Raw genomic sequence first — 288,358 nt, forward strand, 5'->3', positions numbered from 1 at the left:
ATATAAATGAGATATCATTTACCTCAAACTTCAGTCACTCAGATGGAGGTGTTCAATCCTTGCTTTCCTACTCATTAGCAGTGTCACTCTGTGCAGATAACATACTCTTGAGTCTTGGTTTACTCATTAGGGAAAGATAATGGGAATGATAAGATCTCCTTCTCCGGATGATTGGAATAGCTAAAGAAGACATGTACAAAATGGGAACACACATAACACCTAAGGCATGGCAAGTGTTCAGCCCATACTAATTTCTCTATTCTTTAATCTATTCTCTCATTTCTCCTTCCAAAGGTTAAAATGGATTTCCACAAAGTTGAGAAAGCTCACAAAATGGAGATTATATGTAAAGGATAAGGCTGTGAAACTGAAGAGTTGGTATCTCTGACAACTTAGCATGCCAACCTCGGGATGACAGATACTTTCACCAAAATAAAACGCAAGAGTAACTTGTCTCAGATCTCTCGAGATCCTCACACCCAAGAAGGAGATAAAAGAGACAGAGTTTGGTCAAGTGAAGAACTTATGGAAGGGTCTTTAAATATATATATATATATATATATATACACACATATATAAAAAATATAATATCAATTATAATAGTATATTATATAATATTTTTATTAATCTAATGCATTAATATATCAATTAATATATTATTTATCATTTATTATTTATTATATAATATAAATATATTATATTTATATATCATATATAATTATATTTATATATATTTATATTTATATAAATATTTATAATATAATATTATTTATATTATTATTTATATATAAATATATATATCATATATATTATATATAATATATAATATATTTAAAAATAAAATTAAATATTTACATATATTTATATTATAAATATATATTTATAAAATGACATATATTTAAAAATAAAATTAAATATTTATATATTTATATTATAAATATATATTTATAACATGATATATTTAAAAATAAAATTATTTTTATATATGAAATATATTCATATTTATATATATTTATATATCAAATATATTTATATAAATATATATTTAATTTTATTTTTCAAAGGAAGAGAGATGCTGCTTTATTGAAAGTGTACTTGTCTCCCTGGAGGGATCCTTCCTTCTTCTGCTCATCCTAGGAAGAGGGGAGTCTGACACACCTCTCAGATAGCTGCAGATCTCTTAGAATGGGAGATCCAGTGGACTATGGTCTGGCCCTCATTCCTGGAAGTCAAGCGGACAAGGGAGGCAGGCAAAAGAGAAGTGGCTGCAGGAAGCCGAGATGAACCTATACTCCAAGAGTTTGTCAAAATAATGGATGTGTGAGTATTGCCCTTGAACCAGATGTGGGAGAGAGAGCTTCATAGATCTGTTTTTATTTCTGCCCTAGAAGAATCTGTAGAGATTTATGAATCTCCAACAGGGAGAGGTCTATATGGAATGGAGCTCTGGGAAACCAGTGGCTACGATGAGAAATCACAAATATCCATGAAATGAGTGTTGAAAGAACTTCACAAAGGACAAACAAGTGTGAATTTTCATATATCTCATAAGGCAGAGCACAGAAAAGTCATAATAAGATCTCTTATGAAAGCAAGACATTCTTTTTTTCCCCTTACTACTCTCCTCTCCCCTTCCTCTGAGCCTGAGAGTGGGGGAGAAAGTAACAGAAAAGCAAAAGCATTGGCAACTGGTTGAAGGAGGGAAGATGAATTCCTTTAATATGAAAATTAAAGAAATTATTCATTCTAGGACTAGACGCATTAAAATACAGTTTGGGGGTTTTGTTTTTTGTCTTTATGTTAAAGTAACCATAGAGCTATTTATTTCCAAGAGTGAATATTGGAAGACTAACCTCATCTCCTAATTTTGGTTCTATGGATATCAATAAGTAAATTGTATTGAAATATATTTTTTAAGGATTTATTTATTTACTTGAGAGGAAGAGAGGGGAGGAAAGCATAGAGGGAGAGGGAAAGAATCTTCAAGCTGATGCTCTGCTGACTTCTGAGACAGATATCGGAGTTTGGTGTCACAACTCATGAGATCATGACCTGAATCAAAACCAAGAGTTGGATGCTTCACCAACTGAGTCACCCAGATGCCCCAATGTTGAAGTATTTTTCAAAACCTTGTAAATATTTTCAATATATTTGAGACAAAGTGAAACAAATATAGAAGTGCATTTTTTAAGTTTTTATTTATTTATTTGAGTGAGACAGTGAGCGAGAGAGGGAGAGAGAGAGAGAGCGAGAGAAAGAAGGAGTAGGGGGAGGGGTAGAAGTAGACTCCTCATTGAGCTGGAATCCCTGACCTGGGGCTTGATGCTAGGACTCCAGGATCATGACTTAAACAGAAAGCAGACACTTCATAGCCTGAACCACTAGGCGCCCCTACAGTTGCATTTTGATCAAACCTCAAAAATCATGCTAATTCAATTTATCAGGTTATATAACATATTTGTATATGAATATGCATGTTCTATTCCTTATAATTAATAACTTCGATAAAAGAAATAACAGAATTATTCAGTAATAAAAGATCACTTTTCTTCCCTTTTCTTTTTCTACCCAATATAAGCTTTTATATTAGCATGTAGAGTTTACATTAATTTTCTGAGAGCTTTCTTTTATTTGTCTTAATACCTGCAATGCAAATACATCATTACAAATGTGTTGTAATTCACAAAGTAGTAGGTTATATTAGTTTCAGATTCATCCCACCATGCCTGATTATTTAGTGCTTAATATGTGGGAGAACTATCTTAAGCCTATGCATAGCTTATATTGTAATAATTATTATCATACAGAAAGTATAAACATGATCTAACAAATGAAAACCATGGTATGTTGGTAAGAGAACAGACTACAAGTAATAAGATTTAATTTCTCATTTCTGGCTAATCAGTAGCTACTGATCAATATTAAACATTTCTGTGTCTCAGTTTTCCATATATAAATTAGAATTGATAATAATCTAGCTTCCTCAAAGTATTTTTTTTTGTTTTAAATAAAATTAGCTTTATTTGTGACCAAGAGATATATGCTGGGAAAACCACAAAAAATGTGTTGAAAGGAAAATGAAGTTAATCTTCTCTATATGCTTTTCAGTTGGGCTATAATGAAGGACAGCTCAGGTTTTGCTGGAAACGTGGATCAAGATTCCATCTAAATATAATGGTCAATTAGGAAAATTGTTTTCTATTTATATAATAGTATTCAGAGGTACCAGTTAAAAGACTCAATAACAGCAAAAATGCAGATGACCTCTTTCACATCTTGATGGTAAAATACACAGAGTAATCACAAAGTGAATTTTCTCAGTTATAAGGCTTTTGTAGATAATGATCCTCTTGGAAATATTATGTTGCATAAGTAATATAATATAAATATTATATATCATATATAATACAAATATTTATGTCATATATATAATATAAATATTTTATAATATAAACTAGATTGTCTTAGGAAGCCTATCGTGTCCTGGCATCCTAGATCTGGTTAAAATATAGATCAGTAGATCTGGGATGGAACTTACATTTATACAAGTACGCAGGTGATAAGCATAGTGTTGATCTGTGGATCGTTCTCTGACTAACCTTAAGTTACCCATTTGTGAACTAACCTCCGAGTAATCTTAAGATTCAGCATTTCCATGGGTAAGAACATACCTGAGTAAAACTCTTGCACATGAATACCAGGAAACTGGTATGCAAATATTCCTGGCAATATTATACAAATAAAATGTGGAAATAAAATAAACATCAATCACCGAAAAAATAGACTAATAAAGGTTTTGGTATATGTATACAGTGGAATAATATTCAGAAGTGAAAACCAATGTTACGGTGATAACATCAACATACTTAGAAATCTAGCATAGGACAAAATAAACAATACAGAAATCTGCATAAAGAATAAAACTTTTATGAAGCATAAATAGTAATAAAATGACAGTTTATTGTGTTTGAGACATAAATAGATAATAAAACTGGAAGTAAGCAATACAAAATTCAGTACGTGGTAAGAGAAGTGCTACTTTTCACTTCATGTATTTTTGAAAAATTTGATTACTTTCCTCAAACATATTTGTGATATAATAAAAAGGGGGAGAAGCATATGAGCACACAGAAGCATGCTTTAAGTTGAGTGGTCAGACAGCCGTGACCCAGAGAAGCACATCCTTTTGCACGAGAAGCTTCCAATTAGAATCCTATGGATCACATCATGCATGCAGATATATCTTTGATCTGCTCGCATCATGGATTTTTTTCTGTTTGTTTGTTTTCATTTTCAAAGAGAAGCAACTCTTCAAATGGGAAAAGTGACACACAAAATATTTGGATTTCTAGCTATCTTCACAAAACAGAAATTCTGGCAAATACGAAGCCTCTCTCCATAAGCACCCAGCTGCTCTCAGCTGGACCAGGAGGGCGGCAGCACTGTTTTGATGAGTGTGTTTTCCCTGCAGCCTCATTGTCTCCCTACCTCTATCACATTCCCTGAACATCTCTGCCAGCCTTTCATGTCTTGCCCCACATAGTGGGGCTGCTTAACAAAGCTAATACTTGGGGGAAGGGTCACTCTTGGGGGGCTTTCAAAGGTCAGACTGGCTAGTTGGAATCCTAGGTCATCCTCTTGCTCGCTGAGTGACCTTAGGGAATCTAAACCCTAAATTGCACAATTACATTTGCAGAACTCACTTTTCTCATCGGTAAGATGAAGGGCTAATAGTCTGTGCCTGAGAATTTTTCCAGGTAAAATGGTTTGCAGAGGGATGGGCCTATAGTAAGCTTTCCATAAATATTGGCAAGCCCTCAATAAATATGAGCTGTTGCTGTTATTGTGCCTTTTATAATCTTTGTGGTGAGAAGTGACATGTCTATGCAAATTCCTGAAGGCGCATCACAATAAGAGGGAGGTGCACACAACTAATTCTAAGTCCCAGAATGTATTGGATATGGGAAATGATTCAGGGGCAATTTGAGAGACAAGGAAGTCAAAACAAAACAAAACAAAACAAAACAAACAAAACAAAACTACCTTCAGCAAGATGAAGAGAATATTAAAAGAGACTAATTTCAAGTCGTGGTGGTGAAAGAAGAAAGAAAAAGGGAATCCGATGAAATATCTAGCGATGATGAAGAGATATGGGAAGAAAAAAAAGTGATTCCGTGGAGGGAAGGAGAATGCACATGTTAGAGATTTAAATGTGCGGAAGTTTACAGAGAAAGGAAAGAAAAGCAATAAGAGAGAGAACAAATTTATTTATTTTTTTTAAACAAGATTTATTGATTTATTCATGAGAGACACAGAGAGAGAGGCAGACACATAGGCAGAGGGAGAAGCAGGCTCCCTATGGGGAGCCTGATGTGGAACTCAATCCCAGGACCTCGGGATCACGACCTGAGCCAAAGGCAGACGTTGAACCGCTGAGCCACCCAGGCATCCCAGAGAACAAATCTATGGCTAAATAAATAAAAGGAAGGATGACTAAAGACAACAAAAAGTCCATAATAAATGGAATTCAAATCTGAAAAAAAAAAGAGGAAATTAGGAAGAAACATTATACTTCATGAATGTGAAGAATCTGTTGTTTCTGAGGATTCAGGAAAGGGGAGAAGAGGTTTGGCACTAAATCCTGAAGAACAAGTAGGACACATGAGCTTATCAGCTAAAGTGAAGACCACGTAAGCAGATGTTTGAAACAGAAGCCTGAGTTAGAGCTTTGGAGCCCAAGATAAATAAACTTGTTTTACTGTTAGTCTAAGAATTGGGAAATAGATGTAACAGTAAAACAAAAGAATAACAATAGTTGAAGTCATCACATTAGCTGGATAGGGCATGGAGACCTGTGAGAGGTGCATGAACCCTGAGGCACGTGATTATGAGTATAAATTGTGGGAAAAGAGATTCAACTTTATAGCATATACAGCAGCCACCTGCTGGCCCCAAGAAATACAAACTGATAGATTACTTAAAGATATGTCTTCTTTTCTTAAAGAAGAAAAAGGTTTTTATATGGAGGCAGTATAACATTCATTTAATAAAAAAAAAAAGATAGTTCTAGAAATAACTAAAGCTCAACAAAAGATGCAAATATATTATATTAGTCTGCAATGGATACAGAATTTAAAATGCTCATATGTACACACGTGTATAAAGACTGGAAAAATACTCATAAAGCGTGAGTCAATGAGGTTTAGGGTTTATGTATAAGAGAAAATAGAAAAGCTTGCCTTTTCAAATCACTACTCCAATAGCTCCCCTGAAAGCTGGATAAACTGGAAAAGGCACTTGAAAGATGAAGGCATTCCTGCGGAACAGGAAGATGGTTCAAATACCGGAGGAAATATCACGTTGAGAAAAAATTCTGTCCTTTGTCAGGACACAGAGTCTAACAGTGTGTTAAAGAAGGTTCTGGAGGAAGTGCCTGAGAAGGGGCAAAGCTAAAAGAATTCATAGCAGCTAAGACACTTTCAGTTTCAAATCACTTCATGAGAGCAGCAGGGAGAAAACAAAGATGAGATTAGAGCACAAATCCGAGAGCAAAATAAAGGACATTTGTATATGATAAGTTCAAAGAGGAAGGAAGGAAGGAAAGATGGAAGGAAGGAAGGGAGAAAGGAAGGAAAGAAGGAAGGAAGAAGGAAGGAAGGAAGGAAGGAAGGAAGGAAGGAAGGAAGGCAGGCAGGCAGTCAAATAAAAAATACAGATAGGGGCACCTGGATGACTCAGGGGTTGAGTGTATATGCTCAGGGCGTGATCCCGGGTTCTTGGGATTGAGTCCCATATCAGGCTCCCTACATGGAGCCTGCTTCTCCCTCTGCCTATGTCTCTGCCTCTCTCTCTCTGTGTCTCTCATGGAGAAATAAATAAAATCTTTAAAAAAATACGGATAGACTCCACAGACATCTTACTGTGTTCATAAAGAGAGTATGTTGGGTTCAGAGACTGAAATGGATAGCAAAAAGATGTAGAAAGAGAAATTGGATAATTAAGGTGCTTCCAATTTAAAAGAAAGCTGTTTATAGAAAGAAATGTGTGCAGATTCCTACCAGCAAAGTCAAACAGGGAGAACTCCTTGATGCAACGTGAGACCTCACAACCTGGAGAGTAGAAACTCGGTGAGCTGAAAAAGAGAGATATCCCCAGGCTCAGTGGTCTGACCTTACACTAGACCCCTTAACTCAGTTTAAAAAAAATGCTTTGAGTAAAAATGAAACAGCTAACACTCCAAGAGGAGTCTTCTGATGATATTTTTAAAGGATGCTTGAGAAGACATCAGAAACTAGAATTGGCAAGTATCACTGTGCTGATTACAATGGTTTGGCTGGAAAAGATACTAGTGTAACAAGAGGTGTCAAGAAGCCCACATGGTCCTGGGTCAAAGGTATCTGGTGGATTATATTCTGGTATCATGACAAAGGGGAGCATTGCTAGTGTGATTTTACACCACGTAGGCAAGGTAAGTTTGCAGGAAGGTGATGTGTCAGTTAAGTTGAGAATGCAGAGGAATATTATATATCCGTTCTCTATCACCATGGAAAGGCAGAAGAGAAATAAAATCCATGAAGGACTGAAGTGAAACTATCTTTATACACTTCGACGTGAAATCTTCAGAATTTTTCCAAAGAGGGAACATGTCAGATTTGAGAGAAAATAAATGTAAAGATGGAGAAAACGCAATGTTAAGCTGGGTGGGCCTACTTCATATCTTATGCAGCTGAGAACATTCTGAAAATAATGAAAGCCAAAGAGATAAGAAAATGTAAAATATGTGACAAGTTTACAACAAATTTGGAGAAAGTACAGCACGATAAAAGGAGAGGAAAGTTTTATCGAGGCTGCAGAGGGTGACAGATGATCTCTGTGCCTTCCATTATTCAAATTTCACAGCTAAATTATAAAAAGTATCATCATCATCTCCATAGTACACTTTAGAAACTCGAGAATTAGGTGGGTTAAATAACTCGTCCAAGGTCACACAGCAAGCAAATGTAGAGCTGAAATTCAATTCACTGCCTTTACTCCTCAGCTTTTATCTACACACCATTGCCTTTCAAAACAAAGACATAAAAGTGAGAAATAAAGGGAAATACAATTACACTGAAGCTGTATAGTTGAAGGATGGGTGTATTGTCTGTAAAGCAGGAGGCTGCAACAAATAAAAAAATAGGAGAAGGAAAAAAAATGTTGGCATGATTTCCACCCATCACGTAAAAGAGAATCCTGTACCGTATGACGCAAAGGTGTGTGTGAGTATCTGAATAGTTGGGGGCCGAGCTGGGTGTCAGACACCCATGCTGACAGTGCAGGGCTGCAATTTAGAACCTGAATGCTTGTTACAGAAAGAATGATCTCTGAACAATACATAATTAAAATAGAGAAAATGTCACCTGACTTCTCTTTTGCTGCTATTCTAATATATCATCGCCATTCTGTGTAACTAAAGAAGCAGTTGTCCTTAAGCTATGACATTGGGCAGCGCAAAGACCTAGTCACTGTCCTGATGCAGTCACTCTGGGAAGGCAAGGTATACCTGCAATGCTGTCATTCCTTGAGGGTTCCTGGAAGGTCACATTCGAGGATCTACATTCTGGTGCCATCCTTTCCTTTGCCCCCTGATAGTATTGTGCCTATACTTTGACTCTAAGGGCCTATTCACCTTTTAACTTCCGGGGATGACATACTTGAAAGGTAATGGTGACAAAATGAAGCGAACATGAAAAGACAATTTTAAATTCTATTTTGGGAGAAAGAAATTAACAAATAATATAGGCATGACACTACTTTTGTGCAGTTCCACTTTTGTAGAATTTTTATGCATACAATAAAATGAAATGTTGCATAGAACATATTAATGATGATATTATAGGCAATATTATTTCTTTTTGTGTTTTTTTTTCCTTTGGTAAAAAATGCATGAAATATGTAAATATACATAAATATATAAATATGCATCAATATATTTAAATTCATTTAACAGCTTGGATTCAAAAGTAATTATTAATTTCAAGTCACTCTTACTGGACTAATTGAAGTTGACTTAAGTTGATTTTTATAATATAGAAAGCTTTTGTATGTAATCAATCCAGAATTTAAGGAAATTTAGACAACAGTTAATACCTCAAGTAAAGACTATCGTAAATGAATTAAGAACGTAAATAGTTACATGAACAAAACTTTAAAAGTTATATAAAGTATTAATCCTATTAATATTACATGAAGTATGATTGTATTGATAGTTATAATTATGTTAATGTATTAATGATAATAATCATTAATTTTTACTGGGTTTATTATATAGCAGATAGTTTTCTAAAGTGTATTATATCCACTTAACTTTTTGAGTTTTACGTGACGTACATGCTGTAATTGTCCAATTGTCTTCAACTGAGAGGCTTAGGCAATGCTAAGTGTTTTGACAACATCCATGACAATTAACAGTAAGTACATAAAAGCAATGCCTTGTGAGCACGTTGAATAAATTGAGCAAGACTGATGTTTCCTAAACCTTATTGTTCTTTAATCACTAATCCTGATGATGCTGAAAATAATTTTTCTGTTGTGCCTCTAAAAATATGAATATTTATCTTCTCTCCATTGAAATAAAATAGAGAGTGCATGCCTCCCTGTCACCATACTACAAAATGTGTTCACCTAATCAGAGTCTTGTGGAGTTAAAGAACCAAAGTTTCAGAGGTGTGAAGAGCACGTGTCATTAAAATGTTTCTCAGGGACAACTACGAACACATGGCTGTTGTCTTAGTTCAGGCTGCTGTGACTACATACCATAAATGAGTGGCTCATCAACAATCCAACATTTACTCTCACCGTTCTGGAGGCTAGAAGTCTGAGATCAAGGCACCAGCTTGGTAGAGATCTGGTGAGGATCCCCTTTTAGGTTGTAGGCAGCTAACTTCCGGATGGATGCACATGTGGTGGTGAAGAAAAGCTAGCTACCTCTCTGACTTCTTAGAAGGGCGCTAATCTCCTCATGAGGACTCCCCCCACATGACCTAATTAGCCCTGAAAGCCTCCACTTTCTAATACAAATCACATTGTGGGTTAGGATTTCAACATAGGAATGTCAGGGAGACACAAACATTTAGTCCATTGTAACTCCTTGGTTTGTATGGCAAATTACAAATAAAAAGAAAGTGGATTCCAGATCTTCAGTTTCTGATTTAATCCAATTGCCTTCTATGTGTCACTGGAAGGGCAATGTTCACTGTCTGATTTTTGTTTTTGATTCCACTTATCCTCAGTATCTGACACCTCCCTGAGAAACCCAATGCATTAACATTTTCTTTCCTACTTTTTCTGCCTAGTCTCCTCTTCTTCATCCTTGCAGTTCCTGAGGGGATTATGACCAAGGCAGGCAGGAAGGAGATAAGCAACAGGAAAGAGCCAACGATTTGCTTTCCTGTGGGCCTTGATAGCACACAGTGCTTAAGTTTCATTTTGAGTGTGATGGAGACCATGGGCAACTTTTTGAGTAAGAGAGTGAAATTACCTAATTTATATTAACAAATGCCACTCTAACTGGTATCTGGAGAACTAACTGTAGGTAGAGAAATCCATCAGCTGCATATTTCAACCCAGGTGACAGACATCTGTGGCTGAGTCTAGGTGTCAGCAGAGTGGATGGTCAGATTCTGTGGGTACACGCTTGTCCCGAGAAGATGGTGTCCAGTGGAGTCATTACAAGATGAAATGAGAAATAAGGGGGAGATATAAAAAAGTCAAAGATCCCTTCAAGGTTTGGGGACTGAGTATTAAATGCTGTGTCTGTGGACCGAGATGAAGAAGACAGGATGCCAGTGCTCAGGAGTTCCACTTTGGACGTGCTGGGATGGACGTGACAGTTAGACATTCCAGGAGGAGAGGCAGGGGGCTCTACGTGCCAGAGGCAGATTGGGGTGGAGATCCAAATGCAGGATTCACGTCCACATGACTCTGGATGAGATCATCTGGGGAGGAGTACACACAGAAACATGAGTAGAAAACTCACTCAAGACTCTGTTCTACAACAAAAGGTATGATTCTTCACCTAAAAGGTGGTGATCTGGGACAATGGGGCCATGACTTGAAGAATGTAATGTCTTGTTACTATCAAGAAATTAGAATATATTAATGATACCTGTGGTTAACATGCAACCTCCCTGAAAAGATGGTTATTTTATTTTATTTTTCCAATACAAATTTAAGGATGGCTCTCTTCATGCCCTACAGTACATGAGTCACTTTCAGCAGTGAACTTCAGTTAATCCTGAGAGGCTGGCAGATTCACTTCTAAAAACTGGTGGCACAATTGGGAAGAAAAATTGCCCTTTTGAGTAAATGCTTTATAAAGGCAATTAAAGTAGAAAGATGTGTTTATGGGCTTTCACCCTTCAAAATGGCTATAGATCAAATTTATTAAAAATGTAATTTGGAAGAGAAACTGGCAATACAGCAATAAAAATAAAAATGAAACTAATTTATCTTAGAAGTCTGTGCTGCTTTTAGCCCTAACCATCCCAAAGATTTTGTTAGTCAAACACAAGTTGGAATTGAAAACTGCCTTGCAATCCCGAAGCATTTTGAACAAGCATGTAGCCATGGTGTATGTGGTCACATGACTGATGAATTCTCATAGTTTAAGACAGAAAATGTAGATATAATTTATTTATATCTAAAACTTAATAAAGATACTGTTTAGGAGCTATATATATTTTTTAATCAACACAAGAGGATTTGGGAAGAACAAATGTACCATTCACACTTACATCCATCTAGGTAGTTAAAAGAGGCAATCTTTTCTCCATATGTTTAAATCAGCATTTCTACCTGTTTTGCACTTGCTCTTTCTTTTTTTTTTTTTTTTAATTAATTGGTTTTGGAAGAAAATAAGGGAATACCTTCAAGGCTTAAGAGGCCATTTTAGATATCAAATACTGTAAAGAAACCAAATAATATTCTTTCTCTTAAAAACATACTTTTTGTAAAATTAATCCTATTTTTTTAAATGTATGACCTGCTTTCCGTTCAAGAATAGTGTACAAATGGGTTGTTTCATATAACAAAAAGTATCTTTTCTGACTGCCTTCCAGATTTCTTTTTTTAAGATTTTTAAAATCTATTTATTCATGAGAGTCACACACAGAGAGAAAGAGGCAGAAACATAGGCAGAGAGAGAAGCAGGCTCCCTCTGAGGAGCCTGGTCTAGGACTCGATCCCAGGACCCTGGGATCATGCCCGGATCCAAAGGCAGACACTCAACCATTTATCCACCCAGACATCCCTCTAGTTATTTCAATATCCTATGATAACATTGAATTCAGTGAACCTGTCCAGCTTTGGACAGAGTCCTTCACCAGTAAGGAACTAACAACTTACAGACGAGCCTCGGGTTCACCGTATTCAAATATACATTGTTCTTGAAGTGTTTGTGGGCACAGAGAGGAAAGAGTTGGCCCCCAGATGAGGTTAGCTGAACAGACTATCTGGGGACGTGGTGGGTGGGGAAAGGATGGTTCTAACCTAGGATGGCAGCCCAGTGTGTAGTGCCTTCCCTGTCTTTGCTTTGGCTTCTTTCTCCCTGGGATTGAGCAATGTTCTGAAATGTAAATCCCCCTATTTCCTTTAATGCCTCTCAACATTCCTGAAAGATTACACTTAACTTTCAGACCTAAAGAGTTGATCTTTATCTTCAATTCATTCAACACAGAAAAAAATGATTATTAATAGCACACAGAGCAAATAGTGATTTCAGAAGCCTTATTATCATATAAGCCTACCTGCAAGGCGAGCTCAGAACTGAAAGGTATTTATTTTAGCAGAATTTTAATGAGTGCTTGCCTTTTAAAGTCTGTAACACCGTTGTATTTAAAACCATTAAACAATAGTTGATGTCTTTACCAACCAGATCGTCTCGATATTAGCCTGAATTATCTAGTAAGACAGTCGTTTTTGAGAACTAAGTCAGTTTGCTTATTAATTGTAGTTGCAAAGTACCATCCACTTACATCAAGTACAAGTCTTGAGAGACATTAATTTAGAAAAAATAGCAACCAAAATTTTTGTCCCTTTACAATATATTTATTTATTTGTAGTCCACATAACAAATAAATTAAATGATGAAACATGTGTCTAATAGATTTTCCCCAAATCGCACTTACTAGGCATGTAGAGCAAGAACCCAAGACATCCATTCAGTGTGATTTTCCCAGTTCAGAAAGTGGTTATGACCATGACACAAACAGGAGTGGTCCTCTCTGCATAAATATCACTGCTTTGCTATTAGAATTAGTGGAAGGACATTTTAAAAGAAACAAATACCCAGGTCTCCAGGCCACTTTATATTTTCAGCTATAAAAATATAAAATAAAATCAGGTTTTTATGCGATCGAATGATTTTCCATCTCTGGGCAAAGGAAAGAAATAACTGATTTGCTTTGTGAATATATTTCACCAATGTCTATATAGAATGTGACAGTTACCTACTGCACAAACTGTATCCTTTTAGAAATGTAGTAAATTTAAAGCTTTTTATGAGCCTGTGTGAGCCTGTGTGATAGCTAGAAAAAATGGCACGTTGAAAAGGAGTTTATTTAAACTTCAGAACCTGGCTAACGGTGCAAACCACATCTTTGCCTGGAAGCAGTATATCTACCTGAGCGAAGATGGGCTAGTAATGTGTTCATGAGGCAACACAATGGAGGCTCCTGTGTGCTGATACATATGCTGTTTTTACACCAAGTATAAATTAGGACTGGAATAGTAATTGCTGTACGTTTCGTTCTCCATACTAATATAAATATGTCCAAACGCATTTGAGAGAAAAATGGCAGTTTCGAATTTTTTTATTAAATTGTCAATCTTTTTCTCTCTCTCTTCTCTTTTTCTCCTGTAGATATAGAGACACAGATATAAATAGATACATCATAGAGATATAAATGAATCATAGAGGGATCCTTGGGTGGCGCAGCGGTTTGGCGCCTGCCTTTGGCCCAGGGCGCGATCCTGGAGATCCGGGATCAAATCCCACGTCAGGCTCCCGGTGCATGGAGCCTGCTTCTCCCTCTGCCTGTGTCTCTGCCTCTCTCTCTCTCACTCTGTGCCTATCATGAATGGATAAAAATTTAAGAAAAAAAAAATAAATGAATCATAGATAGATTATAGATGTATAGGTGTACATAGCTAGATTTGTGATGGTTAGAACATAGATACACAGGTCACAGTTGTTAGGACAGATTATTAACAAGATCATAGATTTAGAAAATCTAGGATAGTTCATAGATCTATGGCAGATCAAGGATAAGTATAGATAAATCTATAATAGATCTGCATGTATATGATCAATTTATACCTATGTATACATAGGAGAAGGAGAGACATCAGGATTGACCAACTTTTTCTGTGAAGGGCCAGATAGTTCTTCTTTAAGGTTTTACTGGGCATATGGCCTCTGTTATAATTGTTCAACTGTTTTGTGTTGTAGCACCAAAGTTGTAAGCAATATGTACATAAACAAGTACAACTGTGTTCCAATAAAATGTTATTTACGGACACTGAAAATTGAACTTCACAGAATTTTTATGTGTCACGAAATATTATTCGTTTTTTGTCAATCATCTAAAAATGAAGAAACTATTCTTAGCTTGAGGTCTCTAAGAGAGTGTCTTCAGGGCATATTTGCCCATGGGGCTGTAGTTTATAACTTTTAAAATATATATATAATAACCATTGTGGGTTTTTTTAATTTCAAAGAATTTCACAGCCCATTGTGGCCCATATCATCTTATTATGACCTGCAACCATCTCTGCAGTAAATATGAACTCTAGATAAGAAAATGAAAGTAGTTTCAAAGCAGAAGACTTTTAAAAATAAAATGTAATTTTATTGCACAAATTGGACTGCAGCCAAGATAGAAAAACTCACACCTCTACTTTAAAAGAAAGTGCACAAGAATATGTCTCAACTAAATGTTTCATTATATGTAAGTTAAGATGTATAATTAGTCAAAATAAAATCCCAGTATTTTCACAGTGTTGCAAACACAGTACAATATTAATTTTCACAATATATTTTATATGCAAACAAATTTGGTTTGTCTAAAAAAAAACTGTTGCTTTCCTCAGAAAAGCTGTCTTTGATAATAAATAAGAATTCCACTGAAAAATGAAACTTTCCATATGTGAGAAATTTTGGAAATATGAATCGAAGGAAAAGGAAGCCTTCTCTCTGAAATATGTGATTTTACAGATGTAACTTCTTAACACTCAAAAGTCTGAATGCCCCAATCTATCAGTTTATACAAAGAATGAATGGATAAATAAACAAGTGTTTTTTGTTTATTTGTTTTTAAATTCATTTGGCATCCAGGTCATTCGTCCAGTAGACAATGGAAGCATTTCTTTCTTTGATTCAATTAAAATTCCTAATCAGAAAGCTAGATGTGTCAAGTGACTTTTTCTTTTTTTTTAAGATTGTATTTATTTATTCATGACACACACAGAGAAAAAGGCAGAGACACAGGCAGAAGGAGAAGCAGTCTCCCTGTGGGGAGCCTGATACGGGACTCGATCCCAGGACCCCGGGAACACACCCTGAGTTGATGGCAGACACTTAACCACTGAGCCACCCAGACATCCCATGTCAAATGATTATTTCATGAAAGTACTATCCATTTGGTTTCTAACCAATCTTGACATTCAAAATATTACCAATATTTGTTTGTTTGCTCACTTGCTTGTTTGTTTTTGGTGGAGGCTTGGAAGAGCTGAGAACTAGGATTGGCCTTCATTCTAAGTCATCTCTCACATTTTTCTTTGCCTATAGGAAATAGAAACAGGTTAAGTAAAGATACGATCCCCTTTGAGAACCTAGTTGCCCTGCTATGATCATAGACACACACATTAAACATTTCTGTTTCTTTCATGACCAGGGACCAGAGGAGTTTCAGAACAACAACAACAAAACAAAACAGAAATTGGAGGTGGCCACACTTCCATCCTTTCCTTTACTCTCCTGCTACAAACACCATCAAGCAAAAAATGACAATTTCTCATAGAATGATGAAGCTACTATCATTTTGTGACAAATATATAAAAGGATAGAAGGTGAAATCCTGCTTAAAAACTAGTGTGAAACCATATGTACAGCCTTTGTTTTAAAAATAAATGGGCCACATGGTTAGACAACTCCTTTTGTTCATGCTAAAAAGTATAATCTGTTTTATGAGTTTATTGGCTGGGTATTTGTCTTTAAAAGGTAAAAAAGTATAGTTCACAGAAGATGAGCTCTGCTTTCTCATGAGCATCTCTGAAAACCTAAGTTCGACCTAATGAGCTCCTGGATCAATGATTTCTTTCTAAACAATGACCTGGTATGGCCCATGAAAATGCATATTTAACAATATAAATATGAAAGAAACGAAAAACAAGACCAAGGGAAATTGAAGTTGTGGAACGTAGGGTAAGAGTCTAATACCAATTATGTCTGTTAGTGGTTACATTAAAATTTTCCAGTAAAATCAGCAACTTCATGAGGAAGGTCCTGCTCATCTTGGTGCTCCAGGGCCATTCTCTTCATTGGCAAATGCATTGTCTTGTTTGCTCTGTGACATTGCTTACATCTTTATATATATATATTATTGGAGTTTGATTTGCCAACATATAGCATAACACCCAGTGCTCATCCCATCAAGTGTCCCCCTCAGTGCCCGTCATTGCTTACAGTCTTAAATACCATCTCTGACTGACTACAATTTGATGTAGAAAATGACCTTAGAAAAAGGCTCAGGCCAGGAAACTTCATCACAGCATCACAGAAATTTTAAGAGCCTGTTGTGACATAAGTGCTGCTTATAACACACCTATAAATATCCTTACCAGTATCACAGAGTCCAAATATATACCTCCTGGTAAATTTCCAGGTAAATTAAGATAAAGCAATCCCAACTCGGCCTAGGAAGCCTATGCAGGCTCTCTAGAATAAAAGTGGTATAGTGTGATTCCACAAGAAAGGTCCTAATAATGGTAAACAATAATAATAATAATTCACTCTATAGATATGTATTGTTCTATAGCTATTATATTTTCATACACATGAATCATACGACTTGCAGTAATTGCAAGTAATCGCATAATCGATGAATTCTGAAGAGTGCTATGTGAATGCTACTTCTGCTTGCTGGGTGTTGGCCATGATTAAATGCCTTCCACAGTATTTCACTGAAGAATTGTTATTATAACTCTTGAACCACCCCGGAATTGTTGAAGAGGTGATGGTGATGATATTACTATTGATGTTGCTCAAAGCCCTGTTGGGAACATGCAGTGTGCCTTCTTTACAGGGGATTTTCACTCATTACTACAGTAGAAATGAGTGTTTATGGACCCATTTCTGATCCAACGAATGTTGTCAGCAGATGGGACCAAGGCTGTCAAAGCCAGACCCACATACCTTTAGGCTTTACCGGGTCAGCATTGCAGAGCCAATTTCCAACTTCTAGCATCTTGTTGCTTGTGTGGCTCACTCTGCCTGTGGCAGCACCAGGAGAGGAAAGTCCCCAGAACAGCTCTCATCCAGCGACTGACAGAAGTTGGTATAAAATGCTCTGGCTGTCTCACTCTTCAATTGGCATGACTCAGAGCCTCACATGATATACTGGCTCCCCATGAATCCTGTCAGGACAAAATTGCAATCCATCTCATTGGGAATTTGCTTTGCAACACATGTTTTCTTGGCTTTCCCTGACCTTTTTTTGCCTGTTCTACTTCCTCACTTCAGTATTCAGTATTTCCAGGACCACATCCCAAATAAACAGCTTGCACTTGAAATTTTGTTTTCTGGATCTGTTTTGCAACTTGGTGAAACCAGATAGCAGACTTCCCAAAGTATTTTCGGAGGGCTATGAGAACATGGTGTTCCTCTTTTATCTACCAATAATACCTGTTTGTCTGTTTTAAAAAAAAACTCTTGAAATGTAGTTTTTTGTTTCTCTGACATAATGAATTGGAAGAGGTGCTTGAGTATCTAACCAGTTTCTTTAAATCAAACATGCACATCTCTGCAATAACAATGAGAGATGAGAAACTGGGGAGACTGGAATGAGTTTTCCCAAGGCATTTATAAGGAATCCAAATCCAGTCAACCATCTTCCTGTTAGCTAATGCTTTGCTATTCTTGATAATCTTAGAAAGGTCTTTGCCAATATTAATCTTGATTAAATTTTCTGACAGCCATTGATTAAAGGTTGTTTGATGAAATGGAGTAAAATGGAACTAGGATCATTGTTTAAATTAGAGTCAGTACTCTCCAGCCCTAAATATTTTTCCACCTTACTTCTATACTTGGAAACCATTTCATAGGTCTCAAATGAGATTTCTGATATCTTCCAGCACTCAGAAGGGATGGTGTTAAAGGACATATTATCTATTAAAATATATGGCCTGTGTTAAATCCTTAAGTTATTCTGGCACTGGGATCACCAAATAATGTTCATTGCTCCAGCAATGTTATTACAGCAACATTCTGAGGATTTCCATTATTTCTTTAATTTTCCAAGACTTTAGAGAGCACTTGATTTCTGGAATTCCACACGTGACACTAGTCATTGACATGCTGATTCTGGCACTAACACAAGATGAGCTCAGAGAGTCAGAAAATCCTAAAACATGTGGATAGGCAGAGTGTTTGAGTGAATGAGAAAAATGCGAAATATAAAAATATCTGTATGCTAACTTATTCTACAGCATGCACCCTCCTGGCATTCATCTTATCCTAGAAAAGATAAGAATGTACCTGCCATGTACAAGACATCAGCTTCATGGAGGCACTCAATTTCAACTATAATCAACCTGAGGCTCAAACCTGACACAGCGGTTCTGTCAACTACTGAAAACAAACAAACAAACAAACAAACAAACAAAAAACAAAAACAAACCAACAATAAGAAAAACAAGAGACTTCAAAGTTGGAAGGCATTTTAAAAAATATCAAGCAGGTAGTCATTTCCAAATCTGTAGTGATATGTGTGTTCGGTTACACTGAAGACTTTTCATTTACCACTTTTACTTTTCTTTAATATATTTTATTTATGCTTATAAACAGAATCAGAAAACAAGGTAAAATGTTCTGAAGGACGCTTTCCTCACACATCATGAATAGAACAGTGAACAAAAAGAAATTATTGACATAGAAAATTATTGATGTTTTCATAAGTCATGGTATTTCCACAATGCCTTCCTATCTGGGCCCTTTTAAAACAGTTTTTGAAAATAAATAAATAAATAAATAAATAAATAAATAAATAAATAAATAATAAATAAACAAACAAACAAACAGTTTTTGTTTATCTTGTATTAATATTTGTTAATTACAAGCCTCATCAGGTTTTTATTTTCTAATGAAAAGAATGCATCCTTAACTAAGAAAGCAGATATATAGCCCTGAAGTCTTTTTGCCTGCATTCAAACACATCCATTTGCATACATCCATTTGTCCACCAAATATTCATAAAGTGAGCACTAACTTTTGATTCATCATGTTTATATTTTCTGGCTATACCCTACAACCTGGATTAAGACATGTAAAATGTTTTAAATGAGTAATGATGCTAAGTTCAAAGTATAAGGAGGTGAAGTTTGGCCAGAAGGAAAGTGATCAATTCTTGCTGAATAATAGTACACTTCACAGAAGAGGTCACACTTGTGCTCATGCTGGAGGCAAATGGAGATATTCATTAGATGTGGAAGAGCCAAGAGAGCATCCCAGTCGGAGGAAAAAGTAAGAGCAAATGGATGAGACAACCAAGTGCATTCAGGATCCAGATATTCATTAGGAATCAGTTGAACATGGAATGGAAATGCTTGAATTAGAAAAAAAAAAAAAAACAGGAAATAGAAGCATAAGTATCTAGGATTTTATCTTTTTTTATTTTAAAGATTTTGTTTATTTGAGACGGAGAACACAAGTGGGGTGAGGGGCAGAGGGAGAAACAGACTCCCTACTGAGCAGGGAGTCAGATGTGAGGCTTGATTCCAGGACTCTGAGATCACGACCTGAACTGAAGGCAGACACTTAACCGACTGAGCCACCCAGGTGCCCCTGGGATTTTATCTTATAGTCGATGGAGAGCCAGGGAAGATATTGGGGAGGGTGTAGGAAGAGTGAAATAACAAAATAGCATCTACTTTTTTAAAGTTTTATTTATTTATTTTAGAAAGAAAGAGAAGGAGAGAGAGAGAGCAGGGAGAGGGGTGGACAGAGAGAAAGAATCCCAAGCAGACTTCCAACAGAGCACAAGGCCCAACGAGGGGCTCCATCTCACAATCCTGAGATCATAACCTGAGCTGAAATCAAGAATTGGATGCTTAACCAAATGAGTCACCTACTTTTGCAGAGAGTTTCTTCAAGACCAAGGGGAAGCTTAATATACATATACATATATATATGTATATATATATTTTAAATATGTGATTGATATGTAATGTGTTGTAGTCACGAGCAGTGGTGAATGGAGAGTGTATCTGCCACATACATTCCAGCCTCCATAAGTATTCAAAGTCCAATCATATATATTTCTATTATTTCTCAGAAGCGAAGGCTAGGGGTGAGTGATGATGATAGCAGGGTACAGAAGCTCCACAGAGGAAGAGAAAGAATGGATCCTATTCTCATCATATGTGCCCTGGTCCAGCCAACATTTTTCTCACTGGTCCTTTCTCCAGCTCATTAGCCACTACTACCTTCTCTTACTTCCCACCTCTATGCCTAACCCAGAAATACATTTAAATTAAATACATCTTTTTGATGTATATGGGAATATCCATCCAGAGGAAAGATGAAGACATTTTTAAAGCTGAAATACAATTAGAGACATAAAAATGATAGTGTTTTTTTCAGATGTTATAGAGTTAGGGGTGTTGTGCAGTGTGTGTGTGTGTGTGTGTGTGTGTGTGTGTGTGTGTATTTAATTACTAGATGTCAAGCAGTTCAATAATTTGGCCTTTGCAACCACTTGTAAGCCCATTGCTTCCACTATGATTGGACCAGGGAGATGAAAGAAAATCTTTACATTCCCAAGCTCCGCATCTGTCACTAATAATTTTAAGCAACGCAAATGGCATTAGAATGTGTATTTTGCTTTCAACCTAGTTTTACATCTGAAATGGTTCTTATATAAACTCCCACATAGCCCAATGATCAGCAATTATAGCCAATCAGATTCAATACCAAATACTTTCCCTTTTTTGACGGCAGAAGGAAATGTCTTCACCCTGAGCATCAGATACTTCCGTGAGGGACTGCCTGAAATAATGTTATTAAAAATGTATGCATCTCATCAGGAAAATAACAAAATGAATTTGAGTCCATGGCATTGCTTAGGGATAAACCTGTGAAGGAAATAAAAACTGTATTTCAGGGGCTGTAAATGAGACTATGGAAGAGATATTTACACCCAGCCTCTGTTTCTCCTTATCCTCCGTCATCTCTCTTACTGCCAGCTTAATTGTCAACCTGTCTCTTGAGTTTCATACCTTTCCCAAATGTGTTTCCCCCCTCTGCCTTATCTCTTCAAAGCCATCAGTCACACAGCAGATTTGTAATGAACTTGCTCTCTGCCAAGGCAAGAAAAAAAAAAAAAAGTGACATCATTTTCAAAAAAGAGAGATCAGCACTTTAATCTCAGTGAGATAGAAAAGAGAACAAAGGGAATGTCTGGCAGGGCTAAAAGGAGGAAAGGATGGGATGGAGTACACGCTTTCTTTCCCTCTCTCTGCTTTGTACACTATGCTTTAGAAATTTGGAATCCATTTGTTTTCCATTCTCATCGTATCCTGGTTGGCCATGCGAGGTCTCGTCTGGACATAATTACTGAGAAAAGGGTGCTGCATTCTCTCTCCTCGCTTTTGTGAGTTTGGTGGGATGAGGTGAGAGGGAAATGTTTACAGGCTTATAATAGAGTCTCAACATTGAGGCAGCATTTTACAATTTTGATGTGAAGTAGCCAGTTCATGAATCTGAGTGGGCAGGTGTATTCTAGTTGTAGCCAAGACTAAATCAGAAGGAGAAGAGATGGCCATAGAAGGAAGAAAGGCAAAGTATTTTTTTTTTATCACTGAAGATCCCCTCAGACTAAATTGTAGACATGTGGATCAAAGGTAATGTGGAAATCTGCACTGAAGTCCCACAGGCTGAGATATTAAAACAGCTGTTTACAATAACTTGTGATGTGTAATCAGAATTAGTTTATAAAAAGTATAATCCTCTGAAAATAATCAGGCTGAAAAGAAATGTTGGTTCTCTCCGGTTACCATTATTTCAGTTATAGTGGGGCCATGTGCAGGAGATTACCAAACATGTACTATTTGTCAGAGAAATGTGATGAATCACCCTTGATAAAAGATAACAAACGCTTTCTTTTCAAAGTGAAGCTGGTTTAGAATTAGACATGTGTGTTGGGCATGAACCTCCCAAGCTATAAGCTCAGGTGCTCCAAGAACCCAACTGTTTAAAATGTTTACTATTATTTTTTAAGACTCTTTATTTATTTATTTATTAGAGATACACAGAGAGAGAGACAGAGACAGAGACAGAGAGAGAAGCAGGCTCCATGCTGGGAGCCTGAGGTGGGACTCGATCCCGGGTCTCCAGGGTCACGCCCTGGGCTGAAGGCGGCACTAAACTGCTAAGCCACCGGGGCTGCCCATGTTTAGTATTAATTTCTGTCTTCAGTCTTCACTTCTCCTGTTATCAAAAATCCCAAGCTTACTTCAGTTCAGACTTTGCCCTTGCTCCTACTTCTCCATGCTGATCCAAATTTCATGGATTTTACTCAGTGTGTGGGTCCTCTCCCCCGTCCCACCTGCAAAAACCAGTATCTATTAAGGTGCACATCACTCCATCCTGTTTCCTATCTGAGTTCCTCTCATCTGTCCCCAGCAAGGCATCCAATTTCCCATGGTATCACTGGTTGTCCTTTCAGACACTATTTTGTGTCACTGTCATCACTACCATGAAGGATCTTCAGCACCTTTGGCCATTCTCCACATAGTGGGAAACCCTAAGAAACCTCTAGATGCTCTCCTGCTCCATCTTGTGGCAAATGGCAACTTGGAGGCCATTACAGAGCTCTGCCTAGATTGGGCAGGCTGCATTTTCTACTCTAGCAGTGCCTCATCACTCTGGCATAGCAGGAGTTAGGGCTAGTGATGTCTAACAGGCTCTTGCTTCCCTCATTCCATCCAGGAGAGGAAGGCACTGATCTCTAGATGATCTTTTGGCACTAGGTCCTCACCAGCGACCTGGAATGTGGTCCAGACACACGGAGGATGCAGCCAGATTCAGAGCCCTTCCTCAGATACCAACAAACGAGATACCCCTCATTTTACTGCTTTCCTCACTGACTCTCATTTTCTTTCCCAACTTATACAGATTTTGTCTCCTCTGTGATCACAAAAAAAAAAAAAAAAAAAAAAAAAAAAAAAAAAAAACAGAGAGAATACATTTGCCTCCAATCTGTTTAAGACAAATGACAAATACCCACCATTGCTTCAACGTGGATGGAACTGGAGGGTATTATGCTGAGTGAAGTAAGTCAGTCGGAGAAGGACAAACATTATATGTTCTCATTCATTTGGGGAATATAAATAATAGTGAAAGGGAATATAAGGGAAGGGAGAAGAAATGTGTGGGAAATATCAGAAAGGGAGACAGAACGTAAAGACTGCTAACTCTGGGAAACGAACTAGGGGTGGTAGAAGGGGAGGAGGGCGGGGGGTGGGAGTGAATGGGTGACGGGCACTGGGGGTTATTCTGTATGTTAGTAAATTGAACACCAATAAAAAATTAAAAAAATAAATTAAAAAAAAAAAGACCCGAGTCAATTGTGCTCATGGTTCTTCATATTAAAAAAACTTGTAACTTGCAAACAAAAACAAAAATTGTCTTCCCTAACTATTATCTCTATGATAAGTCTTAAAAGTCTATTTTGACAATAAAAAATGAGTCTTTATCTTCTTTGTTCTTTTGGTTTTTCTGCTAAACATATATCCCCAGAATGAAAGTGTGTCAGGAAATTTCAAGGAAATATCATATGCTAATATTTCAAAATACAATCAATCCTATGTTTCTTTCCCCCTATAAATCTTTGCCTAGCAAAAAGAATATGTGATTCCTAATTACTTGTCCTGCTCTCCTCTAAGACGGAGAGAGCTTGGTCTTTACATTTAATCCATTTCTCCCAAAACAATAAATTCCACACATAGCAAGAGAGAATATATATCCAAAGTACTGTACTCTATACTGAGGTCCTTCAAGACTCAGTAAATAAATTTGCATAATGAAGTAAAAATGTGTAGCCTAGAGAATCCATCCATTGGCTGAACAGCCTCCTATGGACTGGTACAAATGTAAAAAGGTCTTTGTCCAGAGTCCAAGTGAAGCTGTCTGAGCTTCTCAGGGATGTGTATTGAGAGACACAAATCTGTAGGTACTTGAGTTAAAAGGTCATATGGACCAAATGGACTCAAGGTTTGCGTATAGAAGGACACATGGACATAGCTGGAGTTAAGAGGAGGAGACAGGGAAAGAGAGAGCCACAGAGTAAGGGAAAACAAATGCTAAGAGCAAAAAATTTATGACACAGAAGTAGAGGTGACAGACTGTAGTTGATATCTATGTACAAGTGCATCTCCTAGCCCTCTAGCTTTCCTGGTCTCATTTTTCTCCATCGAATCTATCAGTAATCACCATATTTATATTAGACATATTTATTTACTTTCTATTTACGTACACACACAGACACACATACAAAATTATCGATTCCATAAGAAGAATGAATTTTGTGTTTTGTTTACTGGTGGATCCCCAGTTCCTAGGGCAGTGGTGGAGATTTCAACAATTATTTGTTGCCAGGAAGAAGGAAAGAAGGGAAGAAGAGAGGAGGCAAGGGGTGTAAAAGGAAGGGAAGGAGAGAATAGATGGAGGAAAACAAGAGAATCATGCAGATTTCTTGCTTGGTCACTCTCAGGACTAGACACCTGGCAGCACTTCCATAATTCTTTCACTTTCTACAAGCTCTATTTTCTGGACTTTAGCTCATTTGAATGTGTTTCTTTTCCCTGTAACCAAATGAACCCTGACAACTGCAGGTGTGAGGAGGGATCCTAGTCAGTTTACAGACCCCTTTTCTTTATTTCAGGTGAGTAGCTAACTTTTTCATCTCCAAATTATCTGTATGACTCATATAAAGACTGGCCACATGATACCATGAGCTTGTTGGAAGAGCATGACTAAGGGTGCTGATTCAAATCACAAGGGGAGATAGTACAAAGGTAAAAGGGGAGAGATAACATACAGTTGTCCTATCCACAGCGGCAGAAGACCTAGCAGCTGAGGAAGCAAGTGATCTTTCCTCATTTACTATCATGGCTTCAAAGGCAGTAAATAGGGGCACTTGGGTGGCTCAGCAGTTGAGCATCTGCCTTCAGCTCAGGTCATGATCCCGGGTCCTGGGATTGAGTCCCACGTCGGGCTCCCTGCAGGGAGTCTGCTTCTCCCTCTGCCTGTGTCTCTGCCTCTCTCTCTGTGTCTCTCATGAATAAATAAATAAAATCTTTAAAATAAATAAATCAACAAACAAACAAATGCAGTAAATAGTTCAGTAGTGGTTCCTGAATATTAACGAACATATTACCAAGAGTGCTTGCTAAAAATGGAGGTTACAAAAATCAGACTCCCCAAAATTCAGATTCTATCAATATATGTTGTGAGTCAAGCATCTGAATTATTAACCAAAACAGCAGATGATACCTACCACCGGATGATCTGAATGTTTACGTCCCTCCAAAATACCCACGTTGAAATCCTACCCCCCCAAAGATGGTGGTATTAGGAGATGGGGCATTTGGGAAGTGCTTCAGATGCATAAAACGTGACCATGCTGACAACTTGATGTTGGACTTCCTAACCTCCAGAAATATGAGAAAGAAATTTCTGTTGTTTATAAGCTACCCAGTCTTTGGTATTTTGTTATAGCGGCCAAAACAGACTAAGACAATATCAAAGCAAGTGTTTCTTTAAATACATATTGAGGATAAAAAAGCTCTAATTTGATCTATAACACTTAGAGTGCCACGTTCCCAAAATGTTAGCAATGGTCTTTGTTAACACTTTGCTAACACTTCCTAGTCCCATCTGCCTCTGAATTCTGTGTTCCCTTAGACATCCAGAAATTAAAAGACAGAGTACAAGAGTGGATGGGATGGAAAAGGTGAGGGTTCGTGGTGGTGATGGTGGTGATTTTTTAGTTAGCTGGGCTTTGTGTTGAATTTCTTGTATAGAATGGTCTACCTTTAGAGCTGCATGGTAAGAACACAATCAATTGATTAACAAGTTATCAACACCTGGGATATCACACTAGCAATGTCCTGAGCCATACTCCTTCCTATCAGGTTCTCCACAGGTTGTATTATTTCACTGCCTTCCCCTCTGCCATCAATTAGATCTTTGATACATTTTCTGGCAACTAATTAGCCTCATGTTCTTCAGAAATGGAACACCTTTCATGAAGTATGTTAGACTCTTTCAGAGGCTGCTGGGCACTCTTGAGAACAGAACAATGCAGTAATGATTTTTTTTTTTTTGCAGTAATGAATTTAATGTAAACATTGGATCTCCATGATTATTTTGCTTCAGGGTAGCAGAGCAGGTCATAATATGAAAGCCGGAAATGAATTAAGACTAAGATAAACCTTTATAACCCCATCCAGTAAGCTCCACTGAATTCAGTGGCTAGATCTAAAACTAATGTGTGAGGTTATATAGGTTGCTGGTTGGGTCACATCTTAGATCCCTAGCCTTGGACACGCTCAAATCTCATGTCTTTGCAGCTGATTGCTGATTCATTCCCCAAAAGTAAGACCTACTAAGAGGAAAGAGTTAAATCTGTCTTCAAAAGGTTCTGCGTGACTCTGAAGAGGTCATCCTTCATAGCAGCCTGCCTCCTTGATGAAAAGAAGCATATTAAGCTTCTAGACAGAGTTATGAGAGAGAGATCAAATAAAGAAAGAAGTACCTCCCACTCATAGACTTACAAAATATATAGCCTTTTGCAGAATGTACAAAGGAGGATTCATAGACTGAGGAGCTGTTTGGTGTTCCCAAAATACAGTGTCTCATGTAAGAACTTGAGAAGATAGAGGACCCCGTTAAGGCAAAGCCATAAAAACAGAAGGCAAAGTGAATTCATTTTGTAATTTGTTTTATTATCTCAGGATTTATAGAAAGCAGCTCTACCTATTGCACAAATCTTTTTTTTAGTTTTGTTCCCTTCCTTTTTTCCCCCTTCGGTTTTAAACTTTCCATGATAGGTGGTCTTGGAAAGTGCTGAATTAAGACCTAGCAAAGTCAAATCCTATATATCTGGCTGGTCCTAAGGGTCTAACAGTCTCACAAGTCAGTGCCTCACGTTTGTCTGAGAGACTTAAACCAAAAGAGTAAGCAACATAAACTTAGCAAACACTCACAAGCCCACGTGCCCACACGCAGAGACAGACAAACACACACATGGTTATCCTTTTGTACTTTACTGTAATTCAGTTTGGGAAAGCACTGCTTGCACCTCAACACATTCTTCCTTGTTTTGCAATGTTCATATACCCCAGCAGATTGCAGAACCAAGGTAAAATTTACTTTATAAGATACGTCAGTAATTATTTATCTTGTTTCAGTAGCACTCAATAGCAGATTCTCAATATCATGCTATATTAGGGGACAATAATATTTTCATAGATTTTTAGCATTTACAATGTAGTTTTATGATCATTATTTATTCAGTTGGTAACTATTTGCCAAGTACCTGCTATGTGTCAGGTATTGTTCTAGGCTCTTGTGATAGGGTGTGGTCAGAAATCTCTGTGCTCATGGAGATTACATTCTAAAGAATCAGCTCGAAGGAAACATGACTTGAACCCAAACTGTAACCCAAAAACTCTGTACTTTTATTAAACTATGCTATTGCTCTTACAAAAGCTAATCAATAAAAATAGGGTAATTATGAGAACCATGGTACATGTCTTAATCTATACTAGAAAACATACAAGTATACTCCTCAGTTTAGTAAATGGGTAAATCATTGTGAAGGCCAAATCATTAATCTAACTAGCAAATTCAAGCACTCCATGAAGGTCCTCAGAAAGGACCCAAAGAACAGTAATTCTTTATAGTACCTATAGAAAGTACAGAATGTGACTTTGCATACTCTGCCTAGTAGTTGTAATTAATTTTGTTTGACTCTAAATTAAAACTAGGATATCACATGAGAAAGAATTTCTGTTTCCCATTACAAGTGTACTTTAGTTGGTTCCCACTTTAGTCAGATATGTTTCTTTTAACCAAAGTAATTGATATTATAGCTCTCATTTCCCTTAAAAAATCAGCATTTTCCACTAGATTTAGTTTTAAATGTTCTTCAAATATTTATCACATTAGATTCACATCTCAAACTGATGAAGTTAAGTGGAAATCTCTAGCCTATCCCTAATTTATTTTTATTCATGACACATGTAGAATCCATTTCCATCTTATTGTTGGCTCAGCTTATGAGATTTACTTGGTTTTTTTCTGACTAATTCTGTACATCAGGTATTCAGATATGAACTAACTAGTACACTGCATAGAGTAAATCTTAAACCCTTATGTTTTAAGATTTTATTTGAATTTTATGAGAAGAGAAGCCTATTGGATTGTGTTGAGAACAGCCATTCTCAACATGGTAGATTTTGGCTCATTTTCCCCTCCCAATGTTTTCCATCATTTGCTATGCTTTTATTGTAATGCTGAATTCATTATTTTTATCATAGTCGCCTAGTTAGCATTAAGTTTTTAGTCTCTAACAACACAAGGACCCATTAGCAAGTATGATACAGAAGAAGAAAAAATTGTGATTGCAGATTAAATGGGGGAGAGAGGTGGTAGAGTGGGAAAGAGAAGTTCCAAAAATAAGCAAATATAACAGAAATGACCTTAAGTCACTAACAGTTCACAAATTCATTTAGAAATTACATATTAAACTTTACGTGAAACTTTTCCCAGAAAAAAATCCCATCACTTTTAGTTTCTTGACAAATTTTAAGTTAGCATAGCTTTCCTCTACTCAGAGAGTATTCTTGGGTAATATAAACCCAAGAGAACTTTCCTTTATATTGCAAGGTTCTAGGTGGTAGAGAATTTATCAGGTCTTAAGATGAGAACTTCACCATTATGAGATAAACAGGTCTAATTTTAAAATATTCTGACATTCTGCAACCTTATAAAGCGCCATTTCAAATTGGCTTGCACATAGTAAAAGACTTTATCAGCCTACACAATGTTTCTGTGAGGGCAGGATGCCCTGGGCAGAATATGGGACAGTTTATCAGTCAGGGACCTGTCGAGAGGGGGGAAAAAAGGCAATCACTAGTTATTTTAACACAAAGATTTGATGTAAATAATCGCCAACCAGGTATTACAGCAACGAGAGACAAAAGGAAGACACTGTGGATTTATAGAAGCAATTACTGGGGGGTTCACATCTTGGGTTCAGGGAACAAATGGAGGAGGGTGGTATTACTGAAATCTAGAAGCTTAGAGAAGGATCCTGTGGAATTTGAACCCAGAGCTCTGCAGAGCCACCCTGGTTGACTGGTACTGGTACATCAGAAGTTAGGAGGAGGAACCACCTGAAGTCAGGACCTAGATTAGCTAGCTTTGATACAGCTGAAAAGGCACTAAGAAATTGTTTCCAGGATGTGAAAAAACTATAAAGTAGGAACAATTGCAGTTATTGGAACCTACTGTCAATTCCAATGGAGAGAGGAATTTCAAGGGTGACCCGCATAAGAACAACAGATTATAAGCATGTCTTTTTTTCCTCCTCCTGCTTTCCAGTCTCCCTCTTGGGCTCCCTATTGGCAAAGCCTAACAGAAGCCAGCTGGCAAGGAAGTCTCCCAAGGATCACAAAGCAAAATATAGAGGGCTAGATCTGAAACTGAGAAAGACAGTAGCTTCTTAACTAGCTGCATAAGGAAAAGAACTTGTATTAAGGTGTCCATCACATATCATTTGAGTTTACAAAGCTATATTCATGATTCTATACCAGAGAGAACAATATTAGTAATTGCTAGCATAGAATAGCATCTACTGGATACTGGGTTCTATGCTAATGCTACACATGTATCATCTTATTTAATTGTCCAGACATTTAATGGAAGAGTGATCATCATGAACCATGAACAGTTTTCTAAACTGATTAAAATTGTGGATTTCAAGATAGAAGTCCCCTTAGCCATCATTTGGTCCAGCTCTTTCTCTATATGCATATCATCATTTTTTTTCCTGTAAAAGAAAGAATCGAATTTATTTGTTACTGTAATCAGGGATTTGCATTTTTTTTCAATGATTTATTTCAGAGAAAGAGAGTACAGGAGCAGGGGGAGGGGCAGAAGGAGAGGGAGAGAGAGAATCTCAAGCCGACTCTGGTGAGCATAGAGCCCAATGTGGGGCTCCATCTCACAACATGGGGATCATGACCTGAGTCAAAACCAAGAGTCAAACGCTCAACTGATTGGCACCACTGCATACTTCAAAAACAAAATTCATTTTGTAAAAAAAGTATTTTGAATCCAGCATAGTTAACATATAGTGTTATAGTAGTTTCAGGTGTATAGTGTCATGATTCAACAATTCCATATATTACTCAGTGCTCAACAGGATAAGTGTACTCTTCATCCCCTTTACCTACATCATTTATCCCTTACCCAATCTCCCTCTGGTTACCATCAGCTTGGTCTCTGTAGTTAGAGTCTGTTTCTTGACATGTCTCTCTCTCTTTTTTCTCTTGTTTCTTAAATTCTATATATGATTGAAATCATATGGTATTTGTCTTTCTTTGACTGTCCTTCTTCTCTTAGCATTATACTCTCTAGTTCCATCCATGTGGAATTCTTTCATTCTTTTCTATAGCTGAATAATATTCCATTATATACATAGCATATATATATATATATATATATAGTATATATACTACATAAATAGTAGGCACTATATATATATATATATATATATATATATATATATATATATATCTTGCATCATCCTTATCCATTCATCTTTCGATGGACACAGGCTGTTTCTATTTTTTTGGCTATCGTAAATAATGCCGCAATAAACATAATGGTGCCTGTATCTCTTTGAATTAGTGTTTTCTGGGTAAATACCCAGTAGTATAAGCACATTATCTTAGAACCAAACATAGCTAACCAGTGTTTCTCTAAGTCACCTGTAACAACTAGGGAAATTAGAAGGCTCTAAAGAATTCCTTTACTGGAACTATAAAACCACAGTTTTATATAAACATCAGAGCCTTTTCTCTTAGTCATAATTTGAGGGAAAAAAATACTAATGTTTAAGGGGAACTGGTAGCATGCTAGAGACATGAATTGGTTAATCTTAGAAGCACCTTCATTAAAATGTATTTATTTTTCAATTCAAACAATGACAATACAGTTGATAAATTCTCTTACCTGAAAATGAACTCAGAAAAACCATTTAACTCCAAGAGGGGTCATTAAGAGACAGAGCATACAGGTCTGAGATTGAAAAGTCTAAGTGAGGCAATAAACTAATAGTTAACAAGGTAATAATAACTACTAATATCTAATGGAAAACCATTGTATTATTATAACATATGTGTTATTTAGATTTAATGGCATCTTATATAATATATATTATATAGTTAATACAATAATATATAAATATATATTATATTAATTATATATATATATATATATATATATATATATATATAAAACAGCTTAACTAGTGTTCATTTCATCTCTGTGCCAAGCAATTGGCTTCATAAATGCACAGGCAAACAAAAACATATATATCTCCCCTTGATGACACTATGAAATAGGCATTATTATCATAGTTTTGTAAATAAAGAAGCAGCAGCCACAAGATGGTAGAAAGTAATTTAAACACACACACTCATACATACATTGCATAGAGTCCTGTCTCACCAGGGTATAAGGCTCTAATAGCAAATACATGAAAAGCACTTAGCACAGTGCTTGGCAAATAATAAGTGCTTAATGAATTTTACCTTTTGTTAGTGGCAATATATGGGTTTACATACAGTGTCACATCTCATTCTGCATTCTATGGAAAATCCTTATGGGGCAAATCTACTATTTATTAATTGATGCCGGTATCCTTGGAAACAGATGTCTACAAACTATTCCTGATATAGAAAATGCAATGGAATGTTGTCTTGCACCACTTCTTTCTGAGTGGGAAATTAGAAACTCAAGATAGTCATATCATATGATGCCCTCCCAGGTACAACTGGAGTTACATATTCTCATTGACAGAATCCGCAGTCTGTAACACTCCCACCACGGAGCCTCTACCACACTGTTTTACAACGGCCATACTTGACATCATGTTATAAAGTAAATAATTTTATAATGAGTCCCATAGCATTTCTGGTATAAATTGTGTACATTTATTGTATAAATCCAAAACAGAGCCTCCTCACCCCTGGGTCCTACTAACTGGAGTCTATTTGGAATACATGAGTTTATTTTTGGAAGGCTTTCTTAAACTTATATTTTGGTTCCTCTTATCATTATGCTATCTTTACTATTTTCGTTTAGCACTTAGGAACTTTTGCTGCAAATCAGAGAATGCCATACTATTGGTTTCAGTAAGCAATAAGGACATGTATACATCATGCATGTCAGAAGACCAGAGGTCAGTTTTGCCAGGAGTGGCTCAAGGCTCAGTGTTATTCTCAAAGACCCCATCAGCTTCTGTTCCTCTTCCCTGTTATTCGCAGCCTGTGTTAACCTCAAACTCAGACCCCAGAAGTGTGGGAATGGTTCCTAAGACATGCATGGTAGCCGATGTTTTTGAATATTACTCAATAATCTGTAGTCAAAATGAAGAAACAAGGGCTAAGTAACTAAGATTAGTATCACCTGTCACATAAAATAGTGGTATGACCTGGAGAAAGCCATTTAACCTTCCAGGAAGGTTGCTCATCTCCAAAATGAGGATAAATGTTCTTAAATCGTCATTAAGTGGCTCACAACACACCTGTCACGTTTCAGACATTCAATAAATAAATAAACAAATAAACACATAATGAATGTGTAAAGAAATACATAAAGAAATGTATTTTAGTTATTTAGTCTTATATACTTGAATACAATTAGACACTCTTTGGTTTCCATGGGAAGTTTAAATTCATGGCATTTCAAAGGGGGAAAGGGGGATTTGCCTGACACAATCATAGATACTTGCCCTTCCTGTACTGATGTTACTTGGCTTATCCAGGCATGTCTCTATGTGAATAAGCCTTAGTGTTGATCTGTCTCCAGTTTACCTAAACCTGTCTGAAAGGTAGAGCCAGACAGCTGAGTCAGTCTATAACAATTGCCAACTGGTGATGACTTCCCCAAAGCCAGACAATCCCCCTCTGTGGACACTCCTCTTTTTATTTTTTTTTTCTTCTCAAGGATCATAAAGCATGTGCATTATTTTCTATCCATTGTGTCATAAAACAGTGATTCCAAAAGCTGGGAAGGTGAGTGATTTCTTGGAAGAAGAGACTATAAGGCAAAGGCTGGAACAAAGACCTAATTATGGGTAGAGGTGCTGAAAGGCACAGTAGACCAGGAAGCACACTACCAAAAATCAAAGAAGTTCCCTGAGACTGCTGGGTTTGTTGTCATTTACATATGAGTGAAAGAGAACAACAAAAGGGCTACACAATCAGACACCAAACTACACTTGTTCAGATTCATGCTACCACTTGCTTGAGTTTTCTCACACACAATTCCTTCCCCCATGGCCCTACTCATCTTTTCTTGGAGACAAATATAGGTTCAATTTCCCCAGGCTTCAGCCAGACAATCCAGCTGCCAGAAATGTGCTGGCTGATCATCTTCCTGGAGCTACTTCTCGGCTACTTACTTGGGTCTGTCAAATGTGGAAAAGGAAGGAAAAACAGAGGACCCATGTTGTGAAAAGCCAGGTATACATTCTGTTAAAAACCAGCAACTAATAATAATGCTCAAACACCATCTTAGCATGAATTAGATTTCTATGCTGTAACATTTATTTATTATTAACTTTAGTTTCACTTTATCTTTACTTTGTTTTTATAATATTGACCAAAAAGTATTTTTTCAATTAAGTTTTTTTTCCAGTGTTTATGAAAATGTGGTCCATCAGGGTCTTTCTATAAATAACAAATAATTAATGTTTTGTTTAATTTACCTACATAAATAGTAGTAAGATACTATGTAAGCCAATAAATTACTTAGTTTATCTAGACCATAACAGTAGTTTTTAAAAAAATAGAATCTCTAGTCATTTTAAAGACGATAAAATGATAGTTTCATGTGAAATTTACACAAACATGTGGACATAATGGAAGAAGTTATTTTGAATATTGACAGACTTGAGAAGAGAAATGGAAATTTTTAAAGTGAATTAGTATAAATTGTTAACCATAATTCAATATTTACTTGCAGACTTTCAGAAAAGTAATACACTGTTCATTTTATGCGATGAGTTGTTAATATTACATGAAATAACAAATTGGCATCATAACTAAACAGAGTGTCTGGGCAGTTATCAAAAAAAAAAAAGAACGATGGGAATCTAAGCACGGGAGTCAGGTTTTTACTGACAAATGGATTATTCTGCACAATGTGAAATTTGTTATTGCTTTCTGATCAGATACTCTTCAGTTTCAGTTTTAAATGTCTTCATTACACAAATCTTATTATAATTATGTGTGAGATTAAGTGTGCTAGAATGAAAGACTCTTATATCATTGTGTTATTTTTAAAACCTTAGGAATTTCACACTTACCCATATGAAGGACTGATATGCGGCCCTACAACCATTCCAGTTATGGCAAAGCCATGCCAACAACATTCTTGACATGCTTGAAGCTGATGGCGTGCCCGGACAAATGTTCCCTTGTTCCCTATTCCCCTCAGTTTCTGGTGTTAAGTATTAGTTGAGCCCCCTATCACCCTGCAGAAAATAAAATAAAATAAGATAAAATAAAGTAAAATGCACAGATGATACCATGGAAGTTTCTGCTGATGCAGTGCTGGAAGCAGGAAGGCGTATTAATGAGTAGTACTCTGGACTAGAGCTGAAGTCGTTTATTTAAAATGGCAATGAGATGATGATCTGTTAAAAACTCCAGTGGGATGAGCAGAGGGTAATTTGACCAAGGCCTCAGAGGTAAGGGCTTCAATCTTGGACTTTTATTATTATTTTCCAAGTGCTGGTCTATCTTGTTATGAATTGAATTATATCTCCCAAAAATTTCATATGTTGAAGTTCTAACCCTGTAATGTGATTGTATTTAGAGATAGGACCTCTAGGGAAGTAATTGAAGTTAAGTTAGGTTATAAGGATGGGATCCTAATCCCATGGATCTGATGTCCTTAGAAGAAAAGGGACACCGGGAGTATGCTCACACAGGAAAGACCATGTGAGGACACAGCAAAAAGGTGGCCATCTGCAAACCAGGAAGAGAGGTCACACCAGACACCAACCCTGATGACATCTTGGTCTTGGACTTCCAGCCTCCAGAACTTTCTGTTGTTTAAGTCCCCTTGTGGGATTCTGTTATGGCAGTCCAGACATACTAATACACACTCATAATCACAAAGGTTAATCTGACATATTAAAAGAACATATTTGTCATTCTTCCAATACTTACTCATTTATAAACCTACCTTGCCTGAAGCCAATAATAACAACAGCAGAATCTATTGAACTTTTTTCTTGATAGGCACTGTTCCACACATTTTCACTTCATAAAGTAATTCATATTATTACCTGTTTTACAGATAAGAAATCGAGTTAAAGATAGTATAAGTAACTGATCCAAAGTCAAACAGCATACTAGAATGTTGTAACTAGTAATGTGAGCTAAGGAATAACATGTTTATAAATCCTGTCGTTATCTGGGGGAAAAGCATAGGTGCGTCACTGTGCATCTGTGTGTTTAAAGGTATTTCTTTAACAAATGGAAAAATTTAAACTTTCCACTGTTAAATGAAGTTTTGTCATCATAAGTTTTATCGCATATTGAGAGCCTCAAAAAAAAGAAGATAAAAGGACATTTCTAGGAAAATCACATAGAGGGATACTGAATTGTCTCCATAAGTACACTTATCTAAACATGGAGGAAATTGCTTGTATTTGAAAACAATTTTGATTTTTATATACCTGCTTTAAAGTTGAATGCCAAAATTTCCTTTTGGATCCCACAACGGGCTTAGAAGCCAACATATCTCCAGGAGGTAGGAAAGCTACTATAAGCTTATTTTTAACTTGTCAGCAAGTAAAAATCTAACTAATGTTGATCTTTCTCTGACAGCACTTGCTTGGAAGGTTCCATAGCTTTGATTAATATTTAAACACTTGGGCTTTCAAAGCAAATTTACAAGCTGAAATTACTAAAGCTACAATAAATAGAGAAACATGTTACTGCTTTATTTTCTGCTTGAGCTAAAAAGAGCAGCCATTAGGAATAAGCAAGTACAGGAAGGAGGAACTTTGTTTTCAGTTTGTTTTCTCGTTGACCACTTGAAATGCACCCTATGAGGAGTAACCATGAAGTGGTTTTGTTTAGTAGCTCTGGAACTAGACTGAACGTGAGTGCTGGCTCTACCACTTCCTGGCTGTGTGACGTTGGGCAAGTTATTTCTTCTACCTGTCCCTTAGTTTTCTCATCTGTGAAATAGGGTGGTAACAATATCTATTTCATAGGATTTGTACACACTTCAATGAATTACAACAGGTATACTGCAAAGAACAGTGTCTAGCATATAGCAAATATTTGCTATGTGCTGGTGATTAGTATTTCCTATAAATATAGTATTGAAATAGTCAGGATTATATTAAATATCCAGCTATTAATTCAACAAATATTCATTCATTCAATAAATATTTATTAAGTCCATATCATGGCCAGGAACTGGCTATAAAAAGTTAAAAAATTCAAGCAATCTGTTGCCTAAGGTCTAGCATTATAGTGGGAAGAACAGACACATGCATTGCTGGTAGGTACTGTCTACTGAGCTATCTATTAGAGCATGGACCTGGGAACTCATAAGGAGTTCTGGGAAGGGTTTTCTAAAAGGAGTATTGCTGGAACTGAGCTGCACAACTTTATGACTCAGAAGAGATATAGAGATAGCCATTCTTAACATAGGAAACAGAATGGCAAAGGCATAATGACCTGAGAAGTTTGGGAAACTAAAGAGAAGTGTGAATAGCTTATCAAGCATACATAAAGGGGCCATGAGGAAATCAACCTGAGAATTAAAGACTTATCCCATAACTTCTCCCAGTATCTAATTTTCTACAGCACAATGATGGTCCCCTTCAGGGAGGACCAATAACTCAGTTCTGACTACATGTGGGAAAGAAAAAAATGCATGATAATATTATTGCCTCATTGTCCATATTGGTTCAACATTCCAATAAATAACCAGACCAAAATCATCTTTGTCAAAGGGGTATGGTTAATTGGACATGTTCCAAGGTACACTAATATTGGAGTGCACTGATCTCACCTGCAGTTGAAAATATTTTAATAGGCAGCTCAAAGATGGCTAGACAAGTGTTAGTCCAGAGAGCACTATAATATATTTAAAACTAAAGCTCAATATTAAGCGGACCCATGAAGTATAATAAAATTTCACATCTGGTTACAGAGTACACATTGTCTAAATTATAGAGATGAGAAATTGCAAACTAAGTGTGAAAGCAGCTTCAATTAATGATGGCTATTTATGACCCAGCCTGTTCTTTTGATGCATACAAAATTATTGAGCTTGTAGCCCACAAAAGCCTGAATAACTGCAGAAAGATTTGGGATGGGAGAAATATTTAATCTTGCCAGTTTTATCGTAGGTCAGCAAGGCCATATCTTTAGGTGGGCCTATATCAACAATACTAAAATGAATAATTTACCCCGTTCTGACTTGAAGCTGAATGACTGTTTTATGCCTAAGGAAGAAAAACACTGCGCTTTTTAACTCTTCACCCTGATTGCTTATAATGCTCATCGATCTGAAACAAACAGTGCATAAATCTGTTCTTTAGCAATAGACGCAACTAAGGTGTCCATTAAAAATGACCCAGCAGAAACTAAAACATGATTCCCAAACCCATAGTATCCAACACCATTCACTGATTCATACCCAGCTACTTCATTGAGAAGAATGAACTAAATAAAATACTCTTTAAAAAAATTGAATTGTAAGGGACATTTTATGAGATATTTAAGGCAACTGTTTTTTTTTTTTTTCTGAGATGAAAAGATGAGTTTCTGATAGCCCTGAGAATTCAACCCATGTCCCTTCTATTTTTGTTTCTTCCCTTAATGAACAAAGATCATAGAGTCAAATTTCATTTATCAGTTCTGTTGACAATTTGGACGATAAACTATTTTCACCTAATGTTCCTTTAACATTACAGGAGCTCAATTCAAGAAAGTAAGCTTATGTTCTTAAAGGGTAAATAAGTCACTCTCAAGTTACTCTTTAGGATCAAAGAGTAACAGCAAATGAAATGAGTTCTGTAGTCAATGACTGCTTATCTGGAGTCATTGAAGAAAATGATTTCTTCTCTTCTGCAGGAAAGGAAGCTGAGACATGGAGCAGCTTAGTAGCTAAGCCACCTGTCAGACTAAGGTATATCATTAGTAACTGCCAAAGACCCCAGTCAAATCTCAGTCCGAAGGGCTCTGTGGTTGTCACTAGAACAGTTTGCCAAATATTTATTGCTCTCCACCTCCTGGCACAGGGCGGGGTTGTACTTCATAGTTCCATTGTGGTTGGATGGGATCATGGGTCTAGGAGTAGCCAATCAATTGCAAGCCCAGAGACACATGTCCATTCCTGAATAAAGTATACAAGTGCTGGTGCAAGACCCTGCAGAATTCTCTTTCCTTCGGCCCATGTAACTGGTAAGATTCCAGCTAGTGGCTTCCCTGTCAACCAGAGTCCCAGAGAGTTCCCAGCCAATCTACAGAGCGTCACTGGAACAAAACACACTTTTCTTGTATATAGCTTCTGGGATTTGAGGTCTCTTGGTTTCCATGACCTAACTTACCTATCCTGATGGATGGAGACTGCAAAGCCTATTCTCCATAAAGAAATCCATAAACTGGGGATATTGCAATAATTCCAAGTCACAAGGAACAGAGATAAAGTTTCACGATGAGACAAGGATGAGATTGGGGCTTTAGAGGAGGAGAAAATCAACATGGGACGAGCACTTTGTAATCCCAAGTATAAATCAAGTGGAGATTAAATTCACTTGGCAGTTTTGAGAGACCACAAAGAAACTTCTCAAAGAATTCAAGGTGAGTATCTGCAGGCAGTTGGAACTCAGGAAATAGTGAGCTACAGAGTGGCAGTAGTGAAATGAGAACTTACTCAAAATACATTTTCTCAATATAAAAGGGTCCATTAATAGATAACTATACACTTTTATGACCATAGCATCATTATTGGAAATACTATACAATGCCAGTACTTCCACAATTCTTGTGATATTATTACAATCTCTTTTATAATTCTTTGCACATGTTTCTTAAACAGTATTTTTTATAATAAACCAAACACACGTGCTGCCTTAGGAGCCCTCACTGGGCTATAAACCCTCTGGAGGAACATTTCGATGGGAAAATGCTAGCTTAAAAAAAAATCGTCTCATTCCAACAAGTATCTAACAATGGCTTTCAAAGGATGATTTGGGGAAACTCTGACAGCATTTGTGTTGGACTTTGCTTATCCATTCAGGGGCCTGGGTCTCTTTGCATTACTATTGGGAAATGATGATGAGGAATATACCTGGGATAATGATCAGTGAAAAGGCAGCTTTGTGTAAAGTATACAGGGCCTTCTGTAATGCCAGAGTGAATGTGATCAACTTTTAGATGTTATGCAAATGAGTCTGAAGGATATGACTAGAGGGAGAAAAAAAATAAGAAAGAGAGTTGGCTCCCCCAACTTGCCTTATCAATGGTGTGTATTAGCAGAGGGAAAGATTACATCTTGCTCTTCCATAATCAATTCTGTCTTGTTTTCACTACCATTTTCTTGATAATTATTCTGGCAATATCTGGAGACTTGCCCTTTACTGTGATTTCTTCCCTCAAAATTCTAGGTTGGGCTAGGTTCCCTTACCTGGAGTTCCCATTAACTCTGTACACCATACTGTCAGTATCTATGGCATATTGCATTGTAATTCCTAAGTGCATCTGTAGCTGACTCTTCCACAAGACTGAAAGATATCTGAGAAGAAGGACCTTTTAATATTCACCATGGTGTCCCTAATACTAAGAACAGAGGCAGACACAAAGTAGCTCAAAGCAAGTTTATTAAATAAAAAAATTAAACTGAATAAATAAACTTGAAACTAAATGATGATTATTGAGAAGGTAACATATTGGGCAGCCCCGGTGGCGCAGCGGTTTAGAGCCGCCTGCAGCCCAGGGCATGATCCTGGAGGCCTGGGATTGAGTCCCACGTCAGGCTCCCTGCATGGAGCCTGCTTCTCCCTCTGCCTGTGTCTCTGCCTCTCTCTCTCTCTCTCTCTCTCTCTCTCTCTCTCTGTATCTCTATGAATAAATAAATAAAATCTTTAAAAAATTTCTAAAAAAGAGAAGGTAGCATATTTATTCCATTGTTTCACAGATAACCCTCGGTAAAAGTCCCATCTTCTTACATCATCATATTGTTGCAAATGCCTAAGTATGTAGTGTCACATTCTAATCTTTGTACCTGTCACTTATTCCCAGATCATCTCATTTAACCACAATATATTATTGTTTTTGTTTTTTAGATGAAAAGCTAAAGCTCAGAGAGGGTAGTTACTATAAGAGAAATAATCCCTTTAGGAGACAAGGGGATGCTTTCTAATCAGATGACTTTATTATAATAATAGTAAAGCTGATGACTCTGAAGTGTATTATTTCTCTACTGCTTGCATTTCTAAATAATTCAAAATAGGATTCATATGAACTCACAGAGTTAAAAATATTCTCATGACAGAGATGTCTTAAATGGAATTTTGCATTAAAGTGTAGTATTATCTCTAAGAGCAGATTTGGAAAGTAGACTACAAAACCCAGCTCTGCATAACCTATGGGAAGATACCTATGTTTCCATTTTCTCATTTGTAATATGGTTGCACATGGTTGTTGGACGCTTAAGTTATTGAATAGCTATAAAGTACTTAGGGCATGGGTTACCACAGAGCAAAAACTTCATAAGTATTATTTGTACCCTCATCAGAACCACTTGAGTCAACTGTTAGACCATTTCCAGCAATGTTACTAAAAACAGAAAAAAAATTCTATTTTTCTACATATAACTATAAGATTAGAGACTATGGCTTTATCATGGATGACCCCTCATGGTCTAGAAGGCCATGCATGACTTGGCACTTGATTGCCTGGTCTCTGAACTCTACCCACCTTGAACCCACTCTTCAGCTAAGTTGAAGTGTCTTCCTGTCCTACAAAGAGGAATGCCTCCAGGCGTGCCCAGCTTTTGTACAGCTGTTCGCTCTGAATGGAACACAGTCTCCTCTTCATTTGTTGTCTTTTTGCCAGGATTAAAACTCATCTACTCTGAAGAGACTCCCATGCACTCTTTGCAGCCAAACTAAGAGGCCCTTCTAAGTACTCCTACAGACCCTACATTTATCTACCCCTGTGATCATGCTCATTGATCTGAGCTTGCCCTGTGTTTGTCTGATTTTGCCCAGGGCACAGACAACAACCTATCCAGGGACAAGAGCTGAGTCTTTTCACCTTTGTATTTGTCATATCTGGCATCACATTGGGAACATGAGAACCCTTAATAAGTAGGTGTTAAATGAATAAACAGGTGAGAAATATCTTTCAAGCAGAGAAGAATATTTCTGCTCGGTTGCTTAAAACAGTACTTCCCCAGCATTTGCAAATAAGGACGTGCAACTTTTTAAAAAGAATAAGAAGAATTCTTATTTAAATTAAATAAGATTATTAAAGCAGTTTGTCCACTTGAACCCAATAGCACAGGTCCAAACCAGCCTGGAAAATGGAAGGGGCACCCATTCACCACACTCAAGCATTGAGGGGCATCCCCCTCCTCCCCAAAATAAGAAGTTCTGGCTCAGTACAGAATTAACAGCTACTCTTTCCACTTTTTCAGCCATCTTCACTCTGTCTTCTGCAGGCAACTCTCATGAATTAAATGTGATATTCTGCTTTAATAACTGTGAAGGTGGCATGTTTGGTATCATTGGTTGGAGCAATCAGAAATACAGGGTCTAGTGCCCTCTCTGCTGTGCAGAGATGAGCACTGACATTCACTTGTCAGGTAACAGGGTTTTGTTTTTTTTCCTTATAAAAATGATCTGTTAAGACCTGCCCTAGCTACACTGTGGGATATTGCCAGGATAATATAATATGCTATAGAAAACTCAATATGAGCTAAACAAAATTCTATATGAATATAGTAATGAATTACAAATATGTATTCCTTGTATGTGAAATAGTGTCACCCATTATAAGTAGGTTGACTTTACAATTTATTTTATAAACCAGGACATAAATGAGAGTGAAACAAGATATTATTAATAAATACAACAAGATGACAGGCAATCATCAATAGGCAACCATCAGGACTTTTTCAGGAACACTATCGCTCAAATTCTAATGAGTATTCTAGAAAGTGCTAGAATTTGAAATGTTTCTTTTAGTGGCATCGATATTTTTGTTTGTGCACTGACTGCAGCCTTCTATTTATATTTGGGGCATTTATCACCTTTTGAAGGGAACAGAGCAGAGCTCTGTGCTGACCTATTCTTCCCCCCACCCCACTGCAATTTAGAAATGGGCATGGCAACCCGACCCTGTCAGTCAGACATTTTCAACCCAGACCAGGAGCATAGGAAGAAGAGCCTCCTCCTCCTCCTTGTAGATAGATATGGTGGCAGCTGTAATAGCTACACTCCTTCTAGAGGAGCAATGATAGTGGTTTTAACAGTGAACTCTGATTGATTCAGTGGCTCAAGGTGGGGAAGTCCATGCCCAAAGAAGGTAGGATGCTGTCTTCCAGTGGCCAGCTCCCTAGCCTGTCCTCCTCAGCACTATCAATGTTGTTTTTCTTCCTAAGCTTCCAAGACCAGGTCTGTGGCCATCCCCAAGGATCTGAGAACCACCTCTAATCTGCATCCTTCAGTGTATTTCTTTTCTACTGATATTAGCCAGCGACAGTTTTTGGTCAAGTCTAGATACACCCTAACAAACTAAGATTCACCACACAGATGAAGCAACCAAGGAACTGAAAGTCATATAACTTGCTTACAACCACATCATTAGAAAGAGAATTAGAACTAGAGGCTGGATCTACTGCTCCCTAACTAGAGAGCTTTGTAACTCCACACAGTGAAGATGCCCAATAAATGTTAGTTTAATTTAATATTTTGTGTGTTCTGTTATATATTTTTAAAGCATGTTTTCTACGGGGCCACAGTTTTAAATTGTCGACTGATGCAAGTGCTCTTGCATGGATGGTGCAATTATTCAATAACAATTAGGGAAACTTTGTAACTGTGGTTAGAAAGCAGAGAAAAACAAAAACCTGGGAAACTCCTTATATAACCTTTGTTTTTCAGAAATGACTAAATATATTTCATCTTAGAAAATAACAGCTAAAATGAAGCAGTGTGCTGAAAAGAGAATTGTATGGATATTAAATGGGCAAACATCCAGTTATTTTATATACGGGGTCTCAGAAACACATTTTATGGTGATGTGGTTTGACTAATGAAAGTTAACAAGAGATGGCTACTTACTTCTTTGGAAAGAAACACCATTGGGATGGATATTCTTTCCTGTCTGTTCTTGAAAAATGTGCCTTTGCTGTGAAGTTTTTAGACAATTTATTATGGGGGGATCTGTCTCTTAACTCAATCTGCCAAGCTTGCATGTCATTCCAATGGGATAATTTTAATGTCCATTTGTTGTTGTCTATAACATTACATCTTCATTTTTTTTTCTCTTTTCCTTTCTAGGTATCAAATAGGCTGGTCATTTTCACAAACTGTTGCCAAAATAATCCTAAAAGCCCAGAGCAGTGAGTATATGGAAATGCATTTATTGGTGCGGCTCCCATCGCTTCACCTGGCTTAGCTTCGCAGAGACCCTTAAACAATCTGAATCTCTCAGCTTTTAAAACCAAGAAGGCAACTCTAGGTCCAGAACATCTGCCCCAGCTGTGTTTCCCATTTTGGCCCTAGACTCCAGGAAGTACTTGAGTCCACAAAGCTGCCAGAACATATATTCACAGACTTAGAACTTGAATTACCATGGAACAGCTTCCATAGAAGTCTCCTTAGGCTTCTAAAATCCTCCAGTATCAGCAAAATGGAGAACAGACAGCCATTAAACAAATTAGTCTGAAATCTGTTTAGAGACCAAAAGTGGTTGTCACACATCTGGAAAAAGAGTGCAGGGTGGGCTGGGTAGGGAGGGGGAGCCTAAGAAAAGGAAAATATTAATTGAGCAGATCAAGAAAAAAGGAGAATAGAAAAATATCAAGCTAAACACGGACACACAGTCTTTAGCGGATATCGCTTTGTTTGCAGAAATGAAGAGCGTAGGCTTGTGCCAGAGAAGACTCATTCCAAGACACAGCTGTTGCAAGTGTGCTTGCCTAGTTCCTACCCATTTCCTGCTTCCCTCTCACTCCCACCAAAACATTGAACTTGACACCAACATGTCTGCTTGTGTTACCGGTAGGGCAGCCAGGTTGAAATAGCCTTAGCTCTGGGCAAAGACATCTCTTCCTGGTCTATTTTATTCTGGGTCCTGGAACCTCAACTTCCGCTCATCAGTTGGCTCCAACTTAGACAATGTTTTCCTTTTGCTTAGCCAGACTTTAAAACTTGGGTTACACTGATGAGTAGAGTAGAGCGGTCAGCAACCATGTGGATTTTAGAGTGAGACTTAACTATGTTTGAATCCAAGTTCCATCCCTTATGTATTTATTTAATTTATCTATCTGGGCCTCTCTTTCCTTACCTGAGAAAAGGGAATGGTAGTGGTAAAGTGGTACATTCTCATAGGGTTATTGTGTAGATTACAAAAGGAAACCTACATTAGAGTGGTTAGAAGGGTACCCGGTACGATATTAGCACCATATAAGTATTTGCTCTCATTATCTTCTGTGTGTCCCACAAAGTTTTAGTCTGCATGATTACTTATTATGAATTCAAAATAACTCCATCAAAATACCTTCAATTGTTCCAAGTTCATTGTCAACTCACTATCCAAGCATTCAAGCTGCTGTCATACAGTCCTCAAAATGACACTTCCTGACTTAACCAAGAACACCTCCTTTTTTCTTTTAGCTTCCTGTTATGTTAAGGGTTAATTGATGACAAATAAGCTGTAGAGAATTTTGGAAGATGATGCAAATGTTTTAAAGGTGGATTGGGGTGATAGTTTTACACTCCTTAAATTTATTAAAATTAAATGTATTCTCTTATAATGTGTGAGTTTTGTGGTATGTAAATTATACTTCAAGAAAAAATGCAAAAAGAAAAGATAAACAATGATTATTTAAAAATTTTCTCATTTGTGGGACCCCTGGGTGGCTCAACATTTGAGCATCTGCCTTCGGCTCAAGGCAGAAGGGGTCCGGGATCGAGTCCCACATCAGGCTCCTTGAAGGAGAACCTGCTTCCCCCTCTGCCTATGTCTCTGTGTCTCTCATGTATAAATAAATAAAATCTTTAAAAATTTTTTCTCATTTTATCCTTTAGGCAAAAAGAAGCATGAAACTATAAAGATCCAGCACAGAAATGGAATGGAAGCAAGTACTACATCGCTCTAATTCTTTCAGTGTTTTGTTCTCCCCCCCCCCCTCCTTTGGATGGCTTAATTATTTACTTTAGAAATAGTAACACATTCCTTGGCTACCAAACATCTAGGGCTTAAGAAATCAGGCAGTACTTCTGAAATCCATACCAGGATATTTTCCAGATTGAAGAACAGGGTGAGTAGGAAGGGAACTTGGGGGTTGTTTTGAGAAATCTGGAACTTGCCACCATTTAGCTGAGTGGAAGTAGAAGTGCCAAGAAAAAGCTGTAGGTGTGTCAAAAGTATTGAAGGTCTTTTGCGTTTTAATGACGAGATAGACTTGGATCTTATATAATCTTCGAACTGTTCTGCATTTCATTCAATGAAAAGAGCTTTAATAAAGGAAATTGTTATTACCAGAAGCAAAGTTGATTTTAGCAAAACCTTAACCTCTTTGAATAGCAGTTTACTGTAATCCAAATAGAGATGATCCACACACACACACACAAATAGAAAAATAAAAAGAGGATGAGGAGGAAATACAAATTGCATCACTTAGCAAATGACTAATCAGAGTAATAACAAGCTTCCAGCTTTAATTGTGTGCCAAGAGTTTTTCTTCAAACACCAATCTCAAGGAAATATTTCAGCAAATCTTTGTATTTGATATTTCTATTGGCATTTTGGCAAATTCTTGATTCATTCAAAAGATGGCTCAGTCTCTCTGCTGAAACTTGCATAGCAGGGTGGGTAACTGCTTGTTGCCATGGATGATAGGTATTGGCAGAAGTCTTAGGTTTGAATTATGACAATAACCGCAATGTACCCGACTCTGCTTAGGCGGTAACTACAGACAACTTTTGTAGTTGTCATTTTGTTTTTAAAAATATCAAAAGAAAGAGGTTTAGGGTGTGTTTTCCGAAACCAATGATTTCATTCGTGTTTTTACACTCATCGTTGAGACTTTGTTTTATTGAATAATAAAACATTGCTCCATGTCTCCCCCTGTAAAGTGCCATGCTAGTGGCATCTAATCAAGAAATATACTACGTGACATTCTCCAGGGTTGGAAATTTGTATTTCAAAAGAATTGAAAGTTTATCCTAAGTACCTGGGGTCCCAGAGGTCTCAAGAGGAGGACAGGGTCAACCCAGTGGTCTAGTCACGACAGGAGGGAGCACAGATAACTTTCCACTGAGTGTGCCAGGCTGTTCAGGTGGCTGCTTTCACTTTATTAAGAGCACTGATAAAAACAGATCTTGTCTTCTCTCGAAGCAGATTGGCCTCTACAGACCTGCAGACATGAAGGTACCAAGATACTGGATTTACTCTGAGTTAATGTTTACCTGAATTATTGATTGCCAAGTGAGTTACAAAACAGCTGGCAACTCAGTTTGTGATGCTTTCTCTTTGAATTACAAAAGCTGAGCTATAAATCCAAACCTGAGAGGATTTCTTTCATCTTTTCTACTTGTGAAATGTACCTCTTCGACAGAACCGACCCTGGGTCATTTTGAATCAATTACTAATAAATCAGTGGCACTTTCTCTTTCTCTCATTGCAAGTGGAAGTCCCATCTTAGGAATTAATTTTGTCTCCGGTTTACCTTTGTCTAAGCTGTTTATCTGTGACTTTCCTTATTTATTTCACAAAATGGTAGGGTATTAATTGGATTTTAAAATGCCTTGAGGTATTTGATGTTAAACCACACAGTGGGCTAAAATATGTCAAAAGCCCGGACAGATGTTAACAACCAAACTGAACACCGTGGCAAAATGAAGTGTGTGGGACGTTGCAACTTTATTTCTTTGATTGCCTTATAGCTTCTCTCAGTATAAAATAGTTTAGAGATGATGTGTAGCAAACGGGACATTCACTAAGACAATTCTCATTAGAACAAGACAGGAGATTAAAACCATAAATTAAAAAGTGATGCAAGTAGTTCAACCACTAGGGAAGATGGAAGAAATATTATCATCCACTTGACTTTTAAATTGGAGCCTCGTGGCAGCTGGGGAAACAAAGGTAATACAATAAATTATATACGTTTTTATCTTATAGAAGTTAATATAGCACTCATTTAAAAGAAATATTTTCTATTGTCATATTCTGAAACAGAAGCTCAGCTTGAGTGTGCATCTTAAGCACAATGTATAAAAAAATGTACTGTACAGTCAAGTGATACATGTGTATTGATAATGCAACACCATTACATTGAAGCACAAATAAGTGAATTGGAGCCTATGTTAATAAAGTCTGTGTGTATAATTTTCTATGTATTTAATTTTATGAAAGGATATTAGTAGAATACTTACAAGGCTAAGTAAATAAGATTATCTATAATAGATTTAATTTCTAATGTCAGAATGTTTTATAACATATAGTGCAAGGATATCTGATTTCAATTGCTACTTAAGAAAGTATCCATAAATCTTAAGCACCAGGTGAGCAGAGAGAGCTAAACATTTGTTTTGAAATTTGAGAAGCAAGACCAATATTCTCTGTAGATTGGTACATCCACAATGGAAAACAATATGAAGTTTCCACAAAAGAGTAAAACTAGAACTACCCTACGGTCCAGCATTTCTTTTTTTTTTTTTTTTAAGATTTTATTTATTTATTCATGAGAGACAGAGAGAGAGAGAGAGAGGCAGAGACACAGGCAGAGGGAGAAGCAGGCTCCATGCAGGGAGCCCAATGTGAAACTCATCCCAGGTCTCCAGGATCACACCCTGGGCCGAAGGTGGCGCTAAACTGCTGGGCCACTGGGGCTGCCCTGATCCAGCATTCTTACCTCTGGATGTATGTCTGAAGGAAATGAAATCACCATCTTGAAGAGGTATTTGCACGTCTGTGTTCACTGCAGCATTCATTATTCACAATGGTCTAGACATAGAAACAACCTATATCCATTAACAGATGAATGGATAAAAAAATGTGGTATACGTATACACAATGGAATATTATTTGGCAGTAAAAAGAAGGGAATCCTGCCATTTGCAACGATATGAATAAACCTTGAGGATATTATACCAAGTGAAATAAATTCAACAAAGACAGATATATTATCTTGCTAAATAATATGTGGAATCTAAAAACATCAGGCTCATAGAAATGGAGAGCAGATCGGTTGCTGCCAGGATCAGGCATTAGAGATGGAGGAAATAGATAAAGGTGGTCAAAGGGTAAAAACTTCTAGTTTTAAGATGAATAAATTCTGGGGATGTAATGTACAATATAGTGACTATAGTTAACACTATATTTTATACTTGAAAGTTGCTAAAAGAGTAAAAAGCTCTCACCACACACACAAAAATTTTAACTATGAAGTGACGGATGTGCTAACTCACCTTATTGTGGTAATCATTTTGCAATATATAAATATACTTTGCGTTTATAAATTTGTCATGTTATACACTTTAAACTTACGCAATGTTAATGTCAATTATATCTCAATAAAGGACCAATATTCTCATCTGCATAAAGACTTCCCTATAGGTACTTGGAAGGGAAACCTCAAAAGATTATAACAGGCAAAATATAGCCCTTTCTACTTTTGCATCACTTCTAATAAAATGTTTAATGTCCATTTTGTCTTATACTATAATATCCCTGAGGGCAGAGAGCTTGTTTTTTTTTTTGTTTTTTTTTTTTGTTTTTTTTTTTCTATTTTGAACTTCTGGTACCTAACAAAGGATATGGCCCATGCTAGACATCAAACAGGCATTTGTTGAATTGAGTTGAAGCAATTTTTAATTTTTTTAACCATCTGCAATATCATAGAATGGAAAAAACATCTTGGACAGACTTTTTAAAAGAAAAGCTCAATTGGTTCATAGTTCTAAGTGAGATAATTTCCTGATATGCTCACTAATGCAACTAAAATACAAAATCTACCCTCAAATAACTGATTAAGTTCATCTTCTGAATAGAATTCTAAAATATTTTATCTTTTTAAAAAGCACTATCTCCAGATCATAATCATTTTAACTACAATTTAATTGGTATTGAACTGTTATCTCAAACAATAGCCAAATGTTCATGAAGCCATCGATGGTCCATAATAGCCCACCACCTTTTGAGCTTTGACTCTAAATAATCTCCTCTTCCTACTTACTACACCTCAGGAAAATATCATTTATGAAAGCAAAGTATCATGTTACTGTGTCCAATGTTAAAAAGCATAAAAAGCATTTGTAGGCCCTAAACATATCTACAATCATAAATATAACTTCAAAACTACCCTGGATTATCATGAGCTTTTATTAATGGGTAATGTAATTCCAGAAATTGCAAAGGAACGAAGCATCTCATATAACAGTATCTTCAGTATAGTACTTCATCTCATTTTATCAGAGCAACAAACTTATGATAAGCTCTCAGTAGCTACATTGTGCAGACAAGAAATCAGAGGTTCCACGTTCAAGAGTTTGACCAACCACAGAAGACCAAGAAATCTTTTAGTACCATCCATGTGTCTGAGAGATAACACATTGCAGTCCCATTTCCTAGTCCTCTGCTTCTCCTAGGACCTCCTGTCATCCAGACCTTTATTATTTCTAAGAAACTTAAAGCAGTATCTAACCAGGGCAATGCAGGGGAGCTCTTGGATAAATGTGGCTGTGAGGTGTTTTGTTTTGTTTTGTTTTGTTTTGTTTTGTTTGTTTGTTTTGGACCTTCTTATGGTTCTGCAAAGATGTTTACTGGACAGTTCTTTCCAGGACAGAAGACACACACACCCCACAGGCAGTGGATGGGCATACTCCATGCTATCTACACCTTACTGGAATGAACTGTGGGCAAGACACTGTTTCTGGTGAGCTCAGCAGAAGCTGAGAAGTGACAAGATGATCACTTCTCCAGAGGTGCCTAGTTGAGATGCTCCTCGATGAGGTCCACGTACTTCAGCAGCATGTGGCAGCAACAGTAATGCTTTAGGCCAATCTCATCTAGTCACTATATTTCTTGAAACAGAACAGTAGTTTGATTACAGCAGTTAAGGAGGTGACCACTAGAGTCAGACCATGGCTTCCATGTACAAGTGTGTAGTTTGTGCACTGCAAAAGAGCTCCAAACCCAGGTCAGGTTACCTACCTCCTTAACTTCCCAGCTATGTCCATTTAACCTTCTGATATTTTAACCTTCCTAAATCTCGTTTTCCCCACTGTTAATGTTAGTATAGAAATAATACTTCATTCCGAGTCTTGCTGGGTCAAGACTAGATTAGATAAGGCACGTCAATGACATTTCACAGTACAGTCCACAGTAAGCACTCAATAAAATTAGTTCTTAGCATTATTAAAAATATTATTATTCTTTCTTCATCATTAACAAATGAATAATTATGTGAACTTTTGGTCATTTACTGAGGACAAGATGTCGGGAATGGAATAATTGGACCAAAGTTAATGAACTTTTGAAGGCTCTTGACTTGCATTTGCCTTTGGGGAGAGGTCACACAATGTATCCTCTTACTGACAATGAATGAGGCAGCCTACCTCCATGGATCTCAACCATCATTGTGATCTCAAGCAACTGCCCTAAATTTCCTCTCTGCCAGCCTCCCCCTATATGCCAAATTCTACCTTAGAGTTACTAAATCTTCTATTTTCTGAAGACAAATATTTCATTTGAAGGAATACGTTGATGGCCTTCAAGCACGCCCAGCACATGAGATTAACAAGAGTAGTTATTAAATCAGTAACACACAGCTATATGTGTGTGTGAATAAAATATAGCCCCATTCTTTTGTGATGGTACAGAGAACTATAGAAATTTCCAGACAGAAAAAAGGGCATAGATAGGAAAGGATTAATTAAAGACTTTGGCAGGTAGGAAAAGCCTGGTGATTTAGGCCCATCATAGTAAGGGGCACAGCAGGGGGTCTACCTCCTTCAGGTGTCATCAGAAGGTCTATTGGGCCCTTAAAACTGGAAAAGAATAAGCTTGCAAATCTATAGAGAATCTTTGCAGTCTATGGACACTGAGGCCCACAAAAGAAGAAGACCATCTGCACTGTGCTGCCTCCTTCTATTTATTTTTTTTCTCCTTCTATTTATATTTAACTATTTGTTGGTTATCTATTCTGAAAGTTTTGACCCAAGCAACTCTGTAGTTGAAGCAAATTATCTGTACAAATGCACACAATGAAACTAACTCCAGGGATCCAGAGTAACGTGCTGATCTTTTTCTTGGAGAAAAAAAAAAAAAAAAACTAAGGGACCAGTGGTAGTATGATAGAGAGAGGTTATTTCATGGGGATTTGATGAAATATTTTCTACCTTTGCAATCAGAGCACCTGCTGGATCAGGTGGGCGTATGAAAGGATAGTGGCACAGGAGAAAGGCACTCACGTATTTTGGAAGTCTGTGTTTGAGTCTGTTCAACATTATTATCTTCTTTCCTCCATTCCTTATGTTGAAGAAATACTCCCAATGCCCTTTTCTCCTACTGTAAAAGTAAAACTTTTATTTTAACCTTTGAGGAAGCAAGCTCAAGTGCAAATGTTTTTAGGTCATTTGTCTAAGCCTACTGTATTTAAACAGCTGTGTATCAAATGATAGAAGAATCAAACCTCTTGCCTTGTGAGCAACTGAGCCTTCTTAAGAGCAAGCCCCAAATGTCATAACATTTCATATTTCATCTATACACCAGTTAAAAAAAAAACATTTGGGAAGTTATCTGTCTTCTGTTTTTTTTTTTTTTAATGTTTCTCTGTTGTTCTGTGTTGTGTTAAACAACCATAATCCCAGATAAGAACTATCTGAGATCCTCACACTCTTCCTACTATGAACATTTTATTCTGGAATATTCTATTACTAGTAATACCTTCTTCCAACACACACATACATGGAAGTATTTCAAGGATTAAAGTTCTAAAGAACCTTTCATTGAGTCATGCTTTAGAATTTTATACTTTCATGGGGAGTGGGTTCTAAACCTAAACCACTTCTCTGTTTGGATTCTGAGACATTGAGCATATTTATTAGTCATTCTGCTCCTGAGTATGGTATCCCAGGAGCCCCAAAACATTAAGTCTATGCCTGGAGTCATGAATATAAAGGGAGTGAAGACATCAGACCCACAGAAACTATAGGTCATATAATTGAGTGTGTTAATAGTCCATGAAAATTAGTTTATGTTGGCCAAGCACTGCTGAATTTTTAAAATCTTCTCTGGCTACTCACAAATCTGAAAAGCCAAGAGCTAGTGGGCTAAGAACATGGGTGGCAAAAGAGTCAGACTTCCAAAGGCTTTGCAAATCCAACCACAAAGGGCTCCATAGTTGTAGAGGAGAGCAAATCCAGAGAGGTAGAGGAATTGGAGATGTTCAGTAAGCTTTTAATACTTTTCTACATCAAAAAGCTGATTAAATATGAAATCATTCTGGCTGAGATCTGCCTAGAATGGCAAAATTGCAAGTTCTCAACAGGGAGATTGAGATCAATAGTTAGAAGTTCTACACTGAGGATCAATATTTAGAAGTTTTGATTTCTCCTTGTGGATATTTCTATGAAGCCCAAAACCTCAAACGTCCTTTTTTATTTTCTTCTTCTCTTCTCCCTCTCCATTCCTCTTCCTCCTTCTTTGTCCTCCTCCTCCTCCTCCCCCTCCTCCTCCTCCTCCTCCTCCTCCTCCTCCTCCTCCTCCTTCTTCTTCTTCTTCTTCTTCTTCTTCTTCTTCTTCTTCTTCTTCTTCTTCTTCTTCTTCTTCTTCAAAATGTAATGTGCTATTGAAAACAAAACTTTACAGCTTGGAAACCCCCATTTGAGCTTCCAGTAAAGTAAGCAACAGGAAACAAATAATGGGGAACTTGTTCATGACTCTTCTCACCACATGTCACCTATGGAAATTTGCCAAACACTAAACATGTGGCTACTGAATACAGAGTGAAAAATACACTAAAATGTATTTGGAAGAGTCAATGCCCATGGAAAAGTAAACATTTCATAAGAAAAGACATTAGAGTTTTATATGAAATATGGACACCCTCATGCACCCACATAATTCCTGACTGTCCTATGGAACAAAACTTTTTTTTTTCTTTATCTTTTAAATAGACTTAGCTACTTCGTTGAAATAATATAGCTTTAAAACATTTCTTGCTGACTTGTTTTCTGGTCACCATGACCATAAGCCTATCTGAGTCTATTGAAGTATATAGAAGGTTTTCTTTTCTTTTACTTTTTTCTTCTCCCCACCCCACCTCTTAGCAATAAGTCTATCTTAAGGTCCAAGGATGGAATACTGTGATTTTTAAAGAGGTAACTTGTCAGTGCTATTTAGAAATCATGGTTTACTCATTAACTTTCCCAATGTGAAATGACCACATCAAGTCCTTCCCCCGATTTCCAGGTAATAAATGATGATATTTGCCTTTAAAACCTTTGGGCTTCACTATCTCCTCTATGCGAACCCTTTACATACTAAACCAGCTGGCAGCGTTCTTGTATTTCTAAGACCTAAAAGTCTCTCTTGACACGTTTCATGTTCTAATTGTACAATTTATATTCACATTTTATTTTCCTAAACATATTGTTATTTTTCAAAGCCAATGGGCATTTATCTTTTTAAAAATTTATTCATTTATATGAGAGAGAGAGAGAGAGAGAGAGAGCAAACGAAATGGGGAGGGGTAGAGGGGGAGGGAGAGAATGAATCTTAAGCTGGGGCTCAATCCCAGGATCCTGAGATCATGACCTGAGCCAAAACAAAAAACTGACTGCTTCATGGATTGGGCCACCCAGGTGCCCCAGTGGTATTTATATTTGTATTTATATTTATATTTATATTCATATTCATATTCATATTTATTTATATTATTTGTATATACTTTTATACATTTTTATCCAGCACCCAGTAGAGTTGTCATTTTAAAGAACATAGAATCACAAATAAATAGACCAAGGCATTAAATTCTCAAGAAGCATTTCCTCAGCATCCATTAACTTTCACTTTAGCATTAGTATACTTTTTATTACTTGACTCAGTAAATATTTTAAAATTGGTTCAAAATGTAGTACTAAACATTATTTAAAGTACTCTAGTATAATAACAAAATATTCTAAGGTGATTATAAGTGATTGTATAGTTCTCCAAAAAATATGTTGGAGAAGAAAAAGAAGCCTTACTTGCCTATAGGAACAAAGTCAGAATTTACAGGACACTGGTATGTTTCCCTTGTCTAAAAACTACACTAGGGAAAAAATTGGATTTTCTTGCATGAGGCAGAAAAAGATACTATACTTTTTGCATATGGATAGTGTCTTTTTTGTCAGGATATTCTCATGACATGTTACTTAAATCAGGAACAACAGCAAAAATCCAAGGAGATGAGAAAGCTTTATCTAAGTAGGCTTGATTAAATGAATTGCCATTGCTTTTTGGTAAAACTATTTTAAAAATGATGACTGTAGCCTTGTGTTTGTCTAAAGCCAGAAAGTCATGGCTATACTCATCTTGATAATAGAGGGTCAGGACTCAAAAGGGGTGGCTGGGGCCTAAACTAAGGATCTAAATATGAGCCTAGAGTCAGCAGCAAATTGGAAATACCAATCCTAGAAAGAGTAGGGATCAAGGTAAGGTTGGGGGGAACTCTGAGACCACCCATGCTCAGATAATACCTAAAGACTCCCTCTATTTGTAGCATCTGACTCATGACCATCAGGTCCAAGGCCTGTCTGCTTGCCTTTCTTCCTTCCTCCCTTCTTAGTTTCCTTCCAGACATATTATCATGTGTGCTGGCACTACCAGGACTATAAAGACAATCAACCCATGGCCCCTATCATAAAGGATTTCTTACTCTAGCTAGACTACATTTTTCAAACTTTTATGGGCATAGATAAGCATTATTTGGGGATCTTCTTAAAGTGCAGACGTAGTAGGCCTGGGGCAGAGTCCCAAGATCTGCATTTCTAGTGAGCTTTCAGTCTCCATGTCCACAGACCACACTATTCTACATGAACTTCTAGTATGGATCCTTTGAATCTGTGGTTGATGGCATCTGAAAATTCCAGAATATGGGTTATACCCCCAACTCCAGGAAATCCAAGGAAAAATATGTTAACAGATTATCCCCTTACCAAGAAAATATTGCAAAACATCAATCAAGAAGGAAAGCAAATGGATATTATCAACCTGATAATCAACGGATAAATCATTAGTAAAAGGAACACTAGCATTATGAAGTCATAGGAAAAATGTAGAGGTCTTTTTTTTTTAATTTTTTATTTATTCATGATAGAGAGAGAGAGAGAGAGGCAGAGACACAGGCAGAAGGTGAAGCAGGCTCCATGCAGGGAGCCTGATGTGGGACTCGATCCCGGGACTCCAGGATCGCGCCCTGGGCCAAAGGCAAGCGCTAAACCGCTGAGCCACCCAGGGATCCCCTAGAAGTCTTTAGATAAACAGTAATACCTTGCACTGGAGTTGGGTCTTGGTAAAGCCTCAATAATGAGCAACATTTTCCCAGATGTCTTGACCATTCTCTTTATGCAAACCATAAAGTGCAGAGGATCATAAGACAATAATATGTGGTGATAAACTTGTTTGATTATACTTCCCAGGTGCTGCTGGGTCCAATTATCTTGGTGCTAAAATATCTTCTAATTGGGTGTGAAACACACATCAGAGTTAATTACACTGTACACTACTATACAGGCTTGAAATAATTAAGACTGTTTTTATTTCTCAACTGGCCTAGAAAAAAAAGTGCATTCATTTTAAGTTTCAATCCTTGGAGATTTCACTGAAACTCATGAGATCAGCTAGATATGAATTTATGCAAATTTCTAACCCCAGAATCTTATTGAGACCATAAGCCTCTTATCATAGCCTAGATACTTTGATCTACAAAGGTATAACTGTATGTTATGAGTAGCATGTGCCCTTGAAACCTGAGAAATCAAAACATTATGGGAATGTCTGTTATATTCAAAAATTATATTATACTATATTTATCACTTAAAAGAACTATTTTGGGGAGTTCATCTTCACAACAAATATTGGATTACCAAGGCAAATTCAACTGTTTGTGAATATTGGTTACTAAATACATGAATGGTATTGAGAGAATTGGAAGATTAAAACTAAAATGATCCCCATATCTACAAATCATGTAAATATATTAGGGTTGGAATTCTCTATCACAAAAAGATTTAGCATTGTATCTTTAAAGCAAAAATTAAAGACATGCTCTTAATTAAACTCTTCTGTGTCATTTAACCTAAAATACTATTTCTATATCATCTACCTACCTATTTCTCTCTTCCTCTCTCTCTTTTGAATAGCAAGTTTGATACGGATGCCAAAAGATGATAATGAGCTAGAGTGTCAGCAGCTTGTTTCCCAAAGCCTCTGTGGTCACCTTGACCCTTCCCCTTTTGGATCATCTCCTGGTCTTGGTGGACTGACTCATGATATCTGCTAGGTTTTTCCTGACCTATCTTTCTGGTAACTAGCTGACTCATCCATGCTGTCATTGGTTTCTTCCATTATACTTTACTTCCCCAGGCATCATCCATCACCTGCTGCTCTCCTCCTATCATCTTGTACCAATAGTTCATGCTCCTTTGGGCCAATACTTTCTGCCATTACTCATCTCATGCATGGCAATGCTTCGCAATTAAATGTTAAATCACGATAACTCATCTCAAAATATGATACACTCTACAGCTGCTATAAAATAATGATCACAAAGTGTCTTTGATTCTTCTGCCTGTTAAATCATTTCAGAGTCAAGATTTTTGGATGAGGATTTCTTTAACTTATCTTCTCTCTCCTGAATAATTTGATTGATTCTAAATCTTTAGTGACACACTTTTCACTCAACAGCATGGAATCTGATTTTCTTCACTTTTTTCATATCATTTCAATGAATCAGTTCACTAACCTGAGGGGGGAAAAAACTGAAAGTAACCAATGGTTAAAGTTTTCAGACTTTTATTTGACTTTTGCTCCATTGTCACTTTGGAACATAGAGTACTTATAGAAAGCATGTCATGTTTGATAAATAGATTATTGATTCAATAGCTATACAACATAAACCATCAGCAAGAATTAATGTACCTGTACTTTGCCCAGTTTGTAGGTAAAGATTAAAGTATTTAGAACACTTGCTGACTTTTCATTTGTTATTCTTGAAAATCCAGTCCAAATTCAAATTTGCATTTCACTTGGGTCCCTTAAAAATATAAACAGAGGGCAAAAAAGGAAGGTGCTTATTAATCTTAAAAGCCAGATAATTAATTTTTATGGTGAAAAGAATAAATACCACTGCTTAAATTGACTTTAACCTTGTTAATTTATCTAAAGTAGAATATAGTTTTGTCATCACAAATAAAGCCACTTTTCCATTTTTTATTTCATTTTCTATTGTATTCAAAACTCTTGAAATTTCTAAGTTCTGGTTAATTCACATCAAACTTTATAAACTAAGAAAAGTCAGAAGTATTGAATGGCTTGTAATACTTTTTTTTTTTCTATTAATGCCACTGGAACATATATATCCTTTCATAAATTCCACAAGCTCGTATTGAACATCTCCAACACACTAGGTATTAGGGATAGAACATCTTGGAGATTCAAGACCTGAGCCATGAGAACTCTATTCTACTGGATGAAACACAAATGTATTGAATAATCACATGAATACAATATTACAAACTATGAAACAAGAGAAAAATATCAGCTTTCATCTGAAGATCAGGAGCACCTTCCTGGTGTTTGAAAACTGGAAACTGGAAACTGGAAACTCTTTAACCAGGTTACAGGGAAGATTTGCTTTGAGGACAAAATGGAACATGTCTAAGGTTCCAGAGTAGAAAGAAGCCCATCACACTGAGGAACACCGAGAAAGCTGGAGTGGCTGGAGCCAAAAGGTACAGGAGGCAGTGGTGTCATTGCATTCACTCTGGTAATGTTCAAGTCTCTCTTCCATCTTCCTGACTCCTCCCCAACTCCATTAAAGAGGCAGTTGATTCTGAAAAGACAGGGAGCAGATATCTCATGTAGATATAAGGCTTGCACTGGACTTCTGGAAGTTTGGCCTTCTTCAGATTCAGATTCAGGCACGAAAACTGCTGTCCATCCAAGTTAGTGCCCTGTCCTCACCCAAACTCACTTCCTCAATATCTTTGGGTCTTTATTACACACAGAGTAGAGCTGACAACACAGGATTTCATATTGGGGCCTGTTCTGGAAAGATAACTCTGAATGGAAATCCAAGGGCCAGAACAGGGCTGATTATTCCAAATTCTGTGTTAAGCGGATTGTATTGTAACTGGCCTTTGATGTGTTCTTAGAATCTAATAACTAAATGAAGACAAGCATCCATCTAGAAGAACATGTAGAGGGTCTTATTTAAAATGCTTTGTCATGGCCAACTACCAGAGTTGTGATTTAAATTGTCCTTTTTTCATTTTTACTGTGGGGATGAATAGTAAGGTTCAGAAAACACATTCATTGATATTTTGACAGAAACTTTCATGTTACAATCCTTGAAAGTGTGCAAGCAGAGGACTTGCGGCATGTAAGAACCTGTTCCACATTGGTGGTAAGATAAGGTGCCCTTTATAAAAATAAATTAAACATAATAGATTTTAGATAGAAGTGATAAACACTAGATTATAAGCCCTTCACAGCCTAGAACATATCTTATTAGCACAATAAATGTCACAGCATGGGGAAAAGTAAATTTGCTAAGTAGAAACAATAATGAATAATTGAAGGAATGACTGGATACCACTGAGCATAGACTCAACACCCTAGATATGCAAATCTGGAGTAAACTACAGTGTAAACTATGAGCTTTGGGTGATAATGATGTGTCAATGCAGGTTCATCAATTGTAACAAAGGTACCACCCTGGTGGGGAGGTTGATCATAGGGAAGATTGTGCTTGTTGAGGGGGCAGGAGGTACATGGGATCCCTCTGTACTTTCTACTCAATTTTGCTGTGATCTAAGACTGCTCCGGGCCACCTGGGTTCCTCAGCCAGTTAACCATCTGTCTTCAGCTCAGGTCCTGATCCCGGGGTCCTGGGGTCAGCCCCCAGTTGGGCTCCCTGCCCAGTGGGGAGTCTGCTTCTCCAGCTCCCTTCACCCCTTCCGCTATTTGTGCCATCTTGCTTTCTCTCTCTCAATAAATAAATAAATAAATAAATAAATAAATCTTTTAAAAATAATTTTAAAAATTAAACTACTCTAAAAATAAATATTTTTTCATTAAAAATTTTAAGCTGGTGAATTATCTTAATTGTTATGATCTTTTTGGTCACAGTGTAAATATGGATTTACAATATCCACAGCATAAGGCATTTTATCTACCTGTAGCTTAACATATCTGCTAAACAGAATCTGTGTGATGGTCATAGCTGGGCCATGTATATGGTGTTTCTTGTAGTCTAAGCTCCATATAAGGCACCTCCGTGTGCATTTTCACTGACTCCACACAAGAAAAAAATCTACTTTTATTCCCAACTTGTAGATGGAAAAAAAAAAGTGAGGCTCAGAGAGGTTAATTAAGTTCCCCAAGAACACACAGATAGCTTCTTTTAGGGGGCTAAAAATGATCTTTACACACATCTGGGTGGCTCACTATTAAGCCTGATTATTGGTTAGGCATGGATATGAGAGGGTGGGAAGAGGGAATCTCTTCCTTACTCAAATATGTTTTGCTCTCCTGGAAAAAAAATAGAAGACAGGTACAGTTTATAAAACTAGATTTAAAAATAACCATTAAAATAAAATAAAGTTAACCAGAAATGCTAATGCCAGATGGGACCATTAGATCACGAAGGAAGCTCAAATTAGATCGGGAAAGAGGAACAGAAAAGTGTGCATCAGTGTTCCTGCTGCCATTGAAGGCCTAGGTAGATTCTTTTCTTGGATACGCTTTAGGGCAAATATGGTTTTATGTCAGTGTGGGTGGAAGCTAGGCACAGGGAAACACGAACACAGGTGTGACTGTGCATATTCAGGGCTCAGCAAACTGTTGTTCAAAATAAATCTTTAACTATCATCTTGAAAACTTCCGAGTTTCAACTATGATTAAAATTAGTCATAGGTAGTTTTAAGGAAAATCCCTTTCATGAGTTTCTGACTCTGTGACCCAGTCTGATGGCATCAAGACCAAAGAAAGGTCAGATCAGTATCCTCTAGGAGTTTGCAATCGGAAGGGAAGAAAGAAATATTAAATCAGGCTCATGCGAACCAAGAAAAACAACTCTTTTGAACATCTAGGTCAGTGTGTGGGCCATGGCAAAATGTGGCATTTATAGGAAAATCTCAGGGAAAAAAAGCAACCCACAATCTTTCCCACTTCCTAGGGCATCCAGGCCAAGTTTCCTATTTGATCAAAAGAAGCCCAATTCTATAATTTCTGCTCATGGGTGAATAAACTAAGAAGTATGTGAAAAAAAAAAATAAGCCAAGCAATTCTTCTTCATCATCTTTTTGCGAGTAGCCAGAAATAAAGAGGATATAATCCCATCTGGGGGCTGTAATCATTTTTCAAAATCATTTTTCAGAGACACCGTTGTCTTATGTTTACCTTCCAGGTGTCTACTTTCTCAAGGTAACAGAAAGGTTCACAAGGATTCTTATCTCCGAGTGATAAACAGATGCAAACAGAGTCAGGCCTATCTGGGCTACCACAAGGCCTGTTTGACTAATTGCCCTGATAGATCATTCTCCTGATGCCTGATGTTGTTATTGTACCCAGCATAGCTGAGATAGCACATGTTTAACCCCTGACCTTCCAGCTGCCCAGACCACATTGCTTCGGAATGAACCATTCTCCATCATCACTTCCTCCTCATGGCAGCCAGGGAAAGAGATCTGTTTCTAAGCAAATAGCAAAGGCTCTGACCCCATCATGAGTCACCAGTCTGTCTACCCACTACCAAGATTCCCCCTTTATATATTTATTCAGCTTGTCAGAGTTCCTGGCAAAGAGGATAATGATATTTGAGGTAAATAGGATTCATGCTAACTCTGAGGACAGTAATTCCATAAATCCAAGATACCTTAAATGACATCTATGGGCGTCCTATGAACTAATCCATTCCATTCCACCCCTTTTTAAGATATCTTTTTTTTTTTCTTTAACAAAAATTATAAAATAGCAAAAGCCACAGAATGAACACCAATAGATATTCCAGGGCCATTTGTTATAGCATAGGGAAATACCTGATTATTCTGTGCCTTGGGGCACTGATTGAAATCACTGTAAGACAGACTAAATACTATGACTTGCAGCAGAAGTGAAAAGCAAATGTATTTTATCTCAGATAGGTCAGCTTTCTTTTATTGCATGCTTCACACATCTTATTCACAGAACTTACACTCATCAAGTTTTAACGGATACTGCCAACACTCAGTGATTCAGCTGCTGACAGTCCTGGCCGAGTAGTGCTGTGCAAAAATTTCACATTATGCAACATTATAGAAACATTAAATGGGAATAACACAATGACAAGTGGTGGTTTTTATGACCATTTGTGTTAATTAATGAAATTATGTTGTCTTTACGGAAAGGCGGAAAATATACAGAGAAAAAGAAAAACAGAAGTGTTATGTAGTATATTTGCATTTCTGTTCATTTTCTTTAAATATCTCAAGCTTAAATAGACATGAAATATTAAAGGCTATTGAATTAGGGGGGAAAATCCATTTTGGTACATATTGTATTTCAGCTTCCACTAAACCATTTAACATAGACTCAAAGCATTACGGCATAATTATAAAATAGCTCTATCTTTCCAACACTTTGTTCAGCCATGTCTTTAAACCTCTAATAACATTTCAACCAAAAAAAAAAAAAAAAAAAAAAGAAAAGAAAAAGCATATTTGTTTTGCGCAACTAATTACTGCATACTAATGTTATCCATCATTATTATCCTTCCCACATAGCAAATCTGATCTTTTCCTCTGCCCGCTAGAAAGCAAGATTGCAATGCTTAAAATATTGAGCATATTTAATTTATTTATTTAATCTGAACACAGAAAAGTAGAGAGAAATAGTAATTTATAAGTCACAATGGAGTGTTTCACAACTTTTGTTTAACAAAAAACATTTTACCCTGCTTACACCTTGATCTTTAGGACCCCACTGATTACAAGACTGTAAATTGTGTGAAGATTGACAAGATCTTGAAAATGCCTGAGGGAAAAACAGGCAAATAATCAAAGCCATACATGTCTATGGATTTGCACTGAAGGAGAGCATGACACAGAAGAAGGTGCCCTCATTGCAGATGATCTAGGTTTAGCATCATCTAGGGAATTTCAAGTTCATTTTTCTGAATCTCAGTTTTCTTTTAAATGGTACTAATAAGCTTTTCTTACCAACTTCTCCTGAAGTTTAAGTGAAATATGGTGCCCAGTACAGTGGCTGGCATTAAAGAAGAAGCAGATACTTGATTCATCCAAAGTTCCGTCCTGCCCTTTCTTGTGATACTGCTGAAGATTCTACTTTACTCATATTTACCTTCAAGCTACTGAGAGAATAATTTCACTGAGCTCACACAAGTTTTGAAAATCTTGACCCATAGTGAGATAGTTTGTCTTCTGAAAAGGAAGAAATTAATGTTAAACATGAACAAGTCTTGTCCCATTGAAAGAGAGAAAGGAACTAAGGTGAATTTCTACAAGCAACAACAAAAGATCTCTTTTGTTTATTAGAAAATTGAGGGGAAATGCGAAAAAACAAGATCATATGAAGATGAAGCTCAGAGGTCAAGGATGTTACAGGACAAAAATTAACTGAGGCTCTGATGAGAAGCAATTCTGATTTTTATAGAAACTTAAGAACAATTTATAGAAACTTATGACCTGGTTCCTTCATCTCAAAAAATGCAATAATAATCTTTATTTCACTGATTTGCTAAGTTTATATCAAGATTAAATGATATAATGTGAATAAAGTACTTAGTTTAGCCAAGAAGATAAACTTAGCAAATGCTACTTTAATGTATGTAATATTAATATTAGTTAATAATGTGAAATGATTGGAAAGCAATTGAGAATACCTTAAAAAAAAAAAGAGAGAATACCTTTTTTTTAAAGTGTTAGGGTTCACATTCCCTCACAGATTTGTCTCTTCATAATCATCTCTTAAATATCAATTCATGTTGAAAGTCTTTGCCAATTTCCCCTTTGTTGTGTCTTATCTAAATCTCCAACTAGTGGCACCCATTCAAGTTAATGTCAATATAGTATCCCACATTAGGATGAGATCCAAAATACTGGATTAACAAGAAAATATTCCTTTTGTATGTTTTAATAATTTATACATGCAAAGTCTAAAATTAATCACATCTCCAAACATTTGGATCCAATAATGCCAAGCATTGGGCAAATAATTTACCAGATTTTCAGTGATTCCAAATAAAGTTTGATAAGTATGGGAAGATCTAGACTAGGAATTTTTATATACCAGGTGTCAGTCTGTCCATCTTTCTGTGTATTTCTCTATTTATCTATCTATTATCTATCTATCTATCTATCTATCTATCTATCTATCATCTATCTATCTATCTATCATCTATCTACCTAATCTGGTGTAGCATTTTAAAATGATAGGATCACAAGTGAACAGATTGTTGCATGTAGTGTCCAGTTTTCTTTGCAATAAAAAGAAACTAACTTGTTCTATAGTGCATTTAACTAATTGGTACCCACTACCTTGCCAATTTCTATACAAGTACATTGTGGGAAAACTGCTTTTTAATGTACTAACAACCAATAGACACCACATTGCTCAAGGATAACTGTAGTGTTGGGTTTACGGATTTAACATCTCAGTCATGATATTTTTAAACCACAGCTCTCTTTTAAATAAATGTAAGTAATTGGATTTTCTTCTTTATAAAAAAAACTGTGTCAGATAAATGCTATAAATCTGAACACAGAAAAGTAGAGAGAAATAGTAATTTATAAGTCACAATGGAGTGTTTCACAATTTTTGTTTAACAAAACATATTTTACCCTGCTTACACCTTGATCTATAGGACCCCACTGATTACAAGGCTGTAAATTGTGTGAAGAGCTCTGCAGAAAATCATAAAAGATCAGCAAGGGAGCCTTATATCATGGAGTCACTTGGTCCCTAAGACTCAACCTAAGACTTTGATATTTAGCTTAAACACAACTGTATGTATTTATTAATAATGAATAGAACCACTTGTTTCAATTTCATAAGCCCAATGCACCAAAGCTGGTGAGATTTCTATTACCCATGACCTGGATATTAATCCTTTGATTAAAAAAAAGTCTCGATTTTTCAAATGTTGACTTAATGCTGAAACAATGAGAAACAACTTTCCCAGCAATTTTGACACATTGAACTGGGAAATAAGAGTAGCCATTCTTTGTTCACTGGGAGAGCTATTAAAAATGCTCTGGGTACAGGAAATATTTTTTTTCTCCCCAGATATTAGAGGATATCTTCAGGAAACTCAGCAGATTAATCACATGAGCCCTGGCTCAATTTTATTTAGAAGTAAAGCATAAGATTTAACACTCATCCTAAAATGCAAAATCCCTCTTTCAGTATTTCATGAAGCTGATACTCCTTGTGTGAGTGTTTTTCTGTTGGCTCGGAAATTGATAGCAAAGTTCTTTCTTCTTTGTTTTTAATTTTAATTTTTTTTTTTTTTAGTTGTGGCCAAGGGAAAGATAAAAAGGAGAACGCTGATTAAATTTGCCTGGATTTTTAACATGAAACCACAAGATTAAAAACAGTAATGTATTTTTTTTAATTCACAAAGTAATAGGTAGGCCTAAGCATAGACATTTCTGAAACTTTCAATTTGTGTTGACATAATGACTATGTGCAAGTTGTTTTTCAAAAGGTTTCTGAATAAGAAAATTTTATGGAAAAAAGTGCTCCTTCATTCTTTGTTGGGTACAGACTATTCTGCTTTTTGGTAGAATTTCCCAAAACAGCCCAGAACTACCTTTTCTAAAAGATATTCTAAGACATGTGTTTCCTTACACTACCACAGGAGAAAATATAACATATTCGTTTTGCTAAAACTCAAGGCCATTCCCTTTGGCTGAGACTTAGAATAATCACAGGGACAAAAGTACATATTTCATACTCACTACTCTAAGCACAAGACCAAACCCTGGAGAGAATGGTTGGAGAAGACGAGAAGGCCTGGAACATTTCTTAACTCCACTTTTACATTGCATTATTTGCTGACTGGAAAACTGGAAATGGCATGAACTAAATTAAAAACCCACTTCTGAAGCCGTATTTCAAGTGCAGCTTGAGGGTATGCTACAAACAAGGAGGGTGCAAAGTAGAGAGAGGGTTGAGTTTGTGAGACAGAGATATCTCCTGGAGGATGCTAAGTTAGGAAAAGTCTAGAGGATGCTGTGGGAATTTTATTTTAAATTTGCCTCTTGTCTATCTCCTAGATGGAGAATTTCCAATGATAGCCACTTCTCTGAACTTCAGTTTCTTTATCTGTGAAATGGAGACATTCATAATGGAATTGTGAGAACTGACTTATTTAATGTGTACACAAAATTGAGTCAAGTGCCTGGTACCAAAAAGGCAGTCAATACATGCCTGTTGTCTGTATTACAATTATGGAGTTTATTCCCAAGAATAAAGATGCCTTGAGCAGCCTACATGATGGCTTGCAGGATTTCACCTTCAACTATCTGCGGCATACGTGGAGTGAATGAAAATGATGGGTGAAGTTTTTATGGCAAAAAGAAGCTATTAACTTGGAGATGTTCGCATAACTTGGGGTGTGATATCTGGGGACTGAAACTCCATTATTTTACCCACCATCCACCTTCTCCTTGGGTTGCAATTACAATGCCAAGTTACAATGAGGGTGCAAGGTCCTATTTAAGTACTTGATAGATGACTATTTTCTGACTGAGAACCTGCGAGAGGATGTAAGAGTGTGAACTCAAGATCCTCAAAGATCACTTTTAAAAATCGCTCAAAGAACGAACAAATACAAGGGATGACCATGAAATATTTCACCAGCTAAGGCAGTTTGCTTTGTAATGAAGAGTAAACGTGATACAAAACTGTTAATGCTAATACATAAGAATGTACCTTATCACTTCTTATTTTAGCCTTTGTCTGATTTTAGATGAAAAACTTGAAATTCTACATGGGCTGATGCATTTTTAATAGAATGCACCCCAAACTCTGAGATCCCATAGTAGTGTTTTAAATCAACTGAGTATGAGAGTAATAAAAACTTTTTTTTAATGTTCAAACATCCTAGGGTGTTGGCCTGTATATCCATGTCTCAAACATTGTCTCCCACAAGCACCAGCTTAAGTAGAGAAACTTGAAAGGCAGCATTTCAAATTAAATGCCCTCAATATGTTTATCTCCATGGGTAATTTGTAACAAATCTGGAATAGCAATTTTCTGCCAAATGAAATACTGCAAAAGATGACTTTTTTTTTTTTCCTTTTTAAAGAACAGGTCCCGATCAAGAGACTGTAAAGAGGTCCTACTAGTCAAAAGAAATTACCTGAAGTCCTTTGGGCCCTATAATTCCTAAAAGATCAGGTGCTGCATCCCTAAGAAAGTTGGCTAGTACATGGGAAGTGGCAACCCACTGAGAAAACCAAGGAGAAAGGAACTTTCAAAGCACTCAGCTAAGTTTTCGAGGCAAGATTTCCCATTAGCCTGGCCAGATTGTTTAGACACCAAATTTACATTCCTCTAGAGGAAAGAAAAACAAAATTTGGAACATGAGGGTCCCTGGTCACCAGAAAATAAACCAGCTTTTAAATTAAAAGAATAAGAAGTGACTAGGTGGTTCTCTTATTTTTCTGAGCCAGGCAAATCCTTTTTCAAAAAACCTTATTTATGAGGGGAGAGATAACCCAGAAAAGCAAGTGTAGGCTCTGTAAAAGATTAGACTGCAGAGGGGAATTCTTAATGACACCTTTAGTGTCAGATATGTTTTTTATTAGTTAATTAAAGTAATCACAAATGCAATTGCATTTTTTTTTTCACTTGGATCGGCAGAGAAGAAAATGACCACTCTCTAAATGCTGTTTTGGTTTCAATATAGAGGGCTGGAATTAGTTATGTTGTGAATGGAGAGAATATACAGTGTCTCCTATGCATAGGTTGACAGTTTACTTATGCTCCATGGCTGAATTTTAAGCTATCCCTAGTAAAAATGAGACAAATAAAAATGTTCAGAAAGCCAAGTGTATTCAATTTAAAGAATTATTATTATGTATTTCCTGCCTTTTTTGGTAAAGAAATGTCCCATGTTTAAAGAAACGTTGGTGATGGTAAACATTCCTCGTGTTCTCTTCTAGTGTCTGTAATGCATACAATATGAAGTTTTGGTTATATGTTAACATTTAATCTCCTTTATTTATTTATGAAATTAAACTATCAAGAACCCTCCAATGCATACTGGAGGCATTTAGTATCATTTAGCATGCCTACTTCGTGAGGAAATGTGTTTTATTTCACCTGCATTTGAGATGAAAATATCGCAAGCACATTTAGATAATATTATCCATCACATGTTTTGGGAGGCAGAAATCATTATCTGTGTATGTCCAAGCATGGAGTCATGCTGTGACATTCTGACCTTCTGAAGCTTTGAAAATCTGAGACGCCCCCAATGACCACTGAATCCAAGGATAATTTTCTCCTGAGATCTTCTTTTCTCCCAAGATGATTTGGCAGATACTCTTTCTTGAAGAGGCTCTCCTTAAAGCTGTTAGCTTTCCAGCTTCACAAAAACAAACAAACTAGCATAGTCAGACAGTGGTTCACAAACCCAAAAGAGAAAAGAGCCATGTTTTCACAAAGAACTAAAAAGTGCTTCCAGGAAACTCATGCTCAGTCAATAGATAAGTCAATAGCATCGCCAGCCTGGCACCCAGAAGGAGGGGAAGAGCTGGTAAAAGGGTGGTAGATTGGAAATAAATGTTGTGGGCTGACAGGTTTAAAATGTGATTGCCTGGTATTCCTGTTACAGTGCATAATAATGTGAAAAGGAACAAAGCCTGGGAAAAACGTAAGTCTAGTTATTGCAAATATAAGCAAATGCAGGGAGTGAATGATAGAAGCTGACAGATCCAAAGGCATCTTATTCCTTTGCTGTCAGCCAAATAGTTTGATGAGGAAACATTCGTAGTACTTAGCCTGGGTATGTGGCTTCTTGCACCTTCCTGCTAGCTTGTGGACTTTTCTATCAGGATTGTGGATAAGACAAAAGAAAACTGTGTAGATGAAATTTAGAACGTGATGACTTCAAGTCCCAAGAGGTGCCAAGAGAAGAGTCTGACAATTAGGTTAGCACCATGCAGCATCTGGTAGGAGTTAGGGTACTGTCACTCATTTATCATTACTTCCATCTCCAATGATGGAGAACACCCTGGATTCCGTGTTTCAAGTTCTTGGAACTGCATAAATCTTTTGGCACCCATAGATAAGTGAGGATGTTTCCCCTGACTGTCTTACAGTTATAGGCAGTTCCAGAGACATAAAGGTAATATAAATAATGTGCCTTATGGCCAGCATAGTAGGAATTTTGCGTCAAAGGTCATATGCAAGTCTCTCTGCTACTCATCTAAAACATTATATTGAAAATATATAAGCTCCTGTGGTCTGAGAAACGTCAAGACCTCCCATGATTAATTTATATCCCATGAAGTAGTGATAAAGTGGAGGCTAATGGTTTTAGGCTATTGTACAATTGTCCCTAGTATAGTCCTATGAATTAAAACAATCCACATTCTAGGAATAACCTGTTTGGATATTCAATAATTTCTCTGATTTCTAATGCTGTTCATTTGCGTGCTTGACCTAGAAATCATAGTGTGCTAAGGAGGGGGATTTCTCATCTGTCCAACACAAGAAGTTTCTATAATGTGTTTACTTTGGCTTTGGCAGTAGTGAAATTTTGCAAGAGAATTCTGGGATCCTTCCTCACTCATCAGGATGTCACATCTCTGTGCCTTTGTTGCTGTTTTAACTACAGAATAAAGATTTAAGCATGAAATCCTGGGAAGGCATTAAACTAGGGTAGATATTCTGGCTTCTTGGCCCAGTTCCACTCTTTCTGATTTGTGCAACTACCGGAAATTGCTCAATATCTATAGACCTAAGATTCTCAAAATAGAGCATTGCAGTAAATATTCTCAAGCACCTTTCAGCACTGAGTCTCTATAATGCTATAAAACCTCAGACCCCTTCACTATTATCATTCCTTTCTCCCTTGAAATGAGGGACTGGATCATCATTAAAGACTCTTCTGGGTCTGAGGTTCTGTCCTTTCTGACATCTAATTTAACTAAGGTACATTGAGCATTTATACACACAGCTCACTTTCAGACGGATTATCTCCCTATAAGAGATACTATTATTCTATTTTTATAAATTAAAAAAGTACCAAAGCTGAGGTTAGATAAAGGAGCTGCTTGAGGTCATGTACTCACTGAGTAGCTGAGCTGGGATCTCACCTGATCAGGGGATATTTCCAAACCCATGTCTCAGTTTATCATGGTGAAGCTACCTTAAGCCTCTTAGAAATTGTCAGAATTTGATCTTCAGGCCTTTTTCTTAAAAACTTCTGGAGATGCCTGTAGCTGCATTACTCAAAAGATTAGTAGACCTGGCCCACTCAGCCTTCAAAGCTCAGCAGCCACACCAAATCTCTATCACAATCCTCTTAGAAGTAGGATTGCGGGTCAAAATTGTCTTGGGAGCTGGGAAACCAGACAAGCAAAGCTGGCAATGAAATGGTTTTCATTCCTGAAAACCCAGAACTAAGTTTATTCCTAAATTTTTGGAGATGTCAGTATAAATAAACCTACACAATGTTGATGTTTTCTCAAAACTTACTCAAAACCTCCCAAGGTATAGACAATACTGAAATATAAATGCCTACAGTTTCCTTCCCTTAAGTTTACCTTCTTCTGGCACACATGGAGAAAGAGGGGTATTATCTTACAAACCTCCTGAAATATCAGTCATGAAATATTGTTTCTTTATTTGCCTCTCTCAGCTCTGCCCAAGATTACCACTAGCTTCTGTAGGAAGATGCTCTTTGTATAGGTTCCAGGGGACAGGTAAATGTGAGGCCACACCCAAAACACCTTGACATATTTATTGCCTGTGTATCTCTGACTTCAGTGAATTACAAAAAAGAAATGCATAAAATCATATAAAACTATATGTGAACATATTTTTCCTACTACCTAAGTTAGCTGTGGGTCAGGAAATAATCTTTTTCCTGCCCGGTTTTGAAACATTTGAAAGAGAAACAATGAAGTCAATCAAGTAGAGACAAAAAAGAGCTACTGTATACTGCTAAAAATTGAACTATATATTTGGGGCTCATTTAAGTTATCACAATGGGTTTTCTACCAGTGAATCCCAGAAGAGCCTACTGCCCACAAGCCTGGACAGCACTGAACAACCCAGGCTTCCCCGCACCAGTATCTGGCCCTGTCAAATGTGGAGTGTGAGGACCAGACTGGAATGTACCATCTGAGTGATTGGGGTAGTTCTCAAGCAGAACAGAGGGAGAGGGGTTACCTGGGTTTATGGGTTTCCTTACTCAAACTCAGCATTCTGATACTCCTTCCCTTCTTTGGGGGAAGAGTGCATGGGCAAGTTGCCAGGAATGTTTAGGGAAAAGCTTTCTTCATTAGATGTCAAAGAGAGGAAGAAGTGAATCTGCAAGAACAGATGATAGGAATCCTAGGAATTAATCATCTCACAGGAGGCTCTCAAATAGATGTTCCCAATTTCTTTTTTGTTTTCATTTAAATTTTTATTTATTTATTTGAGAGAAAGAGTACAAGCAGAGGGAAGGGCAATGAGAGAAGGAAAGGGAGAAGCAGACTCCTGGCTGAGCCTAGAGCCTGACACTGATGCAGGCTCCACCCCAGGACCCTGAGATCATGACCTGAGCCAAACTCAGATGCTTAATCGACCTGAGCCACCCAACTATCCTTAGATGTCCCCAATTTCTAACTTTGCTTAGGAGTTCATAGTTTTCATATTAATCTCTGAAAATGCTACCTTCTTCTAGCCTTCTATAAATGTGGTTGGCCAGTGTTTGAAAAACCCAACCTCTCTAGAAAATGGATGGCTTAAATCATGATCTATCCCTCTTATGTTGGAGTGTGTGTTCCCATGTGGGCTTCTCAAACTATAATAATATCCTCAAAAGGACTCATTCCAAGTGGTCATTTGGCACTCTAAGTTTCACAGCATAATCCAGAGGAAGGAATGAGTGCTTTGGGGTGAAATGTTGGCACTTCTAGCCCTTCCAAGTAGGCCAAAGTGGATACTCTCCTCTCTACCCTCCATCTGTGCCCTTAGAGGTCCATAGATACACCTTTCTATTCTCTTTTGCTGCTAGTTGCCTACCAATAAATATTGACTCTCTCACAACCGGTATCCAAGGACAGATTCTTCCAGTTAAAATGTCATAGGTATAGTTTACCATTAACAGGCATAATGACCAGGCAAGTTAGAGTAATAGTCTTTCAAAGTTTCTATAGCTGGCATGTAGTCAACACTGTGGTCTGCTGACTTAAGGGTGTTCTTTCTATGCTACGTTTTTTTTTTTTTTTTTTTTTTTTTTTTCTGTTTTAAGAGATGAATGACAGCTTTCTGGACTTTCATATGGAATATCAAATTAGTACTCCCCAACAATTTAAATTCAGTTGCCCTAAAGCATCATTTGAAATCTGCTTTGATTATATCTTATCTGACAATCTTAGCTCAGGACTAACTCTACTCTCATATAGTGCTTGTGTGTATTAACCATTTCAGCCTTACATTATTTGTATTGGCTTAAATGAATTTTATTTTCAAAAAGCAGATGGTAAGCTCTTGAGAACACTGACCTTGTCTTATAAATCTCTCAAATCTCCCACATTATGTGTTTGCTGGATGTTAATTGATTGGCTGAAGGATCTGTCCTCATTGACCCTGTGTTTGTGAATAATGCTGCCTAATTACTCATACATCTTTATCAGAGTATCACGCGTTGATATAACTTAATGGGAATATTTGGAGGAGATGGAGGGAGGGTACTAAGAAATTGATGCCAAATAATCAAAATGATTTCGCCCAAAGACATCCTGGTAGTTAGCCACCTGTGTGGGGTCAAAAATTTAGTTCTGTCAACACTTATTACAATGAGATTTCCATGTCACCATGCTAAGTCTTTTTTTTAAGAGACTTTATTTATTTATGAGAGACAGAGAGAGAGAGAGAGAGAGAGAGAGAGAGGCAGAGGGAGAAGCAGGCTCCATGCAGGAAACCTGATGTGGGACTCGATCCTGGGACTCCAGGATCACACCCTGGGCTGAAGGCAGTGCTAAACAGCTGAGCCACCCGGGCTGCCCACTATGCTAATTCTTTGACATTTTCCCTAGTCTAGGAAGCCACTGATATCATTAAATGCATATTTTGGATTTGTGAAACCCAGTGATTTTATTGAGTAGATTTTAGGTAGGGCATAAATATCTACATTTTTAACAAGGATCCAGGATAGTTTTGGTATTTTATTTAAAGATTTATTTATTTATTTTAGAGAAAGAAGGAGTGCACATGATCGGTGCGGGGGGGGGGGTGCAGAGAAAGAGAGAAAGAGAGAATCCCAGGCCGACTCCCTGCTAAACCCAACACAGGACTTGATCTCAAGACCCAAGATCATGATCCAAGCCTGAGCCAAAATCAAGAGTCCAATGCTCAACTTACTGAGCCACCCAGGTGCTAAAATCCAGGGTAGTTTTAAGGAGGCATTTTCAGAAGCCAAACTCTTTTACTATCTCCTACTTACCATGTTGACTTTTTTCTCTCGGTCTAACTCCTACACGTGTGTTTTGTGTTGAGTGAGAACATCTACAAAGGGCCAAGGAACAGTATGTCTTCAAAACTTTATTGCAACCAAAGTGACTCTAGTCCACCATTACTGCAGTTATAACCACACCTGCGTGAATTTAAATGTGTTTCTGACATACTAATGAAAGAAATGACAATAGCCTACCTCCCAAAACTCTTGGCGTTCAAATAAAAAATTATTCCATTTTTTATTGTCCATTGAAGAGCTGGATGCAAATAAATTTGACCTAGCCTCACATAAATTCATGCTCACATTTCATGCTGTATTCTACCTGGGTTAGATATAAGCTATTTGAGGGCAGGGACAATGCCTATCTTGCTCACTTTTAGAATCTGGAGCACAACACAGTGTCTAGAAGATAGTAGATATTCAACAAAAGTTGAGGAAATAAGGTCCCTGGAGGAAACCACAAGGGTTTTCAACTACTCAGGAAACATGACCATGTAAGTGTGTGTTTTTGTTATACTAGCAATCAACTTCTGTTAAAAAGCAGATGATGAAGTGGCATTCTTGCCTAAATCTGGGGAAGCAATTTCTGAACTCTATTATGGCATATATAAAGGGCTACATGTTATACATGTGAAGTGCTTAGTATTGAACCTGGTACATAATAGATGCTCAATAAAAAGCTACTAGTATAATTATGAATGTTATTGTTATAAATAGTAGGTCTTAATTAAAAGGAAACTTTCAGGAACTAACTTCCAATTATATAAAGTTCCTGAGTAAGAGAAGCTAACTAGAGATTAAAATCCCTAGGAATTATACCTCTGAAGACAAATAGATAGGATTTTCTGGTATATAGTTATAAGCTTTTCAATGAGTTAGCAGAACCTAAGGGCCTCTGATCATTTTTAAATAAATCTTTCTTCCTATAAATCACACACCCTGAGAACACTTTAAAAACATAACGAATAATTCTGTGGCATTTTATGAGCGAAAATATATTTTAGGAACAAGGGAGTATATGTGTGTATTTGTGCTTGTACTAGAAAAGGGGTGAGATTTTTTAAAAAATTAATATGGTCTGGAATTGTCTCTCTTGATGTTTTTTATATCCTCAAATTCTCTTAAAGAGAAGTGTGTGATCAGAGACATACACTTCACCCATAAATTCTCATAGTCCAAATTTTAAACCAACATTACGTTGCAATAAATTACTGTTTACCACAACCCAGACCACTAAGATGGGGAAATACCACTAATGGACTTTATGGGATTTTGGTAAATGTTACCCTCCAGTTTTATGCTAACGTGAGGGAAGTATTAAGTAAATACACCATTAAAGTTTGGGTCAGATGTAAACAGCTTCCAGGATGTGTCAAGGATCAGTGAATTCTGCCCAAGTTTTCATAACTGTTTTTTTTTTTTCTTTCTTTCTTAGGGATCATTCAGAGAACCTCATGAAAAACATAGGTTTTCTCTGAAAAAAAATATGTTTTTACACATGCACATAAAATCCAGCATATAATTTCAGGGTGTTCAGAACTCCTAAAGAAACTAAGTTTAAGAAAAGGCTCACACACTAATTACCTAAAAGATTTCCAGCTAAGGTTGAGTGCCATTCCAGGAGGTAACCCTTCTTACCAAATGCCACATGTTTCTACTCAGTGACTTTCTTGGTAAAGAGCCAGCACAAGAGCTCAGATGTGAGCAGGTGTGCTAGCAATAAGACAGTACTCACTTGAAAATCATGGAAATAGAGCTGAATGCATGATTCTGGGGTGATATCCCATAGCCTCTCTTTCTCTTTGAAAATCCCAGAAACTATCACTTTATTAAATTTTCTTTCCAATGCTTTTTAACTATCAGCATGTCAATAACATGATTTATTAATGACAGGCATTTACCCCATGCCTGTGGTAGCTCTGGCACTGGATTGGACTCTAAAGCAGTCATACACAGGCTCTACGAGGTACAATCTTAGTCCTTGAAGAAGGTCAAAGTTGTTTGAGAGCACCAGATAAACTTTGAAACAAGAACATAACTCCTGAGAATATAGTACACACCAAACAAATGTCGAGATATTTGGCACTAATATGTATGTCAGTGGAGGAATATTCAGTATGCTTTAGATTGCCAAGATGGAATGTCACACGTGGGGACTTAATTACCATGGAAACTTGGAAACTCAAACAAGTATTGCCCAGTGGCCTACAACAGGGTGGAATAGATGCAAAAGGTATGGAATAAGGATTGAGGAAGGGGAAACAACTGCTCTTCATTCTTTCCCTCCTCCATGTCTTAGTAGCTAATTTTGGAGTGTATGTGCCATGCACTGTCTTAAGGCCTTTAAAAGTGTTAATCTGATCATACCTCATCACTAATGAGCTAGAACCTACCTGCATTTTACCAGTGTGATCACTGAGGCACACCTCATCAAAGATCTCAGGGCTAGGAAAGCAGAACAACCAGGATACCAACCCAGGCATTCCTGGCTCCAGAGGCCACGCTTGCCTTTAACCAGTATGTTACTCTGTCTAGGGGACAGCTAGCACTAACTTTGTACCAGGCACAATGCTTGACTCTGAAAGGACAGAGCTCAAAGTTAATATCCCACCCCACTGTGGTATATGGCATTTCCAAACATGATCACACCACCACCTTCCATTCAAGTATTCAGTAGCAATGTGATCTTGGCACACCATAAACATTTAGAGTGCCCCCCAACCCCCACGGGACTCGAGTGGTCTCTACGACTACCTTGACCAATAGAATATAGCAGAAGGAAAAAAAAAAAGAATATAGCAGAAGGTCTGGAGCTTTGAACTTCTTAATCCAGATCCTGGGAGGACCAGAAGCTCTTGCCTGGGCCTCTTGGAATGCTCACTCTTGGGGCCTTCTAAGAACCTGCTGCCATACTGAGAAAAGTCCAGGCCACATGGGCAGAATAATGGTAGGTTCTGTGGTAGACAAACTCAACTGGGCTCACAGCCATATAGCCAGCATCAACTACCAGAGATGGGAATGAGCCCAATAGAAGCTTCAGATGATTCCAGCCCCAACTGTCATCTGACTCATACAAATGAGATGCCAAATGAGAATGTTCCAGCTGAGCCCAGTCAGCCCTCAGAATCATGATAAATAATAATAAATGCTTGGTTGGTTTTAACCATTAAATTTGGAGTGATTTGTTATATAACCATATAAAACTAAACTATCCACCTGCAAGCAGTTCTACTGGGATGACCTAGAAATAAGTATATGGTATAATCATAATAAACACAAGAGATTCTGGAAGCATAAAGAAACAGCTACTACCTCAGACTTGGAGGAGGCAAAGGCTTCTTAGGAGTGGCAACAGCTCAGAAAGAAAAAGGGGAAGAAGAAAGAAGTGGGAAAAAATGAAGAGAGGAGCAGGTGAGAGGGAGAGGGATGGGAGAGAAAGGAAGGAGAGAGAAGAAGCTAATGCAAAGGAGTGCAAGAGGGGCCTTGGCTCATTCTGGAACAGGTGGGGGAGAAGAGGAGAAGGAGTTCAGCTTGGCTAAGAGAAGAGTGCGGTGGGTGTGCTTGGGGGTGCAGGGGGAGGCAGAGGGTTAATCATTTAGAGGGCGACTGGGTTACAGGAGGCCTAGGTAAGATCATAACAGCTCTTGGGTGGCAGGTGAAGGGTGGCAGGCTTTATAACTGAGGGTAATGGGGTGCCAGTGAACCTCTCTAAAAAGACCTAATGGAGCACCTTTGGGACTGGGGTAGGGAAGTCTGGCTGGAGCAGTGTGGAAGGGATGATAGGAGAGAGCAGTTATATTGAAGGTAGGTGTTCTGGTAGGAGGTGGACCCAGATATACCATAAAGGGAAGAGGGGCAGTGAAACCCAAGTTGCCATCGTGAGAACATAGAGGGAGTGATATAGAAACAAGCAGAGGAGATGAAATCACAGTACTGCAGATCAGTGAGATAGAGCCAGAGATGAGCCCCAGCTTTGGGGTTTGAGCAGTTATTCCCTGGTGCCGCTGTTCATCAAGAGGAGTAGAGACCGAGAAGCAGATGAGGGAAAAGAGAAGGAATTGATTTTACACACACTGAGTCTGGTGTGTCTTTGTGGTGTCTACACAGAGATGTCAAGCAGATTGATAAACACGGCTCTTTGGAAGATCAAGACAGAGGTCATCCCTGGAGCTAGGAGGACATGCGGAGCTAGGGGTGGACAGTGTGTAAGTGGTTATTACATTGCAGGAGTTATCAAGAACTCCTAGAGACAGTATGTATAGCGCTTAAAAAAAATGCTAGGGTGTGATTCTACGGGAAATCTGATAACAATTCCAAAGATAGATATTGGCATTTTAACATCTCTGATATCAGGATACCTCTTAAAATTAATGGAAGATCCTAGATTAATTGACAGTGCTTTTTCTTCATGTTACAAAAAAGAATGATGTTTTATAATCACCAGTATATCAAAGCAACCTGAATCTAATAACTGCTTAGGAGAAGACTATTTTTATTTAGTTTTTTATAAGTCTATGAAATATATATTAAGAAATAGTCATGTGGGTAGTATGCCAATGAGGCAAAATGATCACATGACTCAAATGACAAGTTTGGAAACACTGATCTGAGTTTTAACAAGCATGGCTATTATTTATCGAACACAACTAACCACTGGTTGTGCAGGTGTTTCACTAAGTACTTATGCGCTTTAATTTTTTTTCAACCTCACATCAGTCCCATAAGGGAAGTACTATTATTGGTTACATTTTGCAGATGAGCAAACTTAGCAGGACATAACATCAGATATCAGTCTTGGCAAAAATGTCCACAACAAATACCCAGAGCAATGTCACAGCACACACACCCAAAGCACAGCCAAAGAAAAATTTGGGGAAGTCAATATTTCCCAGAAGGGGAGGCTTAATAGCCTGTAGGAAGAGATAGGACTTCTGTTAGCAACTGGCAGGATTTTAGCCAACATCACCAGAATTCATGAGCAAGATGCAAATACTCCGGAAAGACATCTTCCAAGCATCAAAACCTCAGTTCTGAAGGAAATGGGGCACCTAGAGAAATTCCTAGAACGAGAAATTAAGGAAGATGACCACAGTGGGAATGCAGTGTAAATATGAAGGAAGTGAATAGGGTCTTCTGGGGAAAGGCTTTGGGTATATCAAAAAATAATTGGGATACTCCAGGCCAGAAAACCAGGAAATACCTTGGAATTGCATCAGATTTAGTCAACTTCAGTTTCCGATTGACCCTGGAAGTGGGGAAAGAACTAATTTATAAGACTGCGATGAAGAAGCTGCAATTGTAAGGAATGAGAGGCTGCCGAGGCTAGAGAATCAGATATACTTGAAATTAGCTAGAAATGTGTTCAGAAATTCCTTGGCCATTTGATTCAATCCAGTAAGAGGAGAAGACTCACTACCTAAGAGAATAATTTTCCTCTTAACAGACAATAGTGATCAAGATGGAGGTCATCAGTAAGTTTCAAATAACTAGATTATTTGGCCTTCTAGAATTTATTTATTAGAATAGATTTATATGTTATTACTTAGAGCTCTCTGTTGATTAAAAGTAAAAATATTCATAAAATGCTGTTGATATTAATAATTGAAACATAATGTGTTACTATGTGGCATATACTGTACATTTTACAGTCATTGTCTCCACTCTCACAACAACCCAACAATAGTAACAAAAGCCTATTATAATCACATCTATTATTACAGACAAGGAAACTGAGGCCCAGGGATGTGATGTAATTTGTCCAAGTACCAGGCAGTATGAATAAGAATCAAACTTAGATCATCAGTTTTGAAGTTGGTGGTCTCTCCACGATATAATATTGCTTAAATGCATTGTTCAAGCCTCAGATAAAATGTTAGATGCTGACCAATGGGGCGACTAAAAGCCATTCAATTCAAAATGCAAGTGGTTAAGGAGAATAAGCTCTTTCAGCAGATTTTTGCCAGAATAAAGAGGGAGTAGGACTTCAGTATTGCTAAGATTTTCCTATACAGACATAGGAATAAAGAAATAGATCAAACTTTTAAAATGCAAAACAAACGTATGTGTCCAGGAATCCTGGTTTTTATGCAATTCTGGTGTCAGGAGGGAAGAAAAAAGCTGGATTCATGGTGTTCTGATTTCAAGAGCAGAGTTAGAGGATGACAAAAATCCTTGAAATACTCTGAATCAGTGGCGGGCAAGCAAAGCCCATAAACTGAATACTCTCCAGTGCCTTTCTTTCTTTCTTCTTCTTCTTCTTCTTTTTTTCTTTTTTTTTTTTTTTGTATAATCTATGAACTAAGAATGATTACATTTTTAAATGGTTGGGTTAAAAAAAGCACACACAAAGATAATATCTTTTTCCATGAGAATATTATATGAAATTGAAAACCCAGTGTCTTTGAATAAAGTTTCATTGGAACCATGCCATGTTCATTCATTCATATATTGCCTATGGCTGCCTTTATGCTACAACAATAGAGTTAAATAGTTGTGGCAGAGACTTCAATGTCTAAACTATGTACTATCCTGCCCTTTACAGAAACTTTTGGTAACCCTTGCTTTTAATGAAAGATAGAAAACCATAATTCAAGACAATCGTTCATAATTCCTGAAAGGTAGGCCCTAATGGTAAATGACTAAACTTCAGCTTCTAAACTGTTGGAGAAAATCGTCCCCTTTCCACCCCTTTATCCCTTTTTCTTCTTTTTTTTTTTAATTTTGTTATCCCTTTTTCTTCTTCAGCGTAATAACATTTTCAATCTTGGTTATGCTCAGTTATTTTTTCAACCTAGAACATAACGTCCCTTTACTTTGAGTTTCTAATCATGCTGTTGCCTCCCGGGAACACTTTCCCCTCCTGTCCTTACTCACCCTCTTATCAGCTAAATCCTGCTCACCACTCCTTCTAGGAGAGTATCTCTTACCCTAAAAACTGGACTTCATGTCGACACACCCTCATCTTCACTCTGCCTAACTCCTTACCCTTAAATCCCACTGCACACATGGAAATTAACCATTCATTGGTCTGTGTTCTCTGTCTTGTGGTGGTCTTCTAAGCTTTCGCTCATGAACCCCATCAAATAATTTGTAAAGCCGTGTAAACCTCGCACAATTTTTAATGGCATCTAAAATTGCTAACCGTTTAAGTTTAAATAGTTGCAGAGTGTGTCATGTGTGTATTATAATGTCTATTTTAAGTGTATCCATTGGAACTAAATAACAGCAATCGGAAAGCCCCATCATTCATTTTAAATCATTTAATCATTCAGCCTTAACCTTATAGTTCCATTCCTTTTCTCTTGCAGAATTTGATCCTAATGTAATATGTTTTATGAATGAAAGTCTTTTATTCATTGCCCAGTAACACTAACCTACAACATAAATACATAGATAAATTAAAATTTATTTTTAAAATGTCCAAAAACTGTACATTTACAAATATTATGTATTTTCCTTCTGGAATGGGATATTAGCACAATTATCATTAATGTTCAATTGACCACAAGAGTAGACTAATTTATAATTTTTAAACTAATTTTTTTATTCCCTTTTCCTTTCTCTGCCTATTCCTTGAATAGTTGCCTTTTAGTGCTGAAACAGTTAAATCCTACAACATAAGCAATAACCCACATACAAAGTAAAAAGAAATACTATGAAAGGAAGTACTTTCGTACAGTCAGTTCCCTGATTAAAGACCTATGCATTTTTACCACTTACTTAAACTGGAATTTTCAAACCATAGGAGGGGTGTTTGTTTGCTTGTTTGTTTGTTTGTTTGTTTTACAGTTTAGTGTCTGGCTTCTACCAGGAAGACTAAGCTCATGTTTATAGCTAAATGTGGTCCTTGCCAACTAAATTTAAGATGCAGCATTTTAGAAATCTACATATCAATGTCTCTATGGTATTGTTTGCTAAATTTTAAATAGTCATGATCAGCATGCATTTGTGATTACATGTGTAATCTCATTCTCTTAACTAAACTGACAAGATATTTTCCTCAAGGTGTTTCTAAAGGAGCATGTACAAAATCAGCCTGCAGATGTTTTGGTCTGGGTGATGCATTCGCTCTTCCTGTTTGTGACAATATATCAGTGCAGAGCTGCTCTGTTTTCTTCAACTATTTATTTCTACATTTCTCAGCATAAACTTAGCCCATTGCATTTTTAATAAATAAGTATTTTTTGAATATTAATTTTTTTAAAGGAAAACTTAGGGGCCTGGATGGCGAATCAGTTAAGCACCTGCTTTCGGCTCAGGCCATGATCCCAGGGGTCCTGATGTGAGCCCCACATCAGACTCCCTGTTCAGCGGGGAGCTTGCTTCTCCCTCTACCTCTGCCGCTCTCCCGGCAGAGGAGAGCTTGTGCTCTCTCTCTCTTTGTCTGCCAAATAAATTAAATCTAAAAAAAAAAAAAAAAAATTAAAGGAAAAGCTTTATTGTAAAAAAGATCCACAATGAGGCAGACTGTGATATTTTCATCTATTATTTCCCTGGGTTCATGTGTCATGAATGCATAGAAAACCTCAGGGCTCAGCATTGAGCTTTCTCCCTTATTTTTCATTATTACCTTTGATTTTAGATGTGGCACTGAGAAACCTTATTATCATAAATAAGTAGTTGGAAATGAGAGAGATTTGGGAGACTCAACTTATAAACCTATCTTTTGAGTTTTACACAAAAATTACGTAGTGATCTACCATCTAAAAACATTTACAATCCATCCGCCTGCAACTCCATCAGATTCCCATTTGTTTTCAAGCAAATAATTGAAAACCACCAGACTTGCAAAGAAATGTGTTATATAATCCTTAGATTCATTTTTTATTATCACTGTTTGATAAGGGAAGTCTTAACCTTCCAAGCAGGACTTATGAGGCAGTTTTGTAAGAAGAAGGACCTCAGGGAAGGGGTGGGTGGGAAAGTTCTATCTCAGGCAGATTAATTTTAGGAATGTGTGCAGATTAAGTAGACTGTCTAGACAGGAATATCTGTAGAACCTTCCAGTCTGTCTTATCCAAGCTCAAAGTCTGCACGACTCCAAGGTACATGGAAACTGTTTTGAAGACCATTGCTCTAATGGATGCCACTATATTAATTGTATTCACTATATTCACTGTATCCCCAAGTGGCTGGCACAAAATGTGTTCCATTGTGTTCCATAAATAGAATATAAATGAATTACTTATCTAGTTATGTCATAAGATTCTAACTTTCATCAACATTTGGCATTTTCTTTCCTTGTCATTCACATATAAGCCAGAAACCTCCAGATTTCTCAGTTGTTCAAAACATTCCAAATTTCTCAGCTTTCAAAGTCACAGTTGTTCTTTAACAAAAACCTATAAAGAAATACAATACAATGCTTCCAATTCTTTTGAGAAAGAGGAACAAGAAGCCTTAGGCTCTGTGACAATACACTAACCTTACCTTTTAAAAGTGTATGGCTATTGAAAGAACAGATTAATTAACACTCCTAGAGCTAGGTTATATTCCCAAGGTAGAGAGTTCAATAGAAGTGGCTTCTGGCCTAAATAAGAGTGATAAGTTGCTAATTAGCTTTGCCTATTATTTGCAGAATGAAGTTTATTCTGTATATGAGAATAAAGCGTATATTTGCCCTACCTGAATAATTAAGAAACTTGATACATTGCAAGTAGCTAAAAATAATAAAAGAATAATAGAAAACCTAAATAATGTCATTCTCTAAAAGAACTTTAATTTACATTCTGCTTTTTTCTCTATAGTGACCTTTTACTATATCCAAAAACTAAAGGAGGAATAAATCACAATGCAGGAGTTTTCTTTGTTATTTCTTCGTTAGATATGTATTTTCCCAGGAGTTTTTTTTTTCTTTTTTCACTGCCTACCATCCCTTTGTCAATAAAAGCAAAGAATAAAATTGATTTCATTCAATTTCTTCTAGATCTGCTACTGTAGTTTTATAAGACAGAAAAACCAAGGCAAAATCATCCAGATTTGCTGCCCTACAGTGGTAGAATTAGCAGAGTTCTCTAGTTCATTTTGTCTTTGTAGCTCTACTGTAAAGTTCAGGACCAGCCTTTCCATATTTCGTTATTAGCCCTCCCCAGCTAAAATCTCTGATCCCTATTAGAGCCCCATTCCTTAAGTGATCACTGAAATTCTGCTTTCCCTTTTTCTTTTCAATAACAACTTCTATCTTGAGGACCCTGGTTTACATTCTGAGATGAGCAGTAATTCACAGGAAATCTCAGTCCATACTATTGACAAATGGATTGAAAATACTAAGGCCCATCATATATGTTAAGCTTGCCTTCATTTCAGGACCATGTTGGTGTAAGTGTGGGCCAGACAAGAGTAGTTTTGAACCATATATATAGTACTGTGTATTGTAATCTCCTCTGTGCACATGACTAATCTGAAGAGAAGAAATAAAATAAGATAGGCTAGCTTGTAAGGCTAGTAAAAGGCAAATCTGGGTTTGCTGACTCCAAATTCCATGGCCTTTTTAATAAATCATTTTACCTCTAGAGAGAAACACTCATGGAGAACAGTCAGTATCCAACACCAGATAAGCCGACACTTCCCTTCTCCTCTGAGTATAAAAAGGAACAAAGAGTATTAATACTTTGGAATTCCCTGAGGATATACAGTTAATCAAGTATTGATGTACTCACTACCAATCATAAGCAAATGCAATTTAAGCACCTAAACATATGGCAATTATGTACATTTGAGTTGACTAGGGAACAAAATGTACAAGTGTTTCAAAAATAGTCATCCTTTGAGATTTTCTATAAGACAACAACAAGACCATGTTTATATCAATACATGCTACATTTATAGAAACCAACTAATAGAAGATATATTACAATAATATCTTAAAATGTCCTATAAATAACTAACATTTGAAATACTCAAAAGTATTATGAAATCCATCAATTATCCTTCACTCATCTCCCAAGCCCCATCTCTGCCCTGTAGCCTCCAGCAGCTCTGCTGGTCACTCCAATGTCTATACAATGTAAATGCAGAAAATTCTCCAATGTAAGAGGCAGCTCACTCTTGAGATAATCAAGCATCAAACTGCGTCTTTTCTGTCTAGGAAAGAAAGAAAGAAAGAAAGAAAGAAAGAAAGAAAGAAAGAAAGAAAGAAAGAAAGAAAGAAGAAAGAAAGAAAGAAAGAAAGAAAGAAAGAAAGAAAGAAAGAAAGAAAGAAAGAAAGGAAAACATAAATATAGGAAATATAATTTAATTAATATATCCCTTACTATTTTTTCTCAGGTCTACCACCATTTTTTGCCCTCTCTTAATAAGAAAATTCCTTATAGTTGTTGTCTGTATCCACTGCCTCTAATTTTCACCTTTCATTCTTTTTTGAAGCCACTCACATCAGGTTCTAACACAATCCCTAACACCAAAACTGTAGTTCTCAATTCATCAATGACCTCTCTTATGTACTGAGTAGTGACCCCTCCCTCCCAAAAAAAAAAAAAAATCATTTTCTGAAGCCCTACTCCTCAGTGTATTTGTATTTGGTGATCAAACTTGAAGCAGGCAATGAGGTTAAACGAGGCCACGAGGGTGGGGTTGCAGTCCAACATGACTGGTGTCTTTATGAGAAAGGGAAGGACCCCCAAGAGTATGTGAGCACAGAGGAAAGTTTATATAAGGACAAGTAAGAAGGCACCATCTCCAAGCCAAGCCAAGAGGACTCATGAGAAATCAAAGCAGCTAGCAGCTTGATTGAGGACTTCCAGCTTCCAGAACTGTGAGAAAAAAAGAAGAAAAATCCTGTTGTTTAATCTACCTCATCTGTAGAATTTTGTTATGGCAGCCTGAGCTGGCTAATATAACCTCCATGTTACTAAATACAATCATCATTTTTTGTTGTTGTTGTCGGGCATCTTACTTTACTGATCAGGAGCATTTCATACAGTTGAATCTTCTTTTAAATTGTGTCTCTTAGGACACCACAATTAACAAGCTTTTATCTTTTTCTTTTTCCTTTTTTTTTTTAAAGCATTTATCTTTCTATTAACTCTTTGTTGGTGCTTATTTCTCAGTCATGTCTCTACTTCTAAATGTTGGTGTCATCCACATCAATTAACCCATTGTCTTTACTAAGTAACTCAGTCCCTAGGGAATCTCCTCTGGTCTCTTGGATTTAGTTACCACCTGTAGGCTGACTACCAAATTTATATCACCAACCTGTAACTCCCTCCTGAGCTCCAGACCTAAAATAGATACCCAAATTCTGGCAAGATGTTTGCACCTGAATGTTTAACAGACAACTCAAATTTAACATATTCCAAACCAACCTTCTAATAAACCACCACTCCTCAACTAACCTAGGCCTCCTGCAGTTTTCCTATCTCAATTAATAAAAACTCAATTCTGCTGAAGCCAAAATAATTGTATTTTACTTACATCCCAGATCCTGTCTATCAGCAAAGCTGTGGTTCTCTGAGTTCTTGGTGAGGCCTCCTTCTAGGTTTACAGATGGCCATTTTCTCTTTGTACCTTCACATGACAGAAAGCAGAGAGAGAGGTAAGAAGCAAGTGCTTTGCCATCCCTTCCTATCACACACTAATCCCATTCATGATGAAGCCTCCACCCTTTTGGTCTAATGGCATCTCAAGGGCTCTACCTCCAAATATCATCACACTGGGAATTAGATTCCAATATATAAATTTGCAGGGGCCGGAGGAACACAAACATTTAGCAGGTAGCATCATTCATATAAGACTCCTCTCCTAAGGGAATATATCTTACCCACACAACTTTAAAGAGTTGGCTGCAAAAGCAATATTGTATTCCACATGATAAAGCTCTTAATGGGCCTCATTAGACCAGGAATGAACCACAACTCCAGGACAGAGAAATCCACAATCATGTTAACTGACCTCTTGTCATTGAAGCCTCACCTAAGAGGTGAGATGAGTCAGGAAGAGTGCCCTCTTGAGCATTTGGCTTGGAGAAGCTGAGAGTTTGAGCCACCTCATAGAGTTTAAGACAGAGAATGACTTAGAGATGACAACGGAGGTTCATGGGGACCATGAAGATGGAGGGGCAGAGAGCTGAGCACAATGTGCACAGGAAATTATTTTACAGGGAAATGAAACTGAAGCAAGAGAAGAACACAAAAACTGTGATAATAAAATAAGATCCCCAGAGAAGTCTTGCTTCCAAAACATACCAATCTGTCTATAAATCACTGTTTTTAAGGTGACTTGAATAGATCTCTTTTCCTTGCAAACAAGCTAGTATAACCAACTCATCAATTAAGTGCACAATGAGGCTATATTTATATTAACTATGTAAAAAAAAAAAGATCTTACTCATGCATTTGTGCACATGATTGTGAAATCAGGTGTATCTGCCTGCAAGTGTCAACAAACAACAATGTACATACAGAACCGTGGTTAAATGACTAAATGTTCATGTCTATTGCAGAAAACAATGTTTTGTTGACTGGCATTTTGTTAAAACAAGTGCTTTTAATGAACCACTCTTTATAAATCATCTCATCTGCGTAAAAACGTCTAGTGAAGCTCAGAACTATGCATCATAATTTACATTGAACCACCAGTAATAGGGATAGCAACTTTGTGGTCTTTCATTTTGCTTTTCACTTTCAAATACACTAAGTTGAAGATCAACCATAACAAGAGAAGGTGGAAGGTGATTTTTTTTTTAAGGGGATAGAGGCTACATTTTCTTTGGTGATGCTGATTTTTCTGGCATCTTTTGTGCGAAAGGAACAAAGAAAAATAGACACTCAAGACATTAATCACACAAAATCTGTCACTAAAGAGGGACACAACCAACAATTTTATCATCAAAATGCAATCCATAATCAGAGAAAAGGGGATTGCTCCACTGTGTGATTCCACCCTTGATAACTCATTAATTAGATGCCAACTGTTAAAAACTGGAGCCAAGGCAGATTAAAGATCTATTTTCTCCATTTGCAACAAAGGCATTTATCAATGGACTACACTCATTTCTTCAAAATTGCTTTTCGTGTTTTTTTGTCAGTTTGTATTTTGACATGAATCATTTTTAAAACTCTGGTTAAAACTCTTGAAGCTTGAGGTATAAATTTGCTAGTTGAAAAATTTTTAAATGTGATCAGTAGTATTTATTCTGTGTATCTTCAAAAGAGTATTGTGTGCTATTTGGAAAGTTGGACGCATTTGTTGCTATCTTGAGTTAAAAATTTAAATGAGTATTAGACCCCAAGAGAAACCAATTTTCTGTAAATTGATTCATATTTTTGTGTACACGTGGTTTACATTTCCTGTCGAGAGTAACAAAAGTAAAATGTAAAAAAGAATGGAATTTTAAAAAAAATTGTTTTTAGACTTCAAATTTCATATCCATTAAAAGATAGATTGTAAGGAGGTAGTTGCTTTATCTGAATTGTTTTTTCCTTTCTTTCTATTCCCATCCTAGTTATTAACCAAATTAGAGTTATTACCCAAAGAATAGAGGTCCTAGAATCAGGCCCAGAGGGAATTCAGGGGAAACAGCTTTGTGTATGAATTTCTGCTGTTCTGTTCAAAGCAAGCCATTCAGGCTTTCAACACTTTATTTTGTCAATGTTTGAGAGAGAACAACCAAAAAAAGGAAGGAGAAAAAAAAGGATTAAGATTGTGTATGCATGACAGAGAGTGGGGGTACAGTAGCTGGGATTTTAGTGGTCTGAAGAAAAAACAGAAAGACATGTTGGTGGAATTCATCTTCAGTGCTTCCTTGGCAAATGCTATACGCACAGAGATGTTATAACATCTAGTTTATACAACTCCAAACCTTATCTGGTAGATCTGCAAATGAACTGCCACTAACCACCCTCTATACTGAGCCCCACCCTCTGTACCAACCCACACAATTTCTGTGACCTTCTACTTCTGTGGAAATACTCCACAGGTCCCCAAGCTCTCTGGATCTTGAACTAAATTAAAGCCTCTTCAACCAAACTTTAGTCATTTCTCACTGAGCATAAATCATCTGGGTCTTCTCTGGCTCCAGTTGCTACTTTTTTATTGAGGGTTCATCATGTAACTATCTTATGCAGTACTTTCTGGAAGACCCAAGGTCTGTAAGGCATGTTTCCCGTCCTCAAAGAAGCCTGTCATCTACAGGCTACAGGGGATGCTGATGTAACACACAAGAAATAACAAAGTGTGGGACACCTGAGTGCCTCAGAGATTGAGCATCTGCCTTTGCCTCAGATCATGATCCCAGGATCCTGGGATTGAGTCCCACATCGGGCTCCCCGCAGGGGGCCTGCTTCTCCCTCTGCCTATGTCCCTGCATCTCTCTGTGTCTCTCATGAAGAAATAAATAAAATCTTTTTAAAAAATAAAAGAAAGGAATAACAAAGTGTGTGTGTGTGTGTGTGTGTGTGTGTGAGAGAGAGAGAGAGAGAGAGAGGAGCAAATTGTAATGGTGACTTAAAAAAAAAAAGCAAAGGAAATTTCCTTACTATTAATTCCTCAATTCTGAAATAATCCATATGTAAGTGGATCTGGGGTGTTATGATAGTGACATATAAGCTAATTCATGTTCACTGTACTCATGAGAGAAGCTAAAATAGTTTATGTTTTTTAAATTTGAAAAAAAAAAAAAAAAAACCTAAAACCTGTTCCATAGCTAGTCAGTGCTAGCCAGCTTTTCTTGATATGCCACCTTCTATAAAGGTCTCCAATTTGAGTTTTTTTGGGTTTCAGAGGTAGAGTTTAGTGACTCTTCAGTTGCATAAAACACCCACTGCTCATTCCATCACATGCCCATTAATGTCCATCACTCGGTTACCCCATCCCTTCACCAATTTGAGTTTAATTTTAATGACATGGTCATTATGTTCAGGTGAACAAACCTCACATTGAATCCTTCTTTACTGCTCTGTTCTCAGTTTCCAAGAGGCCCTCTACTCCTAAAGATAAATACCACTGAAATATTTCCTGGTTTAAAGTAAATATTCGATTAAGAATTTTTGTCTTCATAATATAATACACGGTGGCATATTTCAGTAACTTTGATTTTTAAAAGTATACCCGTTTCATCTTTACATGTCTGAACAAGGAAGTTCTCACTTATTTTCACAGTGTTTTATGTAAATTCAATTCTTGATTACATAAATATCATTTGTATTTAAAAATGTATGTAGACTTGGGGCACCTCGGTGGTTCAGCTCGTTAACGTTCAACTCTTGATTCCCACTCAGGTCATGGTCTTGGGGTGTTGAGATGGAGCCCTATGTCAGGCTCCATGCGTAGCAAGGAGTCTGCTTGAGATTCTCTTTCTCCCTCCATCTCTGCCTCTCCCTGGATGCTTGCATGTGCTCACTCTCTCTCTCTCTAATAAATAAATAAACCCAAATAAATAAATAAATAAATAAATACATACATACATACATACATAAATAAATAAACAAGTAAATAAGTAAATAGGGGTACCTGGGTGGCTCAGTGGTTGAGCATCTGCCTTTGGCTCAGGTCATGATCCCAGGATCCTGGGATCGAGTCCCACATCAGGCTCCCTGCAGGGAGCGTGCTTCTCCCTCTGCCTATCTCTATGTGTCTCTCATGAATAAATAAGTAAATCTTTAAAAATAAATAAATAAATACAGTGTTTGAGTGTATTATACCATTTCATTTATTGAAAGCCTATACTGTTTGCAGTTTTGATATTAGTTCGATATTAAAATATTGCACAAAGTGCACTTTTTTTAGTATAATATAAGTTTCTTTGTATAAATAGGTCTGTTTATAAACTATGTATTCTGTTTCATTGAGATTTTTGTTCTTGCACCGATGCCATACTGCTTGTCTTATTATAATCATATAACATATTTTAATATGTGGTGGAGTAATTTAAACTAAGTCAATCCTGTTTCTTTCATTACAAAACTGACATAATTACTTGTAGACCTTCATTATTCTAGATTAAGTATAGAAGTAGTTTTAGCAATTTTCTAGAAACATCTGCTGAATTTTTTTACTGTAATTATTTCGATTTTGTAGAACAATTTGGGGAGAATTGATATTATCATGATATATTGCCTCATCCAGATAAATGGTTTATCATTGTTTATTCAAATTTTCTTTCCTGATTTTGTAAATGAAGTTTTGGTTTTATGAAGAGAGCACTTATTCTCCAATTGTTTGTTACTAGGAATAACTAGTTCTTGAAGTGCGGACAGGACTTGAATGTTAGAGATAGACAAAGAGCATTCCAGTCAGAGGGCAGGCTTTAGTGGAAATCCAGAGTCTGCAAAGATTGGAATATATATTATGGATGGAAAAGAGTGTCATTTGTCTGGAGCCATGGATATCTGGGGAGAGTTTTTGAAGAGTAAAAATAAAGCAAGTGGTTAAAGAATATAGTTGGTGCAATGGGAGTTAGGTTTCAGAGGTAGTATAGCACAGTATTTGGAAGCATGGAATTCTGGAGTCCAAGTGCCCATATCTTGGCTCTGCCTCTGATTAGCTGGGTGACCTTGGCTCTCTCTGTCCTTCAGTTTTGTCACTAGTAAAGGAGGATGATGATAGTGCCGACCTCATTAGAGCATAGTAAAGATTAAGATGTGTAGCACCTGGCCACCTGGTGTGGAATAAGTTAAAATGTTAACTTTTATTGTTGCTATCACTATTATTACTCTAAAATGATAACCATTAAAATTGCTTACTGATTTGCCCAAGATCAGAAAACAGGTCAGTGATATAGCTGCAAGTAGAGACTTAGGTCTCCTGATTCCTGCTTTTAAAATTTGAGACAAGTTAAAGACAGAGATAAACCTGCTTTGAAAAGGCAGCCGGAAGGGCTCAGCGGTTTAGCGACGCCTTCAGCCCAGGGTGTGATCCTGAAGACCCGGGATTGAGTCCCACATCAGGCTTGCCCTGCATGGAGTTTGCTCCTCCCTCTGCCTGTATCTCTGCCTCTCTCTCTCTCTCTGTGTGTCTCTCATGACTAAATAAATAAAATCTTTAAAAAAAAAACACACAAACTGCTTTTAAAGTCTGTGGGAACTATGTAATTTTGGGGGGAAATGGCTATTTTGTGCAATATTTTAATATCAAACTAATATCAAAACTGTAAACAGTATAGGCTTTCAATAAATGAAATGGTATAATATACTCAAACACTGTATTTATTTATTTACTTATTTATTTATTTATTTTTAAAGATTTATTTATTTATTCATGAGAGACACAGAGAGAAAGGCAGAGGGAGAAGCAGGCTCCCTGCAGGGAACCTGATGTGGGACTCCATCCCAGGATCCTGGGATCACGATCTGAGCCAAAGGCAGATGCTCAATCTCTGAGGCACTCAGGTGTCCCACACTTTGTTATTTCTTGTGTGTTACATCAGCATCCCCTGTAGCCTGTAGATGACAGGCTTCTTTGAGGACGGGAAACATGCCTTACAGATCTTGGGTCTTCCAGAAAGCACTGCATAGGATAGTGACACGGTAAATACAATACAATAAAGTGTGTTTTAGGTTCAACTAGTTTTACCTAGACTGACATAATAAGGAACTCTTGAGAGGGACTGTGAGTGGGTACTCAAGGGCCTGAGAAGGTGGCAGAAAGCAAAGAAGCACTTTGTCTTAGTCACTAGAACCATGTGCTGTCTGGTTCTCTTCTTCAATCTGAAAATGTGCTTTTGGGCTGACAGCACTCTTATTTGGAGAATGACGAAGTTGAACAAAAGGATCCTAGAGAAGCATTGAGGATTCACAGAAAGAATGGAGGCTGTGGCATAGAGCAAAGCTCTGCCCGGCTAAGCATGGGCCATGTGACTTTGGTTGAGTCATTTATTTCTCCTTTATAAAGGCTTTGCTTTTCTTGTCTGGCAATAATGATAATCACTCCTGCAGTCCAGAGTCGTTAAGATGAGATGGTTTCTTCATTTCATTCAACAAATATATATTGAGTCTGTGGCATAGTCCACTGTTCTAGGGGCTGTGTTACAGCACTGAACACCTCTACTTACAAAAATCTCTAGCCCTTATGGATAAAGGTTGGGGGAGGGACTACAATAAACAAAATAAGGAAGCTGTCCAGAATAGCAGATGCTGGTACATTTGGGTGAACCCAAGAACGGAGTAGGTGGATAAGAAGTGCCCAGAAGTAGAGAGATTCCATTTTAAATAGGATTGCTGGGAAAAGCCTGGCTGAGAACTTAAACAGAGATCTGGAGAAAGTAAGGGATCAAGCTGAGCAGACCAGGATGAGAAGGGCAGTCAGGCTTGGGGACCAGGAGGTGGAAGCTGGTCTGACATGTCCAGGAAGAGCAGAGGAGCAGTGTAATGGGAGAGTAAGGGGCAAAGGGCAAGCAGCAGAGGATGGGGGCTGGAGTTCACAGAGTCCAGAACACAAGGGTCTTGTGGGCCATTGTAATGACTTTGACCTCCGCTGGCTGGCGAGACAGGAAGCCCCTGAAGGGATATGAGCAGTGAGGGATATGACTTAACTTACTCTAAAAGAAAACATTCTCTCTGCTGTGTTGACACAGACTGAAGTAGAGCAAGGATGGAAGACGGAGACCAGCTAGAAGCCGTTGCGGCTCTTGCAACAGGACATGGTGGTGGCTTGGCCTGATTTGTAGAGTGGAAAGAGCTGAAAGAGTCCAACTCGGGATCTGTTTTGAATATACTGACAGATCTGGATGTGGAAAAAATATCCAGAAGAGTGTGCACAAGTTATCTGGTTCAACAGCATCCAAAAGTCACCTCAAACGTTAGTTAACACCAGAACTCCGGGAGGGACTTGAAAAAGCAGAGACCTCATTCATTTGGGGAATATAAAAAATAGTGAAAGGGAATAGAGGGGAAAGGCTAAAAAATGAGTGGGAAATATCAGAAAGGGAGACAGAACATGAGAGACTCCTAACTCTGGGAAATGAACTAGGGGTGGTGGGAGGGGAGGTGGGGAGAGGGTGGGGGTGACAGGGTGATGGGCACTGAGGGGGGCACTTGATGGGATGAGCACTGGGTGTTATTCTATATGTTGGCAAATTGAAAACCAGTAAAAAAATAAATTTATAAAAAAAAAGAAAAGAAAAAGCAGACACCTGATATCTATGCAGAGATTTTCATGCACTGTATTTGGAATGAGCCTTCTCTGAAATTTATATTTTTGGTAGGCATTTTAGATAATTCTGGCCCAAATGGTCTATACAGCCATCCTTCAAGAAATCCTGATCCAGAAGGTGAATATTTTCAAAATTGTTAGCATTCTTGGAAGAAATGCAATTAAACTAGAAAAAGCCAATGAAAATCTTGAGGCAAATATTGCATTTTAATTGTAAGATGGGGAAAAATATGCAGTGACAACCATGGAGTGATTACAAGTCATGCTTTCTTCTTCTAGCGAATATAAGAGACAAAAGGACTGGGGATGCCTAGGAAAATATATTTATTTGTCTTTATAAAAGGAATTAAAGGACAATATAAAAATTGAGGTAAAAGCAGAAACAAGACAAGGGGAGGGAGAAACTGACTCTTTGCCTATTCTCTTGCCATTATTTTGGGTTTAGGTTAAAATTACATCTGTATATCTGCTGAGGCAAAGTCAGATAAAATAAAAAGTGTCTGCTGAGGATTGTGAACTTGGAGAGTCAAGTTAGAAGGATAGAATATATATTTTGGAACTCTTTCTTTCCTTTTAACTGATTTTAATTTTTCTTTTAAAAGTGCAAACTATTTAATACCTCCTGACCAGGGTCCCCTCATTTGCAGATTGAAGACTCTCAAGTGGATCCTCAATTAAGATTCTTTCTGGGTCCAAAGGATATGTCATGGCTAAACAAAGCCAAGTGATAAAGTGTCTGTTGTAATTTTAATCAAATACCAGAGGCTGATGTACAGAATTTCTGTGCAGGTACCGATTCTCTCTGAATTAGCCAGTTTTCTTGAAACTAGGAAGTCTAGCGAGAGAGGTTGCTAATTTCCAGCTCAGAAATTCGGAGTTTTAGAAAGTCCAGATCATTCAGATAAGGTTTAGATAAAGATCCTAACAGATGGATGCAGTTGAGCCTTTAAAAGTCATCCTCTTGGGAGATGCCTGGGTGGCTAAGTGGTTGAGTGTCTGCCTTCGGGTCAGGGAGTGATCCCAGTCCGGGGAATTGAGTCCCACTAGGAGCGTGTTTCTCCCTCTGTCTAGTTCTCTGCCTTTTTTTTTTTTTTTAAGATTTTATTTATTTATTCATGAGAGACACAGGGAGAGAGAGGCAGAAACACAGTCAGAGGGAGAAGCAGGCTCCACGCAGGGTGCCCAATGTGGGACTCGATCCCAGACCCTGGGATCATGCTCTGAGCCAAAGGCAGAGGCTCAACCGCTGAGCCACCCAGACGTCCCAGTTCTCTGCCTTTCTCTGTGTGTCTCTCATTAATAAATAAATAAATAAAATCTTAAAATAAATAAAGATAAAACTCATCCTCTCCACCTAAGTAGGAGTTGGGTATTTGTGAATAAAGCATAGAAATTGCCAGTGCAGATGGAGTATGTAGACAAACATTAAGGTTGATGACAAACAATATCTTTTAGCAATTTTTATAAATAAAATTTCAAATAGCATCTTTATAATTTTAGCCTAGGGACAGCTAGGAGATTATAAACAACTTTGTTATGTAGCCAGGAAAAATTAAAGGCAGAGAGTGCCAAAAGTATCTTTTACTCACTAACAAATCATCTCAGATTGGTAAGTAACTTGGAAAAATGTGGTACCAATGCAGAAAGATGTGTGCCAGGCTCAAATGCTTACAGATGACAGACAGTTCAATGCAGACAAATGAAATGTAATTATGACTTTGATGAGTCTTCATGCCACAAGACAACTCTTTGTAAGAAATAAAATATGAGATTTTTTTTCCTAAAGGATAAAAAATAAAAGTCTCTGGAGACAAATCGCTATGTATCATTAATGAAAGAGAAACAGAAAGAAAAAGACAAATCAATGCAGTTAATGAGTCTTAATGGCTCGATTGTGCATTCACTTCACCAAAACTGAATACTTGAGAGAGCACAAAACAAAAGATGGATTTTGAATAACAAAATCCTAGAAATGAGAAGCAGACTTCAAAAGTCTAGCTACTCTTTGAATGTGGAGAATAGGTCCCGCTAAATGGGGAACCCCTAAAATCAGGTTCAATTCTGAGAGACCCAAAACTAGAAAATAACGATGTTCACAAGATTCCCCAAATGACGGCGTTTTTGGAATATCTTATTTCCTTTTTCTTCTCTCCTTGTCAACTACAATTAAATCCTAAAGGGATATGAACATTCAATGATGTTGAATTCAGTGGCTATTTGGTGCGCAGAAGACTAGGCTAAAGAGATGCAAAAGTTTAGTCTAGAACAGTAGTTCCTAATTGTGGCAATTTTGCACACACACACACACACACACACACCCAGGAGACATTTGGCAACATCTCAGGAGATGGGTGCTACTGGTATCTGATAGGTAAAGGCCAGGGATTGCTTTAAATACACTGTTTATATACCATCCACAGAACGGTTCTACAATAAAACATACAATAAATAAGAATAAAAAGTTATTCAGTGTAAAATGGCAAGAGTGCTAAGACTGAGATGTCTTGGACCAGTCCTTTAAAGAAGTTTCCATCAGGGATGTCTGGGTGGCTCAGTGGTTGAGCGTCTGCCTTTGGCTCGGGTCATGATCCCGGGGTCCTGGGATTGAGTTCTGCGTTGTGCTCCCTGTATGGAGCCTGTTTCTCCCTCTGCCTATGTCTCTACCTCTTCTCTCTCTGTGTCTCTCATGAATAAGAAAATAAAATATTTTTACAAAGTAAAGAAAGAAGTTTCCATCTACGTACGAGGAGTAAAACAGGGGAAGAAAGATAAAGTATGATGAGACTATATCTAACATTGTGACTAGTTTCTTTAGGGATACGGAGAAAGCAAAGAAAATTCTTCAAACCCATGGCGTTCATTAAGATGTGTATTAAAGAATTTTGGTTGACAGAGAAAAGGATATTCCAAAAGAGGGAATGAACTGATCCAAAGCAGAAAGGCATAAAAGTGAGTGAGAATGTTGATGCCTGCTGAATGGCAATCAAAAGACCTGGAACTGAAGAGAGGTAGATCCATTCATAAAGCACCTATGAGTGTTCAAAGAATTGTTGCCTACCTTGTCATTACAGCTGATAAAGATGAATTGCAGAAGAAACCTCGAGTCTTGAATACCATAATCAAGAGTTTGAATTTATTCTATCACTACTGTGAAGCCAGTAAAAGTCTTTGAACACAGGGATGATATGATCAGAGCTGTAACGATAGATAATTATGGTGGCAGAAGTAAGATGGATTGAAGGGAGAAGTTTGAATAAAGAAACTGGTCAAGTTATTAGAGCACTTTTCAAAATGTGTTCCTGGACTTGTTAAAAACTGTCATTAAATAAAAGTTTTCTGTGGTCAAATAAGTTTGGGAAATTCTTGGTTAAACTAAATCAGACAGGTTTCTCCAATACAGTCCTCCTTGGACTCTTTCCTTAACTTTTATACATTGTTACTCTTCACAAGGGGTTATAGTATGTAACATTTTCCAAGTGTATTTGCCTCAGGAATATTTTTCATGGCATATACAATAGGAATCCTGTTCCAAAGAACACTTCTTAAGAAATGTAAGTTAATATTCAGAAAAAAAAATTGTTGAGACTGGGTTAACATAAGAGCTATTGAGCTAGTGGAACTGACTTTCAGACTCGCAGTTTAAGACATTGGGCAGACAGTGATATCCTAAGGAAGAGTTTTAGGCAAGAAGATATTCTTGCACACAAATCATGATAGACCTGGAGCTGGGAGTAAGAAATTCTAAGAAAGGGCTAGAAGAGAGATGATGCACTGGATTAAACCAATGTGCTGATTACTAACCAATTATTGTAGCTATCTGATGTGCCAGTTGAGAAGGATCCTCAGGCTTTGTAGGGAATCAGTGAGGGACTGCATGAGTACAGTGAAGCCTTCCATGGGACCAAGGAACATACTATGTAGTACTTATGTCATAGGTTGGCCATACGTGGACCAGAAAGTAGCTAGTTCAATGTGGCTTAAGAAATGGTTTTAAATATTCTTAGTTCATGACAATTTTCTTCAAAGGGAACCTTTTCTAGAAATGTAAGATGAACAGATAAAAGCAATACTGAATAAGGTCTAATTTGGAGAACTTCCAAATTAATTCAGTTTTACCAACAGACAATCAAAGGGAGGACTTTTCAGTTCACAAGTACCCATTAAGGGAAAAGGTTGGAGTTTACAGCTGAGGGACCCAATCGATGCTGGGGAGTAGTACATTGGCAGCAGTAATGGAAAGTGAGAGAAGCCTATGAGAAAGATATCTCTGTGACAGACAGAGTCTACCATCTCTTCCTGGCAATTACCCTTGCTTGATTTTAGAGGTTTTGAGATTTATTTAGTGACCAGAGAATGATTTCTTTGCAGTCCCAGTTGTTAACCTCATGGTTTTGTCCTGTAAACTCACAGCAGAGTGCAGAGCAAGGAAACATATTTTAAGACAATATTCTATCTTGGAATCAACAGAGAAGTACTACAAGAATAATTTGTCACTTTGACAAGCTACAGATAACCAATGAAATTACTAGATACCTCTTTATAACATATTAAATCTGGAACAAAAGCAAACCAATACTCTGTAGTTAGACGATAATTGATGGGTTTTCTCTGATACATACATACCAGTCCTGTCAACTAAAGCAACTTCGTGTCCTCTCTATCCTCCAGTTTCAATCAAATAAACCCTGAAGGATCACAGCTAGGAGAACTTCCTATTCAGTTTTGCATCCCCAATACCTAATGGAGAAGTGTGGCACATTTGTGCTAAGTTCCCAGGTATTATTTGCTGACCAAAAGGTATGTTTTCTGAGTATCTCTCTAGATCATGTGCATGTTACTTGGGAGAGACTTGAACAAAAGGAGGCTAAAAAATTCTAGTCTTCATTTTGGAGGCCTTGTAAATACCTCTGAGGGCATAAGATGTATGTACGAGTAGATGCAAAGTTGGAGGCATATGTGGATTCTGCTTTCTGCCAGTTTTTCAGCAATGAGCCTTCCCTTTGATTGTTGGTAAAATCGAATTAATTTGGAAGTTCTCAAATCTTTCCTGAATATTAGTAGAGAACAAATGGGAACTATATTAGAAAATAAAACTGGAAGTCCCCCCCCCCCAAGAAGATAAGAGATGCTAGCTTCCCTTAGCACCTGCCAGCCTTACCCTGTTCAACTGGTTAATTAGCTCTAGAAGCTATCATGGCTCGTTATGTCCATGAGGAGGAAGACCGATAGGGAGAATAGTGGAGTTTTCTAGACCTTATTCAGTGTTGCTTTTATCTGTTCATTTTACATTTCTAGAAGAGGTTCCCTTTGAAGAAAATTGTCATGAACTAAGAATGTGTTTCCACCAATACACTGGTCCACTTAGCAAACTTGACAGGGATGGAGTAATCCTGCTACATTAAAAATTGCAACGTACAGGTTAGAAACGTCTTCATAAGCATATTTCAACCAGTGAATCTCTGAACATTCCCCAATGACTTGGGTAGTTACTTCCTGACACAAGACTTTAAAGTGTTCTATCTTTTTTTAAGCTTTGTGTTTTGAATTATCTAAAATATATTCCATGCACTGTGGCTATGAAATGTTGACGAGTTACAATCTGGATCACCTTCTCTGGATTTGTTTCAGCAAAAGTAATAAGTTTTTACAACTAATTGTAAATATCACCTTTCAGTGGTTTTAATGAACCTAATAAAGAGATATGGTAATTTGCCTGCTCTCTGCAGGCACTTAGCTGTGAGAAAATTAAATTAGGATTAAGCCATATTAACCCTCATTACTTAGTCAGAGTAATGGATATATTAACATACCTTAAGACAATAAAACATTGTTATATATGAATCTTCAGAATTTTTCAAAAGAAACATATATTTTCATATATATGTGTATATGTGTCATATATATATATATATATATATATATATATATATATATATGATTTTTTTAAACTGTTTTAGGTGTGGTAGAATGGAAATTTTCCTTACACTTTGAATACAGTGAAACACTTTCAGGGGTACTTATAGTAAACACCTGGATAGTCTCTGCCTCATACCAACAATATACTTGAATTGAAAGCTAGCACAATTTTTTTTCTTTTCTTTATTTTTTATTTGTTTAAAGATTTTATTTATTTATTCATGAGAGACACAGACGGAGGGAGAAGCAGGCTCTCTGTGGGGAGCTCATATGGGACTCCATCCCAGGACCCAGGGATCATGCCCTGAGCCAAAGGCAGACACTCAACCACTGAGCTACCCATGTGCCCTTTTTCTGTTCTTTTTATTTTTAACCTATACCCTCTTTTATTAAAATGAACCACTTCCTTAAAGACAAATGCACAAGGATTTGTTGTTGGATGTGTTCTTGTTTCCACAGTGTAACCTAACCAAGAGGATTTTTCAAAGTTAATGAGAGTTTTTAAAATAGTAAACCTTAGGATCTGCTTTTGGAAGTAAAGAATCCATGCGTTTTAGTTTACCTTCTGGACAATGGATTTTTTTTCCCTCTGGAAACGTATACCACTATATATATAGAAAGTATATATATATATATATATATATATAAACTCTAAATAAACAGCCTTCAATTGTATTCTTCCAAGTTCTTTTTATTAAGTCAGTTAAACGAAACCTTATCCTCATACATCTGGACATACTCAGGGCTTGTCATGTTGGGATTAAGAATTTGGGATGGCATCAACCTTGCTGTCATTGGTTTTTGACATTTGTATCCATGCCCTCCTTTAAAATGGGACATTTAGACAGTTCTGGGAGGGGTTCTTGAGATCTAAAGCACATTGACGTGACTCAATGTACATGAAAAGGAAATGTTTCATTGTTTGGTGGTGGTTTCCATGCCAAAAGTTTCCAGACGCTGAAGACACTGACACCATGTTTTCAGAGAATGGGGATTGGCCAAGTGGCAAGAAGGAGGAGCGTGGGCAGGATATCTGGATTTTAGATGCTAAAACCAATGAAAAGTTGAAGTTCCAAGTTATATTTGCCAAGCATTTAAAAGCTACATCTTCTCCCATTGATGGCCTAACTGTGATAGCCCAAGAGAAGCATGCCAAAAAGGAGGGGTGAAGGGATTTCCTTTACTCATAGTATATAATATCTCCCAAATGTCTTGCAGAAACCAATAATTAGGAGTTGCCAAAATACTTTAACATCAAATTATGGTGCGACCTCACTGACTTCATGTTCATCTGCAGAATAGGAAGGATGGGAGTAAATATGGACATGGAGAAAGTAAGAAAAAAAAATAGCATGAGAAGCCTAGATCTTTAACATGAAGCAGTGACACTATACGGGAAATTGGTAAAATTCCCATCTTGAATAAAGATAAATTATGGATGAAACCACTCCCAAAAGGAAAGAAACGGAATACAAAATATAACCAATGTAACTTTTTGAGGAGAAAAGGCAGATTCTTCACTAGTCTTATCTCTTAAGAATGAGATATTGCACCATCTGCTCCCCAAACAGTTATTCCATTTCACTCTGGATTTCTCCTTGGTCTCCTCCCTATATTTCTCCTGCATTTTCAGATTGGCTCTCTTCCTGTGAGTCACATCCTTTCTTTAAATGTTTCCATATTTACCTTCTCTCTCTGCAGCTTATGTGTGACTCTTTGTTAAGTATTTCAAAATATTACATGTTACTGCATCGTAATACATTGCCTGTATCTAGCACCTTTTATTCTTAGAACTCAGTGGTGTTCAAACAAATAGTGTCTTCCTAATTACTATGTTTTGAAAAGTGATTATTCATTTTAGAGGTATAAAGCCATGTCATGATTTGTAAAAAAAGAGAGAATGACTAGCTCACACAGATTCTACAGTGCTTCACCTAACTTGTGTTGGAACAGCCACTGAAAGATCTGCTCCAGGTTATAATCACTCTTCTTACTGTGTCATTGCCTTCTTCAACACTGTTCTACATGATACATGAACACGTACACCTTTAACTTGGGGTCATCCATTGTAATTACCTCTCTCATACTGACTGAGCCAGAAACTTGACATTTTCCTCTTTCTCCCTTCTAGTCAGTGACCAAACCCTTGCAATTTTACCTCATCATCAGCTTTGTAGTTTTGAAAACTGGCCTGGGGGTCAACTCCTGCCAGCTGTCTTGTTTTCTAAATGGAGTTTTATTGGAACACATCCACACTCATTTGTTTGTAGATTGTCTATGGCAGAGATAAGTAGCAAAAGCATTAATTGGTTCTTATCACTCCCCTATTTTAAAAACCTTCAGAGATTCCTTTCTTTGAGGATAAAGCTCAACTTCCTAACTACAACTTTCAAGTGCTATTACTATCTATGTCTCTTCTCTTTAGCCCTTCCTCAACAATAAATATTCCATCCAAAAGGAGCTTGAAGTTTCTGTAATATTCCATACCCAACCAGAAAGGACTCCTGATTCCAAAAGACTGAGTTAGTTGCCTCTTCTGTTTCGTAATAAAATGCTATATTTCTCCTAATCTAGCACTTGCTACAATCTTACTGTAGTTTCATTTACTTATCTGAATACTCTGCAATAATCTACTTCTTGCTGACACATTTACTAGCATAAGTTACAGTGTCTGGCATATATAGTATATCATGGAGTGTCAGAAATATTTAATTATGCAAAAAATAAAGCATGGATGCCATGCACATACTAAGGGAAAAAGAAACTTACCATGTGAAATTTGTAAAAGTACAAAGAGAACAACCAAATTTAGAGAGAGGTAGACAAGGCCCAAGAGTGGTAGAAAGAATATGGGTTTGTTGGGAAATTAGCTGAATTTGAGTTGGAAAAATGGTATAACTATGAGAAAGCACGAGGCAATAACCAAACATATTTACTGGATTTTGATATGCAAGCACCAGGAAACAGTTTCATAGCTGTAGTTCACACTGCTTAGTCCATTGTTACAAGCATGTCGACATTATCACATCCATATGACCGTGTTATTAATGATTCTAACTTACTCTCTGCAATTATTTAGATATGCATTTTGATTAATTATTATTATTCTTAGTAATTGCTCAATTTGAATCACACTTATTTTGAAATATGAATAAAATACTAGTATGAGAAAAGTAAACTTTTAGAAGATAAAAAGAGAAACAATAGGATCAACTTTGAATCTGAGGAAAAGTATTGCTATAGGTATAGGAAATACATGCTTCCTTATCCATAAACATTGTATTAATTGTCACCCATCATCATATGTTCTATGACTTGAGTTGTTTATGTATAGATGGTTAGGGATTGTCTCTTATCCAGCCACATGTTCTTTTTCTGTGTATAAATGTCATCCTGCTGCGAGACTCATAAAGTTTTCCATTCTGTCTATACAGAAGGAAGATAACTTGTTTTCATATAAACTCCAACATTTGCTTCATTAGATCACTGTCTAACCATCAAAGCCAGGGCTTTTCCTGAGGTGTAAATGAATGGAAGGGGTCAAAAGGAAGAAAAGTGGCCAAAAAAGTAATGTTTTTATTGTTCACTGAACCTAGAACCTCCCAAAAAGCTTTGAAACTGGGAATTAATATTATCTTCTTCAACTAAATTGTAAAATTAGTAATATTAAAATATACTTTGTTTCTGCACAAATTTCACCCAACAGCTATTTAAATGGTTTTGTTTGCATTAATTCTGTTGTGATCTTCCCTGTTACAGCTAAAAAGAACTACATTCCAACAGATAGATATACTTTAATACATTTCCATGAAGGAAACTATTAATAAATAAATAATAAAATATTTATAAATGAGAGGATTTTACAGACCTTGGAAGCTAAATGTAACCAAAATATCTAGAGGAACCTTGAGCAGATTAGTCCTTGTGGATACCAAACATACTCTGATCTATATCCCAAAGGTGGCCTGACTTCTTAGCTGTCTCAAGTGGCCCGTTCATACATAAAAAGACTTTGCCAACAGGACGTACAAATCTGTAAGCAATAACACTAGTCTTCTCATCTGCCTAAATTATCCATAGGAAGTATTGTTAGTATTCTTTTTCTAACTCTAAATTTATAGCATTAGTTTCCAAAGGCAAAAAAAAAAAAAAAAAAAAAAAGGAATATTATGGGATTCACATAAATGATTTGACTTATCCTGAGAAAGGAAATCCCCCCTACTGTTCTTAATGGTTATGTGACTGGGACAAGCCATGTTTGTACTGTTTGAATACATATCCCCTTACTCCTCCCTGGTGGGATTCAGAGTCACCCACTAAGCAGGGTTAACTAATGACTGAAATGAAATCCAGTCAGTTAAGAAAATCTCAAAGGCTTCCTGGAGTTAGGTTGGAAAGATGTCACTAATAGAAGGGCTGTACTTTATGTTTTTGCAATGTTTACAGAACCTCTAACACAATGGAACGTGATTAATGAGGCTCTCCAAACTCTAGCGCAAGCATGGAACTTTGTACTTGTCATATCTAAAGATCAGCCTTTATCACCCTCATCACAGAAGCAATGTAAACCAGAACCTGATCATTTCCTAGAGGAGTTACCCGGGTTTTTATCCTCAAGTAAGCTAAGGGGTTAAAGAGGAGACATTCACATTTTTTAAATAAGAATGACACTTTTGCTTAGGGAAATGTTTTTCTCATAGATAAAGAGATATTTCTACATTTACCATTTTATTCTATGCTTACAAAACGATGCAAAGCAAGTTTGCCAGAAATTATTATCACCTCTGAGAAGAGACATCTGGGGCCTAAGAAAATTGAGTGGCTTTCCTATATCTTCAGCTAGTTGGGAACATATTTGATAGCAGAACTCTGTCTGTTTCTATTCCAAATAGACTTCAACGTGCTCTTATACTTAAACACATCCTATAAGGCATTGATGAAGAAATTGGCCAATTAGCAAATTTTCTTAATATCTTCAGACTTAGTCTCTACTCTTTTCCTAAAGCCTGAGAGCAATGTTAAAAATGAAAAAAAAATGTGATTTTTCTATGATAAAAAGATTTTTCATCGTGTCAGTTCAAGACATAGATCTCAAAACCTTCAAAATTGTGTTTTTCTGACCATTCGAAGCTCACACCTCATTAAATGTGCTCCCCCTCATCTCTCTTCCATCTGGGATGCTGCTGTGAATGCATGATGGACAGCTCACAAGTCCAGTAGACCCAGCCCCACTTCCAACCTCCTTTATTCTATCACCAATTTCTGGAGGCCTGAAAAACAAGAACTTCCTGGATGTAGAAAGGTTATTAAAGAGCACATAAACTCGATTTCACCATGTCTAGTGGGCAAGCTCCTGTAGAAGAAAAATGAATGCTGAATACGAACCAGGGTCCATTTTCAACTGAGAACAACTCTGTCAGTTGTCCTGAAGCTCTTCATGTAAGGATTATAAATCTGTACTTTGGATCCTTTTATACTGTTGAAGGTAGATGTAGATTATTCTTCCTAGACATTTTCATCAGCAGTACCCAGAAAAGCATGATACAGTTCATCCCTCGGTAATAGACATGACATGGCCTTATTCTATTTTCTCCTTTTTTCTGGTCGGCTTTAGCTAATTTTTTTTTCAGATAATCCTCCTAGTAAAATGACATGTTTGTCTATTCTAGGCATTACAGTGGAAACCATGGAGAAACACCTTTGGTGGTTTTGCTTTATTTATTTTCTGGTTGCTCATAGCTCTGGAGCTGTCATCGTTTGAGAAAAGAAAGACTCTTGATCTGAGCTCCTTGATGGACAAGATGTTGTCTTTATTTTTTTTCCTTTGGCAACTGATACTGTGTCTGACTTTCTTCTTAACCCATCTGTCTTAACGCTTTCTTGTTTTGCCAGAAAAAAAGAAAAATGTGACATCATCACAAAATGATAATTATATTGCCCTAACTGGACAGAAAGAAAGAAGATTCCTGATTGATGAGTATCTAAAGGAATGAAACTGTTCAAAGGATATATTAAAATAATTGATCATTTTATTATCACAAATAGATTTTTATTAGTAAAACATTATGTTTCCTTGAGCCATAGTAAACAAATGTACCATGTGTTGTAAAAATAGAAGAATCTTTTTTGGCAGAGGAGTCTGGTGAGCAGAGAACTTAATACAAAAGCAGACAATTTGTTTTCCCTCATTGATTCATGGACATTTTTTAGATATTACTTTCTTTTTTCTTAGAAAATGGAGTGGAAAGGATAGGTCCCCTGTATTCTGTTTATTTTACTTTTGAATTTTTACAGATCGCTTGGGTGGATTTAATCAGATTGCAAATGATCTGCTCTTTTGAAGGAGTAGATAATATGAAGAATGTTTAGACTCATATATTAGTTATTATTTCTACTACTCTCTATATTCTTTATTTATTAGTCTTAAGATACTTCAAGTCTATTTATTGATAATGAAGAGGATCTAGCAAGAATATTACCAATATTAAATATTCATAGATGCTAATAATCCTCTTAGCTTCTAAAAATAATTTTATTTAGATACATTTTGCATATCATATAATTCACTCCTTTTGAGTGTAAAATTTAATTCTTATTTTTGGTAAATTTGCCATGTTATGCATACATCACCATGAATCAGTTTTAAAACATTTTAATCACTGCATTATGATCTCTTATGCACATCTCTGATCTTTCTTCTCCTGGCAGCTACTGATTTGCTGTCTTCAAAAACTTTGCTTTTCCTTAAGATTCTATAAATTAAGTCATGCAATATGTGATCTCTCGAGCTTGGCTTTTTTTTTTATGGAGCAAAATCATTTTGAGGTTCACCCATGCTTTACCATGAATCCCTGTTTTGTTCAAATAGTAGTCCATTGCATGAATACACCACAGTTTATCTACACATTCAGCAGCTGATAGACACTTAGGCTGTTTCCAAATGAAAAATACTGCTAAGAGCATTCATGTAGAAGTGTTTGTGTGGACGTATGTTCCCATTTTCTTGGGTAGATATACCTGAGAGTGTAATTTCTGGGTTATAGGGTAAATTTATGTTTAACTTTTTAAGAAATCTTCATACCAAAGTGGCTGAACTATTTTTTGATGCCAGCATTAATGTATGTGGATTCCAATTTCTCTGCTTTTTTACCAAGACTGGTATTTTCTTCGGTCTTTTTTATTATACCCATTCTAGCAGGAGTGAACTGGTTTCACTGTGGTTTTGTTTCCCTAATGATGTTGAGGCTTCCTTAGCTTTCACAGGCTTACTTCTGTAATTTTTAAGTCTGGCTGCTTAGGATAGAGATGGGAAAAACACGATCTTTTGAGGAAACTGTCTTAATTTATAGAGATTTAGAAGTAAATATAATTAACTTTGGTTTTATCCATAATGATAAGAAAAAAATATTTCCTGCTAATGAGGGAATAAAATGGACAGCCAGTTAGTGGCTAACTTCTGGACAGGTTTCTGGAAATTTGGCATATACTACTAGCTGGTTCACTGCTTTTGTGACCTGGACATGTGGGTGACCTGGACATGTGGGTGGAGGATAGGAAGCTCTCAGATACAGTTATCCATTTGGGAATGGTCTAAGGGACAAACCACTCTACAAATAGAGGTATTCTGAAGGTTAAGTTCTTGTCTTTCTACTAACTCTGATCTGTAACCCATATTCTTGTATCTGTTACACTTAATAATCTAACATGATTCCATTTATAAAGCATTAAAGTAAAAGGAAGAGGAAACTATACTATGTAAACTCCAAACTGCAGCAGAATCCCTAGAAATAAAAATAAATACATAACCCAAGAACAGAATGATTCCGATATTTTCATGGTTTTATATTATGTTTGAGATTCATTAGCTACCTCTTCAAAACATCAAGGAAAGTGGGAAAGCCTTTGAAAATCAAGCTTTTGATGCCTTCTTCAGAGAAAGGAATGTCATGGCCTTTGTCAACCTAGAAACCAGACTGTGATCAACAACGGCCTTTCAGTGTTTAGGAAGAATAATTTAATGTACGCCCTTTCACTATTGATAAAGAGTAGAAATCAAATGCAAATAAGCTCACTTAACTCATAGCATATGACTTTGTAATGTGTCAACAAAGTATGGTACTAATAGAAACTTTTGAAGGTAAGACAAAGACAGAGGAAGAGACATTACCTATGAGAAGCTACCTCTCTAGAATTTTTACTATTAAGTTTTAAAGACAACTTAATTTTTAAAAAATGTTTCAAGTGGAGAGAGGGAAAACATGAAATCCAGGTTGTTCTAACCGAGTAAGCAAATGAGATGACTAGATCCAGAAAATTCAAGCATGAAAATAATCTAACAATAAAATAAAATAAAATTAAATTAAATTAAAAAAACGCAATAAAAGAATCACTTGGAAAACTTTAGTTGCTTCTAGTAGCTAAGTGGAGGAACTACAGAACAAAATTGGCCAATAGGAATTTATACGAGATTTTCAATGATACAGTGAGAAGAGATCTAAGAATTCCCTGTGTTGGGGACATTTATTGTTTAGCTAGTTCAAAACTTGGTTGAAGGGTTGACACCTGAAACTTTGCAAGAACGAAGCAACTCTGTATCTTTGAGGCTCTGAAACTCTGTGTACAGCAAGTTACCAGAAAAACCAGGAATGGCAACACAAATAAAACCCATGTCTTAAGATTATACAGAGTAAAATAGATCTCACATGAAATTATGTTCTGTAAACCACAGTAAGTAGATAAATAATAACGGTTTGTAAATAACCCATTTCACTTACTGTTTATATATTTACCCTGGCAGTAGTTTTGCTTCTCTTTTTTGGATAAAAGAGAAACTGAGGCCTTGGGCTGTTAAGAGATTTCTCTGATAAAGTGTAGAGTCTTGAAGTACCACCATCCAAGGCCAATTTCAGGCCCTTTGCAACTACACATAGCTAAACTGATGTAGTATTTGTTCTTATGAAAGAGAGTTTTCAGGCTTGAAAACTCTCTCTGACCTTTTAAAGAATGCAATTTTATTTCTCTAATATATCAATAGATAGTAGGAATTGCATATGTACACACACACACACACATATATATACATAAATGTTTGTGCATATGTATGTATGTAATATAGTGGGAAATTATATATATTTATTATATGTATTAGATATATATTCTAATTCGGAATATTTTATACTCAATTAAGTATGTTTTTTCAAATTAAATGGCACTTCCTTCTTCATCAGAACTATAGTCAGGCTCAGAAACATGTACTACAATTGTAGCACCCAGATTCCAAAGATCTACTCTCTGGGTAGATCTTTCATCTCTTCTTAAAGTGGCTTACATCTTTACATCAACCATATACCCTTTTTGAAAAGGGCATTTCCCTCACTTACTCTTCCCCAGTGCTGTTGGAGAATGTTCACTTCGAGTTTTTGCCAGCTTCCCTTTGGAACAGAGAGCAAGTGCTTGACAAATGGCAGGTTTATGTATGAGGAAATCTCCATGGTTTAACGTGCTTTTGTTTCCTGTCAGTGTGTACCTTCTGTTTTTGTTCACGCATAATCGTCTTGTAACCAGTATGGAGAGGCAAAGAAACCAAGGCTTAAGGGAAATGGATATGCAAGCAATTACTTCTAACTTATTTTCCAATTCTTGGCCCAAAGAGATTTCCCTGAGACAGAGGTCTCAGGTTGGTTCCTGGGGTTGCTGTATGCAGAAGGCTGGAAGTAAAAATAATGTCACAATTCCCCTATAAAAATCAGTACATTATCAAGAAAGCCTCCTCATCACTTGGGAGAGACTTTCCCTCTGTAGAGAATCTGTTTTAGGATACTAACGTGCTTTGCATGTATCCAAGGTGTTTAATTTACCTAATGAGTGTAAATTATTTAACAGTGTTTCTCTACTACACTGAGAGTTTTGATAGAATAGGGACTAAGTTTATTTATCAAGGTTCTGCTACATATTTTGTGTTTTCTACAAATGTTTGTTGGATAAACTGTATCTTATGTTTCAAAACCAGAAGAGGATGTATTTCAATGTCACAGAGTCACATAAATCACACCACACTCACAGAAAAAAAAAAAAGCATAAGGAATATTTTACACTCATGAGAGAAATGAATAGCCATCTATGCACAGTGTGTTAACCGCGGATTTTCTTACAGTGGCTCTCATCTTAGAAGAAAGGTTGGGTTTCTAGTTGCTACAGAAGCTTATTAATGAAGTTAACATGCATGCTTCAAATATTTACCTAAAAGAAAGACAAGACTAACTAAATTATTTGAGACCCTTAGACTAATCCAGAGACAAACTAGTAGATCACTATTTTACCTTGGAAGGTGAATGAAATGAACTCCAAACTATTAGAAAACGATGAAAAGGAGGAAAGGATCAGAAGTCATGGATGTCATCTTTTTGTAGGAAAGTTGGAATTCTAAACCAATCAGATGTGACAATGAGAACTAGAAAGGTAGGAGACATTTCAGAAAAGAGTCAACAGGATTTGGAGACTGGGTTTGGGGACTGTAAGCATGGAGTAGTCAAGATGGGTTCATAATACACAGCCAAGAGGAGATAGTTGAACAATTTTCTAAGGTTTTAGAATACAGCAGGAATTTCCTGGGAGATTATTCCTGGGTGAGTTCAATATTTGGGCTGTTAATGTGTTGCACTAAGGGCTTATTCTGTGCATTTAAAAATCTAAATTCATGAGGGTCAGCAGGACTCGGTGACTCACTTCCAAAGAACAGAGTATGGAAAAGGACAGATAACTTTATAGTGGAGAATTCTTGCACACAATTCCTTAGAGAGTGATGATGTTTTCATCAGTGACATCATGCCAATATCATGCACCACCTGCCACGATGAGATGTGAACAGCACTCCACTTCCCTGGTATTTTTTCCCCAAGCCCGGAACTAGAGTCAAATCAGACAAACCCAAACGGAAAGACAAAATACATGACCATTATTCTTCAAAACTCCCAGGGTCATTAAAAACAAGGAAAGATTGAGGAATCATCACAGAGCACAGGAGATATGATGACTAAAGGCAATGTGGTATCCTAGATGGGATCCTGAATCAGAAGAGGGATACTAGTGGAAAAACTGATGATATACCAATAAAGCCTGGAGTTTGGCTAATAGCCACGTAGCAATGTTGGTTTCTTTGCTTTGATAAATGTTCCAAGGCAATGTAAGATGATAGCATTAGGGGAAACTGTTCAGGTTGATGTAACTTTCCAATGTTTTGAAGGCTGGGACCGTGTGATGCAATGATAATATCGTTAGCAATAAATGAATAACAACTGAAATTTCTAAAGCACTTTCCCATGCACTGACTCATGATGTGACAATATTATGAGGCTGGTAGAACAGGTATTTTTATGCCCATTTTATTAACGAGTAAACAGTGGCTCAGAGCCAAACTTACCCAAGATCAAAATTTTCACGGCCTTGGGCTTAAGCCACGATCTTACAAACCCAAATCCTGTGTTATCTTTACTTCCAAACAGTATTAGAAACACAGGCCAACGTACATGCCATGTATAGATGGGGGGAGTGTAAAAAACATGGAGAGGAGGCCCTAAAAGATTTGAGATGGCAGCCAAGTTTCAGCTGACATGAAAACTCTATAGAAGAATGAAGTCCAAAGAATAACAAAGGAACTAACTTCCTGGTTTTTTTTTTTTTAACTTTCTGGTATTTATTTATATATGTATGTATTTATTTATTTATTTATTTATTTATTTATTTTTATATTTATTTATTTATGTGAGAGAGAGCATGCACAAGTGGGGCAGGGGCTGAGGGAGAGAGAGTACCTCAAGCAGACTCTGCACTGAGCATGTAACCCCACAGGGGACCGTTTCTCAGGACCCTGAGATGATGGCCTGAGTGGAAATTAAGAGTCAGACACACAACTTGACAGAGCCATCCAGATGCCTCATGACGTTCCGTTTTTTGAAGGTCACAGATTTGCTTTTCATTTCTCTACTCTTCTACCCTTTTGTCTTAGCGATGGTGTCTTAATAAAAATAAAATCACAGTTTTGTGAATCTGCCAAATTCTTACACTCTGGAGCCCCTGTACCACATTTACTCCTCTTTTGCTTCCTGGGGCTATGCCATCACACATTTCTAAAGCTGACTTACCCATCATGTGGTTACAAAAATTGTTATAGTTATTCTGTTCATACGATTGATGTGCTATTGTTCTCTACTTAATTTTCCTTGTCCTGATTACAGTCATCCCATCAAGAGCCTTGGGTAGGGAGCACAGCCACACGACAGTGTGTCCTTCTAATTTATAGACAGCAATAATCTAAAACACAAATTGTGTACATCCGCAGCCACCTCATCTCACTTTCTCAATCTCACTCACTTTCTGGTAGCATAAATCAGAAAGCAAAACCCGTGCAGAGTTCCATTTTCTATTAAACCAAAACGTATTCTTTCAGATGAAATCATGATAATGGCATCTCAGATCAAGATTTCAAAGAAAGAACCTCCTGTGGGTACTCAGGGACACTTACACACATGAAGATGACTATTTAAAAGCAGGTAGATGAGTATTTGTCCTAAAATGTGGTCTTCAGTGTTTATTCTGCAGCTTGACAAGCTCTCCCTATGCTTTGCTGCCACCTTGGCAAACTAAAAGGATTTACAACGAAATTCTGCACCAGGCCGGCTGGAAACTGTTCCTACTGCCTCTGTGGGCCGGCCTGGCTCGTGGAGGCGTTGGAAATGGCTATTACAGATTCCCATTGGCTTGTGCATGCTGCAGAGAGAACTTAGAACATCTATCCCGTGGAGAAACACATTTTTTTTCTTTTAAAAATAACTCAGTTTTCGCAAGATCCACGTGTTACCCTCTAAACGATTTTTAAAGACTTTCTTTTTTCTTTCTTTCTTTCTTTCTTTCTTTCTTTCTTTCTTTCTTTCTTTCTTTCGTCCAGAGGGAGATGGAGAAAAAGAGAATCTGTTGAAGATTGTCTGAGTTTGCACTGTGGGCGAAGTTCTGGCTCATTTGGGTGTGACGGTGACAGCAGAGGCGTCTGGCTGTCAGTTTCTCTGGTCTAAGCTTCCATTCCACGTCTACGGAGATGACTCGCCTCCAACTCCAGTTAACTTCTTGGGAGTCCTGAGCACTTCGACAAAGCTGTTTACAAAATGCAAAGCATCTGGGGAGCCAAGGCTGAGCCTTGAGCATTCACTTTCTTGCTCATTAAAAATTTTTTTTAAAAAAAATCACTCATTCATCATTCATTCATTCATTCATTCTGTTTTCAAAGATGCTGGGGAATATTGTCGATCAAAATCTAGGCACTTAAAGCTGACCTGCTCTTTTCAGTCTTGGGATTCAGATCTATTTTCTGCATCATCATTCTTGTCTGTGTTTCCCCCTGTTTATTCCATTCTAAGTCGCTTTCTCTCTCTCTCTCTCTCCCATCTCCCCATTCACAGCTCAAACTCGCTCATAACCCGCCCCCTCCCTATCTTCCGGGCGCGTCTCGGTCTTATCTGAGTCTGTGGTCAATTGCCACTGCCCACACCGGGTGAGTGGGTGGGAGACAGCTTTCCCTGCGGTTTCGTCTAAATTTTGCACGGGTGGACTGGTCCCCTCCACCATCCGTCTGGCACACGCAAAAGAACGGTTATAAGCTAGATTTAGAAATGAGCCGAGAGTTCCACATCTTCAAAGCACCGCTAGGAAAGGAAATAATACCGGGGTGGGGAGGGGGGGGGGGTAGGGGAAAGGGAGGGACGGGAGAGAGGAAGAAATAAAGGAATAAGACCCAACTTTGCTGGCAACTTCAATAAATCTGGTAACTGGAGGCAAAAAATAGATTTCGAGGGCTGGGTCTGGTCCGGATGAAACGCTAGCGAGGGCTCCTTCCCATGCCGGAGTCTGGCGCTGGAAGCCTGCCCCTGGCGTCTCGCCACGCGAGTGCCCCCAGACAGCAACACGCCCGCTGGAAACGCACGTGAACAAAGCGCTCGCCCTGGGAGCCGCCGCTCGCGGTTTCCGAGCCGCTTCCCGCTTCGCCGGGGAGTGCAGGGCGCGCACAGGGTTAAATTAGTTCCCTCCCCGGTAGGAGGGAGACAAGGGGGAGGGGGCAGGCAGCTCCCTGTCTGGGGCTGGGTACCTTGTAGTTAGTTGTACGTTCGAAACCTGTCGCTGTCACTTGGCGAGCTGGGCATCTCCCGTTGTGGCCGCGGGAGAAGGAGCGCTCAGAGCCCATCGGGGCCCCCGTCTCCGCGCCAAGGCGCTGCGCCGCCTCCGCCCGGGGTGTCTGAGCAGCTGCGCCCGCCGCCGTGTCCACCCAGACCCGGGATCAGGTTGGCGGTTCTCAACGATGGGCAGGAGGGACCTTGGCGGTGACCCCTAAAACAATACCATGCCCCGGGAGCCCCGCTGCTGCCGCGCCAGCTTCTTCCCTTTCCACCTCCCCGACCCGGTCGGATTCGGATGAACGCACTGCGAGGAGACACGGCGGCCTCCAGGTAAAGGGACGGGGGTGCCAGGGGGCGTTTCCAGTAACCGCCGGGGCTGCTGCTACGCGGTTGGGGTCAGATAGACAATTTTTTTTTTTTTTTTTTGAATCAGCTTAAGGTGGTCATCGGGACGAGATGGTTTTGGCTTTTTCTTTTCTCCAGAAAGAGCATAGGCTGCTTAACTCTCCGCTGGACTTCAGGGAGGGCTGTCTGCAAGTAGAATTCACCTCTTCCTTCTAAAGAGTTTTGTAACTGAGCTCTGGGTCAAAACGCGCTGTTGCCAGTCTGCTTGGGGGGGGGGCGGGGGGGGATGGATCCCAAACTGGGGTTTCTAGAGCTTGCTGGAATTCAGCCTCTCACTTCCCCAGAATGAACACCGTAACTTCTAGGAGTGACACCCCCCTGTCCCCCACCCCCGCGCTCACTCCATCTGCCGATAATGTCACCGATACTATCAAGCGGTTGCACCTAAAGCCACCAGCCCGCCTCCTGCCCGCAATCCGGGATCGATTCCTGGCTAAGGAGATGCGGGAGGATGCCCTTGCGTTTTCCTTCGAGTTGGGGAGAGGGCTACTTTTTCCAAAACCAAGTCTTTCTCCAGCCCTAGCCGGTCCTCAGGGGCCCTGCCCTGAGCCCCGGCCCGCGCGCCCTCCCCGCGCGCCCGCGGGGGCGATGGAGGCGCAGGCGGCTCGCGGGGCTGGAGTCGGGCTGCGGCCGCGGAGCCGCGTGCGCCCGCCGCGGAGAGGGGGCGGAAAGCGCCTGCCCCCACCCCCCCAGCCCACCCGCGCCCCAGAGCCGGGGGCCTGGTGGCGGCGAGGAGGGCGGGAGCAGAGCTGCCATCCCGTCCCCGCGCGGGCCCGGAGTCGCCTGGAAAGATCCCTCCGCCGCGCTGACCAGTCCCGGGCGCGTCTCCGCGCCTTCAGCACCAGCGCGCTCACTTCTCATTTCTAATCGGGCCGGAGATCAAGGTTGCCGGTCGGGGTCGGGGTGTTAACCGGGGATAACTAAGTATGGGGGAAGAGGGTGACTGGGGCCGCCTGGACTCTCCCTGGATGCCCTGGAAACTCTTGGATCGCGTGGGGCTCCGGCCAGCAGCAGCAGCTGCTGGGGGAGGTGGAGGCCACCGTGGCTGTCGTCGCCGGCGCCTCGCTCCTGGAACCTCCCAGCAAGATGGCACTCCACGTCTGTCCTGGTCCAATTAACTTCTCCCGCCGCGCGCCCCCTCCTCCTCCTCTGGAGATCTGTTAGTCACGCACGGAGTTTGGGGACGGGAGAGGCTCTGTAGATGTAAATCAAAGCATTTTCCTGGCCACTTTGCCTAATGCACCGGGACCAGCGACCCGCGGGCACGAACCCAGGTCGTGTGTGTGTGTGTGCGCGCGTGTGAGAGCGTGTGCCAGCGTGCGTCCCGGCCGTGCGTCTGGGTGGATCCGTGCGTGGCTTGTGCTTGGGAGGCATGTGGGGCGTTTCTCCAAGTCGTTTTTAACACGACTAAGGCGCTCAAATACGCGAGGGTGGTAGACACAACAGGGATGCGAAGGAAATAAAAACAATTGGGAAAGTGGTGCCAAGTGACTCAGGCTTTGCACCGAGGGCGGGGAAATCCTCCAGAGCCCCGTGCTGGGCACCGCCCCTGCCCAACTCTTGGATGGCGACAACGCCGCGTGTCCCCGGAGAGTTGGCCCCGGGCTGGTGCGAGGCTCGCCGTTTGCTTCTCGCGTGGCCTCCCCGACGGCGCGCCTGGGCGCAGCCTGGAGCTTGGCGCGAGCTCGCTCTCCCTCTTCTGTTCACACGCAGCCTCTCCGCAGACTTGTTAAAACATGACAGCAACTTACTGGAGGCAGGAGGCGCGGCAACGAAACGAGAGGAGAAAACCAGAACCTTTTAAAATATGTTTTCCAAGAAAGAGACGTGCACCTGGTTTTCTGACATTGCTCTTTAACCTTTGCAAAGAGATTGCGAAGTGGAAACGTTGCCTGTATACAAATCAGCCTCCTTTGGCTGTCAAGTCTGTTTCCTGAATCTTTGAGGCTGAATTTAGTTGTCCGTTGTAATCTTGGGGGGGGGGGGGGGGGTTGACCAACGTTTTTATTTTTATTTTTTTTTTTTTTCCAGCAGCCAGAGTGAAGGGAGAAAATAGGTGTTCAAAATAATCACGTTAAACTTCGGATTCTTTTTCCAATTAAAGTTATTTCATAAGGTCCGGGATCAGGGACTTAACGGGTGATAGGGTGTGTGGGGAGGTGTTGGGGGGGGGGGCGCAGATCACCAGGGTTGCCTCCATTTAAAATAACGCCATCTTGGGTTGGGAGACTTGCTGTATTTTGACTCTCTAAATTCACGTTTCGATCATTTCTCGGGGGTCTAAGTGATAGATGCTGCGGCTTGGAAGTACAGCCGCGGCGGGCAGGGGGAACCGACTTTCCGCGCTCGGCGGCGGCGCGGGCCCTAAGAGTGGGGGGTGGGGGGGTGGGGGGTGGCGCAGGCTGGAGAGGCGGGGGGTGCGCGGTCGGGGTGGCCTCCGCGGCGCCGGCCCAGGCGCTCTGCAACTCCGCTCGGGGAGGAGAGGGTTAAAAACCAGAGTCTGACTTTGCCTCTTGGAAAGCTTAGGGTTGCAGCCGCGCCTCCCAAGCATTCTTTAAACCAGAAATGTGGGAGGGACTCGGCGAGGGAGGGAGGGAGGGAAGGAGGGGGACGGAGAAAGAGGGCTCGAGTTGGGGAGCGCGCCAGAGCGCGAGGGACGGAGCGCGAGGAGGAGCGCGGGAGCCGCGCCGGCGATCCCGCGAATTCATTACTGTAAACATCTCCCGGGGGTGTCAGCGGGGGTGGGGGCGGGGGTGGGGGTGGGGGCCGCGGCGTCTACATTAGCCCGGCTGCGTCCGACCCCGGCGGCAGTGAGGTGGGAGCAGCCCCGGGACCCACGCCGGGCGGGCGCAGCCCTCGGAGCGAGCCCCGCGCCCGCCCCCGCGCACCCCGCGCAGCCCCGCTCCGGGCTCCCCGCTCCGGGCTCCCCGCTCCGGGCTCCGGGCTCCCGGCTCCCCGCAGCGCCTCCAGGCGCCCCAGGCGCGCCCGCCGGGCTCTCCGGCCGCCCCTCGAGGTCCTCCGCCCCTGGGGAGCCCCGGCGCTGCGGCTTCTCTCTCTCCGCCGCCTTCCCCGCTCGCTCCGCTGCTCCCGGGACTCGTGGCTCGGCGGAGGCGGAGGCGGAGGGGGGAGGCGGGGGAGGCAGGGGAGGCAGGCGGGCGGGGGCCGCGGGGCCGGAGCCGAGAGAGTGGCATGCCCGAGCCCTGGAGGCGGAGGTGGCGGAGGACGGGGGGGGACGATGCCGCGGCTCCGTAGCCGAGACAGGCGAGAGCGAGCTGGGCGAGCGGGGCGCAGGGGCTCCGGCCGCCCTGAGGCTCCGGCCTCCGCACCCCCGCGCCTCGACGCTGCGAGCGAGCAGCCCGGGCTCCGGCAGCCGCCACCGTCGCCGCCGCCGCCACCCGGAGGACCCGGCAAAAGTTTGGATCTGGGGGAGGACGCGGCGCTGAGCCGGATGACCAGCGGGGCCCGGAGGAGACCTGGAGAATCTCCGCAGGTAACGCGCGCCCCCAACCCTCCGCCCCTTCCAAGCCCCGCGGCGGAGCTCCCGCGCCTCGGCGGCGCCTTCCAGCCGCTCGCCGGATCCGAGCGAAAGTGGGGGGGAGGCGAAGTTGGAGATCCCGGGGATGGGCACCTGGCGCGCAGAGCTCTCCGGGCAGGTCAGGGGGACGTGGGGCGTCTCTGCTCTCGGCGGGCAGCTGGGCAGGGAGGTGGGGCTCCGCTGGGGATGGAGGAGAACCCTCGGCCCCAGCTGGGGCCTCCTCCTGTAGCGCGCTGGAAATGGAGAATGTGGATTCAGGGGCTTTAGTATTCCTCGGTGTGTGTGTTTGGGGAGGGGGGGGTGATGCATGGATTTCTCTCACTCCCACCCTCACCTCCTCACCTTCACCCCCCCCCCAGCCTTATTTTGCATCTTTTAAAAATGAGAGGAACTCACTCCCACTCGCCCACCTCGTTTAGGTGGTGCAGGAAAGCAAATCTGAATGTGTGTGTGTGTGTGTGTGTGTGTGTGTGTGTGTGAAAGAGAGAGAGAGAGAATTTCAAGTAAAGGGAAAATTTTACCTTTCCTCCCTTTGACATCCGAAGCCTTCCCTTTCTCCCTCCTTCCTTTCACCTTCTGGCGTCATAAAATAAAAACTTTAGAAGTCACATTTTTTTTTTTTTTATTGCAGGATGAGATGAAATGCATTAGCCATGGGCTACGTGGATTTACAGCGATTGTGTGTGTGTGTGTGTGTGTGTGTGTGTGTGTTAGGGGGTGGTTGGAGGTGTTGCGGAGAGAGGCCAGGTGTTCCTTGATGTTCCACCCGTGGTGTGTGTGGGGCAGTGAGCGGTCGCGTGCGTGCACTTGAGGCCAGGAGCAGCGGAGAGAGAACATGGTCACGTTTCCTAACAGCAGCCTGACTTAGGCTAACTAAGAAAATAGCTCCTGCTTTTCCCTCAGAGAGCTACAGAGAGATTCCAGCCCTAAGTCTCCACCGTCCCCTGTCCCCCAGCCCAGTTTCAGAGCAGCTCAGTGTTTGCTGCTGCTGTCATCATTATTATCATTATTTATTCACCTGGAAGCTCATCTTGACTTCTCTTGTAAATGGAAAGCCTTCTCCAAGAGCTTTTGATTAATTTCGGTGGAGGGAATCTCTTGTAAAGCTTGCAGTAAGCTAATCAAGTGCAAGGCACAAATCCGTGTAAATGCTCGCGCAGGAGTGCAAGGTGCTGATTAGATTTCTTCACATGCTGCATTTGCTATGCAAAGCCCTATCTAAATGGGAGCTATTGCTTCCCACTCAGCTGGGAGGCTCTTAAATCACACAGGGTTTCAGGGAGCTTTGGGGCATGTCCCCTTTCGCACAGGCTTATTGCTAAATTTATTATGTCTAACTTCCCCCAGCCAAAAGCTGATATGTAGGCTAGCTTCCATATAGGAACCCCTATTGTCTGTGGATTTAAGCGATATGACCTTCCTAAGTCTCCAATGAAAGGATCCCCCAAACATTTTGAGGGAATAGAATGCAGGTTGGCATTCGTCCAGGGATGTATTTGGTTGTTGCAGTATGAATGTAAAATTTTAGGTCAGTGTCTAAAGTGTTAGAACGGGACTTTTTTTTTTTAATCACTAAACCATATGCACCAGATATATAAGATCGACAGGCCACCATGATAGAAGAAAAGTTGTTTATTTCCCTGTGATGTTATTGCTCCCACAAATACAACTTTTCTTTCTCCCCTGCTCAAAACCCCCAAACAGAATAGGGTTAAACCATTTAAGACTCTGTGATAATCGCTGGTGTCGGTGTAGCGCCATACTGTCATGTTGAGTTGCAAATATCTGAGTGGAGGAGGTTGGAAGATGAAATTTCGAGCATTATTCCATGTCTCTGCCAGTAGGTACACGAAACTGTAGAAAGAATTGGGCTAGCTGTGTAGCAGAACCTATTACAAACCTAGCATGGAAAGAATGCTTTTTTTTTTTTTTTTTTAAAGCCCATGTCTTAACACTTCAGTAGTTTCACTGCAGTTTTAGAAATTCCAGGGGATGCTTTTAACAGAAGAAAGTGGATTCCCAAATGACACCATGCTGGGCTGCCTTGAGGTCCCCTAGGCAGTCATGATTTTTCCCCAATATGCTAGGTTTCAGATGATGTGATCTTATCCGAGTTTGACTTTGACCGGCTGGATCTAATTTGAACCTCCTCTGATGCCCGTTACATTTATATTCTGGCCTGCTGGAGAGTTTGATTTAGGATTTAGACATATCTCCCTGAAGCAACCTTATATCTTCCCAGTTTGAAGCTGTGGTTTCAAGAAAGGCTCAAGTATGTATGTCCAGAAGCCTTATTCTGTAGAGACTCAGTGCGAATATCTGATCTAGTTTGACTCCTCAGTCTCGTACCCTAAAAGGAAGAATTGCTGCTTCTGTGATCAGCAGTTTTTGAAGGAAAAATAAATAAATAATTAAATAAATAGACAAACAGCAAAGGGCGGGGGGGGGGGGCTCTTGGTTTTTCTCAGTGTTCAGAAGATTTAAAAAAAAGGTCAAGGTGACAATTTTATTTCTATTCAGGTCAGACTTTTCTGAATAATCATCTTTAGGTATTTTCACTTTAATTTCAGGTTCATTTTTCACTAGATCACTTTAATAACTTTGTGGTTTCTGCCACTGTGATTCAAATTCAGTCCATTAGTGACCTCTATCTGTGAGAAGTGGATACTCATTGTTTTTCTTTCTTCTCATCAGTTTGCAGGTTATGTGGTGGGGTGGGGGACCCCAACAGCTCTGTAGTTCTTTCTGAATATTGAGATTTTCAAACCTGATTTTTCTAATGTGGAATTCAGTACGGGTAATGATATTTAACAACAAGTAATAAAACGTTACAGGCTAATAGGCTACTAAATGGTTATTCCATAGAGCATCGACAATATGATCAATATAAATAAAATACCAGTGCTACCCACTGCCAGGAAAAGGATTGTACAGTCAGATAGACTAATGTTTTTAGACTCACAATGCTGCTGGATGTAAGTGAAATTTTATTGCCCCTAAGTGCTTACATAACAAGGGAAACGTGAGACAAGCTCAGAACATACATGTGATAACTAGACTTCATAGTAGCCGTGTGTGTGTGTCTTTAAATTCAGCTGTGCTTCTGCTGTGAACTTATGGTACAGATCAAGGACGAGGTGGGATGTGAGAAGGGTGTCTATAAACAGATGGTCTTTTAAGGAGACTTTTAAAATCTGATTCCTAATCCCAGCTTTGTCTTCTGAGGGTTTTCAAATTGAAATTTCAATTTGAGTTGATTATTCTAAACGGTAATTGAAGACAAAGTTTACTGAATTTCTTAGGTGGGTGGATACCATTATCTGACGTTTTCCAGATGGTTTTTGATGTAGTGGTGTTCAGGGATGTGGAATTTTTAGGAGGTTTTCTTTCTTTTCCCTTGGGAAGGTTTTATGTAAAAGCCATTTTTAAAGACCAGTGATGATGATGATGATGATGATGATGATTAAACAACCATTATAATACCTCAGCCAACTTTCTTTCCTTTCCCCACCTTCCAAATTGCTTGGCTTTTTAAAAATTATGTATTTTTTTCTAGAACTACGTATTGGGGACAGGACTAAGACTGCCTGTATCTCTTTACTCTTTTTAGCAATATGAACTCCAATTAAGTATCTGTTTGTAGTAAAACACATGCACTCACCTACACATCAAGAACCATTTTAAGACAGAGATTCTTTTCAAGATTTTAAATCTGTTTCCTTTTAAAGAGCTATGACACAAATATTGTAATAAAAATATCCTGTGTTCCGATGAATACAGAGACTTATTTCAGCCACATGGAACAGTAAAACACTGTATTAGCAAAATAATCAGTGGTATTTTCAGTACATGGTCAAAATCTGTTAGAACCTTCATGTTTTTTTTTTTTTCTTGGCGAATTTTACATCTACTGGTCTTTTTGGTTTTCTTTGATTCCTTCTACTGAGGCTCTTTGAAGTGATTCAAAATTAAACAGTAGCTACTTTTTTTAGGGAAATTCATCATGCTATATTCAGGATTCCAGAAGAGTTAATGATGCAGAAAAAGTCCTGTAAAACATCTTTCTAAAAGAAGTCCTTCTCTTGTAGGCTTCCCACTTACTGGCCTCCTGTACCATTTGCAGTGAATTGGAACTCCGTTATTTATTTATTTTTCAAATACCACCTCTAACTTAATTTAATGTGGGATGTGTTTCTGCAGAAGCATGCAGCACCATGTGTCCCAAGTCTCTTGAACAAAGCAGTGTCGTTTTTATGGATCTGTAATAAGGGAAAGTCAAAAGAAAATATCCTTGTGTACTTTGGGAAGTCAAAAGGCCACATTCATGATCCTCAAACACTGGTCAGTTATTCTGCTGATGCCTAATAAGGCCACACATTTTCCGGCAGTTTAGTGGTTAAAGACCTCAGCCATTTTTTGAAGCATTCACAAAAATAAATCTCTGGTGCTCGTACCCATTAGGTGCTCATTAGAGCTGAGCAGTTTTTCTCACTTTCTTCCCAGGTTGCTTTTAAGGGAATGTGCAGGGAACTTGGCAAAAGGTCCCCTGTCCCCCTCAGTTCACGGGTCATGTGTTATATTTCAGTTCTTTTTATTAGAGCTTTCAAGACACAGATAAAAGCATCTTCCACCTGAACCTTTTAAGAACCTGAGGGCTTTTGGATTTAAACCCACCAAAAAGCATCAGCTCTCACAGTTCATAGATGCTATGAGGTCCTTGGAATACTGAAACCCTCTTCCACAGAGAGTGAAAGAACAGTGGCTCCCAAAGTCTGCTCACAAATATAGTGTCCCTTGAAGTCAACAGAGGTCATGAGCTGAATGGAAAACATTAGACTCATATCAATCCCGAAATAGGTCCATGTGCTGGTGTCACTCTCAGCCCCAGCTGCCTATGGGCATCACTTTTCATGAAAATCCAGTGTCAAAATAGCCTCTGTGATACTTTCCTCTCCCCCTTTGCTCCAGAACTTGGACTGAAATATTTTGAAGAAGGAAATAATGCAGGGAATTCTGATATCCCTCCTAGCTAAAGAGGAATTGAAGGCAATGGGAGTAGAATGGATGGTTCTACTCCCTGGAGGTTCCAGCAAATTCTCTTTAGTCCCTGAAGGATGAAACTGATCCATACCAAGCCTTTACTAGGCCTACCTCTCTTACCTTTCCTAGTTATCATATGCAGGGTTTTATTGCTCACAACTGCCTTTGTGAGTTGGTCTGAGAAAGCTTATTAGCCTAGCCTCTCATTGGATAAATAACTGGAAAACAATAATAATAACTGGAGCCAAACAAGTTGAAGGCTACCTATGGCTTTTGCTTGAGAAGTTCTCCTTGAGACCACTTGGCTTTGCACAAAATGATGAATATTATGCTTAGTCACCTAGATGTATTCTCCAGATATAGTTTATAAGTTTCTTCTTTTACCAACCCACCCAAAATGATCAGTTGGATTTTTTTTTATTGAGAGAGTAACAATTATTTCAATTACATAACTATGTAGTCGTTAAAAAAAATAGCATTTCATTGTCTCCCCATCATTATAGTAGATACAAGTTTTCCTCTTATGAATAAGTATAATTTTCTGATGTAGGCCTTGTGATTTGGGACCTAAACTGTAGTGGGGAGTGAGCAGTAGGGAGGTTGTTTTGGAAGAAAGAAAATAATGTGTTTACATAGAGAAAACTTGCATTCTCATGTCAGCACACTCCTTTGTACATTTCTGACCTTGGACAAATTACTTAATCTCCCAGAGACTTAATTTCCTTTCTGCAGAGTTCAACAGGGTCGTTGCAGGGTAAGAAGAGATTAATGTGTGGGAAAATACCTTGATAATCATACAGTGTTATATTCCTATAAAGATGCATTATTCAGATTGATAAAATTTATCCCTGCAGGACTGTCATATGCCAGGATAGTTTTAAGTCTTCTACTAAGACAGAGAGAGTGGCCTGGCCTCCAGGAACTTTGGCTTTTGTGAATACAGTGGGGTATCAGCCAAGCAGTAAAGTGTCTGGTGGCCCTCTACATCATTTCTTCCATCCATTTCATGGTGCCTTGTCTTCCTTTGTGAGTTTGCTCTGTTTTGATGAAGGTATTTTTTTCAAGGATCAAGAGTAATTAGGGTGAGATCTGTGCAGGGGCCAGACTTTCCATCCTTGACAGATTGGCTTGATGTTGGAAACTGAATTTATCACAAATGGATTCCACTGGGGCTCTTTTGAGGAGAAACCATCCACATTCCCTGCAGTAAGATTGTTTCTCTTTTTGGCTGGGTTTATACTCTAGCCATCCAAGTTACCTTTCACAAAAACACAAGCCCTTAATAGAATATAGGATGATGTTTAAAACTTTGGTTTTGCAACATGAGGCGGGCTGGTGCAAAAAACTGCCTTTTTAGTGTGGGAGACCTCCGGAGCTCATTCTTAATGAATGGAAAGCCTTGATTTATTATAAAACCGACATACCCCAAAGCTTGGCCTTATTTTGACATTGTTAGTATCACAAAACCCTTGTGGGGCCATATTTTACAACTTATTTTTCCATACTTTGTTCAGTTGCATTTTTCTAATTGTCCAATCTGAGGTGGTTTTAATTTTAAATGTTCCAAGAGTGAGCATGTTTATTTTACTTTCCTGATTTGTATACATGTAGGTCTTTGTAAAGGTTAATTTTTAATCATTTTATGGTTGCTTAAATGAAGCTTGCGGAAAACACATGCGTATGTGAAGTGTATTTATAAAATGTATGATTAGGTTGTGATTCTTGATCAGAAGGAATGTTTTTATCCGTTATTTGGATGTATGACCACGTGTATCTAATAGCATTCTTTTTCCATTTCTGACTTACTATTTGCCAAAGTTCTGACACTTGCCCCCCCCCCTTTTTTTTAAGTTGATGAGAATTTTTGCAATACATTGTAAAGTACCTGGCCATATAACTCTGTTTTTGCGTGACAAATTACTTTTGTAGTTTGGCAAAATTAATCTGAGTGCTTTTTATCCTGGCAGTGCTGAATGATACAGTAATAATACTTGAAGAAGAAAAATGTTTGCCTGAAACATACTGCTCTGAAGAGTTCTGCTAATAAAACAAGAAGAGTTTGGAGGTATATGTGTGGGGAGTCAGAAACGCACAAACAAATCTAAGTCTTGGATACCACGGGAGGGGGTACTTATTCTATTCCTAAGCTTGGTGGTGCTAATTTAGCCCATATGTTCCTAACAGAATAGAAGGATGAGATAGCCCAAGTTATTTTTAATTGGACATTTTCTTTTCCAGATAGGTCCTAAGGAAACTCTGAATAAAGAAAAGCACAAAATGCAATGGGGGAATTTATTTTTGTGTGAATGGCTTGGAACTCATGAAGGAGACATGATTCTTTTCGAGGCAGAGGGTACACACCAGATGATAAAGTAAGCTTTTCCATTCATCCAAGAGGTGATTTTTAACGCTTACTGTATGCCAGGCACAGAGTGAGACTGGAGAGACAATGCAGGATCCCTCCACCTGGGGCTGTCTAGGCTGAGAAGGAGAGAGGGAGACGCCAAACCTAATTGCATTTGGTTTGTACATGACGGAGGACAGTCAATCCTGATAAGTGTGCTGGGAGTACATCGTGTTAAGGAAGAAAGTTTTATGTTTGGAGAGACTTTGTCTCAGGTTCTCATGCTGGCTGTGTCACTTGTTAATTTGGTAAACTTAGACACATCTTTAAATGTCTTTTAATCTTTGTGTCTAGCCTAAAATGGGAGAAAACACTCTATACTCACAGAGCTGTTCTTCTGAGGATTGAGATAATTATGTAAAATGTCTGCCTGTCTGGTATACAGTAGAGGCTTAATAAATGCTGACCGCGGATCCTTCTCTCTCTGAAATGATAATGATTCCACGATGTTACTTTCCCCTTCAGCAAACACCTTTGCCATTTCTCTGGAATCCCCCAAAAAGGCTTTGGACCCCTTGAACCTCTTCACTAACAGGGTACAGCCTCTCCTGCTAAAGAAAATTTCGGTATTTATGCATGTAACAGAGCATGAAAAGGACAGCAAAGGAAATAAGCACTTCATACGGTGACAGAATGAGCTCAGAGCTGGTAGTATATAGTGCAGGCTGCTGGGGTGATAGGGGATGGAAAAGGGAGGGAGAACAGAAAAGAGGACTCACTCAGTTTGGGGAACCAGAAAGCGGTGTCAGCCGGGCCCTGTCTAAATTGTGGTTTGCTGTCGTTGTTGTCATTGTTGTTGTTCATTGAAAGCATAGGCTCCGACGGTGTAGGAGTGCTTCTGCACACAATCCTGTTCACCCCTGTGCCCCTTTCCATGGGCGACCAATGCCTGCAGCTTGCAACGAGTGCTGTGTCTACACTATGACAGGTGCACTGTGGTTATCACTGTCTTTGCCTGTGTACAGAGACTTTTGTCAGAATGAATTTTAAATACTTGTTTCATGCAGTTCATCTCACACATGACTCTTGGCAGTGTCACGCAAGTATTTTACTGTAGAAGATGAACATGTAAATTATTGTCATGTTTACATAGCACTTAGTTTGCATTAGGGAATGATTGTACCTTGCTGGTACAATGCTCCATGTCTGAATCAAAATGATGCTACTGGATTATCAGTTTAATGTGGAAATACTTCTTTTTTTTTAGATTTTATTTATTTATTTATTCGTGAGAGACACAGAGAGAGAGAGAGAGAGTCAGAGAAGAGAGAGAGAAGCAGGCTCCCCAGGACCCTGGGATCTCCACATGAGCCAAAGGCAGACACTCAACCACGGAGCCACCCAGGTGCCCTGGAAATACTTCTTTTAGGAAGTAACTTTCAGTGAATTTAAGTAAAAGGATTTCTAACTACTTCTATGGAAGATATCTCTGAGCAAATGCAGCGCTCAAAGGCATTGGTCAAAATACACAGTGCTGGAATTATTTTTCCTTTATCATTGTAATTGGTTGAATACGTAGTATAATTTTTTTCCTTTGCTTTCTACTCAACAATTAAAGTATAGGTTTTGCTTTCCACTATGAATCTGTACATTTTTTTGCTATTACGCAGTTATATTTAACAAGATGTTAGGCATGTCCCAGACTCCAAGTCCAGAAACACAGACAGGTTTTCCTAGTAAGATCACGTAATAGATAATGTAATATATATACACATAATTAACCAAATGGGAGCAGAGAGAAGCAGGCACTAGAGTATATTTTGTAAAGTATTAGCATCTCAGTAAGTAGCTTCCGAACCAACATTCCACCCAGCGTAAAACAGTAAGACTTTGTTTTGCTACTTTAGAGCATGTAAGAGAGATTAAAATTCTTTGGAAAATAGTTTTTTAAAAAATTCTTTTGCTCAAATAGGTAAGGAACAAGTCCAAGAGTGCTGACAGCAGTGGAATTTAAAACTCAAGTCTAATAATCTCTGAGTCCCGAAGGAATGCACGACAGACATCCGTTCTAGTCACACGCTGGTAACCAAGGATTTGACACAAGTTGAATCCTTACCATGTGCCAAGCACCATGCCGTTCTGGCATTTGGGATATTCTTTCAATGAAGACCACATCCTTGAGCATCAAGACATCTGATGGGTCAACCTAGAGACACCTTTTTCCAAACTTGACTCACCTGCCTAAATTAACTGGAGACATTGGTTAAAAACCCAAGTTCCTGGGCCCTAGGCTGAGAGGTTCTGATTCCTTAAGCCCATGATGAAGCCTGGGAAATATGGATGCACAAAACCTCCCATGACTGGAGTTTACTGACCTCCATAATTTTTAGAATTTTTTCTGACCCAGAGACTCTGTAGTTTTATAATCATCTCATGTATAGTCATTCATGAATTTCTGACATAATTTTTTTCTGTGTATTTTGTCACAGGAAACGTTGCTTCCTTTAACCCAGCTGTTCTAGTAAAGAATCTTCCGAGAGGCCAGACATCAGGGCTGGCTTCTCTCTTGGTAGCCACGGTCTCCTGTGTGATGCTGCCACCATACATCTGTGTCCTTTAAACTATTCACAATTCCTCCGCTACAAACCGAACTATACTACCGTAGTCATACCACTCAGATTCCCTGTGCCTCTGGATTATGCCCATCCAATCATGTCATCGCGACATGTGAGATCCATGACCGTCTGGGTCTCAAACCATCACTCAAGCCTCGTTCTCAAAGCACCCATCTCCTGCACCCACATTCATGACAAGGCATGGCCTCTTGATGCTTAGCTGCTTTTGCTTTATGCAGAATATAACCTCTCACTCTCCATTTGGCCAACTCTTTTCCTTTAAGACCCGCACGAATGTCACCTTCTCTCCCAATCAAAATTACTCACTCCTTTCTCTGGGCTTCTACAGCGTTTTGTTTGTACCTTTGTTATTTCCCTGCTCATGTTGTCTTATAATATGTCTATTTTAATGTCTGTCTTTTCACTGGACTCTAAGACCCGTGGCTTATTCATTCCATCTCCCTTGGGTTGACAGTAATGGCAGGTGTACTGGCTTCTGCACTAATGTAATTGAATGAATAGATGCATAATTGGGCTGGCCAATCCTGAAGACAAGAAGATTCATAATCTAGTGATAGGGACTCCTTCCTCAGAAGTGTGTTTTCACTCCTATAGATTGGTTGCCCAATGGGGGGAAAATACAACCACCACCTTTCTACCTTCCTCTAAGCAGGCTTGTCAGGTCAGTGCCTGCTGGTTAACCCAATTTTGATCAGCATCAAGCACTCCAAACCACACATGAGGCAATTCAGTTGCCAAACAGGAAGATCTGTTTAGAGAAGAAATCATTCCACTTGATGATAAATCTTCTGGCACTGAGTGGAACCATCACTTAAGTAGATGTGCACTCAGATATGGTTAACCATAGAAGGAGACATTTAACTCATAGCATTAACTCTGTATCTTTCTTGGTATAATTAAAGAGGGCAAAGCAAAGAACGTGTGAAAATTTTGTGCGTTTGCACTTTCTTTCAGTTTTCTTTTTTCTTCCCTTTGCCTTTATGCTGTTGATTTTATCTCAGGCACATTATTTCCTGATGGAGATATCTGAGGAGCCAGGGCTCTCCAGAGAGAAGACAAGAAGACTAGAAATCAGAACTCCTTAATCCCTCTGTCTTCACAAAGTAGGATCCACCTTAGTCTTCATGATATGAGCACTGAAGAGTATTTGAAGGGTACAACGAATTCTAAACTTAGGTGGTTTCGTATGGCCATGATGGTGACAAAAGTTGGACCTTCGTCCTTCTTCTTGGCCAAAAGATGATACTAACAATACTTTGCTACTTTCATGGTGAATTATCAATGGATGGACAGGAATGACTTCATGCCTGTGGGCTGGATGTATGCAAAATTTCAGCAAAATTTCCAGTGGCTAAGTAGGTCGAAGATGGTGGAGTGTATTTTGATATGCTCCTACCTTAACCCTTGATTGCCTCTGGACTGTCTATATGCTGGCAACACCTTCAATACCAATAGGAGATGCATGAAATGATACCTGAGATGATTTTTGATAAGCCACTCTGCTTTAATATAAGAGGCTTAGAACACTACCCAGAAGATCTTACAACGTTAATTTGTGGGACTGTTTAGAAACAGTGTTCTCGCCTTATTCTTGAATCACACTGAGAATCAACAAATCCATGTTCTCATCTAGGGGATTAGCAGTAATAATGATGACAATACTAATAGTAGTAGTGAACAATAAATAAAGGTGTGGGTCATAGATAAGATTTACTTAGAGTTCTGCTTATACAATTTATATATATTTACACATTTAAATCTTCATAAAAACCTATAAGATGGATTCTGTTTAGTAATACTGCTCATAATCCAATTGTACATACAGAGAAAAGCAGAGAGAATTGCCTCAGGTTGCTTAGCTTATTTTGTAGCTATTAATTATCTTTATAGGAGAGGTGAGCACTGGGTGATGTCCAAAATCAACTTGACATTTATGTTTCCATGCCTTGAAAACTGAATTCAGAGGTTATTGCTCTTGTCCGGTAGATAATCTGTGATGCAGCATTTTGATTTAGATTTTTTTTTTCTGAAGATCCCTAAGTAAGAAGTTATTATTTGCTCTTTGCCATTTTTGAGTGAAAAAGTTTCTTGGGTCTCTCAAAGTATTCCTGTAAAATGGGAAGAGGGAAGAATCACTACTTTGAAAATAAAGAATGACAACTGAGATCCTATTTTCTGTACTAATGCAAGTCTGTAGATAAGTGCCAGATTGTAAGGTACGTGTATGGCAGAGAACACTCTCCATTTTTTCCTTTACCAGCACTACTAATAAATAGTTAAATGAATTGATTTGAGGTTCACCTCTTTTTCCCTGTGGAGGTGATAATGGACAGTGGAATGACCAGAGGGCAGGTAATAGCGTAAAGCTAGTGGCCTCTGAGAGAGCCTGGGGATAATGGAGAATTGACTGTCTTATAAATAGGTCAGATTCTCTCCTTTTCCAGATCTATGTAATTGTTCAGGCAGTAGATTTTATTGGGGAAGAAGAATGACCCAGAGATGGGCTGGAAAAGGCTGTTCTACATTGATGGTTTGAAAAGAAGCATAGATATGTTTGAAAGTCTTCACCCAGTTGACAATTACTCCTTTTTTTTTTCCTTTGCCATGCCTCTCTTTGTGCCCTTTGTACCAATGCGTTCATATCTGCACATAGCAAAGTTGTGTTTTACGAATTCAGGGATTGCAGTGAAGACCTTCCAAACATCTGTCCTTCCTCATTCCATGTGAATATTATCCATGTTGCCTTAATTCCTCATTTCCCACTCCCTGATTCTCTGTTTCCCTTTAGACAGCTAGAACGGGCTATCAGTGTTTCTGTGTTCTTCTGTCCCTATATGCCCACTATCTGTCATGAGGCAACTGTGGGTGGGTGGCATTCTTGAGTCATTCTAGATGAGCTCATTGATGGAGTTGTGAAAGCAGGCTCTGCCCAGGAGTGGAAGCAGTTTGGTGGACGGCCCTATGGCCAGCCAACTCCATGACCACATGAAAACACCAGCTCTGTTTGGCCCTTCAGGGAATTCTGTGACGTTTCTGTTTGTGATAGTTTGAATTCGGCTGAATTGGGTAGAACCAAACATTTGCTATCCAGCTGAGAAGTTGCTATCAGGCCATGTGAACGAAATGTCAACATGCTCGTGTCGCTCCTATCAGGAATGACTTCCTGGTTTGTCCGGACCACATGCATCTGTAACACATCAGCCTATGACCCCGTGTCCCTCTTCCCTCTCCACTCGGAGTGCTGAGCTGATTGGATTTTCTGCTGGACTTCAGTGTGGGGTGTGTGTCAGTGCGAGCTGATTGTTTGCAACAAATCCCAACAAAGAATATAACTCATATTTCCTTGGCATACAAGCCATGGTGTCTAGAACCGCTATTTTGAGCCATATTTGATTACTCCCTCTCATTCATTTTCAAGTATTCTGTCTCTGGTTTTATGCATCTTTTCAAAATCCTGTCCTTCTTACCTTGCACGTTGGTTCCACTGTGGCCCGTGTATGTCTTTCCTCCCCTGACTTGGCACACTGCAGTCACCTTACTATCCTTCCTTCCAGTACTGACGACATTACTTTCCATTGCTTCCAAGGTCAAGTCTGAACTTCTTAGCTCACTATTCAGGGCTGTTCTTTCTGCAGCTTTCCTTAATCTTCCCAAAGAAAGTTTATCTTCTCTTCTGAGCTACATTTAGAGTATGTCTTGACTTTTATCTTTGTAGTAGTCTTATTGTGGTATGAAATTTCACCGAGTGCTTTGTCTCCACTATCCGTGAGCTCATCTAGGGCAAAAATCATGCCCAAAAAATGTTTGAGGTGCTAAACTGAGCTCAGGTATCTGACCCCAACCCACCTCTGTGAAATTCCCATACAGCACAAGTCTGTGTCTCCTTCTATCTGTACTGCTTTGCAGCAGATTTTAAATATGAGGCAAATTGATATCAGCAAAGTTTGCACAGATAACTCTTACATATTTGAGTTTTAAAAGTATTTAATGGGATAGGCTCCCTTTGTTCTGTCTGTGGAATTCTTTGTCAAAGCAGTGCACTCTTGCTTTGAAAACAGGAAGGTAGGACATTCCAACAGCATCATGAACCCTTTGTTTATATTTGTAAAACCTGTCGTCTTTCCAGCCCTCTAGGCAAGAGCAAATAGACATAATCAGAGGCATTAGAACTTGATTATGTTGAATTGGATTCTTATAACTGAGGCTTGATAGCCAAAATTAGTGGTGTGCTAGTTTATACTGAAAGAGATGCTTGCATTATTGCAAAACCATAGACTTCAGCTTGCTGGAATCTTTGACGACATCTGGATGTTTTGAAAAATACAGCAATCACATGTTTTTTATTATCTCCATAATTGTATTCTTTTTAAAAGGGAACTGCACAAAGACATAGGGCGGGGGGGTAATGGAAGGCCATGGAGTTTGGATTCAGATGGATGGATTTGAATCCCGGTTCTGCCTCTGCCAGCTAGGGTAACTAGAGCATGGTGTTTTTGTTTTGTTTTTATCTTTGTATCTGCTTTTTCAATTGTTAAAGAAGGAAAAATGATATGCGTCTCATAGGATCACTGTGGCAAGTAGATCAGGTGATACCTGACACACATCAAGTACTAGTAAGCGTTAGCTCCATTCCCCTTTGCCCTCCGACTTGAAATAATATGAATGCTGTGGCTTATAAAAGTGGCTATTTTTTTCCTGCCCAGAGAAGACAGTTCTGTAATACTGTGTCACTTGTTCCCCAAAGGATCTCTGTAGGGACACAGTGCTTCCTACCCAGTTTCTCCATAACACTATTTATTTCCAGGGTCCAGAAGAGGATACGATACTCCAGAAATACTCATTACTCTGTCTCAGTTAAGACGCTCACTGCTGAAAAACTCTTAAAAATCACATGTTTTATGGAAAAAAAAATCCTTCCAGCAGTCTCATCGCTCCAGAAGCAGTAGGTATCATGGATTATTAGAAAGGAATTATCCAAAGAAAGTGCTCTTAAAAACAACTGCCTGCAGAGGAGTCTGGCTTATCAACAGGCAAAAAATGGGATTTTTCTACTAAGTTTCAGCTTGTCTTTACAAACATGAAAATAGTAACATTCATAATATATTCTTTGGGGACAGTGCTGTGAATGTTTCCACTAGGTGAAATTCTCAACTAAGAGCTTTTAAGAATGAACATGATCTCTCCAAGAACCCCAGGGAATGTCTATTAGGAAACAGGTAAACAACAAAACGAAAGCCATGACAAAGAGGGAAGAAAGAGGCAAATTAAGTGAATAATTTCATTGTAGACCACATTGTGGAAAATATGATGTGATAGAGACACAGTTCATTTAGCCTGAATGACCAATGTAATTATAACTGGCTAATGAGTATTTTTTCTTCTTCTGCATAATATTAGTGTCATCCACAGTTATGAAGGTGTTTTTCATATCAAAACACCACAGCCATACAAAATTTTATATTTATCAACTTCTTTCCTGGTGAAAAATCAGTATTGTTTTAGCCTTTACCTAGATTTCTATTTAGAGACTTTTCCATAGTCTGGAAACACTGTGTTAGAAGATAAAGAAAGATCTACACCATACAGCATGATTAAAAAAAAAAAAAAACTTTAATAAACAGATATTGGAACTAACCCTTGATTTTACTTTCCTTTGTGTAGAGATATTAATCTCCTTATATAAAACACTCTGGAAATCTGGAAGGCATCCATGGGAAAATTGTAGCATTCCCTTTATTAATCAATAGAAATAAGAATAGGGTAGCCCAAGTGGCTCAGTGGTTTAGTGCTGCCTTCAGCCCAGGGCCTGATCCTGGAGACTCGGAATCAAGTCCCAAGTTGGGCTCCCTGCATGGAGCCTGCTTCTCCCACTGCCTGTGTTTCTGCCTCTCTCTCTCTCTCTGTCTCTGTCTCTCTCTCTCTGTGAGTGTCTCTCATGGATAAATAAATAAATAAATAAATAAATCTTTTTTTTTTTTTTTTTTTTTTTTTTTTTAAGAATAATGAATCCTGATGAGTTAGCTTAGGTTTGGTCCTTTCATGATGGGCGTGGAAACAAGCTGACTTGCCATTGTTCCTCCTGTTCTGTGATTTTGTATTTCTAAATCCTTACCAGAAATTCTATAAAAATGTATAGCTAATATCTTCCTGAAAAAAAAATAAAGAGTATCAGATAATTCTTTGTCTTTAAATGACAGAGAGACCTGTAAATAATGAGATCCAGAGGAAATCTCTGATTTAACTGGTAGTTTGAGTTTGATTCTCACTCCACCTTCTCACTGGAACTCCTAACAAGAGGATGAAAGGATTGGAATTCAAGCCCCATGCCCTTCCACTCTTCGAAATTAAGAGCATGTTGCACATGGAAGAGTGGTAGCTGGTTTCTGTGAACTGTGGTGAACAGGAGCCTTTGGTCGTAATTGATAGAAGGAATAGGATTCTTTGGGAAAGTTAGGAAATGAGGCCTGGAGGACAGAAGCTCAGAGAAGATCCAGGCACATCACTGGTAGAGTAAAGTCCCAGAATCTCTTTCTCTGCATACAGTAGCTCTTACCCTTCTCCAGTGGAGAGTTACTGGAATATTATAAAAACATGAAATGTTTGCTTTTTTCACGTCACTTCGTAATGTAACACTGTAAAGCCCAAATGACAGCAGTAGAGTTTCCAGTGTTGCCCCCACTTGTCCTGTTTAACAAGAAGGGCTGGGAGGGGCAGCTCTCTGTGGTTAAGGACCCATGCAAGAACTGCCCCACACAGAGGGAATGTCAAGTATAGCATGGTTGTTCCATGTAGAATTAGATGGATCTGAGTGTGAACCCAGGCTTTACTATTAACTGACTGTGAAATTGGGGGCAAATTATATATTTCATTGAGGCCTGTTCTGTAAAATGAAGATACTAATTTGTTTTAGTGTTCTTGTAAAATTTAAGTGACGTAAGAGATGAAAAGCATTATACACAATAGGATCTTAGTGCATTGTTGTTTGTTTTCTGTGTTTGACTAATTACTACTGTATCCTAAGTTCTTTAAAAAAAATGGATGAATGGATAGCTGCATGGACTGGATGGATTTGTGTAGAGGTTATACCCTGAAATGTCTAAAAGATTTATTATATTTAAAATTGCAATGGACTACTGGAATACCTGAAGATTTGATTTAATCATCTCAAGAGAGAAAGTATGGTATGAAGTGAGATACTTGCGGAAGGGAACCACTCTTCATATTTCTGTCATTGTTGTAATTCATACTCCCCTTAAGTTTTAAAGTACTCAGTTTGGTCCTACTTCCCTATAGGTAGGGCATGTTTCATTATCCCTTTCTCATAGAGTTGGCAAGAGGAGAATGAAATGCTGAAGGGCATGCCCCTCTCTCTTTTGTGTATCTATATGTTAGATGGTCATTCTGTCAACAGTCTGTGCTATGAGTTGAGTGGGACCGGCAGTGTGGGTTATTGAAATAACATTAAGTGGGTGGGCAGAGGGTCTGGGTTCTAGTTTTTATGCTGTCTCTAAAAATTCTTTTGCTTTCTGTCAAGTTACTCAACATTCTTGAACCTCGGTTTCCTCATCTGTTTAACACTGGGTGGTTCCAGTAACTCTCTAATGGTCAGAATCTAGGATGCTAGCATTAGTGATTAGGAGCTTGGCTCTGGATTTTGTCTGCTAGGACTTGGAGCTGCCTTCCCTACTTGACAGCTCTGGCACCTTAGCAAGAAACTTAATCTACAATCTACACCAGCACCTTTTTTTTTTTTTTCTTTTAATCAGTGCAGTGAAAATAGCCAAATTAAAACCTCCTTAAAGAGTTGCCTTAGGATTAAATGAGGTAATACATGGAGAGCATTTAGTACCTGGTCAAATTATGTGCTCAATAAATACGGACAGGTTTTCCAACATGGCTTATTCAAAAAAAAATAAAGTATGGTAAATATCGCTGATATTTTCAAAAAGCAGCAGACAATAACGTGTCCCTGCATTACTGACCCAATGGCCTAGGTCATGCCCTTCCAAGCTACCAAGGCAGATGATCACAGAGGAACATCCCACTGGCCTGTGCAAAGAGAGATACAGTCCCTCTAGCTCCCTTTAGAAGCTTCGTACATGTTTGGCAGTGATAATGTTGATGACTGTCATAGCTTGGAGATTCCTGGTGCAGACAGGTAAGACATGGGGACCTTTTGGTTTAAGGCAGGATTTGGAAGGCTGATTGTGAAACCTTTGGTGTGAGGGAGTAATTTCAGTAATCCTTCCTAGAGGTCGAAACTCTACAAGTCTAACAAGTCTTGTTTTCTCTTTTATCTGATGTGTCTGCCATTCATTAAGTTCCTGGAAATTTACCAGTATAACCACCCGAATCTAGTTTTGGAGGACTACAGAGGTGTAAAGGCATTTTTTGATGCCAGGCTCAGGATTTGACTCTCATGTTTAATTTTTACTGTGGTATTCTTTCAAATTAAAGGCGTCTAGCCTCAACACATACAGCAGATAAGGCAGAGAAAACTTAGAGAGTGGCCACCTTCCATCTGGTGGTTCTTTTCTTCTGATTCAAGTAAGCTTGTATGGGTGTCTGCCTTAGTCATTGCTATGAAATGCACACCGCTCTCCTTTGCAGCCCTCAGACAGAAAAAAAAAAAAAAAGGATAGAATGGATAATGAGGCTGTAAAAGTTTATTGGCCAAGAAACATGAAATCAGGACAAAATGTGATAATCAAATCGCCTTAGAATGCAAATAGTGTATTTAGTAGTGGCCAACTTTTAAATGCTTGCCCCCAATATTCCACATGTGCTCTCGCACTTGCTCACTCTGTTTGTCTGCCTCTCTTTCTCTGTGATACCAATAGGATCATCAGAGTCATTTCTCCTTGTTGAACCCCTTGGGACGACAACTGTCTAATTCATATTTTCACCCCAGTTCCAACACTAGTCGGCTATAAAGTTAGGGATTCAACACATTGTAGTGGAAGGCAAGAAGGAATCAGAGGAGGAGGGGGAAAGAAAGAACGATAGAGGAAAAAGGGGGAGGGGGAAGGGAGATTTTAGTTTACCTCCAACAGGTGATTATGAATAATTTTGTTGATGGTGGTGGTTCTGCACTATAATTTTCAAAAAGGACAGAATCTTTTGTCCTATTGAATAAGTTGTGTAGCAGATGACTTTTGTAGTGCATTGAAACTCAGCTCTACCCACGTGCTTGACACGGTCATCCAAATTACTATACAAACAGAATAGATTCAGTTTTATATTCATCAGCTTATAGGGTAGGGCACCTACTTTTCAAACATGATGTTGAGGGTTTAAACTGGAAAGAAAAGCTCATCAGAAGTAGAAAGTCAGGCCTCTCTTCTCTTTTCATTCTCATATAGAAGAAAGGAGAACACATTTTATTTTATTCTTTTTCAAAGTACTTAACTTACCTATAAAAGGGCTTCATTTTACTCTGCAGGACACTACAAAAATTAGTTTAAAAGAGATGCATGATTGAGTCAGCAAAGAATAACTATTTTTTTGAAGTCCCAGATACCAGAAAGTTCCAAGTGCCAGTTTAGTTTAGTCTTCTTGAGGGATTTAAATAAACTGTCATCTTGCGAAAGGAAAAAAAAAAAATCACTGCAGAAGACAAACATTTGTCAGTGAGTGGTCACAGGCTGCAAATGCCCTTTCTACAGCATAGAAGTATTATGTGCTTCATTTCCTGAAATATTAGTGCAGCTAAGAAATACAGTCCAGGATGTACAATATTTTCATTTTTTTTTTCTGAAGCTTGCCGGCGGCCTACAGAGGTCTCTGAGGTCCTATCAGACTGCGTCTTTGCTGCTTGAATACCTTCTTGAATCCTCCACCCCTTTCCTTAACTGAAAGCTGGCATTCCAATTAAAGCTGACAATGAATTCAGTGCATTTAATCGAGCTGAGAATGCCTCCCTTGTAAAAATTGTGGTATTTCTACTTGATCCATTATTTGTAAAATTCAATTCATTGGCTTTGACCAAAACAGTCAGCATTGTGAATAGGAGTGTCATGTTTGACCTGATCCAAGGAATGGTTATGTCTTTGTAGCCATTTCTTTCTGAATGTAAAAACAGAGAACTGCTGCTGTGAATTTCAATACATTTGGCCTGGTGAAGAGAACAGTACCGTGTCACTACAGGATGCTGGTAAGGTGATTCTGAGGTTCTTTTCCCCTGAAGGCGGCTGCCGAGCTGTATGGCGGTGTCAGAGGTGGCGCTGTCATGAGCCAGCCCCACACGTCCTCACCCCCTGGGTATACATCACACCCTGCAGAAGGCACTGATGTAGAGTAAAGCCCTATAACATCATCTAATAATGCCTGTCTAATGGAGATAGGCATCATTCTGGTAATGTAATTGTGGTCCTTAGACACTTGCAAGTTAGAAATTTGATTTTACTCTTCGTGTAAAAGCTATCTTTATTGAAAGGGAAAGATGGAAAGTTTACAGGTGGCAAGGTATTGAAGGCTTTTCATATCGAAAGTCACAGTAGATTCAGATCCTGATGGAAGGGGCCAAAGGAGGTGGGCAGCCCTCCTAATTTTGCTGTGCCTTCAGAAATGAACTAGTCACTGTGTGTTAGAATATGCCCAGATTCCTACAAGACACCACAGATCGCGACGTAACTATTTCTCCCCTAGCTGAAAATCTTAAAATGAACCTGGTAAGAAGAGGACAAAAGTGGAGGATGCCAGCTATTGAAAACTGGAAAAGAAATAGCTGTTTGAACATTTAACGATTAGAGGGAGAAAATAAGTGTTAAGATTTAGACATGTTGCTACTTTACATGTGAGATGTTAATACAATATGGATCAAAGGCATATAACTAAGAAATTGACCATTAAGTTGATAAATTCAGTCTTGTGAATATAGATTCTTTGTACTTAAAAATGTCTGGAATATGCATATAATTCTCTTAAAATTAAAGCAATAATATAGGCAGTGCTGTCTGGACATTTAAGATGTCCTCAAAGTTTGGTATTCTAGAGACATTTTTATAGATTTTATCTGCAATATTTGCCAGTTTGAGAGAAGGCCCACTGGGTTGTTGAAAATTAAGTATACAAAGGTAAGTGCAATGTGCAGAAATTTCATTGGCAAGAGCTTTATTACAATAAAGCTTATTAACCTTTTGACAAGCTCTAGCCTACATCCCAAACACCCTGCTTTCTTACACTAATTTTTACCTACAAGTGGCACTGCACTCTTTGCAAAAAGCTGGTGATAAAATTCTACTGGGAAAATGTCTTAATTTAAAAATGGAATTGTAGCCTGAGCTTGGTCTGAGAACCACACGTCCTTTGGACAGAATCTTATTTTCAACCCAGTTAGGTTGCACATACCTTCCTCTGCAGAGATGCCTTTCTACCTAGACAAAGTAGCAGAAAATGGTTAAGCTAGCCCTGAGGCCAGACACCTTGGGTTCAAATCCCATCTCTTCTTTGTTACTTGATGCCTTAGACAAGTTACCAAGTTGCTGTGCCTTAGTTTTCTTATGTGCAGCAAGGAGATAATGTCTACCTTGTAAGGTTGTCGAGGAGATGTTATGAGTTGACACTTACAATGTGCTCAGAACAGGGCCTGGTGTGTAGTATATGCACATTAAATATTAGCTCTTTATATTACCTATAAACAGTGCTTTACTAGCACAAATTTTGTACCAGTTGAAATCATCTAGTAAACAACTCTGTGAACTCTTATTTTCAAAGTGATAAACTTAAAAAAAAAGCACAAGACCCTGTTACTCAATTGGAAGCTAAAGTCATGACTAATTTACAGTGTTTTTTTTTAAAGCTCTTTTTAAATTAGGTAGCTACATTATTAGTTTCCAGCTACCTTGAGAGCAGTGTGTGTATCAGATTCCTCTTGTAATACCTCCATAGCTCCTAACCAAGTATTGAATGAAATCTGCTTTAGACTTACATTATGAATGTTAGGTTTTATGAGTAGAATACCTCGATTTTCTGAACGGAGATAGACTTGATTGTGTCCCTACACAGACCCAGAGATCTATAAAAACAACAGCAAACTAAAAAGAAACTTCTCTTCTTCTTCTTCTTCTTCTTCTTTTTTTTTTTGTTTGTTTCGGTATAGTGCAAATTCATATTAGACGATGCTGATTGTACAAATAGTTAATCTGGGATGTGTTTTAGAAAGTTAAGGAGGTAATGGGCATCTATAAAAAAGTCTCTTGCGATGTTCTAAGCACAGAGCATAAGAATAATGAACCCTCCATGTAGTCTGTTTTGATCTTGGAATATATATGTCCTGTGCACGTATGTGTTTTCATTTGGGTTATGAAATAGTTATTTTGCAAACAAGAGACAAAGGGTTCTCATTCCCCACGCCCCCTGAGTTATACTCAGGTTTTCCAGGGAAATTGTGTTTCCACTCTACATTATTTATCCTTGCTTAAAAAGTTAATTTTCAAAACAAGTAAATGAGAACAGGTAGAGAAAACAAAGTGGGGGATTGCCGGGGTGTGTGGAGGGGAAGTCAGAGTCATGGGCGGGTGCTTAGCTGATTTTAATGAGAAGCCAAGCAACGACCGATGTTCCTGGATAAATGTCGATATGCATTATTAAGTGAAACAGTGGTAAAATATAGACTGTCAGAAGCATTTTTCTTCTGGAGACATGGGGAGAATTGAAATGCACTTTCAAAGGAGACATCTCTTTCAGTGTTTCTTCAATCATTTTCTGTTTGAAGCTTTAATTACAGTGCTGCTTGCTACCTAATGCTTTCAGTTTAAAATCACATCACAAAAGGGGAAGATGCAATTGCTTAGAAGAACAGCAGCCATAGCAAAAGCTTCGAGGTGTTTATCCACCGGGGAGTTCCCTCTTCATGATTCCTTTAGAGATCCACATTGTGTTTTTGGAATGCTTTTGTATCCTGCATATCGGACACAAGGTTTCTTTAGAGTAATTGCTGTGATATTGCTATTGCCGGAGCAGATAATAACCTTCAGGAAATAATGTTTCCTGAAATAAAGGAACTGTTTATTCCCACACTCTCTTCTCAGGATAGGGTAATGCGGGTGGCTAGTGGCTTCCTAAGAGGGCAGTATCCTAATCAAAGGAGCCTGTATTTAAATTAGAGATCTAGACCTAGATATGGTCAGATGAATACACATAGGAGCACATACAGACACCCGGATCTGTACTTATCTACACGTATCCCCACCTATTCGTGCATTTATAACTGTCATAATCACTCATGCTGAAGAATCTGTTATTCACCTGGTCAACTTATACTCGGAACATGTGCTCAGCCTAGGGTGGCAGGGGCACAGAGGACTCAGCCTCTTCTGCAAGTTGCTCTTGGCCTGGAGGTGGACAGAGGGGAGCAAGTATCATAACCTGAGATGGTAGGTGGGTGTAAGCAGTGGCTTAATAAGCAAGTAAAAGTGAGCTTCCTTTCCACTCTGGGTCCCTGGGAAGGCTCCAGGAGGAAGTGACCTTTGAGCTGATCTTTGATGAAAGAATATAGCTTAGCTAAGCAGATAAGCAGCAAACAGTCTAGCAGGAGCAGTGTCTAATCACTTCAGGGCTAAATTGACACCAAAATGAATATGAGCTCTTTTGTTTCCAAATAGTTCTGATGTTCTTTGAATACATCATTCTCAACTGCCCAGAGGAAGGGGCATCAGGGAGCCAGACCACTGTTGCTTGCAGTAAAGATTATAGCCAATTTGCATTATGTGAAATATATACATACCAATGACCTAAATAAAACCCTTTATAAAGCTCTTTTATGATCCGCCCCTCTTTTTTTTTTTTTTTTTTTTTTTTTTTTTTTTTTTTACCTCAGGGCAGTTTAGCACGTTAGAGGAATCAGATCATTATTTTTCAGGTAAGGAAAGGAAGATTCATAGTCGTCATCTCCCTTGCGTGAGGTCACCTGGTTCAGTTTCCCTGCAGTGCTGTTCCTGGGACTCAGGGCTGGAACCCAGGTCTGCGCTGCCCTGGCCACCCTGAGGATAGATGGCAGGTTCCAGGTTAGGTCCAAGATCCTGGGATCCCCTGCATTGGCCGCATTTCCTCAGTGGTTTTCCTCAATCATTAGTCACTAGTGATGCATAACAGGTTAGCATTAGTCAGCGGGCCTGTCTTGATCGCTCTCACTTCGTGTAAAATTGGCAAGGCTTTCTCTCTGTTTCAGGAAGCCCATAGGATTTGAGCAAAAAAATGTTGACTTTCTCATAGCTCTGCCAGGTCCGGTTCCCTTCTCCCCCCAGGAATTTAAACAAATCTCTTAATACTGCATCATCATTTCCGTACTTCAAAGTATATCTGCCAGACAGACCTTGTCTGTTCTAGCTCTGACTCTTCAGGAATGGATACGCTTCTTTCTTTCTTTCTTTCTTTCTTTCTTTCTTTCTTTCTTTCTTTCTTTCTTTCTTTCTTTTTATTGTTGTTTATCTACTACCTGTGGACTTACACCCACCTGGGGGGGAATGATTTTGATTTTCCTCATTTGTGCAGGTGAGCCAGTGTGACTGTACAATTCATTGAAACTAAGTCCGGAATGAGAAAGTATTGAGGAGAAAAAAAAAAAAAACACCTTAACCTATAAAAATTAAAAATGATATCACACAAGAAGGGACTGCCTCCTAATAGACAGTCTTCACATGTAAAATCTGTGCTCTGGAATGAGGAATTTGTAACGGCTTAGGAAAAAAAAAAAAAAAGAGTTGATCATAGGAAAAAAAAAAGTTGAGAGATGCTATACGTACCAATGCGACTAGTCTCCCTGATTTTGGATTCTGTGACACTTGTGAGAAATCAAAAAAAAAAAAAAAAAAAAAAAAGAATATTCTTTTCTCTCTTTTTTTCCCCTACAATTAAGATCTTTTTGACTAAGAAAAAATGCAGAAGAGCAATTACTCCGTTACTTTAATTACTCTCCTAATTATAACGATAACCTTGTCACATTATCATAATTCCCCAAACAGAAAATGCAAGCTCCAAATTGCACCAATATTTGGTAATTTTACCTTGTTAACAGCTCACTGTCAGTTTGTAGAGCACTAAATTTTCCCCCATTACCTTTCAGTAGCATGGTGTCTATTTTTTCTTTCTTTTTTTTTTCTTTGCCTCCGAAAATGATGTTACATTCTGTAGAGCACGTTTGTGTTCCACCACCCCATAATTTGAATGCAACTTTTTAACAGCTCCTCACAGCTTCCAAAGCTATCTCTGGAGCAGTCTGTAATTCTCCCCTGGCTGTTTGATGGTGACGGGAGCTGTGCATGTATCCGGAGAGAGGAGAGCACAGCCTGGGGTGAAAAGTAGCTATTTATCAAGGTATCTTACGATCTCAGTTTATGTTGTTGTAAAACGTTACTGTGCATGTTCTATGAGATTATATCCACTAGAAATTTGTCAGCCGTTGTCAACATACTGTGAGGAATAAGGACATGCATTCTTCTAGTCGACTTAATTTTAGTCTGCGTTTCTTTGCCCTCATTTTCAAAGAGACGGACTACCAGGGACAGTTGCTTGATGGGACCATCTGTTAGATTGTGAATTGTGCAGAGCGAATGCTGCAATTCTACTTGAACACTCACAGAACCCTGGCAGGTAGACAACTAGGCGTCCTGATGCATGAGTCTTGCCTGCGTGGACATTCTCCCTCCGTTATTACAGCAGGTGATATTACTGACAACCAATAAAGTTGCAGAATGGCCGCCTGGTTTATAATGATAATGTAGGGGTGAGATAAAATAGATTCATAACAGAAGTCTTTCCAAGTAGAATGGTAAATTTCCCTTATTTTAAAATGTATAATACTGTAGCCCTGAAAATCATTTGTTCTTTCAACAGCCTCAGCCTTTGGTAAAATTACGGAATCATGAGGGTGGCTGATATTGTTGTCTTTGTATTTTATTGTTGTCTGCCTTCAGTGCTCTTAAAATTCCAGAACTCCCCATTTTTACTTATCTGGGACATCATTTTTTGGTCTTCATTTTTCCCCCCAGTTCTCAAGCTCCTACCAATAAAACCAGTCTTGAGATAAACTGAAAACTCATTCCCACTATAGGGAATATAACTGCCATCATTGCTAAAGGTTACTTTTTTAAAAAGTATTTACATTTTTAAAACTATGAGTAAAGCCTTGGGCTAAATATAAGTAGTTTCTGAAGTGGAATGTTTGGCAGCTTCTGAACAACTAACTGGGAAGAGGGTTCATGGGAGGAAAGGCATTGTTTCCTATTGAAAGTTCACTGGACACCTGGTCAGATTCTTAAATTCATCAGACTCACTCAGGTCTTCAAAAGGATATTTCATTTTGCACAGCTGTAGACATTTCTGAAATTCTAACCCAACGTAATTGGAATGTTATGTTAAAAAGTTAAACTTCTTTAATGATTCCTGTGTTTCCCAGGGGGACGTCTGGCAGTTGGTATCAAGAAAACCAGAGTTGAGTGCAATCTCTACCACTTTTTGGGTTTTGAAGATCTAATGCAGGTTATTTGGTTTTCTACAAGTACAGTCTCCTTCTCTGTTAACTGAGGTTCATAATACCCACACAAGACTTGTTCTGAACATTATCAGTTGAGATGCTATTAAGTAGTGGAGAGAGGGAGAGAATAGACGGGTATGACACATCAGATAGTTTATAGCTGGTTCCAACTTGACCCACTGTACTTTTTTTTTTTTTAATCCAGATACAAGATACCTAATTTATTTCATAAATGTCTTGAAGACTATGATGCTCATGGACATCAATTATTTTCGTGTTCTTTAAGACATTCTTCAGGCAACAACAGTTCAATAACAGGAAAGAATGGCATCACAGGATTGCATCATGTTCTTCAAAATGAAATCTATTGATGGTTGAACAGTATAAACAACAAGGAACATAAATGGTCAGAAGGACCCAAGGGAAACAGGCCAATGAAATTAAACAAAGGAAATTTTATACTGTAAGGAGAAATCAATGGGTTGCAACAGAACCCTGCATGAAGGGACAGAGCTCTTGAGTCCCAGACCTAGAGGCAGTTGAGAACCCGTGTGGAGTAAAGCCTGAGCTTTTTGGTTTCCTTTTGTGAGGCTATTTTCACAGTGTTAAATATAAAAAGAAATAATAAATAAATGTATTTTAAATCTATTTTTTCTTACATAAAATTAGACATCCACTGGCATCTATAACATATACACTCCTTAAAGAGAAGAAACACATATCAGTTTTTGAGAATTACAGTTTTCTAGACACTGTTGCCTTACTCTATTTAATCTTTCCAGAAGGCTTATCAATTATGAATTGTGATGGTTGTCCCAAATAATATCACACTGTCGCCAGGGCCACACAATGAGGAAGCGATGAGATTGGAATGGGACCAGCTGTACCTGACTCCAGAGTCTGTGCTATTTAACAAATAGCAGATGCATTGAATGCCATCTCCCTATCCAAGTCCTACTTTTTGTGACTGACGTGTTTCAGATCTTCTGTAATCTCCAGACCTCAATACTTAAATGTGACCCGAGAAAAGAAAACCAAAAAAAAAAGAGCGGACTTCTCTTGAAAAAAAAAAAAAAAAAAAAAAGTTAAATGGCTTAGGTGGAGAGTATGGATGTATCTGGTATTTATTTGTACATAATAGCTAATAATTGACTTTGAATCCCAGTAAAGACATTGGAGTTCAACTCTGCATTGGAGTTGAAAGGGAGATGATGTAAAAACCTTAGCATAAAAAAGCCATGAAAAAAAGTAGTCCTACATGTGGTACTCAAAAGGGCAGCTGGAAGTCAGGGCACTGATACTCTTCCATAAGATGATATTTATCAGAGGAAGTAAAGGACGGGCACAAGCTTTTCGGTGACTCCATTTTCAATATTTATGTAACAGAAAACCGAAGTGGCACTTGGAAAACTACACTTCTCTGCCTGTACCTTTAGAATATTATAACCAAATGGCATTTTTTTTTCATGTCTCATGAATTGATTTGGTCAATGACTCTGTATTAGTTGAGTCGGATAGATATGCTTAGAAACTTTAGCAATTTTTTTTAAAAAAAATTCACAGTGAGTAGCAATTTGGCAATGTTAAAAGTGAGATGTTTTCCTCATTTAATACAAATGGATTAACTTAGAGAAATAGAGGAAAATAAAGAATTGAATAAACAATATCTATCACTGACAACCTGAGTTAGAAACATATTTAGGTAACTAGAAGCCTAAATCATTACCTCTCCACTGGGCCAATGAAGATCACTCCAAGTATATTTATGGAGGATTTGTGTGAAGACACTTTGTCTTTGGCAAAAAGGGCTGGGGTTTGGAGTGCACCATTGAACTCATAGATAATATAAAAATAAAGTATTTGAAAGTTGGGTTCTATCATTTTCTCTGTCTTTTGTAGACCACAGAAAACTATTTTCTGTGTCTTTTGTAGACATAGGTAACACTATTACAGAAAAATATGAGTCTACCTATCATGATTGAAACATGATTGAAACAAATGATATGTAATTTAATGTAATAGTTCTTAAACTGTGCAGCTCTGCATCATCCTGCAGATCAGCTTCTTCATCTATATGATGGGGATTATAATAGTGCTGATTTCAAAGGATTTTTTGGTAGTGATCAGATGTGAGACTATATCTAAAAGTGATTTGTAAGTTGAAGGGTACTATTCATGTGTAAGTCCTGGTGGTGATTATTATGGGGTAGTTCATACTTTAAGCGCTATTTCATGTGGCCTGTCATGTCATAAGAAGTTTGTGCAGTAATAAATGTATTTCCTTTGGTTTCACTAATTTCCTGTTTCATATTTCCTGTATAATCATGAGTTAGTTCTCACATGGAATCTTGGCTCTACCAAAAAGCAAGCAATTTAATTTTATAATTCAATCAAGGCTTGGAGATTTTTAAAATGTTACTTCCTCAATATTAAAGGGAATTCAAACTCCTGAATTAATGGGTATATAATTTTATATTTATATAATATAATTTATATATTTATATAATATTAAAAGAGAAGCTGTTGAACATACACCAGTCATTTTATAGTAAGAAGGAGAGATGAAATTAATCACGAGATCCCTGGTTTTATCTTATCTCTATCTTACCATTTATATGACAGTAAGAAGAGAGTAGTGGAGTTATTAACTATAGCAGTTAGTAGAAACACAATTAATAATATATACAAGAGTCAAGGTATAAAGCCATAGAAATCCTAGAGTTTATTTTTTTTACGGTAAACTCTACCCCAACATGGGCTCGAACTCATGACCCTAAGATTAAGAGTCACATGCTCTACTGATTGAGCCAGCCAGGCACCCCCCCTGAGTTTTCTTTTAAACTAGACTTCCATTTCTGTCACTTCTATCCCTTTCAGGGATCTTAGGAAAATGTGAATGAAATATCCTGTTTTAAAAACTGCTTTTGTTTGTTTGTCTCTGGGGGCTTTTTTTTGGGGGGGAGGATGGTACAGGATGAGGATAATGAAAATCTTCTTGATCCAAATGACATGCAGTCTGGGGTGTCATATATTGTTTTTGCATAGGAAGAATGATATTAATACCTCCAGTATGTATAGAGTCAAAAAATAGCTTTTGTCATAATATCTATTGCATGCTGTTCCTTTTCTCATAAGAAATCTGTCACCTTCATTTTAAGTTACAATGTGAATATGAGACAAGTGGATTCTGCAGTTGTTTTAGTGGGCTGGATGTAAAAATAATGATCTTGATGGAGCTATTCAGAGTATTATGTAGTCTCTGGAACCCCAGTAGTTTCTTAATCCTATTAATAGGAATAGTATCAGCTCTCCAATACATACATGACCAGTGACCAAATTTCTTTATTTTTAAAATTTTCAAATGATTTCAGGAACCATGTACTTGGGGATGCATTAAGGTGTATATGCTTGAGAGTTCTTGTGCTCAGGTTATTGGTTTTAAAATACAGATTGTTAGCGTTTTAAAAAGTTGCTATTTTGGGGTTGTCATGCTTAAAAGACATTTGGAAATAGCATTAAAAAATACTCCTACATTGAAAGAGCTGTTGCAAGTCATGAGGGAAAATGTGCTTGACATGACACTGATGTATTCGTACCTATTGAATCCATGGGTCCTTGGGAAGGTTTAGAGCCTATAATGGAATTTATTACAAAATGCCAACCAACAGGCCATATCTTAGGGGGGAAAAAAGTCTTTTTTTTTATTAATCCTCCGGACAGAAACTTCACTGCTTGTGGAGTGCTTTTAATAGAGGATGAATAAGCAAAATGCACCAATTTGTGTAAGATTTTCCTCCACCTCCAACCATTAGAATAAGAAAGATGGGTCTTTGCCCCCTGCCACATCTAGGCCATGCTGACAGGTGAACCAGAGTAGGAAAACCACAAATGGAGGGAAATTTGCAAATGCCACTGTGCCAATAGTTTCCTGATGAAGTATCTTGATTATTTACTCGATGGAGACTGGAAGACAAGGGAGGGTATGATTGGCTAGAGATCCACTTTCATATTGGCACTTGCCTAATTCCTTCTGGTTGGAAGCCTTCAAGAGGGCGCATGAGCCAATTATAATTTCTAGATGTGTTTGTCGCGGGGGGTGTGGTGGGGGGGGGAGTCAGTGCTGTGGACTGAGCACCCTGATGAGCCATGCATGGTCAGGGGAGATAGTATTCAATGGATGATGACTGGGTCGGATTGTAGAAACTTTCAAGGGAAAGTTTCATTGAGAGATAAATGTAACAGATTCTTACTCCATTCAAGACTGAAATCAAAGTTCGCTGTCCAAGAATAAAATGGCTTTTTAAAAGAATCCAGGGATCATCCTGATTTTCAACCCATAAGATAACACTTGGTAAATTCTCAAGGCGAATCCTACAGGAGCCATTCTTACCACTCTATGAATGTGTGTGTGTGTGTGTGTGTGTGTAAGAGAGAGAGAGAGAGAGAGAAGTTTCTGGTGAAAGCATTTTGGAAAATGCAGTATTTGGTATTGTTCAGTTAGCTGATCCAAGTATGTAGTTAAAATACACAGGGTTGATATCCCTGGACTACTTGCATCCAAAGAAAATGTCATCTGGTGGCCGAAAAACAATCTCAGTATTGGGCCCTATCAAATCTTTGGCCTGAATAAAAAGGAACATATCCCTTCCATGTATCGGCTTCCCAGGAATGAAGCAAGTGTAAGTACTTTTCAATTAGGTCATTTGTGAATTAGTCATTATGACACAACAACAACAACACAGTCTGTTTCTGCCAGATGAAAGGTAATCCAGTGCAGAACTTTCAAACGGTATTCATATTTGTGTTGTGACTGAAAAGTAATGAAAATAGTTTCCACAGGTCATGCAGAACTTCTCATGATTCAACCAGTATTGTTGAAAGTTGCAGGAAGGACACATTTATTGGAACCTATTTAAGTGAAAAATGTGATGAAGCCTGTGCTGAGGGGCCAATTTTTTTTTTCTCCCACAGCAGCTGGGCCAGGGAAGGAGTGTGCAAATACATCCAATAAATTGGGAGCAGAATTGTGGATTTGAGCTTTACAGAAGTAGTAGAACCAATTCAGCTCCCACATGGACGTGGGGACATGTCCACTCAGAACTCTGTGGGCACCTGCACGGTGGTGTGAACATCACAGTATTCCCACCACTGGCATGGTGCCTGCACATAATAGACACTCCAAAGGTATTTAGAAGCTCTAAGTTTCCTTCTATACTGTTCCTGTTATACTAAAATGGTGGTTTCTAGGAAAACAGACACTATATGCCATGGGTGCGTTTGCCCTATTGCCATATTGCGTGGATTAAGAGTGTGAATTCTGGAGCCAGACTGTTTGGACTCAGACCTCAATTCTCTGCCACTGCAGAGAAGTATGTAGAAGACTGACTGGACAAGCTTCTTTATCACCCTGCCCCAGGATCCTGCCGTGTACAATGCACGTACTCATAGTACCTACTCATGGAGTTGCTGTTAGGATTGAATGTGTTAGTATCTGCAAAGAATGGAGCCTAGAACAAAGTAAATAACTTGTTCAGTGAATTTTGTTTTCCTCTAAAGATCAAGGGAATGCTTAGCTTTATCAACTTCTGTGAACAACGTGGGTTACCCTCCCCTCCGCCTCCCCAGCAGGTGATTAGAGAAGGCTTGAACCAGAGCTGCTATGCCAAGAGTCTTACCACTTATTTGGAAATTAGTCATCCATGTTCTCCTTGTGGTTGGTGCCTTGAGAATTTGGCCCCTTCCTTGTTTCGTAATGGGATAAATACGGATGGGATGGTGAAATCAGGACCTTGTTGACTTGGGAGAAGGAGGTGCGGGGGGAAGAACACGAGCCCGTGCGACAAGGCACACGGCTTCATTCTAGTTCCCTGCTAGGCAAGTCACTCTGTTTCTCATTGAGTAGGAGGGCCCTGCTTGGGCAATCGAAGGGGTTATTATATGCATGAGCACTGAAATTAAAAGATGATTGGAAAACCTTAATGACCGTGTGTGAGGCACTGATAGACCAAGACAACAGTCATTGCTAGGTGTATTTCCAAATTAATTTAACTTCGCTTGCCTTATATAATGTGAATGGGGATTTTCCTTAAACATGGGCTCATGTTCAGGAGACTTGGTGCAGCTCTGGACCAGAGGGGAGGGGCACAAAAAAAAAAAAAAAAGGTGATTCAGCTCTATACTCAGTTTCTTTTGTCTTTATACCCACTGTTTCCTTCGTCTTTTCTTCTTCCTTTCCATAAATCTTGTCTGGGACCCAGTGACCCTATCACGCCTCCTCTGCTCTCTGTGGAGCCCCACCTTGGCTGCTCTCACCTCTCATTCTTGGGCTACTCATCTTTCTCCTGTCAGTTACATAATCTCTTGAAACCCAGTTTCATGGTCTGTGAAATGGAGCAGAGGTCAAGAGACATGGTATGTAAGTGCCTGGTATACTTTAGCTGCCCCTCCCTGCCTCTTACTCTGTTAAAGATTAGCAGATCAGTCTTTTATCTTAGAAATTCCAACTATGATACCAACTGATCAGTAAACACTTTTATGATAAATAGCTAACATTTTAACAGTAATTTCCTGGCAACTACACTCCTTTGAAAAAGAGGGACTGTATCATGATGGACCTGTGGGGACACTGGGCAAATGAGTGAAGACTGTGGGGCACAAGGAGGCACTTTGGCCACTATTGGTGATGACTGTAGTGCCTTTGAGCACTGCTTTGGGATTTCTACAAAGAGAAGAACTCTGCCCAAGGTGGCTCTGTCATGACCACGCATCCTTGGCAGCTGACCATCTTTCGTTAAGGCTACCAGTGACAGTCAGTACAGGCTTCCTTTTTCTAGTCTGGGATGGAGTGAAGGGGAAATGTGAGCCTCTGGTTCCCTGGGTTGACCAGAGACATAAATGACAGTAGGAGCAACAAGGAGCCCAGAACCCAGCGTGGAGTCCTCTGTGCTGGGACCATGGAACTGGGGCAGGGCAAGGACAGCACAGGCAAGAGATCATTCCCTGCACCAAACATCACACTGGAGGCATTCAGCTTGTCCCTTGGGAAGGAATGTTGGAGAAAGGGAGACATTAGGAGCCAGGCCATTGCCAGTGCACTTGAGAGTTCTGATAAAAAAAAGTCTGCAGACGGTCACAGTAGGAAATGTGTTTTAAGAATTTCAGATGAGGTTTGTTTTGTCCCCAAGCCCTCTGGTTACCATGGTTTGTTGGGGTTTTTATCAGAGCTACTGAAAAATACATTTCTGAAGTGATGTCATGAAAGCATTCTTTTTTCTCGGCTTTTGGGGAGATTTTGCATTAGCAATAAAAATGCTCGCAAGTGCTGTCGGTACCAAGATGTTTTCTCTTAAAAGTTCTGGTCAGTTCAAGTTGGGGATCGTGCTAATTAAATGTGACAGTGAATCTCTGTGGCTTTTATAAACTGCTGGGAGGTCCATCTCATCTACCACAGTATTCTTTAAACAGGCCTTCTCCACATGGGCGTATCATCTTTCAACCGAGGAGGAAAATCAAGAGCAGAAAGTGACAAGCTGCCTTCACGCCAAATAAGACACTACCTCTGCCATCCCCCTCTCTAGCTTTTGGGATTGACAGCCATCATCCAAGGGGGGAGAGTCGTCACGTTGACACATAAATTATACCTTGACTCCTTTAAAGACCTTCTCTTGTTCTTTTTGCCAACGTTGCATTGACCAGTAGAAGTGAAAGGCCTTCGTGCTCATAGGTTTCACATTTCAACTCTAGATTAGAATCTACGTGAGGCTATTGTAAATACTCGGTAGGTACAAAAATCGCACATGTGATAATTCAACTTCTTCTTCATTTCAGGTATTAGGACTTATGGTTGTACTTTCTTACCTCAAACTGGCCACAGTGCTGGAAGCAGCTAAATGAATTCACATTTAGAGGTCAATTATTTTTTAAAGCATTGCATGGGTATGCTTTAATTTGTACTCTTGCTCAAAGAGCAAAGAGTGAAGTGTGTGGTTTTAATGAATGCTTTATGTTTGTGTTTTCCCTTAAATTCTCATTATTTCTTTGAAAACAACTCCAGTGGTTTAATATATTCCATTTCACTTTTTAATTTTTTTCATCACACTCTATACTGAGTCTAGAGTTTAGATTTTATTTTTTATATTTTATTTTATTTTTTTAAGATTTTTATTTATTTATTCATGAGAGACACACACACACACACACAGAGAGAGAGAGAGAGAGAGAGGAGGAGACACAGGCAGAGGGAGAAGCAGGCTCCATGCAGGGAGCCCGATGCAGGACTTGATCCCAGGACTCCAGGATCACGCCCTGGGCCAAAGGCAGGCGCTAAACCACTGAGCCACCCAGGGATCCCTGAGTTTAGATTTTAAAGCCTTGTTTCTTCAAGTTTTTGTAAGACCTATCTCTTGAAAGTGTGTCTGTTTAGGTTTCTCAGTGATACTGTGTTTGGGTGGTATAAAGTAGTAACCGTGTGTCTTGGTCCCTGGTGATATCTGAAGGATTTGGAACCCAGAGTTTTCCTTCATCTATTTTGCTCTAGTCCAAGTGGCAAAATGGATATATTTTATTTTAGTATGGGATGCTCTCTGCTAATGTTTTTTTTTTTTTTTTCCTTTGGAAGAGTACATCATTTTAACAGTCACCATGGTATTAGCTCAGGGTTGGCTATAATGTTTTTATATTTGTATCTGCTGTAATATTTTTTATCTTCTAGAATTTCTTTTAAAATGGAAATCATCACACTCATATATTGATTTCAGAAGCTGTAACAGACTATAAACATAAAGAACAGTATGTGATATGGAGAATGTTAAATGATTAGGGGACCAGGCAGTGCATACTGTGACATTTTCATTTAATGGTGCCTACCTGGCAGTTGAAGAGTGTAATCCAGGGGATGTAGGCATAAGAAGGAAGGAATAGTTTGCCTAAACTCTGAGCCCATCCCTTCCACTGACAGTTCCAAAAGGCTATGCCAAAGATTGATGCCAAAAAAAGGAAATCAAAGATAATTATATGTTTGGTGTTTTATTAACTTTCTTACCATGGTGGAAAGGGACGTGAGTACCAAGATAGTGGAGTAACAAGGTGGACTGAGGCGAGTCCACTGGGGAAGAGCTATAGTGGACTCTCCTTCTCTGACTCTCCATTTGACATTTGAAGAATACAGTTATAGCACCTTCTTTCTTTATCAAGTGTCTCTTGATTGGGTTTACCAAAGCTCTTCATGGCCCCTGCTTCCTATCATATAAACAATTTATCAAGAAATACCATTGTTTTGTAGTCAGTGGAATGGAAATGCGTGTGTGTGTGTGTGTGTGTGTGTGTTGGAGAAGGGACATGTTGTGCCAGTTTACTAAGACCGTATGTACTCTACAGCCAATCTTATCTAAGCAGCTCCAAAAAATTTTTGGGTGGAGTCTTGAAGATGATTATTTGACAGTTGTATGATGCTGAGACACACAGTACAATCTTGAGAACCACAGGCCTAAATAGCAATGGGCCATTTTTTGTGCCTGGCATTCAGTGCTGCAAATGACCTGGATAATGCACTATCTGTCAAAAAGTCATCACAGCCCTGTGCTTTCTCATTTCTGCAGCTTTACTTGTATCAGACACCCAGGATTTCCTCTTCTCTGCTTATCTAAATCCCACTTCTTTTCCAAGGCCAGTTTCAAGTGGCTTATCTGCCATGAAGAATTCAGCTGTGGTGGTTCCCTCTTCCTCTGAGCTCATAGATGTTATCAGTTATACCACTTCTCCCACTATTCATCAGCTATTCATCAACTGGCATTTGTACTTCTGTGTTGTCTTTTTGTGGTATATGACCTGTGTCACTTTTGTGTGCTTCTCAAGCAGATATGGGTCATCTCCTTAATCGAGATACGGGGAACCAGGGCAGCATGGCTTGAAATTTTTTGTATTAGCATTAATTAATCAGATCCAATGTTCACGGCAGGGGTTATGAAACGTACTGGTTACTTGATTGTAAGACAATTATAAACGGACAGTGAGTAGATCTTGATGTTCTTTTATTGTTCATTTGTTCTGCACTTAGCCAGGCACAGAGCTGGTCCATACCTCAGTATCAGGACGTATATGGTGACCCCATGGGCCCAGAGAACCACATACTCGTGCTTCTCATTCTTACCATTTAGTGACCCATGTGCCCTGCCCTGTGGTAGATACTTCACACATACTAATTTATTTAATCCTCATGGTAGCTTTTTCTGTTAGATGCTCTTATTTGCATTTTACAGATGGTGAAGGGTCTCAGAGGGTTTGAGTCACCTGCCCAAGGTCTCATGGCCCATCAGGATGGAACTTGGATTTGAACCAAAGTCAGAATAACTCACAAGAAAGAGCTTTTATCACTCCTTTCCACTAAACCAAAGTTCTGTTGCTTATAGTCCACGTTGCCTTATTAGCTCTCTAGTTTTTGGCCACTCAGAGCTGAGTAGCCACAGTTTCTATGCTACCATCTTGCCATGACTGAGTCATGTTTCTGGACATTTGAACTTCATAGTCAGCTACTCGCATGGTCAGACATAGCCTTCATGGGAGGTATGTTCTCATTAATTGTAAATGGAGGGGTGTTGGGGAGTTGTAGCCAATGGCCAGGATATCACAGAAAAGAAATTCTACCAATAGTAAGAGAAGGAAACACTTTCTCCTCCATCACTCATACCACAGACATCACACACACACACACACACACACACACACACACTCCTCATATCCTTGGAAGCAAAAAGTAATTGGGTTTTATATTCAGTAAAGTGCAATTAGATTTTTCTTTACTCACTTTTAATGCTATGTTAACATTTACTGATACAATGAAGAAACAGCTTACATCTGTTGAGATAATTCCTGATTCAAATGTGGATTTCTTTATGTTATATTGTGATTGGACAGTTACTTTGTAGCTAAGGAGTTTACGCATTAGCTAAGGATAGAAAAATGTCTCAGCTCCTTCTGTTGGGTGTGCCAACTCTTTCAGCTGTTCAAGAAAGGATGTAAGGAGAAATTGTTTAGAAATGACAGCATGGGGTGAATGCTGGCATCAGGTGTCAGCGATGCTATTCTTGGTTGTGCTTCTGGATTGCTAATTTAAAGTGAGTGATTTTCCCTCAGTGTCTTCAGCTGGTTAGTAAAGAAGTGCTCCATGATGATATTTTCCTAAGCAACATTTGGGTTTCCATCATCTCCTTTTGGCATTCTCAAGTTAACACTATCTTAAGATTTCAGACATCTATCTGATCCGCCTCTAAAGGCTTAATGGAGTGATTTGAACCATCAGAGAAACCAAGCTTACTGTGTCTTCATTTTTTTTTTTTATTAGTCTGGGTTAAAACAGTCATTCTCAAATGTATGTGTATCAGGACTCACCTGGGAATAGGTCAGTGTAGTGCTGTTTGGCCCATAGAAGGACAAATCTCTAGGGGAAAGTCTCAGGTCTCAGGAGTCAGCATTTTCAAAGAGCTTCTTAGGAAACCACAAAGCACACTAGTGATTAATGACCTCTGGTTGCACCATTCACCAGATCAAAAACAGTTCATTCAAAAGTTGTTCATGACTGCTTGATCATATGGTTAATAGATTTAATAAATAAAAATATGAGATGCCCAGTTAAATTTGAATTCTTGATAAACAGTGATTTTTTTTTTTGTATACATATGTCCTATGCTCTGTTTGTATCCTACTTTTTTTTATTTATTTTTTTTTATTTTTTGTATCCTATTTTATTTTACCTGGCAACTTCTCATGCTATAGAAATTCATGGTGGTCTTGCTTGTTTCACAACTGTTGATACTAAGAGGTCAGAAAGGATCCTGATACAAAAAGAGGTGTGTGGAGGCTTTGGTACTGCTTGTTAACTAACATCTTAATCCTTTTGAAGGATATTAGAAGTTTCAAGATTCCTTTTTTTCTAATCTTTTATTCATTTTTGTGCCTTTATGCTATATTTTGCCAATGTTGCATTCACTTTTATTTCTTAAATAAATTGAAGAGTTTGTTTGTTTTTGAGTGCAAAGGAATTTAGCTACATGGCTCCTATTAAGCCATCACTTCATGTGGAAATTTGTTCCAAGGCTTCTCATGTGGGTACGACCACCTTCTCCTTAATTATAGAGCTCTATTTTGATGTGAGGCTTATGAGGAACCTGTTGAGCAATTTGTTATCTTCCCAAATCATTATTCTTCCAAATGGAATATTTTCCACTGTTGAATTGCATCTCTTCACTCTCCTTTGGAAAAAAATTCACCCAGGACATAACTGGGTTCAGCAGGCAATAAAGGCATTGGCCATCATTCAAGAGGAGACCAGGTCATTACCAACACAGCTAAGATTCATTTCCACTGAAATTGATCTCTGGATACTGCCCACCTGATTATAGACTTACTTGGCAGGAAAGGCCTTAGTCATTAGGTAAGCAAATATTTTTCCCTTTGGCTTTTATTTAATAAAGTTATCAGACATGATTTTTCATACACTTAATGGGTGCACTTGTCTTATAAATTGGGCAGATACTAGCACAGAGCCTGTAATAATAGGTGGTTGTGATTGCCAAGGGAGTGGTTCAGCTGGCTAAAACCCAACCCTGAAGGTGGTTCATTCCCAACCTTTGCCCCTGGACTTTTACTGTCTCACTGAGATCTCAAAACCTGGACCCAGATCATCCCACACAGTCCTCATGTGTGAAACGGGCCCAGGTAAATATTAATGTGTATATCTGATACTTCTGTGTGCCTTGGGGTGGAGTGTGGGTGGGTGGATCAAGGGACTTTGTGACTTACAACCCCATTTCTCATTTTCTGGAGCTGACGGCAGTTTGATTAAGGGCTCACATAAATATTTCTTCAAACTCAAAAAATATTTACTAGTACCTCTGTCTGTTCCTCAAAACATTGTTTGAAAATGGATTAAGGGCTTCTGCAGCTCAAGAAACAGAAGCTGGATGTCCACAAATTGACTCACCACTTTTGTAAGTACAAGCTGGGTTGGAACGAGGGGAATGAGATAGTTCTCAGCTTTGGAAACAGGTGTGTGGGTCTCTCCAGAAGTAATCCCAGGCAAATGGCAGCTCAGTGTCATCGGGGAGAGGAGCCGTTTGGATTCCCAAGGCCCCCAACCAACATTGCTTCCAGTGAAGTATTGAAAACCCTGCCTCGGACTGTCCTTCTCCCTTTGGGGCCATGTACTGTTGCAGGAGTGGGCTGTGGTAGCACTGTCCCTCCAGTGAGTGTATGCACAAGGGAGGACACAATGGGGCCTGCCTTTGCGTCACCTCAGGCCATCTCGCCTTCCTTCCAGTGCTTAGCGCCTTCACTGCCCAGTATCAAATTGTTCATCTGTAAAGAAGTGATAATACTACCCACTTGGCTGGGGTATCCAGCAGATTAAAGCAAGGAATATATGTTAAGTACTTAGTACCATGTCTGGGGGAGACATAGCTTTTAAGGAGTTGAGTAAACCTTAATTCCTTCTTGCTGGTAAAACTCCATTTGTGAGCATATATTCTAGAATTGGACAGAATGCTTCTTGTACTAACTCTCTGAGAGATTATTCAGGACCTTGTTTATTTATCGTCTGCACTTTCTCTGACTAGTTACCTCCCATTGGGTTCACCAGTGACCAATGTTGAGATAAAATGATCCTCCTGTCTTTACAATCTGTGCTGTTATTTGAAATTCCAGGGATCCCTGGGTGGCGCAGCGGTTTGGCGCCTGCCTTTGGCCCAGGGCGCGATCCTGGAGACCCAGGATCGAATCCCACATCGGGCTCCCGGTGCATGGAGCCTGCTTCTCCCTCTGCCTGTGTCTCTGCCTCTCTCTCTCTCTCTCTGTGACTATCATAAATAAATAAAAATTAAAAAAAATATATAAAAAAAAAAAAAAAAGAAATTCCAGCCATCAGAGGCAGTCTCAGAAACTGATGACCAAAACCAGAGTTATCTGGGTTTCTTTCAGATTCACTGCCATTTTAATTACGTGTGTTTTCTTATTTTTCTTTCAGGACAAGAGCTATGTATTTTATCACCATGGTTATCTTCTGATGCTTTAAAGTATTTGGCTGTTTTCCTCTATTTGGGCATAGAGGCAGGGATCCTGTACTTTGTTGAAAAGTATCTATATCTCCGAAGAGTAGAGTGACTTACATTTATAAAGTGCTAAAACATTATCATTGTTTTGTGTTTTGGTGCTTGCAAACTCAGAACTTTACATGTTGTTAAGAGTTTTCAACACCTTCTTTTTCCTCCTTTGAAAAATAATCAGCAAATTGCCTCTAGCATTCTTCCAAGGAAAGCCAAAGATTTTGTTTTCCAGTTTCTCAGAGAATCTAATCTCTAAAGCAATGGCAGTACAAACTGCTTGTACCTTTTGGGGGTAAATTAATAACCCATTTGTCTTTTTTTTTTCTTATCAAACTCATTCAGATTTACAGCTCTCCATATTAAAACCCCTTGCTTGCTTCACGATGGTTATAGTCTATTGCAGTGGAGGAAGGGCATTTGTAGACACACCTTGAAGGCATTCCAGATCCCCAAGAGCATGGACACCCTGTGCTCAGAAGGCACCAAACATTCTGATGGTCAACCCGAATCCTTGACCTGAAAATCATAAGATGAGCACATAGTTTGTGTTTCTGTTCAGAAGTGAAAAGCCAAAAAAAAAAAAAATTAAATTAAAAAAATAAAAAAATAAAAAAAAAAGAAGTGAAAAGCCAGCTAGCTCTGCCCCCGATCTTAAATATTGTTATTCCTCTCTATATATAGCTCAGGACATTTGTCAGCGAACTATGACGCTCTTGTTTAAAAACAAAAAGGAAATTCAAATCTCACAATAAAGAAGGAGCGATTTGTAATGTGTTGCCACTTGGATTTTTCATTTTGGGTTGGCACATCTGCAGCCCGTGGGATCCCATGGTGGGTGACCCTATTTAAATAATCATGCAAAGGCTATCAAGTCTTATCATTCTGATGCCTATGTCTGCTATTGGAGTAGAAAGCTACAAAGCCGAATTGATTTTTTAAAATGTATTTTTATATTTTTCTCTGTATATGTGAACATGGAGGAAGTGAAATGTGATTCATTTTAAATGACGTACGCATCCGTTTTTTCTCCTGCAGTGCTGTTATAGAACTCCTGTTGACATTAAGGAGAGTTGAGTGCATCACCAAGAGGAGAATTCTAGTCACAAGTCCACTGTTGCCGTCATTAAAATAGAGGTGCACGGATTTTTATTAATTCCCTGCATCTGTGCTCCCCTTCAATATTCTGCTTTCTAGGCAGTATGCTTTTTATTAGTCAGCTTCTTAGCCTCCGAGGACCATCCCCTGCCTTCAATATGTGTGTTCTACTTCCTCTCCTGTCAATAGGACTTGAGCGAGGAGGTCAAGGACAGACATTGGGCCCTTTACTCAGCAAATGGCAATCACTGCCTTTGGAGAGTCTGTTAAGTTGTGAGTTGAGGGGGAAAGAGATATTTTTTTAATATTTCCTGGGGTGCTGCCTTTTTTGTTGTCAACCATGCACAAAAGGACACCCGATCTGTTGTGGTTTTTTTTTTTTTTTTGATACATTGACACACACACACACACACACACACACCCTGCATTTCCATGTGTAACTACTGAGAACGCTGCTAACCATTCCACGGCAGCAGCTTTTGGGACTTGCACCGGCAAGAAAATCACAGGCGCACTTTGTTAACTAGGCAGTGTAAAAGCATATTGCAAACATTATTATCAGATGAGAACATCTTTATAAGTCCATAACCATTTTGAATAATAACGGCAGCGGTAGCACCGCTCGCTGATGGATGATAAACCAGGGCGAGATGGCTAAGTGGCTGACTCTGAGAAGTCACCTTCTAAGTCAGAGACAGAGCGGCAGGAAGGATGCGCTGGCCGGACTTCCAGGCAGTGCCTCCTACCCCTGACACCGGCAGGAAACATACAGACGCCACCGCAGGGTAGGGCAGATGAAGATCGGGGAGTGTCACAAACCTTTTGGAGGAACGTGTTGGTTGTTTCACATACTGACTTTACATAGCTCCATGTAGGAGTATTCGCTTACAAAAAAAAAAAAAAAAAAGTATTGCTTCAAATTTAGAGACATGCACAAAGTTGCAGAGGAGATGCTCAAAAGGCACCCAAAGATGCTCGATTGCAGGGTAAAATACACCTGGCTTGTCACGGCCAAGGGGGTAAAGTCGAGTCTCGTTGAAATCTCGATGGCTGTCCCTGCTCCTTAAACCCAGACTGGCACTCAGCAACCTGCAGTCATCTTAGAAACCTCGGGAATATCAGCGCAGCAGAAACACATCCCTCCCAGTGGAAACCTCGTATCTTCTGATCCTCCCGGCAGCCCGGATAGAAACCAGCTTTTGGAAAAGGCTGAATTCTTTCTTTGAGATCACTGACATCTGCAGTGAGTCTCCACTCCTTTTCTACTCTCCCCTAAGCATGAGGTCCTGCTTCCAGCTGGCCCCGATGGATCTCATGCCCCCCTTCGGCCAAGAGCTGTCTTTGAACTGCAGAGGCTGGTGGGCGTGGGGGGCCAGCGGGGAGGAGTGGGAGTCAGCGAAAATTTGTGTGCTGCTCGGTGGGATTACAGGTTTCTCCTTCTCTCTCTCTCTCTCTCTCTCTCTCTCTCTCTCTCTCTCTCTTTAAATTTACTTTTATTCTGAAATACATGCCTTCTCTTGGCTGAAGTAAGAGAGAGTTGGTCTGGTTTTTAAGAACATCCCCAGAGCCATCCTGTTTATGCCTAGTTGACTGTGACAAGCAGCTGCCACCAAAGCCACCAGTGCCAGGATTTGGAAATTGGACGTAGACCCCTTTTATTTAGGCGTAGGTTATTTGGGGGGAGGGGAGGTTGGACAAGGGCTGGGAAGTGTCAGAAAATTTATAAATGCATCCTGATGCTCTCTCTTCCCCAGCGTCTCATTTTCCAGCTGCCCGGAGAAAGTTACTTTGCCTCTCAGAACCTCAATATTTCTTATCTGTAGAATGGAAATCAAACTCTTTGCGCATCAGACTGTTTTGAAGATTAAAGGACACAGTCCTAAAAAATAATAATAATAATAAAAAAATAAAGGACACAGTCCTTTTAAAGCACTTTACATAGTTTCTGGTTTATATTAGGAGCTCAAGAACCTGAATCCTTTGTCATTATCAGGACCATGTTTATAGTGCGGCATATTTTTTACTGAATATGTATAGGGATCTAGAGGGCAAGAATTGACGGGGTCTTCCTTAACAGCAACACCATTGGAATAATAATGAATACCCTTGTGAATCTATGTGCCAATAGTCCAGACGGGGAGGGGATGGTCGTCCAATGCACAGGCTATTGGAATTACCTAAAATTAAGTAGTTCTCAAAAGGGGGTGCCTGGGCCGTTTGTAGATTTGTCCTTGAGCGCTCAGCAGTCTGGTTTGGGTTGTCTCAATTTTGTCACTCAGATTTGCATCTTGTCTTTCTTTCTGTTTTTAGTTGTTTGGATTTCTCCCAAAGTATTTGTGGCTAAAATTCCTTTTGGACTCTGAGCTGCCTTTTTTACATAAGCCTTGGATTGGAATCAATAGAATGTCAAGATGCCAGGCACATTCAGCCTAATAGCAGGTGGGTGTCTGCTGGACAGTGTGCCTGACAGTAGCAAATTTAGGCCAGAATTAATGAGCTGGGGAAGGTGCTGTTGATGTTGCAGGATTTTTGCAGAGTTTTCAGAAGTAATTTCGTTTTCTCCTTCAAACGGGATTCATGTTTGCTCAAGAAATTTGCGTTCATGTAGATGCCCATGCCTGTGTGTGTTGTGTGTGTACACGTTTACTGTGACATCAGGCTGATTTATGCTTGGAAAATCACCTTGAGACCACGCACCTAAAAATCGGGCTCATACACCTCAATAGAGTTGAGTTTAAGTTAACAGTTTGTCTCAGACTGCTTAGTGTTCAAGGAGAAGAAAACAGACAAATGCTGAGTGAACCTCTGAGGCTTTTGTTTACTTATTAGGACACATTCCTGTTGTATGAAGAGCAGTGTCAGAAAACAACAGGTCAGCAGAAGGGAGGTCCCCTGGGTGAAGGCAAAGGAGCTACAGACAGGGACCACTGTGTTTCAGTCTTGCTGTTTAGAGGATGCTTAACATTGAGAAAACCACCTGCCTTTTGACTTTCTTTTCCTCTGGGTCTTTACTTATGTATCACGGAGTAAAAAAAAAAAAAAAAAAAAAGAAAAGAAAAGAAAAAGAAAAAAGACTAATATGGAAATGTAAGTTAAGTAGCTGGCGTACCTCACTGCTACTGCCTCAGTGGTGGCTTTCTAGCTCATCCATAGAGAGAGAAGACCACAGCGATGGTTCTAGTTACTTCCCTGCTTATGTTTTCATCTATCTTTTTTTTGTGTTTGTTTGTTTTTCTTGCTCTGTATCTTGCGACAGGCTTTCTCTGGTAGGAGCTTTGGAAATGGACACTCAACTCTGGAACCTATGCTTTCTCATCCTTGACCAGGAATGCCCTTTCCATTCCTATGACCTCCCACAGTGGGATGATATTAAACACCCCCCTGATCTAGATTTGGGCAGAGGATGAATAAAATGGAAATGAGGCTTATGCAAATTAGCTTCCCATTTGTTTGGAGATAGTCCTGGGGCCACGACCAGATTCTAGAATAGAGCAAGCAGTGCTCTGAATGACAAGCCCACAGCTTCGCATGGCTCATTATAGGATGCCGCTTTCCCGAGAAGACCGGCCTCTATATTTAGTGGTCAAAGAAAGGAAAACAATGCTTTGACAGTGCCATTGAATCCTAGTTTACACGGTTTAGAAAATTCTACCACAACTCCACTTCTCGGAACAAATTGATGGTTGTTCCCTTCCTTTGGTTCAAAGCCCTGGTCCTCATGGACATTCATAGTGATGAGCACAGTGATGTTAGCATTGGAGACTGATCCAGGATGAAGACTTGCATTTTCTTCTGGAACAAAAGGTTAAAGTCTTCCTTTGCAATGATGGTAAAGTTTGTTTAATGGTATCAATTATTTTTAAGTTTATAGAAACCAATTTTATTTTCATTTTGTAAAGATCTATTTTTTTTTTATTTATGAGAGAGAGAGAGGCAGAGGCAGAGGCAGAGGCAGAGGGAGAAGCAGGCTCCTTGCAAGGACCCCAATATGGGACTCGATCCCAGGACCCAGGATCATGCCCTGAGCTGAAGGCAGACGCTCCACCACTGAGCCATCCAGGGGTCCCTAGAAACCAATTTTAGTAAGAAAATTGATTATTTTTATTCAGGAAAAAAAAGTAGTGTCTATCTTGGGGGATTAGGAAGATGGTGCCCAGAGTTCCTTTGCCACATTTCACTGGAATGAAAAAAAAAAAAAGATCCAGTATTTGGGGTCATTGTACAGGGTTATTTCTTCGTATTACGCCATCTAGAGTTAGATGTGTGACAAAAATGATCCTGTCATTTCATTTCAACTGGGGTTGTAGCCTTTGAAGCGATGACGCCTTGGCTGTGGATGACGGTGGTACCTGTGAGCATGGATGCAATCTGGCATTAAGTTATGTGTTTCTCTACAGTGAGGAGCATGGTTTTCTTTTTGTGGAGTTCCTCATTTGTGTGGCTGGGTTTTTTTTTCTCGGAGGGTTGGCAAATGGAGAATCTCATCAGTGAAGCAGCCTGTCAGTGGAAAGAACACAGGCTTTGGAAAGGAATAATTAATTTCATATATTTTTAACTTTTTTTAAAGATTTTTATTTATTTGAGAGAGAGAGAAAGCGTTTGAGAGCAAACATGCATAAGCCTGGAGGAGGGGCAGAGGGAGAGGGAGAAGCAGACTCCCTGCTGAGCAGAGTCCCACAACACAGGACTCAATCTCAGGACCCTCGGATCATGACCTGAGCTGAAGGTGGACGCTTAACTGACTGAGACATCTGGAGGCCCCGGAAGAACGAATTTTAAATATTTCTTGGACCATTATTTTTGTGAATCTCTAAGCTGTACATAAGAAGTCTTTCTGGAATGTTCTTAGGAAGTTTGATATTTATAGGGAACAGCACCTCTAACGATGGAAGATATTTACTTAGTAACAGCTCCCACCTCATACTCTGTGTGATATATACCAGGCCTAAGTATAGTCAAGTCCTGCTCTTAGATGTGCTGGCTGGTGGTAAAGCAAAATGAGTGGAGGCTTCATATCATTCTATTCAATAGCTAGATCAGCATTTGTTTGATGTAATATGACCCTACATCATATGATGTGTGTGTGTGTGTGTGTGTGTGTGTGTGTGAATGTGAGGGATGAGGGGCTGGGCAGGTAATGGATTGTGTTGATCTAGGAGCCTCTATGCGTGTGATAGAAAGCTTGAGTTTGGGAAACTAAGAAAGAAATAGAAATAATTTACTCAATTACTCTTGGAAATCTTTTTCAGCCCCACTTACTGATTTTCATTTGTACTTAGCATTTGTTTGCGACAGTAGAGCAAAGTGGTTAAGAAGTGTATGTTTGGGCCAATCTGGGTTGGAATCCCGGCATTTATTCATGTTTATCTTGGGTGTAAGTTACTTATCCACTGTGGGCTCAGTTTCTTCATTGGTATAATGGTAATAACGAGAGAACCAACAATTATAATGCTATTGCACAGATTAACTGTGAAGACATTTGAAGTAAGGTGTCTGGCACATAGTTAGACACTCAGTAAATAAATCATAGCTACTGTTGTTGGAATCCTGACTATGATGTGTAAAAAGGGGATGATAGTCCAATCGGTTGCAGTCATTGTGAGGATTGCATGAGATTGGTCGGTCGCGTGCAGATGTGTCCTGTAAAGAAAGTGCTGAGTAAAGTCTAGCTGTTTTTACTATTAACTCAGGATGAAAGCACCTAATTTTAAGAGATGTTAAGTAGTGGCTGTAGAAAAAAAAAATCGTTTTATATGGTTCTGTATATGTGAGATATATTTTAATTATTTGCTATAGGTTTCTACAATATTCTGCATAATTTTTCAGAATAAAAATTGCACATTGTGACACTGCACAACTTGGGAGGTTAAACTTAGGCTTCCTGCACACCCCCTTCCCCTGCACTTATCAAACATAGAAAACCATCTGAAAGAAAAGAACCTACAGACAATGCCCATTTGAGGAGTGAGATTGTCCTTGTGAAAGGTTAGGGCTCGAGCCCTTGTATGCAGAAAACCATCACACGGATGATCTCCACAAGATGCTGAAAATTACTCGGTGTGGGGGTGGTGGGGGATAGACCCTGAAGGTACGACTGCCTCTCTCAATATTTCCAGAAATAAACACTTGAGGGTCATTTGTTTGTGTGTGATTAATTTTAATTCATATAATGTATAAGCTGTGCTATAATATTTAAAGAAACAGAGGTCATGAGAAAAAATATACCAGGTCCCCACTTTTTGTTATATTGGAAGGTAAGGCAACACTTTTAACCCTTTTAGAATCCTTGCTGTTGGTGAGCTGAAATGGGCAGATATCCCATTTCCCAAATGGTAGCAATCAAATAATTAATCATTTGAGTGACTGATGGGCACTCTTTGCTGTGAACAGAATTCAGATGGGGGTTAAAGCCATGCATTTTGGGAGCAGAACACTCCCATCGTGGCAGCAGTTACATGAGGCTCCAGATAGGCCCGGAGAAGGGATTAGATGCCATGGGGAGGAGATCCAAGCCCATCCTAGAACTCCTCCAAGGAGGAAGTCAAGATCAGATCCCGGGTCGGCTTAAGGGATATCTCTCCAAGGCATTGGGCAAAGAAGAAAATATCACTTCCTTTATATGATATGAGCACTGCATGTTGATTGCAGCGCTCTGGAGAGAGCAAAAGTGGGAACCTCCTGACAAGTACCCAAGGAAGAGGAAGTGGGCCTTTCTTCAGCTAATCAGAATCTGACAATGGATAGATGGATGTGTTAAGAATAGGCAGTGATTGCAGCAAGTGTTTTTTAGTATTGATCGGCTCTTGCGGTGCCCTGGACTGTCTTTATCCCCCGCAATAGGATTTATTTATTTTTCCCTTTGAAAATATGGGGTCCCTGGCTCCCTGGAACCTGTGGGCAACCAATCCAGGGAGGCCTCCACAATTAAATTACTCTCTTGTCTCAACCTCTCTGTTTAAGCACCAGTGACCTAGGTCTCCTCAGCTACTTGCTTTACCAAATGCAAGAGTTGATTAGTCTTTGCACAGGACAAAGAAATGTCTTTGATGAATGGGACGTGCCCATGGCAGCTTGCACCGTACTGATTGGGGGCATTGCATTTATTTCCCTGATTAGGTAATTAGAAGAAATGACATGAACAAGAAATGCTGGAAACATAAATAAGAAAAATGTCGGGTCAGTGCAAGACTTTTTTTTTAAAGATTTTTATTTATTTATTCATGAGAGGCACACAGAGAGAGGCAGAGACATAGGCAGAGGGAGAAGCAGGCTCCCTGCGGGGAGCCTGATGTGGGACTCGATCCCAGAACTCCGGGATCATGTCCTGGGCCAAAGGCAGGTGCTAAACCACTGAGTTACCCAGGTGTCCCCAAAGGCCTTTTATTATGGTGTCTTTGTTCTGTCTTTGTGTAAGGAAGTCGACATTCGAGGGCCTAGGTTGGGTGACTGGCCAGGGTGAGACTCGGAGAGTCTTCCTTCGCCCTTTCTGCAGCTCTTTGTTCCCTTCCTGTTTGGGGGGACGTGACAGTATGCCCTCCAGAGCCACAGAGGCCAGACGTTCTTCCCTGGGCTCCCGTGGCCACTCCTCTGCTCACACGGCAGGCCTGGCCGAGCAGAGAATTCCCCACTGTGCAGTGGCTGGCTGCAGATGCCCGCTCACACAGGGTTCTAAGTGGCGCTGAAAGCTGCTTTATGAGCCTCCCAGAGTCGGTGTGCATGTCTGCAGCTGCACGTCTGTGAGAACACTGGTGTGTCCGGGCATCGCTGGCCCTACCTTCCTCAGGCCCTCTGTGTGGGAGCTCTAGGAGGCCTTTGTGCCCCCCCCCCTCACCTGTTACTTTTCATTGCAAATGGGGCATCCTCCAAAAAGACAGGAAAGCATGGGCTGGCCTTGGGGGAGGGGGAATGGGAAAGGCAATGAATAAAGCCATAAGAGGGCCCAGGAAAGGCGAGAGCCAGGCAAGGGCTTCTGTGGCATGGTGAAAGGATAGTTAACTTAGAGCCAGGAAATGGGGTTGGCCTTTGGGCGCTGCTGACTGGCCCTGTGACCTTGAACCCTCCTTTCCTTATTGGTAGAATGGTAGTCTAAATAGCTACCTGTAAGGTGGAGGTGAGATTCAGGGAGATACTAGGCTTGGCAGGCCATCTGTCATCAACACCCAATAAGAGCCTCCAGCCCCTGAGCCTTCTGAAGCCATCCCTCGGCAGGTATGGCTGAGTTCAGTATCTCCCCTCTGGGTTGAAAGAGCAATACTGCTTGGTCAAATGTTTTCTTTCTCTTACTAATCTTTCTCCGATTTGGCTAATCCCAGACTATCGGTTTTCCAGGACAATATTTATATTATTGATATGTGAATCCTGCCTTCTCCACTCAAAAGAGGCTCGATGGTGTTCGGTTATGATAGAAATACTAAAATGATCCTTATTTTAGAAACATGATACTTATTTATGATCACAAATATAAGACACATTTAATTGCTGATAAAAAAACTAAAGTGAAAGAGTAAAATAACCAACAGTTACTATATATTGTATTACTTAATGTGTTATTTAGAGTTCTAGATTCCATAAAATATAGTTTTTTGAGATTAAGGATGGATGGATTTTATTCTCTTCATATTTAGATATATCTAAATCTTAAGAGATTTGACGATGCCATCTGGTCCTGGAAGCGATGACAAGATTCAGGTGAAGTGCTGGGAAACAAAGGATGAACAGTTGCATTACCCTTTCTTTTCTTCCCCTAACTTTACTGAGGAATAACTGACAATTACAGTTGTATATACTTTCTCCTTTCTTAAAGTTATACAGGAGTAGCATTGCGTCAGCAATAATAATAGCAAATATTTTTATATCATTTCCCTCTTTGGCATCGGTTCTACTTGTCACACATATGAATATAATATAATATAATATAATATAATATAATATAATATAATTAATACATATGTGTATCACACATACATATGATTTATATATAATTCTTTTTAGAGAAGACGTAAGTGAGGCACAGAGAGGTTAAGTAACTTGCCTATAGGTCACACAGCCAGTGAAGAGTGGAGCCTGGCTTCAATCACAAGGAGGTTGTGCAACTTGAGCCTTTATTAACTCCACTGACTTCATTGACAATGCTGGTATAAGAAATAATGCTTAACCAACAGGCATAACATTTACATTCTGCAAGATGAATAAGTTCTAGAGGTCTGCTATATAACTTTTTGCCTATGGCTAATAAAAGAGTTTTATACACTAATTTTTTTGTTGTTGTTGTTAAGCGAGACCTTATTCATTGTTCCTATTTCAATACATTGAAATTTAAAAAAAGAAAAAAAGAAGCAATGCCCCAAATTGGTGTTTCATAATTCTGATAAAACTCACTTCCACTTAAGTGCCAATTCTTCCACAGTTTAGGAATTGAAAATAAGATGTTTTGTTCCATTTATTCCAAAGTAAAAAAGTAAAAGACATAAAGGAGTCTTTGTTTAATGTTTGTAAGCAATAAAGTTAGAACACCTGTCGGGCAAATTCTCCCGGGCATGGTAGACATGGAATCAATTTAGTAATGATCCTGTCATTTGTACAATGGGGCCATGATATTTCTCAAAGTCAGAAGGAAGAAGTTCATATCCAAAATGTCAACACAAGAAGGTAAGTTAACTCTCATGGAATTTAGGTGAATCAAAGTAATTCACAGGTAGCATGTAAATATTAAAGTTAGCAGATTTTTTTTTTTTAATTTTTGGAGTTGACTTTCCTCTATAACTCAGTATTCTCCAGTTTGGTTATAGGGGAATCTCACTATTTAATATTACCAATATCTTACTTGATATTTTGTCTTTGGTTATGTCTTAATTATGTTATAATTAACATAATTTATAGGTGTTATAATTTCTAGTTTTACCATTAAATAAGGGAGCTCAATATTATACTGTTTTCAAAATGATACTTAAAAAAACACATTTACATTCTTCCAGCCTTTCAGAAAATGGGAAGAAATAGATTTTAAGCTTGAAACTGCTTGGTCATCCAGTTTGTAGATGGCTAAGGAATGAAAAAAAAGGCAGAGCTCATCTTGGTCACTCTAATTGACCCAGACAGCAGATACCAGTGTGCCAACAGTTCCAAAGAATTCTAGTGGAAGAACTACTTCTGCTGTCTGAGATTTTCCTGATTTGTTTTGTTTGCTCATTTGATGTATAATCTTGTGGTTTCTGTCCCCCTTCACCATCTAAAGCAGAAAAACATACTTGCTTCTTAGGTCATTTTAATTGGAACTTGCTCTTCAAGTCCTAACTATTTCAACAAATTAAAGGACTTGACTGGATTGTGTGTGTGTGTGTGTGTGTGTGTGTGTGTGTACACTTTGCTGTTACTCAAACCCTACCACAGGTTCAGCAGACAAATGCAAACTGTCTCTTTAGATGTGGTCACGGTTGACAGTTCAAAAGAACAAAATCAAAACACTTTGAGACTTGAAATTAAAACTCAACTTTGGAAGAAGAGCTCACATTTCAAAGATATTGAACTGATAATAATTTTTAGCATCCCCTTTTACCATAATTTTTTCCTGATTAAACACTACCCACAAAGCTATGTTGTCTTCATCGTCCTTTGAGTGAGATCTCTGGAACCCTTGTGTGGTGAAGGATGAGGAAATATTTGAGGGGACTGCTTTTATTTTAGCTTCCTTTTTTATTATTGGGGAAGGGATTAGATTAAAATATTTTGGAATGAACCAAATTTGACTATTTGAGTACTGTATGTTATTTTTTAGTACTATTACAACTTGAAATGAGTGATTACTCTTGTGGCCTTTTATGTGTTCCTTTTCCTGTCTTCATGAGTTACTAAATGAAAGACACAAGCACTGTTACTAATAAAAATTAATTAAAAAATACTTTCAATGCAGTCAACATTCCAGTACCTGGATGAAGTGCTTTGCTTGGATTATGTCTTACAATATCTTCACCCACCTTTCAAGATAGGTTCTGTTGCATTACTATTAGCTTTATGTGAATCAGATCTGGGCTTCCAGAAGGTCACTGACTTGTTCAGTGTCATATGATTAGTTCAAGATTTCTTAACAGCAGTGCAATCAACAGTTGGAATTGAATAGGCTCTTTGTTGTGGAGTGTGTTGCTGTGTCCTGCAGGAGATTGAACAGCATCCATGGACCCCACCCACTAAATGCCAGTAATACTCCCAGTCATGACTTTTAAAAAGGTCTCCAACATTGCTAAGTATCCTTGAGGGGAGGTGGAGCAAAGTGGCCGCTGTTGAGAACCACTGCACTGGTTATGTGGCCAAGGTCGGGAATGTCTTAGGTTAATTCCCTTCCTCCTAGATCCTCCATTGTATTGCTTCTCTCTGTTCCTATAGCACATAGCTACAGCCCTCCGTGCTTCTTGCCTTCTCTCTGCCCTTTTTTCTCAACTTAACAGTGTTGGCCTTTAGTAAGTGGTCACTGTGTGTTCATCTCAGTGATGGGCTAAGTGCAGTGATAAACTCCTTCCTATTCTCCTTGTGGGTATAGTCCGGTAAAAATGGTGTAGGGTCTACACATCCTGAAGCAGCCTGCATGGAGAAACAGACAGTAAGCATTTTTTTTTTTTTTTTAAGTTGCTCATGTCTCTTGCCTTGCTCAGTATGTGGTTGGGTTATGTAATCATGTGTTCACAGACTAGACTTCTAATCACTGTTTCCTATGAATTGCTGAGCGGCCTTGAGCAAGTCACTGAATCATCCTCGTTTCCTCTTTTTTTGTTGTTTTGATGACATGAGAACCATCCTTCTATCACAATGCCTCTTACTTTTGACTTTGGAGAGTCATGCGCTGTTAACTGCAAAATGCTTTGAAAAGAATTCTTGAGGCATCTTATTTATTGAAAACTAAGTATAATTTTTGAAAGATAGATCATTATTCCGTGGAATTGATTTTCCAAGATGAAATGGTCCATTTGTCGGCTGTCGATATATATAGTATAGAAGAAGGCCAGGAGGTAACGACACCAGGCTCTCCCAAGCTATCTTCATTTTGGTTTAGGTTTCTCTGGATTAGACACTTTTTCAGGCTTTATAGTCACTGAGGATTTGGACAAATACCATTTTGAAAAAAAGGAATGAAAGCACACATCAGCGGTGTCTTGATGTTGGTGTCATCTGTTCATTTCACAGAAGCTGAGGACATCTCTTGCCCTCTTCCAAGTGTAGTGTATTTGAAGTGCTTTGTCCTGTGGGAATTTATTCTCCGCAGAAAGTCTGCTGTCGAAAAAGAGTCTGAACTCTGAAAATCTGAAGATGCGCAGGCAGGGGAAGGACCACCGCCCCACCTGTTGCTTGGTAGGTTATGAAGCAGGTTCTTAGGAGCGTTTGAAATGTAACTTAGGTGAATGCTTAGGTGATCAGAAATCCCATCACCTTCAGCCTGCAAAATAGCCAGCACATTGTTGTTGTCAATTAGCATATAAAATAGCCTGGAATTAAAACAAATCTTCATATACCTAGGTTAGTAGGCAACTAAATGGTGCTTCTTAATTGCTTTTGATTTATTGAGTGGCAGGTGTACATGAGTAGCTAATTTATAAATGAGATTCAGTTTTGTCTACTAAATATATGGTGTTTTTATTGCTTAATAAATATTTCTTGAGCTAAGCCCTGACTCTTATGGATGTGAGGAATAAAGGGGCATTATGCTTACATAGAATGCTATATAAATTTAATGCACATTTATCTTGTAGTTTTAAACACATATAACAGTCAAGAAATGAATGACTCACTCCACTAAATTGAAATAACAAAGTAAATTACAAATTGATTTTTTAAGTGTCAAATTAAATATTTGTCTACATAGTAGTTGATTTCACCCTGCCTGAAATGGGCCATTAAAATAGATGGGACAGGAAGAAAACAAAAATCTTTTATAAGATTTTTTTTAAAGAAAACACGTGATAGGATAAAATGGCTTTCTTATGTCTTAATGCTAATCAATATACCTGTGACAACGGAAGAGAAAATAGAAAAAGGAAATGACTCTAGAGAAGGAAGGCGGCAGCTCCTCCTTTGTTCTGCCCTTTGCATCCCAGGGACCACATCCCCACTTTCTACCCCCATCCGGTAGCAGTTGGGCTGCAAATTGTGAGACACACAATAAATAGTGACTGCCACCTTTCATTCCTTGCTTCTAATCCTCCAGATTAGAAGAATTGGTACACCCTTACCCCTTTGGTGATAAAAGTGCATCAACTCAGAATAAATGGGGTCTGGTATGTGCAAAGGAGTATTGACATTTTTTGCTCAGTCAAAAACTAACCCCGTGAATTCTGCACCTGTTCATGCAGGATGCCATGCAGAGTGCCCCGGGGGATCCAGACGTGGAGAATATGCTGCATAGCCAGTTCCATGAGCTCAGGGCTTTCTTGGTAGTCAATCCATAATATTTTAAAATCACATGAATATTTTCTATAATATTTTCAAATCAATGGATGGAAAATACACAAAATATGTCTTTGTCTACTATAAACACTATCTGTTAATTCACATCTGGATACGAATAACATTTTCTTTTCCCATCCTGCTGTACAATTGCCACTGTGTTATGCTATGATTCGTTAAGAACCTTGAGGTTAAAAAAAGGCAGAGGGCACCTGGGTGGCTCACTGGTTGAGTGACTGCCTTCAGCTCAGGGCATGATCCCGGGGTCCTGGGATTGAGTCCTGCATCAGAGTTCCCACAGGGAGTCTGCTCCTCCCTCTGCCTATATCTCTGCCTCTCTCTGTGTGTCTCTCATGAATAAATAAATAAAATCTAAAAAAAAAAAAAAAAGGAACATTGAGGTTAACGTCAGAAGAAAGGTAGAAAAATGTCTATGTAAAATATCTAGATTAAGTTTTCATTTATTTGAGCTTAGCTTTCAAATGGTTAGCTAAAGAGTTTTTAGACTTTTCTCAAAACTTCTAGGTTTTTTTTTTATGAGGTTTGTGAAGCTTTTGAGTCTGTGTTGCTTTTGAAATTCCATGAAGCTAACAGCTGCCTCTTCCTCATGATATTCAAACTCAGTTTCTCTACCTCATCTCCTGGCTGTATGGCTGGTAGGTTAATTTACGGTTTATCAAATTCTTCATATGATTTTTTTTAATACAATTGGGACTCTGTTGATTTGATAAGGTTGAAACATGTTAATTGAAAAATCAGCAGGTATAGTAGAATTTTAAATAGATCATGCACTTCCTGGGGATTGGAAATATTGAAAGGATATTGTTGATTATTTATAGTCTACCGGGAATCTATTAATAATGTTTGATAGATTTTGGTCTCTGCACCATTGGCAAACTTTAACTGTTTCTTTTGATAATTTAGCATTATTTACATGGCTCTGAGTCACCTTTCTTTCCCCCCACCCCTCTTTGAATTGAGATAATTTTATTTTTGGCTCTGAGCATTAAAGGTACTCAGCATCTGATTTTTAAAAACTGTATTTTTAAAATTCCTATTAACTGGGACACCTGGGTAGCTCAGCGGTTGAGCATCTGCCTTTGGCTCAGGGTGTGATTGCAGAGTCCTGAGATCCAGTCCCATATCGAGCTCCCAGCATGGAGCCTGCATCTCCCTCTGTCTATGTCTCTGCCTCTTTTTCTCTCTGTCTGTCTCTCATGAATAAATAAATAAAATCTTGAAAAATAAAATAAAATAAAATTCTTATTAACCTTATATCCCAAGATCCCATCATTTCTCTGCTTATTTAGAATATTAAGATCACAAATATCTCTTAATAATTTGTTTCCGAATTTATCTAAAAACAATACTAGTCCATTTGAAGCATATAATATTTAAATTTTATTTAAATTATATGAAACAAACAAGTGATTAAAGCTTTAACTGATAGTAAGTGAATGATCATATTATTTTTTACCTAAAACAATTAGCTAAAATTGATATTTCAATAATAATGAGATTTTAAGTCCACTCAAATTGTGGTCTTCTGAGTATTTTAATGAACTGACTATAGACCCAAGTTCCTTGGTCTACTTTGTCAAGAAAATTCATATTGCAATTGACAGACTGAGGTAATCCAGCAGCCATATGAAACATAAACTAAGGTTTGTCTCCATGTAACCAAGCTGAGCCTTTTCCTATGGCTGAGAGCATGAAGCTCAGACTGATGGGAGGGGGCATGTAAGACTGAATAACCTGTCCCAAACCCCAGCCCCATATTGTCTAATTCCCGTTAGCATGGCTTCCTTTGATTGGATCCCCAGCAGATAAGAATAGATTTTATTTTATTTTTTTCGGGGGGGGTTTAGGATTTCTTTTTTTTTTTTTTTTAATTTGTATTTATTTATGATAGTCACAGGGAGAGAGAGAGAGAGAGAGAGAGAGAGAGGCAGAGACATAGGCAGAGGGAGAAGCAGGCTCCAAGCACCGGGAGCCCGACATGGGATTCGATCCCGGGTCTCCAGGATCGCGCCCTGGGCCAAAGGCAGGCGCTAAACCGCTGCGCCACCCAGGGATCCCAAGAATAGATTTTAAAATAAAAATTTATCTTGATTAGAAAAAGTCATCTAATACTAAAGAGCCCTTAAATTGGCTTCTAATTTAGAATAAGAATAAACTCAGGAAAGCTGTCTGCAGAAAGGAGAGGCCAGTGGGAACAAACCATCTGACCCATAGGGACAGCAGTGAAAAATTAGGAGAAGAAATTCCACAGACAAACCCTAAGGAAAGTTGCAATTCTGTAAAGGGAAGTGACCTGTTAGCAGATGCAGTTTGAGAATGAGTGACCATATACGGTTGCAAGGGTCTTGCTCAGGTCCCATCTGTATTTTAAGTTGGCTTCAGGGAAGGGTGCAGGGCATGATACCTAACACTGAGGATGTGTGTTGTATGTAGAAGGTATGTGCATGTGGGTCTTTTGCATATGATGTGTGCCTGAGCAGAGCTTCCTTGAACTGCTTCCCCTGGCATTCCTATACCCAGGTTCCCCCACTGGTGAGTCTCAGCTAAGAGGTCCTCTTTAAAATGCGCACACTCAGAAAATGCACACACTCATTGGCGCTAGGTGACTCAGTCGGTTAAGTGACTCTGACTCTTGGTTTTGGCTCAGGTCATGATCTCCGTGTCCTAGGATGGAACCCTGAGGTGGGCCACAGACTCAGCCAGGAGCTGGCTTGAGAATTCTTTCTCCCTCTGTGCCCCCCACTTCATACATGTATGTTCTCTCCCAAATAAATAAATAAATCTTAAAAAAAATAAAATGCACTCACACAGTCCTTCATCACACACCCTAAATCCCTCTTACTGTAGTAGGTGCTCAATAAATAGTTGGGAATTTGCTCTCTGAGCTTTGAAAGAAGTTTGGCCTTTAGAGTTGCCCTAATTTCTGTCATTTCCAGTTGAGGAACAGTTGAGGCTTCTATGTTTTGGTACTTTTGATTCTAAGTCCCTCTCCTGTTTAATTCACATAATCTTGAAAAAATTAAAGTTTTCTTTATAGTTTCTTACACATCCACACTGAATTACTTAGTAGAAGATGTGTGTGGTATGTCACAATGACCCTGGGTTTTGGGAATCACGAAATCCTAGGTTCAAGAGTTGATGGTTATAAATTCCATGAATTTGAGCACATTATTTCATTTTTCTTAAATTTAGTGAGTTTTTTTTATTCTCAAAATTGAGTTAGTCATAATGACTTACAAGTAATTTATGAGGATTAGTGCTAGGATGTGAAAAAAAAAATGCCTGAGAATGTGCTTGGCATTAAGAACATGCTCAGTAGTGGGTAGGCACACATTTTGAATATATATATGTATGCTTATTTATTTTATGTTTGTGTATATGCACATAGCTATGAGAAATCATGGATTTCAAAGATACAGAAGAAAGAAGCCTTTGAAGTCTATATGAAAAGAGCTTAGGAATTAATGTCCTTCTTTTATCCAAGGTATAAGTGCCTACCATGTTCAAAGAGCATCAATAGGATTAATATTCAGGATTTTCTTTGAAGTCCTAATACAGAAGGGCCTGGAAATGAAACCCATAGCTATTCCTATAGGGGGATAACTTCTTAATATCAAGTAACAGGCCCAGCGGGAAAACTAGGCCATTTCTGGTTTGCTGTATTTTCCTGTCTCCACATACACATGCTCTTGGTGCCATGAAGAAGGCTCAGAGGGGTTCAGTTGACTGGCAAGAGGTGAGCATGTTCCTTGCTTGGTCTGGGCTTAGAATCCACTTCCACAAATCCCCCAAGGGCGGGCTTGGGGGCCTTTGAGAATTCTGTACTTGGGATTGGGATCATTTTCATTCATCTTCAGACAGGCTTTAGGCCTGCATCTCTCAGGAAATTACAGTTCATTTTGTGATTGTTCAGGAGGGACCTCTTAAAATACCAGCGTCCAACAAACAAACCATCTCTATCTGCACAGGTCAGGGAGGTGGCACTCCCCCTCAGGGGACAGGAAGCAGGTTTCTCTGAAGTCCTGCAAAGGTTTCTTTTCACGTGCCATCTTTTCTTCCAGATCTGGAGAATGACAGAAAACCTATCCATTTGGATTTAGGTGGGGTCAACTAAAGAATAATCACCCCCTTCACAAGATGGTTAAAATGAATCAAGCATTTCTGTAAATATTAAAACAGTCGGACTCACGTTTTTCATGTAGTTTGTTGGTTCTTTTTCTTTTTGCTTTTTCCTCCCCTTTTTTCAGATGCTTTAGCACATTTGCTATCTGTCATGCTGCTGCCTAGTAGAATCAGGGACAAAACAAGAGACTAGATACAAACACAAAACAGGCTTTTTTTTTTTTTTTTTTTTTAAGTAACCTCTTCTTTTTCTTTCCTTTTTTATGTATTTATTTTTATTTTTTTTTAAGATTTTATTTTATTTATTCATGAGAGCACAGAGAGAGAGAAAGAGAAAGAGAGAGGCAGAGACACAGGCAGAGGGAGAAGCAGACTCCATGCAGGGAGCCCGACATGGGACTCGATCCCAGGTCTCCAGGATCAGGCCCTGGGCTGAAGGCGACACTAAACCGCTGGGCCACCAGGACTGCCCTCTTTCCTTTCTTTAATGTAAAAGGACTTCAATGTGAGAATTTAGTTTTTGGATTTTTCCAGTGCACAAATAAATTTAAAAAAGAATTTCTGATTTAGAAATTCTGAAGTAACTGAACCCATCATCTTTTAGAAGGCTTATTTTTTTTAACATCTCCACTGTTTAAACTCTTTCTGCCTATCACCATGGTACCTGGGAGAATTTGGATATTTCATAGGCAAGCAGTTACCATGCAACTGCACAGATCAGAACACGCTAGCTGTGCCTTGCTTGTTATGTGATGTGTTGACTTTCAATTGATTTTAAGCACACTTTAAATGGTAATGAGAATGCTGAGCTGGGAGATAGCATATGGCTTTAACGATTTGATTCTAAGAAAGCAAGCAAACATTTAAAAATGATAGAGTTTCATGATAGCGGAAGTCAAGGTGAAATCTGAGTGTTTGAATGGCAGAAACTATTTCTTCCCTCTCTATTATTTTTAGCTGGGCCTTTATTATATTTTATTGTGTTAATATGAAAAAAATAAAGAGGAAAACCAGAATTTGCTATCGAACTTTGGATCAAATTAAATATGACATAAGGCTTTGCTCAAAAGGTATGACTCCTTTGGTGCTTTTGAACTCAAATCATCCTTTCAAGAAAAATTTAATATGAAAAGTCAATTAAAATATAATAAGGAAAAATGTAGTTCAAGGAGCTGGAAAATGAGAGAAAATGTGTTCAGGCCATGAAAGAAAGATGAAGAGAAATACTAGCTATTTAGGCATGAACTACATTTATATATATAGCGCTCAGTACATATTCTTTTATTAACTGAGAAAAATATACGAGTAAATGAGAGTAGCCACTTGGAGATATTTGCTTTCCTCATGAGGAAAACCATCATGGTGGTGTCATCACTGAGTTTGTTTCCTTTATTTGTTCTACTGGATTTTCCTGACTGCTATTCCCAGCTAAATAGCAAAAGTCCATGAGGCTATTTTCTTCTTAAACTGTTGTATTTTCATAGTCTAAACTTAATACTGGAAATGAAATGTTGTCGGTTTTTAAGAGTTTTCAGGGCTGAAACACCTTGTGAGAAATTTTGTCTGTTCACAGAGATGTGGAGGTATCGTGCTTCTACTTCTGCAGAAACCTAAAGTTACCGGTGAAATATATAGTCGGATGTGTGGCTTCAAATTATATGCAGATAGGATGTGACAGCTGAATGGGATCACAGAGAGGATATACTCTGGTGGCATTTTTGTGTGCCAACAAAACTGACTTATTCACAACCTTAAGTATAATTTCTGCAGTTGGGAAAGAACCCTTTGATCTCTGCTTTAGACTCTATACTATACTATATGTTAGTAGCCCTATACTTGTTAGTGTTTCACTGTAGTTGTTTCATTTGAAACTCCTAACTCTAGTTACTTCATGTAGAACAGTTTTACATCCAATGATGAAAGTAATGATAACCATTTATTGCGCCTTCTGTCCATTCAGGCCATTTGCTAAGTAAAGACTTTGTATGGATCCCCTCATTTAATCTTCACACCCATGTTGTAAGGAATTTTTGGATTAGAGGAGTTAAATGATTTACTAAATGCCCACCACTCATGGCAGAGCAGGTGTCTGGACATATAAGTATGTCTGATTGTATTTCATTTATCCTTGAATTGCACATATTTCTTAATTGAGTGAAGTCATTCTACTGAAATTCTCAACTTTGACTTTCAAGGGAGTTTTAGATTGCAGTGTGCAAGCCATACTTATCAACCCAGGGACTAGCAACAGATTCAGGAAACCAAGTCTTCTCTATCATCCTCATCAACCCATTATATTTGCTTTATTTATTGTGGGGCTTGGCTTCAGGTGGTAATATTCAGATGCTCAGTGAAATTCCTTTCAATTTCAAAGCTAATTCTCAGTTGGACCCAACAGGTGGCACTCCATCCTTGGGACTCATGGGATTTTCACGCTAATAGAGACCTTAGATTAGGCATTGTGAAAACCTTTTTTTTTTTTTTCCTGTTATGGTTTTAATATTCAAGAGGAGAAATAAAATTATTCTCCTCAAGGCCACACATTTAGTTAGTGACAACACTAAGACAAAGATCCAAGTCTCTGGATTCTTTCTACTAATCAGACAGCCTTTGTTTAAAAAGTAATGTCAAGTAATAGATTTAATCTTATAGGGCATATTTCATCCAGCTATACATTAGGATGAAATAGGGGAAGTGGGCTTTTTTTTTTTGTTTTAAATTCAGATGGCATATGCAAACTGCTTTTGGTCCCATGAAATACTCTTGCCTCAGTAGGCTAAAAATATTTTCCTGTATCAAAGATGACCATGTTTTGGCTGCTTCATTCCTAGACCATGAATAGTATTAATAACCACCATCAAGCTGGTAGCTATCATAAATACCCCATGTTGCTATTGCTAAATTTTAAAGTAACTCGGTAAGGCAGGTATCATTATTCCTGTTTACTGAGAAAGAACCATGACTCAGTGAAGTTAAATGATTTTTTACAATGTCATATAGCTACTCGTTAGAATATTCAGTAGTTGAACACTGGTTTCTCTAACTATAAAGCTTAAATGTTTCCCTCTGTACCACGTTGGCCTAACAAAATGAAAGTTAATTAATATTGAAGAATTATCAAATAGTCTAACAATGCCACTCACAACAAAATTAATTCCGGCTTTTTAAAAAAAGATTTTATTTATTTATTCAGGAGAGACACACAGAGAGAGGCAGAGACACAGGCAGAGGGAGAAGCAGGTTCCCTTTGAGGAGCCTAATGTGGGACTCCATCCCAGAATCCCGGGATCATACCCTCAGCCGAAGGCAGATGCTCAACCACTGAGCCACCCAGGTGTCCCTAATTCCTGCTTCTTGAATTGCACCTTGGACATTCAGTTTCATCATTCGTTCATCTATCTTTTCTTTCTCTCCTCAGTGAGTTAATGAAACCCTGTGTATTTTACAAATGAGGAAATCAGGTCATAGCAAGATTAACTTCCCCAAGGTCATACAGCTAGAAAGTGGCAAATCTGGGATTTCAATCCAAGACCCAAATAAAAAAGATAGGCTATATCCAGCTCTGAAGATGTTTAAATGACAGTATCCCCACAAGCAGTGGGAATAAACTTTTGAGTGGGGCAATACAATGATACTCTCAGGATATTCCTATAAGTAGAAAGTGGCTAGAGAGACTGGGGACAAGATATGAGACAAATGTAGTTTAGCTCTGTTTGAGGGCAATAGCTAATATAGGAAGAGAAATCTGTAAAGTAAGAATTGCCCTCACTAGTGACTCATTTGGATGGTAAGTCAGGAGGAAGTAGGAAGAGTGGGTACCACTACTGTGGGTAACAGGGGATGTTGATGTCATCGGTTAAAATGAAGAAGTTGGAAGAAGAGCTTACAAGGTTGAAGTTCCAGATGGATGGATGCATGACTGCTAATATCTGTGGGTTTGGGAATTAGTTCAGATGTAACAATGTTGGAACTGGGTTGAAGATTTGGAATCCAGTTTTATACATTTAATCATGTATTGAAGAGAAGGCACATGGGGATAGAACTATAATGACTGTCCACATTTTGGGGTTGGGAGGAAAACAGATGTGGTCGGAAAAATAAGAGGGCTAACAGGATATCAGAGAAACTGAAGGAAAGGAGAGTTTAGGGAAAGGAAACATGGTCAAGGGTAACAATCCTTGTAGAGAAGTCAAGGTGAAGGAAGATTGAAATACACCATTAGATTTTATATTTGGAAATCATACAATGGACTTTTTAGGGAGTCATTTCAAATAGTGTAAATGGGATGAGAAGAAGCCAGAGAGTAAGACATAGAGATAATATAATTTACATAAATGCAAAGAGAAAGGCAAAGAGGGAGCTTGTATTGAGACATGGGTTTCGGAATAGTGAAGATCTGATCAGCGTTGTCATCAAAGAAGACCTAGTTGGAGGTCAAGCCTTTGTCTTATCCATTCCAGGTGCTTAGTAGGTAATTGCTGAGTATTGTCACTTAGCATTTTATGAAGACAGAAAGATGGGTATTACTCTCATTTTATTTATTAAGAATACCGTGGAATCAAATAAACAAATGAAAGCCATGTCCTCTGGCCTGCAGAAGGGAGGGGAGGAGGTTGGATGAAGAGCACAAGGTTAAGTTCACAAAGAAGAAGGTTGACTTACGGCCAGTCAGGGATTACAGCTCAGGAAGGTGGTGAAGATGTAGGGACAGAGGCTGATGTGATGAAGGGAGCACAGGATGAGATGTAAGGGAAGGAAAATGTGAAAGAAACCACCTAACAGAATGTGGCCCAGGGCAGGCAATAAACTGACAGTCCAAACCCATCAGGGCTGGGTTGAACGCTCCATGGATTCATAGACCATTGTCAAGCCATTTTGTCAGCATTGCTTACAAGACTCTTTGAACTTTAAATGACACAGCGTGATCCTAATAAAGAGGTCCTGGAGCACAGCCAGCTTCCAAGACTAAAATTATGCCTAACATCACCAATTCCCTAGAGAGAGTGTGGCCCTCTGGATAATGGAAGACAGCAGGCTGCTGTAGCAGCTGGTTATTGGCAAGCTGAAGTGGATGGATGGCCTGGGGAGAAAAGCCCTAAAGATCTTTCTGCCCCAGAGTAAAGAGCGTAACCTTGGAATCAAAACACCTGGGTTTAAACCCAAACTGTACAACCCACTACCTACATGAGATTGAACAAATCCCTGGAACTGCCTGAGCCTCAGTTTTGCCATTTATAAAATGGCCCAGCCATAAGACTTGGCTTATAGAAATGGGAGGATCAAATGAGATGTATGGGGGAGTACTTTGTAAATTGCAAATTCTATGTGAATATTATTTCTTTCATAAGTATCATTATTATTGGTAAAGCCACAGAGATGTGAATGGCTAACAAACAGTACTAGCAGGAGGAGTACCCTGTATCTGAGTACTGTATCTGGCATACAGTATTTGTTTTTATGTCCACCATGGAATGTTCTGAATATGAGGCTATACAAACAGTTGTTCCTAGAAGTCAAGTAGAAGACTTTAGTGTCTATGATGAATAGTGCTTCTTGGTCTATATGGAGGAAAATCTTTCACAATAGACATTTGATTTTTTTAACCATATCTAAACTCTATCATTAAATACTAATTTCTAGGTGCGCCTGGCTGGTGCAGTTGGTTAAACATCTAACTCTTTTTTTTTTTTTTTTTTTTAACGTCTAACTCTTGGTTTCAGCTCAGGACGTGATCTCATGGTGGTGATGCTGAGCCCTGAGTCAGGCTCTGTGCTCAGCATGGAATCTGCTTGAGATTCTCTCTCCTTCTCCTTCTGCCCCTCCCAATTGTGCACTCGCTCTCTCTATATATTTATTTATAGTAGGGGGTAGAGAAGTCTATTTTCTGGGTATAAATATATTTGCATATATATGCACATATACTGTATAAATGCATATAAAAATTTACATGTATGCTACACAAAATATACCTACCCGATTTTCTTTGCTCTAGCCTACAAAGCTGTCTTTTGAAATGACGATACATTTTTTCCAGTTTCTCAAAGTAAGCATCTTGCTATAACAACTTTGGAATAGTCCCTGTGCTCAGATTTGGAGTCACTGCTACAGAATCATTCCTGGTATGTTCCTGGCTCTTCTCCCGGCCCAGCTCCTCTATTGGAAGGCAAGATGGCACTCCCAATTTAATCAAAGCACCCTGTAGCTCAGAGAACAAATTGGAGAAATCAGGATTGATTACATTTCTGTGCTCTCTTTGTCTTCCTCAGGAATTGTTCAAAGACAAGTTAGAGTTTTCAAAGTGAGAGTAGCTTAAGGGGGCTCTACATTCAGTACAGAAGATTGTGATTTGATAAGAGCTCCAATTATTATGAAAAGCGAAATAGAAAAGTTGAGTGTAATTTTGCTTTAAGAACCATACCTTCACATCAATGACTTCATTTGCCCTGTGGCGGAATGTATCTGGCAATTTATTTATTAGGAAACAAGTTGCTACAGTGTCATAAATGGATGGCATACCCTTCAATGTGTGAGAATTCTGTGTAGAGATCCTTCATTCCTGTTGAAAATGAAACTAATAACCATTTGGAAGATATATATGCCATAACCCTAGATGAATGATCATCTCTGTTCTTTGGTTTATATTGAGGGGAGTCTTGAGGTGATTTTCTTCTTTACAACTAGATAGGGAGTTGGAAATGAAACTGGTCTCAAATGACACTTTCTTTCCAAGTCCTTCAGATATTCCCAAATATCCCTCTTTCTTTTCAGCCTGTATATAATTTTGTTGATGTCTCTATTTATGGCAGTTATGACCTTCTGCCTTCAATTATTCATTTATCCATCTTCTCTCCTAAGTAACGTGCAGGCAAGAACTTGATCTGATTTATTTCTGAATTCCCTGAAGGCACTTAGTATAGAGCCCTCCACTTAGCTCTCGCTCACTTGGTAGCTGCTGCAGCTGTTCCAATGAGGTAAGCCCCAGAGAACAGTAGATAGAGGCCTCTTTGCTTGTGTCTGTAGGAAAGACGAAAGTCGAGGTTCTGGGCATCAATTATTATTAAGAGGAAAAAAAAAAGACTTGTGTCATAATGCTTTCTAGAATAATGGCATTGACTGAATAACTGATAAGCTCAAAACCAGCATATAAAGAGTGACCCTGTCTTATTGTTCATTGATGACTGAAGCCCTCTGCTTGAGGACACGCTGTGGCCAGATAAATAACTTCTGATAGAAGATGAAGGAGTTCCCTTTTTATTTTTCTTCTCTTGTCTTTTTGTCAGATCTTGGCAGGTAATTGAGACCTGGATTAAGAATGGAGAAAAGGTCAGAGATGTACATTGTACAGGTCTCTGGGTAACAAAAAGAGTACCCCCACTGTTTTTGATGGGACCATTTTGACTTTGTTCTAGCCCACTGCTTTTGTTCAAGCTCACATTATTGCTTTCTTTAATATTATTTCTATGAACTCAAGAACTTTAAAAGCTGTCTTACCTCAATTAATGCCACCCTGTTTTACTGGTTTAAAAAAAATTTGTGGAATTTTTGTTGTTGACTTTGAGGGATGAAATGGGTTGAAAAACTGTCACTTATTTTAACATTGGAAAGGAGCTTGAAGTAGAAGTAAGTCCAGTTCCTTTCATATGTGTGACACAATGCCTAGGAAAGTTAAGTGACATCCCTGTGTTAGCAGAACATGCAGAAGTAAAATCAGGATCTCCAAAAACTCTCCCAGGTCTTCCTTTAATTTTACCTTATTTAATGTTCTCTCCACTGTGGTTTTCTGTTGCCTGGTACTCTTCTCTAACATGCATATTTATTTACCCAACCAAAAGTTGTGAACTTTTCAAGGACTCGGATCATATCTTTGACCTCTTTTGACCTTGCACAAGCAAGCCTGAGTTTTTGAACATTATTATTCACAGTAGGTCACCCTTCAAGGATTAATGGTGGCTGTGGACAGCATTTGTTTGCACAAATTGCCACGGATGAAGAAATTGAGGGAGAGTTGGAAAACAACAAAAGGGAAAAAATAATTACATGCAAGATAAAGAAACCTAAGGATTGTTTAAAAAAAAAAAAAACAGAGAAGGATTTCTTTTTGTTCTTATTGTTTTTGAAATTGGACTAATGGCAGAGGAAATAAAAAGATGCAGATAAAATAAATTGCTCTAAATCACTGCAGCTCAGAGCGGTGCTAGAGAAATACCTTCAAAGAGGGCTTAGTGAATGGGAACAAAATTAGTCTTTCCTGCTGTGTGTGTGTGCAGAGGGGTGGACCGTGGCGGGGAGTGGTTAGGAAAGAGAATGGGAAGACCACAGTAGCCCTCTTAGCCTAGGTCTGGCTGTCAATGCTGGTTAGCGAGGACGGGACGCTTTGACACAGAGGGTTCAGAATCATCACAGATCACAAAAACACCAGTAAGGATTCATAGCCCTTTTGGTGTATAACTGCAGTGCACCTGATAAATAATTCAGGTAGTCAGAAGTGCTTGGTAGGGCGGACTTTAAGTGTGCTTTTTCATCTTTTCCTTTAATAACATCCCAGGTTTCCATCTGATTTAATTAAATTTACACTCCCCGCTTTCTTTTCTTTTCTTTTCTTTTCTTTTCTTTTCTTTTCTTTTCTTTTCCTTTCCTTTCTTTTCTTTTTTCTTTCTTTTCTTTTCTTCTTTCTTTCTTTCTTTCTTTTTTTTTCTTTTTTCCTTCCTTCCTTCCTTCCTTCCTTCCTTCTTTCCTTCCTTCCTTCCTTCTTTTCTTTTCTTTTCTTTTCTTTTTTTCTTTTCTTTTCTTTTCTTTTTTTCTTTCTTTCTCTTTCTTTCTTTCTTTCTTTCTTTCTTTCTTTCTTTTCTTTTCTTTTCTTTTCTTTTCTTTCTCTCTTTCTCTCTTTCTCTCTTTCTCTCCCCTCCCTCCTTCTTCTCCTTCTCTTCCTCCTCCTTCTCCCTCTCTTTCTTTTTTCTCTTTTTCATCAAGAAAGATTATTTAGAAAAAAAAAAAAGAAAGATCATTTAGGGAACCCACTGTTTTGTTTTCCTTTAGCTACATTTGCCTTTCGAGAACTCACAACTCTAGTTGGAAGTAGGGAGCAGTATTTACTTTGGCTATGGTAGCTGTCTCCATTGGATGGTGCTTATCAAGTTTGCTTAAGTTTTTGCCTCAATAATAACTTACAGGTTTCCTAGGTTTTAGGGCTGACAGAAGGATGATATGCTTTTGAAAATGTATATAGTGTGTATGTTATTTATCTAAATCAGGCACAATCAGGACAGGTATTTCATTTTAATTTAAAAAATTGTAAAAATATTTAATAATAACTTATATGCACACAAAACGAAACCATGTAAGTGGACAATAATTTGCCAAACTTTTGAGGTAGGGTCCAGAGTTTCAGCTGCATATGGAACCTGATTGGATTAATATTGTTTTCTTCCCCAAATGCATCAACTCTGATTTCCAGGTTCCTTTCTTATATGGGAATTAAAGTGTTTAGGCACTAGGAGAGTAATCTGATTATGGAACCGTAACAGATTTTAAGAATCTGCTTTCTCCATTTTTGCCTTCCATAATGTGTTGACAACTTTAACTGACTTGCCATTAAAACAAACAAACAAACTAGTTTTTCTAGACTATTCAACCATGTTTTCATATGAGTAACTCCCTTTTTGTACTTCTGTTTTGTTGCTTTATTAAATAAAAAATCTTTATTCTAACTCTATAATTACAGTACAAAAGCATAACTAACATAGTGTGGTTCGGAACTCTTGGTAGGCGTAGAACTCCTAACAAGTCAAGAGTAGGTGTAGAGGTGCTACAAGAATAACTGAGCAGCCACTAACACCCAAGATGCCACTGGTACAGCGGGTGAGGGTATGTTAACATCGTATTTTTGAGTATATTGATTAAGTGGAATATTGGTAAGGAGCTTTCTGCTATGTACATCCCAGCCATTATATATCTAAGATGTGTAACCTTCACAAAATTAAACACTTAATTAAACCTCCAATCTATATCACTAGAATGGCAATAATAATAGTTACTTCTTAGGTTGCCATGAGAACTAAATGAGTTGACAAATCTCTAGCATGTGGTGTGCATTTCACAGTTTTACATGCCACTCAGCACGTTACCTCTTATTCTTTGTACTTCCATGCTTGGTATTCTTACTTCTAGTCTATGAAAGTATCACTCAACTTTTTTTTTAGTTGCCCCCGTTAAGAAGGTTGCCCAAATATTTTCCTAAAGCTCCCCTTCCCTTGTGATGTTTTACTACTGCGGATATACAGTATGTCTGTCTATCCTGTGGTCACTTGAAAGGCCGTAAGCTGTCATAGTATCTAAGATTTTCTTCTCTTTTTCCCAAGACCCAGGTTTTACTCACCTTGGGGATTATATCACCCTTGTAGAGAATGCATGGTCTATTGTATGTTGCGTGATCATGCTTCCCTCCACCCAAGGCTCTGGGCACTCCATGAGAGTGGGGCCAGCTCCTTATGTGCCTGAGCAAGTGAATGTGGGAGTCATGCTCCCTTCCCTTCTGGATGCTCTCACTCTGAGACCAACACTTAGATTTGGCAGCTGTTGATGCGGAGAACCCGGTAAACGGTTGAAGCATATCAATGAATTTTAGAGCCTGAGAGAGCAATTAGAGATAGACAATATACTTTTCTTAATAACCGCTTAGCAATTTTCATTTTTTATTAATGATTATCATCAAAAGTACAAAGTCCTTATTCACTGGCCTGAAAAATAGGGAGTGGATGGATTCTTGGAACTGCTGGGGGTATGACCATGGCACTTGAGAAAAGAAGATTTTCATTCCAAGAGTAGGAAATGCTTAAGGCCTAGGAGCTGGATTCAGTTCAGAGTGGAGATCCAGAGGGAGGACTTTTCAGTGGTACACAAATAAATCGCTTTACAGTCCTGCTCTTAGAGTGGGGCATAAGTGAGCTGTTTCTTCATCATCTTGTTTTATGATTGACTCTGGCATAGCTTTCTTTTCCACTGTATTGTGAACTATTGACGTGAGCTATCTCTGTCAGTCTGCACGGGCTGCCATAGCAAAACACTGCAGACTGGATGCTTTCAACCACTGACATTTATTTTCTCACAATCCTGGAGGCTGGACATCTGAATTCAAGATGTCAGCGGGGTTCTGTGGCCTCTTCTCTCCTCGGCTTGTACATGGCCATCTTCTTTCTGTGTCTTCGCATGGTTCTTTGCTGTGTAACTGTGTCCTGATCTCCTCTTCTTAGAAGGCCACCAGTTGGATTGGATTAGGGCCACTCTAATGACCTACTACAAACCTAGTTACTCAGTTAAAGACTCTGCCTCCACATATGGTCACATTTTGAGGTTCAAGAAGGTAGGACTTTAACACATGGGCTTTGCTGGGCACAGCTGTGTCCATGACAATCCACTACCTGTCATGTGTGGATTCCACAGTGAATGGATGAATGACTGAATGGATATTTATTTATTTATTGCCAAGTTTGAATTGGTAATTCTGTCAATACTTGTGAGTTATTAACAAGTTTCTTAAAACTTGCATGTTTCTTTCACACTAAGAGAGATAACATTCTGTGGCAGTATTTGTGTTTATTCAATGGCTATGCAGAGTTGCTCCCTCCATGGAAGCTGGTCCCCTAATCACCCGAAGAGTCACCGACACAAGCAGGCCTGCCCCAGAGTTGCTCCCTCCATGGAAGCTGGTCCCCTAATCACCCGAAGAGTCACCGACACAAGCAGGCCTGCCCCAGACGCTTGTAAATCTTATTAACAAATTGTTTTAAAAAGTGTGTACAGCTCTCCTATGTGACTGAGCTGCCTCTATGTCCTGACTTTAGAATTCTCAAACTCCACCACATTCTGCATGGAAAGTGATACTATGGAGAGAACTGGTACCAAGCATCTTCTCTGCTCTCAGGGTTTCCATCCTGAACCCCAAAGGGCCTTACACACACACACACACACACACACACACACACCAGCTCTGCACTCCCTCCACCCAGATAAACAGGCCTAGAAGTGCATAATCTTGGGAAGACAGACACTGCTGAGAAGCCAGCCAAGGCCCTAGGAGAAGGTTTCTGCATCCTGGCTACTTAGAGTATAGCCTGGAAGGGGCCATATAGGCTTCAGATTGTCACGGCCTTTGGGCCTGTGCACATCGTGCCCTGGTGGGAGGGTGCGGGTCACAAATCTGATGGTGGTACTGTGGTCAGTCACAGTTCTTTCAGGAACTCTCACTGATTTTGAGAATATTCCCATACTCTGACTCCCCTGAAGAGTGAGCAAGAGAGTCAGGGCACAGAACATTCTGAGGAAACATTATGGTCAGGGCTTAGCAACAACCAAAGGAAGCTAACAGAGGTGGTTGTTTCACCTGAGACTCTCTCCAGTAAGTCTTGACCCTAAATCTCCATTTTCTGGCCCCAGAAGTCCCACAAAAGGCTCCCTCATCCCTTGGGAAACAAAAAAGAAACAATTTGGCTGTAAAAACATATGAGCTTTCAGGTAGAAGCAGAAAATACCCAGGTTCCTGCCCACCTTGCATGGTGCCCTTCGTCACCGCAAGGAGCCAGGCCTCAGTGCCCACCCTTCTCAGGTGAGAGAGAACAGCCTCTCTGGAAGGATGCACCCCTGCCCAACCCTGGACAGAACTGGCAAATTTTTTGTCACTAGGAACACTAAAAGCTGCTTTTTAAAATTATCTAAGGTTGTTTGCTACGCCATGCTCATAGCTTCAGGAAAAAAAATAAAAAATAAAAAAAATTTAAAGAGTCAGTGCTTTTCCTCACCACATAGAATAATTTATACTAGGGACCAATTTACTTGCTAGGCAACAGCGGGTGGTCTGTGCCTTTCCCAGTGAAAGGGACATTATGCTAAACAGGGTGGCTGGCTTCAGTGCTCAGGATAGAAGGGGAGAGACCCTTCTAATTAATTATGTGGCTCTCTATACCCAGCATGGGTACCTCACTTTGTCTTTAAAGTTCTTGTTTAGTCAAAGTTGTATTTCTTTTATTTATTTATTATTTATACTCCATCTATTTCCAAAGAGAATTTGAGACAGCTGAAAAATGTGGGGTTTATTTATCCCAAAACAGGACATTGAAGGAGAAAATTCTGCTAGAAGCATGGAGCTTACTTTTCCTCCCCAAGCTCCTCTTTCCATAACATTTTCTGTTCTACTCTATCCTTTTTCCCCTAAAACTTCTTTTAGCTCTTTGCTTTACAGATTCAGATTGTCTCTTTCGATCCTTACCTTCTCTCATCAAACCCTCCCTGCTCTAGTCCATTTAATCTTGGGCTTCCCATTGCCCTTAGAATAAAATCCAGATGGCTTGCCCAAGCCATGACGTTTTGTGTGACCAGGCCCATCAGTGGCTCTCTGTTCACTACACTCCTCACTAAATGCTATAGCCACGTTGGTCTTTTAGTTCTAGAACCTCTAGAATGAGGTTAGGCTCTTCCTCCCTTGGGCCTTTGCACCTGCTCTTATTATGCCCAGACGTTCTGTTGGCCTCTGTCTTCTCATGCACTGCCCTCCCTTGTCCCAGATCCCTCATTCATTACAACTCCTCATTTTTTGGGAATCCCGTGTTCCAAGATGTCATCCGTGATGGCCATAGCTGAACCCACACCTGTCACCTTTATTTCCTTCATGACATTGCTCACAGTTTTATCATTCTCGTCTCATGTGTATAGTTTTTTTTTCTTTTCTGTCTTGCTTTCTAAACATGCCACTTTCTTAATTGTAAAGACTTTATTTATCTTTTTCACCTTTGCATCACAAAGACCGCACACTGTCCCAGGCACATGGTAAGTAGCCTCTCAACAATTGTTTGATGAATGAATGAGTGAGAAATACTAGCTCTAGGCAAAGGTGAGATCCACTTCACTTGATTTAGAAGGTCTGCCAAGAATGTTTGGGTTTCTAGAGAGAGTAGCATTCTAATCCAAAGGAATTGGTTTATAATTATGACATTTTAGGCATCAGGGACTTGCAAGGAAAGGTTTTTGAGGAAACTGTATCATGTTAAGTGGCTACCCACTCAAAGTGCATTTTCCCTTGACCTATTTCTCGAATGTTTTGTCTCAGACAGCAGACCTGCCAGTTAGATGTAATCCCTTAGAAGATAAACCTTGTCAGACCAATCCTGATACTCCCTAAGGCCTGAGAAGTCTGTATTTTAGTCAAGCGTGAGAATGTAGCTAAGCAAGCAGCAAGTAATCTGATCTCACTTCCTACAGATGATCAATCTCAATCTTTTAATCTGCTTTATCATCCCAAACATCATGTTTACCCTTGAATACTTGAGTTTTTAATTTTATTTAGTAGCGAAGAATGGAACTCTTTTCTGGACAACTATTAGGTAGCTGAGACAAAGATGGAAAAAAACAGTCCAAACTATCTTCTTGCCTGAGAGGTGTGTGTGTGTGTTACTGTGGCACCTTCAGCTGTGTTGTTGCCCTCTTGTGGTGGCTTTGTGTACATGGCCCCAGGTAGCAGTGAGTCCTATAGTTTGCGTTCCCTAATGAAAAGAAAGAAAGGAAAAAAAAAAAAAAAAAAGTCATCATGATCATGTTCTGGTGTGTGTGTATGTATATGCTTGTCAGGGGTGTGGGGGAAGCATTTTTTTTTTTTAAACAAAGAATTAAGTGGTTAAAGTTGATTGACAACATATAATTAAAAAAACACAAACTTTCTGCATTGGGGATAAAGTTTGAAGCTCACAGTGTTCATAACTGAAAGGAGTGCTCTGACTGTGTATAAACCTGTAAAAGGATCTGCTTGTATGTTTAAATTCTCTTTTGTTTGGGAAATATCACTTAACATTTCGTTCAAATAAGAAAAGCTGCCAGTGTAGATTCTTTTCAAGATAGCTTTTAAAATCTGTTGTGTATTTTTAAAATTTTGCTTTGAATGATTCCTTTTGTGCAATGTGAAGCTTACCCTGGGCACGATACTAATGGCTCTCCTCTGGGGTTTGATTTTTAAGTCTTGAAAAAAACTCGATTTCATTTTACCCTATATCTGCATGCTGGAGCAGATGCCCTTGAGAAAAAGAAAAGGTCAAGGATAGGAAATAATCATCTTTCTTTTGTTTCTTTTTTCCCTCCCATCCCTCAAATCCAGAAATAGTCCCCTGAACATAGCCTGACACTTCAACGTGACAGGTGTTCTGAAGATGAGGAAGCGCACTGTGAAACCTGTTTATTCAGTGAGGAAATTTTGTACCATTTACATTCAGAGCCATCCCTATGATACCAAAAGAGGCTTACGCAATGAATTTTTCATTTCTTAAACTCAAAACCAGATAACTCACCTGCAAATACACACTATGTAATTTCATTTCATGTGCTGATCAATATCACTGACTGAAATGTATTCTCCTTGTGAAGGAGACAACGAGATTTTCTGTTTCATTATGCATATTACATATGTGATGCAATATTTTGGTGGGAAAATGGGTCATGTTTATATTTTTGGATTCAGTTGATTTTTTTCTATGAGCTTTTTTAGAGCTCTCAAAGTTCCCGGCCTGTTTTGTATGGATTCTATCTCTGCAGAATGGTAAAGGAGTATGCAATTAAAGCACAGTTGAGCTGTCACCCTGAAATTTGTATAAATATGTGTCAGTCATTGGCATTATATGGGAAGAAACACTTGAGATTTGTTGTTGTTTTGGGGGTTTTTTTTGTTTGTTTGTTTTGTTATTTATGTATTTATTTATTTACAGAGTTTTTGTAGTAGACCATAAGGACTTGCCTGAATTTCGGTCAAAATCATCATAGAACTAAAAAGTTAGGTATCTAGGGTGATCAGACGTGCCTTTCATCAAACCAAGTTTGTAATAATGGGTCAGACTGACCCCATTTCAGTCCATAAAAGCACCGAATTTGATGTTATTTTGCAAAACAAGTACAGTGCTGTGGCAATTACAATTGTTCTCTCGTTGCATGTTTTATGCCCTTTCCTAAGGTTATCTAGTTTCTTGGTCTTTGATGACTGTTCATCTATCTCTCTATTTATCCCTCCATCTCTCTGGGTAGGTTAGTGTTGCTTAAAACCTTTGAAGCCTTTTCCGAAATATTAGCTTGGTGGTTCCTTATGGGACCTCAGGTTGAAGATGTCGAAGAGTTTTTACAGACTGCCTCTTCAAGCAAAGTAATCATCTGAAGGTCATTTTGGATTCATCTATTTATTCTATAAACACATCTTGACTATGTGCCATTTGCTATTGTAGGCTCTGGGAAAACAGTAGTGAGCAAAAGCAGTCCAACCTCTGCCTATGTGGAGCTTACAGGGGACAAAGATAGGGGTCAGGAGCAAGGCCTTGCGGCTCGTGCATGAGTTCAAATTCTGTTGCTGTCCCTGAGCTGCTGATCGGCTTTGGAGAAGCTATATAACTCAGGGCTCCATTCTCTCTGTTGGGGTAATAACAGTATCAGATGTATTGCTTAATTATGAGTCATCACATGGAAGGTTCTTAAAAGGTACCTGAAACTGCACATGCTAAGCCAGAAATTCTCTTAAGACGTTGAAATGAGTAAGTCAAGTGGGAGTTCCGCTGTACAGGTAATGAGCTAATAGGAGAGACTATGATGGAGATTGTGGTTTGTGCTTTATTTGCATACACAGGGATCCCTGGGTGGCGCAGCAGTTTAGCACCTGCCTTTGGCCCAGGGCGCGATCCTGGAGACCCGGGATCGAATCCCACGTCGGGCTCCTGGGGCATGGAGCCTGCTTCTCCCTCTGCCTATGTCTCTGCCTCTCTCTCTCTCTCTCTGTGTGACTATCATAAATAAATTAATTAATTAAAAAAAATTTGCATACACAGATGATAATTTACACTTGGGGCTTGGATGCCATGTCCTATAGAAGAACGAGAAAAGCACCTGGATCCAAGCTTACTGGACTCACACTGAATGCCTAGATTGAGAGGGGAGCCTGCAAATAGGAAATAGGAGGAGCAAGAGGAAAACCAGCAGACTGATGTCAGAGCGATCAGAGAATGAGAAGGTTTCAGAAAGGGCATGCACAGCAGGTCTAACTGATGCTGTGAGATAAAGAAGGAAGACAGACAAAAGCCCTTTGGATTTACCAACCCAGGGATGATTGCTGACGTCAGTGAGACATGCTTGTGTGAAAGCAGGGGCAGGAACCAGTGTAGAGATTGGTGGAGGGAGATGGGTGGGAGGTGAGAAAACAGAGATGTCGATTGTGAACCATTCTTTTCAGAAGTTTGGCTAAATGTTGGGAGAAAACTGCAGCAGCATCCGGAGGAGGGATTTTTTTAAAAATGGAAAATACCAGAGAATGTTTATTATTTTTAATGATATTAATCAATTAATTAATTATTTCAGAGAGAGAGTGCAAGCGAGGGAGGCCCAGAGAGAGAGGGACAAGCAGACTCTGCACTGAGGGTGAGGCTGCGCATGGAGCTCCGTCTAACGATCCTGAGATCATGACCTAAGCTGAAACCAAGAGTCGGATGCCAAACCAACTGAACCACCCAGGTGCCCCCAGAGAATGTCTAAAAGTAGATGCACTTTGAAACAGAGAGATTGCGTACACAGGGAAGGAGAACATAGAGGGTGTTATTCTAGAGAGGCCTGTAGGGCCGAAGCTCCACAGAGGTGATGGATTGGTCCAGCTCTAAGGGAAAGAAAGTGGATGCAGATGTAGGTAGGCTGAGGTTTCTGGCAGCAGGAAGACAGGGGAGATCCTGTCTGATGTCTTCTGCTTATCTTCACATTGAAGTCATGCTGTCTACTGAAAGTGAAAGGAGAAGTTAGGGAACCTAAGGAGAGTAAAGACGGACTCCGTCTTTGAGGAGACTGAGAAAGAAGTTTTCCAGGGAAGTAGAACAGGGTTGCTAGGCAGAGTGCAGGCTTATTGCAAGTTGGTGATTCCCTAGTTAAGGTAGGCCTTATCTGGGGGCAGCTCAGGTGGCTCAGCGGTTTAGCGCTGCCTTCGGCCCGGGGCACAATCCTGGAGACCCGGGATCGAGTCCCATGTCGGGCTCCCTGCATGGAGGTTGCTTCTCCCTCTGCCTGTGTCTCTGCCTCTCTCTCTCTCTCTTTGTGTCTCTCATGAATAAATAAATAAAACCTTTAAAAAAAAAAGGTAGGCCTTATTTGTGCTATTACATGACTTTCTCTGGTAAGAATCTGAAACTCAGGTAGGTACAGGGGAGATGGGGCTTGTGATGGGGTTTGTTTGTTTGCTTGATTGGTGCAATGATAAAACAGAGGGCAAGGGAACCTGGGGTGTTGGCAGAAGAATTTTTGATATACTAGATTGCACACCCTAAACCAATAATTCAAGGAGGAGAATGTAGTGGGAAGAGCACCACATTTTTCTTTCTTTTTCTTTCCTTTCTTGTCAGAAAAACTGAGCTGGCATTCTGTGGCTAGGATTTACGACAATCTGAACTTGAGTAAGTCACAGATTTCTCCAAGCTTATCTCCTCATTTGCAAATTCAAGATAATAATGACTTCTTTCTCATGGCTCTGTGAGTATAGCACTGTCAGTAGCAGGGGTCGGCCCTCAAGAGGTATTTGACTATTTGGCGGAATTTGAACTCAAGTTAAAAATATATCAGAGCCTAGGGGTGCATACACTGGTCATACTCACCTGCTTATTTCTTCTGCTGAATAATCAAGGACAATATAAACAGCAAGTTCAAATCTCTGGTTCTATCCCAACATAGTTTGCTCCCTCCCCCCCAAAAAAAGAAAGGAAGGAGGAAAGAAAAGAAGATGATTTCTCATTCCTTCCTTCTGCACTCTAGGTGAATGCTGGAAGAATGTCTTGGGGGGCATGATGGACTGGGAGACAGCATGGAAAGGGATACAAGTATTCAGAGTGAGCATTGCATGTTTGGGTTGTAGGGCAAAAGATAGAAGAAATCTTTCAGACTTTCTGGAGTCAAGTGTTCTTATGGGATTGCTTAGAAACTGTCCCTTGCCAGGGGTCAGGGAGGGATTGGGGGGGGGGGCAGATCTAGCAAGATCTTTCTTAAAATAACAGTTTGTTATATTACTGATCTCACTTTCTACAGATTTTTTTCCCTTAGAATTCAAGAAATTCTTGATACCTAAGGCATCTCACTCATCTCAAGCTACTAGTATACACAAGGTGGCCATGTGTTGGGCAGTTGTGACTAGCTTTACTACTTCAACAGCTCTTCCCATAGTGGCCCCACAGAAAGAGTTTCCCAAGCTGTAAAATGTGGTGACAGCCACCTTGGGGTTCTTTGAGATGAAGTAGGCAAGGAAGCTTTGCTGTCTGTTTTGCTAGCAGCCTGTCGGTGGCCATCAAGTCCTTCAGATTCCTCCAATCCTTGGCACCTTAATGCTGCCCATAAGCTGAACTGCTTGGTTTCTCACTCCTGCTGAGCCCTGGAGTCACATGGGGGAGAACAGATAATGGGTTCCCTGGCATAATTATTCTTTATTTATGTACCAGTCAAGCTTGGACATTTTACTCACTTCAGGTGCCAGGCTACTGATGGTTTTATATATTTAAGCAATGGAGAGAGGCTTTAGTTTTTACAGGGAAGTGCATGTTGGTTTTTAATACCATCATAACTGACACCATTCATAAAATCATACCAGTAACTAGTATTTTCTTTTTAAGATTTTATTTTTTTATTCATGAGAGACACACACACAGAGAGAGAGAGAGAGAGAGAGAGAGAGAGGCAGAGACACAGGCAGAGGGAGAAGCAGGCTCCATGCAGAGAGCCCGATGTGGGGCTTGATCCCAGGACTCCAGGATCACCCCCTGGGCCAAAGGCAGGCACTAAACCGCTGGAGCCACCCAGGGATTCCCAGTAGCTAGTATTTTCTTATGGAAAATTTATACCATCCTCTGTTCATACCACCAATATGGCTTCAAGCAGATTACTTCATCTCTGTAGACTTCATCTGAGGTTGATAGACATATCTCCTATAGGTTGTTGTGGGATTACATTAAATGAAACATATTAAAATGCTTTTGAAATTGCAAAGAGCTTTATGCAAAGAGTTATTTTATCTGACATGAACTGATACTCAAACATGGAGGCTGTACTGTAGATATCTTTCTAGTAATCAACCCTACACCTGGCAGGGAGTGGGCACTCTCCACTGTTTGCTGGGTCGTACTTGGTGCTGGTCACGCACATGAGTCTTGTTTTCCATTCCGGGCAGCACGTATTGAGAAATGGAGGCTGAGATTGTGAAGCAAATGAAAGATATGGGATATTTACATAGGAAAGGAGAAGATCTGAGAGACCCAGTAAATGTCTCCACATAGTCACAGTGTTGATTGATGGGAAGATGTATGTGTATATCTCCAAAGGAAAATAATTATGATCAGTAAATGAAAGAGGAAAGTAAAATTTGATGAATTCAAAAGAACCAACTCTCTACTAATATGGGACAAAAACTCCCTGTGGAAGAGGGTTTTGCTATTGTTGCTGTTTTTTAAAGCTAAAAATGGGAACGGCCAACATAAGGGGTGTATGTTCTCCACATGTTCGATAACACTTGAAATGATTTACAGCCCTACAACAACTGTGAGAGATTCATATTACCATTTTCTTCAATGGACAAATGAGTTAACTGGGGCCAAGGGAGGCGAAATGATGTACCCAAGTTAGCATAGCTGGCAAGTCAGAAAGCTATCCAGGTCACCTGTCGCCAGAGTCCAGCACAGTTTATTGGGAGCCTACGTGGTATTTTTAGTTACTTTACATCCACTATCTCTAGTGTTCCCAATAATTTTGTGAGCATGGCTTATTCTCCCCTCTTGAGATGAGCAAAGAGTTTGAGCGATGTTGAGTCAAATGCCCATTGTCATGATTTTGAAGAGTAGCTGAGCTGAGGTCAAAACCAAATTCTAACTTACCTCAAACCCTTTGCTCTTGCCACACCACCACATGTACTGCTCCACCTCTCACAAATCAATTTGATCAAAAAAAAAAAAAAAAAAAAAAAAAAAGACCAGTTGCCTCCACCCTGATGGTGGGTGTCTGGGTGATTGAGCCCTAAAGTGGCCCAAATGTTTGATCATCAGAACCACCTGGAAAGTATTGACAAAATGCACATGCACAGCCTTCTTCAAAGACCTATCAAACCAGGGTTCTAGAATCGAGTCTCACATCAGGCTCCCCACACGGAGCCTGCTTCTCCCTCTGCCTATGTCTCCCCTCTCTCTGTGTATCTCTCATGAATAAATAAATAGAATCTTTAAAAAAAAAAAAAGGACCTATAAAACCAAAAATCTGTATGCAGGGTGGTGCCTAGAAACCCTCTTTTTTCATCTTCCCCTAGTGTTTTTGATGAGCTTTGGGGTTGGAGAATCTCTGAATCAGATAATGGGGAAAAAGTCTCTCTCAGAGATAAAAGCCAAGGAAACCCACTATTTTCTATGCCTGAAACATGCAGTGCTCAGTATATGTTTGTTTGACCAAGTGAACGGATGTCTAAATAAGTGAACTCTCTTTTGGAAATGGACTGAAAAGCATATAGATATGGGCTGAAGGAGGCCCATCCTTTATGCACTGTGTAGAGTTATTTCTTTTCTTTAATCCTATCAGTGTTGTCTCAAGAAAATTCTTCTCTCTTCATGTCTGCTCACCACTGAGTTTAAAAACCATGAAGTCCCAGTCTTGCCTTCAGATACGCAGATTTTAATGGAACCAAAGAATGGTCGGTCAGTGGCAGGTCCCTAGTGGATGAAGAACAGCCAGTGACAGTAATGAATATGTCCTCAAAGTTTATGCTCTTGAGTTTTTGACATTGTTTGCTTGTTCTAAACTTATTATATGAACCAACTACACTGGAAACCATGTGGGAACAACTCTTCAAATGTGTTAGAGAATTTTATGTTTGCCAGGAGAATAGCTCCTTTTTAATTTTTTTTTTTTGGTCCAATTTTAATGTTTTCAATTCTAGACTGACTGGAGCCAGGAAATTGTCAACCGTTTATATAAAGTGTTTCCCTTCTTCCCTTCCCTCTTTTCCTCCTTTTCTCCCTCTTCCCTTCTTTCATTCTCTTTGTTTTAGCAAAGAAAAATATTTGTCTAATGAGAAACTTCAAGGGGTTTGGTTGAGGGTCAACGAGTGAGATGGAAAAATGATTTCAAGTGAGGGGCTGACTATTGTTTTATTTTTCCCCAAATTCCTCTGCTAATCCCCACATCTTGGCCAGCTAACTATAGAACTCTCCTGACTGTTGTAAGAACAGTATTTATAACCTATCTTCAGGAATGTGGAAATGTGCACAAGATCTATAAATTGTTTTAGTGTTTCCAGATTGTAACAGAGACATTTGTAGTGTAGTTAGACCTCTGAATTCTGCACCTGCGTGTCTGATTTTAAGCACAAATTGTCTAACTCCAGAAGTGCTAAGTCCCAGGTACCCAGGGAAACTTTAGGTAGAGAGTTCCTCTTCAGGTTGGCTTTCTCATTCGTAGCATTTCATGCGCTGTGCTGTCTTGTCACAGTCCAGCCAATGCTGAGACCATTAAGATTTTATTAGGTTTGTCCTGGTGTCATTATATTATGCAATCGGCAGTGCTTATTGACAATTCTTATTTTCTGTACTATGATTTTTATAGTCTGAGTTTATTAAGCGCTCCTGGAATACAGGCTCCTGGAATTAATTTTTTAAAAAATTCTTCTTAGGCAGCACTGCGAGAGAAACACTTTGCTGAAAGCTTTTACGTGATTTATGTGCTTTGAGTCTCAGTTCCTATGAAAAGAGTTAAATTAGGGTAAAGTAGTCTGAGTAACTGCTGCTTACAGGCAGCTTTCACAGACCGGCAGGGCCAGGTTCTTGGTGTCTCCAAAGAGCATTTGTTCCGTGTTGATTTATACTCAACCTTTTGAAACTGTGTTTTCTACTTTCAATGACAATTCCTGTTTTTCCTTAGCACCTTCCATGAAACCGTTCTTCATAATCTCTAGTTTCCTGGAAAGGAAGCATACTCAGTGCCGTATTCAAACAAATAGGAAAAGGGGAGGGGGCAACTTTTGCTCTCAATATTTGAAATCATCTTGTAAAGCAAAATCTTTTATTCCCAATATTTAGCGACTTGTAAATGGAAATGGCTAGTGACCTTGAAACATGGGTTTGTTTATTACCTTCTGGAAACAGGACTCCCTGAGTGGGAAGCGGGCAGATTTGGGGGAATGTGCTGTGCTGTCCAAGTTTTATTTCTTCTCTCAGTGGAGCTGAGTTTCACCTCCTGATCTTTATCATCACCAGCTTGGGTCCAGGTGCAACACTTCTGGAATCTCTTCTCTTGCTTGCACCTTCTTAGCCTTCAGATCATCAGGGGGACAATCTTTGTCCTGCAGTGTTTTTCCTGATACCCCAGGGACTAGGTAGGTTAGAGCTCTTTACACACTACTGTAATTCTCAGATACGTTAAGCTTAGAACTCTTTACATAGTAACGTAATTTCATGCTTCCATTTCTCTCCCTTCACTGACCGGTCAAGCCAGTGAAGCCAAAATCCATATCAGCTCTGCCTCAGACTGAAACCTCATTTTAGTGCCCAATAAATATTGCTTGAATAAAAGCATGTTACATGTTCATGCTTTTTTGGTGTCCATGGCAAGAAGTACTTTTAGGTTCTGTTTTTTAGAAACCTATGTTCGATTTCTTCTACAAAATTAGAATAATAATGCTAACCTTCTAAGGTACTTATAAGATGGTGTGGGTCAGTGGTTCATAACTGGGGGCGATTTTGTCATCCCAAGGGACATACGCATGACAGTGTCTGGAAACGTTTTTGTTTCTAAAGATTTTATTTATGTATTCATGAGAGACACAGAGAGAGAAGCTGAGACATAGGCAGAGGGAGAAGTGGGCTCTTCACAGGGAGCCCCATGCAGGACTCGATACCCAGACCTGGGATCATGCCCTGAGCCGAAGGCAGAGACTCAACCAATGAGCCGCCCAGGTGTCCCTGGAAATATTTTTGGATGCTCATGGGAGCCCCATACATAATTATCCAGCCCAAAATGTCAGTAGCACTGAGGTTGAGAAATTCTGGAGTATATTACAATGCACAGAACTTGGTAGGTTCAAGGTGGTTTTATTTTGCTGTATACATCGGAGTTTACCTCTTTGGACTACGTAAATCATAATAATTAGGTAGAGAATCACAGTTTATATTTATTATGTTCTCACGTGAGTCAGGCATCACGAAGGCTTTCCACAAATACTATCCTATTCAATTCTCTCCAGAATACTATGAGTTAGGAACTATTTTCATCTTCATTTTTCAGGTGAGGAAAGGAAGGCGTAAAAGGTCAAAATCCTGCGGCTACTCTGTGTCAGAGGTGGGATGAGAACTTGGGGGCTGTGCTTTTGACTATTATACTGTACTACTTTCTCTACGAATAGAGTCTCCCACTTAAAGTCTGAAAGGATTACTGCTCTTAGGATGCAGTAGGAATTAGCACTGAAAAATATAGAGGAAATTTTAGTGTATTTAAATGAAAAAACAATGTTATTATTGCCTACGTGTTTGTAATTTTCCACTTGTACTAATTTCAACACAGATACTGTATATTGGCTGACATATTTAGGCTACCATTGATCCAAGGATTGCGACAGATTTGCTATTTGCTGTAATTTTGTGGGACTTTCAAGAAGCTCAAAACAAAACAAACAAACAAAAACAAAAAAAAAACAAAAAAAACAACAACAAGAGTTTGTTTCCAATTCAGAATTGAGCTTGTCATAGCTGATCAACACATTGTGATCTCGATGAGACTTTTCTTCTGTTAAGGTGGATAAACAGTGACAGTTTGCCCCATGTAATCCCATTAGAGGATTTCTTCAGGACAACATCCTCTTCTTACATAATTACAAAAGAAGCACTCATAAGTCGAGTACCTCGGCTAGAGAGCAAGGCCTGGGGCAAAGGACTGGCTGATGGGGCTTTCCCTCCTCCTAACAGAAGACACAGCACAGGCAAGTGGAAAATGTGCCATTGGGAAGCAATGATAGTCTCCAGGTCCCGAAACCTGAGTGCTGTGTTAGCTCCCAGTAATTATTGCTTTGAGATTTCTGGTTGATGAACTTTTTAAGCAACTTCTGTCATCCTCAAGTATTGGCTCATTGTTTCCAAGGCCTTAATACTTGGCTTGTAAACACAGTCAAGAAACATCTATTCTTTTTATTTAGGAACTTAGAGCCCTGGAGCAGCTGTTTTTCTCTCTTAGGAAAGTCTATTTATTGTGTGTTACTATTGCATGTGGAAGATTCCTGTGGAATACTCAAAACTGTGTTGGGTTCCATTCTTCCGGTCTCTCTTTCCTACCTCCTATGAAGAGTAAATGCTAATAGCACCAAACAAATGTTTGTTCTTAAGTAAATCCTGCTTCATAAAGTGGGATCTCATGATTACAAACAACTTTTGCACTCCTACTGAGCATTAGTGCTTGTCATTCAGACATAGATTTCCAAGGGTCTGTTGAGGCCAAGTGTATGTTATAGTCATTCCCCTACTCCACCTACAAGATGTCATTTATGTGTAAGATGTAATTTGAGACTGTCTTCTAGGGACAAAAGGGATCAGTATGCTTTTACTCTTACTTGAGTCCTTTGACATGCTCTCGAATTTGTTTTGTATTGAATAAATGAAAACGTTTGAATGATTAAATAAGATGTTACTGTGTTTAGGGCAATGACTCACAAATTTTAACAGGACATCCTAGGTTCTTGCTACTTTCCAACAACTTCCCAGCTCAAGCTCAGCTACTGGACCAGGATCACTCTTGAAAATCAAACTATTAGGGAACACTGAGATGGTCTAAAAATTTGAAATCTGCGCTAAGGATGACATCAGGCTGATGACACTAAACTCATTTTTCCTATTCTATCCCGGTTGTATTATAAATTATTCTTTAAGCAGATAGGAGGATTTTTGCTGGGGTGGGGGGAAGGCTTCTGTCTAGTGGTAAAACGTATATTTATAAGTTTTAACAAATTAGAAGTATCATATCTCAATCTGGTTTTGCCTGGAGAAAGATTCCCTATCTCTCCTCTCCCCTTTTTAAGGTCTCTGAACAATAAAACATGAGTTTTACTGTTTCAGGTCATCAGAGGCATTTTTTTTTTAGGAGGTTCACAATTTTTTTTTTTTAAGTCGTGGAACAAATTTACAATATCCTTGACACTTAAATAGCATTTACAATGCTTTGTTTTCTTTTTTTAATTATATTTCTAAGGATAGCTGAGGAAACAATTTCAAATACTTCCTCCGTGCTCTAGATATATAAGTTGTTTTAGTTTTTGTCTGTTGGTGAGAATTAAGAAATTCATAGCTTGCCATGTCCTGTCATGTTAGCTTATTTTGTAAGGAAATCAAATCTGGCACCTTTCAATTAACTGCTTTACCTCTCTGATCTAAAAACAGATGGAACATGTTGTAGAGCATGAAGGCATGATTACTATCTGTGGATTGCCTTTACTTCCTCAACTGGGTCCTCTGTCATTTCAAAGTCGGCTGAAGGTCCTTCTTTAAAAGCAGGAAAAAAAATCCTCACGGATGGGAGGAAGGTGGTGGTGTTGAAAAATAACTTATTCCCAATCATGAGCTTGGCAGTTCTCAAAGAGATCACAATGGTGATCTCATCTGTACCTGGAAGCCCGGAAAGAAAGAATCAATAGAAATGTATCATGGACTGGAGTTTCATCGTTCTTGGTAACTCGAGCGTAAGCGATTTTGGAGAAAGACAAAGATGTGAAGAGGGGAAAAGTGGGGAAGAAAAGAGAAATCGTCTCTCTGCCTTCATGCGTGCTTCTGTGCATTACAGTTATTCATCTCCTTTGCAGTATCAGATCAAAAGGACACGTTTTTTTTTTTAATTGAATTTATTTTTATTCGTTTCAGAGGTAGAATTTAGTGATTCATCAGTTGCATATCACACCCAGTGCTCATTCCATCACGTGCTCTCCTTAATGCCCATCACCCAGTTACCCTTTTCCCCCCCAACCCCTCCCCTCCAGCGACCCTTGGTTGGTTCCCTATAATTACGAGTTTCTTACAGTTTGCCTCTCTCTCAATTTTCCTCTTATTTTATTTTTCCTTCCCTTCTCCTATGTTCTTCTGTTTTGTTTCTTAAATTCCACATCTGAATGAAATCATAAGGTATTTGTCTTTCTCTCTCCCACTTATTTTCGCTTAGCATCATACCAAATGGACTTACCTTTTTAAATAACTTTATCAGCCCCTATCTTGCATTTGTTTATTTATAACTAGAAAGGACTTCCCATTTTTTTCTCCTCCGGTTGTATTAGTCAGTCAGTCATTTCAACTTGAAACAAGGTGTGGCCAGTCAGATTTGTAGGTGATCATCGTTATTGATTCAGTGGGTTCAACAGTGTGTCTGGTGGGCTTTTCTATTGGATACGCGAATAGATATTTAAGAGAATATACTGATTGGGATGTAAAATTCACAGTACACTCACTGATGGTGAGGGGGAACTGTCTGGTTTTCTTTTGAACGAATATAAGATAACCAAATCATGATCCTTTTTCAGTACCTTTTCAACTAAATTATTGTTCCTTAAAACATCACTTAATGCCAGCTCCCTTGTCTCTGGTGTTATTTGTCAGATAACATTGTTCTTGAAGGACATAGAGTCAGGTCAACACTTCATCCATTACTCTCCCCTTAACTGACTTTTTTCTCTTTACTTTCCTACAACAGATTGCAGATTGAGCTTAACCAAGAAGTTCAGAGTCTCATCAACGCTGACCTGATCTCCAACACGAGAAGGGAGTTCTAGTTCTGCCTGCCTCGTTGGGTCCCTGTTGACCGCTGATAACTTGGCTTCACTCATCGCCTGTGTGGAAAATTCTCCCTATTGAAATTATTATTATTATTATTGTTATTATTATTATTATTATTGTTATTTTTGCACATGGAGGACGGTAACAAAGAAGGCAACACAGGCTGATAAGACCAGAGACCACAGGAGAATTCTTTAACCGCAGGCCTTCGAGACTTTTCCTCCACTTGGAGTTCTGGACTTTAACAGAACCCCGTCTAGTCATTTTGGTTTTGCTATATATATATATATTTTTTTCTTCCTTTTTACTTTCCCCACCACCTTGTATTTTGTTTCTGTACTTCAGAAATGGGCCTGCAGACCACACAGTGGCCCAGCCATGGGGCTTTTTTCCTGAAATCTTGGCTTCTCATTTCCCTGGGGCTCTACTCACAAGTGTCAAAAATCTTGGCATGCCCTAGCGTGTGCCGCTGCGATAGGAACTTTGTCTACTGTAATGAGCGAAGCTTGACCTCAGTGCCTCTTGGGATCCCGGAGGGCGTAACCGTGCTCTACCTCCACAACAACCAAATTAATAATGCTGGATTTCCTGCGGAACTGCACAACGTACGGTCGGTGCACACGGTCTACCTTTATGGCAACCAGCTGGATGAATTCCCCATGAACCTTCCCAAGAACGTCAGAGTTCTCCATTTGCAGGAAAACAACATTCAGACCATTTCCCGGGCTGCTCTCGCCCAGCTCTTGAAGCTCGAGGAGCTTCACCTGGATGACAACTCGATATCCACAGTGGGGGTGGAAGACGGGGCCTTCCGGGAGGCGATCAGCCTCAAACTGTTGTTTCTGTCCAAGAATCACCTGAGCAGCGTGCCTGTGGGGCTCCCCGTGGATTTGCAAGAGCTGCGAGTGGACGAAAATCGAATTGCCATCATATCAGACATGGCCTTTCAGAACCTCACGAGCTTAGAGCGTCTGATCGTGGACGGCAACCTCCTGACCAACAAGGGCATCGCCGACGGCACCTTCAGCCATCTCACCAAGCTCAAGGAGTTCTCCATTGTTCGGAATTCCCTCTCCCACCCGCCCCCCGATCTCCCGGGTACACACCTGATCAGGCTCTACCTGCAGGACAACCAGATCAACCACATCCCTCTGACGGCCTTCTCAAACCTGCGCAAGCTGGAGCGGCTGGACATATCCAACAACCAGCTGCGCGTGTTGACCCAAGGGGTCTTCGATAACCTCTCCAACCTGAAGCAGCTCACGGCTCGGAATAACCCCTGGTTCTGCGACTGCAGCATTAAGTGGGTCACGGAGTGGCTCAAGTACATCCCCCCTTCTCTCAACGTGCGAGGCTTCATGTGCCAAGGGCCTGAGCAAGTCCGGGGCATGGCTGTCAGGGAGCTGAATATGAATCTGTTGTCGTGCCCCACCACGACCCCGGGGCTGCCCGCCTTTACCCCGGCCCCGAGTACGGCGCCCCCGACGACCCAGCCCCCCACGCTGTCTGTCCCGACCCCCGGCCGGAGCCACACACCGCAGACTCCCACCACAGCCAGGCTGCCCACCGTCCCGGCCTGGGATGGCAGGGAAAGAGCCACCCCGCCGGTTTCCGAACGGATCCAGCTGTCTGTGCATTTCGTGAATGACACGTCCATTCAAGTCAGCTGGCTGTCCCTCTTCACGGTGATGGCGTACAAACTCACGTGGGTGAAAATGGGCCACAGCTTAGTGGGGGGCATCGTTCAGGAACGCATCGTGAGCGGCGAGAAGCAGCACTTGAGCCTGGTGAACCTGGAGCCCAGATCCACCTACCGGATTTGCCTAGTGCCCCTGGATGCTTTTAACTACCGAGCGGTGGAAGATACCGTTTGTTCCGAGGCCACCACGCACGCCTCCTATTTGAACAATGGCAGCAACACGGCCTCCAGCCACGAGCAGACGACCTCGCACAGCATGGGCTCCCCTTTTCTGCTGGCGGGCCTGATCGGGGGCGCCGTGATATTTGTGCTCGTGGTCTTGCTGAGCGTCTTTTGCTGGCACATGCACAAAAAGGGGCGCTACACGTCCCAGAAGTGGAAGTACAACCGAGGCCGGCGGAAAGATGACTATTGTGAGGCCGGCACCAAGAAGGACAATTCCATCCTGGAGATGACAGAGACCAGCTTTCAGATCGTCTCCTTAAATAACGATCAGCTCCTTAAAGGAGATTTCAGACTGCAGCCCATTTACACCCCGAATGGGGGCATTAATTATACAGACTGTCATATCTCCAACAACATGCGATACTGCAACAGCAGTGTGCCAGACCTGGAGCACTGCCACACGTGACGGCCAGGGGCCCGGCGTCAGGAAGGCGGACACTAGGACTCCCGAGAACACACACGTGTGTGCACATAGAGACACGCGAATTACATTTGATAAATGTTACCCAGATGCATTTGTGCATTTGAATACTCTGTAATTTATACGGTGTACTATATAATGGGATTTAAAAGAAAAAAGTGCTATCTTTTCTATTTCAAGTTAATTACAAACAGTTTTGTAACTCTTTGCTTTTTAAATCTTAAAAAAAAAAATAGTTGCTGAAGTACTGTACAGGGTTGTACAACGAGAACCCAACGCCAAGGCAAAAGAAGGAGTGATTCTTCCTCATGATGCACACTACCCATTTTGCCGTAGAAGCTGTCAGAATAAATTCCCTTCTTACGGTCGGTGGTCAGATGAGAGGGCAGATTGCAGTGGCCTCATCAGGGCAGGCTAAATAATGTGGGTAAAACAAGAAATGGCCCAGATACCTTCGTGCTATTTCTGCACTTCCTGACCTGGAAGAGAAGTATGACATTTCGAAATACGAGAAAGGAGGTAGTTACCCCGATTTGACCCAGAGCAGGAAATGTATAGAAAGCATCACGAGGAAGCCCGTTCCCGTAAGATAAGTTAACCCAACTTGGCAAAACCCAGAAATCGACACGTTTGGAAAAGAACTTCAAACCCCAGGGGTGGGGGGGTTGGCTTTCTGATTGGGAGCTTAAAAAAATCACTCCTCATGCATCCCTGGCCCTATGCGATAACAGAGTTAGAGACTTGAGTGTGATTTCGGTCATCTGCAGGGACACGTAGGATGTTCCAGCGAGAAAACTCCCTTTACAAGTGTTACTATTCAAATTATATGTCAGGTTGAATCACATTCAACAGAGATATATTCTAGAATACTTTTGTAGAAGAGGCTAATAAAATAACGGGAAGAATTATATTGAATGGAATTATTTTTGATAATGAGACTTATTTGGGTAGATTCACTGAGGCTATGTCAACATGATATCTAGACCAACAAGAGATGAGTGTTTGGAATATACTAAAGTTGATATTTGAAAACCATTTAGACAAAAACAAGTGATCAGTGGTTCTGCTCTACTTTATCAAATGACTGTATTAGTATCATGTTGAAATAGCTTGAATTAATACCTTTATCCCCTTGCAAATTTGTCTTCCAATCACCTCACATATATTTTCGTAATTAGCTATTTATGCTACATTTGTTTGGTTTTTTTCCCCCACTCTGCTTAAAATTTGAAAGAAAATTTTAGATGCCAGTCTTGGTTGCACAAATATCCATATATACTTACACACTTTAAAATGTATACTGATTTTCAGTGCTAATAATTCTGTAAAGATACATCAAAACTGGCTGAAATAATGTTTGCTTTTTTTTTTTTTTTTAAAGCAATACGGAGTTTCCACCTTGGACTGAACTTGAATTCTATTCCATTTTTGAATTTTCATTTATTCCTTTTCAGTCTTGAGTGCCCCTCTTCTTTGGGAATTGTGGAGGGATAATCAATCTTTTATTAACCGGATAACACGAGAAATGAACAAGTCAGAGTGCGGGCTTGTTCCCCCAACCTTGGCAGAGTGGGACATAGAGCAGAGGGCTTAGAGAAGGGAGGGATGTCTGTGCTTACATATTTTCAAAGTAATGCCCATCTTCACAAAGTATGTATAACTTACTCCTTTTCATCCCTTAGATGTAGAAGGGCTATCGATCGCATACATTATCTAAAAAATACACACCCTTGGAAAAATTCCTTTTAAAGTCAATTTTTACCCTGTGTTGCATATTTCCTTTACCACGGGCCACTTCTTAGGGACCTATGAAGTTAATGTCACAATCATTTTGTTTCCCCCCCCCCCTCTCTTAACAAAATAGAACTGTGATGTGTCTTCTTTGTAAGAGTTTAGGTATAAAATGCTATGCAAGTTTTTCTTTATAGTAAGAGCTTTATTTTCTTTAATAATGTACCCCCAACTTATATGTTTTAATCTCCCTTGTCCCTCACAATAAGCAGCAAATATAACTCAAGTTATAATGTTGTAGAAGCAAGAATCGAAACTGCAGTCAGTTGAGCTGAAATTAGCTACGAATTAATTTGAATTAATCCTAAAGTGACTTAGGTTTCCATTTTAGTCTATTAGCTAGTAAATTTTGGCTGTTGCTTTTTTAAAGCTAATTCCACACAGCGAAGGGACAAGATAGTCTGTGAAGGTGATCAGTGTAATAGTAAGCCATGTAACATTCAGGACAATGACATGGGGTTTTGTGTATTTTACTGGATAATTCCCTTCCACTGTCCTCTTCCCCTTGGCTGTGTAGATAAAACTATATGTTCAAATGATGGTACTTTGACTTTTGAGGGTTTTTTTCTCTTCTATCCACAAAATAATCATTCTCATGTATTTCTATTGTGCGTATAACCCCCCAGCGCGATATTTGGCAGCTGAAACGTTTTTGCTTTGGGCCAAGAAGATCAATGTTGGAAGGGTTTCTATGACGTCTTATGGGATTGACAGAATTATGACGAGATAGAAGGTAGTTATAGGCTTCACTTTGATCTTGCGCACAGTGTGACAGAGACTACTAAAATTGAGATCAAACTCCCACTTGTCGTAGCATAGCTAGGGCTCTCGCCTACACCAGGACAGAAAGCACATCATGGGATTTGTAATGTTTTGTATGTCTTAAGAAGACTGCTGAATAGCCAACCATCGATGTTGGATTGGGCTTTCACTGGCATTTTCAGTCATGGGGGTGTGTTTTGCTGATACATCTGCTCTGTATTGAGCCTCCTTTGCTGTCATTGTTTCTTATTTTGAGATGAGTCAGGAGTCACAGTTGAATGTACAGGCCAAGTCCATAAACAAAGCCATACATACCATCTGGCTTATAAAGAACTTGATGCTGTTTGACCAAACAAGGTGATCAGATCATATAGAGCTACATTCAGAGCTAGGTAACTATCCCTGTGCAGAGGAAAGTCTAAAGGAAAAGGTACAACCATGATCACACAGATATTATTGATCGTTATTCACACCCATGGCTTTCATTAATACTTATTTGTTTGGGGAGATGTGTTTGAATAGGGAGAGGCTCTGTGTTTCCCTCAAAACTGTCAAATGCATTAACAGCTTGTCGCAATAGACACCACAGGCAGAGACCAAAAGTGCGTTTCCCTGCTTAGTTTCCTTGTGTGAGAAGTGGAAAACATTCTATCCCATTAGAAATAATGCAATTTCTAAATATCTGGATGTCTGTTGAAAATGTGTTAGATACATTCCCTGAAGTAAAAACAAAAACAAAAAAAACCTGTAATGTGACCAATCTAGCAAAAGTATTGATGACGGAGCTCATTTTGAGGCTCCATTTCCTACCAATGCAAATCACTATGGTCTTCGTCATTTCACAAGATCACAGCTTACTTCCCCTCTGTGGAGAACCAGCTGTGTGTGCAGCCAGCCGGACATCCAATCCGAACATAAATTACTAGGGCTGCCCTAGTTCAGAGAACCTCAGCTGGAAGAACCCAGTGCAACTTTTGACAGTGAAGTGGTTAATTTCCACTGACATCTTTGTTTATAGCATTTTTTCTTTAAAACCCACCATGAGGAGACATTAGAACATGAGAAGAATGGTTTTGCCCGTGATTTACCTTTCCTGCTTAATGGGAAAGCAGAACAGTTTCCTTGTGCCCCAAAGGGAAACAGATACAAAAACAGAACAACATAAAAACTACTAGTTCTTATAGTTCTTAGTCTTTGTCAAAACTGGCCTGATGTCCTTTTTTTTTTTTTTTTTTTTTGCCAAAATACAAATGAAGAAAGCTATAGTTTACATCCTTCTCTGATTTCTTCAGCAAGGTCAAAAGACAAAAGACAATTGCTGGCAACAAGGGATGCTTGTCACAGATTGTGGGGAGAAAGATTTATACATGCATGATACTGCTGTTATAACAAACTAATCGGATTCTTGTGCTATAGTTTTCATTTTTTTCTTCTTCTAGTGCACATCTATCAGAAGAGCACAAAGCAAGGCCATCGCAACAGGAATTTTTAAACTAGTAAAAATTTACTACATGCTTGCACACACACACAAATACACACCGAGGTATTTATAAAGATAACCATGGGATGTAAAATTTATGACCTTTTTGAGGCAAGGTGAAGGTGTCTCCACTGTCTGTCCCTCATAGGACCAGTATATATTCACTGAAAGTTAATCCCGATGAGTTGTTATTGTTCGAACCATATGTTGATTTGCTTCTGGTTTATGTTTAGTGTGTCCTCACTACAAGGGACTGCGAGGGGCTGGAAGATTCTGCATTACACATCCTCTGAGACCTACCATGTCGCACACTTTGTTAACTACAAACTTCACTCTACACTATACAGTACCTTGTTGATATATTCAGTAAAGGCTTATTTTAAAAGAAAACCACACTGTGTTTAAGTTCATTGGGTTACAGCCAATACTTGCGTTGTTAATGTTAAAAAGAAATGTGGGATGATTCCTGATGATGTAAGAGGGTGGCAGGGGTGAAGGAAGTAGTAGGATTTTTCCTTTTCTCCTACTTTGAAGACAACTTGTATTTTTTTAAGGCCGTTGGACCCTTTTTGTGGGAGGGGTTTACATGACATCTTCTTGTTCTTTTCTATTTCTCCACTAGCTTGTGTGTTCCTATGAATATCTTTTTAGTATACACACACACATTAAGCATGTTGTTTTGTATTTGTGAAAGCTGTGTTATTTGGCATAGAGATAAATACCAATGTAGTTATCCAATCGGAATAGTCTTTGCCCCTATTTCATAACATGCGCTATTGGTTTTAAATGTCACTTTTCCTTTAGAATTTTTATGGTACGTTTCTACTTATGATTTGTTTATAGCTCATCCACCCATACTTCCAATGAGCACTCATGGAAAATGTTATCTATTCATATGCTCCAGTGCAACTCAGATTTATCTCAAGGTTTGCCAGAGCCCCTCTTTAACTCTCACTAATAATGTACTTGACATAGATTAAATCAGGAAATAAAATCACAACACTTCAGTTAACTAGTGTTAATTATTTATAGACTCTCTGTTGGAAAATTAAGATGCAAAGCAATGGTAACAGGTGATTCATATTACATTTGGGTGATTTTACGTCGAGAAATGTCTTGGCAACTCTTAGTTACTTTTACCAAGAATTACAGACCTTACTCTGTGAAGACCAGACCCTTATTCAAGGAATACAATTCATTAAAAGAAAAAAAAAAAAAGTTTATTGAAATCCTTCTACTTTGTTCCAGGCTCTTGGCTGAGTTCAGAAGTTTCAGAGAAGAATAAAATACAGTCTTAGGCAAATTAAGCATATCTTCTACTTCCCTATGTTCCTAAAGAAATCTATCCACCCAAAGTATTTTCTACATGTATTTTCTATAGAGTACTATGTTAGGTTCTTCTGGGAATTCGGAGAAAACTATGACTCTCCTGCTAAGGAGCTCAAAGTTTCGACAAACTCATTTTCTAACACATTCCAGAGTCTCAGAGACCATGTAATGACTTTACATTCTCTCAAACTCAGCGGAGTAACAAAAGAAAAAAGAAACATATGTACTTCATGGTAAATTTGATGATGCATTTGTTGTATATATTAGATGATCTTGATGTTTAATAGATGACACAAAGTGATAGTGCATTGATAAAATTAGGATTAAATTTGAATTAAAAGTTTCAAACATATACTACGTACTTGAACATTTAGGAATTGTGTTTGGTAATTAGACATGCAACCTTAAATTTCCATTTGGACTTGAATATAAATCAAAAACAATAATAAATAGCACCTGACAATTATTGAGCACCTATGTAAGACCATATTTAGGATGCTTTAATACACGTGGTCACATTTTGTCTTTAACCATATAAGGTACTTTATCTTTATTTTTCAGATTGTAAAACTCTGCTTCCCAAGAAGTATGGTGATTGGTCCATGGTCACAAAACCTGTAAATGACAAGAGTAATTACAGGGAATTAACCCTAAACATGACTCTTAAGACGCTTAACTATTTCTTGTCTCTTAATAAATTGACTAGCTTTAAGACTAACTAGCCTTCAGGACAACTTCTTTATCACTGGTTAAAATTTGTGATGATGGAGATATCACAACTTCGCTCAATGGATGTAATATACTGATTATTGTTCGCGATAAGGGAACATTCTAAAAATCCCCAAAATACTTTTAAATCTCTTGGTTACCCATCCTTATTTTTTTAATAGAAATTCTGTGTTTGTTATTATCGGGTGGCTGCACATTTATCTGATTTGAAAGCTTCAGATGGAATCAAGATATGTGTAAACCCACAGGGTGAGCTGAAAGGACTATTAAAAGGACTTGAGTCAGATTATTTTTAGTAATGAATTTGTTTCATACTTGAAAGGTTGCTCGAAGTATTTTGTAGATCCTGTTGAAGATGCTCATATGTCAGAATCTATTAGGGCCTTAGCAAACGGGCTTCTGAATTTATGCTTTTTATTTTTTTTTCATAGCACAAATAGAAAATGTGTGCTTTAGAGGATATTATAGGAGCTTTATTTTCAGCAGTTATACTGACAGTTACAGATAAAGAATTGGTACACTCTAAAACAGATGCCTTTTTAGTGCACACTCCAACTGATGAGCCCATTTGTCCATTTTCTTGGTATGAAGTCTAAACTAAATGAAAAATAAATTATTTCCTTGAGGAGATTCTTATCATCTCAGTGACATCATCAACTTCCATATTGGGCCAATGTATTCCTAATCAAATATAAAATCGTGCTGGTTGAGAGTCCGCTGATTTGGGCAGTAAGAACCTCTTTTAGTTTCATTTTGTTCTTATTCCACAAATATTTGCTGAGGCCTGCTAAGTTTTGGTACTGAATGAGGCTATTTTCCAGGATGGTAAACTTTGCATCATTGAAAATCTTTCCTGGAAGTTACTGGCATTTAACACATGGGCAAGGCTTTTCCTGCTTCTTTGCCTTCTTTGAGCTGGCTCACACTCCTACATTTACATAATCAGGTAGTGTTTCTACTTCCAAGACTTGTAAGATTTCTCAAATGTGTTTTCTTTTCTCAGTTTCTGAACTCTGACATGGTGAAAACCCTTCCTGTCGTCTCTAGTCCACTTCCACCTTTCCTACACACCGTGGGACAAAGGATAATAATCTATAAAGAAAGCCTGATTGTGACACTGTCTTGGTTTCAAATTTTCCATTACCATGACGTGAAGAGATAATTCAAACTCTTTGTACGACACATAGGTCATATATACGTTGCTCTCTGACATTCCTTCCCAGTATGTCTTCCTCATTCATTACCTGCTCTAGACTAGACAGACTGGCTAGGAACAGAGTCTATCTCTCCAAGAGACCTCAAGCTCCTTCAGACTGCTGTAATTTTGTTCATCTTTTATCCTATGTCATTCACTTTCTCTTTAGTTTAGTGACCTGTTCCTTCCTCAAGATACACCCAAGTGTCCCCACCTTTAGGAAGCCTCTCAAATCACATCTGTCAATTATCTGACCCCTCTGTGTGCAGTTAATAGAACTTTAAAATACTTGTATTTATGGCATCTGTATGTTGTGGTTTTTCATGGATCTGTTACATGCCTATGCTCGGAGCCCCTTGGAGACAGAGGACATACTCTGTCAATTGTTGTGTAATGTCCAGTGCTGAGTACAGCGCCCAGCCTTTGGCAGGTGTTCAGGACATGATTTTAGGTAAAATGTGAACAGAGCACATGGGACTCTGCCATGATATCAGGCTCCTTCTGGGGTCAGGCTTCCCTGAACAGCAGCAGCTCAAACAATAGCTGCTTAGTCAATCCTCTATGGCTGGATGATTTTTTTAAAAGCCTCAGAATGATTTGTAGAATTCTGGATATGTAGAATTAGCCTTGCTCAAATGCCACAATATGCACTTTATAAGAATAAATAAAACATACATTTTCTTAAAAAAAAAAAAAAATCTCTTGTTTACCCATGACAGTTTTTACGGACATTTTTGTTTTCATGATTATTTGATGACCATACATTTATCTGACTTGGAAGCTTTATTATGAAATTAGGATATGTCTATACCCACAAGGAGGGCTGAGAGAACTATGCAAATGATTTTAAGAACATACTTTTTTTAAATATATTTTACAGACAATCTCAAAGCTCTGAGCCAACTTGCAGAAAGACATACAAAGAGATATCTTGAAGACTCGTCTTACAACAAAATGTCATCATCATGAGACGTACCCAAAGTATGGATAGACATAAAGTCAAAGTAAAACATTTTGACAGTTTGCTAGTCAAGATGAATTTTTCACATGTAAAAACCAGAAGTACTTTTTTTTTTTTTTTTGGTTTCCATCAGCAGTATCAAACAGGACATTCATTATTCACTGTGCCATATCTTATATCTAAAATATGACACGTATCATTTAGAGGTTCACATTGTATTGTCTTGGTTATTTGCTACAGGAATAAGTAGTTCTCTTCTAGAAATGATATTCCCATAAAGAAGAAGGCAGTAGAGGTGGTAGTTATTAAGAACTCAGAATTGAAACAGACTGACTTACTTTGGAAACCTGTCTCTGCCAATTCTCTTTGTTAATAAGTTACACTTTATGGTCATTAGTTTCTTTTACCTGAAATAGAGATAGTGAAGCTTGACACATATGGAGATTGTCAGAAGTGCAGGCATGGAAAGCAGTTGGCAGTGTCTCAGATTCAAGGGAGCATTGAATAAATGGCATTGAGCACCACGTATATTTGAGACAAACCTCATTTGCAAGCACAGGGTGACACATTGCCAACTTTATATGAAGAAACCAGACTATGTGAGTATTAAGATCAGAATTATATGTACGAGTCATCTATTTAAAGGTAATTAGCATCCCAAATTCCACGTAACTCTGTGTACAACCATTATCAATACAAGCCTGACAAGGGTTTTTCCATTTCCCCCTATTCTTTTCTCTTTTTTTTCCTGGAAAAATTGGGGTAAGGGAGAGTGCCATAAGGTAGCACAGAACCATACCAGGTCCTCTGTCGCATGATGGATGGGACCACTGACCAGCGCTGCTGAGTGGAGAAACAATAAACTTCTTTGTAGTGTAGCTAGCATATTTCCTATTGGATCTTCTGAACATGTATATGTGTGATTATTGCCGAAAATTAATTCAAGAGTATCTAATGTGCCCTAGAATGGAGTATTCAGGAAATCATTAGAAAATTAAAACATTTTAAAAATCAAGATAATAACTTTCTATTAAAAAGTGTATAGTGTGAAATGGCATAGTTTTGTTTCATTTTACTATATGACCAACCATAGGATCTATGGATCTAGGATCTTCCAAATCGAAGAACGTATTAATGGTTTTGCAATGCAGATGTGATAGTCTACCAGCTGTCACACAGTTACTTTTTTACAGCCAATACCATTCTCAATTTTGTAATCTAGTTGTAATTAAGAGACATGCATCATCTTCAGATAGGTCATGTTGTTTCTTTCCTTCTGTACACTTTCTGCTGATGATAGTTAAAATAGTCTCAAAGCAGCTCACTCACTGGGAGTCCATATTAGCATTATTTTCCTTTTTATCCTGCCTTTCCTTGTTTAATAAATGCAGAAGTTGAGACATTCGGATGCTAGGGGAAACAAATACTTTCTCTTCTAGTTCTTGACTGAAGGGTTTAATTGGTTTCAGGGCAGTTGTTTGGCAGGTATAAATCAATACTGGCATTCCTGTGGTCTGTGGCCAGTTTCTTTTCTCTTTGGGCTGGTGTCTGTTTGATAGTTTGCCCCCCAGCTCTTTCTGTTGTTAACTGTTTTACATATTGGCTATCATTAGTTGGAATACAGTGCACTCCAAAAGTGTATGTGGAATAAGCAAGAACAAGTTGCTATGTAATGGAGGTCAATCACCTCTGATAGAGAACTGCAGTTTTTCTTTTTCTTTTTGTTTTTTAAAGATTTTATTTATTTATGAGACACAAACACAGAGAAGCGTAGAGACACAGGCAGAGGGAGAAGCAGGCTCCATGCAGGAAGCCCGATGTGGGACTCGATCTCAGGTCTCCAGGATCACACCCTGGGCTGAAGGCGGCGCAAAACCACTGAGCCACCTGGGCCGCCTGAGAACTACAGTTTCTATACAGACTATTGTATTGTATATGTCCAGAGCTTAAGTTACCCTTGCTCCAATCCATACTAACTTTGGGCCTTGAGCATATTTATGCTTCAGATTCCTTATTTGTCCCTGGGGTAATTACTTACTTTAACAGCAGCCATAGAGCACAGGATCATGTCAGGTACTTTCTGAAAATATATGGAATTAATGTCCAGAAATTGGATTACATGGCTTGGGTCTCCCTTGGCTCATGGGTACGACCATTATCTCTCAGTCTTGTTTCTTCTAGTCCAGAGCATAAGACTTTGGTTGATTTCTTAAGTTCTTTTGGACATTAAATTCCATCTGATTCTTGTAATTTTTCCATGAGGTTTAGCTGTAATTGAATTGGGCTGATTTTTGTCATATGTTTTTATAAATTCAGGAAGATGTATATGGGATGAAAAACAGGGAGCATGCAAACACTCAGTTTCATTGACTTTATTACAAAGACTTGCGTGTCCCCCATTAGTGACAGCAACAGTAAACTCAATATGTTTGGGAAGCAACATGCATAATTTTCAAAAGTGCTGTGGAATCACAGAGAACTCTCACTTTGTACCTGGGTGTTATTATTTAATGTTTCTAAGTCTCCCTTTCCTTATATGTGAAATGGGGTAACAGTACTTGTGAAGACTCAACAAGATAATTTATGTCAAGTGTTTGGTACAGTGACGGGTTCATTCAAACTCATTGTGGCTAAAAAAATTACAAGTGAATAGAAAGAGAAGCAAGTGGAAACAAAACTCATTCTTATTATCTCAATTATCTTTCTCTCAAAAGAGGGGAGTTCAAACTATGTTACCAAGTAGACATATTTATAAAATACTTTATTTCAATAAAAATTATTAAAGATAGATTTCCTTACAATAAAACTTGTATAAAGCAAGATTGTTTCTTAAAATATTGAGTGCATCTTTTATCTTTGTAAGCCTTTTATGTAATAGCTATTAAACTTTAAATATTCAACAAAAAAGAAATTATGAGAAGAATATCCAGGAAAATGCTGAATGATAAATGTGCTTTATTTTTGATGAAATAGAACAGATTTTAACACTGACTGTGCCACTTCTTATCTTTGAAACTTGAAAAAGTATACAATTATGATCTTAAAAATAAACTGAATTTTTAGAATAATCAGAAAATACTTCTTTCCAGGACATTCAATATGTTTATGAAATTGCTGCTTACCAGGTAGCAATGGATGTTAATATTTAGCTTTAAAGTGGTTGCCTAAGAATCCTACCAGTAAATAATAGCTTCAATTGATTACATGATACATCTGAATTTAATAATGAAACATTACTTTTTAAGGATATTTATGTAATTCAGACTTTGCCAGTCTAGGGATGGATACTTTAAATGAATGGCTTTTAGCTGTGTAGTTAGAAAATTATCCTTGGAACGCAGATTGAGGTATCATTATCTATCCAGTTTTACAAGCTCATTCCTTGTTATGTAATTTTAAAAGGACCTTGTTACGTAATTTTTAAAAGTTTGTTAATTCTATAAAGAGAATTTAATAAAATATAACCAAGTTAGTAAAATAATTACTTTCAAAAGTTAGTTAAGTATTATACTACCTCTATAAAGGACCAAAATGGCATTTAACAAGGAATTTATTAGACCAAATATTACTAAATTATTTAATAACTTTCTTCCCAAACATTAAGATTCTACCTGGCAATTTAAGAATTTACAAGTAAATCAAAGATGAAGCCATCTGGAGGAAAAATCACATTATTGTTCATTTTAATTTAATTTTGCATAGTGAAGGAAATTCAAAACTTCAGAGGTGTATTTTTGAAATAATTTATTGTGACAAAGATAGCTTTTCCTAATGAAAGATTTATTGTAAAGTGAGTCTGTATTAAAAAAGTCAGTGTAGGGATCCCCGGGTGGCGCAGTGGTTTAGCGCCTGCCTTTGGCCCAGGGCGCGATCCTGTAGACCTGGAATCGAATCCCACATCGGGCTCCCGGTGCATGGAGCCTGCTTCTCCCTCAGCCTGTGTCTCTGCCTCTCTCTCTCTGTGTGACTATCATAAATAAATAAAAATTTAAAAAAAAAAACACTTAAAAAGAAAAAAGTCAGAGTAACCTGATAAGTAAAAAAACAAACAAACCAGTATAAGGAAAAAAAATGTTTATGTAAAATTACCAATATTTTAAAAGTGACAACAAAAAAAAGCCAACCAAAACATATAAAAATATATTTTATGGAAGAGTGATTAAATATGGGCAAATACATTGTGGTGTGACATCCATTTTTAAGGAAAGATAAACAGCATGTTTCAGGGAATTCTGAATAAACACACCTAAACAGGCAAATCATTTGTGGCCTGAGTACAGGTTATTCAGGTTTAGTTTAGAAAATATCATCATCATCATCATCATCATCAACATCATCATCATCTAGAACATGAAGTAATCAAAAGGATTAACCCTTAGGTTAGAGTATTAACCATCCAAGTACTAGAATTGAACTCCTTTTATAAAAAGTTATTCCAGAATCCATGGCATAAGAGATGATGGAAATTGCACTGGCTTTGGAGTTCAAATAGTGGCTCATTGACTTACTAGCTGTATCCCTAGCCAAATAATGAACCTCTTTAATATTTGGTTTCGGATCTTGAAAGTGGAATAATAAAAACCCCTACCATAGTGATGGTGTGAGAATTCATTTAAAGTTACCAGCAAAGGGGCACCTGGGTGGCTCAGATGGTTAAGTGTCTGCCTTTGACTCTGAGATCAAGCCCCGCATCAAGCTCCCCACTCAGCGGGAAGTCTGCTTGTCCCTCTCCCTCTCCCTCTGCCCCTCCCTTCACTCATGCTGTCATTCTTTCTGTCAAATAAATAAATAAAATCATAAAAAATAAATAAAGTTACCAGCACAGCACCTAGTACATAGTGGTTGCTTAGTTGTGTTAACTCCATCCAACTCCTTCCTGTCATTTCCTGTCTCCTTCTTTTACTATGACCCTTGATAGAACAAAATTCATTCTTATGCTCTTGTAATAAGTACAGACATCGCACAGTCCATCGTTTCATGAGATCCTCAGATAGAGAGAGATGTTGTCTCATGTGACCAGGAGTGATATGCTTTGAGCATCAATCTACCATTCTTGCCATACTTGGGCATGCTCATGCACTGTTTGATTTCGATGAAATTTCAAAGCATAGCAGTTGCCTTTTGAGCTTCTGGGGGCATCTGTGGGAGAGCCAGTGAGGCACGCACTTTTGCAAACTTTTCATGATGCAATCACCCGACAGTAGTAACAATAGAGTTAACCATATGCACCCATGTAACTGCGCCATTTTTTAAAAAGTTTAAATTATCTGTAGATCTTCCCCTTTGCTCTGTCATCCTCCACCCTGCTTGAAATACCCACTAGTTTCCTCACTCCTTTGATTCCAAGCATCCTCATCAAAATGGATACATGTTACCTAGATTTTCAAGAAGTGGAATGTCTACTAGCCATTATGATGGGGGCTGGGAATATGCATCTTACCCAAATATAGCAACTAGCAGTAGAAGATGGGACAAAAGATGGATTGGAGGAAGGAGAAATGGAATGGTTTGGAGCACAGGCCACCAGGATGGACAGCCACTAAAAGGTGTCCCAAATTTGGGGCAGCTTTAAGGGAAGCAAACTGTGCCTGTGTGTTTGGTATTCCGTGCAGTGCTCTAATGCTATTGGTAGAAAGCTTGAGGATGCCGAGAGTATCCACTATGATTCTAGCCTCTTCTCCACCACCCTTAACTGATGACAGTCAGGCACCTTGGCTCACAAAAGGGCTGCCGGTTCAATTTCAGATTTACTTGAGATTTTATCTTGGGTTCACTTCTCCCTCTACCCTGTCCTTCCTCTCTATGCATCGCTTTCACAGCTGTCACCTGCAAGAGCCTTCTCTAATAATGCCTGCTAATCTCTGTATGAGTCTACTTCCCTGACAACCCAACCTGCCACAGCCTGCTTCACGCTTCTGCTCAAGACTCAGTTTCACCAGACATAGGACTATAATTATATGAAGGTGTAAGACTGAGCCCAAAGGTGTTCCTCACCTATTGAACAATATGAAATAAAATTAACTTCATGTCATAACCACTGACTGTTTAGTTCTACAAATTTGGATGAGACACATGAACATATACACGAGGCCCTAGTTTTGCCACATGCTAATTTGTGGCAAACCTAGTTTAGTTAATCAATATTTAACCTTTCCTCTTCTCTGATGATTGCCAAATCTCTGAGAAAACAACCCAAATATGCCCTAAAACTTAAAAATTAAAAAAATATATCAGCTACAAATACCCACAAAATATAGTAAGTATTAAATTCTTTTTAGATTTTACTTATTCATTTGAGAGAGAGAGGGAGAAAGAGAGACTGTAAATGGTGGGGGGAGGTAGAGGGAGAGGGAGACTCCTCACTGAGCAGGGAGCCGGATATGGGGCTCAATCCCAGGACTCCGGGATCTTTTTTTTTTTTTAAAAGATTTTATTTATTTATTCATGAGAAACACACACACACACACAGAGAGAGAGAGAGAGAGAGAGAGAGAGAGAGGCAGAGACACAGGTAGAGGGAGAAGCAGGCTCCATGCAGGGAGCCTGACATGGGACTCGATCCTGGGTCTCCAGGATCAGCCCTGGGCTGAAGGTGGCACTAACCCACTGAGCCACCCAGGCTGCCCGGACCCCAGGATCTTGCTGAGCTGACGGCAGAGGCTTAACCATCTGAGCCACCCAGGTGCCCCAACATTCAATTCTTTAAAGTGAAGTGAAACCAAAATTTCTCAATTCTATATGAAAACGAAAGGTGTAAGGAAAGAACCATCAAAATGATTGGTGCTTTAGTGTAACTAAATCCAAGTTTGTCTGCTGGATGCAGAGCAAAGATAATCACTGAGACATGGAATGCGGGAATGTGGATGGCAGCCAGCGGAGGAGCCAGGAGAGCAGACTTCATATCTGCTTCCCAGAAGGAGGAGAGGCAGGGAAATTTGAAGGTAAAGGAAAAAGATCTGGCTAAAAAGTTGCAGCTGCACTCATAATTCTGTAGCTGAGATTAGTCCCATGACCCTTTGGTTACCAGTTTCATTAGACCAAGTGTTTTCCATGGAGAGAGAAAAACTAAAGTGGCAAGAGAAGAATTTCTAGAGCGGTCAGTCTCCACTCTGTAACAACGTTCCCTCATAATCCAATCATTTCAACTCTACCTGCAAGATCCCAGAAATGTTCTTACTCGTTGGCCGACTGCTGCGAAACTGGGTGACTCTCACTTTTACTGTGGCTCAGTTTCCTTCTTCCAGCCATAAATGCAGTTAACAGACGGCAAGTTGTTTGTGAACATGCTTTCTTGTCATGTTGAACAAAATCTTGCCAGGAGTTTAAGAGAGACAAATTCTCTTTTTGGACCGGTGCATGATTTTACAATAAGCAGCTTTTCTTGAAAGCAGTTGCCCACATGGGCAAAGAGAGGGTGAATATTCAAGGCTATCGGGTATTCAGGGCACCAAATGTACTTTCTATAATGCGAGTAGACTTCTGGGACTGCATCAGAAATCTACTTTGTTCTGCTGAGTTTTCAATATGCCCAAAGAATGACAGCAGTAAATGAGTTGTGTCAACCATGTTGGAGAGCAGCTGAATTTTCCCTTATGATTTTGGCTAGGATTAGAGTGCTTGAGAATCAAATTTATATTTATAGACTCTGTTGCTATCATTAAATGTATCATCCATGGGATATGGATATATCTCAGACATGGGGTAATGGAAGCCCCCTGAAAGAATTGGTGAAGATCTGACCATAAGCGATAGGGTAAGCTCTGAAGCTTTGGAGCACAGGGCTTAGTATTTCAAACCAGGTGCTTCCCCTCACTGCTTTGTGCTACCTTGCTAGTAGGTTTTCTTGCCCTCATTGTCATCACCTAATGACCTAACTGTGCCAACTCTGCTATGAGCCTGCGGTGGGCCATCCTGTAGATGAAGCCAAAGAGATCTGGAAATGACCAGTCTGAGCACTGTATTCCTCACACTGTATATTTTATCAGACAGCAAGGTACTGAGTGGATTAATGACCCAACCAACCTTCTGACTCCATTTAGAATCATGCAATTACTAGATTTTAATGCAGATCATGACCCGGCTTTCCTTGGCAAGTAAAATGTAAAATTTGGTCACTGAAGTCTATAGAGCATATATACTATCTATCTATCTATCTATCTATCTATCTATCTATCTATCTAAGATATCCTTGAGAATTATTTCGTTACTTTCTTTCATCTTTGGGAAGATCATTGACAGCCTTCTCTAGAGGCAAATTAGAAGAGACAGAGTTAATTAATAATAATAATAATGATAATGATAATAATGACTGAGTTTTCTCATTAAGACCTCTGCCATTACACTACCATTTGCTGCCACAAATTTCCTGTTTTTTAATAAATGTGCCTTGGGAATATCACTGTACTTATATGCATGTGCTAGATTCTCACTGGTCTCACTCTGTCTCTTCTGTTGGAGTCTAGCATCTCTGCAAAGAGCTTCGATCCCCCTTGATTAGAACACAGCAAACGACGCGAACAACCTGGTAAATACATCATTAGAAGCCACTTCCTATTACCACTTCCTATTCTCTCTCCCAAAAAGGCTTGAGAGAATTAGTATGAATATTCCTAAAAGTATAGATCCTACATTGGACTTTTCTACAGCACAGCTGGCCTGGGTGGAAATCTTGACCTGGTTTTTTACTCATCAGGTGACATATGGCTTCAGCTGTAGCTATAATTTCCTCATAGACTTGGTGTAAGAACTAAATGAGTTTAAATGCATATAAAGCATGTCCTACATCCAGTGCTCTATAATGTGGGTAGCAATATTCTAATCCCTCGCATGGTGCACTTGGTCTATGACTTATTTGTTGTACCTTGTTATCCTGGTAAAATACATCTCTGCTAAAAGTAAATAAACCTAAGGTGAAAACTAATGATAGGGCTTTTCAAAGCATAACAATCTCCAAAGATAAAAGCAGGGAATGCAGCACTTAATGCTGGAGTGCAAGGTTTAAGAGTTAGATTTTTGACAAATCCCTAGGTATGGCTGATTGGTATTTGTCATTCCTAATTCCTTCCATATACTTTTTACCCCCTCTGGGAAGAAATCTATCACACGCATAGGACACCTTTGCAGGTAGGATTCTATATGTCAGTTGGGCTTTGCCAATTATATGTGCATGCACAATATTTTCAAGACAATCATGAAGTGGAGGCTGACTATTAATGTTTGGGCTTAGGTATAAAGGCAGCTAGACAATGTAGCTATAATCCTTGTCCCAATGGCTGGTCACTAACGTCTCTGGTGTCAAGAAGCAAAGCAAGAGATCCCTGATTTCTGGATAAAGGCTACAGTAAAATGTCATTGCATACAATAGTTTAAGGGGTAACTCCAGATTTCTCTCCTCTTAGCCATTTCGTACTCTTCTTCTGGGGCTAATGTCAGCCTCTATAGACAATAGATTATTTTTTTATAGATTATTTTTAATCGCCTTTTTAAAATCATTTTTAAATAGGCAATGGAAATAAAAATGTTTGCATGGGTGACATAGTAATAATTTAAAAATAGTGTTTGTTCTGATCGTTGGTAGACCATGGCTTTGTTACAATGAAAACTGGAAGTGAATATATTAAATAAAATAAATTTTAAGCAGTCCCAAAATTATGCACCTAATATGTTGTGCACATCTAATATTTGTATTGAATCTTCTCCTGTTTAAAATGACTGGAATCGGGCAGCCCGGGTGGCTCGTGGTTTAGCGCTGCCTTCAGCCCAGGGCGTGATCCTAGAGACCCGGGATTGAGTCGCACCTCAGGCTCCCTGCATGGAGCCAGTTTCTGCCTCTGCCTGTGTCTCTGCCTCTCTCTCTCTCTCTCTCTCTCTCTGTGTGTGTGTGTGTGTCTGTGTCGCTCATGAATAAATAAATAAAATCTTAAAAAAAAATAAAATAAAATGACTGGAATCATTTCCATCTCCAGCATTTTATTCTTGTTGGATGAAGTATTTGGTACCCAAATTGGCTGCAAGTCTATTTACACAAGGATATAAATTTGGTATTGGTCTCCTAACCTGGTTATAAAAGAGGAGACAATTCTATTAGTGAGTAATGGAACATTGGCAATTCTTGGCTTGTAGTGAAAAAAAAAAAAATCAGCTACTGAAATTATTACCTGAGGTCACTTGGACTGAAATACCCATTAAGCCAAAGTTTTGGTGAGCTATGTGATTTCAATAGAATTTTATAATAGGAATATAAATATAATAATTGTGGGATAGGCTAGCTCTTTCTGACTGGACTGAAATATGCAGAGAAAGAAAACAACAGCTCAGGGTTTTTTTATTTTTATTTTATTTTTTTAATTTTTTTACAGCTCAGGGTTTTAAATATTTTGCTCAAGGCAAGTCAGAGGCCCAGGGAGTGTCCATGACTACTTCCCACAGTCTTTTATATCTTGTAGCTGCAGGGCTGCTGTTGGAAAAAAAAAAAAAAAAAAAAAAAAAAAAAAAAGTACATGGTGTCTGATCCTGTTTATTGCTGAATTATAATGTGGGCTGAATCATAGGCTCACCAAGTCTCCTCTGTGGAAGTTATAGCATTGATTGGGAAAGTTTCAGAACCCAGGAAATTCAGATGGAAATATTAGGTGGATATAGATTAGTGTGACTGTACTGAATGTCCAAATCTAATGAAACTTCCTTGCCAGTAGCAGCCCCTTATCCCTGTTGTAGGAGGTTGGTTTTTCCTTTCTTGGGGAACTAACTTGGCTTAGGTAATTAATGTATAAAGAATGCCATTTATCCTCATGGCCCGTCCTTGCCACCTTACTGCCCTCAGACCTAGAGTTAGGATTAGTTCCCAGGGTGCTAGTAGAGGACAAAGAGTGAACCAAGAGGAACAGGCTGAAATATGAAAAAAAATTCTAAGTGTTTGTTGGTTTTTATCAGCAAAAATCTGGGGAATATGTGTGGCAATAGATTTAAAGGGAGCTTCACCGGGTAGGAAAAATCATAAACATCTTGGTCAAAATTCCCCAATATGGATGACACCACCAGAATCTGCATCTAATGTGCTTGCCCAAGCAGCCCAGAAAGATTATGATTGTTGACTGGGTTGGTTGCCTGAAACGTGGACTCAATGGCTCACACCAAATGAAGGTGCAAGGCAAGGAATTCTTTGATATGTGGTAGAATCTGAGACTTGGAAGGGTGTGAACACAGGAGTGATTTATCATCGGACTCATTTTAACTTCTAATTCTGTCTCCTAAGAGATTCCAAGTGTATTTCCTTCACTAAGGCATTTAACAGTACATTGATGAGGACGTCCTCTCTTGGAAAGAGATGAAGGTATGGATGCTGCCCTTGAAATGGGCTCCGTGTTTAAGGGGAAGGATGGAATCCTGGAATGGGAGAGGTCAAATGACAACATTTATTACCAGGTATAGGGTAGACATGATTATAATAGGCATCTGGAGTAGAGTAGTAGGTAAATTGTTTAACCCATTCTCTAGGAGTAGATAATTGTTCATCATAACTTTATGAATAAAATAGATGTCCAGCCAACTTAACTCAGATTAAACTGTACAACTGAAGAAATTACCCACGTGTGACAAATGGAAGCCCGGCTTTAATTATCACAATGGAGTGTCACAGCCATTTACCAATTCCAAGAGTTAAGTTGTGGGGGTAGTGATTCCTGTTATCCTCACTTCACTTGCTTCTTTCACCCATGAAGAAGTTGGCTATATTTTAGAGAAAAGCAGATCAATGTACATTTCATCAAGTGGCAACTTCAGTTGCTATGGTTGTAGAAGATGTAATATCTTGTATTCAACTATTAATCTAGAAGTGGTTATACATTTTTTTGTTTTATCTCAATAAATGAAGAGCACTAGAGTGGTTTGCTTTCACCTTAATTAACATTTCTCATGGTGATATCAAAAATTACTTCCAGGGACCTTGATGGTCTCACCATACCAGAGGATATTACACAGGTCTACTATTTAATGACATCAAATGACTGAAACTGGAGAGCTGGGGATACACGATATCTGAGCTAACTGTGTAATTTACACACATGCCAGAAAGTAGGAGAAAATCTCCCATGAAAATTTAGGACCTACTGTTTTTTTCATATTTCTGAAAGTTCAGTGGGACATGTCTGAAAATCCCTTCCAAAGGAATAGGCCTTCGCCAAGTTCTTGGCGAGCTTCCTGGATGTCTGAAAGCAACATATACCCTTTTGGGTGTGCTGTTTCAATACTTTTACCAAGTAATTGCTACATCTGTGAATTTTCTGTTTGTTTCAGAATAAGAGTAGACTCTCCTGCTTATCCAGTCTATAGTGCAAACTGTTTTCTCTGCCACTTGGTCATAACAGTTCAGCAAATTCAGTAGTTCCTATATTGTCTGAAGCATCTGGCCCTGTAGTTTGAAAAATCTTGCAAATCTGATAAGAGATTAATAATGTAGATATTTAGAGTACTCAAAGAAAACCAGGCCTTTTTCCTGAGATTGATGATTAATATCCTTTTGAGAAAAAGATCCTACTGTGCTAAGAGATGCCAAGAGAGGCCAAACACTCAACCATTGGACTCCCACGTGGCCATGCAACCATGATCATCATTTTTTTTTTTAATTACCTAACCATAAAGTTGAGCTTGGGCAACAAAAGACCTAAACAAAGTAGAAATAGTATATGTAAGATTGGCTCAATGGTAAAACTTGTTGCTTGAACAAATGTATACCCTACCAATGGATTTTATGTTCCTGCACTGCCACTTCTTTAATCTATGCCTAGTCCCTAGAAAAACTATAGAAAACAAATATCTTTCAAGTGTGCAAATCATTGAGTGGTGCATCTGTTTGCTCACTTTGCTTGAAAATGAAGGTTGCCAGAGCATGAATACAATTTATAAAGGATTGGTAATAAGGAGATATAGGGAAGAGAAATGTGGAAAGACCTTTCAGAACTGGTAGAATCTGTGGATATTAATGTCCCATCTGATTTCTCTTCAGAAGACATTCCTAGCTGAAAAACCTCTCAATAATTATGTGAATACAATGACCCATTTTACAAATATTAAGCAGTTACTTTTTTAAAGATTTTATTTATTTATTCATGAGACACACACACACACACACACACACACACACACAGAGGCGGAGACACACAGGCAGAGGGAGAAGCAGGCTCTAAGCAAGGAGCCTGAGGTGGGACTCAATCCCTGATCCCAGGATCACGCCCTGACCCTAAGGCAGACGCTCAACCGCTGAGCCCCCCAGGCATCCCAAGCAGTTACTTTCAATAGCCAGCCCCCTTGCTTGCTACATGAATTCGTAAATAAAGAATTTATAACAGCAAGAAGATAGGTTAAAACATAGACTCAACAACATGGATTATTTGAATCAGCCGGTACGGAGTACCCAAGCTGCCAACCTCAGAAACAAGCGGTGACACTCACAATTCACCATCCACTAGGGGGCCAGCCATCTATCTGATGACAGATAATGACACTGGATGCCTTCCATTATGGAAAGGGCACCTATTTATCCAAATTGGAATAGGCAATTATTCTGCATATGGATTTGCCTTTTTTTGTGACCATGCCTCTGCATCTGTTGACTTACTTAATGGGACAGCATCAGAGTGACCCACATAACATTGTTTTTGAACAAAGCATTCATTTATAAAACAAAGGTTGAAGAAATGGACTCAAGTCAATTGGATTCATTTGTGTTATCATGTGCCACAAGCTGCCTGAAGCAACTGGCCTTTTAAAACAGTATAATGTACTATTGAAGACTCAGTTATGGCACCGCTTGGGAGAAACACTGTTGGAAGATGAAGGCATTGTCTTTTCAGAATAAGAAATCTGATCTGAATCCCTGACCAATACATGGCACTTTTTGTTTATAGTTAAATTTCACGTGGGAATGATCTTAAGCTATCCTAGAGATCATTGAATACAGAGAGGCTCACAGTCCAAATTAAGATGCCCAGATCTCACATGGCTAACTCAATTTAAAACACATGATAGGAACTAAGGGGAAAGGGCTATCCTTAAAATAAGGTGCAAGTAGGCTTAAGGTTTAAGGAAAGGTCTCTAATAGATAGACCTTTTCTGGGGCCCTATATACCCTATCCAAGAAGCATAGGACCATATACATCTGGCCAAAGCTGTAGCCGGTGTATTACTGCACTAACATCCATGAATTTTATTTTCATTTATGGGACACAGGGCATATGAGTTCAGGAGGAGTTTCACGAATGTGTGGCTAATCCTTGACCTCATAAATTTTGAGTACTTCATATCCTATATATATTTAAAAATATACTGATATATATTTAAATATATAAATATAGTGTATGTGTGTCAAGAATATTTGGTGCCTCAGATACCTCATGGATATTTAGCATATTATGAATGTTTGGTGGCTCTTGGTCTTCCCATCCCTTTAGATTATCTATATTCAATATACACAAGACATACTTACTTTATACTTAACGTGGTTCATAAGTTACTAACTTAGGAAAGCATCTTATGAGTTTTGTTTTTGTGTTTTGTATAGCAGAACTGAATGCTGTCTAACAGTATACTAGGGTAACTCATACAAAGTATATGTCTGGAAACCAAGAGATAAACAGAGAGCAAACATTTATTTTTCATCTAAAGACTACTCACAATATTCAGCTTTCCATTCATTTGACCTTGGGCTGTGATGGTTTATAGGTCTTAGTACTCAAAAGAAGAATGTCTCTCTTCTAAGAAGACACCCAGTGATTCCTGTGAACTCTAGGAATACCGCTGAGTAATTTGATGTTTGCATGCCACTTACCCAATAAGCAAAGAGGTTGACCGCTTTGGCTGGCACAATTGATCCTGATTATTAAGGAAAAATAAAGATGTTGCTACACAAAAAAATGGAGCCTAGGCAATTCTATAAGATCACCTGTTAATGCTTCCATACTTTTTGGTCAATATATAAGTAGGAGTCTATAACAACCCAATACAGGCAGAACCACCAAGAATAAAGAACACTCAGGAATGAAGGTTTCATCCCCCTGCTGAGTAAAAAACTCTGACCAATTTCAGTGCTGGCAGAGGAACTCAAAAGAAAGGGAATGGGATGAGCATAAAAGCTGTCATCAACAACAGTTGTGATCTTGTGATCACTTGCAGAATAAGGAATCTATAATCAGTCCTCTTTCCTTCCTCACTTTGTTATGTATGTACTGACTTTCTTTTTCGCTACTTTCCTATTCCCCTATAATTTTATATAAATTGTAATGTTTGTAGTTTGCTCCTCTAATTACAGACTATCAAGTTAGGATTATGACTGGAGTTGAAGGATGATGATAAACTAGCGTTGGATACAGTGACAAAGAAATTTGGGGGGAAATACAAATATTTCTATTTGTATAAAGAATGTTATACAATATGTTATATTATATGTTAGGCAGGTGCATGCTGAAATTGCTTTTTTTCTTTAAGTAATCAGTCTTGAGTTGCCAAAGGGTGTACTCTACAGGATACAGTCAATTGGCACCCAACATCCATTCTCATATCCTTCTGGATGCCATCCTGTATTGAAGAAGCTGTGAGCCTAAAAATGCATTTCCAGACCCTCCTGTCACTAGTGGTCTAGATGGGATTTGGGTACCATCATGAGATGCACATTTTTGAAAGACAATATGAGGCAGTGACCATGCTTATGTTGCTGTTTCAATTAGCATGTTCATTGAGACATAAGTGCCAAGAGCAGCTGAAATGGATTAGTGGTGGTGCCCAAGCAGCAGTTCCCCTAATTCCCAGAGAACAATCACGGACAAGCTCTAGAATTTATGGCCATTACTTGCATTGGCAGTCCCCTTTCTCTGCTCCTGCAATTCTCCCTAAAATTTCCTATGTATCTAATTTCCTTTCTTGCCTAAATAGCTAGGTAGGTTTTATTTCTTAAACTGTACCTCTGACTAGGTATTGCTATTAAGTTCTGTGCACCTCCTTAACTATCCAAGGAACTACATCAAGGACACCAGCCTTAAGGGGTCATCTGTCTCTGTGATTGAGTGTTTAATGCCCATCTCCTATTTTGCTGCAAGATCCACAAAAGTAAGGACAACAGTTGTTTTGCTCAGAACTTAACATAATGCTTCACATTGTAAAAAGAGCCAGAAGCATCAGACAGCAGTGTGGTAAAAATAGATTTTATTTAGAAACTATTGCAGCAAGGGAAAAGAGAGCTTAGTGTAGGATTGACCTCAAGGGTGAATAACAAGGACAGGTGGGGATTTTTAGCCAAGGACTGAGGTGAGGTGTCCATAATAGACAGTTACTAGGAAGAAATATCAAGGGCAAGGGTACAGTTACCAAGAAGAAATGTCGAGGGTAAGGGTATTCTCTTTAAACAGATTTAGGATTCTTCCCTTAGGCAGACCAAGATCATCACATATCAGGTGTGGAAGATTCTTACTAACATGACTTAGCAGGATGCTTACTATAAGTGAGCTAGGTGGGCTCAAGCACAAGGCTCAAGGGTGGGGCTTTATTGAAACAAGGGCTCAGGGGAAACTCTCTAGAGCTGACTCAGGAGAGACACACACACAGGAGACCTAAAAAAATATTTTTTGAATGCATAGATTTTAAGCCATGTGTAGGAGGTACAAAATTTATATATTTTTCTTTTTTTTATTAAGTTTTTTCTTTAATTCCAGTCTAGTTAGCATACAGTGTTATATTAGTTTCAGGACCACAATATAGTGATTCAACAATTCTATATATTACCTATGCTCATCATGATGAGTGTGTTCTTTAATCCCTATCACTTAGTTCATCCATTCCCCACCCACCAGAATTTGTATTTCTGTTTTATAATTGACAAGTTTATTTGGGCTAATAGGACTTAAGTAGAGTATTTTGCCCAAAGACAGTGCTCCATAACTAATGTGGACAGAAATTCCACATCTCTGGGGGGGGGGAGGGGAGGGATTTTGGTACTGTCCCTGTCATTATGTGCAGTATCTCAATGGAAATTAAGATTGCCCTGAAGTCTGACTCCAGAATCATCGCTGTAAATTTGTTCATTTTAAGCATGATGTTAAGAATCTGAAAATATACTAATTATTAATTTTCTATTCTACAGTTTCCTCCAGAAAGCTCTGATGTATTTATTTTGGGTAACAATTTATTTGAGCAGAAATCACTTGACCCAAATTTTGATGATTTAATAGCTCATTGAAAGAACTAGCCTGAAGCTGATAACAAAATCTGTTGCAGATGCTGTAACTCCTATTTGCATCCATTGGTCTTTTGGTTTATGTGCTTTAATAATTTGAAAAACAAGAGGATAATCAGGAACCAAGATAGATATGTATGTCTCGAGGCAGAATTTAATTCAAAATTGTACAAAATGTTTTGTCAGATGAACTCCTTAACCACATTTGTTATCAGTGGCACAAAATACATTAGATTAAGTTTTTGAATAATGTGCAAGGATGGTGTCAGATTGATCCTAACAAACTGATGAAGACTGGCATCAAAATCAGAACTTTGTTTCTATCATACTAGTTTTAGGTAAAAGATTTTAAGATGAATTCTTCCAAAATGGAATTTCTGATAGTATCTACACTTTTCATAATTATAAAATTTAATGAACCTTCTATCATTGATATTTTTATGTCATCCTTGAATTCTTCAAATATTCATATATTATTTCACTTTTTATTGGGAAATTATTATTATTTAACCACACAGGAAGATAAAGAGTAATATTAACAACAATCATGTACACATCAACTATCTTTGTCTGATCTTAAAATTATTCCACATTTGCTTCAGATCTTTTATTTATTCTTTTAAAATTACAAGTATAGTTGAAAGCTTTGTGCCCCCTACCTACAACACTAGTCTCTTCCCTTTTCTCAAATATTTACTATATTCACATGAATCAATAAACAATATATAGCGCTATTTTACATTTTAAATTTATACATCAATGGTTTCAAACTCTATGAATTATTCTGCATCTGCCTTTTTTGTACTTAGTATGTTTGTGAAACGTGCCTATGTAGTTTTCATTCATCCATTCACAATACACTATAACATATTATTATATAAATCTCTCATTTTACAATTATATAAGAATTTGAATTTTACTTTCGCAGGTTGATGAACATTTAAGTCATTTTACATTTTGGGGGGATCATAAAATCTTCTTCATTAAACATTCTTTTAACATCATATATGAGATCATATATACCTAGGATTTGCATTGCTAGATTGAAGATTCAATTTTCATTTGTAGCTCTACCTAATATTACCAAATTGCTATCCAAAGTGTTTGTACAAATTTTAATTATCACCAGTTATACATGAGAGTTCTCATTTCCACATCCTTGTTATTTACTATTGTAAAACATTTAAATATTTGTCTTAGGAACAGAGACAGTGTCATTCTGGTTTGAATTTGCATTTCCCTGATTCCACTGTTGTTTAAGCTTCTTTTCATTATATTTTATTTTTATCTCTCTGGATATTTTGTTCATTTTTTTCTTTATTGGTTCAAGTCTTCTATATATGCTGAATAGTAATTGTTAGCTCTTTATATTCTCTGCAGTGATTTTACATTTTGTTTCTCTTAATATAGGACTATAAAATTATTTTTTTAAGATTTATTTATTTATTTAAGAGAGAGAGTATGTGTAAGGTGGGGAGGGGCAGAGGGAGAGAGAAACTCTAGCAGCATCTGTGCTCAGCACAGAACCCCATTCAGGGCTCAATCTCAGGACTCAGATTCTGACTCTGAAATATCATGACCCTGAGGTCAAGACCTGAGCCGAAGCTAAGAGTCAGACACAACTGTGCCACCCAGGAGCCCCAAGACTATAAATTTCCACATACTGTTAGCTACCTCTCTCAACTTTTAGTGTGTAAGTTTAATTTAATTATCAGCTCTAAATTTTTCTAATTCGATTGATAAATCTTCTTTTATCCATAAATTATTTGGAATGTCTCCATTTTTTTTGTTTGTTTTATAGGTAGGTACTTTTAATTACTTACTCCTATTTTCATTTAAGTCAGAGAACATGGCCTGAAAAAAAAATCCATTTGTTGCCAATTGTTGTGATATGTTTTATGGCTTAGTAAAATTCGGTCATTGCCTGAAACAAGTGTTTTTTCCCTAGTTGTTGTTTACAGAATTCTATGTAACTCCATTAGATTGAGTTAAGATAGCTCATTTTATTTTTTCAATTTTTTTTTTACCTGCTTCTATCAATTGTGGTGATGTGTTAAATGATTGTGCATGTGTCAGTTTCTGTCAATTGTATCATATTCTGACTGTTGTATCAATGGGTAGATTTTAGAATAGTTCTGTCTTTTTGGTAAGCTCTTCCTCTTATAAACGTGTATGATCCACTTAATTTTTCAGACAGACATTTTATTTTATTGCCTTAAACTCTATTTTGTTGTTAGTATAGTTATACCAGCTTTATTTTAGCTGATATTTTCTTCTTAGTAGTATGAATTTCTTTCTTATTTTTAGGCTTTTTATATCCTATGCTTAAATTGTCTCTTATGAGGAAGGTTGTTTTTTTTTTTTTTTCCTTCAACTGATTTGGATGATGCATGTTCTATTTTTATTTCTTTTAAGTGGTTTCCTGACTATCTCAGCATGCCTATTTGACTTAAAGTCCAAATTAATCAATACTTTCTTATTTCTCCTGAATAATAAGAGGAATTTCAAATATGTTACTCTCCTTCATCACTTGTCTACTTACATATGCTTTCCCACAAGGGCTGGGAGCACATGTATGCATACAACTGAAAAAGACTTCTATTTAAATAGGGGCTTCAAAACAATAGCAAGAAAATCATCTCGGTTAGCTAAATCTCCTTAAATGAACTGTTTATAAGTAAAGCAATGAACAAAGAATATCAAATATTTCTTAGGCCTGAAGCAGAATAAAGTATTATTAGAAGTATGTTTGATGTTGCTGAAGATTCTTTCACAAACATATTATTTAAAGTCAAGCAGAGTTGTTTTTAATGACCTTATTAGCTCAGATGATGTTTTCATGATTCGTGCTGATATCATTTGGAGAATCTTTAAATAACACACTGCTAGTTGCTCTGATAGACAAGAGCATCTACACTAAGGAGCAACTGTTTCTCTAACTGTGTGGGAAAGACTTTTATTTCCTGACATGCTTCCTTTTCATTGAAGAGTCCCCAAGATAGCAAGTTTTCTTTTAGAAGCAATGTGCATTTTCCATCTTGAAGTGGGTTTACATTTTGTTTGTTACTACAGAAGATGTTTTCTGAGAATTTTATTCTTGCCGTGCTTTTCATCTGATAAATCAACAAACAAAAAAGACATCTTGGTTTTTAGACTAAAAATCCCCTAAGAAAATTTAAAACTTTTACACAATTGAAAAAGAGATTGTGTCTTTTATTAGGCAACAACTTAAACATAACTCTCCTCTATTAGTGAGCCATTTGCAAAATCCAGACCTTTGGCTTTTTGTCTGTGTTAAGTTATACCAAGTTAAGTTGCTCAAAATGAGTATATAACTAAACCAATAAATTTAAAAATACTTTTAGTGATTTACAAAAACAGAAGTTATCAATGATTTGCTTTACTTGAACAGTTTGTTTTACAAATTTCCCCCACTCTTTTGAAAAAAGGAAAGAAAAGAGATCCAAATATTTTTTCAGCCATTAATCGACATAATAACACCCTAAGATCATTTAACTCTGCATGGGAAGCTTTTATCCCTTTGGCTTGGTCTGCTGGAGGAATGTCATATTCCATGCTGTGAATAGAGGTTGCCTTTAACCACATGAGAGCAATTAGGAGAAAGTCAAGGTTTGAACCTGAGTGAGCTCATACACAATGGCTGGGATAATGGTCATTACCTACAACAAGGAAGACAGCAAATGAATTCCAGACATTTGCAATGAGGCATCCGGACTCAAAACACATTTAAGCAAAAACAAATAAACAAAACTCCCCAAAATATTTTCCACTGGTGATCCAGTTGAGTATTTGCATAATTAGCAGAAGATATTTCCAGAGTCTCAAATGTATACAAATGCCACGTTTTAAGCAAAATTGAAGAAAAAAATTTAAAACGCCACCCTACACACAGCATAGTTTTTCTACAGAACAGATGTAACTTGGAAAGGTACCAACTTGGTCATCCTAGATGACAAATCTTCTGGTGGCATCAATAGAGTGCCATTTGGCTAGTCATGCCTGGGTGAAGAATATCCGGAGGTTCTATGTTGAGTCACTAAGAATACTCCATTAAGTCATTTAAACCAAACTTCCTAGCAAGTGATCTCCAGAATCTCAATTTAATGTATCTTTTTAGAGATTTAAGTGAAATCTCCAGCAAAGCTAAAACTGCCTCTGCTAGCAGACCCATTAGTATTCCTCAGAGTACTCCTCAAACTCACTGCCTTTCCCTAGGAGCACATGAAAGAAACTCAGATCCAAGTATACTGTATTCTCACCAAAGCCACCTTGTAAAGAAGCTGCCCTGAGATACAGAAATATGGACTTTGTTATGAGTTTAGTCACAGAGTTACTTTGATTGAGTCCCTTAAACTTTATTAAGTGCCACTCTTGGCCTGTGTTATAGGGACATTTAGAATAAGTCTATGTGTATGAACCCTTCTCTGTGTGATGCTATTAGAGAGACATCATCAGGACTAAGCTGAGTAGCAGGCTAATAAATGAATGAAGAAGCCAGAAAAATGATACCTGGTTTTCTTTTAATGCGAATTACAAAGAAAGGGTACCTTTGTTTTTCATGATACTAAGAATATGTGATTTAAAAATTTTACCTCTTATATCAATGCTATTTTACATGAACAGATTTAGTGTCATTTATCTTGTTTTCCAAAGTCATCTGATGACAATCAAGAGATATTAAAATAAAAACTGGTTGACAGAAGCACCTTGATATTCATGTTTGTGCCAGTTGAGCTTCTGGTGGAGCGATTAAAAGAAGACACCAAAAAAAAAAAAAAAAAAAAAAAAAAAAAGAGAGAGAGAGAGAGAGACCAGCCTTTTTGTTTGTGATCTTTCTGTGAGTAATAGCATAGAACAGCTATGAAAATACCATATGTTAATTTGTAAATAACTTTCTCTATGTAATTGTAATATATACTAATTGTGGAAAATCTAAAAAACACATAAAATATAAAATAGAAATTACCCATATTCTTACCAGCCAGAGCTACCTACCCCTCACCATTTTCATATATGTGTGTAGTCTTCTTTACAAAAAAAAAAAAAAAATCCACTTTAGACAGATTTGAATCCCATTTGAGCAATTTATATTTAGAAAATTACTTTTTGAAAATAATATCCCGTATTGATATACTAACATTTATTTAATCAGTGGTCTAGTGAAGGATACTCTAATTTTTTTTTTTTTTTGGTATTATATTTGGGGTAACATGAACATCTTCAGGCTTGTACACTTTGAATAATTGAGAAAATTAGGCTATGGTGTGAATACTTCTAAGCTTTTATTTTCTTTCCACAAAATTACATTCTTTGAACTGTTTGTACCAATTTACAGATTTACCTGCAGTGTATAGAAATCTCTGTTTTACTCTAGCCTCACTAACACATTGTTAATGTAACAAGGTTGGCGATGTTGCTGATGTGTCTTCTTGGTAAAATCATAAAACAGACTTCAACCAGATGTTGAAATAACACCTGGCTATTAACAACAGTTAAACAAATTGAAGAAGCGTCTTTAAACTCAATCCTGAAAGCTCTTCCTCAACATTTGAAAAGCTTTAGGCAACACGAGAAGAAAGAATGCATTAAATTGAACCTAGGGGGCCATATGCTGTCTACAAATCAGACCCATTAGCTTTGCTTACCTTATGGTTTGGTTATCACGTGGAAACCATCTTTGCTGCCAAGAAGAGATAAAAGTGTACATTAAAAATACATTGCACCTTATCTCACGGAAGCAGGTGAAGAGGCTTTCATTCTTTAAGCAGACTGACTCTACCTTTTTGTTGCATGTGTTTAACGAGAACTCCACATAAATGCTAGCAACATGCAATCTGAGCATGCTGTTCCAGGAACAGTGTCTGCCATCTGCTTAGGCTAAATGGAACTGCTCAGCTTTGGCCTCCCTGGCCTTGAAACTTGACTATTGGAATTTAATTACATGATTATATGATTAAATCAAAGAGATTGAAAGGTTAAAGCTAATGTCCCTAGAGGTGAAGCAAGCCCCAGGCTTCTGAAACAGCTGGCACTGGGGAGAAAGGTCCCTCCTGGCATGTCAGAGAAGGAAAGGTAATGAGCTTTTCTGGGGGTGACACTGATTTTGTTTTATTAAGATGTGTTGCTGATTGGGAAAGAATTTTAAGTTCTCAAGTCCAGAAAATGAATTCAAAAGCTTTTTTTTTTTTTTTTTCTCCTTAAGTCAAAATGCTCTAGCATTTTTTCCCCTTGATTTAGCTCTTTGATCCTTTTTGCTCTTTTGAGGAATTTTGAGAGTCTGGAACATATCGTCTGAGAATTAAGGAATTAGGAAAGCAAAAGGGAATCTGGGACTTATTTTCAGTAGATGTGTTGTTTGGGTCTTAAATCTAACAACTCAATGCAGTGCTTGTGTCAGCTTCAAGATAGATATTTTCTGATGGACTCTGACCTTGATAGTGAAATTCAACATTCTTTTCAGAGAAGATCCATCAAAGATCAGCCAATGAGGAGAGCTACCAGTTGCAAACAGTCACCTGGGTGTTACAGTGAACTACGGCCCAGAGTCTACATGGCAAGAGGAGATAGAGCCCAGTCTCAGGAGACTAGGATGTGTACTAGGGAGCCGAACCTGATTCAATCACTTACTGGCATTGGCAAATTATTTAGCCTGTCCTTGACTCAATTTTCTCACCTGGAAAATGGACTAATAATAATACCTACCTCATGGACCTGTTAATCAGGATTAAACTGGCTAGTTACTGCCAGGTATCTAGAATGGGGTCATTGTAAAGATGAATTCTTTATCAGATCAAATGAGGGAGATTCCAAACTTCTTGGTTATTTGAATTTTCACATACTTGCAAAATACTCCTTTCAGAGAGGTCTATATATGATATTACTATGTTTCGTTGACAAACTCGTCTACACATGCAGAGTGTGCTATGAAAACTATCACATAGATTTAGGATAGTACCATTTGACCTGACGGCTGCAACTGTCGAATTTTCAGTATCATTCTGGTGATGAAAAATATTTTGGCTAGGAGAAGAATAATAGAAATGGAGGCTCTGTTACTCAGAGGGCTTTCAATTCCTCAGTAGCAAAACTCATCTCTCATCCCATCTTGTACCTCCCTAGGCTTAGCTTCTTTGCATTTGGTCACCCTGAAGCATTTGGCACTTGTTTATTTTGTTTGTGAAAAGCTTATTCATAAAGGATATGGCGATGTGCTGCTTGCACCTGGGAACCAGTGTTATTACGAAATCAACAGTTACTTGCAGAGATTTAGAAGGTAAAGTCTGACATGCAAATCAGCTCTTGCTAGTGACTGCAGAGATCAGAGGAAACATAGATTTTAAATGCAGAAAGACACAGTCATGGTAGGCATGGGTGAGAATTTTCTAGTAGTGAATATGGGGAAAATAGGAAACATTAACTTACTCTTTTGTTCTGTAGGTTTTGTTCCTATAATGATAATAAGACTTGCCTGAATTTCCACACCTGGAAAGGAATGACACCTGGTTTTTACTCATCTCTTTAATCTCAAAGCCTTCTTTCTCAACCCGGATGCCATACTGCACCGTGCAGAGTAATGCAGGTGTCATACTAACAATTACACCAACATTTATGGAATTTTTCTATGGACTGGACTCTTCTAAAGACGTTAAAGTGCATCCTCACATCAAAAACACATTGAGGTGAGTGTGAAAGTTAGCTCTACTCTATAGATGAATAAACTAGAGTGTCTCAGAATCAGGCCCTGTAATTCAAAACCCATCCTCTTCTTATTCGTATCCTCTTAAGTTCACCTTACGGCTTTGGAGAAAAAACAAATAAGTACATGTGTGAAGCATTAAGAAGCAATATGAAATGATAAAAAGAATTTGTATGTCAGGATCTGGAAAGCCAAGTTCAAGGCTCTGATCTGCCACAACTCTCTGTATCAAATTGGATAAACCAGGTGAACATTCTATACGATGATAGAATTAAATGAATTATTATTACATATAGTTCCCGATGACCATTCTGACTATAAATACCAAATTTTTGCTACAGATTATAAAAATAATCTCTTTTAATCAAAAAGAGGGAGACCTCATTCTGAAAGGTATGGACCACATCTGAAGTTTTTGTTTTATTCATTTTCTTTAACTTTTCTTTTCTTTTTTTTTTAATATTTTCTTTTTTTTTTAATTTTTATTTATTTATGATAGTCACAGAGAGAGAGAGAGAGAGAGGCAGAGACACAGGCAGAGGGAGAAGCAGGCTCCATGCACCGGGAGCCCGACGTGGGATTCGATCCCGGGTCTCCAGGATCGTGCCCTGGGCCAAAGGCAGGCGCCAAACCGCTGCGCCACCCAGGGATCCCCTTCTTTAACTTTTCAACTCATTTTGCAGTAGGTTTCTTTTATACCAAACACTTCATAGAACTACTTTAACAAAGGTCTCCAGTGAATTTCCAATTATTATTTTTAATTTTTGAAACTAGTATTGTATCAGTTAAAGGATCTTTTTGTGCCACAGAATTTGATTCATTGAGATTCTGAGAAAAGCTATGGGATCTTTCACTGGAGGAATACACTAATGCATGAAAACACATCTCTACATATGGTCTCAGGTGACCCACAGTTCCAAACACTGCATGATGCTGAAGAGGGGTAAGGGAACTCCTCTGGATTTGTTGAGAAGGACTTTGTAAATCTCCACTGTTAAAGTTTGGACAAAACTCAGATTATAAATGATTACAGAGCGAAGAGTTTGAGTCAATGAATGCATTGGAAGCTTGTGGGATTTCTTTTTGAAAATAGGAATATGGGGATCCCTGGATAGCTCAGCAGTTTAGCACCTGCCTTTGGCTCAGGGCGTGATCCTGAAGTCCCAGGATCAAGTCCCACATCAGGCTCCCTGCATGGAGCCTGCTTCTCCCTCTGCCTGTGTCTCTGCCTCTCTCTCTCTCTCTCTCTGTGTGTGTCTCTCATGAATAAATAAATAAAATCTTAAAAAAAAAAAAAGAAAATAGGAATATATAAACAAGCAGTGTTAATCCTGGAAACATTAGAAATGATCTTATTCAAAGCTTTATTTTACAAATCAGGCAAATTATCTATAAAAATAGAAAACAAACTTTGATATTGTAAAATTACTTGACTAGTTTTCTCTTTTCCCCCTCTCCCAAGCCTCAAAATAAAGCCATGGGCAAAGTAAGTTGTCAACATCTGTTTTGTGCTGTAAATTATTTCTTTTTAAGTATATATGTGGGATTTCCATTTCTTCCCATTTTCATTTCCCAAAGAGAAGAGTCTTACAATCTGTTTTGGCTTGCATTCCATGCTTCCGTGTCTATCTGTGAGTTGGTAGTGGTGAATGAAACCAGAGAGTTAAGTGGCATCTTGCTGTGCACATCAGAGGAAGAAATGATAAGATAAAGAGATAAGCAAAGTGATAAATAGCTTGGGTGATAAACACATGCTGACTACTGCTCTTTTCGCCCCGACTCCAATCAGAAGTGATATCCCCTGCTACTTCCTCATACCATTTTTCTACCAGTGCCAGAGATGGGCAGTTTCAAGTAGACCCATATGAATGTTGCTCTAACCACTGAATGAATGACTGTAAGCAAGTTGTTGAGTGACTCCAGACCTCATTCCTTCATCATTTGCAAGTTTGTGGACAGGCTTTAAAAAAAAAAAGTCTGGGGCAGCCCGGGTGGCTCAGCGGTTTAGTGCTGCCTTCAGCCCAGGACATGACCCTGGAGTCCCAGGATCAAGTCCCACATCGGGCTCCCTGCATGGAGCCTGCTTCTCCCTCTACCTGTGTCTCTGCCTCTCTCTCTCTCTCTCATGAATTTATAAATAAAATCTTTGAAAAGAAAAAAAAAAGTCTGTGTAGATCTCAGTATATTTCCTAGGATATAGTGAATATTCAACAGTGGTGATTTTCACTATGATCACGTATCAAAACATTTCCTTTTAGGAAAATCTCTGCTGGTGGTAGAGTACTTGTTCAAAGCAAAAACAAACAAAAAAAAAAAAAAGAAAAAGAAAAATTGTTACACAAATTCATAATGAGCATTCAGTTTTCTATTTTGAAAAAAAAAAGTATAAAAGGATATTCTCTAGGTGTCCTCTACCAGTGCTATGAGAAGTTCACATTTACATGATTATATGTGTGTGTGTGTGTGTGTATAAATATAAAAATATAAATATATAGTCTCTATCTACCTACCTACCTGTCTATGTATTGAGAGATATTTATTGCAAGGTATTGGCTTCCATGGTTATGGAGGCTAAGAAATTCCAAGATCTGCTGTCAGCAAGCTGGAGACCCAAGAGAGCCAATGGCGTAAATCCAGTCCAAGTCAAAAGAACTGAGAACCAGGAGAGCTGATGGTCTAAGTTCCAGTGCAAATGCCAGCAGACTTGAAACAAGCAAGAGTCAGTATTTTAGTTCAAGTGTGATGGCAGCAAACAGCCAATGTCCCAGCCCAGCAATTAGGCAGGAGGAATTCAGCCTTTTTTGTTTTATTCAGATCTTCAACTGGACTACTATTGGATGAGGTCCATCCACATTAAGGAGAATAATCTATTTTACTTGGTTAATCTCTTCCAGAAACATCTCACAGATATATTCTGAAAAATGTTTGGCCAAATGTCTGGGCACCCCATGTCTCAGTCAAGTTGACATATAAATTCATCATCACACCATAGAATTGCAGATGCCCAGAATTTGAGAAAGATGGAATTTGCCTGACTCTGCATGAATTGCGTGTTCCTTGTGACTTAGTTTTCAATACCAGAAGCCTTCTACAAGGAGAGACAGAGCAAAATGGCAGAGACTAGGTTCTCAAAATTCTAGACAAACCAAGGTAGGTAAGACTCATTCATGGCTAGAAGGTCAGACACAGTCTAGTGAGCCTTGCTGTTCCTAAACCTGATCACTATAATCAACAACTTGTCCACCCCACTGGAATTATGACAGTAAACATTCGTCCTGAAATGTTACGTTGCTTTTCTTGAATAGGAACATAAGATCAAATCCAAAGGAGAATTTGATCATGAGAGATGTAATGTCCCTGGTGGGGGGCGGGGGGGCAGTCTATCAGAATGACTCTAAGGTTTTACCTATATTCACCTGCAAATCCACCAATATCACCCCTAAGTATAACTTACATCCACATCCCCTTATCTCATTTATGCTCCATCATTGCCTCCAATAGCCCTTACAAGATCTGTGCCTGCCATTTTGAAATCTGGCCATTCTCATGAAAAAAAAAGGGGGGGGTACCTTGGTTTCCAGTCAATTCTAAACATACTTTATCAGCACAAAAGGAATCAGATGTCAACACCTAACACAAAGGCTGCTCTTGGTTTAGTTTGAAAAACTGGCCAATGGACAACCCATCTCACAGAATCTACTTAGAGTGCTTATCAAATTGTAATAAATTTGATTTAAAAGAAGAGCTTTGAATGCAGTTAAATGAACACCTTTAACATGGGAGGTTTTGTAGTCTATTTGCTGTCACCGGTAATATCCAGCAAACTCCTCGTCTCTCTTTTCCTTATAGAGCCTTTACTTCAACAAGTAGAGATTTGCTTTGTTTTCTTTCTTTTCTTGGCAGGCAGAAGAGTTGTGATATCCAGGGTACCAAGGCTTCAGCTCCGGTTTGTCATCTGGCGATGCTATCACATCTCATTTTTAAAAGAGAAAATTGCACTGGTGCCCACAGGCCATAGAAATGTCAAAACTACTAAAGAGTTTGATCCTCCCGATAGTTTGGGAAAGCTCTCCGAAAATCCCATGGATGTAACAAAAGAGCAGGAGAGAGAGAAGGGAGAAAGGGAAAGGGAAAAAGTAAAGCAGTATTCATTTCCCCTAAACCCATGCAGCAATCAACTTTGCAATTACCGAGATCCATTTCACTGGACTTTATAACTGGAAATGAAATGAGTGAGAAATGAGAATCTCTAATGAAGCCTCAGGTCCCCACCCATCACGTTATCATCACATTCCACCACTTCCAACATTCACTCGCCAGCTTTGTAATTTGCAGCTTATTTTCTCACAGCTCGCCAAGCGATTCGCATTCATTTACATTATTGCAGTTTAACACGCAGACAAGTAGAAATATGGTTTCAGATCTGATGGGCTCGGCATTTTTTTTAATTTTTATTTATTTATTTATTTATTTATTTATTTATTTATTTATTTATTTATTTATTTTTGTCTAGTTGAGTTTGTTTTGCTGCCTGAAACAAATGTCTCTGGAGCTCTGTTTAATTTAGCATGTCAAACTGCTTCCTTCAAAGGCGATTTGGAAATGCTTTATATATACGATAGACACAAAAAAAAAGCCAGAAAAAAAAAAAGCGGGGTGGGGAGTGGGGCATGATGTTTAAATGAGGAGCCATGAAAACACAAGCAGGGCTGCCTATCAACGTGGGTGAGATTTCCATTGTTGTTAGATGAGCACCTGCCTTCCCGAATTGAAACCAACAGAAGAGAGGGGCAGGAGGCATTTCAAAATTATGAGCTATGAAGATGTTTCTTGTGCATCATTTCTTTCTCCTCCTCTTCTTTTAATTTTTATTGTTTTAAACTATCACCTCATAGTGGCAACTCAGGATTTGACTAAGGACCCAAACAAACACTGTCCAGAGATCTTGAGCTCTTGGGGATTCCATCCTTTTTATATTTTATTCTTGATACTAGACCCCAGACATATGATTTGCACTGATTTCCTCCCATCCTGGGCACTGTCTTTTCACTCTCTTGATCATGATCATAGCCTTTGATGCACAAATGTTTTTAATTTTTATAAAATCCACATCACCTTTTCTTTTCTTTCTTTTTTTTTTTTTTTTTTTTTGCTTTCCTGTTGCTCATACAGCTTGATGAACAAGTCTCATCCAGTGCCCAGTGCATTAAGGTATTCTAAAAATATTCTTTAAAAATGGAATCTGCCTGGACTTTCCAGGAAGGAATGACATTTAATATTGAGGTCATGGGGATACAGGTGATTTCTCGTCACCAGGTGCAAAATCTGAAATGCTATTGGGATGAAAAGTTTTTGTAATTCAGTGGTGAACAAAAACTGTCCTAAACTGTCATGAAGCTAGAGATACTCTTCATTTATCCCACTTAGTGGGAATATTTGTCCATTTTGTTTCAGAAGTATTACTATGGTCAATAATGAGATGATATCTCAGACTCCACTGACTCTAATGATTGGCATATATACTGAACTACTCTTTTTTGCTCCAGATGCCAATAAGCTTCCTTTTAAGGTGTACAAATATTAATATATTTTAATTTAATATTTAATATGCAAATACATTGTGATAGGATTTAACTTAATATTTAATATACAAATAAATTGTAAAATGATTACTGCAATCAAGTTAACATATCCATCCCCTCACATAGTTTCCTTTGTGTGTATGTGTGTGTGTGAGAGAGAGAATATTTGAGGTCTATTTTCTTAGCAAATGTCAGCTGAATTACTTTTAAAAAAATCTAGAATATTCTTTTTAAAAAAGATGTTATTTATTTATTCATGAGAGACACACAGAGAAAGGCAGAGACATAGGCAGAGGGAGAAGCCGTCTCCCTGTGAGGAGTCCAATGCGGGACTCGATTTCAGGACCCTGGGATTATGACTTGAGCCAAAGGCAGACACTCAACCACTGAGCCACCCAGGTGTCCCCAGAATCTAAAATAGTCTGAATTTTGAAGACCTGCTGAAATCATTTATGAGCCTGCCATGGTAATAGCAACTAACAGGGGTGTAATGCCGGGGGGCCTGGTTTTCTTAGTTAAGTGTCTAACTTTGGTTCAGGGCTCAGGTCATGATCTCAGGGTCCTGACTGAGCCCCAGGCATGTGGGATCAGTTCCCTGCCCAGCACGGAGTCTGCTTGCCCCTCTGCCCTTCCCCTTTCTCCTCCCCTGCTCATGCTCTCTCTCTCAAATAAATAAACAAAATCTTAGTAAAAAAAAAAAAAAAAAAATAGAATGGAATCTTTTAGTTTCTAATGGGCTTTCTTGTATTATCTCACTTGAACCTCACCAAAGGTTTTTACGGAGGGTGTTAGACCTATTTTGCAAGTAAAAACACTGATGCTCAGAGAGATGAAGTGTGTTAAAGAAAACCAGAGCAGGACAGAAGTTAAAGCAGTGGAGATAAAATTTATTATTTTTTAAAGCTACTGTAATAAGGAAAAACAGACATCAGTATTAATGGGTTAAATTCCAAACACAGCATGAACCAGTGGGAATTATTGTCAAGGAGTTAAGGGGGGGGTCGTTTGGGGGGTGTCAGTGAGTTCAGAATTATTAGGAGGAAATCTTCAGGGTAAGGGAAGATTTTGGTGAAGCTGTTTTAAGATAATTGCTGAAGGTAGGTCAGTGTGAACAGATACCAAAGTGGGGAGATGAGGAATTTGGTGAGATATTGAGGGTGATCAGATATTGCTAGCTATGCAGGATTCTTGGCTAAAACTGAATCCTCAAGAAAGAACACAGAACCCCTAATTGAGGCCTAGCCAGAAGGAGAGCCTCAAAGAACCTGGCAAAAGTTTGGTCAAGGAGAGAGTCTTTGTCCAGTGATTTTCCCAAAACTGATGAAGTGTCAGAACTGAGAGGATAGATCTTATGTCCTCTAGGCTCCAAATTCCAGTGGGTAGTATAGTATCTATGTCTCAAGCATTCAGACCGAGATTTACTAAACAAGTTGACCTCTAAGCAAACTGTAGTCAACACTGTGTCTATGGGATGCTAGAATAAAGCAGGTAATTAATTGAGAGAAGGAGCAAGAGAGAGAGTGAGAGAGAGACACAGAGTCAGTAGTCTATGCCAGACATACTCTGGATGTGACAAGACACGTAATTTTCTATTACTGCATGCCCGGAAACCTGAAGTCAGGGAGTGCGGCTGATAGAACCAAGAAGAAAATCAGGACTGCCCACATAGCCTGCTCCGGATTTCTCTTCCATGAGATGCATCCTAATGAAAGCATAAGGACTCTGAATTTGAGATGGAGAAGAGGAGGGGGCATCAAAGAACCCTGAAATTGCTTTTAAAACCTTGAGAGTTCCAGCTTACATGACTTCTTATAGGATGTTACTTGTTAACTGTGTAGCCTTGGAAAAGCGTTGTTAACCTCTTTGAGGCTTCTTTTCTTTCTTCTTTTTTTTCTGATGTAGCTATAAGTTTGGCCAACCTCTTAATATTGTAAGGCTCCATCCTGCTGGCAAACACTTCAGAAGCTAAGAACTCACTTTGTATACCTGCCATATGGGAGGAGAGAAGAGAGTGCCATTGGAGGGTAGCCATATTGAGTAAATAGTTGTTTCAATAGTCCTGGCCTTGTTTCTAGTGGAAATTTCATTCAGAAGTTGTGAAAAGATTCTTTTTTATTTATTTATTTATTTATTTATTTATTTATTTATTTATTTATTTATTATTGTTTTTTACAGAGGGAGAGAAAGAGAGTGGGGTGAGGAGGGGCAGAAGGAGAGAAAGAATCTTAAGCAGGTTCTACACCCAGTGTGGAACCTGACATGGGGCTCCATCTAACAACTGTGAGATCATCACCTGAGCTAGAATCAGATGCTACACCAACTGAGCTAGCCAAGTGCCTCATGAAGAGATTGTTTAAGTCAGGCCACCCATCACTGCACTTGATTTCACTCAATCAAACCAAGGTAGGAATTTGGCAATAGGCACCATTCTGAATCATCCCCTGCTCCCTGTTCTTTCTACTTGTATACCTGCTTGCAGAAATGAGTTGGACAATTTACTACAATCCAGAATTTAAAAGAATTTTTTTTTGTGTTAAAAAAAAAGTTTATAATTCTTCCAAGTTACCAATTAGCTTAGATCTCAAATATATGGATAGGTTGGTAGGGCAACTAGGGTGGGGTATGGAATAAAACCTGAGTAGAACCTTTCTTATTTTGTTTGATTCAAGCAAAATAAGCAGTTCTCATAGGCACGTAACCAATCTTTCATATAAATCCCTTTCCTCTGGCATTCGATTGAGATACAGGAGCCTGAAGGTTCCTGTACATAAGAAGCGTACAATGCATGCATTGCAGTGACTCAAGTTAGCTATTCCCCCATACATCCTCATTTCCTTTTTTCTTTTTTTTAAAAAATGAAAACAAAAACAAAAATGTCTTTACTACCAAGGTTAGGAGTATCAATTACTAGCTAAAATCTTTTTTTTTTTTTCAGGAAATAATTCTGCTGAAACTAATCTTGTCATATTAAGGTAGGTAGGTAAAGTAATGTTTAAGAGATTTCCCAACTTTTATTACTTATAGAGTGTCAAGATAATAATTCTTACAAAAAAACCCACTTTTTTCCCCCTTCTGTGGCTCTTATGATTCTATTATTTTTAGTGGCCCCACCCCCTCCAGGGTGTAGACTCATTTCTTCTCTCCCTTGTGTTAAGCCAGGACAGGAAGCATTTTGTGATGGGCAGGATAGATTTCCAGAACTCCCTGGTGCTTCTAAATCTCCTATTTTGGCTGGGGGAAATTACCCAGCACAATTTGTAATATCAGACAGCAGTATAAGGAGAGGCTAAATGTCAGGGCTGGGGAAGCAGAATGATGAGGGATAAATGTAATGGCCTAAAGCAGGGCTGAAGACGATCCCATTAATCTTTCATTTTACAGGCACTGGTTTCTAAGGCAGACAACAGGGACACAAATAGAAGAGGTGTGATCTGAGCAACTTATGGGATAAAACCTTCCCATGACAACCCACTTGGAATGTTACATGGCCTTGCTAATGCCAGCATTTAAAGGATTCTGATGTTCCTGCTGTTGTCTTAAAGATCTCATTAGAAGAACATAGATGAACATTCCTTGAATCTCTGTGGAAAATATTCACAGTTTGTGGGCCATGAGAGAATTTGGGGGGTTTCATTTTTTAAATGAATCGAACTCGTTTTAGATCATGGCCATTAAGAACTCATGGGAGCATGGTATTTTCTGTTATTATTGTTGCTGATTAAAACTGGACTCCAATGGTTCAATGCCATAATAGCAATGTCGAAACCCATCTACAATTGAGTCAACAATATCCCATGAAATCAGGTTAGGTCACAGTCAAATTTTTACCATTTCACGTATCTCACGTGACTGGTTCTGAATAGCCTATCCTAATCTTGGATTTACAAGTGAAATTGTTTATTTGCATATTTATTGAAATAGTGTGGTAGACTAGATAGAGTGGTTACAGTGAGATCCTATCCCTCTGCCCCTTCCCCCACATGCTCACGTGTATGTGCATGCTCTCTTGCTCTCTCTTTCTCAAATAAATCTTTAAAAAACAAGGATGGAAAATATGTTTGAAAGACCACAACACTAACATTACATGGCATAATTTATATTTTTCCGAGTATGTCAGGAATCACTTCAGAATTTTATAATTTATCAGAATTATTGTTATGAAAAGAAATTTTCAGTGCATTATAAGGATGCAAAGGGGTCAATTATATACTTATTTAAATGTGGAATATGCAATACTCTCATATGATCTTCTAAGTGACTAATCATACAATTCTCACAGCAGAGAATCTGATCGTTGGGTAATTTATGCATTTGAATAAGCACAATGTGTGAAAGAACTTATGTATCTTCAACTATGACAGGGCATAAATATTTTTTTTATCATTTTCATGTCACTGGGCTATTAGAACACTAGTGCATTCCAGAATTAATTTTATTTTTTAAAGATTCATTTAATTATTTTACAGAGAGAGAGAGAGGGAAAGAGAGAATAAGTCGGAGAAGGGAAAGATGGAGAGAATCTTCAAGCAGACTCTGCTTGAGCCCAATGCTGGATTTCATCTCATGACCCTGAGATCATGGCCTGAACCGAAACCAAGAGTCAGATGCTCAACTGACTGAGCCTCTCAGGCACCCTATTTTCCATCTTTTTTTTTTTTTTTTTAAGAAATGCTTTAGGTTTTGATATTATTTGTGTACTACTAAAAGCAAAACTGTCTTCACAAATTTGACTTTTGCTGTGCATTGTGTAGAACAAGTGCATATGTAGAACAACTGAATATACACCTGTTGAATTATATTTAATGCTATAATCCTATTTACTAGAATATTTGATTAAACTACACAAATTATTTTCCAACTCGGCTATGGAATCTGGTTTCATGTGATCAAGTGTGACCGCTAATATTTTCATAAAGTTTTTTAACTTTCATTTTGAAATAATGTCAAATTTTAAAAAGTGGCAACAATAGTATAACTAATTCTCATATACCATCTCTCCAGCTTTCAAAAATGATGACATCTTTATATAACTACAGTTTTTAAAAATATTTTATTTATTTATATGAGAGAGAAAGAGAGCAAACGAGAGAGAGAAAGAGAGAGAGCACAAACAGTGGGGAGAGGATAGAGAGGGAGGGAGAAGCAGGAGCTTGATCCTGGACCCTACAGGACGCAAGGATCAGGATCAGGTTAAGTATCAAAGGCAGATACTTAACCGACTGAATCACCCAGGTGCCCCCTTATTGCAGTTTTATAATAATCAAAATTAGGAAATTCACGAAGGCATAGTACTATTAAGTAATCAACAGACCTGCACAAATTTTACCAATTGTCCAACTAATGTATTCTTTTCTGGTGCAAGATTCAATCCATAATCCCACATTGCAATCAACCATCATGTCTCCTTAATCCACTGCAGATTGATATGGTTCTTTGTCTTTCATGACCTCAAGCCTTTGAAGAAGACTGCACATTTACTTTGTAGACTGTCTCTTCTTTTGGGTTTGTCTGATGTTTCCTCACAATCAAATTAAGGTTCACATTTTTGGCAAGAGGACCAAAAAGGCATAATACCCTTTTCACTGCATCATATCAGGAAGTACATGTTGTTGCTAAGTCTCATTACTGGTCTTATTAATTTTGGTCACTTTAAGATTTGGCTACAAGAGACCAAACTTGAGATCATTCTGCTTTATTGTGACTAAACCAACTTCAGATCTTAACTTCACATTCAGACTTTAGTTTTGGAAACAGTTGTTGAGATAATGGTGTATGAGCTTTACTTGGAGACAAGATTGTTATTTTCTTTTGAATTTGTGGTTAGTTTCTAGAAACCAAGACATGGGTCTAAACCTTTTATGTAAGCTAAAGGAATCAGTACATGCAAGTTCAGTCTCTCTCATTGGTTTCTCTCTCTGTCTTGCCGCAGTTGCGGAAAACCCACCAAGATAACAGGAGTCTACTCTTCTTTATTAGAAATGAAGCAACATGGATCACAACCCTCCCCCCCCAAAAGAAATATCATATACTTGCAATTCTTCCATTTTCAATCCTTAAGTATAATACTCAACCAAATTACCTTTTCTTTCTTAGGGAATGATCTCTTGCTGACCTTAACTTCCCTTTTATTGTTAAAGGACATTATAAGGTCGGTTTACGTAAGGAGAAATAAGACCAACAGCCCAGTTCTTAATGACAGGAAAGTAGGAGAGACAAAACAAAAAAGTTTAAGAGCTGCAGGAAAAAATTACTGAGAGACTGTAACTGTATATGTCTCTGTGTGGGAAAGATTAGTGAAACGAGACTCATCCCTCTCTAAATCAGAAATTCAGTTGGAAATGAGAAGAAAGACCAACATAACACAAATGGTGAAGAGCCAAATATGGAAGCGCATGTGAAATTAAACTGTCCAGGTCCATCATCATATAAAAGCTGTGCTACCAAGAGTGCCAGCAGGTTGACATCCTGCTTATGTGAACCTAAACAGAGTTGATGAGATTGTTTTAGTGAGACTATCTGACCACTCTGGCTGCCTTATCATTAAAAGCAAAGAATGAGATTGCTAAATGATGAGCCAAGTCCTATGTATTATCACATCAGAAAGTATTAAAAAACGTGTGGTCTTCATTTATGGTTCAGTGTGTTCATATACTCAAGTAGGATTTATCCCTGATGAAACATGGTAAATATGCAATTTGGAACATCAAAGTACAACTATCTATAGTTTCTCTATTTGGGAAAAGCCTATGAAATCAGAGGGGAGAGATCTCTTTTTTAATAATTCTAGGATTCAGATAATTTAATGGGGAACATTTGCCTCACTACCATCGTAGAACAGAGTTGGTCACTGATACCCAACAGTTAGTCCTGGGTGGAGAAGCAATCACTATCACTGCATTCCTCAACATACAGATATCTGGGAGACAGAATGAAAGAGTTTGAGTCTAAATGCTCCAGATTATTAGGGATCCCGGCTGTTTTCACTGTTCTCTTTCAAGCTCAATCAGTCTTAGCTTTTTACATCAACAGTGAATGTTCACTTGACAAAATACATTCATAACTACTCTATATTCTATCTCTCTTGACAACACCATTCAATTATCAACCTGTCTTTTCTAAAAATGATGCCATAGAATTAAATTCATGAGCTGCTTTCCATGCTGCATTTTTTAAGTTTTTAAATAACAAAACAACCTCTGTATTTATTTAATACTTCCAAAAAGGAGCACATTTTTTAGCTACTTCATGATTAACTATTGAAATGTGTAAGCCTAGGAATTTAACAGGTCTGCAAAAACCAAACACCTTCTAAATCTGACTTCCATTTGAAAAATTAGAGAAACCATTGAACTCTTATTATAACTGCCTGTTGCTTAAAAGATCATACTGAATACCAAAGAGAAGTAAATAGATCCGATGAAAGGAATTTCTGTGGCTGGCTGCTTAGGTTTGTTTTGTGTAAAACACACCTTTTTTATTTAAATTAGATAAATGGCAGGGTTTCCTGCCTAATGAGACTGTTTGGACTCGTGGTTTGGAAGTGTCACCTCCATTCTTTATCAGATAATCATAATTAGGGCAAATGAACGAACCAGGGAAGTGGGAAGCAAGTCAAAAAGTATACTGAATGGAAACAAAAAAGACTTCCAACAAGCAGACCACCAGGGCGCAATCAGGGGGAAATATCTACAGTACAAACACACAGCCGGGGAAAGGGTGTTGGGCGACAATGACATGATGTGGAATTGTAGAGCTAATAGCAAGTTTGAATCCTGACTGTCCAGATTGCCTACCCTCTTGTTTTTAAATTACATCCGCTTTTTCAATACAGCCCCCAAAACTCCAGTGTTTCTTTCTTCCTCTCTCTTACTGTTCATCAAAACTGCCCGTGGTAGATTTAAATTGCATTAGCCCTTAAATTTGCTTGTGATATTTTTCTGCTTCAATTTGAGAAGTCTTTCAACAACATTGGCATTTCCCTGTCCTAGCACACATACACAAAAATTTTCTGAATACCTACATGTAGTCCTTTGGAAGCACTGTAGAATCCATATCAGATAATAATAATTGCTATCAGTCTCCTCTAAAATTCTGTTTTTGTTTTTTTTGTTTTTTTTTTATGAAGTTTCAATATTACTAAATGTCTTTCTCTTTAAGAAAGATTCCTGGGGGAAATTTCTAGGCCAAGCCAAGATCAAGACCTGAACTGCGATTAAATACAAAAGGGCACGGTAGTTGCTACAGGGATAGAAGAGGCCAAGGCCAGGTTATCATTCAAAATGGTGGAAAAACAAAAATAAGATAATCGTGTAATTAATTTGAAGGAAATGTGGAAGTAGATTTTTAAAACCTGATGCCTCAAGAACATGGGAAGTAAAGAACAGATTCCAGATTAGTGACTGGTTACACATTGGAATGATAGCACATATATATTACTAGGCACCATTTTTCCATTAATTCTGATTCAGTAAGTCAAAGGTGGTGCACAAAGATCTGCATGCTTTAGGTGTACAGATGATTCTGATTCACCTTGTTATCACATAGAACACTTTCGAGGAGCACTGTGCTAATATACGATTGAACTTGCTTTGTGGCAAGGGACATAAACTCATCTCAAATTTGTTTAAGCCAAAGCAGCAGGAATATATTGATTCAAGTGGTTGAAGTGTTCAAGAGAAGATCATTAAGGTCAAGATGAAGGTGGATCCAGGTGCTGAAAGGAAATCATCTGGAAACTTTTTCTGTCTTCTGGCTTTGCTTTTATACTTGCTGGCTTCATTCTCAGGTAGGCTTTGACTAGGAAAGGTATTAATATGGAACTAACAATTTTGGCTTAAGGTATACCAGCTTAGTAAACCTATTAAGAAGATGATTTCTATTTTAAATTAGTTCAACAAATTTACTTTGATTTGATTATATTGAAGTAATTTATTAAATTAATTAAATTAATCTATGGAATTAATTTGGTCTACTAAAATAACTGCAGTGGACAAAAGGATGGGGCATACTCATTAACTACCTTTGTCTTCCTCCCCAGAATTTTGGGATGAGATCTTCACACACAAACCAAATAGACTGAAGATGAATGAGGGTTAGAACGTGGGGTTGGATTTCCAAAAGGAAATCTGGATCCTACTCTCAGAAGAGGAAATGAATGCTGAGAAAGAATAAACAACCTATGTCCACTACACATGGATTCAGGTAAAGCAAACAAAGCCCTGGGCCTGAATACAATGAATCTAGCTAATGGTCAGCAACTCAGTAAGAAGAAAGTCAGCTTATGGAGAGGTAGTTTTTTATTCTAGAATAAGGATGTGTTTTCTTGTCACAGAATGTGTACTCTCTGCTTTGAAGAAGCACGAGTGTCTAGGAGTGTATTTAACAGGTTCTGGGAGAGTTAAATTCAATAGGTACTAGAAGGTATTTTCACAAGGGCAAAGTTCTTTGAGGGATTTTGATAGATGGGTGTAGAACTCTGAATGCAAAGACTTCAGCAACAGACTATTAAGTAATTTAGTCATACTCGGGCAACGGGGCATACTGGGTGTAGTCAGTTAAGCAGCCAACTCTTTGTTTCAGCTCAGGTTAAGATCTTCAGGGTCATAAGATCCAACCCCAGGTTGGACTCTGTGCTCAGAGGGGAATCTGCTTGGGATTCTATCTCTCTCTTTCTCTCTCTCTCTCCCTCCACCCCTCCCCTGTGCTCTCTCTGTAAAATAAATATTTCTAAAAGAAAAAGAATTTAGTTACAGATAATGTTTTCTACTGCTGATTTACCTCTAATCAGAAACTCTGAGAATGTTCAAAAGTTTTATACAGTGTGCTAATTCCAAAATAGATTTTACTTCAATAAATTTCTCGGGAAAGTTAGGAAAGGATATACCAATGATGTTTGATAAATGAAAAAGGCCATAATAATCTGTGATTAAAAGCTATAGGTTGATGTGAAAGGTAACATATTCATTGTTAGTTTATTACCTGTCAGTTTAAGGTCTTTGACACTCAGCACATGTAACATAGTATTAAGCTATATATGGATACACATATAAAATACATATATAAGAGCATATAAAGTATATATTATTTTACTTTTTTATTTTAGTAAAATAAATATAACTTAAAATTTACCATTTTACCTATTTTAAGTATATAGTTTAGTGGCATCAAGTACATTCACATTGTTGTACAACAATTATCACTATCTAAATGCAAAGCTTTTCATTAACACAAACTAAAACTCTGTATCCATTAAACAATAGCTCCCCATTCCTCCCTGGTAGCCATTGGTAACCACTGGTCAACTTTCTGTCTCTGTAAATTTGACTAGTTTAGATATTGCAGCTGAGTTGAGTCATATAGTGTTTGTCTTTTTGTGGCTGTGTTATTTCACTTAGCATAATGTCCTCAAGATTCACCATAAATAGCATGTAGCAGAATGTCTTTCCTTTTTTCTCTTTTCTTTTCTTTTTAGAGAGAGAAAGTGACAGTGGAGTGGGATGGGGAGGGACAAAGGGAGAGAGCAAGGGACAATCTTAAGCAGGCTCCATGCCCAGCTCAGAGCCCAATATGTGGCTCGATCTCAAAACCCTGAGATCATGACCTGTGCCAACACCAAGAGTCGGTTGCTTAACCAACTACCCAGGTGCCTCATGTCTTTCCGTTTTTAAGACTGAATAATATTCCATTGTGAGACTATACTACATTTTTTTAAGTCATTTATCCAGTGGCAGACATTTCAGGCTATTTACATCTTTTGGCTATTCTGATAATGCTATGAACATGGATGTACAGAACACTATATGTAATATATGTATTATATTATGTACTATATGTTATATATTTTAATTATTATATATATTATGTATTATATTACATATATGTGTATATTTTTAATGAAAAAAGAAAAGTCTGCAAATGCATATAAATGTATATTTTAGCTGGTAAATATCAAACTTTTATATTTTGGATTATAGCTGTCATTACCATAAAAAGAATCTTATAAAATAATTTTACTTTAGGGATCCCTGGGTGGCGCAACCGTTTGGCGCCTGCCTTTGACCCAAGGCACGATCCTGGAGACCCGGGATCAAATCCCACGTCGGGCTCCCGGTGCATGGAGCCTGCTTCTCCCTCTGCCTGTCTCTGCCTCTCTCTCTCTCTCTCTCTCTCTCTCTCTGTGTGACTATCATAAATAAAAAAAAAATAAAAAAAAATAATAATTTTACTTTAGAACAAGTGAGTGCTTGCTTTGGCAGCACATGTACCAAAACTGGAAAGCTACAGAGAAGATTAGTATGGCCCCTGCACAAAGATGACATGCAAAATCATGAAGCGTTCCATTATTTATAAAAAACAAACAACAAAGCTAAATTCTCTTTAGGTAGAAAGCCTAAAGAAATTAATTGTGGAAGTTTATAGACTTTAAATAAGCATGAATAGACTTCAGATGACTGTTGTGTAAATAAGACTATGCTGTGTTATCCATCGTTGCTCCCAGTGTGTGATACCACCTATGGTACTTAGAAGTGTAGGTGGCATCTGGACAAACATTTAATTCCGTGGTTATATATACATCTTTTTTTTTTATTGTGACAATATGTCGCCAGTGCATAAAACATGAGGCAACCTTAGAAAAATGCCTTTTTAAAACAGATGCACACACACACACACACACACACACCCCAGTAGGCTTGAAATATATGATTTTATTTAAAAAGTAGTAAGTGGATATGGCAAAAATTGTTAAGGTAATGACTGAAATTTTGGTAATTTATTATGTACTTAGGAAAAAATAATGGAAAACAAATCTATTACCAGGAAGAAAGATAAAAGTCATTTAAGTTTGCATTTGTATGCATGGAATTGACAGAATAATAGGTCATAACACATTAGGGAGAGAGAGCTAATGTAGTACTTATTCAATGCATTTGCATACAAGAGACATATAAAAAGGAAGAATTTGACTGGGGTTTGAACCAAGACTTGAAAGAGGTGATAGAAAGAAACTTTTGCCTCATTGTTCACAGTGCTGATGTCAGATTCTCTTTCTGCCAAAATTAGCTTAAATAGAATGAAGTGATTTTCACATTAAGTCCTTTTACAGATGCACCTGGTTTTCTTGTTCATTGTCAGTTGCAAACCCCAAATGTTACACTGAACACATTAACATTGCATTTGTCAGACCTATAGAACAGTTAAGTTCGTTCTTAGCAGAGAATGGTTATTGTTTTCTATTTCAAAACTGTTTCTACATGACATCTAAACGCTAGAGGTGAACTGTAAAACTCAGTTCAAGGTACTCGATCTTTTCTCTATCGAAGGTTAAATAGATAGGTTCTCATAGGTTATCTCCAAAGCAGTGAATGAATCAAAGTTTATTTTTGGATATTTTGATGTTTGGCCATTTCCTGAAATTTATCTGTGCTGAAACTTGTTAATTTCATATCTTTTTTTTTCTATTATAAAGCAAGAATCATTGTAAAGGATTGTAAAGGATGAAAAATTGGGTATTTTGATAGGATATAAAGTCATTTCGTTTTAGGAAAACACTTTAAAAATGTCAGTTCTTATTATCAGAAGGCCATATACTCCCGATGCTATTATAATCTTAAAGATTTGAGCTGAGAGCATCATATAGGAATATCTCAATGCGTTTCAAACGAGCGCTTCTTAATTATCTTCCCATGAAATATAGGAAACTGGCAAGATAGATACTAGACGGAAAAGGCCTTTACCTGACACTTTGGAAGCCCATGGCTCCACCACAGTTTTAGGTCCATAGAAAGTGCTAAATAAACTTAAATTTCTGTGGATGACTGATAGTATATGCTCATTTGAATAAAAGTCATCTAAAATTTCTAACTTGAGCTTTAAAAAATATCCAAAAACTGTTAAGGAAAAGCTAGCTGTCTTTGGAAAGTTAAAACTTATGTTTTGTAAGCACAAAATTAAAGGCAGAAAATTTTAAACATTTTTAGTTTATGTCAAAGATATAAAAGTATATGGAGTTTATGGGAAAATGTATTAAGTCTGAGAACACAACACCCTTTTTCTGGATTATTTGGTATTCTTTCTCTTTTTTTCTCTCTTGCCATAAGTATATCTATCAAAATATATCCTAGATCATTAAATTTCATTGCATTTCCTAGATTGTGGAGTACTTATGATTTTTGAATACATTAACTTCAAATTTAGATATTATAAGCTCAAAGCTGATTCTTCTTAAAGGAAAACAGGCTAATTATATCCATTTATTTAATCTCTATTAAAGCCATCACAAATGATTTATTGAATATTTTTAAAATACAAATACCTTTTCATATAGGTCTCCAAGAAAATGCTAGAATCACAGAGTATGCCCTCTGATGATTTTTATATTCAAAAAGATTATCTTTTCAAAGTTTCAATAATTAGAAAACTATTTTTGCAATTTAAAAATATATACATGTATACTATCAACATTCTTAGATTCTGGAGTCTATGAATTAATATTTTTCAAAAATTGGTACAAAGTACTTGAAAATGCAAGATAAAATACTGATAAAATTTTAAGAGTGAAAAATATGGAATTAATATTCTCTACTAATATCATCTATTAAAATGTGTTATTTAAGTGAATGCCTGGGTGGGTCAGCCATGGAGCATCTACCTTTGGCTCACATCATGATCCCGGTGTCCAGGGATAGAATCCCACATTGGGCTCCCCGCAGGGAGCCCGCTTCTCCCTCTGTCTATGTCTCTGCCTCTCTCTTTTATGAGTAAATAAAATAAAATCTTTTTAAAAATGTGTTAAGGACAGTATTGTACAGCATTTTTCAAGCGTGTCATGAAAATACTATTTTTTTTGCAAAAATGGTTTATGATAAAAGGAGTTAGTGTTCTAAGAAATTAGGGATGTGTGTCCCAGCAAGCCCTAATGCACATTATTGTATTAAGGTTTCTAAGACAGTAGGATTACTCTAAAATGGCTTTAACTTGAACTTATGTTTCATGCTGTTTTTTAGTGCACACATGGAATGGCTTTCAGAACTGATGTTCGCTAGAATAGTAGAAGGAGGCCAGAGAACATAATGTTTACGAGGATACCTTGGCACTAAGATGCTTGGATTCAAATCTTGCTACTTAAGTCTTTACCTTGGAGTTTCTCTATCTGTGAAATGGGAACACTGAAATAATAGTATCTGTCTTATAACATAAGTATTATATTAATTAACATATGTAAGGGCTTGGAATAATGCACAGAACAATGGGCACTTAAAAAATGCTGTTATCAAAATTTGGTAAACCGTTCTGGGGCTTTGAAGTAACCTATGATCAATTCATTTGTTCCCATTCTATCTCTTACTACATATGCATGATATGTATGTGTGTGTATATATATGCATACATGTGCATCTATCCATCTACTCTAATCTATTTTATTTTTTAAATATTTTATTTATTTATTCATGAGAGACAGAGAGAGAGAGAAAGGGAGAGAGAGAGAGAGAGGCAGAGGGAGAAGCAGACTCCATGCAGGGAACCCGACCTGGGACTTGATCCCGGGTCTCCAGAATCAGGCCTTGGGCTGAAGGCGGTGCTAAACCGCTGAGCCACCCGGGCTGACGCACCATCTAATCTATTTTAATAAGTTTTGCTTCTTGGGGCACCTGGTGGCTCAGTTGGTTAAGTGTCTGTCTTCAGCTAAGGTCATGATCCCAGCCTCCTGGAATTGAGTTCTGTCTTGGGCTCCCTACTCGGTGCAGAGCCTGCTTCTTCCTTCCCCTCTGCTGCTCCTCCCTGCCCCCTGCACCGCTAGTGTTTTCATTTTCTCTCAAATAAATGAATAACATTTATAAAAAAAATTAAAAATGAAAATATAAATTTCATTTATCTGCAAGTTACAAAATATTTTCAATACAAAATCATAGGGAAGCCTGAGTGGCTCAGCAGTTTAGCATTGGCCTTCAGGGAGTGATTACGAGTCATGGGATTGAGTCCCACTTTGGGCTCCCCTTGAGGAACCTGCTTCTCCCTCTGCGTATGTCTCTGCCTCTCTCTGTATCTCTCATAAATAAATAGATAAAATATTTTTTAAAAGAGAAAAAATACAAAATCATAAAATTAATGTCAGATATAAAATCTTAAGATTAGTTTGTTAAAAAGTATTTTACTATATTTTCCTAAAATACAAATAAAATCATGTCCTTTTTTCCAGGAATGCTGTCCAGTTAGCTATCTGAATTAAAGAAAGCATTTGCTAAAGACATACATACCTTTGACTCAGCCCTCTTATTTCCAGACTACTACACAGAGCTCCTTAAATCTTTTGCTGGGACTTTGAAAATGAATTTCTGCTCAAACATGTGTTCTCTTTTGTAACCAGAATATAAGTTTCTGAGAGTATTTTCCTCTTACTGTGTATCTGGTTGCTAGACACACATGGTCTGTTCAGATTTCCTCCTAGGTTAGACATACATAATATTTTTATTAAAATCCATACATTTTATAATGAGATTGAAAGAAATAATTCCACATTGCCCATATACTGCTCCTATTTTTCCCATATTCTCATAGAATGAGTAAAAATGCAAACTTATTTATGCTTTATTTTAATTAAATTGATATTTTTTAAAAATGAATCACCAGTCTAATGTACACTGCTAAAAAATAAGAGAGGAATTTATTGGCTTACATAATTATACCATTCAAGCTGTGAAATTTACTTTAGGTACTTCTGTATGCAAAGCCTTAAATCAATGGGTCTCAGTGGGGATAGTACCACCCTCCAGGGCACATTTTGAAAATTTATGGAGGTTATTTTTAGTTATCATAACATTTGGGGGGTAGTCACTACTAGAGTTTTGTGAATGGGGCCAGGAAGGTTAGACATCCTGCAATGATCAGGATTGTTCTGCAAAAAAATATTATCCATAGCCTGCAGAGTTCTAAATATCTTCCATGCATCCAAAGTGCGTATTTATACCTAAACCTAAAGACTAAAACTCCATTTTACATATAAATTCAAAACAGGTTTTTGGGATAGCTTTAAAGCAAACTGAATAGCCAAGAAATGCAAATATTATATAAATCAAAGAAAACTTGTTCTGTTTTAAACTTTACCAAGAATTGCATATCACTTTGAATTTTCCATTAAATGTGGCCATATTTCTCATGGAATTTCTGGATCTTTCTCAATTTGTAGGTTCTGAATGCAAATTTATAATAGAGGATATCTGAGGCTCTTTTTCATAGCCAGGTGAAAATACTATTAAAATTAGTGGAGACATAAAATATAGGCATCTCATTAAATTTTATTAATAAAGGTTGTCTAAAAATAACTCATGTTCTTAGCTTTCTATATTTGAGTATTTCGAAAACACAATGAAAAACTTAATTGTGAGAAAACATAAAAAAATTATTTTTCATTTTCTATATTTAGAATTGGACCATGAACCACGTGGGAGTTAGGAACACTAACCTTCTGGTGCAGTCAGAAATTCATGTGTAGCTTTTGACTCCCCCAAAAACTTAACTACTAATAGCCTACTGTTGACTGGAAGCCTTATCAATAATCTAAACAGTCGAGTCACACATATTTTGTATGTTATATGTATTATATACCGCATTCTTAAAATAAAGTAAACTAGAGAAAAGAAAATGTTAAGAAAATAATTAAGGTAAGGAATAGAAAATAAATTTACGGCACTATCCTATATTTATAAAAAGAAAAAAAATCCATATGTAAGTGGATCTACACAGTTCAAAGATGTTGTTCAAGAGCAACCTGTAGTTGTTTGTTTGTTTGTTTATTTATTTATTTATTTTCCAGAGAAAGAGAGAGATCAGTGAAAGAATACTAAGCAGGCTCCATGTCCAATGTGGAACCTGACGTGGGGCTCAACCTCATGACCCTGAGATCATGACCTGAGCCAAAACCAAGAGTTGGATGCTTAACCAGCTAAGCCACCCAGGCACCCTAAAATATTGTTATAAAAAAGGTTTCAATTAAGAAGTATTAGGAATATGAAGAAATATCAAAACATTTTTGAACACTAGTGTTTTAGAATCACACTTGTAGGTAATACTGAGAGCAATGACCTAACTCTTCTCAGTTATGTGACTGCCTTACAACCACACATCTAGTACTACTAAGAAAGAAGCAAGACACCAGATTTCTATACTTCTAGCAAACTCTATAAAGCTATAGTTGAAGATAATCATCGTGTGAACTTTCAATAATATACACTTACTGAATTAAAATACAGGATTAAAGGAAGATAATCAATCAACCAATATTTGTCTTAAATTAATTCTTATCCTCCTATGTTTTAAAGTAAAACAAAGTGCTTTTGCAACTTTTCTGATAACTCCTTTTGACTCTGTGAAAAATACCAGAGCACTTTGTCTTAGTTAAATCTACTGTCCACTTTGAGTCCTGCCTTAGAGACCTTAAGACTTTACACACCTTAAATAATAATTGGAATCATGAATCATCTTTATCTCCGAGTCAATAGAAGACCCATGTACGCACTATGTTGAGGGAAAAACAAAATCCCAACCCCAAATTCCAAATCACTTTGTTTTCAGGATTAAGCAGACTTAAATATTACTTCCTTTGCTACTTCAACTGAAAGAATGTGGGTCTAAAAGCAGTTTTAGTAAGACCTGAATGAAATTATAAAGCATTTTAAAAATGAATCCTATTCTCCTGAGTTTTAATAATAAAATGAACCTTGTTCCTGGAAAATATCAAAATTGTGGTCTAGAAATGATGTGCAGTGACTAGCCTACGTAATATTTGAGTCTGTGGAATATTAATTTACTGAATGATTGGTTGCTTATTGCAAATTTGGTCAGAAATTTGGCAGTGCTGACTCTGGTACAGTCATTCTCTCTGTTCATTATCTTGTAGGTGTGCTACCTCCTAAAAGGGTCATAAGAGCAATGTGCTATAACTTGGGCTTTCTTACAGCTGCAGTTCTACCTAATTTGTACTTTGGCACTCGAAAGATTATAATAAATGAAGTGCTGCTTTCAAAGTTTCAGACACACCAATTTTTCCCCGTTTGGCAAAGGTGGATTTAATTTGACTTTCACGAGTGCAAAATCTGTCTCCTTAGAAGTTGGTCAAACTATTAATTTTATGGCAGGGACAACTGAGTACAGTAAACCTTTTCACAAAGCCAGACAGCTTAACCTAATTAAAGGGTTGTTTTGACAGGTGGTTTAAAGTAGAATGAATACTATCAAGAACGTTTCAAGAAATGAGTTTGATGAATGTGTAGAGTGTGCATGCAGGTGAAAGGGTGATTTGGAAAGCTCTGATGACAGGTATGTGTCCAAAAAGTGGAAGGTAGACTTCAAGATTTGTCTGTGTATTTAATTGGCAATTTCTTTCTCTTATTTAGATATTTTAAGAGATGGAAAACATCAAGTTCATGTGAACACCAAAAGATACCGAGAATGGACATTGGCCATGAAAATAACTTGCAAAATAACTTGCTTGTTTTGGAGAAGAATAAAAGTCTCCCTTTAAGAAACTGGAGGTGTGTTAGGACAGAAATTTTAATTTTGAATTGAGATTTTTCTGAATATTAGTAAAAGCTTTCATGCTTTATTTCTATTGGAATTTTTGAATCCTAAGACTTGAGACAATATAGAGATATTATCAGTAGCCCATCTTATGATAATTTGATCAGTTAACATATAACTTTTGGGCAACTTTTTTTGTCCTTTTATATAGGTTTCAGAAATGAAAAAATGAAATAAAAAAAGATCAATTTTCCAGGCTATGTTTCAAGGATGTGCTCTCAAGAGAAGAATCTATAAAATTCGTTTGGAAATGGCAGCATGTGGTCTTCTACTTCATGTGCAAAAAGGATTGATTCTCAGAATGCAGATTCTTTATAAACCATTCTTATTTTTCACCCTCAGTTTCTTTTCCCCAACTCTTCACTAGAAAGTGCAATTAAGGTGATACAAGCTTCTGGATCCCAGAAAGCAAAATGAAACCAAATCAATACAGGTACCTATAGATATTCAGTAATCATATGTTATATTTCTCTAAAAAGGTGAAAATTTCTTTAAAATTTAACACATTGACAGTTTCAACATTTTCAGAAGGAATTGCCTTGGCATATGCCTCATCAAATTGCTTCCTTATCTCTCTGATGATGGATAATAACCTCTTAAAAAGAACCCATGAGAATTTCCATTTTCATTTATTTCTGTACTTATAAAATTTTAAAATCTGAAATTGCCAATAGTTAAAGTGACATTACTGCCGATGACAAGAATAATAACAAATTTTAAAGTAACTTGTTCAAAGTCACATACCATAAATTAATATGTAAATTAATTGATAAAAATGAAATTTAATCCAAGCCTTTAAAATTTGAAGCACATTCTCTTAACTATGATGAGTCTTCAAAAATATGCTTTGTAAAATTTTGTTATTCTAATTTAATTAAACAATTTAAGATAAAATCCACTCAAAATCTAATATTTGCACATTCAAAATGTGTTTGGATTAATACAGATCTAGCTTAAATTCTAAAACATGGCCTTGGGGATCCCTAGGTGGCTCAACAGTTTGGCGCCTGCCTTCAGCCCAGGGCGTGATGGATCCTGGGATCCAGTCCCACATCCAGCTTCCTGCATGGGGCCTGCTTCTGCCTCTGCCTGTGTCTCTTGCCTTTTTCTCTATCATGAATAAATAAATAAAATCTTTAAAAAATAAAAAAATAAATAAAAAATAAAAACGTGGCCTCTACATAGGACAAAGAAATAAGATGAAAATACCAACTATATTGAACTAACATATAGAAAAAACTATTGCCATAACTATGAAAACTTTTTGCTGATTTAAGGTAACTAGAAGTAGGAAAAAAAGGAAAATTGACCAAAATTATGACCTGGCTTCAACTGGGTTTTTGTGAGATAAATGCCGCCTCAGAAAAAAGAAAATTCACACTGCTGTCATCAAATCAACGTGAGCACTGACTCATGATCTAGACACTAATAACAGGACATTGATGTATTTTGTCTCATTGTACTTTGGATACTGGTCTTTCTTACATATACTGAATCTTCCCTGCAAGCTCTGCCAAATGTTATCAAAATGAAGGGAGCTTTATAAACAACATAAGCTAATGAGCAAGAGCAGCATGAAAAAGTTTTGTGTGCATTCTAAAAGTTATAGATCCAATGAGTAAAGGGAAATTGTTGAGATAAGATAATTAAAAGAAAAAATTCTTGATAGCAGATAACTCAGAAATTATATTTAAAAGTTGGATAGCTAGAAATATTAGAAAACTCGGTAGTAGAAGCAGGTGAAACAGACAACTTCAGGATAATAGAACTTTCTTGGATCCGAATTTTAGAAAGGTACTCGGTCTACTATCTTCTCTCTAAATATGTAAAGAGTACACATGCCTACTATTCAGAGGATGAGAACAAAGTCAGTATCTTCTTCAGTCCCTTGAAATTGTGTGGAAATAATTTTTTATCATGTAGTCAAAAGAAAGAGTAAAAGGTACACAAACTCACACATGCTCACTACACTCGTATTACATAAATCACTTGCAAATATTTTTCCCATTCTATGTCTTTTTACTCTCTTGATAGGAACTTTTTATACACAGCATTTTAAAGTTTTGATGAAATCCCATTATTTTTTTCTTTTTTGTTTCATGTTTATACAACACAGATATCTAGGCATTTCATAAATGTTCTTTAAAAAATGGAATCTGCCTGAACTTCCCCCCAAAACGGGATTTCATCATGGGATCACAGAAATACAGAACAAAATTTCTCAACCCCAATTCCAAAATCCAAAAACTATTGAAATGGAAAGTTTCTCTAACTCAGTTAAGAATGAAATTTGTACTAAATATAGTCACAAAACTAGATGTACTCTTTATTTATCTCACTTGGTAGGAATATTTGTCTATTTTGTTGCAGAAATATTAATGTATTTGATTATGCAGACCTCATTCAATCTAATGAGTGGCACATGTACTGAATCACTTTTCTGAAATATAAAATATTCTGAATTTTGAAGATATCTTGTCCCAGGAGATTCTGTAAGGGCTTGTGAATCTTCATTGACTTAGTAAATATCAATGGTGTAACACCAATTTAGTGTCTAAAAAGCTTTCCTGTATATTACCTCACTTGAACCTCATCAGACTTTTATAGTGGGTGTTATTCTTATTTTGCAAATAAGAACACTAAGTCTTAAAGAGGTTATATGACTTTCCCAAAGGTAATAAAGCATAAGAACTGAGAGGTTGGATCCCATGTTTTCTGGCTCCAAATCCCAGTGGATAGCATGGTTTCTATTTGCTCAGTACACAGAAGAGATCTGCTAAACAAGTTTATCCCCATATAGTGTCATTCCCTTCGAAAACAAAATATTAGTGTTGATTATAAAAAATGGTCTGAAAGTGAAGTATAAAAAAAGTGTAAAAGTAAGAAGACATTTTCAGGAAAATGTAAACAGAAAAGAATACTATTCCTTATACAGCGTTGCAAACCCTCAGAGACAATTTATAGGGAAGGTAATATTATCCCCATTTTATAACTAAAGAAACTTAGGTAAATAGTTATGTATAACTTGTCCACAATTTCCAGAGTTATTGCTGTTATCACTCTCCCTGTCACACTATCACAATGTCACACTACTGATACCATGAAATGGGTATTAAGGCAAAAACATTTAAACAGAATAAGTAGGCATTTTTAAAAATCAGTTAAGGATGCAATTCACAATGATAAGATAATTAAGTAACTTTGATGAACACAGAGTATTGAATATTGCCACAAGCCACAGTAGTTAGAAAAGTAAAGTGAAATTGATATTAAAGTCAATTATATAAGTTGACAATAACATATTAATATAATTTGTCTTCAGATAATGTAGGTGATAATTAATTGCATAGATTAACATATTCATATATAAAAAATCTGTTCTCTTTATACAAAGGCTGTAGCTCCTTTTCAAGTGCATAATGGAATATTTCAAAATTTGATCTGTATGATTCAGGGAAAATATCAGAGCCCAAACCAGATGTTTTAGAGGTTATATTATTTGACTGCAGTAGAATAGCACATTAAATTAATAACAGCTAACCACCATCCAATAAAAAAGAAAGAAAATCACCTTTATCCAAAGAAATCAATAAAAATTCCCAAATATCTATAAACTTAAAACAAATCTACCTAAAAGTTTTGCCAAAGTTTTAGGAAATAAAATCTGCAATTATAATGACAATCATACATATAAAAATTTACGGTATTTATCCCAAAACATATAAAGAGGAAAAAATGTTATTAAATGTTTTTATTAGTAAAGAAAAAAAATAGAATAAACTATGCAATCAAGGAAAGGCACATATAGTTACACACACACACACTCATATGCACATACCTTTAAGGAGAATAGGTACTGCTAGAAAATTAACAGAATTTACGAATTGAGATAAGATTAAATTTTTTGAAAGATAAACCACTGGCAAACCTATTCATAGAAAGAATAAAACTGCTTGCTATTATAAAATAGAGGATAAAACCATATTTAAAAAAACAGCTTTTAACCTGAATGGGACAGTAATCATCAAATATATTCAAAATGTAACAACAAACACACACACTTTTTATATTACCAAGCTTCTATAACTTTTCAGAAAATTCTAACAAATCATCTGAGAATAGATACTTCCATATAATTTGATCAGCTTTTTCTAAGTGTAAGCTTAGAAAACTGTAAAAAGCAAGGAAAGATGTTTAATCATAATTGTAAATAGAAAAGATATGAACTGCTAAAACAGTAAAATATTACCTTTAGCTATCATATTTAGATTTAAAAATAGTGATGTGATTCAGTAGTGCTGAGACAATTAAGGAAAAAATTCATAACTGGCTCATGAATGTAAAAATTGATTGTGTCTTCCTGGAGGCATTTGCTACAGAAATACTGTAGGACGTCTAAGCCAATAATTTATAGCTAAGAATTTGATTATTTGATTTCAGGATGTAGTAAAAGCAAAGTGTGTATTCAGACATATATGTATAAGGATCTTTATTACAGTGTTGCTCTTTTTTCCTGTATCTAATAATATCTGTATGGTCAAGTCAATTTTGGTGCATCCACGTGTCTATAAATGGATTATTATGAACTCATCAAGAGAGATGATACAGAGATCTGTTTATTGCCACAGAAATACCTTCATCATTTATGGGAAAATACAATAAAATATCTAAAAATTATTTCTCATGTGTTTTTGTTTATGCATATTGCCTTATGTATATTATAAAATATATTTATACTATATATAATGTGTATATAACTATATATTAGGTTATATATTTCATATAAATAATAGCTAAGTAGTTAATAAGTTAAACAAATGCCCCTATCATTTGTTAAACATGCACCAGAAATGAAATGTTGGGGAAGACTGGTTCATAGAACTGTTAAAACTATAACTGAGTGTGGAAAGATTGGCTTTACATAAGTAAAAGGAAAGGAATATAAACAAAATTTTAGAGGCAGAGAGTGTGGTGTTTAGTGGGTGACCTACACTGGACATGAAAGAAATCTAATTTATGGTCAATGTATACAAGACTTGTTCCTGTGGTTGACATAAGCAACCTTCATTTATCTGAAAACTTGATCTTCTAGAGTGAAAATCTTTTTTTTTTTTTTTTCTCTCTCTTCACTGGGACCCATTTGATGCTTTCTGAAACATGGCTTTTTTTGGTGATTTATCCAATAAGAATCTGATAGTTCCTATCAAAGCATTTGGCACCCATTTGACACTTGATAAATGCTTCTTTGCTATGAGCAGGACACAGCAAGCATGTGGGCTAGCTCATGGTAGTTTGTCTGAATCTCTGTATTATCGCTCTTCAGACTGTTTTCAGGGAGACTCACATTACAAAGGATTGTCATTTTCTGGCTTCTTATAGCCTTTTGAAAGTGCTAATGCAAGTGATCAATGAATAGAAACTGGGCCGGTAGCAATATTCTGTATGAGCCCAACATTTGGCCATTATAATATGGTTTCTATGAATATCTTGTACATATGATTTTGTTTTCCTTAAGATAGATTCCCAAAACTGGTCAAAAGTATGTGCTTGAAGGGCAATTTTGTTCCTTATTTGTGGTTCACCCATTGGTCATTTGTATGTCTTTTGAAAAATGTGTATTCAGATCCTTTTTCTGTTTTTTTTTCTTTTTTTTTCTATTAAATTATGTGAGTTCCTTGAATAATTTGGATATTAGTCTCTTATCAGATATTTGGTTTACAAATATGTTCTCCCAGTCTAGAGGTTGCTTATTCATCCTGTTGATTACTTCCTTTGTTGTGCAGGAGCTATTTAATTTAATGTAATTCCAGTTGCCTATTTTAGTATTTGTCGACTGTGCTTTTGTTGTCATGACCAAAAAAATTATTCCCAAGACCATTGTCAAGAAACTTTTCCCTTGTATTTTATTCTAGTGGTTTTATAGTTTCAGGTCTTAAATTTAACTTTTCAGTCATTTTGAGTTGATTTTGGTATATGGTACAAGAGGACACTTGAGGACACTTTCATTCTTCTGCACATGAATATTCAGTTTTTCCAACACCATGTATTAAAGAGACTATCGTTCCCCGATAGTGTGTTCTTGCCAAACTTGTCAAAGATCAGCTGACCCAAAATGTGTTCATTTATTTCTGGCCTCTCTTTTCTGTTCCTGTTCTTCTATTTCTAATGTCTGTACCATATTGTTTTGATTATCAAAGATTTATAATATATTTGGAAATCAAGGAGTATGAAATACAAACCAAAACCAAAATGAGCTATACCCTACCACCTGCCAGGATGGCTATTATCAAAAAGATAAAAGAAAACAAATGATGGTGAAGATATGGAGAAAAGGGAATTTTTAAATTAATTAACTAATTAATTAATTAATTTTAGAGGTAAAGAGAGAGAGAGAGAGTGAGGGAGCATAGAGCAGGAGCAGAGGGAGAGGGCTGAGCAAACTCAGCTCTGAGCGCAGAGCCCAACACCTGACTCCATCTCGTGACCCTGAGAAAATGGCCTGAGCTGAAATCAAGAGTATGAGGCTTAACTATCGGAGCCAACAAGGCACCCTGAAAAGGGACTCTTGGTGGTAATGTAAATTAGTAAAGCCATTACAGAAAACAATACAGAGGTTCTTAAAAAGATGAAAAATAAAACTATCATATGGTCTAACAATTTTATATCTAAATATATATTCAAAGGAAATAAACATTGGGACTGGAAGAGGTGTCTGTACTCACATGTTCATTGAAGCATTGTTCAAAATAGCCAAATATGGAAACAACCTAAATATCTGCCAGTGGATGAACTGGTAAAGAGTTAGTATACACAAGTGCACACGTCCACGTGTGCGTACACACGGCAATACTATTTAGCTTTAAAAAGGAAGGAAATCCTTCCATTTGCAACAATATAGATGAACCTGGAGTGCATTATGCTAAGTTAAATAAGCCAGGCACAGAAAGACAAATACTATATGATCATACTTTTATGTGGAATTTAAAACAAACTCACAAGAAGCTATATAGAATGGCGGTTGCTGGCAGAGGAGGAATGGAATGAGATGTTGTTGGTGGTCAAAGGGTACAAGGTTTAGTTATGCAAGATGAATGAATTCTAGAAATCTGACATACAGCATGTTAATAATAGTTAACAATATAGTATTGTATACTTGAAGTTGGCCAATAGAATAGATTTAAATTAAATCTTCTCACTGCACATACACACACACATAATAGCAATCATGTAGAAGTGATAAGTAAGCTATTGGGCTTGATCGTGATGATCATTTCACAGTATATACATAATTCAAAACAGCAAGTTGTACACCATGAATATATAAAATTTTTATATGTTAGAAACATCACAATAAAGTTTAAAAGAGAAGGGAAAAATATGTGCATGCTGTAAATCTCTTTCTCCTATTCCTTCTTTCTCCATTGTGTCTTTCTACCACATTTATTTGTTGTCTTCTTCATTCTGTGATAACTGTACTATTGTCCTTATAGATACCGCAGTGGTAATTTTGAAAAAAATTGAGAAAGCCTTATTTGCCATAATATTTCTACATCTTGGCAATATTAACTGCAAGTACAATGAATTGTAATAAAATGTGGTTGAGTCTCCATGGACTTTGTTAACTTTTCAAATTAAACTTTATTGATGTTTTATAGATTCACATTGAGATTTTACAATTCTGTCTTTAGTGAAATTGTTTTATGGAACTAATGCCATGAACTAAATTAATTATTTTAAAACTTAACCCCATATTAAAAATATTATCTGGTTCTTAGATGAAAAAAATGTGCAATGAACATTTAAGCAAGCTAAAGGTTGTTGAATAAAATACACTGAGTTGAATTATTTATTAAAATATTATTATGATTTATTAATACAAATTGCTATTAATGCAGAAGTTTCAAAGATCAAAGAATAATCAGATGATTGGAAATATACCACATTTTCCTAGGTTTTGCCATTTAGTTCATTTAGTTCAATGCTAAGCTGAGATAAATATAGGATTTTTTCCCCCAGTGAGATTACTTACTATGGAGGTTCCAGAGCTTACCATTCTTAAAGTGAATGGATCTAGCTATCCACAGACATGAATAAAAGAATGAAATGTGTTCTCTTTACCAAAGACTAAAAAGAGTTAGTTCTCTGTCTAGAGCTTTGTTTCCTTGATTGAGTTTTCATAAGAAGCATTAGAGGTTAGGGTGCTGGGAGTCTCCTAGATGACTGACAAGAAAATAACTCATGAGATGAATTTGTCTCCCACCATTGAAATCAACTTCAAGTGATGTATTAAGGAAAATCTGACTTATTACTGAGATTCAGACTTAAGGAAAGCTAATAAATATGTTTTACTCATTCACACACACACATAAGATGTATTAAGAAGTTATGTAATTATCAGTAAAGATAATATCCATAAGTTCCTTCAACATTATAGCTCCAGTCTTGAGAGATTTGTTCTAACAATTCTACTGACTACATTTTTCTCAAAGCTTTATTGAGATATGATTCAAATGTCATATAACTCATCAGTTTAAATTATACAGTTCAATGGTATTTAGTGTGTTCACCAAGATAAAACCATTACCACAATAAATTTTAGGGACATTTAATTTTTTTTTATTCTGTAGGGTGCATCAGTATTTTACTCCCTTTTATTTTTCATTTTTTAAAGATTTTATTTATTTATTCATAAGAGACACACACAGAGAGAGGCAGAGACACAGGCAGAAGGAGAAGCAGACTCCATGCAGGGAGCCCGATGTGGCTCTGGATCCTGATCCTGGGTCTCCAGGATTACAGCCTGGGCTGAAGGCGGCGCTAAACTGCTGAGCCACAGGGGCTGCCCTATTCCCTTTTATTTCCAAGTAATATTCAATTATGTGGATATACCATATTTTATCTCTTCATTGGTTGATCAATTATACATCCCCACCAGCAGTGTATGAGAGTTCAAATTTATCTGCATTGTCATTGTTATTTGCCTTTTTTTTTATTATAATCACCATGACTTGCATCTCTCTGATGGCTAATGATATTGAGTATTTTTTCATGTACATAGATCTTTTGTGTATCTTCTTTATAGAGACGTCTATTCTGATTATTTGTACATCTTCTAATGGAGTTGTTCAACTATTGAGATCTAAGAGTTCTTTATATATTCCAAAATACAGGTCTCTTATCAGATATATGATTTTAAAATACCTAAGCCCATTCTGTGGGTTGTCCTTACACTTTCATGATGATGTTCTTTGAAGCACTTTTAACATTTTTATAAAGCCCAGTTTTATTTTTTTTTTCGTTGTTTTAGGTGTTCTATCTAAGAATCCTTGCAGAAGTCAAGGTCATTCTTATATATTCTTCTAAGAGTTTTGTAGTTTTTTTCTTTATATTTCGATCTTTTTGATCCATTTTTATTTTATTTTTGTGTGTGGTGTGAGAATTTGCACGTGGCCATCCAGTTGTTCCAGTAACATTTGTTAGTGTTGAAGAGACTGTTCTTTGCCCTATATGGTTGTCTTGGCATTCAATGAATACTGACTAAGGTTGAAAATAACTTTATTATATTGGTTGCCCTAAAAATAATTTCAGATATGTCATTCCTATAACTATGCAAATCTCAACCTTTGGAAAGAGATGAATAGCAATCTGTTTATTACTGATAACTATACTTTCTACAATTTAGTGTTATTTTAACACCTTTGACATTGTAAATATTGCAGTATCAGTATAAAAGTCTTAGTAGCATATTGCTTACAACTTTAATCAAATTTAACAACATGAGAACTGTTCTGTGTGTGTGTATGCATGAATTTGTATTCACGAGTTTGTGCGTATGTCTGTATATGACATAGAGATTATACGTAATAGTATGTCTGAAGTAAGAATGTGCTGCATTATGTTATTGATATCTGGAGTTGTTATTGTAATCTAGGGTTGTACCTAATATGAATTAAATTCTAGAATCAGTTAATAAGTGGGAAAAATTAAAATTCACCTGTGAAATCTCTTAAATTGCCTAGAAGTAGATTATTAAAGTTTCAACATCCAAGACTATTTTTAGCTTGCATGTTAGAAGAAATAGGAGTAGAGGTTGAAAGCCAGTAAGTTGCTGTCATATTCATATTGTTTCATGACTGAGGAGTGTGGCTAAGAATTACCTTCCCTTTCACATCTTTATGAAAAAAAAAGCCCTATTCAAATTTTTTATTAAAAGAAATGATGAATAGGGGAAAAATCAAATATGCCTTATCTAGCCAAGAAATAAAGACCATTAAAATTACAAATCAATTGGTTCTACGTACTAAGAATATTCAGGATATTTACCTATAGAAGTCACACTAGTTCCTTATTATAAATTATTACCTTTTATCTTACCTGCAGTTCCTAATTATCTAGCAGTAGTATTATATGACTGAAAATAAGTAAAAGAAAAGGAAATATTTAAAAAATTATATAAAATTATAAAATATCAGAATCCCTGAGATTTTAATTGAACTATAGTACATTTCCAACCAATGAAAATGTAAATTTTCTTCACGGTACTCTGTTTGAGATCATAAGAATGAGTAATTGTTTTTGTTAAAGTAGAATAAATAAAGTTCTAAAAACTCTCAGTGTTTCAAGATTGCCAACAGAATAAAGGAAAAATAGGCAAAGTGTAGAGGTATGGCAATCCATTTCTTGGATATCAGCTTCTGTCTGAAATGGCTTATTGGATTGATAAATTGCATAAATAATTCTAAAATATATTCAACCACTGTCCTAGGGCTTATATTTGGCACAGAGTGTATGTGGTTTTAATCATTGTTTTAGTCCAAGTTCTGTGAGAAGTAGATGTCAAGATTGGATTAAGCCTCCATGGCATTTATCAGAGGAACAATTTGTGAACCAAAATTGGTAGGGGGGGAAACCAGGATGGGGGAGGAGGGGTGTTAGACCATGATGCAGGTATGATCTTGAATTCAGGAAAAAGGTTGGTGAAAGCACTTTCATTTGCAGTAAAGTTCTTGAGAAAATTAGATGAGACTGTCAAAGGAGTTCTCAAGCCAAGGTTGCTCCTGAGAAACATACTGTGTCTTCCAGGAATGGGTGTGCCGTGGCGTCTCTGCTGTGTTCAGTGACTGATTAAGCACACAGATCTTACAATTTTTGTCAGATTTATCCTTGAATATTTTATACTTTTTCATGCTGTTAAAATGTCATTTTTAACTTTGATTTCTGTATGTTCTTTGCTAGTTACTGTAGATTATCACATATTAGTTCTGTGTCCCTAATTTAAACTTACTAAATGATTAGTGTCTTTTTTTGGTCGATTTCTATTTTTGTATATTTTCTATGTAAAATATCATGCCATCTTTGAATAGAGACAGCTTTAATTTTTCCTATACAATCAGGACGACTTGTTTATTTTCTTGCCTGATTTCACTAGTTAGACCCCTGTAGTAGAATGGTGAATAAAAGGGTGAATGGTGAATAAAACATTTTATCTTATTCCTGACGGTAGAGGGAAAGTTTTCAGCCTTTCACTGTTAAGCATGATGCTATCTGTAGGTTTTATAGATACCGTTTATCAGGTTGAAAAAGTTCAATCCTATTGCTGAAAGTTATCAGGAAGGGCTTTGAAATTTGCCAAGTGCTTTACCTCGTCTATTGAGATAACCTTATGTTTTTCTTTTTCAGTTTGTTAAAAAAGTGGCATTCCTTGGTCATGATGTAGTTAAATATCCTTGGTCATGATGTATTACCTATCTTATATATTTTTGGATTGAATATTAACTATTAAATGATAATATCAATATTAAGTAAATTTATATAATAGGAAAATCACATTTATTTATCATGTCTTCTGGTCTTCATTCATATGTTGATCCTTATTTTCACTTGGTATTTTCCTTCTGCCTAAAGGGTTTGTTCAACATGTCTTATAGTACAGGTCTTAGGTGGTGTTATTTCTGCTTCTGCATGTCTAAAAAGTCTTCATTTTTACTATTTTTTAAAATATATTTTTACTGGAAATAAATCTTAGGTTGGCCTCTTTTTCCCTTCTTTACTTAAAACTGCTGCTTTACCATTTTTATCCCTTGCATTTTTTTCTGACAAGAAAGTGCTGTCATGTGTTTCCTTGTTCCTCTGAAAGTAGGGTTCTTCCCATTCCTCATTGGTTGCTTTAAAGGTTTTCTGTTTATTACTAGCTTTTGAGCAATTTGATTATTATTATATAATATTATAATATATTATAATATTATATAATAATAATAAGTATAATAATTATAATTATAATTACAAAACTTTTAAAACTTTAAAAATTTAAATTTAAAAAAATTTAACATTTTTAAACTTTTCAAACATAAGATCATGTTTCTTGCCCTTTGGGTTTGGTGAATCTCTCGGATCTGTGGATATATAGTTTTTATCACATTTGGAAAATTTGGGTCTATTATGTCTTCAAATATTTTCTGTCCCCTCTTTTGAGGATTTTGATTCCACATATATTAAAATTCTTGAAGATCTACAGCTCCATGATGCCCTTTTAACTTTTTATTTGATTATGCATGTGTTTAATTTTAAATAGTTTCTGTTACTATGTCGTAAATTTCAGAAATCTTTTCTTCTGCAAATCTAATTTGCTGTTTTTTTTTTTAACATTTTAAACATTAACATTTTCAGTTGTAGAAGTTTATTTAGTCTTTATATTTTTTTCCAAGTCATGATTTAACTCATGGAACATAAGAAATACAGTCATAATAATAGTTGGAATAGCCTTATCTTCTAATTTTAACATCTATGTCAATTTGAGTTTCCCAATTAATTAGTATGTTTTTTGAGTACATGTCACGTTTGCGATTCTGTGTATGTCTGGTAATTTTAGATTTGATGCTTAACATTTTGAATTTTACCTTGCTGGATACTGGATATTTTTGTATTCCCATAAATGCAAAAATCCCTGTAATTATTTCTGAGCTTTGACATTATATTTCTTAACTCTTAGACTAATTGGGAGTTTGGATAGGTAGAACTGGTAGGAAATAATGCATGAGAAATACCAAAGACTGCTTGATACTATATACACCTGCCTAGAAATATTCCAAATGAATTATGTCTATGATATTTATTTCCATCCTGCCAAAATGTAAGTTCACTTTATTAATGGGTCATTTAACAAACTGTAAGCAACAAATAACTATAATTGACTGAATATTTTCTTAGAAACATTAATCCAGATCTGATTATTTGACTCCATCACTTGAGAAGGTAGTTCACACATTTAATATCTCCCTATAACATTCTCTTCTCCCTTGTGTAAGATGATGCAATATGTTTGACTGTCTAGATAATTAAGAAAAATATAGAAAGATACAAGTATAAGACATCAAGTACTTTCAAATATCTAAGTAGGTCATAAAGCTGTCTTTTCCTAAATCTTAGTGTTTTGTTTATATTTTTTGTATTTACACTCCCATCAGTGCCAGACTTCTGCTTGGATACACTCCAAGGCATGTCAACATTTTACTGAGCCTCTGCCTATAGCAATTTGAATTATAGAAATTGAACAACTTCATGGTTAAGCCTTTTTCTATATACAGGACCTCCTCCTGATGCAAAAGTAGATCTGCTTTCCAATGGTTATTGAAATGCATTTCATTTGAAACTCAGGGGGAAAACCAAGAAAATTTATGCTCAGCACTTTGAAGATTCAGAATAATACCAGGGTTTACCTTCTGTTTTGCTTTTCACATTTGCACATACCCACGGTGCAGTGAATATTTATTATCTCACAATGAAAAGACTAATTCTTATCTAGCTAAATAATAGTCAATGGTTAGATTTACATGACCTCAGTCTAGTGAAGTAGATAACTTCAGGGGTCAGGGAGATATTTCACATAAGCCCATTGTAAATAGTGGGAAAAGGGGCTGCGGATGTATTGTGTGAGGTTTAAGTTCAATTCCTGTTGCAAACATCATAGAAAGGTAACATTAGTTTATATCCTATGGACACTTGGTTTTACTTGCTTCTAGGAACATCTATCTTTTTTCCCTTTCTTTGTACAAGAACACTGCTTTACTTAAAGGAAATAAAATCAGATTTTAATTATAAGACTTCAAAAATTTTAGTTATTGCCACATTTAAAAGCATTGAATGTTTGATATAGCTTTGTTTATGAGAAACCATTTTTCAGGTTTCTCACTTAATAACTGTAGAATCAATTTTTAAAAGAGGCAGTTTTACCAATAACATTTTGGTTGTTGGTATATTGGTGGTATATTTAGTATATTTGGTTGTTGGTATATTGGTGGTATATTTGGTATATTTGGTATTTGGTATATTGGTCGTTCCTTCTTATTTGGAGTACTTTTGGAATACTGGAATGAATCCTTTTGTAGTCAGTCTTCATCACTCAAGGGTCAAAAATTCATGCTAAGTTATGAAAATCTGCATCCGAAAGGTGAACAAGAGATCTTCCATACTTTTCTAAAAATGACATATTCTTTATATGTTAGAATATCAAGTGATGACAATACTCTGAGGCATTATTTACAATATTATTCTTAAGCTCAATAATCCCCATTTTTTGTCTTATTTATAGTAATCTTTATATATAATATATAATCATATATTTTTTGCTATTGTTCAGGAATGTCTGTTCTGATGGAACCCTTAATTCTTTAACTGCCAGATGGATCATATTTAAAGACTAGTATTGAAATACTTTAACTTTCCGTAAAGAATAATTTGTCAAAACATTGTATTGACTCTTAGATATAATGAGTTAATAAAATAGCTTTGCACTGCTTCATAAAATAATGCCACATTAAAGTGTTAACAGTGAAAAGAAGAAGTGTGGGCTTTGAGCATCAGGATCAAGCAATGAGACAAGATGATCATGGGTTTCAAACTTGGGAAATTTCAGATCAAGTGAGGATGCAGAATCCAAAGCAGATTGGAAAAAATGGCTCAGAGCAAGGTTTTGGAAGCCTCCATGAAAGTGATAATTGAATTGTGTTGCAGGGAATCGTTTCTTAGAACTATTCACTTTGCATCTCTTTCCAGTTGACTCCATGGTCCAGCTGCAATGAATTTTCTCTGATTTCAATTTTTTTAAAAGATTTTATTTATTTATTCATGAGACACACACACACACACACACACAGAGAGAGAGAGAGAGAGAGGCACAGACACAGGCAGATGGAGAAGCAGGCTCCATGCAGGTAGCCTGATATGGTACTCGATTTCGGGTCTCCAGGATCACACCCTGGGCTGAAGGCAGTGGTAAACCGCTGAGCCACTGGGTTGCCCAATTTTCTCTGATTTCAAAAAGACTTCAGTGAGATTTTTAAAGAGTAGTTGAGAATGTGATAAGGAATATAAGCCAAGAGCAATCAGTCCTATAGGAATTATTTGGAGGGTCACATGACTTGTTTGTTAGAGCGGATGGCAAGATTGTTTAGGGAAGCCTATATTTATGCAGTGCTCTCAAACTGTTCTTGCATATCTCCCCCTGTGGAAGTTTCTTAACATCCTCCACCAAGGAATCATGTGCAACTAATGCAGATAAAAAGGAAAGTAGGAATCTGATAACTGACAAAGAATACTTGATATTATAGTTCATTGAATACAAACAAGAATAATTATTTTGAAACTTATGACCATTTATCTTTTTTTTATAATCTTATTTCATTTCCTGCATCCTTTTGTGTTATTATCCTAGAGAGAGGTGAGGGCAAATTGAAAGAAAGACGATAGGGCCTAAAAAGAATTTGCCATAAGAAATAGAGAGACCTAATGGTGGAGGTGAAGCTCTGGTGCAAAAGAGGATAGAGTATAGCAGGCAGTAAAATGTGAATATTTTTACTTGTCTCCTTTGCACTGACCATCATAGGGCAAGAGAGGAGAGGGACACATAGAAACACTTAGATAGGTTTGGGAAGATACAAGAAGCTCATGTTTAGTGCCCTATGCTCCCTCTTGTGGTGTTATTGAGACTGGAAGCCTTCCAGAGAAATATCACACGTGGCATAGCACAGTGGACATTACGCTAAGAGTGGCCAAAGGAGCAGCATTACGGGAGGAGGTCTAGATAAAATCTGATATGTAGCACTACATGTTGCTCACAGCCTGAATGTACCATGTAGGAGGTCCAGAAATTAGAGTGGAAACCACAAAACACCAACATATCTGAACACATTTTTAAGAGGAGAAAAAATATGTTAAGATAAAGTCCAAATTTTAAATGTATAGCATTTATGAAAAAGTATCTATTCTAGAGCAGAGAAGATAGAGTTATTACCAAACAGCACTTCTCCAATGGACAAAAAAAAAAAAAAAAAAAAGGCATTTATATTTGCTTAAAATAAAAGCTCTTCCATAGTGCCTAATGACGTAGTACAGTTGACCCTTGAACAACATGAGTTTAAACTGCATGGGTCTACTTCTATGCAGATTACATTTGATAAGCATGGTACAGTGCTATAAGCATATTTTAACTTCCCTCTGATTTTCTTAATAACATTTTTTTCTCTAGCTTCCTTTGTTATAAGAATATAGTATATAGAACATACAACATACAAAATATGTGTTAATCAACTGTTTATGATATAAGTAAGGCTTCTAGTCAATGGTACGCTATATCGCTAAATTTTGGGAAAGTCAAAATGATATACATGATTTTCAACTGCACAAAGGTTCAAGGGCCAACTGTGTGTATAAGCAGTACAAAAGTAGAAATTTAAGGTCAAGTGTCAAAAGAAGCTTTTGTTTGTTTAACAGCTTTCTGAGTAAATAGCAGACAAAAAATTAAAAATAAAATTAAATAAATAAATAATTAATTAAAAATAAAATTTAAAAAATAGCATTTTTAACTTCTAGCTCAGATTTATTTTCAAGATAAATTTGTCACAAATTAGTCTATGTTTCTTCTCTTTTTTCTTTTCTGTTCTTCTTCTCATTTCTTCTTTTTTCTCACCCTACTCATCCCTTTCCTTTTCTTGGACAAAACAGGGATAATTTAACCTGTATTTTGCTTCCTTTGATGAACTTGGGAACAGCCCAAACATATTTCTTAAAGGTTGCCACTCTTTCATTCAAGCCTTCCTTTCTTTCTGGAACCCTAAATCATTCATATATCAGACTTTATTTTTAATGTCTTTAAAATTTTCTTTCAGATTTTCCAACTATTTGACTCCTGCTGGTGCATTATATATATTATTTAACCTGACATGCAATTTATTACTTTTCTCTTTAACTGGTTCTAATCTGTTCTAAACTTATTCACAGAATTTTACTTTTAATAATTAGATTTTAATTTTGAAAATGTGTATTTGGTAATTTAAAAACATGATATTTATTATTTTAATAACATTTTATCTTTTATTTTTCATTATCTCAATCACTATTTTATTCAATCTCTTATTTTTCAAACATATTGAGGGGTGTGTGTATATGTGTGTGTAATGTAAATCTCCACATATACTATTTTTGCATTTTTCATTCTGCTACAGTTTTTGTTGGCTTTTGATCATGGTACACTTTTCCCTTGTGACTTGGTGGTTTACTTTTAATTGTGACTCATATTGCTTGGATATTTAATTGCAAGGATTACTGAAGTGAGTTCCTACAGAGAAAATTTGAACATATTTCTGAACAATTCCTGGGGAGCAATATCTATGTTGAATCAAAGCTGAATAATTGAAGCCGAATTATTCACCAGAAATGGTTTTCCTCCCAAATAAGTTCTGTAGTCTGAACTTTATGAGAACTGCCTTCAGAAATGACATAATTTTCTCTATCTAGCACCTTATTCAAGACAGGTACCATGGTATGGAAAAATATGGTATTTTTCTTCTTCAACCTTACACTAAATATGTATCCTTTATAATAAAGCTGAAGTTTATGCAAGTTCAACAAGTGGCTATATATAAATACTTCTTCAGTTATCTGACAATCTTTCTGGACATGAACTTTCACATAGTCTATAGCATATGACGCTTGCTTTTCTTTCTTTCTTTCTTTCTTTCTTTCTTTCTTTCTTTCTTTCTTTCTTTTCTTTCTTTATTCTTTCTTCTTTTTTTTTTTTTTAAGGATTTTATTGATTTATTCGTGAAAGACACAAAGAGAGAGAAAGGCAGAGACACAGGCAGAAGGAGAAGCAGGCTCCATGCAGGGAGCCTGATGTGGGACTCGATCTTGGGACTCTGAGATCATGCCCTGAACCAAAGGCAGATGCTCAACTGCTGAGCCACCAGGCATCACTCTTTTTTCTTTTTATCTGCCAGCTCATTATGCAATTAAAAGATGATTTTTATATTAACTTGATGTTATTAGATACTATCAGTGAGTAGGTAACTCAGGGTATGAAGTGAACCAGATTACTGACAAGGGAAATGCAAGTCTTGACCCCACTAAAAAATAAATTTAAAAAAAAATTACAGAACATACCAGATAATTAAAATGCCCATACAAAGGCATATCTCACTGTTATAGGTTGAACTGTGCTCCTGCACCACCAAATATTATGTTTGAGTCTTTAACCCCAGTATGTAATTTCATTGAAGATAGACCCTTTACAGAGGTAAAAATGAGGTCATTAGGGTAGTCTCTAATCTTATATGACTAGTATTCTTATAAAACTCTTGGTCACAGATCTGGGATTATAAAAATCTTGGACACAGAGGTTAAGTGACCAATATGGTCTCTCATAGGCCTTTGAGTAGTCTAGAAGAGCCTAATGACCATCACATAAGCCAAGATCTAAACAAGGTAGTTTCATGCAGCCACAGGTGTTCTGTAAACCTTAAAGCAGTATTATAGTAGGGGTTTGTGGGAGTTCAGGGAACTTTAGTAAGATGATTGGGAAGGTCCCTTGAATGAGTTCATATGGTTTAAGATCTGAATGACAAAAAGGAAACCATGGGACATTCTTGGTAACAGATATAGAGAACGAAGGAGCAGCAAAGGGAAAGACCCAGAGAAAGGAAGTGGCTGCAGTTTTCAGGGAAAAGAAGAAAGATCACTGTGGTTATGTCTTGGTAAATGATGGCAACTGGCACTTAATTCCCAGCAAGACAGAAGAGACAGCTGTTATTACAATAAATCAACCAATGTCCACTCTAGGGACATTAAATGCTCAGGGCATTTTTCAAGGGAATTTCCTATATGGAGTTCAGCAGATTTATAATCAGGAAGCACTTAGTTGCCTTGAAAATGGCCTCACCTTTACAGCCTAGGGACAAAAATCCTAACCACTGAAGATGGCACAAATACGAAAGAAATTGATATTTCCATGTTACATCCTGGGGCTCCAATTCCATAGGCATTTTTTACCTCATTTCACATGCCATAAAAAAAAGGCTTAGAGAGGTTTTGCAGCCAGTCCTTGTATTCCAGAGCTTATAAATTGCTCTCTTTAAAAAAAATCCCGCTATATCTCACATTACTATACCCTTTATAACTAAACTCAAGCATCTCTGAGTACAAAATGAGTCCATTCTTCAGGACATCTGTTTTTACCAAGAAAAAGAGGCTACAGCGTGTTAATCAACATGGCTTCTCCAAGAGGTCAGAATGTGGCCTTGTGCACATCACTTCGTTTAGTTTACCCAAGAAATACTGATTAAGTTCCTATTGAGTGCTGAATACTCTCCTTGAAGTGAGGCACATAGCAACGAGTAGGACAAAGGCAGATCCTGATAGCTTATGTTGGAGCTAGAGAGTTAGCCAGTTAACAACAACATTGAAAAAGAAAAACACAGAGACACTCACAGTGGCAGAATGTCGCTTAAAGATAAGAGCTTTGCTACCACAGTGTAGTGAGCTAATAAACTAATTTTATTTATCATTTACTCTACACCAGAGACTTTTCTGTGTGCTTGGTGTGTATCAACTCATTTAGCTCATTTAGCATTCAACTGTCTATGGTGGGTACTGTTGTCATCCCTCTGTTAACAGATGGATTAACTGATGAATAGAGAAGTTTAATATTTGCCAAAAGACACACAGCTAGTAGATGCAGAACTGAGATGCCAATTCAAGGAGTCCAAAGTGTGCATATCCTCTACAAACCATCTTAATATTGATATCTTTAAATGCATACCTTCTAAAATGCGTTTGCCTGGATGCTTCTTGTTCCTTTGATATGGTCCAGCCACACATAATAGCCAAGAAATGGACAGAAAAAAGAAAAAAAAAAAAAAAACACTTCCCTAATATTCCCTCATTTACTTTCATGTTTATCTTTCTTTTCTTATTTTTAGTTTTTTGACTTCCATTTTCTGCTTCAGATTTAAAAAATTTTTTTTAATTCTTTTTTACTTATTTATGATAGTCACAGAGAGAGAGAGAGAGGCAGAGACATAGGCAGAGGGAGAAGCAGGCTCCATGCACCGGGAGCCCAACGTGGGATTCGATCCCGGGTCTCCAGGATCGTGCCCTGGGCCAAAGACAGGCGCTAAACCGCTGCGCCACCCAGGGATCCCCAGATTTAAAAAATTTTTATGAAGACATATACCTAACTTAGTTCATCATAGTCCATTCTGCACTCATACTCTTAATTTCCTATTTGTCTCTACATATTAACAGCTACAGGAAGAGGACACCCCTTTTTTTTTTTAGTGAAATCCATGACCAGTGAGGCATCTGTCCACAACAGGCTGTGCAGGGAGAGATTATCAAAATGTTAAAAAAAAAACAGCAAAAGCATTAGAATCAGATAAACCAACTCTTTAACAATATCTCCAACCACCTGGAAGTATGTGGTATGTGACCATTTCTAAGTCATTAAAACCTTCAGCCTCAATTTTCCCATCTGTAACATGGGGACAGGAAAACAATCTTCTCAAAAGACTCTACTTGAATAATTTCTGCATTACACTACTACTGGAAGTAACATCAGTTGCAGGCAATGGTTGGCTGGAAATTGAATTGCATAGAAACAAATAATGATTTATTTTTTATTTTTTTTAAGATTTTATTTATTCATTCATGAGAGACAGAGACACAGGCAGAGGGAGAAGCAGGCTCCATGCAGGTAGCTTTACATGGGACTCGATCCCAGATCTCCAGGATCAGGCCCTGGGCCAAAAGCAGGAGCTAGACTGCTGAGCCACCCAGGCTGCCCACGAATAATGATTTAAAGAGTAAAAACAAACTCTATCCTTAAAACATTTTCCCAACATGATCTTTGGTAATGATAGGCCATAAAATCTTATAATTTATTCAGTGAAAAATCTATGCTGATTTGTTGTATTTCCTCACAGAATTTGTGTAACTCTGTTCTTTTCCACAATGATTGTGTGGTTATATTATTTGTAATATTTAGCTAGAATTTATATTAGAAAGAATAATTTATAGAACATTTAAAGCTAAACTAGCTCAACAAAATGGACAACTCATTTCTACTGCCATAGTAGCCATGGGCACACTACAAAATGTTATAAATTAACATCCTAGAGTCAGTATTTTTTCAGTGTATTATCATATAGATAAAGACATTTTATAATATCTGTGGGAGGAAATTTGACAAATACATAGATAATTGTTGTCCTTAGCAAAAGAAAATCATCCCTTCAGGTTTTTGGTTTGCTAATTCAATGAAGATGACCAAGATCCCAAGGCACCTGGGTGGCTCAATCAGTTAAGCTACTGACCTGTATTGGGCTCAGATCCTGATTTCATGGTTGTGAGATTGAACCCTGTACTGGGCTCCGCACTCAGAGTGACATAAGCTTGAGTTTTTTCTCCCTTTGCCTCTGCCCCTCATGCCCCCTAAATAAATAAATAAATAAATAAATAAATAAATAAATAAATCTTTTAAAAACAAAAAAAAGATAACTGAGGTCCCAAGGCAGGATTAATAACACAGAGCACAGTCCATGAAACAGTTAGATAGATATACACAGCTAAATGAATAAAAATCCAAGCCCAGGATGACAGAAAATATTTGCAACATAGAGACACAAAAACTTTTAAAAGTCAGCAATAAGAAAATAAGCAACTTAATTAAAAAATGAAGGAAGAATCCTAACAAACACTTTAGAAATCAAGATTTTTAAAAAAAGTAAGAGATGGCAAATAAATGTCTGAAAAGATGCTCAACATTATTTGTCATTAAGGGATTGCAAATTAAAACAACAATGTGATACTAGTACTTACTGATGAAATGACTAACATTTTAGAAACTTATAACACCAATTACTGGCTGGGATGTGAAGCAACAGGAACTCTCATTTATTGTTAGTGGGAATGCAAAACAGTACAGCTGTTTTCATAGATAGTTCGACAGTTTCTTACAAAACCAAATATAGTCTTATTATATAATCCAATATTCATGATTATATATATTTGCTTATTTGAAAATATGTGTGCATTTTATCTGCACGTGAGTGTTACGGCAGCTTTATTTATAAACACCAAAAAGTGAATACAAGCAAGATATCCTTTGATGAGGGAGTGGATTAAAAAATAAATAAATAAACAATGATCCATCCATATAAATGGAATACTAGTCAACAACGAAAAGAGCTATAAAACCATGAAATGGATTAATCTTCAAGGCATATTGTTAAGTGAAAGAAGCCAGACTAAAAAACTACAAACTGAATGGTTCCAATTATACAACATTCTGAAAAAAAATAAATAAGTAAAACTATAGAAGCAGTGAAATGTTAACTAATGTTTTGACTGAAGCCTGGGAAGAAGTTTGAATATGTAAAGCACAGGGGATTTTTATGTTGGTGAAACTATTCTTTATGGTAGTATACTGGTGCATATAACACATTAAACACTTGCTGAAACTCATATAACTTTATAGTGCAAAGAGTAAATCTTAGGGTATGCGAGTTAGAAAAAAAATAGGAATTTGGGGGAATCTCCAAATAGGATGAAGAGTATGACACAAGAATCCAAACATATTAAATCCCAGGGACAATGAATACATCTAATGCCAAGACTTTGGTGATTAATACCATTACTCAGTAAAAGCAATAGAGCTCCTTGGAGAAATGAAAGATTCCAAGACTGGGGAAAGAAACATACATACAGATCCTGAAGCAGCTTGTGATGCCAGGAAATAAGTATTCAGACCAACAAAATACAAAAACCAATGGATCTACCAACCAAAACCCCCAGTATGATAAGGATATGTTAAAGGAATATAAGGACCACCTAAAAGAGCTCTTAGTGGCCAACCTGGAGCACTTTGAACAAGAAAATAAATAAATTAGTATTGAATTATAACCTAAATAATAAAATAAATAATAAGTCCATACTGACATAAATAAATTATTACATGAATAAATAATTATGGAAGAAGAGCCAAATCTCCTATATAGAGAATCCCAATTTTTAATGTAGATATCGAGCAACAAGATGGAGTGTAACACTTGCCTACTTGAGTGGGGGTTCTGCATAGTGACTTTCTTACAGATTATAATATAGAGAAGAGGAAAAAAGAAAGAGTAATTTTACAGTGTCTAAGTCTGACAAACACTGCCTCAAGTTAGCTGATGAAGGTTAACATCAACAGTGTGTCATATTAATAGCCTGTACTCTTGATATGATGTGATAAGAATGGATTTACCTCTATAATCTTCCTCTTCAAAACACTTTACCCTGTTCTTATCATGGGAAAATCATGAAATAGGTCCCAAATGAGGGACATTCTGCAAATTATCTGACTAGTATTTTTCAAAACTGTCAAGATCATAAAAACAGTCTGAAAAACCGTCACAACTAAGAG

General features: G+C 38.1%; 1 protein-coding gene, 3 long non-coding RNA genes and 1 other non-coding gene across 12 annotated transcripts; 4 read left to right on the forward strand and 1 right to left on the reverse strand.

The window, feature by feature from the left end:
- Window positions 1-3,940: 3,940 nt before the first annotated feature.
- On the reverse strand, window positions 3,941-17,724 carry LOC140640341 (uncharacterized). 3 transcript variants are annotated; one of them, XR_012037018.1, is made up of 4 exons: window positions 17,456-17,724; window positions 15,737-15,823; window positions 13,167-13,262; window positions 3,941-10,976 (listed from the first exon to the last, which is right to left on the reverse strand). It is a non-coding gene; the product is annotated as an uncharacterized lncRNA (long non-coding RNA). The 3 variants fall into 3 exon arrangements; XR_012037017.1 differs by having other exon boundaries at window positions 13,167-13,284; XR_012037016.1 differs by lacking the exon at window positions 13,167-13,262 and having other exon boundaries at window positions 17,456-17,719.
- Window positions 17,725-33,677: 15,953 nt separating this feature from the next.
- On the forward strand, window positions 33,678-112,981 carry LOC140640343 (uncharacterized). Its single transcript, XR_012037021.1, has 4 exons — window positions 33,678-34,077; window positions 44,157-44,218; window positions 45,909-46,141; window positions 112,719-112,981. It is a non-coding gene; the product is annotated as an uncharacterized lncRNA (long non-coding RNA).
- A 566-nt stretch (window positions 112,982-113,547) lies between these two features.
- On the forward strand, window positions 113,548-213,367 carry FLRT2 (fibronectin leucine rich transmembrane protein 2). Of its 5 annotated transcripts, XR_012037019.1 has the most exons (5): window positions 113,548-114,267; window positions 124,885-124,982; window positions 125,156-125,289; window positions 127,234-132,839; window positions 144,577-146,667. XR_012037019.1 is itself a non-coding variant. In XM_072839586.1 (2 exons), the coding sequence occupies exon 2, from the start codon at window positions 205,290-205,292 to the stop codon at window positions 207,270-207,272; it is 1,983 nt and encodes a 660-aa protein (XP_072695687.1). In that variant the 5' UTR covers window positions 113,690-114,267; window positions 204,860-205,289; the 3' UTR covers window positions 207,273-213,367. The 5 variants fall into 5 exon arrangements, 3 of the variants coding, with proteins under 3 accessions (XP_072695687.1, XP_072695689.1, XP_072695688.1); XR_012037020.1 differs by lacking the exons at window positions 113,548-114,267; window positions 127,234-132,839 and adding an exon at window positions 117,065-117,832; XM_072839586.1 differs by lacking the exons at window positions 124,885-124,982; window positions 125,156-125,289; window positions 127,234-132,839; window positions 144,577-146,667 and adding an exon at window positions 204,860-213,367 and having other exon boundaries at window positions 113,690-114,267.
- Window positions 213,368-248,233: 34,866 nt separating this feature from the next.
- LOC140640344 (uncharacterized) lies at window positions 248,234-269,304 on the forward strand. 2 transcript variants are annotated; one of them, XR_012037022.1, is made up of 7 exons: window positions 248,234-248,457; window positions 248,990-249,026; window positions 249,436-249,858; window positions 254,683-254,839; window positions 255,092-255,255; window positions 264,444-264,581; window positions 264,779-269,304. It is a non-coding gene; the product is annotated as an uncharacterized lncRNA (long non-coding RNA). The 2 variants fall into 2 exon arrangements; XR_012037023.1 differs by lacking the exons at window positions 249,436-249,858; window positions 254,683-254,839; window positions 264,779-269,304 and having other exon boundaries at window positions 248,240-248,457; window positions 264,444-264,575.
- LOC140640682 (U6 spliceosomal RNA) lies at window positions 257,294-257,400 on the forward strand. Its single transcript, XR_012037326.1, has one exon. It is a non-coding gene; the product is annotated as a U6 spliceosomal RNA (small nuclear RNA).
- Window positions 269,305-288,358: the final 19,054 nt, after the last annotated feature.

Source organism: Canis lupus, chromosome 9, assembly GCF_048164855.1.
Source record: "Canis lupus baileyi chromosome 9, mCanLup2.hap1, whole genome shotgun sequence".
Lineage (NCBI taxonomy): Eukaryota > Metazoa > Chordata > Mammalia > Carnivora > Canidae > Canis > Canis lupus.

Excerpts from the sequence above, each read along its gene's own strand:
- FLRT2 (XM_072839586.1), top strand. The coding sequence starts at position 205,290 with ATGGGCCTGCAGACCACACAGTGGCCCAGCCATGGGGCTTTTTTCCTG.